Below are 236,115 nucleotides of genomic sequence, written 5' to 3'. Positions count from 1 at the left end.
ATTTCATTCATCTTCTGTCAGAGGCCAGGATGGAAGGACCAGAAACTCAATCTCGAGCCTAATCCTGACACTGATCCTAACCCTAAACTCTGATCCCAGCCCTTACCCTAAACCCATACCTTACTTAACTCATACTCATACCCTAACCTTAATTCTAACCCAAAGACCAAAGCATAAACCTTAACCAATAAACCATAATCCTAAGCAAAATCACAACTGTGAAGCATAAAATGTATGAAATAATCATACGCATAAATAAACCATCACCATAAACCACTACCATAAAACTTAAGACGTAATGGTAAACATAAACCAGTCCCAACCCCCACACAAGTCCCAGCCCTAATGCTAACCCTTCAAACCAGTAACACCAAGCCAAATTTAATAAAATTGCAAAAATGTGTCATAAAGAAGACAGCTACCTCAATATGCCTTACAAATAAGAATGTAAAAATCCTCTGCAAAATAAATGCAACATGAAACCAACATAACATTAAATGGACAATGTAATAAGCAAGTACATCTGCAACAGAAATTTCTGGTCATTCAACTAAGGAATGTATTAAGCCACACTAAAGATGTGAAGTAAAAATACATGATTACATCAATTACTGCAGATAAAGCTACAATCGAAATCCAGTACTATTTCATGCCACAAACACTCAAGAAAATAAGAATAAAAGAAAATTTGTCAAGATGGAAAAAAGTAGTGCACAAAGCCACAGCAAACTTCATGCTCAAAGTTAATGACGGAAAGATTTACTCATGAAATCAGAAACAAGGCCAGGAAGCTGACTTTCACCACCATGACTCAATAGTGTACTAGAAGTTCCACCTAGAGTCTTGAGGAAGGAAACAAAAGGCATCCATGTATGAATGGAAACATTAAAACTTTGTCTATTCACAGAACACATATTATATCACCTTATATTTGACCTAGTAAAGTAATTCAGCAAAGTCACAGGACAAAATATCAATTCATAAAAATTTATCAGATATGTATACACTAGCAATAAATAATCTGAAAAAGAATATATGAAAACAATTGCATTTTACATAATGTCAAAATTAGTATTTAGGAATATATTTAATCAAGAGAAAAGACTTGTTTTTACGTTTGTCAAGTTGTCTGTATATTCAAAATTACTGGAAGGCACATTACTTTTGAAAACAGCATGTCAATACCATGCCAGAAAAGCCAGGAAAACTTATCAAACTTCAATATGGAAGCCAAGCCCTACCAGATTCAGCCAACCCAAATTCCATGTACACTTTGGAGACATTGCAGGAAAACTATACTAGGACATGTTTTATTCCATATTGTGAATGACCTGGATGTGGCAGAAGCAGTGGATTTTTAAATTCCAATTTTCCACATCATTCCACCAAAAAAACTACTAGAACTAATACACGAATTCAGTAAATTTACAAAATCAATACATAGATATCAGTTGCATTTCTAAACACTAATAATGGACCATCAGAATGAGAAAGAAAACAATCCAACTTAGAACTGCATCAAAAAGAACAAAAGAGGAGTTTCTGTTGTGGCTCAGCAGAAATGAAACTGACTAGTATCCATGAAGATGCAGGTTCAATCCCTGGCCCCGCTCAGTGGATTGAGGTTCTGGCACTGCTGTGAGCCATGGTGTAGTTTGCAGACATGGCTCGGATCTGGTGTTGCTATTGCTGTGGTGTAGGTCAGCAGTTGTAGTTCCAATTTGACCCCTAGCCTGGGAACTTCCATGTGCCAGAGGTACAGCTGAAAGAAAGAAGAAAGAAAAGAAAAGAAAAGAAAAGAGAAAGAAAGAGAAAGAGAGAGAGAAAGAGAGAAAGAAAGAAAGAAAGAAACAAACAAACAAACAAACAAACCAAGGAATAAATTTAACCAAGGACTTGAAAGACCTGTACATGGAAAACTTTCAGACAATGATGAAGAAATTGAAGACAACACAAAGAAATGGAAAGATACCTCATTCTCATGGAGGAGAAGAATTAACACTGTTTAAATGTCCATTCTATCCCAATCAATGTACATGGTGAATGCCATCCCTCCAAAAATTCAAATAATACTTTCCGCAAAAATAGAGCAAATCCTCCTAATGTTTCCGTGGAAACACAAAGGACCCCAAATAGCAAAAGTGACCCTGAGAAAAGAGAACAGGCCAGGAAACATCTCCCTCCCTGACTTCACGCAATATTGCAAAGCTACAGTCACCAAAACAGTGTGAAACTGACACAAAAACAAGTGCCTGGACCAGGGGAACAGGACAGAAAGCCCAGAATTAAACCCACAAGGATGGGGTCAGTTAATCTATGACAAAGAGGCCAAGGACACACCAAGGTGAAGGACAGTCTGCAGAATAAACGGAGCTGGGAAAACTGGACACCACACACCACATGCCGTCTACATCACACATAAAACTGACTAAAACCCGTTTTCCAAATCGAGCCCTTACTTCCTCCTCGGAAGACAGATCCCCTCAGCAGTCAGTTGCACACAGGAAGCTTCTCACTTCTCCTCACCCTTTCCTCCTGGTGTTGCCGTGGTTATCAGGAAACCCAGCTCCCAGCTCCCATCAACATGGATGCAGACCTGTGTTGTCCTGAAGCTGAAACCCTGGCGAGTCCCAAGGAGCCTGAGCTCTGTCAGCAGAGATGCTGGCCCATGACATCCCAGCTGAAGCCATAGCAGGGCCCGAGGACACACAACTCCCTCGCTGCACACAGAACCGAGTCTGTGGTCGAACATGCATGCACCGTAGGTGGCATCCCCCTCCCCCCACCCCCACACACACCATCAGCAATGCAGGAAGTCCGGGCCATGCCTACCTCCTGGTTGATTTAACACATTGCTCTCTGCTGGCAGAACTGTATGCATTAAACTCTGGACACACAACCTGAAAGGGAGAAAATATCCCATAACTTCTCCGAATTAGTTAAGGAACAATTCATCAGAAATCATGTGGAATGAAATGAATATACACACAAACTTTACAAACTTACACCAAATTCACTCAAAATTATTCACAGGTAAGTTTTAAATGCAAACGTATTCAAATTTATAGAAGATAACAGCAGAAAATTGACTTGAGTTGGGGTTTAGTCATGTAAATCATGAGCTCTGAGTTTTAACACACAACCCAAAAAGCAAATCCACAAAGGAAAGCAAGAAGTACCATACACTTTGTAAAATGAATGATTCCGACTCTGTGAAAAGCCTTATTCAGAAAATCAAAAGACAAGTCACCAACTGAGGGAAAAATATTTGTAAACACATACCTAACAAAGGATTTCCCTCAAAATATAAAGAACTCTAACACAAACAACCCCATTAAAAATAAAGTTCCAATAAACACCTGGTCAAAGAGTAGATACTACCTGTACACAGATAGTACACAACACTATGCCCAGAACTAGGGGGGTGGTTAGAGAAGCAATTATCCAGCTCAAGTCCTGGAGTCATGGGTGACCCTGGACTAGTCCTGTCCTTCCTGGAGGCCTCAGAGAGAGAGAGGGAGGAAGGGGAAGAGGGCCACTTATGCTCAAACCTAACTCTAACCCTGACTACTCTTCCCACTTTCATTCAACATGGTCTAGGAAGTCCTGGCCACAGTAATTAGATGGGAAAAAGAAGTAAAAGGACAGAGGATAAATTAAAGCCTACCCTGTTTGTGGATGACATGATACAGTATATAGAAAATCCTGAAGATGCTGCCCCAGAACAAATAGAACTCATTGAAAAATTCAGCTAAGCTACAGGATAGAAAATTTATCTATAGGAATTTGTGGCATTTCTATATACTCACAACAAACTATCAAAATGAGAAATAAGAAAACAACCCCATTGACAATGGCATTACCAAATATATATATATACACACACACACATATATATAGGAGTACATCTAACTCAGGAGGTCAAAACCTGTACTCAGAAAACTAGAAGACCTCAATGAAAGAAACTGAAGATGACACAAACAAATGGAAAGATTTGCCACGCTCACGGATTTGAAAATGTGTGTGGTTATGGATTCCACACCCCAGGGCAACCTAGTGATTCAATGCCATTCCTATCAAAATAACAATGGGATTATTTGGAGAACTAGAACAAAGAATTCTAAAATGTATATGGAAACTCCAAAAACTTGAAGAGTCAATACAATCTTAAGAAATAAGCACATATCACATTCATAATTTCAAACTATCCTACAAATCTAGGATCATCAAAACAATATGGTATTGACACACAAAAAAATACAGACCCATGGAACAGAACTGGGGGCCTAGAAGTAAACCCATTCCATTCTTATATGGCCAATTAATCTATGACAAAGGAGGTGAGAATACACAATGGGAAGAAAAATAGCCTCTTTGACAAATGGTGTTAGGGAAACTGGGCAGTTACATGCACAAGAATCAAGCTGAAATCCTTTTTCATACAACCTACAAACATAACCTCGAAATGAATCAAATACTTCCATATAAGGCCTGAAGCCATAAAATCCCTAGAGGAAAACATAGGCAGTATGCTCTTGTCATCAGTCTTAGCAATATATTTTTTGGTTCTGTCTCCTCAAGCAAGGGAAACAAAAGCAAAATAGGCCAATAGGACGCCATCCAACTGAAAATCTTTTCAACAGGAATGGAAAACATCCATAAAGTGAAAAGAAAGCCCACTGATGTGAGAAAATACTTGAAAACCATATATCTGGTAAGAGGTTCCTATCCAAAATAGACCAAGAACTCATACAACTCAACCTCCAGAAAGCTACAACAACAAAGAAACCCAATTGAAATATTGGCCGAAGACCAAACTGTTTTCCAAAGAATATATACAGATGGCCAACAGGTATGTGAAAGAATGAAAAATATCACTTATCATCAGGGAAGTGTATATCCAAGCCACAATGAGACTATCACCTCATACCTAAAAGAATGTCTGTGCTCCAAAAGACAGGAAATAACAAACACTGGCGAGGTTGAGGAAGGAGTGCCCTCATGCATCCCACTGGGGATGTTCATTGGTACAGCCTCTCTGGAAAACAGCATGGAGGTTCCGCAAAGAATTAAAAATAGAACCACCGTATGATGCAGGAATTAAACTTGGGGGTATCTTTCTGAAGGAAACAAAACCAGGAATCCAGAAAGATATATAGACCCCTGTGTTCATGGCAGATTCACTGACAATAGCCAAGACATGAAAGCCACCATAGTGTCCACAGAGGAACAGACAAAGAAGATCACACGTGCTCCCTCACTCTGCAATGCGCCTCAGCCACAACAGAGAATGAGAACTTATGAGAAGTGAGTGGACATAAAGGCTATTGTGCTAAGTGAGACGGGTCAGACACCCACGGGGACAAATAACTGCTGACGTTACTTTTATGTAGCATCTACAAAACAAAACAAATTAACAAATACAACCAAGTAGAAATGGACTTATAGATCCCAAGAATAAGATCATGGTTACCAGAGGGAAGAGGAGTGGGGGGATGAGTGCAATGGGTGAGAAATGTTGAGTGGTGCAAAATTCCAATGGCGACCTAAATGTCATGGAGGTGTGACATACCACACAGCTAAGAGTCCACCATGGTGACAAACGGTAACTGGACTTAACTGGGTAGTCATTTTGTAAAAGTATAAAATTATCACATTAATAAGTTGTATGCCAGAGAACTAGTACAGCACTGCCCATCAATTATACACCATCTTTAAAAAGAAGAAAAAAGTATTATCTTAAAAAAAGAAGAGTGCAGTGAAACCAAAAGTGGATGTCAGGAGTGTCTGTTGTGGTGCAGTGGAAACAAATCCAACTAGTACCCATGAAGATTCAGCTTCAATCCCTGGCCTCACTCAGTGGGTTAAGAACTCGGTACTGCCATGAGCTGTGGTTAAAGTCACAAATGAGCATTGGATCCCACATTGCTGTGGCTGTGGCGTAGGCTGGCAGTAATAGCTCTGATTCAACCCCTAGCCTGGGAACTGCCATGTGCCACGGGTGTGGCCCCAAAAAAGCAAAAGAAAAAAGAAAAAGTGTATGTCAGATGAAACTTTGAGTGGGTGAGGGTTGAAAAGACAAGTGTCTGCTGAAGTTTCACTTGCAAGGGGCCCAACAAATTGAGGATTCAAAGAGAAGAAGCCATGGGAAGCATGGACACATCATGATGGCCAGAGTCCAGAGTTTACATTAAGTTTCGCTCTTGGTGGTGCACATTCTATGGGTTTTGACAAATACAGCTCACCATGAATGTATCATATGGAATAGATCCAGTGCTTTCAAATGCTCTGTGCTAGACCTGTTTATCACTCCTACCCTCAAACCCACCACAAACCCCTGACAACCCACTGACCGTTTCATCCTTCCTGTGGTTTGCCTTTCCCAAATGTCATATGGAGCTGGTACCCTAAGGTATGTCACCTTTCCATATTGGCTTCTTTCACTGAGTATATGCATTACAGTTGTGCCACCTGTCTCCTTATGGCTCCATATCCCTTTCATGTCTTTTCGGTGCTGAAGAACATTCTGTTGCATGGATGGAGCCCAGTCTATATATCCGTTCACCTCCTGAAGGACATCTTGGTTGCTTCCAAGTTCTGGCAGATATAAATAAAGCTGTCCTAAACATCCAAGTGCAGATTTCTGGGTAGTTGTAAGCATTGGAGTCACTGGGGTCAACTGATACCCAGGGATTTGAGGGCTTTAATCCTATGGTGAAAATGTATTTCATCTTGAAAGACAAAGACCATGTTCACAGAATTTCTGAAGATGAAAGCTGAGAGTATGTTGGCATACTGAGGAATCAAGCCAAGGAAGGAGGTAGAATTCAAAGATGCCAGCAAGGTGTTCCCATAGTGGCTCAGTGGTTAACAAACCCGACTAGTAACCATGAGGTTGCGGGCTTGATCACTGGCCTCGCTCAGTGGGTTAAGGATCCAGCATTGCCATGAGCTGTGGTGTAGGTCGCAGACATGGCTCGGATCCTGCATTACTGTGGCTGTGGTGTAGGCCAGCAGCTGTAGCTCCGATTCAATCCCTAGCTTGGGAAACTCCATATGCCACAGGTATGGCCCTAAAAAGACAAAACACATGCACACACACAAAAAGAGATGCCAGCAAGAAAGATGTCACCAAGACAAAACCATACCTCCCCCTTTTAGAGTTGGTAACTGGTCCTGAGAATTAAATGGACACAAGATAGATTCACAGAAGAAAATCCTATGTATTTATTTCTCATGAGTTTTACATGACTCAGGGCATCCTCCTAAGGAAATGAAGAAAGACCCAGAAAAGTGGCAAAAACCTAAATGCTTTTATGTTAGGTTGAACAAAGAGAGGCAATTATGGAAAAGGAACTACACTGTGTGGGAAGGTTTAGGAGGATGAGAATTATGTTGAACAAATTCTATTTGTATAGAATTCTCTCATTTTCAGCTTTCTGCCCCTGACAATAACAATGTCATTCTCTTTGCAGCACAGCTGAGACATCTTCCATGGGATGGGGGGAGGCGGGGAATGGGTATGTTCTCTCCTGCTTCCGGGAAGAAAAGGAAGGCTCAGCATGACCCTCTTGGACCTGCTTCACTGGCAGCGGCGGAGGGGGGTGTTACGTGCTACTCCAGCCCTTTATGTGAGCCCTTTATGTCATCCTCCCCCTGCTGCAAGCTCCCGTGATAACAGCCCATGGGTTTTACAGGGTTCATGACTTGAGCAACTGCCCTAGATCCCAGAGCAGGCCCAGGCCTGTTTCAGATGTATCTGTGCTACACCATCCCTTTATGTGATCCTTCCTTTGTTATGAGTGCCAGTGATACCAGCCCATGGGTTTTACAGCCACCGTAGATAGGTGTTTATAGGGCTATAGGGTTTACAGGCTACCTGATGGCCTCCCTAGGAAGTAGATGCCAGAATGACCCCCACTGTGCAGATGGGGCAGTGGGGAGACCCTGTGAAGCACATGACTTGTCTAAGGTCACATCACCGATGAGGAGGAGAAGCCAGGTCTGGACCCAGCTGTGTCCTCGGAGGTGGGGCCCTGGCTGCACTTAGGCCTCCCAGGGCTTTGGGGTGGGCTACATGGGCATCACTGTGCATGGACATGGCCTGGGATGGGGGGACAAGCAGTCAGCAGCCCAGAGATGCTCTTGGGGAGCTTTATCTAAGGAGGAAGTCTAGATGAGGAGACCCAGGAAATGACCTCAATTTCCTGGCAGTAGAACCCAAAAGAACTTGGAACCTGGGTGACCAGGCACCCACTTCTAGAGAAGCTCCCCACCACTCACTTGGTTGGAGATGCTGGAATGGACATGTTATATTGTGTCCAATATCCAAAGGCTGTGGCCTCAGGAAAGGTCACAGTGACAATGTTTTCTGACACTGCAGACATCGGGTCTGATCTCACCCCAGACACATAGAGCCATGTGCCCAGAGGGACTCAAAGGCAGCACAGGGAGGCCCAGGGCAGGCCAACACTCTGATCCCACTCTGGTAGTCCTATGTCCCCTCCCTATATGTGTGGAGGTGGTGGGGGAGTTGCGGGGCAGGGGTGGCCTCCACCTCAAGCAAGAGCAGGCTGATGAGGGGTCAGAAGCCTGGCGGGCCAATCATGTCCACACCACAGGTCAAAGCTGGCTGGGTGGGATGTAGAGAGCCAGGGCAGTGCCCTTCTGCCTGAGGTTTATTCCAAGCCCTCTAGATGTGTCTCTTTCCTCCCCGTTGGATATATGAGCAGAGACAGGTGTGTGCTTGATATGGAAACAAAGGCCAAGAGGGCAGAAGAAGCCATGATAAGATAATGGCCAGGAAGGGCCCTGATACCTCCAGACCAGGCTGGTTGCTGGTCACTGTCATTGCAGAGCCCCACACCAGAGATCAGCCAGGACCTGTTCAATGGGGACACCCATTTATCTCACCGAGGACCAAGTGCACCTCACTGACAATGAGTGTGGCCACGGAAGACTCTTCAGAACCAGGGCCCAGAGATGAAAGGGAAAGGCTTCCTGCCCAGATACCAACCAGGCCACTCCCCAGGGTCTTGTTCCAGGCTCAGGGGCAGCTCAGTACATCTGGCTCCGACATGGAGCACCACGTCAACCTTCCCTTGAGTCAGCTGGAGGCTCTGGAGCCCACTGAGACAGAGCATGAAGATGAGGAGGGAGGAGTGGGTGCCTCTGTTTGTGTGGAAGGGGTGAGAGCTGGGTCACACAGGGAGGAGTCCCTAGAGGCTAGAGTTGGGCCAGGAGCAAAGACTGGCTCCAGACCACCCATTTGCTGGACTGCAGTCTGAAAGTTCTTAAGGTGGGACTTCTCTGGAAGACTCTGGGAAGAATTCTCTCTTTGGAAAAGCACGGGGAAATGCAGTCATGTGGGTAATCTTTTCTCTCACAGCTCCAGCAGGAAACTGAAAGCCAGGTCAAATTTCACCACCCCTGCTAGAAGAACCTGCATAAGCTCTTGCAGGAGACCTAGTGTAATTTCAGAAATCACCAACCCCATCAGTAGAGTTGGCTCTGCAACCACCACTGCTATCAGCTCCTAATTTACACCATCAACCTGCTCCTCCACCCAAAATTTACTTTCCTTCCCCTGTCTTTGTCTGTGTTTGGGTGTTTTGTGTGTGTGTGTGTGTGTGTGTGTGTGTGTGTGTGTGTGTGTGTGTGTGTTTTGTTTTGTTTTTGTCTTTTTAGGGCCTCACCCACAGCATATGGAGGTTCCTAGGCTACGTATCTAATCAGAGCTACAGCTGCTGGCCTACACCACAGCCTCAACACCACCAGATATGAGCCATGTCTGCAACCTACACCACAGCTCACGGCAACACTGGATCCTTAACCCACTGAGCGAGGCCAGGGATCGAACCTGCAACCTCACGGTTCCTAGTTGGATTTGTTTCTGCTGCGCCACAACAGGAACTCAGTGCTTGGGTGTATTTAACTTCTTTCCTCCATGTTATTTACAGCATCCTGTACTTTGTTTTAAGTATAAAATAATAAAATGTAAACTTCTTTCTGTTTTAAATTGTGAAATTCAGGAACATTAAGTACATTCGCAATGCTGTGAAACAATCATTACTGTCTAGTTTCCGATGATTTCATTCCCCCAAAGTACAAGCCAATATTCAAAGTATTTGCTCCCCATTCTTCCCTATCCCAGCCTCTCACAACCCCAATCCTCTTTATTTTTCTATTTCTTCACCTATTCTTGATGTCCCCTATAAAGTACAAAAATTGGCTTTTCTTGTCTGCTCACTTATTTTAAGAGGGAATTTGTGAATTTTTATTTGTGTTTCTATTTAAAAGACCCTTTTTTATTCTTTGAAAGGGAAACCCAGAGGGATTAAAGGTGAGATGTACAAAATTAAGCTATTTTATCAAATATGTGCATGCTGTTGGGGTAGACACTGCTGTTCTAAGAGTGACATCAGAGCCAGAAGACAGAAGGGAAATGCATAGCTCTTCCTGTGGCAAAAAATAAACAAACCAACCAAGAAAGACCGCTGGAAAGACAAACCACAAACTGGAAAGGCATTCCTCATAAGGCCAGAGAACATTTAACATGCCTGTGGTTCAAAAATGTTCTAAAAGAAAGCAGAGAAAAGACATTCAATTCCAACAGGAGTCGGTGCACGTGGCCAGGGTATACGAGAGATGCTCAGCCTCTCAGATGAGGACACATGCAGATGTAAACTCCATGGGGACAGCACTGGCCACCACCACACTGACAGGTTTCTAGTCTGGTGACTACTAGCCCAGGTGACAACATGAGGAAACAGAGGCCCCAGAAGAGCCCCTAGAAGAAAAAGTGAACAGACGCTCCTCTCTGGGAGAAAAGTGTGCAGGACCCATCAAAGTCCCACAGGTACATCCCTTTACCAGCAGTGCTGATCCTCAGAGTTGATTCCACTAAAATTCTTACACAATTTTTCAAAGATGCCTTTTCAAGGTTCTTTGGCACAGTTCTGGTGAAAAGAGTAGGGAACTGGCAACAACGCTAATGCTCACGGAGAGGAGATGGTCTCCATCAGTTCCGGTCCACCTGGTGAATGAGTGCTGTGCGGCTGGGAAAGTGGGTACAGAGTGACCTGATGGCGGGGAAGGCATCAGGGTTCCCTATGTGGGACACATGCGGGCCACCTGTCTGCACCCAGGACCCCATCTGTAAGCCCACAAAGATGTGAAACCAACATAGATGTAAATGAATCTGCTTGTACGAGAGATAGACAGAGGTAGAAAATGATGAAAGCGACAGAGCCTGAGACATATGCACCAAACATCCATTCATGACAGTCACCTCTGTGGGTGGGATTTGTAAAGCTCTCTTCTTCTGGTGATATTTCCATTTTTTATATTGTGTATGTGTTACTTTAAGAATTCTAAACAGATTTAAATCATATGTCAAGTGTGATCCAGGCATCACATATCTGTGGAATAATTATTTTGTTTTTACTTTTAGAAGATTGTTTACATGGATAGTAAATAGTTATGACAGTAAAGTAATGAAATATAAAGGAATTAAGAATCAAGTAAAGAACAAAAATTTTTGGTGACTTAGTTCCAGGCCAGCTAGTTGGCAGGACATGGCAGAGTTGGGGCAAGTTTCTCCAGGAGGTTGTGTAAGTTCTGAATCTGCATCCAGTAAAGGTGAGGAAGAAGGTATATAAGGCTTGTGGACTGAGAACTGCAAAGGCTTGTGAAAGAAATTAAGAAAGACCCAAATTCATGGAAACTAAGCCCATATTCATGGATCAGAAGGCTTCATGATGGCAATACTCCATGAATAGATCTAAAGGTGAAAAGAATCCCTACCAAAATCCCAGGTGGTGTTTTGCAGAAACTGACAACCGAGCTGAAATTCATGTGGAAAACACAGGGGCTCAGAATAGATCGAGAAATCCTAAAAAAAAGAACAATGTTGGAGGTATGGAGAGCCAGGCAGAGGCCCATGGACAGTAGAAAGATAAGCGAAGGTGAAGATACTTGAGATTCAACAGATGCAGAACATCTTCTTGGGGTGTCCCTTAGCTGAATACGAGCTGAAACTTCTGAGAAATGACCACGGCTGTAAATTCCCTTGTCAGGATGCCTTCTATTTCCAGGAGAGAGACAAGACTAAACTTACTGTAAGTCCCTTCTGTGTTTTGTGACCCTGGAGAAGATGCCAGCATCACTCACCCCTGTCGGGTGAACGTGATCACATACGCTCTCATGCCCTTTTGTTTTCCAAAGAAACTGTTTATCCTTCCTGAGGAAACCTATCATCTGTCCCTCCCACATAAGCCAGCCCTCCCCTCTCCCTTTCCCTGTCAAGTTAGTTTAGGAGACTTGGGCTGTCACCATTTAACATGTTAGTTACTTTTTTGTTTGGCATCTGTGTGCAGAGAAATAAACATTTTCTCTTTTTTTTTCTTTTAGCTGTCTTTGAGAGTGGCTCCATCACAGGGTCAGTTTTTACCCTCTTTATTGACATATTTTTGTCCATGGTTAAGCTACAAAAGGCTTATTGGGTTGAGTCACATTTGGAATAGGTATACCTTTAGAGACCCCCTGAGAGGAAAAAAAGAGCTCAGTACTGCCAGGAGAATTTACCGGCTGTCCTGGCCAAACACCTGATAAGGTGATATTTGCAAGGGTTTGGTTTTTTTTTTAAGATCCCCACCCTAAAACAAAGATCCCTTTGAAACCTCTCAGATGATCAAATTAAAAGAAAAACAAAGGAGTATCACGGCTGAGAAAGTAACTTAGTCCACTAAAAATCACTATCTGAGACTGGAAAGGAAAATGCTAATTGCAGACAAAGTGGATATTTTATCCACTCAGATTGGCTTCATTTTGAAACAAAACTTATGATTACTAAAGGGGAAACATGGGATGGGAGGGATAAATTAGGGGTTTGGACTGACTTATGCACTCTGCTATGTATAAGATAGATCGGTAGCAAGAACCTACTTACTGCACAGGGTAATCATTCAATACTGTGTAATAAACTATATGAGAAAAGAATCTGAAAAAGCACATATACATGTATGTGTACAACTGTTTTACCTTGCTGTGCACATGAAACTAACACAAATTTCTAAGTCAACTATACCCTAATAATAAAATTTATTTTTTAAAAAAAGATGAAATTTCCCTGATAGCCTAGCATGTAAAGCATCCAGTGTTGCCACTGCTATAGCACGGGTTTGATCCCTGGCCTGGGAACTTCCATGTGCCACATAAGCAGCCAAAAACAAAGCACCAAGATGGCCACATGGTATTTCAAAAAATTCCTCTGTCCAGAATTTAGTCCATAGCTGCCACAAGATGACATATCAGGACAAATCCAAATCTTAAAAATCTTCTCTACAAATATTAGTTAAAAACACAACAACAACAAAAAAAACTTTAGCTCTCACTAAGCAAGCAATCCTTCTTGTTCCATCTGCCAGAAAGACAATTCAAAGCCTACCATTCTACAAAAATAGGTAATTTTTCATTACTCAGTTTTACTGACTCATGGCTAAAATTTTGGAAAGATATTATATCTATTTCTCTGTATGATTACGTATGCCTTTTATTATGGGGGTGGTCCCCAATCAAGAACCTAGGATGGTAAAGGGAAAGTTATTTTTCTCCCATATATACTATGGGAGAAAAGTACTATTACTTTAATAAAGTACTATTCAGAAATCGAAAGGAAGAAACCATCAACTCATGCAAAAAACATGGGTGAATCTTACATGCATATTGCTGAGTGAAAGAATTCAGTCTGAGAAGGCTACATTCTGTATGATTCCATTTATATGACATTCTGGAACAGGTAAATCAGAGACAGGTTATGGAGCTGGGGCTTGAGATAGTCTGTATGATATTTTAATGATGGATGATACTATGCATTAGTCTAAACCCACTGATTTTTTTCAACTCAATAAGTAAATCATAATATATTCAAATTTAGTTATTTAGGTTATGGGGCTGTCATAGGGTGGAATAGACAATGTGACAAAGAATCTAACTGATTTAGAAATATATGAAAAATACATGAGGGCAGAATATACTTAAGTGTAACCCTAACCCTAACCCCCTAACCTATAACCCCAAACCTAACAATTCTAACCTCAGGCCCTAAACCATTGATCCTGACACCTCAATTCTAATCCCAGACCCTGATCCTTTAACCATCACCCTCTGCCATGCTCTCCAACCCTGACCATAACCTGAAACCCTGGCTCCTAAACCCTGACACTGATTCTGACTACAAACCTAAACCCTAGTAAAGTGGATGCTGAGGGAAGACTCTGTAATCTACTGAATAAACCAAGGGAATAAATCTTCATGACCTTGCATGTAGCAATGGTTTCTTAGATCTGACACCACAGAACAAGATTGAAAGAAAAAACAGATGCATTGGATTTCCTCAAAGTTAAAAGGCAGCCCACAGAACGAAAGAAAATATTTGCACATTATCTAGTAAGAGTATGCTATCCAAAATATATGAAGAAATTAATCAACATCAACAATGACAACACCAAAAAGCCTCAATTTTTAAGATGTACAAAAGACTTGACCAGACTCTTCTCCAGATAAGATACACAAGTGGTCAACAAGTACATGGAAACAGACATCAGCTGTCATGATGAAAATGCAAATTAGTACCATAATGCAATACCACCTCAAACACACTAGAATTGCTAAAGTCAAGAAAAATAAAAAATATAGGCAAAAATATAGAGCAAATGGAAATTTTTTCCATTTTTTTATTACTCAAATGAATTTATCACATCTGTAGTTGTATAAGGATCATAACAATCTGATCATTATACAGGATTTCCATCCCACAGCCCAGGCACATCCCCCCACCCCCCAAACTGTCTCCTCCGGAGACCATAAGTTTTTCAATGTCTGTGAGTCAGCGTCTGTTCTGCAAAGTTCCATCCGTCCTTTTTTCAGATTCCACATGTCAGTGAAAGCATTTGATGTTGGTGTCTCATTGTATGGCTGACTTCACTTAGCATGATAGTTTCTAGGTCCATCCATGTTGCTAAAAATGCTGGTATTTCGTTCCTTTTAATGGCTGAGTCATATTCCATGGTGTATATGTACCACATCTTCTGGATCCACTCCTCTGTCGATGGACATTTAGGTTGTTTCCCTGTCTTGGCTATTGGAAATAGCGCTGCAGTGAACATCGGAGTACATGTGTCCTTGCGAGTCGTGGTTTTCTCTGGGTAGATGCCCAGGAGTGGGATTGCTGGATCCAATGGTAGTTCTATGTTTGGTTTTCTGAGGAATCTCCATGCTGTTTTCCACAGTGGTTGCACCAATTTACAATCCCACCCACAGTGTAATGGGGTTCCTTTTTCTCCACACCCTCTCTGGCACTGATTGTTTGTAGACTTTTGGACGCTGGCCATTCTGGCTGGTGTAAGGTGGTACCTCATCGTGGTTTTGATCTGCATCTCTCTAATAATGAGTGACGCTGAACATCTTTTCATGTGTTTTTTGGCCATCTGTGTGTCTTCTTTGGAGAATTGTCTGTTTAGATCTTCTGCCCATTTTCTGATAGGCTTGTGGTTTTTTTGGTATGGAGCTGCAGAAGTTGTTTATAAATTTTGGAGATTAATCCCTTGTCAGTTGATTCATTTGCAAAGATTTTCTCCCATTCTGTGGGTTGTCTTTTTGTGTTGTTTAGGGTTTCCTTTGCTGTGCAGAAACTTTGAAGTTTGATTAGATCCCATTTGTTTATTTTTTTTATTGTCAATACTCTGATAGGTGGATCTGAGAAGATGTTGCTGTCGTTTATGTCAGAGAGTGTTTGGCCTATGTTTTCCTCTAGGAGTTTGATAGTGTCTGGTCTTATATCTAGGTCTTTAATCCATTTGGAGTTTATTTTTGTGTATGGTGTTAGGGAGTGTTCTAATTTCATTCTTTTCCATGTGGCTGTCCAGTTTTCCCAGCACCACTTATTGAACAAGCTGTCCTTTCTCCATTGTACATTCTTGCCTCCTTTGTCATAGATGAGTTGGCTGTAGGTGCGTGGGTTTAATTCTGGGCTTCCTATCCTGTTCCACTGATCTATATTTCTGTCTTTGTGCCAGTACTGTGCAGTTTTGACGACTGTTGCTTTGTAGTATAGTCTGAAGTCCGGGAGCCTGATTCCCTGGAGCAAATGGAAATTTTAAAAAGTGCTTGTGGAGAAGTTCCCATTGTTGCTCTGTGGTTATGAACCTAAAAAGTACCCATGAGGATGCAGGTTCAATCCCTGGCTTCACTCAGTGGGATAAGGATCTGACATTGCCATGAGCTGCAGTGTAGGCTGCAGATGCATCTCAGATCCCACGTTGTGGTGGCTGCAGCATAGGCCTGCAGTAGCAGCTCTGATGAGACTCCTAGCCTGGGAACTTTCATGTGCCACAGGTGAGGCCCTACATCCAGACAAAATTTTCATTGAAAAAGGTACATGTACCCCTACTACTCACAACAGCCAAGACATGGAAATAACCTAAATGTCCATCAACAGAAGAATGGATTAAGAAAATGTGGTACATATATATAATGGAATACTACTCAGTCATAAAAAAAGAACAAAATAATGCCATTTGCAGCAACATGAATGGAACTAGAGATTCTCATACTAACTGAAGTCAGAAAGGGAAAGACAAATGTCACATGATACCACATCTATCTGGAATCTAATATATGGCACAAATGAACCTATCTACAGAAAAGAAACAGTCATGGACATGGAGAACAGACTTGTGGTTGTCAAGGGGGAGGGAGTGAGATGGACTGGGAATTTGGGATTAGTGGGTAGAAACTATAGCATTTAGAGTGGTGGAGTTCTTGTCATGGCTCAGCAGAAATGAATCTGACTAGTATCCATGATGATGGAGGTTCAATCCCTGGCCTCACTCAGTGGGATAAGGATCTGGCATTGCTGTGAGCCCTGGTGTAGCTCACATAAATGGCTCAGATCCTGCCTTGCTGTGGCTGTGGCATAGGCTAGCGGCTACAGCTCTGATTTGACCCCTAGCCTGGGAACTTCCATATGCTATGGGTGTGGCCCTAGAAAGGCAAAAAAAAAAGAATGAATGATAAAAGACTACATCCAGATACATGTGATGAAATATTAACATTTACTGATAAAAAGAAAACCGTAAATGATTCTAGACAAGAAAAAAAAAGCATTTGGAGTGGGTAAGCAATGAGATCCTGCTGTATAGCACAGGGAACTATATTCAATCACTTGTTATGAAACACGATGGAAGATAATGTGAGAAAAAGAATACACATATGTATAACTGGGTACTTTAGTGTACAGCAGAAATTGACAGAACACTGTAAATCAACTATAATTTTAAAAGTTTAAAAAAATTGCTTGTGGAAATGTAAAATGGTGCAGCCTATGTGTAAAATAATTTGACATCTCCTAAACAAGATAAATGTACAGTACAATAGAGTTCAACAACTCCACTCCTGACTATAAACATCAAAGAATTAAAAACGGTATTCAAAAAATCTTGTACATGAATATTCACAGAAGCGTTGTTCACAACAGCCAAAATGAGGAGACAATTAAAGTGCCAACCAACAGATGAATAGCTAAACAAAATGCAGTACATCCATGAACAGCCATAGTATTCTGCCATATAAATGAATAAAGTAAAATGGTGTTGTCACTGTAGAAAACAAGATAGCAACTCCTCAAAAAACTGAACATTGAGTTAACGAATGATCCATCAGTTCAATTTCAGGGTATTTACTTGAAACATTTGAAAGCAGTGACTGGAACAAATATTTGTACCAGCGTCATTCATAACAAAATGTGTAAGCAAGCCAAGTATCCAATGAGGATTAAATGAATATAATAGAATGTGGTATACACACGAGGGAAGATTATTTAGCCTTGAAAACTAAGGAAATTCTGACACATGCTGCAAGGTGGATGAACCTTGAAGTTACTGTGCTAAGTGAAATAAGTCAGTCATAGAAGGACAAATTCTGATTCCACTCACATAAGTTACCCAGATGAGTCAATTCAGAGACAGAAAGAGCCTGGTTGTCAGAAGCTAAGAGGAGTCACTGCTAATAGATACAGTTTCACTTGGGGAAAATGTAAAAGTTCTGGAGATGAGTGGGGAGGAGATTTTTCTAACAATGTAGATAGAGTTAATGCCACGGAACTGTAGATATAAAACATTAAAGTGCTAAATGTTATGCTTTTATTTTTATTATTTTATTTTTAACTCAATGAATTTTATCACATTTATAGTTGTACAACGATGACACAACCCAATTTTATAGCATTTCCATCCCAAACCCCCAATGCATCCCCCCCCCACCCCCTGACCTGTCTCATTTGGAAAGCATAAGTTTTTCAAAGTCTGTGAGCCAGTGTCTGTTCTGCAAAGGAGTTCATTGTGTCCTTTTTGCAGATTCCACATGTAAGTGATAGCATTTGATGTTGGTGTCTCCCTGACTGACTTCACTTAGCATGATAATTTCTAGGTCCATCCATGTTGCTGCAGATGCCATCATTTCTTTCCTTTTAACGGCTGAGTAATATGCCATTGTGTGTATGTACCACATCATCTTTATCTTCTCCTCTGTCGATGGACATTTAGGTTGTTTCCATGTCTTGGCTATTGCATACAGTGCTGCAGTGAACATTGGAGTACATGCATCTTTTCCAGTCATGGTTTACTCTGGTAGATGCCCAGGAGTGGGACTGCTGGATCAAATGGTCATTCTAGTTTTAGTTTTCTGCAGAATCTCCATACTGTTTTCCACAGTGGTTGCACCAATTTACATTCCCACCAACAGTGTAATAGGGTTCCCTCTTCTCCACACCCTCTCCAGCATTTATTGTTTGTAGACTTTTTCATGATGGCCATTCTGGCTGGTGTAAGGTGGGAGCACATAGAGGGTTTGATTTGCATTTCTCTAATAATGAGTGATGTTGAACATCTTTTCATGTGCTTTTTTGGCCATCTGTGTGTCTTCTTTGGAGAATTGTCTGTTAGATCTTCTGCCCATTTTTTGATGGGGTTGTTTGTTTTTGTGGTATTGAGTTGCAAGAGGTGTTTATAAATTTTGGAGATTAATCTCTTGCCAGTCACTTCATTTGCAAAGATTTTCTCCCATTCTGTGGGCTGTCTTTTTGTTTTGTTTAGGGTTTCCTTTGCTGTGCAGAAACTTTTAAGTTTAATTAAGTCCCATTTGCTTTTGGTTTTTTGGGTTTTTGTTGTTGTTTGCTTTTATTTTCATTACTCTAGGAGGTGGATCTGAGAAGATGTTGCTGTGGCTTATGTCGGAGAGTGTTTGGCCTATATTTTCCTCTAAGAGTTTTATAGTATCTGGTCTTATATTTAGGTCTTTAATCCATTTTGAGTTTATTTTTGTGTATGGTGCTAGGAAGTATTCTGATTTCTTTATTTATTTATTTATTTATTTATTTATTTTGTCTTTTTGCCATTTCTTGGGCTGCTCCAGCGGCATATGGAGGTTCCCAGGCTAGGGGTCGAATCAGAGCCATAGCCACCAGCCTACGCCAGAGCCACAGCAGCGAGGGATCCGAGCCGTGTCTGCGACCTACACCACAGCTCACGGCAACGCCGGATGGTTAACCCACTAAGCAAGGGCAGGGATGGAACCCGCAACCTCATGGTTCCTAGTCAGATTCATTAACCACTGCGCCACGACGGGAACTCCAGTATTCTAATTTCATTCTTTTACCTGTGGCCGTTCAGTTTTCCCAGCACCACTTATTGGAGAGACTGTCTTTTCTGCATTGCATACTCTTGCCTCCTTTGTCATAGATTAGTTGACTGTAGGTGCATGGGTTTAATTCTGGGCTTTCTATCCTGTTCCATTGATCTATATTTCTGTCTTTGTGCCAGTACTAAACAGTTTTGATGACCGTAGCTTTGTAGTATAGTCTGAAGTCAGGGAGCCTGATTCCTCCAGCTCCATTTTTCTTTCTCAGGATGTCTGACCATTCTGGGTCTTTTGTGCTTCCAAACAAACTTTAAAATATTGTGTTCTAGTTCTTTGGAAAACGTTCTTGGTGATTTGACAGGGATTGCATTGAATCTGTACATTGCCTTGGGTAGTATGGTCATTTTGATAATATTGACTCTTCCAATCCAAGAGCATGTATGGTATGTCTTTCCATCTGTTTGTGTCATCTTTGATTTCTCTCATCAGCGTCTTATAGTTTTCAGAGTACCGGTCTTTTGTCTCTTTAGGTTGGTTTATCCCTAAGCATTTTATTCTTTTTGAAGCAATGGTAAATGGGATGTTTTCCTAATTTCTACTTCTGATTTTTGCTGTTAGTATATAGAAATGCAGTTGATATCTGTGTGTTAATTTTGTATCCTGCAACTTTGCCAAGTTGTTGATGAGCTTTACCAGTTTTCTGGTAGCATCTTTAGGATTTTCTAGGTATAGTATCATGTCATCTGCAGATATAGTTTTACTTCTTCCTTTCTGATTTGGATTCCTTTTATTTCTTTTTCTTCTCTGATTGCCATGGCTAGGGCTTCCAAAACTATGTTGAATAGTAGTGGTGAGAGTGGACATCCTTGTCTTGCTCCTGATCACAGTGTAGTTCTTTCAGCTTTCACCACTGAGAATGATGTCAGCTGTGGGTTTGTCATATATGGCATTTATTATGTTGAGATAGGTTCCCTCTATGCCCACTTTCTGAAGGGTTTTTATCATAAATCAATGTTGGATTTTGTCAAAAGCTTTTTCTGCATCTATTGAGAGGATCATGTGGTTTTTATTCTTCAGTTTGTTAATGTGGTATATCACACTAATTGATGTGCAGATATTGAAGAATCCTTCCATCCCTAGGATAAATCCCACTTAATCATGATGTACAATCTTTTTACTGTATTGTTGGATTTGGTTTGCTAGTATTTTGTTGAGTATTTTTGCCTCTATGTTCATCAGTGATAGTGGCCTGGAATTTGTGCGTGTGTGTGGTATCTTTGTCTGGTTTAGTATCAGAGTGATGGTGGCCTCATAGAATGAGTTTGGGAGTGTTCCTTCCTCTGCAATTTTTTGGAATAGTTTCAGAGGATAGGCATTAGCTCATCTCTAAATGTTTGATAGAATTCATCTGTGAAGACATCTGGTGCTGAACTTTTGTTTGTTGGAAGTTTTTTAATCACAGTTTCAATTTCAGTACTTGTGATTGGTCCTTTCATGTTTTCTGTTTCATCTTTGTTTAGCCTTGGAAGATTGTACTTTTCTAAGAATTTGTTCGTTTCTTCTAGGTTTTCCATTTTACTGGCATATAGTTACTTGTACTAGTCTCTTATGATCCTGTGTATTTCTGTGATGTCCATTGTACCTTCTTCTTTTTCATTTCTGATTTTATTGATTTGAGTCCTCTCTTTTTCTTGATGAGTCTGGCTAAGGGTTTATCAATTTTGTTGATCTTTTCAAAGAACCAGCTTTCAGTTTCATTGATATTTTCTGTGGTTTTCTTTGTTTCTATTTCATTTATTTCTTCTCTGAGCTTTATGATTTCTTTCCTTCTGCTAACTTTAGGTCTTGTCTGTTTATCTCTCTCTAGTTGCTTTAGATGTAAAGTTAGTTTTTTTATTTGAGCTTTTTCTTGTTTCTTGAGGTAGCCTTGTATTGCTATAAACTTCCCTCTTAGAACTGCTTTTGCTGCATCCCAAGGTTTTGAATTGTTGTGGCTTTGTTGTCATTTGCTTCTAGGTATTTTTTAATTTCCTCTTTGATTTCTTCAGTGATCCTCTGGTTGTTTAGTGGCATGTTGTTTAGTCTCCATGTATTTACGTTCCCTAAAATTTTTTTTCTTTTTGTTGATTTCCAGTCATATAGCGTTGTATTCTGAAAAGATCCTTGATATGATTTCAATTTTCTTAACTTACCAAGGCTTGATTTGTGGCCCAGAAGGTCATCAGTCCTAGAGAATGCTCTGTGTGTACTTGAGAAGAGCGTGTATTCTGCTACTTTGGGGTGGAATTTTCTATAAATGTCTATTAAGTCCATCTGATCTAATGTGTCACTTAGGGCCTGTGTTTTCTTGTTGATTTTTTATCTGGATGATCTGTCCACTGCATAAGTGGGGTGTTAAAGTTCCCCACCATTTTTACTGTTTTTGTGTTATTATCAATTTCTCCTTTTAAAGTTGTTAGCAGTTGCTTTATATATTGAGGTGATCCCTATGTTGGGTACATATATATTTACAGTTGTTATATCTTCTTCTTGGGTTGATCCTTTGATCATTATGTAATATCCTTCTTTGTCTTTTATAGTATTCTTTGTTTTAAGGTCTATTTTGTCTGATAGGAGTATTGCTACTCCAGCTTTCTTTTGACTCCCATTTGCATGGCATATTTTCTTCCATCCTCTCACTTTCAATTTGTATGTGTCCCTAGAAGTGAAGTGGGTCTCTAGGAGACAGCATATATATGGGTCTTGTGTTTGTATCCATTCAGCCAGCCTGTGCGTTTGGTTGGGGCATTTAGTCCATTTATATTTAAGGTAATTATTGATATGTATGATCTCATTGCCATTTTTATAACTGTTTTGTATTTGGTTTTGTTGGTCTTTTTTCTTCCTTTCTTCTCTTGTGGTTTGATGACTATCTTTAGTGTTGTATTTGAGTTGCTTGTTCTTATTTGTTATCTATTGTAGATTTTTGGCTTACAGTTACCAAGAAGTTTTGACACAGGAGTCTATATATATACAAGATTATTTTAAGTTGTTGGTCTCTTAATTCCAAGTGCAACTCCAGTGTTCTGCATTTGTACTCTCCTCTTCTCATGATTTCTGATTTTGGTAGCATGTTTATGTGTGGATGATTTCCTACCTTTACGATATGTATGCCTTTACTGGTGAGCTTTGTCATTTGTAATATTTCCATTTCTTGTTGTGGCCTTTTCTTTTCCACCTAGAGAAGTTCCTTTAGTATTTGTTGTAAAGCTGTTTAGTGATGCTGAATTCTCTTAGCTTTTGCTTATCTGTAAAGCTTTTGATTTCTCCTTCAAATCTGAATAAGAGCCTTGCTGGGTAAATTAATCTTGGTAGGAGGTTTTTTTCCTTTCATCACTTTAAGTATATCATGCCACTCCCTTCTAGCCTGCAGTTTCTGCTGAAAAAAATCTGCCAATAAATTTATCAGGGTTCCCTTGTATGTTATTTATTTCTTTTCCTTAGCTGTTTTCAATATTTTCTCCTTGTCTTTAAATTTGGTCCGTTTGATTAGTATGTGTCTCGGGGTATTTCTCCTTGGGTTTATTTTATATGGTACTTGTTGTGCTTCCTCAATTTGAGAGAATGACTCCTTTCCCATGTTAGGGAAGTTTGAGGCTATTATCTCTTTAAATACGTTGTCTGTCCCTTTCTCTCTCCCTTCTCCTTCTGGATCCCCTATAATATGGATGCTGGTGCATTTAACATTGCCCCAGAGTTCTCTTAGACTGTCTTCATTTCTTTTCAATCTTTTTTTCTCTTTTCTGTTTCACATCAGTGATTCCCGCTAGCCTGTCCTCCACCTAACTTATTCATTATTCTGTCTCCTATATTCTGCTGTTGGTTGCTTCTAATGAATTTTTTATTTCCGTCATTGTATTTTGCATCTCTGCTTAATCCTTAACTCTTGAATTTCTTTGCTCAATGTTTGCTGTAAAATATCAATCTTTGCCTCCAGCTTATTTCCAATGTCTTGAATCCTCCTCACTATCATCAGTCTAAAGTCTTTTTCATAGAGTCTGATAATCTCCAGATCACTCAGCTGATTTTTCTGGGTTTTCTTCTTCCTCCCTTATCTAAGTCATATTTCTCTGCCTTTTCATTTTGGATAGATTTTTGGTGTGGTTCCCTTTTTGCAGAAAAGAGTTGTAACCTCTCTTGCTTCTGATGTCCACCTCCCCGCCTTGTGGCTGAAACTGATACAGGGGCTTGCTGTAGGCTTCCTGATGAGAGGGACTGGTGCCTGCCCACTGGTAGCTGGAGCTGATTCTTATTCCTCTGGTGGGTGGGGCTCCATGTGGGTGAGATTCTAGGCAGCTGTGTGCCTGGGGGGTCTTTAGGCAGCCTGTTTGCTCATGGGTGGGGCTGTGATCCCACCTGGATTATTATTTGGCCTGGGGCTTCTAAGCACTTATGGGTGGGGCCAGATTTTTCCAAAATGGCCACCTCTAGAGAAACACACACTGATGACTATTCCTGAGACGTTCACCTCCAGTGTCCTTCCCCCATAATGAGCCATAGTCAGCCCTGTTTTCCCAGGAGATCCTCCAAGAAGTGCAGTCAGGTTTGACCCAGGTTCCTATGAAGTCTCTGCTTTGCCCTGGGACCCACTGCACATGAGAGCCAGTGTGCGCATTTCAAGAATGGGGTCTCCATTTCCCTCCATCCCATGGAGTTCCTGCACACAAGCCCCACTGGCCGTTAATGCCAAATGCCCCAGGGTCTCCTTCTTCCAATGCCAGATCCCCAGGTGTGGGGACCTGATGTGGGGCTCAGAATTCTCACTCCTGTAGGTGAGTCTCTGTGGTACAGTTATTTTCCAGTCTCTGGGCTGTCCACCCAGTGTGTATGGGGTTGCTTATATCACGTAATTGCCCCTCCTACCATCTTGATGTGGCCTCCTTTTTGTCTTCTGAAGTAGGATTTGATGGTTTTCAGTCTATTTGCTTGAAGGTTGTTCAGCAGTTGGTTGTAATTTTGCTGCTTTTATGAGAGAAGGTGAACTCCAGTGCTTCTACTCCCTCAATTCTTTTACATATATACCATAAAAGAAAAAAATGATAGCTTACCTTGATCAATCAAATTAGAAACTTTGGTTCTTCAAAAGACATTATTAAGAAAATGAAAGGTAGAGTTCCCTTATGACTTAGTGGGTTAAGGATCCAGCATTGTCACTGCTGTGGCTCTGATTACAGTTGTGGCATGGATTTGATCCCTTTAGGTGTTTTTAATCACGATTAAATAAAAAGAAGTTCTAATACATGCTACATCATGGATGAATAGTGATGAAAGTGAAAGAAACCATGCAGGTAAAGCTACCAGATCACACACTCATCCTGTGCTTTTAATTAATCAAGATTTCAAATATGAGGGAAAGTCTCAGTAATGGTTCCAGAAAAAGAAAACTGGATCAGAATGAAAGCAGCTAGTGAAAGCCGAAGTGGGCCTCTGGATAGATTATAAAGGAGGAAACTGTAATGATTCCTCATTTGGGGTTTATGTGCTTGTTCCCTGAGAAAGTGCCTTGCTTTGGGTGAACCACACTGGAGTACTTTGTGTCACTGTAGAAAACTTTTTACTGCTATTTAGACGTTTTTTACACATTTAGAATTTACTAGAAAATGAACTTCTTATCAAAACAACCATGCTATACCACACAGGAAAAAGAGAAGACATCAGAGTTTGTCATTGATAGAGGTCAAGCCCCACCTAGATCCAGTTCACTCAAAGTGGTGACCACTCATATGAGCCCACATGTTGTTAGTGGCGCCCCAGCTGCGGCATAGTGGGTTAACAATTTGGCTTTTCTCTGTGCAGGTGCTGGTTTGATCCCCTGGCCCAGTGCAGTGGGTTAAGTATCCAGCATTGCCTCAGCTGTGGTTAACATCAGTTCCACCCCCAGATACCATCCCTGGCCCAGGAACTTCCATGTGCCATGGGTGTGGCTGAAAAAGAAAAAAAGAAAGTAAGAGAGAGACACCATGGGAAGACTGTATTAGTAGTCACTATGTTTTGGGCGCTGTGGACGACTTGGATATAGTCAAAACAGTGGGATTCCCAAATTCTAGTTTTTCACATCAAACCACCAAAAAAGTGTTAGAACTAAAAAGCGAATTCAGTAAAATCTCAGGTACAAAGTCAATACACAAAAATCGTTTGTAACTCTGTACACTGATAATGAACGATCAGAAAGAAAAATTAAGAAAACAATCTCATTTACAATTGCATCCAAAAAATAACTAGGAATAAATTTAACCAAGGATGTGAAAGTGCCCTGACAACTGTAAGACATTGATGAAAGAAACTGAACAAAAACAACAAAAAAGAAATAATTCCATGTTCATGGGTAAAACGAATATTGTTAAAATACCCAGGCTAACCAAAGCAAAGCAGTGTACACATTCATGCAATCTCCATGAAAACCCCAATGACATTTCTGACAGAAACGGAACAATCTTAACATTTGTGTGGAGCCACAAAGGATCCAAATGAGCCAAAGTAACCCCAAGGAAAGAGAACAGGCTGGAGGCAACTCCCTCCCTGACTTCAATCTCCACTGCAAAGCTACAGTCACCAACAAAGTGTGAATTAGCACAAAAATTGGCACACAGAGAGGAGGGACAAAATAGAGCACTCAGAAGTAAACCTATGGGTAAGTAGGCAATTAATTCACAAGAAAGGGGCCAAGAGCATGTAACCGCGCAAAGGCCCTACAGGGCTTCTGGGCACAAGAGCCTTTCTGTTTCCATTTCCTGTAGTTAGGAAATGTGCCTCATTCAGCCTCCATGGCCTTTCCTAAGTTCCAAGAGGGCAGGTTCAGGCAGTTGCTGGTCAGGGAAGGAAGGGGATGCAAAAACAAGGGAGGAACAGTCAAGAAACAATAGTACAGGGGTTCCCATTGTGATTCAGTGGAAATGAACCCAACCAGTATCTGGTACTATGCAGATTCTATCCCTAGCCTTGCTCAGCGGGTTAAGGATCTGGCGTTGCTGTGCCTGTGGTATTGGCCAGGAGCTGTAGTTCTATTTCAACTCCTAGCCTGGGAACTTCCACATGCTGCAGATGCAGCCCTAAAAACAAAAACAAAACAAAACAAAACAAAAGCAAGAGTACAGCCTTGGGCAGGATCTTGGTTCCCTCTCAGTGGATACACATAACGACTTAGGCACCTCAAACACCCAGGTTATATTCCTTATGCGTCTTTTAGAAATGAATACTTTACAATTGAACTGCTTGAAGCCCTTCCTTGTGCTTCTCCCTCATTGGATTGCAATCACCTGTAAGCTAAATACAATCACCTGTAAGCTAAAGATTAGGCACCCTGAGCAAAACTGCCTGTGGGTTAAAGACGAGCACATGCTGTTTTTCAGGAACTTTCCTAGTTTGTTCTAATCTTTGATCATTATGCCCTTTTCACAAGTACTGTTACTCTAAGGAAGAACCCAGAAGACCACCACCAGGATCGTGCCAAGACGTCCTGATGCCAGCTTCAATGACTAAGACTCCCCCAAAGAAGGAAGAATGCATGTTTTCCCAACGCTGACTCTCATCTGAAACCCAGTTTTTCTCCTTTAGACTGTAAAACTGTTGTAGGATTCTCGTACAGGCAGACAGGACACTGAGACCTTTTTGCCAGGACGCAGCGTTTATTCGTGCCGGCACTGGCTCAGCAGATTCATATCCAAAGGCTGAGCCCCCAAGGCAGCCTTATATACCCCGTTAGTTTTCCCACCACATCTAAGTTCCTTTGTCCCCCTTATAAGGTGTTCTCTAAATTGTGAGCAGACAGTTATAGATACACCTGCGCGCACAGATGCTGGCGTTGCACGTTGCCTTCCCTCTGTTCTGGGAGGGCCCTTCCTCCTCCCCACTACAAAACTCCCTGGAATTCTTCCACAAAGGAGGATACAGTCTTTAAGGCTTTAGCCTGCTGTGGCCTCTTTGCCTGGCAAAGCAATAAAAGCTATTTTTTTCTCCTTCACCCAAAACCCTGTCTCCGTGTTTCTATTTGCCATCAGTGGACAGAGGCTGAGTTTTGGCAACAAGCACCAGGGAAAGCACAGTCCCTGCAGTAGTTGCTGCTGGGACAACTGGACGACACACACCAAAGAGGACACTGCGCGCTGTCTACACCACACACAAAACCTGACTAAAACACCAAAATTTCCACACCAAGGCTGTCCGCGCCTCAGAAGACAAGACACCAACCAGGCATGGGAAGCTTCTGCCCACATCTCCTCACTTTTCCTCCCTCTCCTTACCTCTCCCTTCAGCAGCCCCACCTCAAGCAGATCTTAGAGACACCGTGCTCCTGTCGGTGCGGACTCGGCCGTGCTGTCCTGAAACCCAGGTTGTCAGCGAGGACTCACCGGGGGCCCCAGCAAGTCCTGGGGAGACCAAGTTGGCAGCAAACACACCGGTGCGCAACCCCGCCCGCGGTCGGGAGGCAGCGCGCCTTCCCTGGCAGCCAATGGGAAAGCGCAGACCAAGGCGCCCTCGCGGCCCAGCGGAGTCCCCGCCCCTGAGGGCAGCTCAGCTGAGTCCGCTCAGCCGCGGGCATTCAAACTGAAGTGGAGCCAAGTGGCCCGTGACATCCCCAAAATAGTTAAGGGGCAATGGATTGAAAACCGTGAGGAATAAAATGAATGTAGACACTCACTGTAAAACTCACACCATGCGATTTAAAAAAAAAGAGGAGGCTGCGACGACGTCTGCGGAGCCGCCCAGGGGGTGGAAGCCGTCCTCCCTCTTCCGCCGCCCACTGCAAACAAGGCCTGTGCATACAATTAAAAAAACTTACACCGAATTACCTTGTTTATTCATAGGCATTTAAAAGGCAAAAGTGGAGTTCCCGACGTGGTGGCCCCACGGAGCTGTGGTGTAGGTCGCAGACGCGGCTCCGATCTGGCGTTGCTATGGCCTTGGCGGGGGCCGGCGGCAGCAGCTCCAATTGGACCCCTTCCTCCGACTGGACCTCCATATGCCGCGGGAGCGGCCCTAAAATAAATAAATAAATAAATAAGTGCAAAACTATCAAAAGTGTAGAGATTAAGACGAAAAAAAACTACACGGTCTCGGCTTTAGTGTATAGACCATAAGATTCGGGTTTTAACACACAACACAAAAAGAAAATCCACAAAAGAAAAAATTAGTATTCTGCACTTTATAAAATTAAAGATTTCTACTTTGAAAGACCTTATTCAGAAAGCCAAAATACAAGCGGCAAACCGAGAGAAAAAAAAATACTTGCCAAACACGTATCTGATAAGGGGTTTGGACTCAAAATATATGAAGTACACTAAAACGACCTCGTCAAAAAGTAGGTGAAGACAGACCTGTCCAAAGAAGACATGCGGACAACACTCGGACTGCCAATCTCAGAAAATATGACAATACCATTTGGGGAGGGTGAGGAACCCTTCTGATGGGTGCAGGTACAGCCGCTTTGGAAGGCAGTCTGGCAGTTGTTTCCAAAGCAAAGCAGATCTCACGCTAGGATCTAACAATCATGCCTCCAGTATTTAGGCAACTGCTTTGAAAAACTGTGTCCAAATGCAAACAAGCATGCAAATATGCACAGCAGCTCTACACATAATGCCTAAAAACTTGAAGACATTAGTATGTTTTTCAACAGACGAATGCATACACAAATTGGGGCATATCCATGTCAAGGAGAGCAGAATATGCCACCCCAAAATATATCTCTTTGGCATAAGGATTATTTTGGTCTGATTTATTTAAAAAAAACAAAATCTCAGAAAACCAAGAGGAGTTTGCCCTTTTGTGAGGGACATTTACATTTATTAGGGAAAGTTCCATTGTAGGACTTGTCCCTCTTTGTACCATAAATTGAAGGATGGTTAAATCTCAAGTAACTCTCCTCAATGGATACGTCCTGACTTAAATCTGCATAGTAACCCTGCCCTCTTACTGTGCTTTGCATGATAACACGTCCCCTTCCCCGAAGTCCTCCTTTGTTTTTAGCCGAAGATGGTGTTTAAGGCAATGGCTTTGGCCTTTTCAGCCAGTTACTCGATTTTCCCATGTATCCATGTATTCAGGGTGTATGCATGCTGTTAAAATTCTGTTTGTTTTTCTCCTAGTAATCTGTCTTTTATTTCAGGGGAGTCTCAATCAGGAGCCTAGAAAGGAAGAGGGGAAACTGGTTTTCCTCTCAAACACAAGCAGTGGAATACTGCTCAGCAATAGAAAGGAAGGAACCATCAACCCACAGAAAGACAGGAGTGAAACTTATGTGCATATTGCTCTGTGGAGATCCAGTCTGAAGAGGCTGCACCCAGTATGACCCCATCTGTGACATTCTGGGAAAGGCAAAGCTACACAGATAAGCAGATCATGGGGGGCGGGGGTGGGGGTGGGGGTGAGGTAGTCCATGTGACACTTTAGGATGGACGCCAGTCACTACGCATTCATCTAAGCCCATATATTTGCATAGCCCAAGAGGTCAATTGTAACCTATTCAAATTTAGTTATTTAGGATGTAGGAGTGCTGCAGGATGGAATTCACATATGACATAAAATCTAACTCTATTAGAAATGTATGGACACCTGTTAGGGGTGGGGCAAACATGCTGCCCTAAGTTAACTCTGGAAATGAATGGACTCTGCAGACTAAAGGCACAAGGGACTGTAAATACTGGGCCTCGTGTTCTTCCCAGAGGTGGCAGCTGAGCCCTCTGTGCCTGTGACCTGCGAGAAGTGCGCTGACCCTGGCAGGTGGCGGGAGCCAGGATCCTCACTGTAAATCACGGACAAGCGAGGGAGAGCCTCTGCCATCCTAATCCTGGACCTGACCTTCCTGGGAGGACGGTGTCGGGGGGCGATAGGGTTGGCATGGGGGGGCAGCCCAGATCTTCATGCTGGGAAGGCCCTCCAGACATAGGAGCCTCACACCTCATCTTTCCACCAAGACCTGCCGGAAACATTCAGCCCTCTGTGCTCAGTCAGTTGCAGCTTTTAAGACAGGCTCATCCTCAAGCAGATAAAGGAGTATGAGGGTCTTTCATGACCCCTGAGCTGTCCCAGAAGCCAGGCCCTGGGAGGTGAAGAGAGGATGGGAGTGCCTGGGGCCTCTGTCTGCCGGTGCCGAATTGAACCTCAGAGACAGAGCTTTGCGTAAAAGAGAAAAAAAAATAGCTTTATTGCTTTGCCAGGCGAAGAAGGATCACAGCAGGCTAATGCCCTAAAGAGTGTGCCCTCTATTAGAAAGAATTGAGAGGAGTTTTATAGTAAAAGGGGGGAAAACAGGTTTTCAAATGGGAATAGGGATTGGGACAAACATGCATTCTTCTTCCTTTTGGGGAATTCCTGGTCATCAAAGCTGGAGTCAGGAGATCTCGGCCTGATCATGACGGTGGGCTTCTGGGGTATTGCCTAGAATAACAGCACTTGCAATAAAGGCATATTGATCAGAGATTAGAACAAACTAGGAAAGTTCCTGAAAAACATCCTGTGCTAATCATCTTTAACCCACAGGCAATCTTGCTCAGGGCGCCTAATCTTTAGCTTATGGGTAATGGTGTTTAGGATGCAATTAAGCCAGAGAGAAGGACAAGGAAGGACTCTAAGCTGCCCTTGACGCCTCCTCCCTTGTCTTTCTTCCCCTCCCTTCTCTGATCAGCAACCATCTGAACCTGCCCCTAGGAACTGAGGGAAGGTCATGGTGGCTGAAGGAGGCCTATTTCCTAAGAACAAGAAATGTGAGACACAGAAAGGCTTTTGTGCCCAGGAGCCCCTAGGGGCCATGATCAGGTTCATGACCAGCTAGTGAGAGGAAGGAGGACGGCCAATCCTGGGGGCAGGATCTCCCTGAAGTCTGTGAGCCCAGATGGGACACATTTTTGGTTGGCAGGGCCTGCAGTGGTTCTGTTCTCCACCTGAGCCCCTTTAATCGAGATGGCAGAACCGAGCTCAGAGGTCTCCTGCTGGTGTCTCAAACGCTGACACAGCAGCCTTACAAGGAAACAAGAGAATATGCTTCATTCAGAACCTTCCATGAGGGAGAAGAGTGAAAGTGAAAGAGCTGAACTCAAGGAGCTTTTCCTCCAAGAGCCCCTGTAGGGAGAGAAGCAGGAATGGAAGAGCCAGGACTGATGGACAACAGCACCCACCAGGCACCACAACGGGATCTGCTGTGGAACAAAAGGGCCTCATTCCTGACTGAGGGTGACTGGAAGAGGTGGTTCTGGGACCCACATGCACTTCATGGTTTGCAATTGGGGTTGTGATGGGGGAGTCCTCACCTAGTAGGTCTCCAAGGAACACTCTGGTCAGCTGACCCGTCAAAGGCCACCCACAAGGAGAACCTCCAGTGCAGAACTCTGAGAGGTGGACTGGATTGAGGGGACATTCACTGTAATGAGGTGGACAACCATGAGGGACAGATGCCATCTGGACCTGCCCAGACCTGGTGTCTGAGTCAGAGAGAGAATGCAGGTCTGTTTGCTGGAGCTGGACGCCTCCCTAACTGCACGCTCCCTGAAATACAAGCAGGGATTCTTGCTTCCACCTCTGGAATGCGAGTGTGTGCTTTCAGAATGAGAGCAGCCCACACAACAGACCCTTTATTTGGAGAGGAGACACACAATCAATTTTACATCTACTAAGATGTTATCAATTCAAAGTACTACTCAAGTGTGAGGGGTTTCTTTTGTTTGTTGAGGGTTAATGTTATTTACTAGGGCTTTTTAATGACTGAATATCCAGCAGCATGGCACTAGGTAAATGGAACATGTTGGTGTAAAGGCATTTACTGAAATGAGAAGAATGCAAAGATTGTGGAAGAGATGTGAATAGGTGCGTGGTTCTTCACACACAAGGCAAGTGACTTAACAATGGTGGAGCAGGTCTGGGGACAGGGCCAGGGATTCTGCTGTCAGGGATCAGTGACATCAAAGGGGGGCCAGGTTTCCAGGGGTGATGCCCGACTCCCCCAAACCTAGATGTTACTCTTGAGGGCAGGTGAACACAGGAAGGTTATGTAGGAGACAAAAGAACTCACTCCTGGGCTTAAAGTCCCCAAGACCATTTGACCTTTGTCCTCCACACAAAGATCTAAGCATCTTATAAAACAAGAGCAATCCAGGGCCAGGGCCAAATACAGAACCTGCCACACAGTAGATATTTAGTAGAGAACCACTGAATAATGCTCCTATGTGGAACCAAGAATCTGAAACAGCCCACTGCCTTTTATAAAACAGTCACTGAAAATGCTAGCCCTCTAATAAGGTCTAGGTTGATTAATTACAGAATTTAACAAATTTATTTTAAAAGCAATTGCAAAAGAGTGTCTCGGTGACAACCATACAAAACCAGTCACATTCTTCATTATAAAGATTGATTTGTATGCATCGTAGTCATTTAACAAAAAGCTAGCATTTACCAGATATCAATTATTAGCAGGTGACAGCTGGAAATAATGTCCTAGACATGCATATGTATTTCCATCCTAAATCATGGCTACAACCACTTCTCTAGATGTGGCAAAAGATACACAATGTGAGTTGCCAATTTACTAGAAGTTCATGATAAGGTGATGGGGGCAGGGGAAGAAGAAAAAAAACTTCAAACTATGGCTCTTTATACTCAGAGACCTTGGTCCTCCATCCACAAGGGGTAGGCTTGGTGGAAATAAAGGCATAATATGGGAAGGAATGAAAGGGAAACTTGAACCTAACCAGGAATGTCCAATTCAGACATTTTTCAGTTGAAAAGCATGTGGTTTGGGGCAGGTGTGCACCTGGGAGCAGACTGGGCACCCACCAGCACAGAGGAGTCAGGCCCAGGATTGGGGTGACATGCGGTTGCTCTCCCAGAGGCCTGAGACGTCACTGAGACCCCAACCACTCATGGGGAGTAGAGCTCTCAAGGCAGACTCTCCAGAGATATGGTGCTCAGGACAGCACCAGGCCATGTCTGCATCCAGGGCTCTCTGAGGAGCTGCAGCTGAAGGAGGTGGGACGCCTCCAGGCCCCCTCCCCACACAGGTCTGGCCTCTGGATCCCAGAGCCTCAGACTGTCTCTGCAGAGCAGAACCCCTCTTGCCCACAGATCTCTTCAAGGTGGCGAGGCTGGGGAGCCTTGCTGCTCAGACCCAGGAGGGAGCTCATCAAGTTGAAAATGCTCACATCAGCAAAATAAATGTACATGTTTTCAGTGGTAGAAATCAATAAATTAATACTTTCAAGAGGTAGTTTTAAGAGCAGCTTTGGACCTGGCAGGTCCAGGGGGTGTCACACTCCTGTCATGTGACCTGGTGCCACCCCAGTCACCAGTCCTGCTAAGTGCCCCACTCACGCAGTCTCTCTCATCACCTGTGAGTCCTCCAACTCCAGCACTCACCATCTACTTTACCTGAAAGGCTTTCTCTTTCCCTTGGCTTCCATGAAAAGTCACAGTTTTAACCTGACTTGGGTCACATGCTCATCCTCAAACCCATCACAGCAATGAAAGGATGGAAGGTGGTATTGCCTAAACATGGATCGTACACCCTTCTTCCAGGTGTGGGATCACCCTCTGAAACCGTGTCGGCTGAAAGCAGATGAGATTTAGTTCCCAAAGGAAAGCCAAGGCACTGGATTTGGACAGGACAGATTCTGGGTTAATAAAAGCAGCAGACCCCACCTCACCGATAGCCCACTGCATGGCACAGACTCTGAATCACAAGGTAGAAAAGTATTCACTTAGGGTCAGGGGCTGTAGTCACCCATCCAGTGCTCTTGCTGTCCTCCCATGATGGCAAGAAGCTTTTCCACTGGCAAAAAGACACAGATCTCGGAGTTCCCGTCGTGGCCCAGTGGTTAACGAATCCCACTAGGAACCATGAGGTTGTGGCTTCAATCCCTGGCCCCGCTCAGCGGGTTGAGGATCCAGTGTTGCCTTGAACTGTGGTGTAGGTCGCAGACACAGCTCAGATCCCGTGTTGCTATGGCTCTGGCATAGGCCAGTGGCTCTGGCTCCAATTAAACCCCTAGCCTGGGAATCTCCATATGCTGTGGGAGCAGCCCTAGAAAAGGCAAAAAGACAAAAAAGAAAGAAAGAAAGAAAGAAAGAAAGAAAGAAAGAAGAAAGAAAAGAAGAAAGAAAATGAAGAAAGAAGGAAAGAAGGAAGAAGAAAAGAAGAAAAGAAAAAGAAGAAGAAGAAGGAAAGAGAAGAAAGAAAGAAATAAAAATAAGAAGAAGAAATACCTAAGAAGAAAGAACGCAAATAAACGAAAGAAATAACTCACATCACGCCAGAAAGGACATAAATCAGAAAGCGCTCCCTCCCCCTCACTCCCTGCACTACTCCCTCCCTCCCTCCTCCCTCCCAATCCACCAAGAAAGAAAGAAAGAAAAGAAGGAAGGAAGGAAGGAAGGAAGAAGGAAAAAGACACAGATCTCATTCATGTCCCTGGTGGTGGAGGCCCAGGAGTCATGCCTGCCCCCTGGCCACATTCATCCCTCCATCCCCCAAGAACAATATTGCTCATTTATCCATTCTCCTTTCTCCTTCACAGAGCAGAGCCAAAATGTATGATCCTAGGAAATCTTTGCTCAGTGAAGTCCTGGGAAGGCTCAAGGATTATTCCATATCATGGAATTCATAATCGGCTCCAAGGCCACACAGCCTCACTCACTGGGAGGCCCTGTTCCTCCCATATCTATGATTCTTAACAAGGATGAATGTCAAGTGTCTGTTACAACTGAAGAGCCAAAGGATTGAAGGACCATGGTCTGCTGTGTGGCTCCTGTGGCCAGGACTACACTCAATTTTAGAGGGTTGTTACTGAAATTGTGGACGAGTCCCTGAGCCCTAGTGTTTTGACATCCGAGTTAGCCTCCCAGGCCTCCCCTCAGTCTCAAAAGGCTGCCTCAAGAGTTAATGATTAGGAAATATTGTTACAGCTAAAAGCTAGTTAAAGCAGACTCCATTATGTTGTGCCTGGCCTTGGCCCAGTAACTTACTCTAAGTGGCCTTTCACAAGTGACTTCTTCCTTGCTTAACTGCTTTTTTTTTTTTTACCTATGGTTCCTTTCCAGTTAGAGTCCTGTTGCATCTGGTGTTCTTTACCTTTGAGACACCCCCACAACACCCCTTCCCTTTGTGAGCCATCTTCACTGCCGAGAGAAAGTCAAGGTGCCATCACCCCAAAGGCCACCAGAAACCATCACTGGACATCCTGACTCCAGCCTTGATGACTCTGAAATGGTCTAGGGAGGGAGGACGCAGGCACCCTGACCCTTATCAACAGCCCTGGTTTGTTTGTTTTAAGCTAAACTAATAACCCCTTCAGTTCCCTCTCAAGGGAGGACACAGTTTTGAGGGCATTAGCTTGCTGTGGCCTCCATTGCCTGGCAAGGCGATAACGCTGTTCTTTCTGCTTCACCCAAGAGTCTGACTCCGAGACTTAACTGGCGCCAGTGTGCAGAGGTGGGATTTTGGCTACACGACCTCTCTTGGCAATCTAACAGGCTGTGAGGAGGAGGCCCTTTTCACAATCACATGGATGTTGAAAACTGAAACACCCCAAGGGCTGTTTACGCTGCCCGAGCAGCTGTTCGATTGCCTAGAAGCAGGGTCAGCACAGCAGCCATGGAGGCTTGACAGGGCCCAGGCTGACCTGAGCTATAAGACCATGGATGGCTGCATGAATGGTCAGAGGACAAGGGCTGTCCCGTCTGAGACTTGATTGTCTATTAATGCCAGCTTGGATGGGACAAAAGACTCATCAAGTCCCGGGAGAGGCCCAGTAGCCCTCAGGAGGTACTGACAGGTCCCTCCACATAGTCCCATACCTGACCTATACCTGACCTTTTCCTATACCTGAACACACAGTCCCATACCTGACACAGAGCTGACCACTGAGCAGCCTGGCGTCAGGGCTGTGCTGGACCTGACGCTGCCCAGGCAGACTAGGGCTAGCACCACCTTTCCCAGTTTGGATGGCGAGAGGAAACCCTGTGGGCTTCTGAGGCCGTAACAACCTTTGACTGAGGCTGAACTGGATTTGAAACCATCAGTGAGCCGAGCGGACCCTTCATTCCTCTACCACAGGATTACAGGACTGAGGGGAGACAACCAATGGCCCAGGTCAACCCCACACTCATGAGTGACCCTGGGTAAGTCCTGTCCATCTAGAGGCCTCAGAGAGAAGGGTGGAGAGTGTGGACCAGTCACGCTTAACCCTAATCTTAACTCACTACCCCTGACTCTCTAATCTCTACCCCCAACTCCCTGACCCTCTAACCCCTTAACCTCTAAGCCTAAACCCTAATACTCATAATCTCTAGATCCTCAACCTTGACGCCTAAACTCCTAGCCCTCACCTTGACTCTGAATCTAACCGTAACACTACCCTGACCCTCTAACCTGGATGCTTTAATGCTGATCCCTCGAAACCTCATCCTCTTGATGGACCCTCTACTTCTGCCCCAGAGCTTCTAACCTTGACCTTCAACTTACCTTCTAACCTTGAACATCTACCCTTAATCCTGACCTGTAACTCTGAACTTTATCCTACTCCTTAGCCCTAATCTTTGAACCTAACCAGGATCCCACACTGCCCTTAACCCTAGTCCGACTATAGGCCTACATCAGAACAGCCTACAGAATTTGATCCCTTTTTCCAGTGTAATCAGAACCATAATTTTCATTTTTATCTATACCCTAAGACTGTTCAGTTACGCCACTCTAATGAAAACTGAACCAAACCCTAATTCTTATACCCACACAACCCTACAGTTAGTGGTTATATAGACAAACCGTTTGCCTATACCTAATCTTAGACTCTAATTCCTAACCCTAACTCTAGCTCACACTCCAACCTCAGTCCCAACCCTAACTCTAACTGAACTCTGTCACTCTTACCTCTCACCCCTAACCCACTCGGAGTTCCCTGGTGGCTCGGCAGGTTAAGGATCTGCTGTGGTGTGAGTTCAATCTCTGGTCCAGGAACTTCCACATGCCCACCCAACACAGCTTACCCCAGGCCTCAGCTCATGCCTGCTCAGCCCCAACCTTAACCCACACACCACTCGAATCCTAACCCTGAAACACAACCGCATCCCCTGTGAGCCTAACCCTGGCTCCTCTGGCCACATGTCTACCCTGACCCTTCACCCCGAAACTGAGTGGAGTCACCTTGCATTACAACCTGGCCCACAGCAAGCTGCAGAGGTTCCATCTTCCCCTGAGCCTGGCTCACTGCACGCCCCGGCCACCTGCCGGCAGAGACAGCTTGCCGGCCTGACTCCGTACCCTTGGCATACATCACCCAGCAGCATGGTGGGGTTTTGTTTTTGATTTTTTGCTAAGTTTTATTTTAATCCAAGGACTTTGCTTCATACAAAATGTCATTGTAGAAACAACAGCAGAATCCAAAGTTTGGCTGATAAATATTACTCAGGCAGCAAACTAGTCAATCACAGAATTTTTTTTTTTAAGCAAGTCCCAGTTGTGTTGCATGGTTGGGACTTCTCTTTTTTTTTTAACACTGTTCTTAAATATAAAGTTTTGCAACAAACCTTTGATTGATATCAAATATAATTAAAAATTAACAAATGAATACATTGTATAAAAAAGTACGAAGATATACATTTCATGCACATACTGGAATATATGTATATATGTATATATTTTACATGCACACATAACTTGTTCAAACTACAGCCACTGCTTGACTGATTCCAGATGCAGACAACTGGTTGATGCATTTCAAGTTTGGCAACTCACTATGAGATTTCCAGGGAAACATGATAGCTGAGAAGAGACAGTACAGAAACAAAACCAGAGTCAGGAAAACAAGACACAGTATCTCCTCCCCCCTCTGTGATTTTCACCGATTCAAGTGTCTAGAGGAATCCAGATGTGCCAACAAGTCTGTGTGGGTCTAGAAAAGTGGATTCTCTGCCCAACATGGCCTGGGAAGCAGCTAGCGTTCTCTGCACAGAATGAACACATTCAAAATAATATGGGCAGGGGTACCAGGGACAAAACATCGGTACCAAAATACACATCCTTCTGCTTTACAGTAGGAGCCAGTGATCACATGCACAGTCTGAGATTCCAATTGTAATTCTATCCTATTGGAGTAAAATACTCTGTTATCCTAAAGTTTCAGAGTGTTGTGCCTTCGAGTAAGGAAATTCTATAAAATAGTTTGGTCACAATCATGCTGAAACCCTACAACAGGTGGCGGTCTTGTGTGTTTCGCTTCTATTAGACATGTGTCTTTTGTTGCATAGCCCTATGGGTTAATGGCATCCACTCACTGGGACACACAGACACGCACACACACAGCACACACCAAGTTTCTCTAAAGAGAGTCATGGGGTAAAAGCCAACGGGAACACTCAGACGATCCATCAGAGGCCGTCTCACGTTTCAAAACACGGAGGACACGCTCCTTTTGTCCACAAAACAAAGGGTCTCCCAGTGTTTCATGTACACCATCCTGCCTGTGGCCTTTTCCTTCTGCAAGTGGCCATGAGGCTGGACTTCACCTTGCTGCCTGCTTTCCCGCTTCTTGTGCCACAAACAGTGTGAGCTCAAGACGCCCCAGCTCAGCAGCCAGAGCTGAGCTGCCCTGAACCGCTCCTGCCAGTTCCGGCCTCGTCTCAGTTTGGTTCCACCTGCCCTCACCTGCTCAGACTCGGGCCCTCCTGCCCCAGCCCTTCCGGTCTCCCACCTTCCCACCAGCCTCTCCCCATCGAGCCTTCTGTGAAAAGAAACTTGCACAGATACAGAGCCTGCGCCCTGCCTGGCAGGACCCCTCCCTGAGACTCAGATGCTGAGCAGACCTGCCCCTGCGGGCCGAGTTCCATGTGCCCTGCAGCCTCTACTAAGCCAGGAAAATGGGCAAGGGGCACGTGGCTTTCACCTATGGGATGTCTTCTGAGTGTTCTCCATTACATCAGCCTTCTACTCAGGTGCTGTTTGCAACAGTTCCCACAGTCCCACTCTGCACACAGGCCTCCCATTGCACCTCGGGAGCCTGCGTGAGGGGGCTCGGAAGTCAGGCACTTGGTTGAGAGCAGCAGGAGCTGGGTGGGCCGCCCAGACTGGACAGAGCATCTCCTCGAGCAAGCCACGCCCACATCCTGAAAAGCTGAGGTCCTCCTACCGGCTTGATTGTTTACAGCTATGGTCACATTCCCTTCCCCATTCCTCTGTTTTTGCTTGTTTGGATCAAGAATGTAGAATTGACAAAAGAGTGAAGGGTGTTGTGATTAAAATCCAAAACCAACAGCAGGAACATTGTCCAGATTTGGTCCCTGTCAGGGCTGATGGCGTCTGGGAGAGGACAGCGCGTCTTGCCATTGCAGGTACAAAGTGCGCCGCTGACACGGGGGTGTGAGGTGCTGGCGAGACCTGCTCGGTTTACCATCCACTCTGTCCTGAGGTCTCGCCCACTCCTCTGTACCACTCGGTTGGATAAGGGATGATCCCTACAAGACTCGGGCCTCCTAAGAAAGGCTCCCAGCGCACACCCCAGACGCTGGGTCCTTCGCACAGGATTCAGGCTCCTGGGACCCGCTCAGCACACACAGCTGCGTCCTGCGTGGGGTCTGTGCTGTGAGACCCAGGGAGGCAGCACTTGAGCAGACAGAGAGGGAACCGGTCCATCCAGGTGAAGGAGGATGGACGAGGCCCTCCTCCCAGGGCTGCTACCCTGCCCAGCGCAGATGATAAAACTCATCACCTGGGAGGGGCCCCCCGTGGGTGCGTGGCGGTGGCGGTGGCGGTGCGGCTAGCACCAGTGGTCTTGGTCGGGGTGGTGGTAGCTGTGCCGCACCCGGCTGCCCGAGCTGAGCCCCAGAGTGCAGTGGTAGCCGTTGGGCACACGGCGGAGGGGGTGGGACTGGGAGGTCAAGGAAGACACGTAGGAAGTCCGGGAGGAGCGGCCCGAGTTGGTGGCCACAGCCTCCTCGAAGGTGAGCATGTCCTCAGGCTGGGCACGGGCAGCCTCGTTGTCCAGACGCTGCCCCAGGTAAGGGTCAGAGCCGATTCGAGAGCTGGGGGCCAGGGGCTGGCTGAGGGGGTCTCTCTGGAGCAGGGCATTGTGTTCTGAAAGGCCACGGCTAAGCCGGCCAGGGGAGAAGGCAGGGAGGCTGGTCTGAGCCCCGGCAAAGTGGACGGGTGAGGAGTTGGCCGTCTTATAGGTGATGCTGGGACGGGGGGTCAGGGGGGTCTGGGGGAGCTGCCTCCGCCCACTGCGGCCAGGGGTGCTAGCACCAGATGTTGACAGCAGGGGGCTCCCATTCACCGAACCACTACCCTACAAGAGAACAGGGCAGAGTGAACAAATCAGCAGTCCCGCACAGGTGAGCGCTGCAGCGGCGGGGCATGTGGGAAGGGCCCAAGGTGGCCCGGGAGTGTGGGAGGGCAGTCTGGGATGACAGTGACAGCAAGGGACAGGCACAGGGCCAGGAACGAGGAGACCACAGTCTAGCCCACCTCAGTCAGGAAGGAAAGTGAAGAAGGAAGGGACTGGACAGTGGGAGGGCCAGGGTCCCGCTGGGCGGGATGAACCGAGGCTGGGCCGGGAGAAGTGCAGGCTCTGGCCTGGGAACCAGGACAGGAAGGGGCTCCCGCCCAGGGCCCACGGAGCAGCAGGCAGGGAGGATCGTGAGGCCGGCGCACCTGTCTCAGGGGTCCTGGCTCCTGCCCAGCCGTTGGCGATGTTGGGTGGCTGCTGAGGGAGGGTTTGGGCTGGGGGGGCTCACGGCCCCCGAAGCGGTCGCAGGAATAGAAGCGCTGCTTCTCCGAGGAGGAGGAGGAGGGCTGCCTCCGCTCCTGGGACCGGCCTCGCTCCTGCCTGCGCTCCCGCCGGCAGCCTGCTGGCCCGTCCACCGGGGGCGGCCCTGGCCCCGCGGTGCTGTTGGGTGCTGGCCGAGGGAGAGGAGAAGTCAATACAGCCACACCAGGCGGGGAGGGGGAGACAGATCCCACCCCAGACCTGGCCCCTGGAGCCAGCAGGGGGTCCAGGGGAAGAGCTGAGGCGGGGTCCTGCCTGGTCTCCAGACCCAGGGCAGGCGGCAGGGGCATGAGGCACCGAAAGGAAGAGGGTCCCCATGGGCTCTTGGCCTCCCAACTCGAGCCACCGTCCCTTGAGGGTCCCCTTGCACACACCTCCGTCCGTGTCTGCAGACAGGCCGGGCCCCTTCTCCAGGGACCTCTGCTTCCTGTCCCTGCGGCGATGGCAGCGGTGGTGGTGGTGGGGGGCGGCCTGGCTGGCGGGAGCGCGGTCCAGGGTGGCGTTGCAGAGATGAGCCACATGGGGGCGCTGGGGCGCCAGCGTGGAGATGGAGCGCTTCATGGGGCTGGCGTCTGGGGCGGGCTGCAGGTGGGGGCACGGTGGGTGCACAGCCTGAGAGTGGGTTCTGGGGGAGGCCCAGGGTGCCTGGGGAGCAGCCATGACATGGGGACCGGGCAGAGAGAAACAGGCCTGGGACTCTATCCCGAAGTTGGGGCACCTCCCGGGACAGGGCAGGCTGTGCCCCTGGGGGCAGGAGGCTGGAAGGACGGCCCCAAGGAGGGCCTGGCCCACAGGTCCCTGGGGAGACCCACCGAGGAGCTAGCGTTCAAGATCCACCAGGCCCTTCCCTCTCCCTGGAACGCTCCTCCCCAACCAAGACCCACCCTTTCTTCAAAACCACTCTGCACGGGACCCTGTCTATGTGCCTGTCTGCCTCTCCCAGGCCGGACAGGGCCCAGGCCTGTTGACCTCAGTGTTCCTACAGGAAGGGAGGACGCCAGGAAGGGAGGCCACTGGCCTGGCCGAAAGGATCCTGAGGGGAGGCTGCAGTGTGACCACTCTGCCAGCCTGTCTGTCCATACAGGACTGGGAGGCTACTATCATCCCAGGGCTGAAATCAGGACTCACGGAAATAGGGACACCCGCAGCCACCACTTAGGGTCAAGCACTGAGGAGGGAGATAGGCCCCTAAAGGAGGTGCCAGGCCAGGAAGGCACAGTGCTACAGCCCCCTGCCCAGGGTCCCCCTGCCAGGTCTTTAAGGGAGTCCCGGGAGCAACAGGGGCCAGGAAGGGACACCGCCTCCAGTGTCCGGAGAAAGAACAGGGTCATCCCAGAGCCTCTGGGAGGACATGAAGGAGGGAGGGTGGCTGGAGGAGGCCCTGGGGGTGGGGAGGCATCTTCTGGGGAGGTGGGGGGGGGGGCATCCCAGTGAACAGGGCTGATGGTGTCCAGGCTCCAGCACAGCCGAGGGGGCTCCACCCCAGCAAAGCCCACAAGTGGGACACGAGCTCCTCATGCCAACCTCCTCACCCGCAACCCTTCTCCCATGACCCCAACCCTCCCAGACCACCTACCTGAGTCTCTGCCGCCAGGCGAGGCATGGAGGCTGCTCGGCCCTGGCTCTCCAGCCCGGGTTGCGGCTCCCCATCAGGGCCTCTCAGGGCCATGCTCTGTATCTGGACATCCACAGCCTGGGGGGACAGCAGCCCCCCAGTCACACCCACCCCATCCCACTCTCGCCTTCTTCCCCAGCCCCATCTCCCCCCATCCTGTTCCCACCCTCACCTGCCCACTCTTGCCCAACCACCGACTCGGCCCCCCAGCCCTGGGAGCCCTCACCGGCTTTCCTGTCTGTACCACTGGGATCTCTGTGGAATGGCCACGTTCCAGGGGCGGCCTCACCTCGCGGGGCCCCTCCTGGGTCCTCTGAGTGCCCCAGGAAACAGATTCCTTGATGCCACTCTCTTGGGTTTGACTGTGAAGGAGAGAGGACTGTCCTGTTGGCTCCAGGTCCCTGAGCCCCCCAGCTCCATCCCCCACCTTACACAGGAAGCCCGGAGGAATGAGGCCCCTTGAGTGTGGTCACTCCCAGGCAGAGGTTCAGCAGTGGATGTGGACTCCGTGCCACTTCTCAGAGTGGACAGGCAGAGAGAGGACAGAGAGGGCCCTGGCCACCCAGCTGGGGGAGCCCCTCCCTGGGGCTATCTGGCCTGGACAGGCACACAGGCATGCAGTGGGAACAGGATTGTCCACGGCAGGGAAAAGGCCACACGTGCACACGTGCATACAGCCTACGGCCCGAGCTGTGCACAGCCAACCCTGACAACCCATGGCTCCTCCTGACGTCTGGCCAGAGAGGCCTTTCTGCCTTCAGTCTGGCACCAGCGTCCCCTCTTGGGGAAGCCACTGTGGGCTTCTGCTCACTCTCGCGTTTAGTGAGGCATCACGTGCAGTCACTGGGGCTGAGGGCAGCAATCGCGCTCTGAGCTTGGAGGCAAGGAACACAATCATGGCCAGGCCCACTGTCGCTGGGGCTTCTGAGAAGAACATGCTTCATCTTCCCAAGCACGTCCCGGGCAGTGTGCTGTCTGGAGCTGCGGCAGCCTTGGGAAAGGCATGGCCAGAAGGACAGATGCTGGCCTCAAGGCCGGTCACCCCTGAGGTCACACCACCCCATCAGACAGCTCATCGCATGTCCCAGTGCCTGGCCGCAGTCGATCGGGCCCTATCTCACATGCAATAAAAAGGGGTGGTAACCAGTTTGTGTAGAAATTTTAGCCACGGAAATAAATGATATTGATTTCCCTGAACTGAAAGCCTAGTTCGGATCAATCCAAAGACACCTGACCACCCCACCTCCTCCAACACACACATGAGCGCTCAGAGTCCAAGGTTTAACCTTAAATGCACAAACGGGACCCTAACCACCATGCGGAAAGGAGCGTGCGGGAACCAGGGGGCTCCCAGGGGCCAGGAGGCCAGTCCCCAGGCTCCACATGCACCGCTTGGGGGGCACGGTTTTCCTGACGGGACATTCACAGTCGGGCTCAGGACTGCACTGCATTCTATGGTGTCTCCATCTCTGGGCTTGTGCCCCTGCAGTGTCACCCCTGCCCCCCCCCCCCACACACACACACAAGCTTGGGCCTGGGAGGTGACCTGCTTTGGCCAATGAGGGACAAGCAGGGGGCAGAACGCCTGCATCCTGCCTTCCTCTCAGGCTGTTCCCCAGCCTCACCACACAGACGAACCTGGACACGAGAGGTGAGAATAAGCTGTCCTGGGCACCCTGACCCCAGAGGAGCTGGCTGCGGCCCAGGCCCAAGGCACTGTCAGGCTGGCTCCACAAGGGTGGTGGTTTGTTTCTCAGCAAAAGCTTCCTGATTAGCAGCCCACGACCCCAAACCAGGTTTCAAAAAAAGTGTCCACACACACACAGGAGAGGAAACCAGGAGTCCCGGCCAGGCTTGCGGCTGGCCTTGTCATCCTCCAGGCCGGCACATGGGAGTGAGGCCTGTCCTCAGCCCTTGCCAGTTTTCTCTGGCCAGTGGGGGTCAACGGTCCGGGCGCCCCGGCCTGGGGATGGCTAGGAGGGTCCTGCCTCCAGTGCAGCTCAGCCCGGCCAGCAGCTACCACCCCTCAGAGTCCCACACCACCAAAAACGGTCACTGCTATTTACACCTCTTGGGTCTGGCTCACTACCAAAGGTCACGGTGACGAGAGCTACGTGACACGGAGGGACCTTATCAATTTGTCTACAAAATACAGTTGCTTCGGATCAATACAGGACGGAGACCTGAGGGGAAGTGTCTTACAGGAGGATCAGAAAACTAACGAGCACCTGCCAGAGAAGGGTGAGGACCTGAGGTGGAACAGATGCTCTTCATGGTCTGCAGGTGCCAAAGGCCAGGGAGGAAGCAGGGTCCTCACCCGGGAGAAATGGGCACCCACAGTGGGAGGCCAGGCTGGAACAACAACCTAGTCAGGTGACTCAGAGCGCCCATGTGACACTCCGGGAAGTGGGTTTAAAGCCATCACAGGAACCACTCGACACGGGCTGGCCCAGCTGGACCCACAGTGAAACATCTGGGTGGAGGTGGGCACAGAGAGGGTGGTGATGAGACCCAAGGGGTACAGGTCCCAAGCGCTGCTGGCAGGGAGCCCTGGGGGCCCTGGGTCGACACAGCAGGAGCGAGAGCTGGGGGTGGAGACCCCGAGGCCGTGCCTTCCTGCCCCCGCCGCCCCCCAGTACTCACACTGCACCCCCGTTGCTGAGGGAGGCCGAGCTCTTCTGCCGAAGGAAGACGCGGGCTCCGCGGAGCACGGCCGGCTGCGGCTGGGTCTGCTCTAGCGTGGCCTTCAGAGGATGGAACAGGGACACGGGGCCCATCTGCAGAAGGGACGCGGGGAGGAGGGCAGTCTCTGAGGCTGGGCAGGCCCCACAACCACTGGCACCGGTGCTCGGCCACCCACCTGACCCCTGCTGGATGGGATCCCTGGGCCTGCCCTGAGCAAGAAGAGCCTATTCCTGCCTGGCCTGTAAGTGACTTCGGAAGAGTCCTTTCACTTCCTGAAGCCTCGTTTCCCCACCAATACAATGTGGGGACTGGATCTGACTATAAATGGCAGAAAGATTTCACCTCACAATCAACCTGGATCGACTGGCAGAGGCTCCCAAGGTCCCAGATTGACCAAAATTGGAGGAGATTTCAGGGCTAATGTGCACACCAGACACTGCACTCGGGGTGCGACTGTCCAGTAAGCACTGGACTCCAGACGACTTTACAGAAAGACCCGGGGCCCTGACGGTTTCGGCTGTGGTGAAGCTGTCCCCTCTGAAGGATGACATCAGGAATGAGTGGGACACATCGCAACCCTGCGCGTGTCAGCTTGAACCCCTGCGGCCCCCGCCGTGTGCACCGCCCGGACGACCCCACGTTTTCCCCGTAGCTTTTCTCCTCCCACTTCCAGAAGGGCCCTGCCCACGGCCTCCATTCTCAGCCCCTATTTCCGCCCCTGGACACTACTAGCTCTCCACGTCAGGGGCTCCCCAGGACCTCCAGGCACCAGCTGCAGGAGCACAGGCCCGGCAGTGTGGGGCTTCTGACTTTGGAGGCCAGAGTATCCCTCACTTCCTTCTCGTGGTGTACTTTCTCCTAGAGGGGCGGGTTCCCCCGTTGCCAAACATCTGAAGAGTCCAGAGGCTAGGGATTACTTCTTGGAACCCTGGAACCGGTACCTGGGACAGGCCCCCGGGAGCCTGGTGAATCTGGTCTCTGGTGGTTTTGTTCTGCTTGTAGAAGTCGAAGATCATCAGAGCTGCATACACTTTCCCCACGGTCATCTCGTCGGCTGGAAAGCACAGCGGGCAAGGGAGGGAACACAGGAGGAAGGGGGAGGGGGAGGGAGGGGGAGGGGGAGGGTTAAGGAGGGCAGGCAGGGGTGAGGAAACAGCACCCACTCCTGGACCCATGGTGTGAGCAGGGGCCTTGGCCCACCTGGAGCTGCACTGGCGCCTCCCGAGGCCCCACTGTGCTCCACGCAGGGCCCTCTACTCCATCCAACAGGGCTCAGCTCAGATTAATCCCAGACACCATCCTTTTGGCAGTTCCAACTGCAGGCAGCTCCCCTCCCTTCCCCCCACCTTGTTCCTTAGATCTTCTGAAGGGAATCCCCCACCCTAGGAGTACGGGTGGCCCTGCTCAACAGACTGCAGTCCTGACACCTCCTCCCACAGCCCCTGGGCACCTACCTTGGAGGCCCATGTTCTGGGCTATGAGGGAGGGGAGCCCGCCTCTCCAAAGAGACTCGACGACTGCCCTCACCCAGGACTCCCTGCTCTGCCTCTGGGTGGGACACAAAAGAGGGGTGTGCAGGGGGCAGTTCTCCCCCACTCACGTTTATGGGGTGGCACCAGTAAGTCCAGAGTCTTCTGGGGAAGATTGGCCCACACGCAGGAAATCTCCTTCCTCAACTCCGCGTCGCACTGATGCTGCTTCGTGCCAGCTGTGGCAGGACAGGGTGGGGAAGGGAGGAGACAGGTCAGGAGCCAACCCACAGCCCTGGGAATGCAGAGCCAGGGTGGGCAGGGGAGACACAAAGCTGGGAAGAAACTCAGCACAGAGCTGGTCAGAGCGGCCCCGCTGGAACCTGCATAAGCGGAGCAGGCGTGTGGCCATGGGGCTTGGAGGGTCACGGCAGTGTTCCAGCCACTCAGCCGTCACTCCCTAAAACGTCCTGAGCACCCAGCAAACCTAGGTGCTGATCTAGGTGATGGCGCATAATCCAAAGAAATTGCCCTCGTGGAGTTACGCGATTTTTTTTCCTTTCTTTTTCATTTTTCTTGTCTCTTCTAGGGCCTCTCCAGCAGCATATGGAGGTTCCCAGGCTAGGGGTCTAATTGGAGCTGTAGCCACCGGCCTACACCACAGCCACAGCAATGCGGGATCCGAGCCGAGTCTGCAACCTACACCACAGCTCACAGCAACGCCACATCCTTAACCCACCGAGCGAGGTCACAGATTGAACCCACAACCTCATGCTTCCTAGTCGGATTCATTAACCACTGAGCCACAATGGGAACTCCGAGTTACGTGATTTTAATCTACAATAATGTAGCAGTAAATTAAAAGTCTAGGAGTTCCTGTAGTGGTGCAGCCAAAACAAATTTGACTAGGATCCATGAGGATGTGGGTACCATCCCTGGCCTCACTCAGTGGGTCAGGGATCCGGCGCTGCCGTGAGCTGTGTGGTAGGTCGTAGACACAGCTCAGATCCCACTGACAGCTGTAGTTCTGATTTGACCCCTAGCCTGGGAACTTCCATGTGCTGCAGGTATGGCCCTGAAGAGCAAAATAAATTAATTAATTAAAAATAAAAATAAGTTTAAAAAAATCCAGTATGTTGGATACAGAAGAAGCCAAGAGGGGAGGGCATGGGAAGAACCACAGGCTTCTATTCCGGACAAGACGGTCAGGAAAGAGCTCACAGACCCTGAAGGCAGACAGCAAACAAGCAGGCAGGAAGGCAAGGCTGGAGCAGAGGGAGCTCAAGTGCAGGTGGGGACACTGAGATGGGAAGTAGTGGAGGTGCCAAGCAGAGAAATAAAGTACTCTGATCTTTGGGTAAACACTGTGTGGTTTTTTTGTTTGTTTGTTTGTTTGTTTTGTCTTTTTGCTATTTCGTGGGCCGCTCCTGCGGCATATAGAGGTTCCCAGGCTAGGGGTATAATCAGAGCTGTGGCCACCGGCCTACGCCAGAGCCACAGCAACGCAGGATCCGAGCCGCGTCTGCAACCTACACCACAGCTCACGGCAACACCGGATCATTAACCCACTGAGCAAGGGCAGGGACCGAACCCGCAACCTCATGGTTCCTAGTCGGATTCGTTAACCACTGCGCCACGACGGGAACTCCAACACTGTGTTTTTTAAGATGCAGTTTATACACAATAACACTCACCTTTTTGGTTACCCCACCCTGTGAACTGGGTAAGTGCTCTGGATTCAGAACCTCGACTGAGGCAGGAGCACTGCACCTGCCAAAGGCCTCCAGACCCTTGTGGTCCACAGCTTCACACCCTCCCAGGCCCTGGCCACGACCTGTCTGTTTTCTGTCTCAGTCGTTTCGGCTTCTTAAACACCATACGAATGGCACCCACAACGTGCTGGCTGGGACGTCTGATGCCCCAAGCAGCAGGATGTGCCTGAGACCCATCCATGCTGAGTGATCGGCAGCTCCCTTCTCTTCACTGCTGAGTGACTGCTGTCCCGTGGCACAGCTACACCACAAGTGGCTTATCCCTCTCCACTTGACTGATGGCCGAGTCGTTACAGTTTGGGGTGATTACAAGGCCATAAACTTTACTGTACAGGTTTTTGTGCACATATATATTTTCATGTCATTCCCCTTGGGAGTGGGATGGCTGGGCTACTTGTAAAGAGCTATCAAACTTTTTTTCCAAAGCAGCTCTACCACTTTGGAGTCACAGTAGGAACACAAGAATTCCAGTTTTTTGCATTCTCATCAGTACTTAATATTGTCATTTTTTAAAATATCTTAGCCATTCATATGGAGTTCCCATCGTGGCGCAGTGGTTAACAAATCCGACTAGGAACCATGAGGGTGCAGGTTCAATCCCTGGCCTTGCTCAGTGGGTTAAGGATGCGGCATTGCCGTAAACTGTGGTATAGGTCGAAGACGTGTCTCGGATCTGGCGTTGCTGTAGCTCTGGCGTAGGCTGGTGGCTACAGCTCCAATCAGACCCCTAGCCTGGGAACCTCCCTATGCCACAGGAGCCTAGAAAAGGCAAAAAAAAAAAAACACACCAAAAAAACCACAAAAACAAAAAACACCTTAGCCATTATAATAGGTATACAGTGTAATCTCACTGTGGCTTTATTTTGGATTTCTCTAATAATTGATGATATTAAACATCTTTACATTGTGTTTATTTGCTTTTTTCTATAGATCTTCTCCAGTGACATGTCTGTTCCTATCTTTGGCCCTTTTTTTTTTTTTGGTCTTTTTAGGGCCACAACCATGGTATATGGAAGTTCCCAGGTTAGGGGTGGAATACGAGCTACAGCTGCTGGCCTACACCACAGCCACACAATGCCAGATCCAAGCCACGTCTGTGACCTACAACACAGCTCACAGCAACGCCAGATCCTTAACCCACTGCACAAGTCCTCATGGATGCTAGTCAAGTTTGTTTCCACTGAGCCACAACAGGAATTCCTCCTTGGCCCATTTTTACTGGGTTGCTTATTTTCTTAGCAATGAGTGGTACATATTATATATATATATATATATTCTGAAAACCAAATGTGTTTTGCAAATATTTTCCAAATTATTTGGTTTGTATTTTCATTTTCTTCTATGTCTTTCGAAGAGTGAAAGTTTTTAATTTTGAGAAAGTTCAATTTATCAGGTTTTTCTTTCCTGACTCATGCTTCTTGTGCCTTGAAAAACCTTTGCCTGACCCAAAATTGCCAAGAGTTTTCACCTGCTTTCCTCAGGAGGTTTTATAATTTTACAACTTACATTTATGTGTGTGATCCATTTGAACTTTATTTTTGCAGAAGGTGGAAGGTATGTGCTATGGACTGAACTGTGAGCCCCCAATTCCTACATTGAAGACTTAACCCCTGATGTGACTGTATTTGGCGACTGGGCCTAGAAGGAGGTAATCACAAGTACTGATGTCCTAGGGTGGCACCCTCACCCTCAGGATTAGTGTCCTTGTGAGAAGAGACACCAGAGAATGTCTGCCCACATCCGGGCCCCAGAATGAAACCTCCCTTCCTGATACCTTGATCTTGACTTCCAACCTTTGGACTGTGAGAAATAAATTTCCATGTTAAGTTGCACACTTACGGTATTTTGTTATGGGAACCTAAGCAGATTAGGACAGTAAACGCCGACATTTTGGGAGGGCACATGGTTGTCTAAATTTTTCCAGCAACATTTGTTGAAAAGATTATCTTTTCTCCATTAATTATCTTTGCAATTTTGTGGAAAAACAATGGACTCCGTAAGTGCGTGTCTACACATTGTCCATTGATCTATGTCTCTATCTTGTCACTAATCCACACCTTGAACAATGTAGCTTCAGAGAAAGTCTAAAAAGTCCAAAAAGGTAGGGGAATTTACCAACTTTATTCTTTCAAAATTGTTTTTGTTACTCAAGTTTGTTTGCTTTTCTACAGACATTTCAGAATCAGTTTATAAATTTCAACACAAAAAGCCCACAGGGATTGTGATTGGGATAACATCGATTCTACTGAGCAATATGGAGAGCGCTGACAATATTAAGTCTTCAGATGTATGAACATAATACAGGGCTTGATTTCTTTACTTATAAACTGATACACCTCTTATTTCTTTTTCTTTACTCGTTACAATGGCTAGAACCTCAAGTATGATATTGAACAAAAATGGTGACAACAGACATCTTTGCCTTGTTACTCATCTTAGGAGGAAAGGAGCCAGGCTTTCTTTGTTAAATATATCATTAATGTAGGTTTGTCATGGGTATCCTGATCAGATAGAGGCAATTTGTTTTAATTTTGCTTATACAGAACATATTTTTATCATAAATGTATGTTGAATATGGCCAAGGCTTTTTCTGCCTCCATTGAGATGGTCATACAGGATTTTTTTCTTTGATGTATTAAATTATATTGACTGATTTTTTTAAACTTGAAGCCATCCTGCATTTTGCATTCCTGGGATAACCTCTACTTTAATCACCATGTTTAGTTTGTTAAAATTGTGTTTTATTTTCTGTATTCATGAGGAATGTTGATCTATAATGTTTTTTGCTTATAATGTCTTTGTCTAGTTTGGACATCAGAATAATGCTGGACTCATAAATAATTTGGGTAATATCCTCTCTTTTTCCATTGTCTGGAGGCATGTGTAGAGAATTATTTCCTACTTAAATGTTTGGTAGACTTCATCAGTGGGGCCAACTGAGCCCATGATTGTCTTTGTTGGAAGAGTTTTAACTAAGAATTTAATTTATCTAATATATAGAGTACTACTTCAGTTATCTATTTCTTTTTTTTTTTTTTTCAGGTTATCTGTTTTTGAGTGAGCATCATAGTTTGTAAGCCAAGGAACTTTTTGCATTTCATTTAAGTTGTTGAAGTTATTGATGTAAAGTTATTCAGAAAATTTCCTTGTTTCTATTTAATGTTAGCAGACTCTGTGGTGACATTCCCTCTTTCATTCCTTATATTGGGGTTTTTCTTTTTTAATCTTCTCTCTTTTTTTTTTCACGAGAAGTCTAGCTAGAGGATAAATTATAAATAAATAATTCTACTGGTTTGATTTTTACCATGATCATTTTGGTTGCTGGGTTGAAGGTAGACTAAAAGAGGCAAGGGCAGAAGAAGACCAGCTTGAAGGTTACTGTGACAATCCAGTCAAGAACGAAAGAGCATGACCTGGACCCAGAGGTGACACTGGGAAAGGGTAGACAAGTGATCACATTCTGGGTGAAGGTGGAGTCAGAAAACATGATCAGAGTTCAGCTATGGATCAGCTCTACGGTGAGAAAAAGCAGGAGGAGATAAAAATGACTCAAAGTTTTGGCTTTTGAGCAAGTCTAAGAGCAGAGTTTCCACTGATGGATTTTGGAGACGAATATGGGGAGTATCTAGGGATCGGGTTTGGGCAAGTGAACTCTGGATGCTTACTGGGTAAGTCTGGGGTTTAGGAGGCCAGGACAAAAACTACAGAATTGGAATTCACAACATTTAAAGCCATGGGGAAAGGTGATAATGTGCATCTGAGGCAGAAAGAAGGGTGTGACAACTGAGAAAGGCTACAAATAGGTTCAGGAGGTTAGGGCTGAGAGCATGGAGGCCACTGAGGGGCCTAAGAGCAGGTGCGGTGAAGCTTGGTGGTGTGAGAGCTGGACTGCAGACTAGGAAGGGAGAAGTCAGGCAAGGCAGACCAGTCTCTCCCGCTGCCATGAGGGAAATAACAAGACAGAGAACTCAAGGGAGGGGAAGAGAAGAATTCTCTAAAAACAGGAAGAACATTGCAGGATACAAAATTAACACACAGATATCAACTGCATTTCTATATACTAACAGCAAAAATCAGAAGTAGAAATTAGGAAAACATCCCATTTACCATTGCTTCAAAAAGAATAAAATGCTTAGGGATAAACCAACCTAAAGAGACAAAAGACCGGTACTCTGAAAACTATAAGACGCTGATGAGAGAAATCAAAGATGACACAAACAGATGGAAAGACATACCATACATGCTCTTGGATTGGAAGAGTCAATATTATCAAAATGACCATACTACCCAAGGCAATGTACAGATTCAATGCAATCCCTGTCAAATCACCAAGAACATTTTCCAAAGAACTAGAACACAATATTTTAAAGTTTGTTTGGAAGCACAAAAGACCCAGAATGGTCAGACATCCTGAGAAAGAAAAATGGAGCTGGAGGAATCAGGCTCCCTGACTTCAGACTATACTACAAAGCTACGGTCATCAAAACTGTTTAGTACTGGCACAAAGACAGAAATATAGATCAATGGAACAGGATAGAAAGCCCAGAATTAAACCCATGCACCTACAGTCAACTAATCTATGACAAAGGAGGCAAGAGTATGCAATGCAGAAAAGACAGTCTCTCCAATAAGTGGTGCTGGGAAAACTGAACGGCCACAGGTAAAAGAATGAAATTAGAATACTGGAGTTCCCGTCGTGGCGCAGTGGTTAATGAATCTGACTAGGAACCATGAGGTTGCGGGTTCCATCCCTGCCCTTGCTTAGTGGGTTAACCATCCGGCGTTGCCGTGAGCTGTGGTGTAGGTCGCAGACACGGCTCGGATCCCTCGCTGCTGTGGCTCTGGCGTAGGCTGGTGGCTATGGCTCTGATTCGACCCCTAGCCTGGGAACCTCCATATGCCGCTGGAGCAGCCCAAGAAATGGCAAAAAGACAAAATAAATAAATAAATAAATAAAATAAAAAAAAAAAGAAATCAGAATACTTCCTAGCACCATACACAAAAATAAACTCAAAATGGATTAAAGACCTAAATATAAGACCAGATACTATAAAACTCTTAGAGGAAAATATAGGCCAAACACTCTCCGACATAAGCCACAGCAACATCTTCTCAGATCCACCTCCTAGAGTAATGAAAATAAAAGCAAACAACAACAAAAACCCAAAAAACCAAAAGCAAATGGGACTTAATTAAACTTAAAAGTTTCTGCACAGCAAAGGAAACCCTAAACAAAACAAAAAGACAGCCCACAGAATGGGAGAAAATCTTTGCAAATGAAGTGACTGGCAAGAGATTAATCTCCAAAATTTATAAACACCTCTTGCAACTCAATACCACAAAAACAAACAACCCCATCAAAAAATGGGCAGAAGATCTAAACAGACAATTCTCCAAAGAAGACACACAGATGGCCAAAAAAGCACATGAAAAGATGTTCAACATCACTCATTATTAGAGAAATGCAAATCAAACCCTCTATGTGCTCCCACCTTACACCAGCCAGAATGGCCATCATGAAAAAGTCTACAAACAATAAATGCTGGAGAGGGTGTGGAGAAGAGGGAACCCTATTACACTGTTGGTGGGAATGTAAATTGGTGCAACCACTGTGGAAAACAGTATGGAGATTCTGCAGAAAACTAAAACTAGAATGACCATTTGATCCAGCAGTCCCACTCCTGGGCATCTACCAGAGTAAACCATGACTGGAAAAGATGCATGTACTCCAATGTTCACTGCAGCACTGTATGCAATAGCCAAGACATGGAAACAACCTAAATGTCCATCGACAGAGGAGAAGATAAAGATGATGTGGTACATACACACAATGGCATATTACTCAGCCGTTAAAAGGAAAGAAATGATGGCATCTGCAGCAACATGGATGGACCCAGAAATTATCATGCTAAGTGAAGTCAGTCAGGGAGACACCAACATCAAATGCTATCACTTACATGTGGAATCTGCAAAAAGGACACAATGAACTCCTTTGCAGAACAGACACTGGCTCACAGACTTTGAAAAACTTATGCTTTCCAAATGAGACAGGTCAGGGGGTGGGGGGGGGGATGCATTGGGGGTTTGGGATGGAAATGCTATAAAATTGGGTTGTGTCATCGTTGTACAACTATAAATGTGATAAAATTCACTGATTAATAAAAAAATAAAAATAAAATAAATAAAAACAGGAAAAACAACCTTGCATTTCTATATTGACAGGCGTAACCCAGCAGGGAGAGAATTTCCGGTATGACATCCTTGGGCAGATGATGAAAGGAGGACAGAACTATAACGGGGGACTGGCCTGGACGCATCCAGTGCACGAGGGAGGGCCAAGCTCAGGGCACAGATGTGAGAGGAAGGTGGGGCAGGGGAGGGCCCCTCTGGTGACACATTTTCTCTGTGATGGGAGGCAGCCATGAACAGGGGTTGGGAACAAGCTGGAGGCCCATTTTCTCCTTGATGTGGCACAGGTGGAGCAGGGCGATGGGTAAGCTCCTTCCCCACGGTGAGCCTCTAAGGGAGGCTGGCCCGTGTGACACTGGGCCAGGCCGTGCTCTGGCTCCAACAGCCCATAACTCAGGCCAATCTGGAGTCATTCAATCTCCCTCTATCTCAGCTTCCTTAGAGGGACGTGGAGTCACTGCGGTGCTAACATGCCAATAGTTTCAGGCAGTGAGGTCGGGGTCTGACAGAGACGTCACGGGCAGTCGTCCTCTGTCCTGCCCAGACAGGTCTCTCCCTGTCGCTGCACACCTGCCTGAGGTGGCGCTCAGGGGGGATCACAGGGCCCTGGCTTTGTGCCCTCCCCTCGAGGCTTCCTTGCTCACCTGGAGCCAGCTTGATCTCCAGTGCAGTCCGGATGAGGGCCATCAGCGTGGACGTGAAGTGGACGGTCATGTCCTCGTTGGAGATGGGCATGTTCATACGAACCAGGCGCTGGGGATCAGAAAGGAGGTCAGGGCCAGGCCTCCCAGGGTACCCCCCCGCCCAGGACTGCAGGACTACAGTGCTTGAGGCTCCTGGAAGCTGCCTGGCCTCCCAGAGGTGGTGCCTGCAGGTGCCCAGGACCAAGAGAGGTGGGTGGATGGGAGTTTTGCCAGCATTCACACTGTCCCTGGACCGCCCCCCCCCATCTGAGCAGAGGACCCACTTGGCTGCAGAAAAGTGGAAGTCCAGGCAAACACTGTAGGTTGGGGCCAGGCCAGAAGCCCAGATCCCTCTGAAGGAACACACATGTCTCGGCCAGAGGGACCCCTCCCACTGCCCATAGACAGAACAAGAGTGTGTGGCCTAGACCGAAGAGGGAGGGGTCTGGCCTGCAGGACCCCTGGAGCATTGGACAAGAGGTGGGACAGCAAGACCAAAAGCTCAGAGGTCAGGGCCCACTGAGGAGATGGCAGTCCCAAGAGGCCCTCTGCCTCTCACCAGGCAGCTGGGGACAGGGTTAGCTGGGGACACCACTAGCCCAGGACAGCTAGGGGGTGGCTGGGAGGGCAGCTCCTTCCACCGGAAGGGACCCAAAGCTCAGCCAGCAGCGTGGGGGCTCAGGGTCACCCCACAGAAACACAGGTGCTCCAGACCAGACTGTGGGCCCCACAGCTCGCTCCCTGCTTCCAGCAGGTGAAACAGGCCCTTTCCTCTCCCCAGTTCTCAAGGACAGGGGTGTGTCCTATAAGCAAATCCTCTGGTCACAGCCAACAGCTGCCCAGAGCCTCAGGCTCTGAGAACTTAAGCAATGTCCAAGAGGAAAAGGGTCTCGGGTGTGTCTGAAATGTCCTGGGGGGGGCGAGGGTCACTCATTGGCCAAGTGGAGGCCTCGGCACCATGACCCAGCTGCCCTCTCCCAGCAGCCTCTTGCTCCTTCACACAGGACAGGAGCTAGAGATGGGGGTGTGAGGCCCCTTCTGGGGTCTGCCTGTCCTCCGCCAAGCCTGCACCCTGTGACAGGACGGCCTCTCTGAACCTTCTCTGTGGACAGCCACTCTGGGCCCAGGCTTGCCCCAGCATCCTGGCCCCAAATCTAGCCTTCAACCTGGTGGAGGGCAGGTGGCCAGAGACTTGAGCCCAGACTCTCCTCCAAATGCTGGCAAAGCCCCACTTGGCACATCTCATCATGGTCCTAGGACCTCATGGTCACCTGTGTGACACACACCAGGAAAAACAGCTTCCCAGAGCACAGCGTCGCCGCAGACCAGGACCAGCGGCAGTGGGAGAGGCAGAGGGGCTCCTCTTTAGGGGACTTGGGGCATCGGGGGCCGTGTGAAGGAGGAGCAAGCGGGTGACCTCTGAGAGGAGAGCTCTGTCCAGGTCACCTTCACCAGAGCCCCTTGTCTGTCGGCCAGGCCCTGGCAGTCAGGAATCTTGGGGAGCAGCAGGGGGCAAGGCTAAGACAAACAGGTCTCTCTGATCTGGGACTAGACCCTCTTGGCCACGGCTCTCTGTGAATCTCCAAAGCCTTCCCTAGCTCCCCAAGGCCATGTACCTCCTCACCCTGAGGCCTCACCTGGTTTCCTCACACCTAGAACCTTGGAGTTGGCCAGTACAGCTGGGGACAGACCCCAAAGGCCATCCTGTCATGGCCCTGGCTGCCCATGCTGGCCCCAGGTGGCAGCGTGGACAGAGCTCCCCTTCTCAGGGGCAAGGCTACAGACGCCCATGCAGGGCCTCCCAGCAGGCCTGACACACACGGCATGCAGGGGAGGGCTGAGGGAGACACTGGAGGCGTCCACAGGCGGCCTGGAGGAGCCGCTTAGCTCCCAGAGGCTGTGCTGAGCCAGAGACAGATGCAGGCCCAGATCAGGGCCCAGAGACAGACAGCATGGACACAAACAGCTCTGCGAAGCCTGCTCAGAAAGAGGGAGAAGGCGCTCGGGCTCCAGACACACATGGGCTGAGGCCCAGGAGCCCTGGGGGCTGCAAGAGGGCTCTGGGAGAGGGGGGGATGCTGGAGGGGTGCTTACTCACCAAGGGGGACAACTGAGGATGCAGGGACAGGTGGGAGCAGGCTTGGGCTGGGGCCATGAGGCCTGCTCGCCCACCCGGGAAGGAGGCTGGGAGGTGTCCCCCTTCTTGCGGCTCAGCCTGCTGGGCCCCTCAGCAGTGGGGAGGGGTGTAGGACCACCCCAGCCCCAGAGGCTGTCCTCACTCTGCAGGGCCTTCTGAAGCCCAGGAAGGAGGCAGGACCCCCTCCCTGGCACCCTTCCTTCTTAAGGCTGCAGCGCTCCTTCTCTCCACAGACCCACAGAGCCCTGGAGACAAGGCTCCCTCCCCAGCCCGGAAGTTCTGCCCATGCAGAGCTGGGGACAGGGGCCTCGGGTGCACCTGCAGAGGCCTTGCTCCGCCCCCCCAGGCCTGACCCGGAGGCCTGGACAACTCCACCTTCATCAGGGATTAGGGGACCAAGGAGCAAAGGGTGGTCCTGACACCAAACAAAAACAGCCTCCACCAAAAAAGCTGGTGTGTCCCCTCCTTTCTTCAGAAGAGAAGAGAAGGAGAAACGGCAGGTCATGGGCTCTGGCCGCACCTTCCTGAGCCTTCTGGGGGCTCTCGGGGGGCAGCCCTGGGGTACAGGGGCCAGTGCAGAGACACCTCACAGAGTCTGTTTCCCTCTGTCTGGGAAGGAAGTAGAGATGGTCAGGGCAAAGAAAAGAAAGAAATAGTGAGACAGCAGAGCAGCAGACAGACACACGGACAAGCCCCCGAAGAGACGGGCATCCAGCCTCAGCAGACAGCCTGCAGGGTGTGGGGTTGGGGTCTACCTTGTATGCAACTCGAGCAGGGCATTTCTTCCCCAGCCCCAGGGGTGGGGACATGTGTTTCAGCATCTCAAACATGTCATTGTAACTGATGCGCCCACTGGAGGCCCGGCCCGGAGGACAGAGGCAGAGTGGGTCCACAGGCGGGGTGCGGCAGGAGGGTGCGGGGAGGAAGCAGACAAGAAAACAGACCTGGTTAACCAGCGTCGGGTGAGATGTCCAAAGTCAAAACAAGTAAATGGGAACACCTCTGCTCAGCTCCATCCGCTCCTTGCCCCCAGCCTCACCTCTGTGCTCTGGCCCCCACAGGGAGTGAGCAGGGTGGCATTTGAGCTAATGAGCATGCAGGGAGTGACAGAGGCTGCATCAGGGCAGCTATGGGTCGTCAACTCTGATTTCACACTTTCAGAAACCACGGACAATGCCAGATCAGAAAAGAGCTGCTTCACCGTGCCAGGACGGCTGGGACACAGAGTGACCTACAAGGCCAGCCTGAGAACCACAGCAGAAATGTCAGCTTTCCCTAATGCTCAACTCGCTTCCAAGTTAGCCTAGAGGCGAAAAAAGTGGAGACAAAGCTAAAGCAGGCCAGAAAGCTGGAGTGGGAGCCACGCTGTTCTGCAGGGAGCCTCGAGGCTCTGGAGACAAAGGTCCCAGGGCAAGACCTGTCCAGAGGTCAGCCAGCACAGCGCTGGTGCTGGGTCAGGGCCGGGTGTGTCTTCCCGAGGCAGATGGGCCACCAGGCCTGAAGTCTCACCTCCACCCCGGGGCCCCTGCCTATGGAACCTGCTTGCTTTCCAGAGACACCATAGGGTTCAGGCCACCCAGCCTTTCCCTGGCAGGTGGATCCACCCCAGGGCCTGGTCCTCCTACCAGGGCTCCTGGACTCAACTGAGTGGATAAATCCAGAGGTGAAGCAAGAGGGCCTGTCTTTGGGTGCCCCCCGCCCCACCTCTGCCCTCTCCTCCCCTGGAAACTAGAAACCCCTGGGCTGTTGGGCAATTCTGACCCAGAGGCCCTGCCCCCTCAGCCCCCTCCTCCGAGGCCCTTGGCCTCTGTCTGACCCCAAGTCCATCCTCAAGAGCTGGAGGCAAACCCGAGTGAGCCGGCTGCTTCCTTGGCAGGAGTGGGACCTGCCCCCACCCCCCACACCCCCAGGCTCCACCTAGCGGCTGGTCCCTGTCCTCACAGCCCAGCCAGAAAGCTCTGTGTGCACCATCTCAGGAGGCTGCCTGGCCCCGGCCAGCTAGAGGGCAAGGGAGTCGATGGGGAACAAAGCGTCCAGGAGGTGGGACTGCGGGCAGGGCAGGGCAAGGGGAGAGGCAAATGAGGCGCTGTCGTTCCCCAACCAGGCAGGGAGCATGTGCTGTGTCTGCATTTCGGGCAGGAAAGACTGTACATCGGATGGAGGCGCTGAAGTAGCAAACCTCGTAGGCCAACCTACGAGGGCAGGACTTCCCTAGGCCCACAGGTGGCGCAATACAAGGCAACAAACTGTACATATCCTTACAATGAATCCGGCAACTGGAAAGGAAACGTCACAGGTTATGGCAACCGAGGCACGAGGAGCCTGCCTGCCGCCCAGCCAGGGGGGTCGTGGAGGTAGAGGCAGGGGGAGGCTGGACGGGCAGCTCCCTGCTGGGGGCCCAGGGAGGCATGCCCTGGGAGGCATGGCAACTCAAACGCAAGGAGCCTGCAGGCAGGATTCACTCCACACAGAACACTTGTCGGGTCCTGTGTTCCACTCTGCACACAGCACAGCTGCTGGTCCTGCTACCCCAGGCCTTGTGCAGCAGCTCTCTCTGGCAGCCCTGCCCTCATCCCGAGTGCCTGAGCCCCCAGGGCCTCCGTGGCCTAACCCAACGAGCCTCGCCTCCCTGAACACATCCCTGGAATCTGCAGGTCCAGCTAAGGACCACTCTTGTCCCAAGGTAGGCACTATAGTCCCCCACCCCAACCCCTGATCCGGTGAGCTCCAAATCGTGTTACATTTACTTCTAGAAAAGAGGAATAAACAGGAAGCCCCACTTTGTCTCACCCAAGGAGCATGCTAACCTCATGGACCCAAGGGACCATCACAAAGAGGCTGGAAGCCTGGTGGAGCCCCAGCTGACAGTTGCCCTGGCCCTCGGCCCATCTTCTGTCTTCTGCCATGAAAAGAAAACTGGGCCTGATACTGCCACGCTGATTCCAAAATCATTCCCGCTGTCCCCCAAACAAAGCCAAAGCTAGCTGCTTAACCCAAATGTCAAGGCCTTTTTCAACTCATTCCAGCCATGCTTCCGCCCTTTTGCAATGAGCTTTTCCCTCCAGCCAGACTGCCAGCCCCTTTCCCTCAGCCCCCACCTCTTCTCTAGAGCTGCATCCATCCGCCCCCTTCAGTTCAGCTCAAATGCTCCTCCCTCTGACTCAGCAGCCAGCGGTAACCTCTCTCTCCTCAGACAGGTCCTGGCTTCACACCGTGGCTGCTCTGCCACGTGCCAGGCCTGAGCAGAGCTGAGAGCACATGCCTGGCTCACTGTGGACCCCAGGCCCCAGCACACGGCACCAGCTCAGGGATGTTTACTGGACAGATGGACGAGCACGAGGATGAGCAGACAGATGGGTCACAGGAGCCGTGATTGTGATTCTCCTTTCAAGTCTCTATGCTTGACCACAAAGTGCTGAGGCAACAACAAAAGGAAGGTGCAGGAAGGCAGCACCGGGAAGCCCCCACTCCACGCCTTCCTCGTTTCCCCACAGCACTTGCATGCGCACACATGTACACACCTGTGCACACCTGCATTCACACACAGTACACACGTGCACACATGCAAAGATGCAGTGCACTCACATGCACACAGTTACACATGTGCATGCACACACAAAAACATGGGCACACAACTTATATGCCTGTCTGCATACAAACACACCCATATGCACTTGCGTGCACACAGACTTGTGCATACACAGTACACACACTTGTGCACTCATTCGCATAGCGACACAGATGCAAACACACACATGTACACACAAAAGCTCAAGAAATTTCATAGAGTTTGTTGTTGTTTCAGCCTCCCGAAGAATGAGGAGATAGCAGAGTATCCCTGGAAATAAAGACGGTCACAGACAGCCCTGCATCTGTCACAGAGACCGGCGGAAGGCTCCAAGCATGCTGGGTCCTGCCTGGATGTGGGTCCAGACCCGGTCTGCTCAGCCACCTCTGTCAAGCCTTCCACCCAGGCCGCTCATGGGAGCATCAAGTCTGAGTGTTACTTGCAGACCACACCTGTTCTACTTCTGGACCGGGGGTTGTGTGTTACCTTGCACATGCCAGCTCTGGGGTGAGCCCCGTGGCCTGCCATCTATTCTTCCATAAGCACCTTACCATCGCCCTGAATGCCCATGCCTTCCAGCGGCCCCAGGGCTTAGATCTCTGGATCTGGGGAAGAGCCTGAGCCCTCTGTGCACAAGCACAAAGCTTTGGTCTGGCCCAAGTCCACCTCTTGCCTGTCTTCCTTCTGCTCCAGGGACGCGCAGGGCCCACAGTGCACACAGGTCTCTCGCCGGCCTGTGCTGACCCGCCTTTGCCTGCTATTCAAAATCCCCTTCTACACAGTGTCTCTCTTCTGCTGCAGCACAAACCTCCAGGAGAAAATGTGCCCAGAAACAGCACCGTCTCTTTAGACCACAGTCAGGATGCCCTCCTGGAATGAGCCTCGATCCCGCCCCTTGCCTGACAAGGACCAGTCCTCGGGTGTGTCAGTCCCCCTCCAGTCTCACCGGCCTTCCTGACCAGAGAACCCAGGAATGCCCCTGACCCTGCAGACTCCAGCATGTGCTGTAGGCAAATGTGCTGATGCATTCGAAACAACAGGCACCGCCGAGACCCTGAAAAGTCACACACAGCATGAAACAGGAATAACAGTCATGCCTGCTCTGCCCTCTGCGAGGACTGTCAGCTCACCACTACAATGGAAACGCTCAGAAATGCTAAGAGCCTGGAAGAGCCCCAGGTCCCCGGTGCTGCCCCGACTGGAAAGGGCCTCACTTAGCACTCTCTGGATCCTCACTGTGATGGGGCGGGTCTCCAGGGAGACTGGTGAGAAACGGGGGGAGTCCAGCCAAGCTCCCTGGCCTTGGGAACGCGGGGCTCAGAACGCCCCAGAGCGTTCCTCTTGCCGAGCTTCAATTCAGAGTCCCGAGTTTTCCACAGGCAGTAGGATCCTCCTGGGACACCTCTGCCACATAAGGGCGCCCAAACACAGAGCCTTGTGAGCGGGACGCGGGCAGGCCAGGGAGCCTTGGAGAGAGGAGGCAGGCAACGGCTGCTCCCCAGGTCCACGTCTTCTCGCCCCCTGGAGCACGGGGAGTGCCAGGTGCGCCCTCACGGGTGCGCGGAGCATGCCTGGCTCACAGGGAGTGAGGCCTGACCAGGCCTGGGTCTTGCCCAAAGCCAGGGCCCTCAGCCCCTCCACGTCCAGGGTTTTGGGATGAGAGCACGGCCTCAGCAACTACTCCAGGAACGGCTCGAGAGTGAAGGAATGAATGAACAAGGCAAGGAGTGGGTGATGGAAGAGCAGGCAGTGGGCAGATGTAGAGGCCTCCTGTCTGACCTCAAGGACAAAGCACCGAGGGTTTGCAGGACGCCCCACGGAACACGGTGTCCACAGCCTCCTGACCCCAGGCCACTCCCTTAGGAGACCCTTCACTTCCATGACAGCAACGCGGTGACCCTTCCACCATGACCAAAGGCCTCAAACACTGGACCTGTGCTGGCAGCTCACTCGATTTCAATCCAAGTTGACCAGGAACAGTATTTGCAGCCTGGGCTGGTGACAGGGAGGTGCACCTGGCTCTCGTCCCAGGGAGGCGGCCGTGAGGGAGAGCCGTGAGCCCACTGGGGAGGTCTTGGGGCCGCACATGCATGGCGAGGCCCCGAGAGAAGGTCCTTCTCTGGTCCAGGTCCTCTCCATGACCCCACAGGTAAGGGGCGTTGTGAGGAGACGGCGAGCCCCATTCAGCAGGCACGCCCTGAAGATCCCTGACCCCCAGGCAGCCTCCTAAGGGCTGGACGGAGGGTCTGAGAAGAGGACCTCTCAGCCCCGGGAGGTGTGGAGAAGCACACCGAGTGAGAGCGCTTCTGGAGGGGGCTCAGCAGCAGGAGAGGCTCCCTTGAAACACGTCTGCAGCCACCTGGCCCTGTGCCGAGGCTCACAGGCGGTCTGGACCACCCCTCAGGATGACCGCGAAGACGGGGTCACTCACCACGCAGCCGGGTCATACTCAGCCCAGACCCGGATGAACTCATCCAGGTGGTGAGGCCCCAGGATGGAAGAGTCCCGTGTAAGGTACTCAAAATTGTCCATGATCACAGCCACAAAGAGGTTCAGCATCTGCAGGACAGGAAGCAGAAGCAGTGACGTCAAGATCACAGCCTGCCCTCCCCACCCTTCACCCTACAGCCAAAGGCAATGCGATGCTCACCTGCCCAGACTTGCCCCCCCAGCCTCGCAGAGGACGCCCCAGGCCTCCTGCACACCACGGCCAGCGTGGCTCCTGGGTCCCAGGTCCCACGGCCTAACCCTGAGCCAGGAGTTGGTCCCCTGAAGACGACTAGCCTCATTCGGGCCTGGCATTTCACATCCAGGGCCTGCCCTGCCATCCGGGCTCATCTTCCCCACGGTGTGGGCCCCCCTGCCCCTCCCAGCTGGCCTTTCAGCAAAGTAGGGACTTTGCAGTTAATAGTTTGGAATCTAGAGACCAAGTGCTCAGTTATTGTTGTTTGTTTTGCTTTTTAGGTGAGCCGAAATTCACTTACGCAAGTAACCATTTCGAAGTCTACAGTTCAGTGGTATTTAGCATACTCACGCTCTCATACAACTGCCGCTTTCCTAGTTTGCACTGTTTTCATCACTCCTGAAGACTACCTTGCACGTTAAGTAACTACGCCCCACTCCTCTACCCTCCCATTCCCTGGAAACTACCAGTCTCCTGTCTGTGCCTACAGATTTGTCTATTTTGGATATTTCATATAAAAGGATTCCTATGATATATGACCTTTTGTGTCTGGCTTCTTTCACTTAGTGTGATGTTTTCAAAGCTTATCCTTGTTGTCGCATTTGTCAGAACTTGATTCCTTTTCAGGGCTGAATAATGCTCCTTTTTAGGTACATCACAATTTATTTGTCCATTCATCCACTGATGGACATTCGGTTTGTTTCCACCTTTGGCTATTATGGTAAATGCTGCTATAAATATTCATGTACAAATTTATGTGTGGACATATCATTTCACCTCTCTTGGGTACATACCTAGGAGTGGGATTTCTAGGTCATACGGTAATTCTACACTTAATTTTTTGAGAAGCTTCCCAACTGTTTTCCGTAAAAACGGATGCTTCTTACATTACCATTAGCAGTGTACAGAAGCTCTACCTCTCTACATCCTTATAAACACCTAGCATCTTCCATTTAAAAACAACATTATTCTAGCAATGTTATCTCATTGTGGTTTTTATTCGCATTTTCTTATGACCAAAGATATTGAATGTCTTCGTGTGCTTATTCAATGGCCAGTATAACTTCACTGGAAAAATGACTATTCTAATTCTTGGCCATTTTTACGTGATTGTTCCTCTTTTGGTTTTTGAGTTATAGGACTTGTTTACATATTTTGCATATTAACCCCTTGTAAAATATTTCCCATTTCTTATATCATATTTTCATATTTTTATAATTTTTAATGTACAAAATTTTATGTTTTGAGTAGTTTATTTTTTCTTTTCTCACTCATGATTATGGCATCAAATCTAAGAAGCCTTTGCCAGATCTGAGGTCATGAAGATTGGCCCCTATATTTTCTTCTGAAAGTTTTATAGTTTTAGTTCTTACACTTAGGTCTTTGGTCCATTTGAGTTCATTTTTGTTATGTGGAGTAAGACAAGGGTCTGATTTCATTTTTTTATTTTTATTTTTTGCATGTATCCAGTTAGCTCCTCACCATTTGTTAGAGAAGCTGCTCCTTCCATATTGAATGGTCTTGGTCCCCTTGCCACAAATCAACTGGTCATAGATGTTCGGGTTTTCAGCTGGACTCTCAATCCTATTCCATTGGTCTCTTTATCTATTCTTATGCCAGCACCACACCGTTCCCTCCGCTCAGCTTTATCACGGTATAATTGACGAAACATGTACATTATGGTGATGTGACACACATACACGTCGTGAAAGCGACCCAGCATCTCGTTAATTAACACAGCCACTACCTCACACGGACCTTTCTGTGAGAGAACATTTGAGTTCTATTCTCTCACCAAACTTCGCCTCCACAGTCAATGCAGAAAACTATGTGCGCTGCTTCACATCAGAAACTCAGGCTTTATGTAGCTAAAAGTTCGTACCCTTTTATCAACCTCTCCCTACATCCCCAACACCCAGCCCCTGGCAACAACTTTTCTACTCTGTTCCTATGATTTTGACTTTTTTTTTTTTCCGGCCATGTCTACAGCATGAAGTTCCCAGGCCTGGAATCAAACATGGAGATACTGCTTCAATGTTCTGCTTTCATTTCTCTGGATATATACTCAGAAGTGGGGTTGCTGGATGATACGGTAGTTTTATTCTTAATTTTTTAAGGAAGTTCCATACTGTTTTCCTCAGTGGCTGTACCAACTTACAATCCCACTAACAGTGAATAAGAGTTCCCTTCTCTCCTCATCTCTGCAAATACTTGTTATCTCTTGTCTTTTTGATGATGGCCAATCTAAAAGTTAGCTCAATGAAATAGCTCATTGTGGTTTTAATTTGCATTTCACTGATGATTAGTGATTTTGAGACTCTTCATGTACCCAAAGGTCATTTGTATGTCTTTGGAAAAATGTCCATCGGTCCCATTGTTTGGATGACCATGGGTTTATAGCAAGTTTTGAAATAGGGAAATGGGAGACCTCTTAACTTCGTCTTTCTTTTAAAGATTGCACTGGTTGCTTGGGGCTCCATACGAATATCAGGATTGGCATTTCCACTTCTGCCATAAGGGCCACTGGAGTTTTGATATGGATTGCATTTAATATGTAGATCTCTTTAGGGGAGTACTGTCATCTTAATAATATCAAGTCTTCTGATTCATTAGTTCAGCAGTATTTTCTAGTTTTCAGTGTATAAGTCTTTTGCCTCCATGAGTATTTACTTATTCCTGGATATTTTATTCTTTTGGATGTGATTGTAAATGGAATTATTTTCTTAATTTCCTTTTCAGATTGTTCATTGCTAGTATATACAAACAAAACTGATTTTTGTGCATTGATTTTGTGTCCTGAAACTTTGCTTAAGTCGTTTATTAGCTCTAGTAGTTTTGGGATATGTGTGTGTATTCTTTGGGATTTTTCTATATGTAGAATAATATCATCTGCAAATAGAGACAGTTTTAACTAGCCTTTTCCAATGTGGATACTTTTGTTTCTTTTTCTTGTCTAGTTGCTCTGGCTAGAACTTCCATCACAATGTTGAAAAGAAGTGATGAAAGTGGGCATCTTTATCTTAGCCCTGATATTGGGGGGAAAGCTTTTAGTCTTTCACCATTAAGTGTGAGAGCTTCAAAAGTCTTTAATTTTGAATAGTCCAATTTTTCTATTTTTTCTTTTCTTGCCCAAGATTATGGTGTCAAATCTTTTCATGAAAGCCCTGTATCATGTTAGGGAAGTTCCCTTCTATTCCAAGTTTACTGTTTTTTGTGGGTTTTTTTGGGGGGGGGTTATCATGAAAAGGCTGGATCTTGCCAAATGCTGTTTCTGAATTGACTGGGATAATCACGTGGGTTTTTTCCTTATCACATTGATTGATTTTCATATGTTGAACCATCCTTGCATTCCTGTGATAAATCCCATTAAGTCTTAGTATATAATAATCCTTTTAATGCATTGTTGGAATTAGTTTCTTATTCAAGATTTTAACATATATATATAATCATAAAGGATATTGATCTGTACTTTTCTCTTCTTATGGCATCTTTGCCTAGCTTTGGTACCAGAATAATGCTGGCATCCTAGAATGCGCTAGCAGAGGTTCCCTCCTCTTCCATTTTTGGGAAGAGTGTGAGTAGAATTGAAGTTAATTCATTTCTTTCAATACCATTTTTTATTGTGGTAAAGTATACATGACAAAAAACTTTCCAATTTAATCATCTTTAAGTATATAAGTCAATGGTATTAAGTACATTCACACTGTCACAATTGATCTACAGAACTTTTTTTGTCTTTCCAAACTGAAACTCCTTACCCCTTAAACACTAACTTCCCATTCCCCCCACCCCCTGCAACCACTATTCTAATTTCTGTCTCTATAAATCTGACTACTCTAGTTACCACATATAAATGAGATTACACAATATTTTTTCCTTTTCTGACTGGTTAGTTTCACTTAGCATAATGTCTTCAAGTTTCATTCATATTTTAGCAGCATGGGTCAAAATTGCCTTCCTTTTTAAGACAAAATAATACCACCTTGTATGTTCACATTTGGTTTATCCAGTCATCTATTGATAAACATTTTGATTGCCTTTACCTTTTGGTTATTATGAATAACGTTATGAACATATGTGTACAAATATTTATGTGTGTCTCTGCTTTCAATTCTTTTTGGGTATATGCCCAGAAGTGAAACTGCTTAATTATGTTGTAATTCTATATTCAGTTTTTTAAGGAACCACCATACTGTTTTCCATAGTGGCTATAGCATTTTACATTTCCACCTGCAGTGCACAAGGGTACCAATTTCTCTGCATCCTTACCACCACCTGTTATTTTGTTTTGTTTTTATTTTCTTTTCAAATAGTAATATTAAAGGGTATGAAGTGATATCGTATGGGTTTTGATTCACATTTCCCTAATGATTACTGATGCTAAGAATCTTTCTTGCCATTTGTACATTTTATTTAGAGAAATGTCTCTTTAAGTACTTGGCCCATTTTTATGTGATTGCCTTTTTGTTGCTGAGTTGTAAGAGCTCTTTATATATTTTGGATATTAACCCTTTATCATATATATGATTTGCAAGAATTTTCTCTGTTGCCTTTTCACTTTGTGCAACAGTGTCCTTTGATGCACAAAAGTCTTTAATTTTGAGTAGTCTAATTTCTCTATTTTTTCTTTTCTTGCCTGAGATTATGGTGTCAAATCTGAGTCCTCTGCCAAATCTGAGGTCATGAATATGGGTCTACTATGTTTTCTTCTAAGACATTTATAGTTTATGCTCTTATATTTAGGTCTGATCAATTTTGAGCTGATTTTTATATATGGTATAAAGTAAGGGTCCAACTTCATTCCTTTGCATGTGGATATCCAGTTTTCCCAACATTAGTCACTGAAAAGTCTCTTTCCCTCATTAAATGTTTCTGGCAGCCTTGTCAGAAATCTTTTGACCATGTATGTGAGGATTTATTTCTGAGCTCTATTCTACTCCATCACTCTATATGTTTGTCTTTATGTCAGTATTATACTGTTTTGGTTACTTAGCTTTGATGTAAATTTTTAAATCATGAAGTGTAAAACCTCCTACCTTGTTCTTGGTTTTGTTTGGGGTTTTTTTGCATTTAAGAAAAGTTTTTGGGGGTCTGTACCTGTGGATGTGAAAGTTTCTGGGTTAGGGAGTGAACCCGTGCCATAGCAACAACCCAAGCTGCAGCAGTGACAACACTGTATCCTTTACCTGCTGAGCCACCAGGGGACTCCAAGGAAGATTTTCTTCTTCTTTTTTTTCTTTTCTCTTTTTGCATTTTCTAGGACTGCTTCCCAGGGCATATGGAGGTTCCCAGGCTAGGGGTTGAATCGGAGCTGAGTCTCCAGCCTACACCAGAGCCACAGCAACACAGGATCTGAGCCACATCTGCAACCTACACCACAGCTCACAGCAACACCAGCTCCTTAACCCGCTAAGCAAGGCCAGGGATCAAACCCGCAACCTCATGGTTCCTAGTCGGATTCGTTAACCACTGTGCCGCAACAGGAACTCCAAGGAAGATTTTCTTAATTGAAGTACAGTTGATTTATAATGTTTCAAGTGTACAGGAAAGTATATATATATATATATATATATATATATATATATATATACACACTCATATACATATAAATACACATATATTTCTTATCCTTTTTCATTGTAAGTTGTTATAAGATATTGAATATAATTCCCCGAGCCATAAGTAGGTCTTTATTGTTTATCTACTTTCTACATAGTAGTGTGTATCTGTTAATCCCAAATTCCTAATTTATCCCTCCCAGCCCCATCCACTTTGGTAATCATAAGTTAGTTTTCTATGTCTATAAGGCTGTTTCTGCTGGCAAATAAGTTAATTTGTATCATTTCTCTAGAGTTCACATATAAGTGACATCATATGGCATTTGCCTTTCTCTGTCTGACTTACCTTAGTATGAAAACTTCTAGGTCCATTCATGTTTCTGCAAATGGCATTATTTCATTCTTCCTTATAGCTAAGTAATATTCCAATGTGTATATATATATATATATATATATATATATATATATATAACATCTTGTTTATATATATATAACATCTTGTTTATTATATATATATATATATATATATATATAACATCTTGTTTAATGATTCATCTGTTGATGGACACTTAGGTTGCTGCATTGCCTTGGCTACTGTAAATAGCGTTGCAATGAACATTGGAATGCAAGTATCTTTTTGAAGTAAAGGTTCATCTTTTCAGAATATATGCCCAGTAGTAGGATTGCTAAATCATATGGTACCTCTAATTTTAGTTTTTAAAGGAAGTTCAATACTGTATGATTTGGTCTCATACTTTATTTTGTTGCTAAGTTTTCTTTTTTTATTTTTATTTTTTACCTTTTAATTTTTTCTACTGTACAGCATGGTGACCCAGTTATACATACATGTATACATTCTTTTTTCTCACATTATCATCTTACATTGCTAAGTGACTAGACATACTTCCCAGTGCTACACAGCAGGATCTCACTGCTAATCCATTCCAAAAGCAATAGTCTGCTTCTATTAACCCCAAGCTCCCAGTCCATCCCACTCCCTCCCCTTTCCCCTTGATAACCACAAGTCTCTTCTCCAAGTCCATGATTTTCTTTTCTGTGGAAAGGTTCATTTGTGCTGTATATTAGATTCCAGATATGTGATACCATATGGTATTTGTCTCTCTCTTTCTGACTTACTTCACTTAGTATGAGAGTCTCTAGTTCCATCCATGTTACTGCAAATGGCATTATTTTGTTCTTTTTAATGACTGAGTAGTATTCCATTGTGTATATATACCACATCTTCCTAAACCAATCACCTATCAGTGGACATTTGGGTTGTTTCCATGTCTTGGCTATTGTGAATAGTGATGCAATGAACATGTGGGGGCATATGTCTTTTTTAAGGAAAGTTTTGTCCCAAAGTTTTGCCCAAGAGTAGGATTGCTGGGTCATATAGTAGTTCTATGCATACATTTCTAAGGTTTCTCCATACTGTTCTCCATAGTGGTTGTACCAGCTTACATTCCCACCAACAGTGCAGGAGGGTTCCCTTTTCTCCACACCCTCTCCAGCATTTGTTATTTGTGGACTTATTAATGATGGCCATTCTGACAGGTGTGAGGTGGTATCTCGTGGTAGCTTTGATGTGCATTTCTCTAATAATCAGGGATGTTGAGCACTGTTTCATGTGCTTGTTGGTTATCTGTATATCTTCCTTGGAGAAATGTCTATTGAAGTCTTTTGCCTATTTTTTCCATTGGGTTGTTGGCTTCTTTGCTGTTGAGTTGTATCAGTTGTTTGTATATTTTAGAGATGAAGCACTTGTCAGTTGCATCATTTGAAACTATTTTTACCCATTCTGTAAGTTGTCTTTTTGTTTTCTTTTTGGTTTCCTTCACTGTGCAGAAGCTTGTCAGTTTGATTAGATCCCACTGGTTTATTTTTGCTTTTATTTCTGTTGTTTTGGGATAAGCTTTATTTTTTTTAATAGGAGAAATCAAACATTTTTTGGTTGTTATTTATTTTTATTTTTATTATAGTTGATTTACAATGTTTTTTCAATTTCTGCTGTACAGCAAAGTGAACCAGCTATACATATGCATGTGTGTGTGTGTTTATATATATATACACACTTTCTCGTATTATCGTCCATCATGTTCCATCCCAAGTGATTGATAGGAGTTCCCATTGTGGCTCAGTGGTTAACAAGCCCAACTAGGATACATGAGGATGCGGGTTCAATCCCATTCTTACTCAGTGGGTTAAGGATCCAGCATTGTGAGCTGTGGTGTAGGTCACAGATGCAGCTCTGATTGGACCCCTAGCCCGGGAACCTCCATATGCTGCAGGTGCGGCCAAAAAAAAAAGACCAAAAAAACCCACAAGTGATTGATTGGATATAGTTCCCTGGACTATACAGCAGGATCTCATTGCTCATCCACTCCAAATGCAATAGTTCACATCTACTAACCCCAGACTCCCAGTCCATCAAACTTCCTCCTCCTCCTCCTCCTTGGCAACCACAAGTCTGCTCTCCATGTCCATGAGTTTGTTTCTTTTCTGTAGATAAGTTCATTTGTGCCATATATTAGATTTCAGATATGAGATATCATACGATATTTGTCTTTCTCCTTCTGAATTACTTCCCTTAGTATGAGAGTCTCTAGTTCCATCCATGTTGCAGCAAATGGCATTATTTTGTCCTTTTTATGGCTGAGTAGTATTCCACTGTATATATGTACCACATATTCTTAATCCATTCATCTGTCAATGGACATTTGGGTTGTTTCCAAGTCTTGTCTATTGTGAATAGTGCTGCAATGAACATAGGGGTGGCAGGTATCATTTTCCAGGAAAGTTTTGTCCATATATGTGCTAAGGAGTGGATTGCTGGGTCATATGGTAATTTTATATTTAGTTTTCTGAGGTACCTCCATACTGTTTTCCATATTGGTTGTACCAATTACATTCCCACCAACAGTGTAGGAGGGTTCTCGTTTCTCCACACCCTCTCCAGCATTTGTTATTTGTAGACTTATTAATGATGGCCATTCTGACTGGAGTGACATGGTACCTCTTTGTAGTTTTGATTTGCATTTCTCTAAGAATTAGTGATGTTGAGCATTTTTTTCATGTGCCTGTTGGCCATCTGTATGTCTTCTTCGGAGGAATGTCTATTCAGGTCTTCTGCCCATTTTTCAATTGGGTTCTTGGGGGTTTTTTGCTGTCAAATTGTATAAGTGGTTTGTGTATTTTAGTGATTAAGCCATTCGGTAGGTTTTCTGTTTCTTTCTTTTTTTTTAAGGGTTTCCTTTTCTGTGAAAAACCTTGTAAGTTTGACTAGGTCCGCTTGGTTTATTTTTGTTTTTATTTATATTGCCTTGGGAAAACATCTGTACAGTTGATATCAAAGAGTGTTTTGCTTAAGTTCTCTTCTAGGAGTTTTATGGTGTCAGGTCTTACGTTTACATCTTTAAGACATTTTGAGTGTGTTTCTGCATGGTATGAGGGTGTGTCCTAGTTTCATTGATTTACACCCAGCTGTCCAGTTTTCTCAGCACCACTTGCTGAAGAGACTTTTTTCCCACTTTATATTCTTGTCTCCTTTGTCAAAAATTATTGACTGTAAGTGTCTGGATTTATTTCTGGGTTCTCTATTCTGTTACATTTTCTGTAGCACAATGTCTTGATTATTGTAGCTTTGTAATATTGCCTGAAGTCTGGGAGAGTTATGTCTCTTGCTTGGCTTTTTCCCTCAGGATTGCTTTGGCAATTCTGGGTCTTTTGTGGTTCCATATAAATTTTTGGATGGTTTGTTCTAGTTCTGTGAAACATGTCATGGGTAATTTGATAGGGATTGCACTGAATCTGTAGGTTGCTTTGGGTAGTATGGCCATTATAATGATATTAATTCTTCCAACCCAGGAGCATGGAATATCTTTCCATACCTTTGAATCCTCTTTAATTTCCTTGATTAATATTTTATAGTTCTCAGCATATGTCTTTCACCTCCTTGGTCAGGTTTATTCCCAGGTGTTTGATTTTGGGGGATGTGACTTTAGAAAGTATTATATTCTTACATTTCTTTTCTAATATTTCATTGTTAGTATACAGAAATGTGACTGATTTCAGGACATTAATCTTGTATTCTGCTACTTTGCTGAATTCGCTGATCAGTTCAAGTAGTTTTTGTGTGGAGTCCTTAAGGTTTTCTATAGACGTATCATGTCATCTGCACACAGTGACAATTTTACCTCTTCTCTTCCAATTTGGATACCTTTTATTTCTTGTGTTTGTCTGAATGCTGTGGCTAGGACTTCGAATACTGTGTTGAGTAACAGTGGTGAGAGTGGGCATGCTGCTTTGTTCCAGATTTTAGTGGAAGGGCTTTCAGCTTTTCTCTCTCTCTCTCTCCTTTTTTTTTTTTTTTTTTGGTCTTTTTGCCTTTTCTAGGGCCGCTCCACGGCATATGGAGGTTCCCAGGCTAGGGGTCCCATCAGAGCTGTAGCCACTGGCCTACACCAGAGCCACAGCAACGTGGGATCCAAGCCGCATCTGTGACTTACACCACAGCTCACGGCAATGCCGGATCCTTTAACCCACTGAGCAAGGCCAGGGAGCAAACCCGCCACCTCATGGTTCCTAGTCAGATTCGTTAACCACTGCGCCATGATGGGAACTCCTCAGCTTTTCTCTATTGAGTATTATATTGACTGTGGGTTGGTCGTAAATGGCTTTTATTGTGTTAAAGTATGTTCCCTCTATACCCACTTTGGTAAGAGTTTTTTTCATGAATGGATGTTGGATTTTGTCAAATGCTTTTTCTGCATCTGTTGAGATCATATGATTTTTGACTTTGCTTTTGTTAGTGTGGTGTATGACGTTGATTGATTGGCATATGTTGAACCATCCTTATGAAGCTGGGATGATCCCACTTGCTCGTGGTGCAGGATCCTTTTTATATGTTGTTGGATTCGGTTGGCTAAAATTTTGTCGAGAATATTTGCATCTACAGTCATCAGAGATATTGGCCTATAATTTTCTTTTTTGGTAGTATCTTTGTCTGGTTTTCGTATTAGGGTGATGGTGGCTTCATAGAATGTCTTTGGGATTATTCCTTCTTCTTCAACATTTTGGAAAAGTTTAAGAAGGATGAGTCTAAGTTCTTGTATATTTGGTAGAATTTGCCTGTGAAACCATCTAGTCTTAAACTTACGTTTATAAGGAGTGTTTTTATTTCCTATTCAATTTCATTTCTAGTTATCAGTCTATTTGACTGATCTATTTCTCCTTGATTCAGTTTTGGCATGCTGTATGATTCTAGAAAGTTGTCCATTTCTTCTAGTTTGTCAAATTTGCTAGCATATTATTGTTTATAGTATTCTCTTACAGTTTTTTGTATTTCTGCAGTATCTGTTGAGATTTCTACTTTTTCATTTCTTGTTTGAGTTATTTCTCTCTTCTTCTTGGTCGATCTGGCCAGAGGTTTGTCAATTTCATTTACAGTTTCAAAGAACCATTTCTTGGTTTTATTGATTTTTTCTATTGTTTTTTGAATCTCTATTTTATTGATTTCCTCTCTGATCTTCATGATTTCCTTCCTTCTGCTGACTTTAGTTTTGTTTGTTCTTTTTTTTCTAATTCTTTTAGGTTGTAGGTTAGGTTATTGATTTGAGATTTTTCTTGCTTTTTTGAAGAAGGCCTGTATCACTATGAATTTCCCTCTAAGAACTTCTTTTGCAGCATCCCATAGATTTTGAGTGGTTGTGTTTTCATTATCATTTGTCTCGAGGTATTTTTTAACTTCCCTTTTGATTTCCTTATTGAGTCTAAGGCCATATCACCCTGAATGTGCCCAATCTCGTCTGATATCCTTATTGACCCATTAGTTTTTTAGGGGCATGTTGTTTGGTCTCCATGCAGTCAGTTTTTTCTCATTTTGTTTCCTGTGGTTGATTTCTAGTTTCATGTCACTGTGGTCAGAGAAGATGCCTGAAATAATTTCCATACTCTTAAATTTGCTGGGGTTAGCTGTGTGCCCCAGTATGTGCTCAATCCTTGAGAATGTTCCATGTGCACTTGAAAAGAATGTATATTCTGATTTTTTTTTGGATGTAATGTCCTGAAAATATCAATTAAGTCTAACTTTTCTATTGTGTCATTTAGGATCTCTGTTGCCCTGCTGATTTTCCATTTAGAGGATCTGTCCATTGATGTGAGTGGGGTGTTAAAGTCTCCTACTATGATTGTATTCCCATCAATCTCTCCTTTTACATCTGTTAGTATTTGCTGTAGGTATCTGGGTGCTCCTAAATTAGGAGCATATATATTGACGAGTGTAATATCCTCTTCTTGAACTGATCCTTTTATCATTAAATAGTATCCTGCTTTGTCTTTCTTTATGGCCTTTGTGTTAAAGTCCATTTGTCTGAGATCAGTATGGCAATTCCTGCTTTCCTGTCTCTTCCATTGACATGAAATATCTTTTTCCATCTTCTCACTCAATTTATATGTGACCTTTACCCTAAGGTGAGTCTCTTGTACGCAGCATATTGTAGGGTCTTATTTTTTTATCCAGTCTTATTTTTCTTGAGAAGTTTTTGATTAGCAATTCAAATTCCTTCCTATTATAGGTTTATTTGAATTTCCTATTCCTTCTTGAGTCAGTTATGTTATTTTTATCTTTCTAGTAATTTGTCTATTTCAGTAGCTTGAGTTCTAAAGACAGGCTGACCAGGATATTTAACATCTCTACCTGTCCATTTCTTCATTGTGGTAATAATAATACCAATCTCAGGATTGCAACAAAGCCTTAAAAATTTAAAGTATTCAGGGGACACTTCCCAAAACCTGGCTCAATAATTGCAAGCAGGCTGTCATCAACCTCATTTCCTGTTAACCCTCAATGACCCTCTACTCCAATCAAGGTGACTGAATCCCAACCTAACCTAACCCTGACACCCATCCCTAAATAACAATTCCATTTTTCTCACTGTAACTTCTCTGTCAGACCAAACCAGAGCCAAGTACTTTAAAGCATGAGTTACCCAGCAGATCCACACCTGACAGGTAGGGGCCAGGAAGGCTATGCTTCCAGCTCACATCCCTTCTCTGCTTCAGTCAAGAAAAAAGCACCAGTGCCATCCAAGAGCTTGGATGGGGTTGCATGGGAATGAGACACAAGGAACAATGGCCATCAAATACATACTTCTCTGGCAAAAAGTGACACCTAAATGCAGGGGACAGCTCAACTCTTCCTAGACAAGTCCAGGGAGTGCTGGCCCTGTGGATGGTGTGGCATCATGAATGCGACTTTGGTGGAACCTTATTTCTACAGCCAGAGAATGGGGAAGCCAAGCTGTTTGGGCTCAACTCTGCACCCATGGGTTGGTTGGCTCTTGCAGCACCAGATGTCTTTGACCTTCATAAAGACCAATGCCACTGCTACATACAGTACAATGACTCTCCAGAAAGCCTTCCCTCCCTACTCCCCACAGTGAGTCTTCTAAGGTATCAGGGAATGCAAATCCCAACATGAAAATCCTCTCCTTGGTTTCTGACAACTAGTAAAACACAATTCCATAGATTTTTCTATCAACATGCAAGCTCATCTGTCTCAAACTCACACCTTTCCCAGCCACTGCTAACTCACAGTCCACGTATACAAGATAAATTCTGTTATCTTCATCATACCTTAATATTCTCCATTTCTCATTGCTCTAGGTGAAACATGCATATCCCCTCCCCATCCTCTTAAGGAAAAAAAAAACCTTGCTGTTTAATATTCATGATCTACCAGTCTTCTCCCCGCTCCGGGGAGATCCAGCACCTGAGCTGCTGTCTTGCCTTTACATCTACTCTTACCATCACTCTTGTTGCTACTAATATCCTCAGAGATGGGTCACTGCCTGGCCGCTCTGTTCCTCGACCTCCCCGCAACACGCGCCCCTATGTGCCAAACAACTCATTACCAATGACCATCAGTGAACATTATCCTTACCACCTAAGTCCTAACTTGAGATGTCTCACTCTCTGCCCACACTTCCTATCCTTCGAATACCTGTGTCCCATGAGGACTCTAATCCAGTGGCTCTTTTCCTCACCTCCCTCCTGCCCTGTCTCCGGAGTGGTTTCAGTGTTTAAGCCATGGGTCTCTGGAACATACAGGGACCTAGAGGATATCATCCAGCCCTATAAATACACCAAACGCTAACAACAACCAATTATACCTCAGCCTAGAGGCCCACTACATGTCTCCACTCTCTCCCTCCCTGTCCCCACGCCGACCTTTTCATATCAGGGGAAGAATCACTCACTCCATCACCCCAGAAAACCCCTGGGTGCAGCTTTCTCTCCTCTTTTTCTCTCATGCCCATGCGCAATCATCAATCATGTAAGTTCTACCTTTAAAATGCAGCCTAAGTCTACACAACTTCCTGCACACCCACCCTTCTCCAGGCCACTGTCACTCCAGTTGTCTCCCTGACCACTCCATAGCCTCTCCTAACCAGAAGCCAGAGTGAAATTCTAAGATGTCAATCAGATGACATCATGCCCCGGTCAAAACCTCCCAGAGGCATCTGCTGACTTGAAATAAAAGCCATGCCCAAGAGCTGGCCTGCTGACACCTCTGACCTGACCCCACGAGTTCCCATAGCTCATCAGCCTGAGGCACGCTCGCTGGCTGGAGTGCTGCTTCTCTGTATCTTATCACCAAGTGGAAAGCCCTTCCATAAGCTGAGAACTGAGGGACAACTTAAAACCCTTTCCTAAAGGCAGGCACCAAGGAGGTCACTACCGAGTGTGTCCTTTCAGGATTAACACGGTCATCCTCCCTGCGGACACGAGAGCCATCAACAAGGAATCAGCTTAAACGTGACATGAATCAAAATCAGGGACCAGCAAGAGAAGAGGGGGAGTGAGATGGTCTGAGACAGGGAGACACGGGTGACAGGATGGACACAGGGCCCAGGACTCACCAGAAAGGAGCACAGGAAGATGAAGGAGACAAAGTAGAAGTAGGCGAAGTCGCTCCCACACTCAGTGGCATTGGCGAGCTCATCGCAGGCCCGGCTGCTGAGGCAGGACAGCATGATCTCATGCCAGGCCTCCCCAGTGGCGCTCCTGCAAAGGGGGCAGAGCCTTGAGGCCCAGGAAGGAAGGCCCAGGACAGGCCTGGCGGGGAGTCCAGGGGCCCTGGGCATTCAGGGGAGCTGGGTTCCTTCCCACAGGGAACTTGCACACGGAAGGTCTGAATAACGGATGCTGCTTCTTAAAAAGGACCCTCTGGCATTAGAATTCTCAAGCTGATCATTAATTGGGACAGGCCTAGGTCCTGGGAAGTCAGCTCCAGGGAGAGCTCCCCACTGTAGACTCTGATCCCCAGCTTCCTCCCTTCAGGACATGGTGACTCCGTCCTTCCCACTGCTCAGGCCAAAGACTCGGAAGTCACCCTTGCCTCCTCTCTCACTGCGTCCTGTTCATCAGCCCACCTGCCTTAAAAATGGCTGGATTCTTACCACTCCCACCTCCCTGGGCTAAGCAACCATCACTCCTGCTGAAACAGCTTTCCTAACAGAATGCCCGCTTCCCCTACCACAGCCCAGTGGCTCAGATCAATGACCCCCTCACTCCCTGCAAAAGCCAAAATCCACATGACTGCCCACAGCTCTCTGGATATGCCCTTTCCCTGACCTCACCCCTGTCCTGGTCCCCAGTCACTCCACTCCAGCCACCCCAGACTCCACTGTTTCTAGAAGACATCAGGAACTCCTGCCCTGAGCAGCCACTGCAGAGGCTGCTCCTGCAAAGACATTTTTTTCTTGGGCCCAAGGCAAGCACCAGGGGCCAGATGTGCACTAGGCTTGCAGGTGGGCCAGAAGCCTGGGTGCTCCCCTCATGCCCCTGTGTGGTCAGTCCTGTGTCTGTGTCAGCAGCAGCTCAGCCCATTCACCACCGACAATGGCCAGGGGTAGGGACTTTTCAAGGGTGGCCAGTTCAGCCTGAGCCCACATGTGACACAAAGATCAAAAAGAAGAGAGATCTTTGAGACCAAAGGTTTAAGACTAAGGTTGACGTCATAGGCCCCAAATCTTCTGTCACACGGGCAGAATATTAATAAATGAAAAAATAAAATTGATGTAATAGCCAAAGTCCAGAGAAACGACAGTATTTGGGGAAAGTGTAAGCCTAAGGATGCTTGTTCATCTGACACAAAGAACAAGTAGTAAAACTCTCTCCGGACAGCTCAGCAAAGCAGGCCTGGTCTGAGCTCACCCTCCACGTAGAGAAGAACCTCCACGACCCCCAAAATGCCTCTGCACAGGGCGAGCTGTGCCAAGTTTCCCCAAGGGCAGGCCTGGTGGCAGCCCAATGCAGTTACATATGAGAACACAAGTGCTGAAACCTCAGCAAGGAGCCCAAGGCAGGGTCTGATGTCAGGACCCCTCCCCCATAAATCACTACAAAGAGCTCTCTTCTCCCTCCTAGGGTCATCTTGAGTGAGAGGGACTCTAGCAGCAGGGAGCCACATTCAACCCCCCTCCCTTCTATAAGTTCATTCTCAAACCAGAATCATCAACGGCCCCTGCCCACAGGGTGTGCCGCACCTAAGAGCAATGGGGACAGCCACCTCGCACACACCTTCCCAGGTTCTGAACATGAAACAAGCCTGTGCTCCTTGAGGCCCCGCCCTGGTGCTAGCCTGGAGCCTCGGGAGCTGCCACTCCTTGAATGAGGCCTTTTGGCTGCTGCTGGGAGCTGAGACAGGTGGAGGAAGCCAGCATGGCCAGGGTTCTCAGGCTGACTCCCTCAGGGACTTCCTTTTAGTGGGTCCTGAGGCCCAGGAGCCATTAGGGAAGGACAAGCCAAAGGAGAAGAAGCTGGGAAGGTCCACTGAGGAGAAGACAGCAGGCACCCGCCGTCCACCCTGGATGAAGATGGACCTGGACCTGGGCTGACCTCCTCCCCACAACACACCTGAACAGCAGCATCAGGGCTTGTAAAAACGTCCGAAAGTTGTTGTGCCGGTTGATGCTGGTGTCGTCATCCAGGGCAATATTTCCAAACACCTGAAATGGAGAAGCCAGCTGCAGGTTGATGCCGTTGTGTCTTCAGGAGCTGTGGCCAGGCAGCAGATGGTGTGTGTGCCTGTGAGGGCCCACGAGGGACAGGACACTCCCTTTGGCCAGAGCACCCTTGACTGCAGCCACCACCACAGCTGCTGGAGCTGGAGGGGCCAGTGCTTCTGGCTGCAGCAGCGTCTGTGTATTTCCAGGGTAGAGAAAACCTCTTAAAAAGCAAACGTATCAATGCCATATTCCTGGCTCCAGCTCTGAGCCAGTCAGGGATCTACGAACGTAACTAGTAAAAGTGGGACCCAGAACTAAGTTTACGTGGGCTCTGCTACACAGAAGGGGAGCATTTTAAAATTCACTCTCATCGATGATTCCGAAGCAGGAATTATACTGATGTTATGATAGATCATTTGAAAGTTTCTTTTTACATTTCTGTACAAAGTCCACAATGAGCTTTTAGGCCATTTTAATTTCTTTCTTTCAGGGTAGGAAATGCAAATGCATCCCTAAGTAGTTTAACCTCTGGAACCCAGCTGAAAGTTATGAATCCCCATACATCCCCCGAAACAAAGGTCTGTTTCTGTTTGTCCACACACCAAAGCAGGGGGGGGAAAAATATATATATATATATATATATATATATATATATATACATATATATGTGTGTGTGTTGTGTGTGTGTGTGTGTGTGTTTTAAACAACATCAGATCTTAGCAAATTTTAATCGGGAAAACTTTTCAGTCACTGAAGATAGAGTTTAAAAGTCAGTTTTCAATTGGATAGCTGCATGTAAATCAGTGAAACTAGAACACACCCTCACATTATGCATAGAAATAAACTCAAAATGGCTTAAAGACTTGAACATAAGAAAAGACACCATCAAACTCATAGAAGAGAATACAGGCAAAACATTCTCTGACATCAACTGTACAAATGCTTTCTTAGGTTAGTCTCCCAAGGCAATACAAATAAAAACAAAAATAAACAAATAAGACATAATCAAACTGTTAAGCTTTTGCAAACGAAACCGTAAAAAAAAAAGACAACCAGCCAGTATCTTTGATGAATAAAGACACAAAAGTTCTCGACAAAATTTTAGCCAACCGAATCCAACAACATATAAAAAGGATCCTGCACCACGAGCAAGTGGGATCATCCCAGCTTCATAAGGATGGTTCAACATATGCCAATCAATCAACGTCATACACCACACTAACAAAAGCAAAGTCAAAAATCATATGATCTCAACAGATGCAGAAAAAGCATTTGACAAAATCCAACATCCATTCATGAAAAAAACTCTTACCAAAGTGGGTATAGAGGGAACATACTTTAACACAATAAAAGCCATTTACGACCAACCCACAGCAAATATAATACCCAAAGGAGAAAAGTTGAAAGCCTTCCCACCAAAATCTGGAACAAGACAAGGATGCCCACTCTCACCACTGTTATTCAACACAGTATTGGAAGTCCTGGCCATAGCAATCAGAAAAACACAAGAAATAAAAGGTATCCAAATTGGAAGAGAAGAGGTAAAATTGTCACTGTTTGCAGATGACATGATACTATATATAGAAAACCCTAAGGACTCAACCCAAAAACTACTGGAACTGACAAAGAAATTCAGAAAAGTAGCATGGTACAAGATTAACATTCAGCAATCAGTCGCATTTCTGTATAGTAACAATGAAATATTAGAAAAGGAATATAGAAATACAATACTTTTTAAAACTGCAGCCTGAAAAAATCAAATACCTGGGAATAAACCTGACCAAGGAGGTGAAACACTTATATGCTGGGAACTATAAAACATTAATCAAGGAAATTAAAGAGGATTCAAAGGAATGGAAAGATATTCCATGCTCCTGGGTTGGAAGAACTAATATCATTAAAATGGCCATACTACCCAAAGCCATCTACAGATTCAGTGCAATCCCTATCAAATTACCCATGACATGTTTCACAGAACTAGAACAAACCATCCAAAAATTTATATGGAACCACAAAAGACCCAGAATTGCCAAAGCAATCCCGAGGAGCAAAAGCCAAGCAGGAGGCATCTCTCTCCCAGACTTCAGGCACTATTACAAAGCCACAGTCATCCAGACAGTGTGGTACTGGTTCCAAAACAGACAGACAGACAATGGAACAGAACAGAGAACCTGGAAATAAACCCAGACACCTACAGTCAATTAATCTTCGACAAAGTAAAGCGGGAAAAGGACAGTCTTTTCAGCAAGTGTTGCTGGGAAACCTGGACAGCTGCATGTAAATCAATGAAACTAGAACACACCCTCACACCATGCACAAAAATAAACTCACAGTGGCTGAAAGACAAGACACCATCAAACTCCTAGAAGAGAACATAGGCAAAACATTCTCTCTGACATCAACCTTACAAATGTTTTCTCAGGTCAGTCTCCCAAAGCATCAGAAAAAAAAGCAAAAATAAACCAGTGGGACCTAATCAAACTGACAAGCTTTTGCACAGCGAAGGTAACCAAAAAGGAAACAAAAAGACAACCTATGGAATGGAAAAACATAGTTTCAAACAATGCAACTGACAAGGGCTTCATCTCTAAAATATACAAACTGATACAACTCAACAGCAAAACCACCAACAACCCAATGGAAAAATGGGCAAAAGACCTGAATACACATTTCTCCAAGGAAGATATACAGATGGCCAACGAGCACATGAAACAATGCTCAACATCCCTGATTATTAGAGAAATGCAAATCAAAACTACCACAAGATACCACCTCACGCCAGTCAGAATGGCCATCATTATTAAGTCCCCAAATAACAAATGCTGCAGTGGGTGTGGAGAAAGCGGAGCCCTCCTGCACTGCTGGTGGGAATGGAAGCTGGTACAACCACTATGGAAAACTGTACGGAGGTACCTTAGAAAACTATACATAGAACTACCATATGACCCAGAAATCCAACTCTTGGGCATATATCCAGACAAAACTTTCCGTAAAAAAGATACATGCACCCGCATGTTCATTGCATCACTATTCACAATAGCCAAGACATGGAAACAACCCAAATGTCCACTGATAGATGACTGGATTAAGAAGATGTGGTATATATACACAATGGAAGACTGAGTAGCCATTAAAAAAAATGGCATTTGCATCAACATGGATGGAACTAGAGACCCTCACACTAAGTGAAGTCAGTCAGAAGGAGAAAGACAAATACCATATGATATCACTTATATCTGGAATCTAACATACAGCACAACCAGATCTTTCCACAGAAAAGAAACGCGTGGACGTGGAGAAGAGACTTGTGGTTGCCAAGGGGGAGGGGGAGGGAGTGGGATGAACTGGGAGTCTGGGGTTAACAGATGCAAACTCTTGCATTTGGAGTGGATGAGCAATGAGATCCCGCTGTAGAGCACAGAGAACTAGATCTAGTCACTTGCGGTGGAACATGATGATGTGAGAAAAAAGAATGTCTACATGTACATGTAACTGGGTCACTTTGCTGTACAGTAGCAAATGGACAGAACACTGTAAACCAGCTATGATGGAAAATATAAAAATCATTATTTAAAAAATGACAACCTATGGAATGAGAGAAAATAGCTGCAATTGATGCAACTGACAAGGGCTTAATGTCCAAAATATACAAACAACTCATACAACTCAACAACAACAAAACAAACAACTCAACTGAAAAATGGGCAGAAGACATAAATAGACATTTACCCAAGGAAGACATATGGATGGCCAGTGGGCACATGAAAAGATGTTCAATATCGCTAATTATTAGAGAAATGCAAGTCAAAACTACGAGGTACATTCTCATGGGGCCATCAGAAGGGCCATTGCTATTAAATATACAAATAGCAAATGCTGGAGAGGAGAAAAGGAAATGCTCTCACACTTTGGTGGGAATGCCAACTGGTACAACCACTATGGAGAACAGTATGGAGGTACCTTAAAAAATAAACATAGAACTACCACATGATCCAGCAATCTCACTCCTGGGCATATATCTGGACGAAACTACAATTCAAGAAGATACATGCACCCCTATGTTCACAGCAGCACTATTCACAATAACCAAGCCATGGAAACAACCTAAATGTCCACCGATGGGTGAATGGATTAAGAAGATGTGGTACATATACACAACGGAATACTACTCGGCCATAAAAATAACAAAATAATGCCATTTGCGCCAGTATGGATCCAACTAGAGACTATCATACTAACTGAAGTCAGAAAGAGAAAGACAAATACAATATGATATCAATTACATGTGGCATCTAAAATATGGCACCACAGGAGTTTCCATCGTGGCTCAGTGGTTAACAAATCCGACTAGGAACCATGAGGTTGTGGGTTCGATCCCTGGCCTTGCTCAGTGGGTTAAGGATCCGGCATTGCTGTGAGCTGTGGTGTAGGTCGCAGAGGCGGCTCAGCTCCCGCATTGCTGTGGCTGTGGCGTAAGCCAGCGGCTGCAGCTCTGATTAGACCCCTAGCCTGGGAACCTCCGTATGCCGCGGGAGCGGCCCTAGAAAAGGCAAAAGACTAAATAATAATAATAATAAAATATGGCACCAAAGGACCCATCTACAAAACAGAAACAGACTCACAGACATAGAGAACAGACTCGTGGATGCCAAGGGGGTTGGGGGAGGGAGTGGGATTCATGGGGTTGGTAGATGCAAACTATTACATTTAGAATGGGGAGCGGACAGCCAAACTCCAAGACAGCCTCAATAGTACCTCTGAAGGACAAGCAGCTCCGGGATGTCAAATTAGGGGAGCTGCCAGGCTGGATGCTGATGTGGGGTTTCGCCCCTAAAGGCATTGCTGGAACGTTTCAACTACAGGTATCACAAGCATGTCGATGTGAAGAGAGGGGGTGTCACCAGGCTTTCTACCTGCTTTTGAGTTGCTGCCATTCTTACGAGGAGCTCAAACACGAGTGGCTACACAAGTCCCAGAGAAGAAGGCGACTCTACATTCCTGACCATGACCTTGCCCAGCACCCGAACCCTTTCACACCCTAACGGAGAACACGCAATAAAAGATGATGACTGGTTTAAAAAAAATGGATGAACAATGAGGTCCTTCCTTCTGTACAGCATAGGAAGCTATATCCAGTATCCTGGGAAAGACCACAATGGAAGATAATGTTAAAAAAAGAACACATGCATGACTGCGTCATTTTACTGTACAGCAGAAATTGGCACAACATTGTAAATAAACTATAATTTTAAAAAAGAAAGATGGGCATTGAAATAATTAGAAAACAGAATCCGTTTTCAGCTAACCTTTAAGACACTGTCTCCCTCCTATAATTTTTTCTTTTTTTGATCTTTTTATAGGGCTGCAACCAAGGCACATGGAAGTTCCAGACTAGGGGTTGAACTGGAGCTGCACTGCCAACCTACACCACAGCCACAGCAACACAGGATCCTTAACCCACTGAGCGAGGCCAGGGAGGGAAACTGCGTCCTAGTTGGGTTCGTTACCTCTGAGCCGCAACGGGAACTCCTCCTACTACACATCAACGTTTGCGTCCATCTCCCATCCCTACTATTGGAAAGTGGCCAGACGCTTGGTGTCATTTAAAATTTTCAAAATAGCTGGCAAAGCATTCCTTGGCAAAAAAGATAACCTCAACTATGCCAGCTAGCTTTGACTGGTACAGTGACCTGGTATGGCCCCACTGAGGGTTTTCTTCAATAGAGTAAAATCCCCTCTAAAGATCAGGAAGGCTGCTCTTCGGAACTGCTGCTGCGCCAAGAGAATGACCGGCTGCTGCCCCACAGCCACTGGACGCCTTGTGCATGTGCTCAAACGTTCCACCACCATGGGGCCAGCACCCAGTCAAACATGCCCCTGGCACCCTAGCTCAGCCTGGCAGAATTCCAGCACCACACTCACAGGCCCAGGGCGGGGGTGTCTCCATCCGCAGAACAGTCTTTCTGAGCATTAAGTTCATAAAGAGCTTAAAACAGCGTGTGGCTCGGGGAAGTGCTGCTGAGAGCCAACCCGACACTGTCGTCACGGGACAGCACACGGGGAAGGGAGCCTTTGCACCCACCTGCATGCCAATGATGGCATAGATGAAGAACAGCATGGCGATGAGCAGGCACACGTAGGGCAGGGCCTGCAGAGACACGGGAGGCCAGGTCAGCTCCAGGAGTGCCACCCGCCACCCTGCTCAGGCCTTGTCATGAGACGGATGATGGGGGATCCCTGAGGCCAGAGCCCTCGGCTGACCAAAAATCTGCCCCCAGTGATCACCCGGCACCTTCACCAAGTGACCACCCTTGCTTCATTCACAAACTGAGTCAGAAAACCCACCTCAGCCTTTTGTGAGCATGAACAAGATACTCTGTAAAACAGCATCTTGACAAACTTCTGTAAAGGACACAGGGGACGTGTGCACCTGAGCGCCCCACCCCCTGCCCCCCACCGTCTGGAGGAGGGCGGCTCTGGTGGCGGCGGCACAGTCACTCTGCCTGCACGACAAGGGCAGGTCAGGCCCCGCCAGGGCCCAGCCCGCCTTCACCTTGAAGGACTGGACGAAGGTCCACAGCAGGATGCGGATGGTATAGCCTTGGCGGAGCAGCTTGATGAGCCGGGCAGCGCGGAAGAGGCGGAGGAAGCTGAGGTTGATGAAGTTGTTCTGCAGGGAAGAAAAATTGTGCTCTGGCCTTTGGAAATCAGCTGCCCGCCGTCCAGGACCGCTGCTCCCCACCCAGCTCTCCCCGAGTCACCGTGGTCCCGAAGAAAAGTGGGTGAAGAGAGAGACTGAAACAAAACGTCACCGCTTCACGGTCTAAGCAGCAATCAGCCACTGGAAAACCTTCCAAAAGTAAAGCTGGTCATTGCAAACCACTTCTCATGCAGCAAATCAGGGAAATGCCCTCCACAGGGAGGGACAGGAAAACCCCATGAAGCAGCTCCCTGCTGCTGGGTGGAGCCAGGAGCTCGCCTGTGGCCGGGCCTCCAACACCGTCCGCCTCTTGCAGGACACAGCCAAGCAGCCCAGGTGCCAGGCCAGGCTGCCTCTCCCCAGGCTGGGTGGCCACACCCTTCTCTCCCACTTGGCCAGCAAGGCCCCTGCCTGCCTGGGGGCCAGCAAAGGGCAGACCTTTCTCGGGGGCCGCTGCATGTGCCTGCAGACAAGTGGCCACAGGAGGTCCTGCCGCACACATCGGGAGAGAGACCTCTGCAACCGCAAACTGGTCTCTGCTCCAGAGAGCCCAAGACATCCAGCACTGCTTCCTCACCCAAAGGGTTCAAATTCGGGCACAAAACAACCAACAATCTCTGGACTCCATGGCTGACCTGGGAGTGAGGCTTCCACGCTGGCCCGGGGCAGCTGAGTTACTGGCACACCCCTTCCAGAGGGCAGGGCTCTGAGTGGTGTCTGTGAGCAGATGGGGCTGCCTGAGGGCCAGGAGGCTTCCTGCCCTGTCTGCTTAGAGGCCAGGTGCCCACACGCAGCCTAAGAGCGTCCTGATCCTTTGCTCTTTTAAAATATGCAGGCAGCTCAGGCTAGACACCCTGTGTTGCCAGATTCGGTGATCAAATACAGAGATAAGAGAGCACAGGCATTGGATGAGGCAGCAGTGGTGGGAGAGCAGTGCAGGAGGCGGTCGAGCCTGGGCAGAGTGGTGCAGCTTTGCTCCAGGGTTGCCCATCTGGTCTCAGCCAGAATGCAGCATCCGTGGAGAGATGGCTCTCACTCCACTCCTTGTCTGCCTGTCTCAGGGGCTGGCTTTTCTGGTTCCCACCACGGCCTCTGGACTGTTTCTGCTGGTAAGGGACCTACAGCTACACTGGGGGATGGCTCACGGGTTTTAGACAATGCCATGGTGAGAGGGGCCAACTGGCAGGCACCAGGAGGCACCACTGAAGTCCAGATCAGCAAGAAGGGAGAAGTGGACCTCAGGGTGCAACCCTGGAGGGTGTACTTGTAATCTCAGGGGTAGAGAGGATGCACGAGACACGTCCACACTCACCATCTGAGCCCCCACAGGCCCTGCAGACTTTCAGATGAGCCAGCCACCTCAGGAGGATGGGCAGAGGGGTGAAGGGGACTGTCTAAGGTGCCAGGAGGTCCTCTGTACAAGCAATAAGGCAGGGCAAGGGAGGGAGGCGGCTGCCTCCTCAGGGGTCTCCGCTTGGAAACCACCTGCTCGGGTGGGTCTGGCGGGGCCAGGACCCAAAGCAATTTGCTCAGCTGGCACAGACAGAAGATTTCCTGGCGATACTGGGGGGAAAGGCTTCCAGGTAAGAAAAAAGGGACAGATGCCAAAACGAGCAGGAAGGCACAGCTCATCCAAACTGCTGGTGACCCAAATGTGGGACCCGGACAGCCATACTCCTCCTTATTAACTCGGGAGCCCACCCCTCCTCCCAGGCTTCTTTCTCTCGGGGGTTCCAGTGGGCACCCAGGAGAGGGTGGGGGCGCCAACAGACAGACAAGCCCTACAGAGCCATGAGGACAGATGGTGATGGCGTCACAGATGCTGCAAGCACAGTGATGGGCTGAGCACACCACGGCCACACCCAAGGCAGGAGCTGCCAGGCACCACCACGCAACTGCATGCGGGACAGCAGGGCAAGCACAGGGCAGCCTCCCCTCGGCTGTGCATGGTCACTCTGGCCTCAGCCAACCCCTCTGGACGCAGCCAGCCCCGTCCCCCTAGAGTCCATGGTTTCTGTCACACTCATGAGCAGTTCCATCTACTTCCGAGACAGGCCCATCCTTGTTGCCCCACCTCTGAGCCAGGAGAGGTCATGATTGTGCCCTCAATATGGCAGCTGGCACCCAGCTCCACTGAGCGCCAGCCTCCTCCTCCCCAAGACGGAAATGCTAGGACCGCAAGCCCAGGGGAAGGACTCACTGAGAAAAAGAACTTAAGCACACCAGGCATCGACCCGCCAGCCACAGAGCTCCACAGGCTCAGGGCCTGCATCACCGCCCGGCTGGCGCCCATCACTCTGCCTCTGGTCAGAGCCACAGCACAGCGGGGGCCTCCCCCCGGACTGAGCACGCGTGCCAGGCCACAGGGGCCACACTCGGGCAGGGGTGAGGCCCACAGGGCAGGACAGCTGCTCCCTTCCTCAGCTTAGTTCTCACGGGCGAATGGCAGAGAGGAGAGAGCTCCATGGGTCCTGCATGCGCACAGGACGCGCACAGGATGCTGGGCGGTGGCAGGTGACACAAGAAGGCACAGGGGGCGGACGAGAGGGGCAGGGCAGGGGCCTGGGGGACAAAAGCTGGAGTTTGGGCAGAAAGTGCTGCAGGTACAAATGGCTTTTTCTCAAAACTCAAGGTTTTCTGCTCAGACTGTGAAACACTGTATCACAAACATTTACTTTCTGAGGCAGGAATCTCAAACATTTGCTACTTTACATGGGTTTCCAGGTGCCCCTTTGGTTAGGCCGGCTCCCAGGATCTCTGCTCCCCTCAGGTGTCCCAAGGGGACACCTGGAAGGAGCCCCGGCCACACCACCTGCCTCACTCCACATGCACTCGCTGACCAGGACACGGGTGACTCCTGGCACTCTGCTGTCTTTACTCAGGCCAATCCCCCTGCCCAGTGCCCCTAGCCAGGCCCCCACGGAAGGGTCTGTCCAGGAAGGACCCTAGGAGAGGCCTTGTGAGAGGCCACTGTGCAGAGCCAAGCCCTCTGCTGCTGACAGAGACAGAGCAGAAGGACAACTGTGCAGCAGAAACCATGGACTCGGGGGTTCAGATCCAAACTCACATCCTACAAATCCTCCCGACTCCGAGCCAGTCTGGACACTTACCTGCCTCTCACTCAGAAGCCCCTCCCTGCTCTCTTGGCTGAAGGCCAGCTTCTGTGCTCAAGTCCCTGGGGGGGCCAGGGAGCATGCACCAGAGGCCAGAGGGGGTGGGTGCAACCAGGGTCTGACCCCAGGGGGGCACTGGCGGGGCTGACAGAGAACAGAGGAAGGGGGAGCAGAGCAAGCAAAGCGAGGAGCTTTAAGAACTGTTTAAAGTCATGAAACCAACCGTTTCCTATATGTGATGTTTTCATGGATGGACATTTGCGTATTATTTACAAATTGGGATGTTTGAGCAGCAGGCGTGCAACATACAGACATGGTTTTCGCGTTGTATGTTGGTTGGGTGGCGTGAGTCAGCAGGTAGGTTAAGGTAAATTGAACAAAAACAGAAAACAAAAGAGAAAATGAGTCATCAACACAAGTAAAAACTCAAACTCTGAATACTTCACTGGAAATTTTTAGGATTTTGGTAAACGTTGCGTATTTTGCTTAGAATGTATCAAATCAAAACACATTTTCGAAATCTGCAGGTTACAAAGAGTGGCACCATTTGCATTCCTGTTTGTAATGCAAATCCAAAGATGACTCACAGACACTTATTTTTTTATTTCCAGGCAAAGAATCAATGTCAGTTTTCTGCTTGCGTGGACAGCTTTCTCGGCATGACCCTGGGCGAGACTGCTGCGCTATGCTGATTTTTAAGTTAGGGGTGGGAACTGACACTCATATTTTTGCCTAAGGAAAAAAAAGTGCATCCACAAGGTAACATATGAAGTGACTACAAATGGAAAAAGAAAAACAAAACACCAAAATCCACAGGATGGCTTTCGTTTCTCCTCCAAGCAGAGCAGGGTGAAGACTGACCTCTGGAACCACTAGCAGCCACGGGCAGCTGAGCTTTCAGAGCAAGTGGCTCCTTGGCCCTCCCGCCAGCCCCGCTGGGCATCCAGGGATGTCGGTGGCTGCCCTGGAGAGCTTGTTGGCATCAAGGCCCCAAACACCCACCAGCTGCCCTGCCTCGAATGTCCAGCTCCTGAGGGACAGACACTAGGTGACAGTCACCAGTCTTTCTGGGAGAGGCGCCCTGGAAGACAGCATCTCTGTGACATCAGCCAGGCGCCCCACCTGCTCCCTGTGGGTGCCCCCTGCTGTCACCCCTCTGTCGAGGAGGCACCCACGTGACCAAACCCCAGAGCTGTCCTTGCAGCCCAGAGCCCAGAGTTTGGACCCTTATCAGGGGAATAGATTCCTGGGTCCAAGGAGATGGCGCGCCTGTCAGAAGTCACAGTGGGGGAGCTATTTCTGGGAGACTCCAGGAAGGACGCCAGGACCCAACTCCAGCGCATACAAAGTACAGCCCGACCGTCAGCAAATCTGTTTCTCACAATTCTTTCCCTTTTCAATGAGTGACAGTACATTCATCCAGGCGCTGAGATGAGAAAGTTCAACGTTATTCTTGCCTTGTCTTTCACACCCACTTCTGACCCTGGAGCCTGAAGCTCCAGCTTAAAATTTCACCCAGAACTGGACAACGTCTTGCTCCATCCCAGCTCCCAGCTCCTCTGCCTGGCTCCTGCAGTGACACCTGGCCACGCACACACCCTCCGAGGCCCAGGGCCCAGCTGTGAGCATTTACATTTTTGTTGCTGAGAATTTTCTCAGGCCAGGACACAGGACCTGGGGCCCAACACTAATAAAGGGTAAAAAACAACCCTCTGGACCCCTCTCCCCAGCTGCCAGGCTGGGCTACGATGATCACTGCTGGGACAGCACCCTTCACTGGCTGCCTGCCGTCCTGCTCACCTCCTCACTCCCTGGCTTCCTGGGGTCACCTCCCAGATGGAGCACCTGCATGGAGTTCTTGTCTCAGGATCTGCTTCCAGGGGAGCCCAGCAAAGACGGCCCTAAGGGTCGAGCTGCCTCCGCCACGCCTTGCATGGCAGCCTCAAGCCAGATGGCGCCACTCTTCACAAAACCCTCCAAATCCTCTCGGATATTATGGCTGGTGCTTTATATATTTTTTTCTTAACAAATCAGTCCCTATCTCAAGATAATCTCTTACATTTTCTTCTAAGAGGTTTACAGTTTCATCTGCGAACTTTAAGTCTTTTCATCCATCTGCAATATCTTTTGAGCGGTGTGAACCAAGGTCCGATTTCTTCTTCCCTGTCTTTGGTCACCAGCTACACGTCACAGTCACACATCAGGTTTCCATAAACAGGTGCGTTTGAGTCCAGGCTCTTGCCTCTCCCCCTGACTTCTTCAGCTGTCCCCGTGCCCACAGCACACGGTCTTAACTGTTACAGCTTTACTCCCAAGTCTCCTCGCTGGCAGGAGCAGCCTCCACCCCCAGCACCACTAGGGCACCTCCTTATTTTAAGCATCTCAGCTATTTGGGAGCCTTTGCTCTTTTTCATAAAGTTTAGAAGCAGCTTGTCAAATTCCAAAACAAAGAGACAAACAGAAACAAAAACAAAATCATTGGTACTTTTATTGAAATTGCATTTAATCTACATGTCAATTGGGGAAAATTGTCATCTCTATGATATTGACACTCCTTATTAATTAACATATATAACTTCATCTATTCAAGCCTTCTTTAATATCTCTCAATAAACTTTAGGAACTTTCCACACAAAGATCTTGCACACATATCTTGTTAGGGTTTATTGTCAGGACTGCTGATGTTGTAATGAAATGCAGTAAACTTACTTGAGTAATCTCACATTTAATAAGTTTTTGACCATTCTAGATTTCATCCATAGATGATGTCATTTGTGAATAATGAATAGTTTAACCCTTTTCTAAATCTTATAGACTTTATTTATTTTTCTTGTCTTATTCACTCAGCAAGTATTTATGAATACCTGCAGGGTGTCAGGTACTATTCTAAGCACTGGGAAAAGGCAGAACAAAACAAAAAAATCTCTGTCCTCATGGAGCTGACATAAAAGTTATTGAATTGCTGAAATATTGTTCCATGTTGAAAAGAAGTGCTGGTTACAGACATCGCTGTCTTTTTCTGATTTTAAAGGGATTTCTTTTTAAGTTTCGCCATTGTGAACGATGTTGGCATATGACTTTTTGGTAAATGCTCCTCATCATTAATACTTCCCAGATTGCTTATAATTTTTACCATGAATAAGCTCCGACTTTTATTGAATTTCTTTGCTTTGCTTGTGATAGGATCACATTAATAGTGTCCTTTGACCTCTTAATGTAAATTGTAGTGAAAGACTTTCTGCTGTGAAATCTTGTGTTCCTGGGACAGGCCTGACTGCACTCCTTCCCACGTGCTGTCGGATTTGGTTTGCTCACCTGCTTGTTTGATTTCTGCGTCCTTGCTAATGGAAGACTATGGGTTATACTCTTCCTTTCTTATACTCCCTCGTTTTTAAAAATCTGGGTATCAAGACAAACAGTCTCATACAAACAGGACATGCTCACTCTTTTCTATCCTCTAGAACAACGTCTACAGGACTGGAATGACCTTTCCCCACGTTTCAGATGGAAACCTAATGTACAAGACTGCCGTGACCCCATGAAGTCAGCCTCGCGGAACGTGGACCCCGAGGTCAAGAACAAGCTAGCGACTGCACCTCACACCTCCTACTCTTGGGAGGCCTCTGTGGGTTCTGAAGACAGCACACACCACTTAGGAAAGACAGCTCTATTTATCAGACAACACAAAGCTGCCAGGTTTCAGAGCAAGAGAGGGCTCTCGAGCAGATCCCCAGGGCAGTGTCATCAGCCCTGCCACTTGGCCCACCATGCCAGGGCCATCTGTGGGAGATAAATACACACATGGAGCCCTGGAAAGCCCCCCACCCCAAGAAGTCAATGCAGCCACCTAGGCTTCTGGAACAAAGATTCATGTCATCTGCAGCAGACATCACCAGTGAGCAGGGCCACTCCCGGCTATAGGGTCCTGCAGAAACTGTCTGACTCAGAAGCATCCATGTCTATGGAGCCAAAGATAGCCCTCACAAGTGGTGTGCTGCAGGCTCACCACCAACCCAGCACAGGGGAACGGCTACATCAGGGCCACACCTAAGCAAGTCAAGGGGCACAGTCACACAGCAGGTGGCCCGGCCCCCAATCCTTTCACCTGCGTTGTCTCTTCCTCAGCTTGTGCCCTCCCCACCACATCACAGGATGGTCACCAAAGCTAGGAGGAAAAACTCAAACCTGGCTTTGGAGGGTTAGCTTGATACTGGTGCAGGCCTCACCAGAGCCCCACCAGGATGAGCCTGAAAGACAGCGGGGAAGCAGAGCTCTGGGTGGTGCACCTGATCCTGTGCAGTAGGAAGTCGCCTGTGGTAAAGATCATGGGATCCTAGCCAAGGGCTGAAGCCTGGCCAGGCCTCTGGAGGGAACGAGGTTTGGGGAAGAGGCACCCAGATGGACCCTGAATGGGCACAGTGTGCAGGTCTCTGCATCACATATTAACACGACCAAGGGCACCCACGGCTGGAGGGACACTAAAAGCCCATGGGCCTTAGGAGGTGCTAACTGACAGACGCTGGCAAGCCTGTGTCCTCGACAGCCCACAAGCACACAGAGACCCACAAATGCAGAGACTGGCAGCTGGGATGAAAGCTGTGCCTGGGCCATACAGCTGGGCTCTTCCTTTTAGCAAGGCTGATCCAGCCGTGGCCAGTGCTGAACACTGCCCACTACGAGCAGAGGCCAATTCTAGGCCTCTCCGGGGGATCGTGATTGAAGCTGTCGTCCAGCCGCTTGGAGCTAAGTTTTCTACAGGGGAATAGCAGTGATCCGTCTCAACGGGATCACTCACAACTGGGCGGGTCTGCCTTCGCTGACGCACTAGGGTCAGAGATGTACCAGTGTGGCCTCCACGTGACACCAGTTCAGAGCAAGCAGAGGAGGGCCAAGCAGTAGGTGACCCAGGACCCACTGCGTGTCATGCTCATTTCATTCAGGCGGTGGCAGCCTGACAAGATGTTGGAACAGTCCCTGGCAGGCACAGATAAGAGGATGGCTTGGTGGTGTACCTCATGGGTTGGGCTGCTGCCCTTCAAGATGCACCAAGGGCCAAAAGGTATACTGGGAACCCCACCCATAAAATGCACGGACCCAGGAAAAGAGGGGGTCACTCCAGGAATCCAGTGGGACTTTGTGCTCGTCATCTCCACAAATTCAGATCAAGCACATCAAGGGGTCCTGGCTCGAGGAGGCAGAGGAAGCTTCCCCTGTGGGCCCCTGGGTTCCTAGAGTTCCCGTCTGGTCAGGGAGTAAAGGGCAGAGCTGCCACTGCAGGGGGAGGCAGGAAGAAGTCTGCCTGGAAACCAGGGCGCTGCCGGGGGACCTTCCAGACAACCCAGGACTAGTCTCGACTGTAACTGGACCAACACGGCAGCCAGAACCACACAGGGTATGGCAAGTAGAGCTTGGGCTGCACAGCAGGAAGGGCTAGACCCTTCCAGACCAGTGGCCAGGGCAGCAGACCCCAGAGGGGCAGAGGGAGAAGATGATGCAGGCACTGACACAGTGGCAGATGACCCACCTGTCCTACCACCCTCTCCTCTCAGAGACAGTGCCCAGCGCCACCTGAAGACAGGCCCATAAACCCCACGTGAGGGGGGCACAGGGCTGAGGGGAGCCAGGCCCGCACACAGACGCCCCCTGTGTGGCTGTGCAGCCCCTCAGCCCCACCAGCTCAGGCTGCCAGAGCCTCTGCGCCTGGCTTGAGACACACACAGGGGAGCCAGGGCCCTGGGAACACACAGCCCAGGCGCAGCCTTTGGCCAAGGACTGGTGGGCACTGAGGGTTCTGCAGCTCTGACATGTGCCCACCTGTCTCCACAGCCCCTGGGGACCAACAACTCACACCCACACCCAGCTGGAGCCACAGCACCCCTGGTCCTTCTCCCCTCATGCACCTGCCAAACCTCTCTGCATGGCTTCTGCCTGGGAACACGTCCTAAGAAGCAACTTTTACAAGAACCCTCACCTCAGTGTCTGTTCCTAGAAAATGAACCTAAGACAGATACTGGTTTTTGACGTTGAATTCTAACTTAATGCACGGTCCTTAAAGAATATTGCTTTGTTTGTTTTGTTTTGTTTTTTGTCTTTTTAGGAACACACCCGCAGCATATGGAAGTTCCCAGGCTAGGGGTCAAACTGGAGCTGTAGCTGCCGGCCTGCACCACAGCCACAGCAACACTAAATCCAAGCTGTGTCTGTAACCCAGATCCTTAACCCACTGAGCGAAACCAGGTATTGAACCTGTATCCTCATGGACACTAGTCAGATTCATTTCCACTGACCCACAATGGGAACTCCAAGAATATTGCTTTATGACTCAGATTCTTTCAAATTTGTTGAGACTAGTTCATGCTCCAGCAACCAGTTTTTAGATATAATACATGTATTTTAATAAGAATGAGCAACTCCAGCATACACAAATGCACACATACACATATATATGTATTTGTACAGGTTAAAAAAAAAAAAACCCTGACACTTTGAAATAGTCTAAATTCTTACTGGTTTGAGTCTGCCTGTTTTTGGTGCCAGTTGTTAGCTACATGGGTATCGGACACACCCAGATGTAAAAGAGCCTATCTTCCTAGTCACTTGTCACCATGGCCCTCCCAGGTGATTCTTAGGCCACCAGCCCGGAAGGACTTTTGGGAACCCATTTCTTATTCAGAGAAAAGTGTCTGTCGAGAGGACACCCCATGCCTGAGCCCCACCCCTGGAGAGGCGCTCCCAGGGAACTCGCTCCAGAGGCGGAGCAAAGAGGCGCACCCTCTGGAAAGCACTCTGGGGCCTGGGGGAGGGCGGGAAGTGCCACTTACCGCAATCTCTGTTACTAAAATATCAGTAATACTTCCCAACACAGTGACAAAGTCGAAGACGTTCCAGGCATCTCGGAAATAGTTCTGGAGAGAAAGAAGGGCAGTCAGTGCCAGTGGACAGACACGGAGTCGCAGGCGGTGACCCCTGAGCAGGAAGGGGCCGAGGGGACCGCTGGGCCCCCTCAGGTGGGAGAGCACGGGCCGGGCAGGCAAGCAGGGCCCACGGCACCTCAGGGCCTGGGCCCGTGCGGAGCAGAGAGCCGCGCGTGCAGAGAGAACCCCAGCCCCTCGCCCCTGCAGGGTCACCAGGGCCCTGAGGGCTCGGGGAAGCCCCAGCTCCACACTGGGAGCCCCCGGAGGGCCCCACAGAGGGCGGCCAGGACGCAGACACGTACCAGCACCCCGAAGGCGATGATCTTGAGCATGCACTCCATGGAGAACATGGACGTGAACACAACGTTCAGGCACTTCAGCATCAGCTCATACTCGTAGGGCGCGTCGTAGAACTGTGCGCGGGAGGGAGCGCCGTCGGCCACAGCTCGGGGGCCCCGATGGCCTCCCGCCAGGGCTCAGGCGCCCCTGCTGGGCCCGCGCCGCCCCCTCCCGCCCCGCCCCCTCCCGCCCCGCGCCGCTGCCCCTTCTCCCGGACAGACCCTTCTCGCCGCCCAGCCCACTGCAGACGGGGACGGGCCCGGGCACCTTCATCATCAGCACCACGGTGTTGAGGGCGATCATGGCCATGATGAAGTACTCGAAGGGGGGCGAGACCACGAACGTCCAGGTCTTGTACTGGAACGACTGCTTGTTCTGGGGCATGTACCGCGTCAGGGGCTTGGCGCTGATGGCGAAGTCGATGCAAGCCCTCTGCGCGGGAGAAGGAGCACCCGGAGCTGGGACCCTGCACAGCCTCGGCCGCTCATCCGCGCGCAGAGCCTCCTCCGGGGCGTGCGCCGACCACACGCGCCGCCCGCTGCCCCGCGCTGGCCACAGCAGCCGCCAAAGCCGCCTGAGGGCGAAGACGCCCACGCGGGAGGGAGCCCGCGGGGAGACGGGGCAGAGAGGGCGCCTACCTCGTTCTTCTCCAGGCTGCACTCCGACATGACCTTGTCCCCCTGCTCCTGGAAGGTGATGATGATCAAGGCCACGAAGATGTTGACAAAGAAGAAGGGGAAGACGACGAAGTAGACCACGTAGAAGATGGAGAGCTCCATGCGGTACCCGGGGCTGGGGCCCTGCTCCTCGTAGGTGGCGTCCACCGAGTGCTTCAGGACCCTGGGCCAAGAGCAATGTCAAGCCGAGCTGAGCCCAGGGACGGGCCTACTGGTGGTGGGCTGCCTTCCCGGTAGGGCTTGCCCTCGGGTCTGCTGGGGGGGGGGCCTGGGGTGGGTGCCCTCCAGGTGCCTGAAGTCCTCCCCGCAGAAGGTGAGATGGACGAGGCCCAGTGGTCCTGTGCTGCTCTGCTCCCTCCTACCTCACAGCAGGCCACCTGCTCACACCCAGCCTCACCTGTCTTCAGCATCGACCCTATCTTCTGAGGGGTGGTCCTCTCAGCACCCAAGGAAGCCCCCTGCCACCCAGGGTGGCACTGAACACAGACATCCCTCCGGCTGCCCTTCGGAGGCCAGTGGCCACACGGGGAGACACTGAAGAGGCCATCTTCCCTCCAGCCTCCAGCCGCAGACGGATTTTCAGGAGCTCCGGGGGCGGCGCTCTGGGCCCACTCTCCTCCTCTTCCCAGGCTGCCCACTCTCATAAGGCGCGGCCACTGCCCACTGGTGCGTATAAAAGCCTGCGGGCTACGAGCTTCGACTCCAAGCCTCCCTGCCCAGCTGCCCCTGCCCTGGCCTGGCCGGCCACGAGGAGCGCGGGCACTCACGTGGGCCAGCCTTCTCCCGTGGACACCGTGAACAGGGTCAGCAGGGCCCAGAGCACGTTGTCGTAGTGGAAGTCGTATTTCTTCCACTGCCTGGGCTGGGCTTCCACCTCCTCCTTCTCGTAATCCAGGTACTGGCCCCTGGGAATGGGACACAGGACGTCAGAGGCTAGAGACACAGGATCCGCACAGACCCACGCAGCTGCGGCCAGCCGACTTCTGGGAAGGGCGGGCAGGGCACGGGCAGAGCCGGGCACAGAGGGGCCACCTGCAGTCCCGCTCCAGCTCCTTGGACTCGTCCGTGCAGTAGAAGAACTTCCCCTTGAAGAGCTGCACGGCGATGACGGCGAAGATGAACATGAAGAGCATGTAGACGATCAGGATGTTGAGGACGTTCTTGAGCGAGTTCACCACGCAGTCGAACACCGCCTGGCGGGGGCAGCCGTCAGGGCCCAGGCCCCGCCCCGCGGGGGGCCGCCTGCGCCGCCCTCCCTCCAGGGGGCCCCCGGGCCGGTGGGGGGGGCCGGGGTGCTGGGAAAGGTGCTGGGGCCCGCGGGCCAGACGCTGCGCCTGGCCAGAGCTCGGGAGCGGACACGGAGGGAAGGGAGCAGGGCCGGGGCCGCAGCCGCCCGGCCGCGGGCACCCGGTGGGGCGGGAGGGCAGCGAGGCTGTGGCCAGCCCAGGAGGGGAGGCCAGAGGAGACTCTGGCCCTTTGCCTAGGCCTCCTCTCAGGTTCTGCCCATCCGGAGGCTCCGCTTTCATGGCTCTCAGGGGCCCTTCCCTGCTGCCCTGGCCCTGGTTCCTGGTTCCTGGTTCCCAGAGTGGAGGAGAGGCCCTGACCCTGCACTGCCGTGTACAGGGGCAGATCCACAAGCGTCTCCTGAGACACTGCCCGGCACGCTCCACACACCAGGGCCAAGTCCCCACCCGAAGCAGAGGGACCCTGGCTGACCGGTCACCCCCGTCGTGGCCCCTCGCACACAGGTTATCAGCAAACCGCCTCTATCAGCTTCCACTTCACTTAACGTCTCCATGGCTGCACGGCCAAGCTGTTCACAACACTTCAGTGCATCCAGGGTGCGGTTTTGTTTTTTTGTCTTTTTAGGGCCGCACCTGCAGCATGTGGAAGTTCCCAGGCTAGGGGCTGAATCAGAGCTACAGCTGCCGGCCTCCACCAGAGCCACGGCAGTGCCCGATCTGAGCCACATCTGCAATAGTTGCTACCATAGTTTGTAGCAACGCTGGATCCTTAACCCACTGACAAAGGCCCAGGATCGAACCCTCATCCTTATGGATACTAGTTGGGTTCTTAACCTGCCGGCCCCAACGGGAACTCCCAAACCACATCCAGTTTTGGAAGATCAAATGAATTTAAACACACAATCAGCAACCATGAGATTTTAGCACACCTCGAAAGCAACGCCCATGCTTCTCGGGCAGCCTTGCCTTCTCCGCGTCCCCTGTGACCCCACCTCTCTCAGCAGCCCCTCCCCCTGCACCACAGCTGCTGATGGAAATGCTCTGGCCCACCTGGTGCCGCCAGGTGAGGCAGAGGAGCCTCGCAGGACGTGTGCAGAACAAGCTCCCCTTGGGAGAGGGTCACAGAGCCTGTCCCAGGGAAACAACGCTGGGCCTCCTTAGCGTGGGGCCCCCTTCACTCCACTCATCCCCACCCCATGTGGGAAGCTGCAGGGGGCCGGGCCAGGTACAGGCACACATGTGCACATGCACACACACCCCCAAACCCCACTCCAGGCTCTCACCTTGAGCTTGGGCAGCCGCTTGATGGTCTTGAGTGGCCGCAGCACACGCAGGACCCTCAGCGACTTGATGGTGTTGATGTCTTTCCCTTTGGAGCCTCTAGAAGGGAGAAGCCACCCATGTAGACAGGGAGGGTCACACCTGTGCCCAGAGGACCTGGGGACAGGGAGCCTCGGCCCTGCAGGCACCACAGGCCAATACATCGCCTCCCACAGGCTGCCTGGCCAAGGCCTCACCCGAGTGGACAGGGGCTGGAGACAGGTCAACAACACCTGGTGCACAGGGAGAGCTGAGCGTCTGGGTGGGACCACATCATCCCTGCACCCCCAGCACCTACCCCCAAACCAGCCTCCTCCAGCAACTGTGCCGAGACCTGCAGTGGGGATAAAGGGGAGGGCGGGGCCTGCCCGAGGAAGCCCATGAGCAGTGGGACACCGTGTCCATCAGTGCTGGAGCCTTCTGCAAGGGCTGGCTCCTCCTGCCTCTCACCCCCTGTGGAGGGAGGGCCTCCCTTCCTGTGCTCCCTCGGCTGCCCTGAGGCGCCTGCTGATGCTGTAAAAGTGCCAGAAAGGGCGAGGGCGAGTGACGAGGCCCGCGGGGCGGCAGCGAGGGGGAAGCGGGGAGGACAGGGGCTAAGAAAGAGACAGAGGTGGATAAAGACGGAGGCAAAGCAAGAGATGGGGCAGATACAGGAAGCGAGAGAAACCAAGGGAGAGAGAAACAGAGAAGGAAGCGGGAGAGTGGGAAAGGGCCACAGAGACAGACAGGGACTCGGCGACAAGATCAAGAGAGACGCAGACAGGGAGGGTGTCAGCAGAGAAGCCCAGACCCAGAAGCGAGCTCTGAAGTCTAGGACCACAGGTCCAGGCCAGTCCCTTCCCCCAGGTTCCAAGGAGCCTGCAAATGGGGAGGGGGCAGGGCCCCCAGTAGTCTTCCTTGAGCACCAGCCACGCTCTGGGGAGAGGGAGCTGCAAGGCCCAGGCAGGCCGTGTGTGGAAAGGAGAGCTGGGGCCCCCCAACCCCTTTCTGGCCCCAAGACCCGCCGAAGCCTACAGTCCAGAATTCAACGAAACCCCCGCCGAAACCCCCACCTGCCAGGTGGGAGAAACCCAGTCTCCAGAACACCAGTGACTCCCAACACCACAGGGTTCCTGACACCCCGCCCGGCTTCCTCCCGCTGACCTGCTGAGACCAGCACCGCACACAGAAGGGGACAGAGGAGGCTGCATAAGGCTCCGGGGTGGGCGGGCAGACACCTGAGGGGTGTGGGGGGAGAGACGTGGCCATGACGTCCCATGCAATGCAGATTTCTGGGGCAGGCCTCTGCAGGAAGGCAGCCCTCTGGGCTCTGAGCTCGGAATGTCCCACGGCTGCGGCTCCTGCCTTTGTCTGGCTGGAGACCGCCTGGCTGGTTCTCCCCCGAAAGCCCCTCGCTGATGCTGACAGAGTAGCCACCTCCTTCCTGCCGTGTGAAGAGGAGGAGGAGGAGGAGGAGGAGGAACAGGGTTGAGGGAGGAACAGAAGGAGGGAGAAAAAAGAACAGCAGCCCAAGGCGGAGCCACGTGCTCCCAGGACGCAAACCAGGCCTTCCCGGACCAGGAACAAAACCTCCTGGTCAGCGCTGGTGAGGTCGCCTCATCTCAAACAACCCTTTCTCTTCTTTTGTCAATAACCTTCTCTGGCCCACTTTCTAGAAAGGCCTTCCATTGTGCACAGCTTGCATGGTAAACAGCTTTTTAGCCACAGGTGGGGTGCTGCCGGGCTCATCAATCACTGGATAAACCCTTTAGACCTGCAGGTTTACCCAGCTGAACTTGGCTTTTACAGACCTGCTGGCCGTGGCAGGATACAGGGATGCCCCGCAGCTCCGGGGATAAACAGAAACACCCTCTGCACCTGCCTCGCCGTCCCAACGTCCACAGGGAGTCCCTCTCCACCCGAGCTCCTGCTGGGTGTGTGGAACTGGTCCTCCTTCGCAAGGCAGGTCAGCTTGAACCAGCAGAGGGTCCTGCCCAGAGCCAAGCCCCAGACCTTCGCACCACAATTTCCAGGTCCATGAACATGTTTGGCATTTGTTGGCCAGAGTTGGCCTGGATCCGATTTAAAGATCAGACTTCTAGGACGGGACTGGGTTCGGGGTAGGTCTCAGGTGGATAAAATTTGTTCCAACGTGATCCTTTATATCCAGAGTTGAGCATACCATCTTCCTACATTTTTTTTTTAATAAGAACTAAAGTCTAGGAATTTGCAGAGAGAGGGAGAGGGAGGGGGAGAGGAGATATGTGAAAACTGGGCTAAGGAGAAATCTTACAAACCTTCCCCATAAATATTAGTAACTAGAAGGTCTCTGTTAGTATCTATCTGTATATTTGTCTGTGTCTATATATGCTATGTTGTGATGTTTTTCTGTCTCTGGATGGTACTGCCAAAATTACCTTGAGAGCTCTGTTTAGTTGAAGGCAAGTACTTCTAAGGATTGGGTGTTCTAAAATCATAAATATAAAAGAAACTAACACAAATGCGTCTCAAATTCATACAATCTGGGATAACCTTTGGTAAATGAAACCTAGTTTAAGTTCATTGGTTTAATTGAAACATGCGTGTCTTTAAAGTTATCAACACTGAATATAATGCAGATTAGCAAGTTTTATTATACATGGGTTTACTAAGTCAAATCCACGTTATCTCCGTCGCAAAATTTGTCAGCAAAAAAGAAATAACTTAGGCATTCCCGCAGGTTCGATCCCCAGCTGGGCACAATGGGTTAAGAATCCAGTGGTGCTGCAGCCATGGGATAGGTCACAGCTGTGGCTCGGATTCAGTCCTCGGCCTGGGAACTTCCATATGCCACAGGTGTAACAAGAAAAAAAAAGTAAGAAATAATCTCGAATGATGGCTGATTTTATGTAATGTCTCACGAATTTTTCACGGGTAATCTAAACATAATCGTTGGGAGCAAACGATTTAGATATACCTGCGGGATGAGAGTTCAGAGACAAACGCCTTAGCAACAGTTACATCTTATGTATACTAAAAACAGTCTCCAAAACCTTCTTAGTAACTTGCTAAGTTAAGTGATACAGAATTATTGCCTTCTGAAATGGCGTCGCCAAAACTGAGGCCCAGACCGAAAGGACTCAACCTGCCTGTGAATGACACTCCCAGGCTCCACGCAAAGCGGCCACAAGAGTATCTATAAGGACTGTGGCACATGTGGATTCCACTTCTGCAAAAAATGACCCCCCATGGCCAGACTTCTGCCATTCTCATGTCCTTGAAATACGGCAACAGTCTGCTCCTGCATCAGAGAAATTAAAGTAGATTTTAAAATGGCTGTAAATTAAACAGTCAGGGCTGCAGGTGGGGGCGGCAGCAAGATGGCTACTTGGATTTTCCTGGCTCCTCAGCAAACCCCACTGGCTGGTTTTCACATTCCTGAGCCCATCACAGTACATTTAATATGACTTAAACAATGCATAGATGTTGGTGAGGAGATTTCTACAAAATTTCAAAAACAGTATGTAAAATTATTATATTTTTTATGACTTTGCATTTAAAATATTGCTGGTTATTTTTTGGAATCTTTTGTTTTTTGGCATTTGGTGCTTTTTTTTTTATTGTATTTATAGTCATACAACCATCATCACAACCTGATTTTAGAACATTTCCATCCCAAACCCCCAGTCCATCCCTCTCCCCAACAACCTGTTTCCTTTGGTAACCATAAGTTTTTCAAGGTCAGTGAGTCTGTTTCTGTTCTGCAAATAAGTTCACTGTATCCTTTTTTGTAGATTCACATTATAAGTGATAGCATGTGATGTTTGTGTCTCATTGTCTGACTGACTTCACTTTAGATAATTTCTAGATCCATCCATGTTGCTGCAAATGCCATTACTTCATTCTTTTTTATGGCTGAGTAATATTCCATTGCATACATGTACCACATCTTCTTTATCCACTCCTCTGTTGAAGTACATTTAGGCTGCTTGCATGTCTTGGCTATTGTATATAATGCTGCAATGAACATTTGCGTATGTGTATCTTTTCAAGTCATGGTTTTCTTTAGATAGATGCCCAGGAGTGGGATTGCTGGATCAAATGATAATTCCATTTTTAGTTTTCTGAGGAATCTCCATACTGTTTTCCACAGTGGTTGCACCAATTTACATTCCTACCAACAGTGTAATGGGGTTCCCTTTTCTCCACACCCTCTCCGGCATTTATTGTTTGTAGACTTTTTGATGATGGCCATTCTGGTTGGTGTAAGGTGACACCTCATAGTAGTTTTGATTTGCATTTCTCTAATAATGAGTGATGTTGAAAGATTTTCATGTGTTTTTTGGCCATCTGTATGTCTTCTTTGGAGAATTGTCTGTTTAGATCTTCTGCCTATTTTTTGATGGGGTTGTCTGGTTTGTTTGGTTTTTTTTTTTTTTTTTTTTTGGTATCAAGCTGCAGGAGGTGTTTATATATTTTGGAGATTAATCCCTGGTCAGTCATTTCCTTTGCAAATATTTGCTCCCATTCTGTGGGTTGTATTTTAGTTTGGGTTTCCTTTGCTGTGCAAAAACTTTTAAGTTTAATTAGGTCCCATTTGTTTACTTTTGTTTTTATTGTCATTACTCTAGGAAGTGACTCTGAGAAGATATTGCTATGGTTTATGTCAGACAGTATTCAGCCTATGTGTTCCTCCAAGAGTTTTACAGTATCCAGTCTTATATTTAGGTCTTTAATCCATTTTGAGTTTACTGCTGGGTATGGTGTTAGTGTTCTAATTTCATTCTTTTACACACCACTGTCCAGTTTTCCTAGAACCACTTATTGAAGGGACTGTCTTTTCTCCATTGTATATTCTTGCCTCCTTTGTCACAGATAAGTTGACCATAGGTGCATGGGTTTAATTCTGGGCCTTCTATCCTGTTCCACTGATCTATATTTCTGTTTTTGTGCCAATACCATATGGTTTTGATGACTGTAGCTTTGTAATATAGTCTGAAGTCAGGGAGACTGATTCCTCCAGTTCCATTTTTTTTTTCCTCAGGATTGCTCTGGCTATTTGGGGTCTTTTGTGTTTTCCAAATAAACTTTAAAATATTTTTTTCTAGTTCTGTGAAAAATGCCATTGGTAGTTTGACAGGGATTGCACTGAATCTTTAGATTGCCTTGGGTAGTATAGTCATTTGACAATATTGATTCTTCCAATTCAAAAGCCTGGTATATTTTTCCATCTGTTGGTGTCATCTTTGATATCTTTCATCAGTGTCTTATAGTTTTGCCTCTTTAGGCAGGTTTATTTCTAGGTTTTGTTTTGTTTTGTTTGATGCTATGGTAAATGGGATTATTTCCAGAATTCTTTCTGATCTTTCACTGTTAGTATATAGAAATGTAGTTGATTTCTGTGTATTAATTTTGTATCCTGCAACCTTACCGAATTCATGGATGAGCTCTAACAGTTTTCTGGTAGCATCTTTAGGATTTTCTAGGTATAGTATCATGTCATCTGCAAACAGTGATAGTTTTACTTCTTCCTTTTCCTATGAGGATTCCTTTTATTTCTCCTTCATCTCTGATTGCCATGGCTAGGACTTCAAAACTATGTTGAATAGAAGTGGCAAGAGCAGACATCCTTGTCTTGTTCCTGATCTCAGCGGGAATTCTTTCAGCTTTTCATCACTGAGAATGATGTTATCTGTGGGTTTGTCATATATGGCCTTTATTATGTTGAGGTAGGTTCCCTCTATGCCCACTTTCTGGAGGGTTTTCAATCAGAAATGGGTGTTGGATTTTGTCAAAAGCTTTTTCTGCATCTATTGAGAAGATCATGCAGTTTTTATTCTTCAGTTTGTTAATATGGTGTGTCACACTGACTGATTTGCAGATATTTAAAAATCCTTGCATCCCTGGGATAAATCCTACTTGATCATAATGTATGATCCTTTTAATGTATCACTAGATTCGGTTTGCTAGTGTTTTGTTGAGGATTTTTGCTGCTATGTTCATCAGTGATACTGGCCTGGAATTTTCTTTTTTTTGTGGTATCTTCGTCTGGTTTGGTATCAAGAGTAATGGTGGCCTCATAGAATGAGTTTGGGAGCGTTCCTTCCTCTGCCATTTTTTGGAATAGTCTCAGAAGGATAGATGTTAACGTCTCTAAATGTTTCATAGAATTCACTTGTGAAGCCATCTGGCCCTGGACTTTTGTTTGTTGCACGTTTTTAAATCACAGTTTCAATTTCAGCACTTGTGACTGGTCCATTCTTCTTTTCTATTTCTTCTTGGTTGTCCACTTTATTGGCATATAGTTGCTTGTAGTAGTCTCTTTTGAGCCTCTGTATTTCTGTGATGTCCATTGTACCTTCTCCTTTTTCATTTCTAATTTTATTGATTTGAGTCCTCTCTTTTATTCTTGATGAGTCATCTTGTTATGGGTTTATCAGTTTTATTGATCTTTTCAAAGAACCAGCTTTCAGTTTCATTGGTATTTCCTATGGTTTTCTTTGTTGCTGTTTCATTTATTTCTGCTTTGATCTGTACGATTTCTTTTCTTCTGCTAACACTGGGTTTTGTCTGTTCTTTCCCTAGTTGCTTTAGGTGTAAAGTTGTTTATTTGAGATTTTTCTTATTTCCTGAAATAGGCTTGTATTGCTATAAACTTTCCTCTGAGAACTGCTTTTGCTGCACCCCACAGGTTTTGGATTGTTGTGTCTTCATTGTGATTTGCTTCTGGGTATTCTTTTAATTTCCTCTTTGATTTCTTCAGTGATCCATTGGGGGGGGTTGTTTGTTTGTTTTGTCTTTTTAGGGCCATACCTGTGGCATTTGGAGGTTCCCAGGCTAGGGGTCAAATGGGAGCAGTAGCCACTGGCCTACACCACAGCTGCAGCAATGCCAGATCCGAGTGGTGTCTGTGACCTACACCACAGCTCACAGCAATGCTGGATCCTTAACCCAGTGAGAGGCCAGGGATCGAACCTGTGTCCTATAGATACTAGTCAGATTTGTTTCCACCGAGCCACAAAGGGAACTCCTTCCATTGGTTGTTTAGTAGCATGTTGTTTAGTCTCCAAGTGTCTGTGTTTTTTGCAGTTATTTCTTGCTGTTGATTTCCAGTCTTACAGCATTGCGGTTGGAAAAGATGCTCGATACAATTTCAATATTTTAAAATTTACCAAGGTTTGATTTGTGGCCCAGAATGTAATCTTAGAGAATGTTCTATGAGCAGTTGAAAAGAATGTGTATTCTGCTGCTTTTGGATGGAATATTCTATAAATATCTATTAAGTCCATCTGGTCTAATGCATCATGTTAAGGGCTGTGTTTCCCTGTTGATTTTCTGTCTGGATGATCTGTCCATTGCTGTAAATGGGATGTTACCAAAGTCCCCCACTATTATCGTGTTACTGTAGATTTCACCTTTTAAGGCTGTTAGCAGTTGCCTTATATATTGAGATGATCCTATGTTAAGTGCATATATCCTTCAATGGTTGTATCTTCTTGGATCTATCCTTTGATCATTATGTACTGTCCATCTTTGTCTCTTATAATATTCTTTATTTTAAGGTCTATTTTATCATTAGAAGTGAGTATTGCTACTCCAACTTTTTTTTGATTCCGTGTGCATGGAATAATTTCTTCTATCCTCTCACTTTCAATGTATATGTGTCCCTAGAACCGAGTGGGTCTCTTGAAGGCAGCATATATAAAGGTCTTATTTTTATATCCATTCAGCTACTCTGTGCCTTTTGGTTGGGGCATTTAGTGCATTTACATGTAAGGTAATTATTGATATGTATGCTTTATTGATATTGTTTAATTATTTTGGATTTGGTTTGGTTGGACTTTTTTCTTCCCTTTTCTTGTTCTCTTACAGTTTGATGTCTGTCTTTAGTATTGCGTTTAGATTGCTTATTTGTGTGTGTATCTATTATAGATTTTTGGTTTGTGGTTGCTATGAAGTTTTGATATAGGAGTATATATATACAAGATTGTTTTAAGTTGTTGGTCTCTTAATTGCAAGCGCATCTCCAGTGTCCTGCATTTGTACCCTCCTCTCCTCACGTTTCTGGTTTTGGTAGCACATTTGTGTGTGGATGATTTCCTACCTTTACGATATGTATGCCTTTACCAGTGAGTCTTTTCATTTGCAAATTTTTTGTTTCTAGCTTTGGCCTTTTCTTTTCCACCTACAGAAGTTCCTTTAGTATTTGTTGTAAAGCTTGTTTAGTGGTGCTGAATTCTCTCAGCTTTTGCTTGTCTGTAAAGCTTTTGATTTCTCCTTCAAATCTGATTGAGAGCCTTGCTGGGTTATCTTGGTTGGAGGTTTTTCCTTTCATCACTTTATCATGCCACTCCCTTCTGGCCTGCAGTTTCTGCTGAAAAATCAGCCAGTAACCTTATTGGGGTTCCCTTGTATGTTATTTGCTTCTTTTCCCTGTTTTCAATATTTTCTCTTTGTCTTTCATTTTGGTCAGTTTGATAAATATTATGCCGTGGGGTGTTCCTCCTTGGGTTTATTTTATATGGTAGTCTTGTGCTTCCTCAGTTTGAGTGAGTGATTCCTTTTCCATATTAGAGAAGTTTTCAGCTATTATCTCTTCAAATATTTCCTCTAGCCTTTTCTCTCTCCCTTCTTCTTCTGGTACCCCTATAATACAGATGTTGGTGTGTTTAAAGTTGTCCCAGAGTTCTCTTAGGTTGTCATCATTTATTTTCAATGTTTTTTCTCTTTTCTATTCCACATCAGTGATTTCCACCAGCCAGCCTTCCACCTTGCTTATTCATTCTGCCTCTTGTGTTCTGCTATTGGGTCTGTCTAGTGATTTTTTTATGTCAGTTGTTGTGTTGTGCATCTCTGCTTGCTTAATCTATAAATCTTCTATTTCTTTGTTCAGTGTTTCTTGTAATTTGTCAATATTTGCTTCTAGTTTATTTCCAAGATCTTGAATCATCTTTACTATCATTAGCCTAAAGTCTTTTTCATTGAGGTTGCTAATCTCCAAATCTTAGCTGTTTTTCTGAGCTTTTTTCTCATTCCTTTATCTGGGTCATAATTCTCTGCCTTTTCATTTTGTATAGATTTTTTGCATGGTCTCCTTTTTGTAGGCAATAGAATTGTAGCCTCTCTTGCTTCTGACATCTGCCCCCCTTGTGGCTAAAGTTGATAAGGGGGGTTGCTGCAGGTTTACTGATGGGAGGAACTGGTACCTGCGCCTCTCTTGCTTCTGACATCTGCCCCCCTTGTGGCTAAAGTTGATAAGGGGGGTTGCTGCAGGTTTACTGATGGGAGGAACTGGTACCTGCCCACTGGTAGGTGGAGCTGATTCCTATCCCTTTGGTGTGTGGGGCATTGTCTCTGGGTGAGATTAGAGGCAGCTGTGTGCCTGGTGGTCTTTAGGCAGCCTGTTTGCTGATGGGTGGGTCTATGTTCACCTGGTTATTGTTTGCCCTGGGGCTTATAAGCCCTGATAGATAGGGCCACGTGTTTCCAAAATCCCCACCTCCAGGGGAATTCACGCTGATGATTATTCCCAAGACCTCTGCCTCCAAATGTGCCTCCTCTTTTCCCAGGAGATCCTCCAAGATCTGCAGGTAGGTCTGACCCAGATTCCTATGGAGTCTCTGCTTTGTCCTGAGACCCAGTGCACATGAAAGCCTGTGTGCACCCTCCAAAAGTAGAGTCTGTTTACCCCAGTCCTGTGGCACTCCTGCGCACAAGCCCTGCTGGCCTTCGACACCAAATACTCCAGGAGCTCCTCCCGATGCCAGATCCCCAGGCATGGGAATCTCCTGGGGGTGAGTCTTTCCAGTCTGTGGGTTGCCCACATGGGGTGTATGGGATTGCTTACTTGCACAGGTGCCCCCTCCTACCATCCTGATGTGGCTTCTTCTTTATCTTTTAGTATAGGATATCTGTTTGGCAGTTGCCAGTCTATTTTGTTGATGGCTGTTTCACAGTTGGTTGTAATTTTGTTGTTTTCATGAGAGAAGTTGAGCTCCAGTCCTTCTACTCCACCATCATAATCCCATCTCGCATGCGATGCTTTTGTACCCTTGGAGCTCTCTTTTACCGTCTCTGGATTTCAGGTAAGTGGGCTCTCACCCAGGGAGATGCACAGCACTCTAGGGAGGCTCTTCATGGTCTGAAGAAGTGACCAAGTTGTTGCTAATTCTGGAGCGTTTACCTAGATTTAAAGAAATACTTTCTCTAAAGCTATCAACGATTTGGTAGAATATACCTTTGTGAACAAAGATGAAACATTCTTTTTTTTTCCCAACCTGATCTGCCGAGAATTCAGAAAATTTCAGTGAGTATTTTTATTTTCATGACACTATATTTATTTGCATAAGTTCAATAAGATTCTATTCTCCTGGTAACGAGATATACCTGGAAACACTGGCTATATTACTAAGGCTTTTACTGAAAAGGTATTGCAGGTAAAATCTGATAGCCATGTCCTTGGCTTGGTTTTCTGGCTTTGAAAGATTTTGAGAGTTCAATCTGAGACTCCTTATGGAAAGTTTCAACAAAGCAGTCTTAAAAAGAACTTACATGATCAGTCCTTCTTCTTGCTGCACTTATATAAATAATCAGGCCAAGTTTAATACAAGCAAATCAGTTTTACCGTGATTATCTTAAGTTAAAGAAGTGTGGAGGCAATATAGAGAGAGAAACTATGTTTGCTCCTTTATTGATATTAGATTCTAGTCCTAATCATTGTTTTGAGGTTTTATCATACACCTATAAACTGGACTGGGTCCTGAATTCTTCCAGTTTCCTCAAATATCTGGCTCCAACTCACCAAACTAATGTTTCCAATTTTCTCCCACCCTCTGATTTGAAATCAGTCAGAACAAAGACTGCCCTTCAATCTCTTTGGAAGGGACGATGCAGAGTCCTCCTCACTACCCAGATGGTAGTCAGACTTCAGGGATCTGAACTTGGGAAATATATTTCAAAACTAAAGAAGCCCCACCTGACATCTTATCCTGTATAAATGCTGGAGACCTCTGAATCCAACTGGGAGGAAGAAAAGTAGCTGACATCAAGGTGGATTGCTTCGGCCCAAGACAACAGATCAAGACTTTAATCATGAAACTCTTCCTCCTTTTTCTGTCCTTTACTCCTGCATTGGCACAAAGAGACAACAACCTCATCTTTAGCTCCCAGACCCTTACTAACGGGGCTCTCCACTCAGACTGCTGAATCTGTCTCCAAAGATTCCAGTCTACCCATGACTGCCTAGATCAGATTTGTCTCCACTTGCTAGGGGACAGCATCAGCAGCTCCCACCTTGGCAAGGCATTTAGGGAGACCATTTCAGGTGAGGGTAGGAAGGTTTTCGCAGGAAAGAGCTCTCTGTTAACCTTAAACCAGACATACCCCATGCTCTACTCAACTCCCTAGTACACCTTTCAAGTCTTTTGATCATACAATACTATGCCTAACTTGTTGGTTCCTTGCATTTAGATCAAAGAAGAAGAAATGAAGAATAAGTAATTAACAGATGACCAGATCACTTCCTAGCTTCCCCTTCCACGAGCGCATGAACACACTGTGTGAATGAGACAGTGTCTAAAGAAAGATCTCAAGGAGTCCACAAGCCTGCACATAATGGGGGGTGGCAACGACTCTGACCTCAAAGATTAACTGAGATTACCTCCCTGTTTCCTTTTAAAAGCTTTCATGGCCAAGCAGAATCTTGGGAGGTGGTTTTGGGGAGCCGCTGAGTCCCCCATCTCCCCAGACCACCAGCATTCTGATTAAAGGGAATTTTCTAGCAAACATTTGTGAATATTGAATTTTCAAGTGGCGTGCAGTGGGACCTGACTCAATACCATGAGAGACTTTCTTCCCATACACTAAAAACCTGAGGGACCCTGATTTAAATGGGTGATCAGAGCAAACCCTGGGAATAAATCGATCACCTGGCTAGGCGTGAATATGCCTAAGAATATGACCACTAACGTCTCCTTAACTCTCGGAGACACTGCAGAGCCCCTGCTACGACGTCGGCTGCCCAGCAAAGATCCTTAGACTCTCTGGCCAAGGTTCGTCCTGATAACAGGATAGCCTTTGGTTATCTTTAGGGGAGCAAGAAGTTGTCTGTGCTGTGGCCAACACCACCTGCGGCACCTGGGCTGACACTTCAGGGGAAGTCGAGACGCAGCTTCCTAAGATCACGGAGCAAGCTACTTGGCTTAAAAGGGTGGCTTCTTCACGGTGTCTTTCTTTGACTGGTTTGGGTCTCAGGGACCATGGCTCCAAAGCACACTCCAAACATGAGGAATTACCCTGCTTATACTCCCCATGGTGTACAGTGTATTCACTCAAAAACTTTAAATGCCTGTTTGTAGCTGGTAACCACTAGGGAAAGGGACTTCCTAAGACTGGAATGTCAGAAAAGGAGCAAAGAAAAGACCAGCATAGGGACTGTGAACCTGGAACTGTGACCTGTGAAAAGCAGCGGGATTAAGCGAAAACATCAGGACCCACGGTTATCACATCGAACATCAAAGCGGCAAAAACTGCACAGTGGTGGCTGAGCGGAACGCTAACACCTAAGATTTTGATCAAATCTCTCAGCTGGGCTGACGGTTTGATCAAAAGGGGAGAAGTGTTTTGTTTGTTTGTTTGTTTGTTTTGAAAGAGAGAGAGCAAGAGAAGGGGGAGGGAGAGAAGAAGAAGAAAAGAAGGAGGAAAAAAAAAAAAGAAGAAACAAGAGGCCCAAGGTAGAGCCACTGGCCCCAGGACAGCAAACCTGGACTTCACTGCAGTTTCAGTCCTTCCCAGGATGACATTTCCTGGTCAGCACTAGTGAGGTCACCCGCCTGAAACAACCCTTCCTCGTCTTTTGTTAGTAACCTTCTCTGGCCCACTTTCTAGCAAGGCCTTCCATTGTGTAAGGCTTCCATCATCATCAGTCGTATCATTGAAAAAACCCGTTAGACCCCCAGAATTACGCCGCTGAATTTGGTTTTTAACCACAGAGGTCAGTGCAGACCCCCGAGGAGAGGCTGGCATTTCAGGGAGGCGTTGTAGACAGGAAAGAGCAAAGAAAGCCCATTTCCAGAGAGAAGAGACAAACGGGAAAGTGCCTCAGGATGTCAAACAGCCCCCAGCCAGCGCGCCCCCTGCGCTCCAGGCCCAGGTTCCCAGCCTCCAGCAGGCAGGTGGGACGCCCTGATCACCAGGGGCCGGCCACGCCCAGCCCCAGCCCCTGACCGGCCCAGAGGTGAGGCGGGGACATGTGGCCTGGGGACCCGGCTCCTGGCAGCATGCAGCCCAGGTGGTGAAGGAAAATGAGGAGGGGGAGGAATGGCGATGAAACGGCCCCCCGGGAGTCGCCAGCGTGCTGCGATGTGGGGCGGTGTGAGGAGGCAGAGGGAAAGCATTACCCCATGAAGCTCCTACCGAGAGTCCAGCAACAGGAGACAAAGAGAAGAGAGTCAGTGAGGGGGCCTCCTGGGGCTCGGCTGTGCCCACGCCCTCCCGTGAGCTTCCAGGAGAGGACCCCGTCCCTCGGGAGCTGTGTCCACCAGGGTCTTACTTATCTCTGAATCTCGCCCACCACATCCCCTGAATCCCCCCAGCTTCCTCCGAGCCCCCAACACCTACCTCACACCCAACCATGCAGGGCTGAGGGAGCCAGTCCAGGCGAAGCCACGAGAGGGCTGAGGGCCACTCCCCAGGGAGCCACAGAAAAGCACCCCGCACCCCGGTGGGGAAACAGCCACTGCACCCACCGCACTGGCTGACCAAGCAGGGCCGCCCACGCGTTCCTAAGGCTCTGAGGCCAGTGACGTAAGCCAGAGGCTTGCGGTCTAATTTCAGAACCGTGGGGTGTGTCAGGCACAGAAGGGCCTCGTGGCCCTTCCAGCCCCACAAGCCCAGCCCCAAGCAGAGACGACGGGCTAGAGACAGGCTTGGAGGCCGGTGGGGCCCCTTCTTCCCTCCCCCTGCATGGGACGCAGCTCTGAGGACTGCAGTCCACCAAGAGCCAGAGCAGATGTGGGTACTTACGAGAAGGCAAACGCCACCAGGGCCCCACTGACCACAATGAAGTCCAGAATGTTCCACAGGTCCCGGAAGTAGGCACCCGGGTGCAGCAGCAGTCCCAAATCGATCATCTTTAGGAAAAGGACAACTTTAGAGCACAGAATATCACAGAAAAGAGAGACACTGCTAGAGCCCACGGGCAAGGGTGCGAAAGAATGGAGGGGCCATGGCTCAGGTCACTGTCAGGGAGGGGACACAGCTCAGGTCAGTTCATGCCAGAGAAGAGGAAATGGCTCAGGTCAGGTCCTGTCAGGAGGGGACACGGCTCAGGTCAGGTCCTGTCAGGGGAAGGGACACGGCTCAGGTCAGGTCCTGTCAGGAGGGGACACGGCTCAGGTCAGGTCCTGTCAGGAGGGGACATGGCTCAGGTCAGGTCCATCAGGGGAAGGGACACGGCTCAGGTCAGGTCCGTCAGGGGAAGGGACACGGCTCAGGTCAGGTCCATCAGGGGAAGGGACACGGCTCAGGTCAGGTCCGTCAGGGGAAGGGACACGGCTCAGGTCAGGTCCTGTCGGGAGGGGACATGGCTCAGGTCAGGTCCATCAGGGGAAGGGACACGGCTCAGGTCAGGTCCTGTCAGGAGGGGACATGGCTCAGGTCAGGTCCATCAGGGGAAGGGACACGGCTCAGGTCAGGTCCTGTCAGGAGGGGACATGGCTCAGGTCAGGTCCATCAGGGGAAGGGACACGGCTCAGGTCAGGTCCTGTCAGGAGGGGACATGGCTCAGGTCAGGTCCTGTCAGGGGAAGGGACACGGCTCAGGTCAGGTCCTGTCAGGAGGGGACACGGCTCAGGTCAGGTCCATCAGGGGAAGGGACACGGCTCAGGTCAGGTCCTGTCAGGAGGGGACAAGGCTCAGGTCAGGTCCTGTCAGGAGGGGACACGGCTCAGGTCAGGTCCTGTCAGGAGGGGACAAGGCTCAGGTCAGGTCCTGTCAGGAGGGGACACGGCTCAGGTCAGGTCCTGTCAGGAGGGGACATGGCTCAGGTCAGGTCCATCAGGGGAAGGGACACGGCTCAGGTCAGGTCCGTCAGGGGAAGGGACACGGCTCAGGTCAGGTCCATCAGGGGAAGGGACACGGCTCAGGTCAGGTCCTGTCAGGAGGGGACATGGCTCAGGTCAGGTCCATCAGGGGAAGGGACACGGCTCAGGTCAGGTCCTGTCAGGAGGGGACACGACTCAGGTCAGGTCCTGTCAGGGGAAGGGACACGTCTCAGGTCAGGTCCTGTCAGGAGGGGACAAGGCTCAGGTCAGGTCCTGTCAGGAGGGGACACGGCTCAGGTCAGGTCCTGTCAGGAGGGGACAAGGCTCAGGTCAGGTCCTGTCAGGGGAAGGGACACGGCTCAGGTCAGGTCCTGTCAGGAGGGGACAAGGCTCAGGTCAGGTCCTGTCAGGGGAAGGGACACGGCTCAGGTCAGGTCCGTCAGGGGAAGGGACACGGCTCAGGTCAGGTCCTGTCGGGAGGGGACATGGCTCAGGTCAGGTCCATCAGGGGAAGGGACACGGCTCAGGTCAGGTCCTGTCGGGAGGGGACATGGCTCAGGTCAGGTCCATCAGGGGAAGGGACACGGCTCAGGTCAGGTCCTGTCAGGAAGGGACACGGCTCAGGTCAGGTCCTGTCAGGAAGGGACACGGTTCAGGTCAGTTCTCGTCAGAGAAGGGGCGTGGCTCCGGTCGCGTCCAGGGCCCCTGGTGCCTGAGGTCCTGTGCGGGGGGCACTGCCCACATGATGCCCTTTGCAACCCTCACCGTGGGTCTGGATCTCAGTCCCTTGACTGAATGACCCTGACGGGTAAGGTCCTGCCTGGCCCCCCACCTCCCACGTCTGGACGGGACCCCGCTCCACGGACAGGCTGCAGGCCCCCACTTCCCAGGGAGCTCACAGCCTGCAGACCCTCCAAGGGTCAGCCTGCTCTGGGGGTCCTGCCTGCCCGTCCCCGAACAGTGATTCTGGAAGCCACCTGATTGTCCCCAGGCCTCAGAGTCCCCGTTTGTAAAGTGGGAGCATTATCCCTCCCCCCGAGCAGTTTGCAAGAGAAGGGAAGCGAGCGCAGAAACGCGCAGAAGCCACGTGCGCCACCAGGCGGGCACACCCTAACCGGCACTGCGGTCAGACGCCCCTGTGCGCACACCACACAGCACACCCGTGAGACACGCGCAAGCCACACGTCAGACTCAGATGAGGAACAGCCCTGCCAACGCCTAGAGGCAGAAAGGAAGGTCACAGCAACATCGGGTCAAACGCTCGTCCTCCACACCCGCGCTCCCTGGGCCCTGCGGCCACCGCCCTCCCCCCAGCTCTCCTCTCCAGCCTGAGGCCACAGCCCTGCCCTCTGCTGAGACAGCACATCCGGGGAAGCCTGTGCCCCTCGGCTAGTGGAGACCAGGGGCAGTGCTGGCCAGTCTCCCAAGTCCAACGTGACGCTTAACAAGGGTGGCCTCGTGTGTCCACGAGACGCCCTCTGCGTGCAGGCTCGTGTGCCCTCGTGTCCCACACGTGTGCACGTGTTCCCTCACTGGGCACATGCCCGGGGCACACACGCCTGCCCCAGAGGTCATGGGCCCCGGCCCCTCCCAGTCAGAGGGGATGAATGAAGCCCTGGGGTCACCAGGGCAACCCCGCCTCTCACCTTTATGACCATCTCGAAGGTAAAGACGCCTGTGAAAATGTAGTCCATGTACTTCAGAACCTGGAACCAAAGGAGGGACTTTTCTCAAAGGCTAGGCCGGAACTGCAAGCCAGGCCATTGCAGCAGCTCCGGGCCTTTTCCTCCAGGGCCAGGAACAGACAACCTGCTGGCGGGGGGCCTGCGGGCAGTGGTTATGGGGAGGGGAGGGGAGGGGAGGCGAGGCGAGGCGAGCGTCCCCGTGAGAGCCCACCCTGCAGCAAGGCGCCCTGTGCAGCGCCCTGGAGGCATCCCCAGACCTTCGTCCCCAGAGCACGGGGGAAGTGCGCAGGCCAGCAGACAGGACCCCAGCACCGCCCGGCCCCCCGCAGCCCGACGGCCACACTCACGTTGTTCCTGGGCGAGTCTGTCTGCACAGGGTCCTCAGCAGCCAGGGCGATGCTGCTCAGGGCGATGACCACGAGAATGACCACCTCAAAGTACCGCATGGTCACAATGTAATGGCAGAAGCGGCGGAGCCTGGAGGGCAAAGCACGGGTCACCGAAGGCCCACCCGTGGGCTGGGCTGGCCCCTTCCCGCAGGAAGGTGTCGCGCCAGAGCTGAGTTCTGCTAGGCGTCCCTGTGGTTGGGAGACAGCGGCCAGGTGATGGACGAGGACTGAGATTCCTCAGAGGGTGTCCCAGCAAGGGGTAGGAAGGCTGCAGAAAGCCAGGGAAGGGGTCGGCCAGCCGCAGCTCTCAGGCCAAGGTGGTCTGGCCTGCTCTGTGACGTAAAGTTCCACTGGGGCACAGCCACGCCCGCGCGTCACCTGCCGCGGGGCCCGCGTGCCCTCGACAGGCTTGCAGACTCACGGCAGGTGGGGTGCAGGGCAGTTCAGGGAGGGGAGGCTGAGCACCAGCAGCCCATGGGGAGCAGGGCTCTCCTGAGCTCAGCAGACCTCTGACCTATGCTGGGCCCAGGGCCCTTGTCTGGGCCCCAGGGCATGACACACCAGCGCTTCAGTCACCTGTCCGCCTCCACTCACCAGTTGGCACTGCTGACCACTACTCTGTTCGGGCACGTTCTGGATGGGACACAGCAGTGAGCAAGACACCAGTAAACAATGAGACACAAGCCAACAGGAGACTCTCCGATGCTGACAAATGCTACAACACGGCGGTGGACAGTGACCAGGAGGTCAGCAAGGGCTGCCAGGTGGACAGTGAAGCCGGCCCCGGGAGATGAGCACATGAGGCAGACGTCACTCCTGCCACTGGGAGGGATGGGCTCCCAGGCGTCCCTCCTACCTCCGAGGCCTCAGCCGCAGCCCTCCAGCGCCTCCAATGTGCTCCTCTCCCCAGCGCTTAGTTCCCAAGGACACTGCAGCCACAGACGCCCACGCCTTCCTGTGCCTAGAAAGCTTGTCTCCTCCTCATCCCGACCACTGCTGTCCAGCTCCACCCTCCACACTCCTCAGCACCGCCCTTCTGAGGCCCACAGGCGACCTGCTGGCACTTCTCCCTCCTCACTGAGACACTTGGCCTTCCGCGTCCGTGACCTCCATCTCAGGCTCTCTTCCGTCCCAGCCCTCTTGCCTTCTAATCAACAGTTGCAGGAGGACCCACTGTGGTGCAGCAGAAGCAAACCCGACTAGTACCCATGAGGATGTGGGCGTGAGCCCTGGCCTCGCTCAGTGGCTCGGGGACCTGGCACGGCCGTGAGCTGCAGCATGGGTCACAGACGCTGCTCGGATCCAGCGTTGGTGTGGCTGTGGTGGAGGCCGGCAGCTGCAGCTCTGACTGGACCCCTGGGCTGGGAACTCCCGTGTGCCGCAGGTGCGGCCCTGAAAAGAAAAGAAAAGAAAACAAAAAACAGTTGCAGGTCTCTCTGGCGGCTGAGTTTCCACCTGCGGACCCCAGACGACGCAGTCACGAGCCACCTGCCAGCTGCCCCAGGCTCTGCAGGGTCTGCACTCACCGCCCTCAGCTCGGCTGGGCCCCCAGGCATCAAGCGGCAACCCTGTCATCCTTGACAGCTCCGTCCCCTTCAACATCTAATTTACCGTAAAATCCTGAAAACTCTACTTCCAAGATTTCGCCCCAAGCAATTTGGCTCCAACCCTCTCCACCATGACCTCCCTCATCCAATCGCCACCATCACTTCTGAAAACCACGTCTGCCTACTGCGGGGTCTCCCTGGCCCCGTCTTCCCACAGAAGGGCTGTGCTAAGTGCAGTCTGGGTCACCACCCACTCCCCAGCTGCCCACAGGCTCCCAGCTTCCCGAGGCGCCCTGGGGACTCCCGCTTTCTCCACAGGACACACAACAGCCCCGGTGACCTCCGTGCTTTTCCACCCAACCGTCTTCAGCCGTCCTGCGCCTCGGCCTTTCCCTTCTGGCGCGCTGCGTTCTCCCTGCCTCCAAGAGGCCCTGTCCTCCTCTTCGTCTCAACGCCCCTCACCCTTCAGGCTCACCCGAGATCTCTCGCGCCCTCCAGGAAGGCTCCTCTGACTCTCCCACCGGCTCCCAGACACCAGAACCTCCCTCCCTACCTCTGCCACACGGTACTTATCCACTGGACACCACAGTCGAGGCTGGAGGCAGGGCCCCTGCCTCTTTCCACGGCCCTTTTACCCCAACCCCCGGCCGAACAAGCTCCCAACGGATGTGTGTGGAGTGAGGGAACGAGGGAGGATGGACGAGCGGGTTGGGTGGAGAGACTGCCGATGGCCAAGGGCAGAGGGACCGGCCGGACAGACGGGAAGTGGACGGAGCATGCGTCCCTCCGACCTTGCTGCTCCGACCCCCTCCGTCGCATGGCCCCGCCTTTGCTCTGCCTCCCCCTCCGGCTCGGCTCCAGTCCCACTTGGTCTCAGCACCCCTCCCAGTCTGCATCGCCATTACCAGCTTTGTGTCTCCTCTTAGCTCTGCCCACCACGGAGCATCTAGTATCCCCTCCTGTCTGTCCTTTCTGCTGTCTGTCTCTCCCTCTAGCACGCAAGCTTAATAAGGACGGGGCCCTTGTCTGTTCTGCCCACTGCCGAGCATCCCCAGCACCCAGAATGCTGCCTGGCACGTGAATATCGACCGAGCCCATACAGGCAGTTGGAGTGATGAGTGGATGAGCGATACCTGTGACCGCACGACACAAACAGAGGAGAGAACACCTGGACAGACCTGTCGGTGAACGCGGCCACACACACGGGCAGACGATGGTGGGCGTGGCGGGAAGGGGGGCGGACGGCAGCTCGTAGGCAGAAAGGGTGTAACCCGGGTGCGTGTGTGCGGAGATGAACAAATGCCACAGTGGGGCTTAAAGCCAAGGCTCTGGGACCAGCTGTCTGGGCTCAAACCCTGGCTCCGCCACTGAGCCGGACAGGCTGCGTGTCTGTGGACACAGGCCTTCCTGTGGCTTCACGTCCTCATCTGCCAAGTGAGGTGACAACAGCTCGTGCTTCCTGAGCCGCTGTGACCATCAGGACATTAACACAGGGAAGGGCCAGCTCTCGTCTAGCACATGCTGCCACCGTGTGCACATGGACCACGGGCCAGGACGCAGGGGACGGGCACAGGACGGGAGTGGGGGACGAGACTCACAGGTTGGTGGGGCTCAGACAGAACATGGAGCTGTACGGGACAATGGGTCGGGGGCCACTCCTCATCACGTCATCAGCTTCCACCTCCTTCTTCCCTTCTGCTTGGCTTTCCAGGTCCACGTTCCCACCTACAAGGACACAAGGCCCCCGAGTTAGGGGTGTGGCTCAAACCCACATCACACAGGTCTCCCCAGGCAACATTCTCCCGCTCCCACCCCTCAGGTCTTCATGGACCCGCCCAGGGAAGGGCGTGCAGGGAAGCACACGGCCTCACAGGAGGCTCGCTCCCATCCCAGCCAGTCACCACTGAGGGGGTACTGGCCAGGGCCGAGCCCGCACAGACCCCGCGAGACCCGTCCTGCTCCTCCTGGCCAGGGGAGCTGGGGGGCAGCACTGAGCTCAGCTGTGGATGCCTCTGCCTCCCTAAGGGCATTGGTCTGGATGTCCTAAGAACCTCAGAGCCCCTCTCAGCCCTGGAGGCTGGAGCCAGGAGGCTCCCATCCCAGCTCAGGGCTCACCTGAGAAAAGGCACCAAGGGGCTGCCCGGTGAGAAGTTCAGCTGCTTCTGCAGGGACCTCAGGCAGGGCCGGCAGGACAGGGTGGAGCCCGGCCAGCCCGCCCGCGGACGCCCTCCAGAGCCTGGTCAGAGCAGAGACGTCAAGGGCCCTGCCCAGGGAGGGCCCCAGCTGCTCACTGCTCGTCCCCCTCCCAAGCCCATGTGCTGCGCTCTCAGCACCCCCTCCTCACTTGGCACCCACAAATCAAACTCCCCAGGCTGAAAGTGGCTACGACCGTTGCTCTTTCTCAAGTGGATTTTGCTGTTCGAGCAGAGTATGTCTCTCGCAACAATTTTTCGTCTTTAAGTACCCTAGTGTATGTCTCCGTTCTTGGGGTTACAGCTCCTGAGGCCCCAGGGACGCCTAGCATCTGGCCTTGGAACCAGAGCCCACTGTGCACCTCATTTTTACTTTATGGAAGAAAATAAAGACAAAGAGGACGTTAAAGGGCCGCGGGAATGAGGGTGGGTCTCTCCCGCCCGCGTGAAGACAAGGCTCCAAGCTTCTTCCCCGACGGCTGGCCACTCTGAGGTCCTGCAGGGACTGGTGAGGCCAGAGGAAAAAGCCTTGAGCTGCGTGGGAGAACGGCTCGTGCTGCAGCAGTAGCTACGACACTTCCTAGTCTGTCAGCCACCACCACCTGGCACCATGGAATCTCCCTGCTGAAAGCATAAACCATCACCTTCCAAGAAAGCAACCGGGCAGCACATATTTAAAGCCCTAAAAACCCCATCCATTGATCTAATCTGTACAACGTTATCCCCTAAGGAAATCAAGCATGCACACAAAAATCTGCATCCAAACGTGTTTGTTACAGATTCTTCTACAACAGCAAAACAGCAGCGACATACGCACAACCACAGGGGACGGACTGAGTGTGCAGCATCCACAGGAACCATCACTGTGGGAGTAGGATGCCGAAAAGGGGAGCTCCTAACACGGCATAACGGGATCAGCGGGGTCTGTGCAGCACGGGGACACGGGTTCGATCCCTGACCCAGAACAGGGGGTTAAGGATCCGGCATTGCCACAGTTGTGGTGTACATCGCAACTGCGGCTGGGATCTGATCCCTGGCCCAGGAACTCTATATGCCCCAGGGAGAAAGACAGAAAGAAGTGGAGGGGGGTGGGGAAGAAATGCCTAAAACAGTCTAAATGACACATGATGAAGCTTAAGTTTAAAAAAAAGGCTACACACTTGTACATCCCAGACCGGCTCAACTACAAAAAATAACACGAGGAGAGAAATAACAGCAAATTAATAGTAACTGTGGTCATCTCCAAATGACTTTCTGAGAGTAATTTTAATTCTCTTCAGTACACTTTTAACATTAAAATTCTTTCTGTAATGAACATGCATAACCTTTAAATTAAGAAGCATTTATTAGTTTAAAACCACTGCTTTTCAGACTCCTTCACAATAACAATTAAGCTAATCCAAAGACAAGTACACTTGGAAAAAAGAATCAGTATAGACCTAATAAAGAATTTTTTCTGCTCAAAAAATTGGAACAAAGATGCTGAAGCCTAGATGGAAACACTCCCGAAATAGGTTTACTGCAACTACAACAGCAGCAGTAGAAAACAAGTCAAAGCAGACCGAGATGAAAGGGAGAGGACCAAAAAGAGAAATGCAGCAGACTGAGTAAACTCATTGCTGGAAGCAGCTTATTTCAAAGAAAAAGACAGTAACAGAAATTAATTCACTGAAACAGAAGACAATGCAGCCAGACACCCAGGTAGAGAGAAGGGGGCGCAAAGGAAGACTGTTCCCAGACAGCAACCAAGGGCCGGGCTGGTCCAGGAGCCTTATTCCTCGTGACAGCACGCACGGCCTCGTACTACTACCTCCACTTCTCAGGTTGGGAAACTGAGGCTGAGCTGAGGAATTTCCTTGTGGAAACGTGGTCTACCCAAGCAGGACAAGAGCCCTGAGCCTGGGGCTCCCTGCAGGGCAGGGCAGCTAGCAAGGCATCGTCTTAAGCAGCAGCCACCATCCTTGGAAGGAGAGCAGCAAGGAGGCGACCTGTGCACCGGGGGCCATTTTCCCGTTAGAAGGGCAAGAAAGCAGAAGCCGAGCAGAAGCAGCACTCTTACAGGGCGGAGGCGAGAACAACTGGAGTTCGAGGGTGACCATGTGTCTGAGAACGAGGGGCAAAATCCCAGAGAGCAGAGAAGGGAAGAGAAGGGAGTCCCTGAGCCAATCCCAATCAACTCCCCTCCAGTTACTGCTGGACACACACGGGACAAGGCGGGTCTGGCCTTGAGGAGGCTCAGCTCAAAGAAGGAGACAGAGCTGAAGCCTTGATACTGGGTCAGATGCAAACGGGGCTTTCGCCTTGCTATTGTTGTGCGTTTAGACGGCTATCGTCTTTGTTAGTGTTCTGGCCACAGAGGTGCTTATCTTGAATAATTTGTCCTTAATCTGATCTTTTTCTACAAAGCCTATTGTTTTCAAAGCAGGGCATTTTCAGAAATGCATATATCATGTTATATACAGCATGAAGGTCTGTAATTCAGGAAGACGGAAAATGACATTAAAGGAAAACCACAGATGCAAGAAAGTGGTAACTCTAAGTAGATGCAGCCTCTGTAAAACGGCTGGGGAGGAGGGACCTTCCTCCGCATTCCTGGTCCTTCTGGCCGGTCTAAGAGCTACACTGACATGACACAGACCGACGGGAGAAAATCCAATTTAACTGTACACAGCAGAACCACACACTAAGTGAGGGTATATACCATCCAGAGCTAGGGACAGGGGCCTGGGCTTCCGAGGACAGGAGGGTCGGTCACAGGATGACAGGAAAAAAGAGCAGGCTGCGGGGAATTAGACGCTTGCCCTGCCACACAGAAGGGGCCACTTAGATAACCCTTATCTCTGGTAATAACTCTTTCCTGGGCAAAGTCCCCGTTTAAATTCTAAGCAGTTAAGGGAGCGGAAGCTCCTTCTCTTGAATTCACAGGGTCTTGACTGCCTTTGGCTCAAATAATCCTCATGCAAAAGTGATACATCTTTGAATTCTGACAAAATTAAAACAATATCTATTTCATGGGAGAAAAGGACTAAAATGCTGGGCAAGGAAGTTGGGAGAAATGTGATTGCACCTGCCTTTAAGGCCTTAGAACTTAATTTTAAAATAACTACAGACTTTGCTACGCATGCATAGTAGAATTATAAGGATAACCACTAAAAAAAAAGAATTCATAGTTTTTAAAATAGTAGAGGGAAAAATGTGATATAAAAGCAAATAAACCACCAACTCTTCAATACTGAAAAGGAAAGAAAGAAAAACGTAGGAAGAACGAAACAAGCATCACGATCTAAAAAGAAGCCAGTCCAGGTGCGCTAACAATCACCACCAACACAAGCAGACAGAAGCTGGCCACTGACGACACACATCGCCCTGACGGAGTTTTTTTAAATGGAGTTATGTGAGTTTCCAAGAGACAAGCCTCAAATCCAAGGCGGAACAAAGGCTGGAAGTCAAAAGATGGAAAAAGATACACCGAAAAACAACAAAAAACCCCAGCTCTGTATTCACATCAGAAAAATATACTTTAAGAAAAAAGTTATTATTAGAGTTAAAGAAGGAGTTCCCGTCGTACGGAGTTCCCGTCGTGGCGCAGTGGTTAGCGAATCCGACTGGGAACCATGAGGTTGCGGGTTCGGTCCCTGCCCTTGCTCAGGGGGTTAACGATCCGGCGTTGCCGTGAGCTGTGGTGTAGGTCGCAGACGCGGCTCGGATCCCGCGTTGCTGTGGCTCTGGCGTAGGCCAGTGGCTACAGCTCCGATTCAACCCCTGGCCTGGGAACCTCTATATGCCGCGGGAGCGGCCCAAAGAAATAGCAACAACAGCAACAATAACAACAACAACAACAAAAAGACAAAAAAAAAAAGGTCACCACAAGATGACACAAACTTCAGTTCCAGTGAGACACAGCAAATTTAAATACGTATAAAGTGGCTTAAAATATAGCAAGCAAACACATTTATTGTAATAAGCTGTTCTTGAAAAAAGAAATAAAAGAAAAAGTCCAACAAAAGAGATTTGGAAACCCCCAGTTACTATCTTAGAGACATATGCAGTAGTGCTTGGTCATCTGTTAGACTGTTTTCTACACTGAGATGCATGTTTCCGACTATTCAAAGTCCCTGCATTAACTGTATAAATTAAATGTGTGTGTGTGTGTTTATATACAGCAAGAATGGACAGATCGACAGAAAGAGATCTCAATGTACCCCTCTCAATTACTGAGGGTCAGCCGAGCAACACGTTAGTGAATACACAGAATATTTAGCAGTACACCTGTTGGCACAGAGTAGGACAGTCACACAGGGGGTTGAAGAAGTCCCGGGAGGGACCACAGATAGAGGGGAAACCCAGAGAACTTTGGGAGCCCCTGTAGGTTCATGGTCACTCGGAAAAGCTAACAGAACATCATGGAAGAAGCAGGCTTGCTTAACCATAAGAGATAGAAAGCCCGAGAAGCACGAGATAGGCCTCAGGTCACTAAGCGAAAGATAAAAGGAGGCCTGCATTCGAGTTCAGCAAGACAATGGTCCTTAGGACCAAGGAAGGAGTTCGAGGGAAAGGCGACTTTCCAAAGTAGGAGATCCTCATTACATGGACACCTGAGATGACTCAACACGGTTCAGCATCTGTCCACCCTTCTTCGGATTTGAATGGGCACTATGGCAGGCCTAGCTTGATCTCACAGGTCAAACAGTCCATTACCCAACACAAAGGAGAAGCTAATGACGCAAGCGTCACGTCTACTTGAAGAATGAGGAGGCATTCTTTGTCCCTCCCCACGTTCCTTGGATTATAAAAATGTAGCCACCTCACCCTCGGGGCAGAGCCACCTCACCCTGCCTGCATCTCTCACAAGCATCCTACCTGAATAAATCTAGTTCTTGCCCATCTCTTTGTCTCTCTCTGACTTCACTCTGTGCTGAGACACAAAGAACCTGAACCTTGGTAAGTCCAGACACCAGGTGAGAGATTCTGATTTAAAAAACGTGGGTTCAAAATCCCAATCTGGGTTTAGGCTGGATTCGAGTCAGAGGTTTTTTAGGTTTCCCAACCAAAAAACTTGATTTAGCAGACAAATATAAAAAGCCAGTGTCCCCTAAATTAGGAAAACATGTTCCCCTTAAGTGTACATAAAACATTTACAAAAGTTGACCACATTCCAAGCCATACAGCAATTGTAAATCCATATCAAAGGAGACCACCAGGCGGGTTGTGACGTGTCCTCTAGTCACAGCACAATTAAGCTGCAATAATCGGAACCAAAAGGATAAGATTCAAATGTTAGAGGTGGAGATGGAAAAGCAGACTTTAAACAGCTCATGGGTCAAAAATTTTATATCGAAGACGGCAGAACTAAGTCTACATAGAAAACAGCAGAAAAATTACTTAGAATAACCAGAGTCTTTTGGGCAACTCTGCTTGGACGCAAAAGCAAAAGATAAACTGAATGTCTATGTGGTAGGAGCAAATAATTTAAAAATATAATTTAAGGAGTTCCCATCGTGGCTCAGTGGAAATGAATCTGACTAGGAACCATGAGGTTTCGGGTTTGATCCCTGGCCTCCACGTTGCCGTGAGATACACAGTCACAGGCGCAGCTTGGATCTGGCGTTGGCCGGCAGCTGCAGTTCCAATTTGACCCCTAGCCTGGGAACCTCCATATGCCACGGGTGCGACCCTAAAAAGCAAAAAAAAAAAAAAAAATACACACACACACACACACACAATGTAAAAAACACCATTTAAAAAACAATAAAAGAAAAAAGAAGGAGTTTGCGGGGCAGTGAAATTAGTCTGTATGACACTACAATGACACACATCATACAACCGTCCAAATCTTTAGCAGGTACAGCATTAAGAGGGAGCCCTACTGTAAACTATGGACTTGGGGTGACAGTGTGGATGGAGGCTCATAGACCGTAACAAATGTACCATCCACGGGGATGCTGATAAAACTGAGGGGACCCTGCGGGGCCTCCCAGGTACGAATCATTCATGTGTGTCCCCACCTTCCTGTCTGCAGGAAACAGACTTGACTTAGCTTCCCTGACCTTCCCTTAATTCCAAAGAGCAGGTTCAAACAGCTGCTGATCAGGGAAGGGAGGGGATGCAGAGACCAGCGGGGAGCCGTCCAGAAACCCTGGGGCAGGGTCCCAGTTCCTCTTCAAGGAAGACACAGAACACGGCCTTTGGGCACTTCGGCAGAACCAAGGCCCCACCACGGCGGAGGACGGCACCTTCAGGCTGAGCACAAGATTGCTGGAGCCCTGCCCTGCAGCCCTCACTCCAAATTTTGCCTAAAACAACTTCTCCCCCCAACCACTAGGGAATTTAAGGTTTCTGAGCACAAGCCACCCTTTCTTCTTGCTTGGCCCTGCAATAAGCCCTTCTCGGCTCCCAACTCCGACATTTCGGCTTGTCTGGCCTCAGTGCACTGGGGGTCAGGTACTTGTATCTGGTAATACTGATGGTGGGAGAGGCCGTGTGTGCGCAGGGCAGGGAGTATATGGCAAACCTCTGTGCGTCCGGCCTAATTTCACTGTGAGCCTAAAACTGCTCTAAAAAAAAGGAAAGAAAAAAATAAAAACTTTTCAGGATAAAAAGAGATACAAATACAAAATCTAAGTTAGGTAAAAATCCTATAAATCTTACATTTGAATTACAAATGCCAAAAGAATACCTGATACATACTTCTCTTTTAAGAAGAAAAAAAAAAAATGTCCTGAAAAGTCTGAAAGCAGTAAAAACCCAGCAGCAACGACCATGTTGCTGAATAATATCATTTCTCATCAAAGGAACCCTGGCATCGCCAATCAGGTCCCACAGAAGGAGGCCACGAAATGCGGATCCACATGCATGTGAATGATTAAGAATGTTCTCTCAGGAGTTCCCGTCATGGCTCAGCCGTAACGAGCTGCCTAGTATCCATGAGGACACAGGTTCAATCCCTGGGCTTGCTCAGCGGGTTAAGGACCCTTAAGGATCCCACGCCACTGCCATAAGCTATGGTGTAGGTCACAGATGCGGCTCAGATCTGGTATTGCTTGGTGTGGTGTAGGCCGGCAACTGTAGCTCTGATTTGATCCCTAGCCTGGGAACTCCCATATGCCACAGGTGTAGCCCTAAAAAGATTAAAAAAAAAAAAAAAGAATGTTTTCCCAGAAGAAACTAAAGGGGAACAAGAGGGCAGACCAGGGCAGAGAAGGAAGCAAGAAAGAGTACAGCTTCAGAGAAACTCCTGCTCCCTCAGGGGACCCCGGGGTCTTGGAATTAAACCTCAAATTTGGCCCACCGGAAGCAAGAGGGCTGGGCTTTCCCATCCCACTCCGCTCCACTGGCAACGGCCACATGGGGAGCGTAAACTCTCAGGCAGCTCCTCCTCCAGTCCTCTGCACACTTGGGGAAGCACCTCCAGTGCTCAAGGGCAGACCTCCAGAGAGGAGCTGAGGGCCACCGGAGGCAAGAGCATCTTAAAGGAAGGGACAGGCAATGTGTAGGGAGAGCAGGTGTCCAGAACACAGGTCTTCTTGGGAAAAGGCTACAGAAGGTGCATCTCCCAGGGCCTCTTGCCTCCCGAGGTGGCCCACACTAGGGAATGCCTCTCTCTCTCAAAAAAATTCTTCTTCTTACCTATCTCTTTGCCGCTCCCTGAATTCCTTCTGCAATGAGACATAAAGAACCTGAACTTTAGTGAGTCCTGAGGCCAGGTGGGCGATTTCAAAGAAAAGTCAGTGGGTTCAAGTCCCAGTCTGAGTTCTGGCTGAGCTTGAATCCCATCTGAGGCGTGCAGTTTCAGAGGAAACCAGAAAGCTGCCAAAGACTACAACAGGTGCGTGAGGAGGTAAAAAGCCAACGTTAAGGGGCTCCTACTGTCCAAGGACGGAAAATGTGAGCGTCAAAAGTAATGGTGAGTTCAAGGGACTGAAAGGAATCGAACATGTTAAACTCCAAAAATTCATAACGATAATTTTGTTAAAGCTCTTGATGATTACACCTGGGGTTCCTAGGGTGCAGACTCGCTGTTTTGACAGCCCACACATAAAGAGACAGAATGGAGCACATATCTTGCTGGTACACACATAAACTGCATTTCAGGGTAACCAAAGAGTTGATGAGGTAAGTTCTTCCTTATAGAAAAAGTCAGAATAATAAACACAGAGAGAATGATAGAACTATAAATTCACAAGTGCGCAATGCCAAAAAAACCAAAACAGAATATAAAACCACAGATCTGGGTACAATCACTGGCGCCTACTGGGTCATGAGGGGCAAGGCCGGTGGAGAATTTGACAGTGGATGGATCAGGCAATACCCACCCACCAACCTTAACACCGCCCGAAGGAAAGCATTAGACATGAGGTACATCCTAATGCAAGAGGGAAGCCCACAGAGTTTAATCTGATGACACTCAAGATACACAGTTCACAAACAAGGCCAATTATCTGGCAATGTCCAGAGATTTCTTTGACTGTCACAACTACAGAGTGCTACTGGCACCTCGGGGGGAAAGGCCGGGGTGCTGCCAAACATCCCACAGGCCCAGGACGCCACCACCACCAAAACGCCAATAGTGCCAAGGTTCAGAAGGCCCGTTTTAGGTCCAACTACCAGTCAGCCGGAGATACCGAGGGCAGAGAAACGAGGTAAGTGACGCCATGACCCACAACCAAATGCAGAGAGTTTACAGGGCAAAGTCTACAGCTTCATCAACAAACAAAAGGCATTCATAAAACATTCACAGAATAAAATGACATCGACAAAAAATAAATAAATAAAATAAAATGATGTCAACAGATTAAGCGAAAAGTCAAATGAGCAAACCTTGTTTGGGTCTAGATTCAAACAAATCAATTATACAAAGTTATTTTTGAGATAACCAGGAAAACGTGAACTCAGGATAGGTATTGTTGTCAACTTTGCTAGGTGTAATAATGCTATTGCGGTTGCTAAATCCTAAAGTGATTAAAACAGAAAAAAAGGAGACCCACAGTGAAACGTGATTGACAAAACGTGGATAACTGCTTTGAGGGTGAGTGGCAGCAAATGGCATTCATTATACTGTCTCCACTTTCAGTGTTTCAATTCTCTATAATAAAAAGGTTCTTATGTAAGCAGCCACAGAGAGAAGACGGAGCCACACAAAGGAACAATTTGGACGAATGAATAGCTTCTCAGTAGAAACAGCAGGAGGAGGAAGACAGTGGCATAGTCTCAAAATGCTGAGAGGAAAAAAGCGAAACAACAAAAATTCCACATAAATTCAAATCACTTTCATAAACAATGGCAAAAAGATCTTTTGGGCAAATTGAGAGAATTTACCACCATCAAACCTCACTAAAAGAAACTGGAAAAGATGTTCTTCATACAGAAGGAAAAAAGGCCAAATGGATGATCTGAAATACAAGGGATGATGAAATACAAGAAAGAATAATGAAATCAACAGAAAATTTTTAAACAATTAAAGAAGCCTCTGCCATTTGGAAACTCAAAAACTGTACTTAAAAATAACTCACAGATCAAATACGAAATCATAATGAAACTTGGAAACTAGAGATACGGAACTAAAAAAATATGATGTTTCATAATGTGGAAGACGAAAGTAATTCTTAGAGTGAAACTTAAAGCCTTGAATACCCAAGCAAAGTAGAATGGCTTAAGTGGCCAGAGCTGAATATCCAACTAATAAATGGAGAAAGACATTACAATATAGACAAAGAAAGCAGAAGAAAGGAAATGATAAATAAGAACATAAATGAATGAAGCAGAAAACAAAGACACAATAGAGAAGCTCGAGAAAACCAAAGCTGAGACTTTAGTAGTCTATTAAAATTGACAAATATTTAGGGGGAAAAAAGGTTTATCAAGGGGAGGAGACAAGGAGTGAAGAACAGAGGGAGGGAGGAAAGAAGAAATAAAGGAAGGAAGGAAATTAGATATGTAATGTTGGGAGTTCTCTTGTGACACAGCAGGTTAAGGATCCAGTGTTGTCACTGAGGCGGCTTGGGTCAGTGTTGTGGCACAGGTTTGATCCCCGGCATGGGAATTTCCACATGCCACAGGTGCAGCCCAAAAAAGAGAGAGAGAGAGAAATGTGATGTTGCCGTAACTACACATCCAGCAGAAACTAAACAGGTAAGAGGCTGGCTCCCACAGATAACTCTAGTCACCTCAACTCAAATTCCTCCCTAGATCCTCCATAAACCACATGGTCAATAAGGGGAGGTAACCATGCTTAGAGCATATGGGAAATAAGAAGACTGCAAACTTGAATTTCCATGTAAGTGGGAAAGAATCAGGCAGGGCTTGCAGTGGAAGGAAGAATGGGAGGGTCCTGGTGATGCTGAAACATGGACAACATCAACTAGTCCCTCCATCAAGAGAGGCCCACCCGAGGCAGGAAACACTGAGAAGAGGCCTCGGACCTGGCAGGCAGGGCACTGCTTCTGGGGACTTGAAAGGAAAGGCTTGGAAAGTATGTGGGATTAGAGGTGGCAACCTTGAAAAAACAATGGGAGAGATGACTTTGGTGGCTTGGTGATGGAGGGAAGGAAGAAACAAACGTCTGAGGTCCGGGGTCCTCCAGTGATAGGATTGTACCCTGCAGTTAGAACTAGATAAACACTCCCCACATGGTATCACTGAGAAAAGAAACCGGGTTTCATTGCACTAATATAAAAAAGCAATCCTGAACTAGAATCAAGTAAGCTGCCTCTCCCCACTCTTCACAAAATCACATGTAATCTTCAGTTCATCAGAAAAATGAACCCAACATCCTTACAAAGCATATACATAAGGATACAGAAAAGAAAATGAAACCTTTTCAGGTAATGAAAATATTCCACAAATAAAAACTGCAAAGCAGAAGAAAACCATAACACAACATGGATTAAATACAATTAAACAAGCAGTTGTTGATGAAAGACACCATAAATCAGATTCAAAGCTCAAAATAAAAATGTATAGGAGTTCCTGTCATGGCGCAGCAGAAACAAATCCAACTAGGAACCTCGAGATTGTGGGTTCAATCCCTGACCTTGCTCAGTGGGTTAAGGATCCAGCGTTGCCATGAGCTGTGGTGTAGGTCACAGACTTGGCTTGGATCTGGCATTGTTGTGGCTGTGGCGTAAGCCAGCAGCTATAGTTCCAATTAGACCCCTAACCTGGGAACCTCCATGCCGCAGATGCGGCCCTAAAAAAGACAAAAAGACAAAAAAAAAAAAGTATGGACAACTAGGCAGTATAAGAGGAGAGCTGACCAAACTCAAGGGAGAAATTGGAAAAAAAAAAAAAAGAAAAAAATCATCTGAGAAATGACATTAAAGAGAAAAACGAAATTGTCTCAGAAATCACAGGCGATAAGTCCAAGGGAAAATAGATATGACTGAAATTATAGCAAGGGAAAAAGAATTTAGGAGTGAAATGAGCCAAGAGAAGAAGTATGAAATAAGTAATAAGTTTTCAAAAGGGTAAGAGAGAAATTCACATAGAAAATAAGCAGGAGATCCAACATTTGTATAACTGGAATGTCTGAAAAACAAAAATAAAATAATGTAATAGAACTAACATTTAAAACTGTAATCCCAGAAATTTTTCCTGAAATGAAATAATACCTAGCAAATATTTTTTTACAAAAGTGCCAAAGTAATTCAATGGAAAAGGATAACTTTTCAACAAACTGTAATGGAACAAATGGATACCAATGGGGGGTAGTGGATAATAAGAACCTCAGCCTTACCTCATGCCATATATAAAAATTAACTCAAGACTTCAACTTCTGAAAAGACAGAATAGAAGTACTTTCTTCCATTCTTCCATCTAAGCACAACTAAAAACCCTGGACATCATGTAAAGTAAAACCTAAGAAGATTCTGAAAGGGAGAAAGAAGAAGGCAGATTTGCTAGGCATTTGGACACCTGAGGAATGACACAACAGCAGGTTTTCTTTTCTGGGTTTTCTTTTATGCCTCATACATCATTGGTGCTGGAAAAGTCAGCAACCCAGAAATACCAACGGGCACAGATTTTTTAAAATCCAGCTCTCCCCAGGGACAGGGACAGAAAGGTGCAGCCTAACTAGGTGGGAAACTTACAGACAATAACCACTAACTAACACCACAGGAAAAACTGCAGTCCAACCTCCACTCATATAAGCAGAAACCAAGTGGGAAGCCTAGACCTCCACCACACCAGTCTGCAGTAAGGTCCCCAAAGGCCCTGCTGAGGTGTATCAGAGACAGCCAAGTGGGTGCAGGGGCTTTCAAACCCAGCCTGAGGTAATAAAGCACTCCTTCCTCTTTATTTGCTGTTGTGAATCCTAGGTGAAAGTCAGGACTTTTACCATCACCCAGAGGTAATGGGGTCAATGCCTACCATGTCAATGTACCCCATACAGGGAGAGTACAAGGCCTCCCCCCTCTTCCAGACAAGACAGTATGAGTGGAGGCCCAGTGGAGAAGTAGAACTCCCAGCCCAGCTAGAATAAGGAGCCCACTCCCACTGGGTATCAGTGAAGGTCAACTGAGAAACCTGTACTTCACCCCCATTTGTCAATAATGAGGCATCTCCTTAACCCTCCCACTGCTGGAATGGTGTTGCAGCAGACCAGCAAAGACGGAAGATTTAAATTAGACTCAGGGGCTGATAACATAACATCAAAATGTCTAGGCTTCAATCAAAAATCATTTGTCATATCAAGAACCAGGAAAATCTCACTATGAATGAGAAAATACAATAGACACCAAGATAATACAGATGTTATAATTATCTGGCAATAATTTTAAAGTACCCGTCATAAAAAAAAAAGTTTCAACAAATGATTAAAAACACATTTGAAACAAATGAAAAAATTAAAAATCTCAGCAAAGAAATAGAAGATAAAAAAAACCAAAAATAAATTTTAGAACTGAAAATACAACAGCTGAAATTAAAAACTCAATAGATGGGCTCAACAGCAGAATGGAGGGCACAGAGGAAAGAATCAGTGAACTGCAAGACAGAACAACAGAAATTACTCAGTCTGAACAACAGAGAGAAAATGGACTGAAAAAAGTGACAGAGCCTCAGGGACCTTTGGGACTACAACAAAAGATCTACCATTCATGTCAACAGAATCCTGGAAAGAAAAGAGAAAGAGGGCAGAGTTGAAGACATATTCAAAGACATAATGGATGAAAAATTTCCAATCTGGCAAAAGGACATAAACCTAAAAATTCAAGAAGCTCAGTGAACCCCAAACAGGATAAACCTAAAGAAACCCATGCCAAAATACATCATAATCAAACTTCTGAAATATAAAGACAAAGAAAAAAATCTTGAAAGCAGCGAGAGAGAAACAACATCTTACCTATAGGAAGAAAACAATTCGAATGACAGTAGATTTCTCATCAGAAACCATGGAGGTCAGAAGGATGAGGCACACGTTTTTTCAAGTGCTGAAAAAAAAAGAACTGTCAACCCAGAATTCTATACCCAGTGAAAATATCCTTCAGGAATGAAAGGAAAATCAAGACATTCTCAGATGAAGGAAAACTAAGAGAATTTGTCACCAGCAGACCTACCCTAAAAGAATGGCCAAGGAAGGTCCTCCATACAGAAAGTAAGTTATGAAAGAAGAAATACTGGAATATCAGGAAGGAAGAAAGAACAATAGAAAGAGTAAAAATATGGGTAAATACAACATGCTTTCCTTCTCCTCTTGAGTTTTCTGAATTTCTAAATATATGCAGAGGAAATGCTTAAGACAATTTTATTACCCATGGGGAGGAAAAGAGAGGTAAAGTTTCTATACTTTACTCCAACTAGTAAAAGGACAACCCTAGTAAACTGGGGCAAGTTAATTATAATGTAATACCTAGAGGAACCATTAAAAAAACAAAAGAGACACGTTCAAGGATACTGTAGATAAATCAAAATAAAATTCTAAAATATGTACAAGTAACCATAGGAAAGAAGGAAAAAAAGAAACCAGAAAAATTTTTTTAAAAAGAAGAGTAGGAGTTCCCTGTGTGATTCAGCAGAAATGAACCCGACTAGTATTCTTGAGGATTCAGGATCAATCCCTGGCCTCACTCGAAACTGTGGTGTAGGCTGCAGATGCAGCTTGGATCTGGTGTTGCTGTGGCTGTACTTTAGGCCGGCAGCTGTAGCTCTGATTCAACCCCTGGCCTGGGAACTTCCACATGTCGCAGGTGCCACCATGAAAAAAAAGAAAAAAGTAAACAAAACAGAAAACAAAACAGCAGATGTAAGGCATAATATATATAATTACATTAAATGTAAACTGTCTAAATACGCCACACCAAAAAAAAAAAGAACGGACGCAGCGGATAACAAATGACCCACCTCTACACACTATCTACAAGGAATTAACTTAAAATAGTGTATTGGGCAGCTAGTTTAAGGCAAAAGATGAAATATATATAGCAGGCAAATTAAAATAGTGTATTGGGCAGCTAGTTTAAGGCAAAAGATGAAATATATATAGCAGGCAAATTAAAATAGTATTGTGCAGCTAGTTTAAAGCAAAAGATGAAATATATATAGCAGGCAAATACTAATTTAAAAAACAAGAATGACTGTGTTTATCAGATAAATTAGACATCATAGCAAAGAACTTTATCAGACACAGAGGGACACATTACACATGATAAACGAGTCCATCTCTCAAGAAGACAGCAATTCTTAATATGCATGTACTCAACAACAACGCTGAATAATACATGAAGCAAAAAACGGATAAAACTGAAAGGAGAAACAGATAAATTCGCATTTACAGCTGTATACTTGAACACCTCTTTCCCAACAACCAACAGATCTAGACAGAAAAGCGGCATGCACGCAAAACTCAACAGGACCCAGCAGGATCTAATACAGAACATTCCACCCAGCAACAGCAGTACACATATTTTTTTCAAGCACACACAGAACATATACCAAAATACGCCATATCCTGGGTCATAAAACAAACCTTAACAAATTTAAAAGAACTGAAATCATACAGGGTGTGATCACTGACCAAAGAATAATAACACTAGACACCAAACAGGAAGCTAACAGGAAAATCTCCATATACTTGGAAACCAAACAACACATTTCTAAATAATCCATGAGTTAAAGAGAAAGTCTCAAGGGAAATTTTTTAAATGGAACCGAATGAAAATGAAAATACAACATATCAAAATCTGTGGGACACAGCGAAAGCAAACTAACAAAAAAATTTATAGCACTAAATATTTACATGAAAAAAGAGGAAAAGACTCAAACCAATCTCAGTTCCCATCTCGGGAAACTAAAAAAGAGCAAAATAAACCCAAAGCAAACAGAAAGAATACAATAATAAAAAGCAGAAATTAAACACAACTAAAAACAAACAAACAAACAAAAATAGAGAAAATCAATGAACCAAGAATCTAGTTCTTTGAAAAGATCAATGAGATCAGCCAGACTTCTAGTGAGGCTGACAAACAAAAGAGAAGATACAAATTACCAATATCAAGAAAGAGACAGGGGCTGTCACTACAGATCATGAAGACATCAAAAGATAATAAGGGAATTATTATCTACAAACAACTGTACACACACAAATTTGACAAATGAAATGAGCCAATTCCTTCAAAAGTACAAACAAACTGATGCAACTCACTCAATATGATTAGATAACATAGCCCTATTAAGGATAATTTTTAAATTCTAAAAAAGAAACGTGGTACAGTGGATTAAGGATCTGGCATTGTCACTGCAGAGGCTTGGATCACTGCTCTGGTGTGAGTTCAATCTCTGGCCCAGGAATTTCCACATGCCATGCACACAGCCAGAAAAAAGAAAAAAAAGAAAAAAAGAAAAAGAAAGAAAGAATAAAGAAAAGAAAAGAAAAAAGAAAGAAATGTTTCATTGAAAAATTCTACCCAACACTTAAAGAATTACCACCAATTCCACACAATCTCCTCCTAAAAACATAGTAAGAAGAACTGTCCAATTCACTGTATGAGGTATTATTTTGATACCAAAACCAGCCAAAGAATACAAAAAAGAACACTATAGACCACTATCCCTCATCGATACAGAGACAAAACCCCTAACAAACTATTACCAAACAGAATTCAGCAATATATGAAAATAATTATATGCAAGGATCCGTAAGTTTTATCCCAGGGATGCAAGGCAGATCAACATTTGAAAATCACTTAAACTACCATACTATAGAAGAAAAACCACATGATCATATCAATGAGGCAGAAAATAATCTGATAAAATTCAACACTCATTCAATATAAAAATTCAGAAAAAAAGAGGGAAATGACCTCAACTTAAGAACATTAAAAAAAAAAAAAAAAAAAAACTAAAAAACTGACAGCCAACATCACACTTAACAGTGAAAGACTGAATGTCTGCTGTCGCCACTGCTCTCCAACACTGTACTGGAAGTTACAGCCAGTGCAATGAGAGGAGATGGGAAATAAAAGGCATACATACCAGAGAATGAGAAAACCGTTCATGTGCAGAGTACTTGATTCTTTACATAGAAAATCCCAAGGGATCTATAAATACTGAGGGGAAATAAAACCAAAATTGCATAAATCCTTTCAGATTTGGCAAAAATGTCACCAAATGTCAGAATCTATAGGATACAATTAAATTATTAATCAGAGAAAAATTCATAGCCTTAAATAATCATATAATAAAAGCTAAAGATGAAAATAAACTAAGTCTCCAACTAACAAGGCTAGAAAAGGTATGACAAAGTAAAACAAAAAAGGCAGAAGGAAGGAAACAATGAAAATAAAATTGGAAAGCAATGATTTAAAAAACAAAACAGAACCAGAGTAGGACTAATACATAAAGTAAAATGCAGGTTCCTCTTTTTTTTTTTTTTTTTTGCCACACCCACAGCACTTGGAAATTCCTGAGCCAGGGGCTGAACCTGTGCCACAGCAGTGATCCAAGCTACTGCATTGACAATGCTGGATCCCTACTGCTGCTCCATAAGAGAACTGCCAAAATGCTGGTTCTTTTTATAACAAAGGAAATATACCAATCACTCAGTAATCGAGTCAAGAAAAGAACAGTGAAAACACAAAATACACAGGATAAAAACTAAGAAAGGGGGAAAACACTGAAATGAAGGACATTTTTAAAAAACTTGAATCACTTCTTTGCATAACTCTATGTATATAAATTGGACAACCTAGATCAAATGGATCATTTCTGAGGAAATTATAATTTACCAAACTGATCTTAGAAATAAGAAAGTTTAAACAGACCAATATCCATACAGAAACAGAGAAATTATCAAAGAATTACCCTAACGACAACAAACCCAAACCCAGGTGATTTCACAAAGGAACTGCACCAAATCTTTAAAGACCAAGTAATCCTAATACTACTAAAACTACCCCAGAAAAAGAAAAGAAGCAAACTTTCTGATCCTTTCTACGAATCAACAATAGCCTACGGAACCTCCCCTCCAGTGAAATTTCTCAATAGAGCACCTCTTAGTTTTACAATGCACTTCAGGAGAATATAAGTCTCTCTCATTACACTGGGTTGTTGGGTTTTGTTTATGGAGGGGGAAAAATGTATATACATCCCCAGAAGGCAACACATTTTTTTTACTGTGGGAAAAAATTCTCAGGCAAATTCCAAATTCAGCTGGTTGGCTATCAGAATCTGCATGGATGTTTTTGAAAAGTGCAAGTTTCACTGAAGGAGAGGGACAAAGCAATTGTCTGCTAAAAGCTATTTTGACTGTGGTGATCAGGAACCAGTGGGTCAAGGTTTTACGTACTAATATGAGGGTTTTTACTTTTCAGTGGTTAACTATGCTTTAGTTATATTTTAAGAAATTGCTTAGAGATTTTGAGTCACTACTCAAAACAAGTATATTTGAGTATTCAAATATAATACATTATAATTTTTATAGTACGTAATTTTTCCCATTTAAAATAATGGGAAATAGGAATCCCATTACAACATTTTCAGAAATGGATTAGTGAAGTTAAGCAAGAGATAACTGAATGGCATTAATACCTACCCTGTGATCCTTCACATAATATGAGAAAGCTACAGAACACATCTCACTTGAAGCATCAACCTAAAAATCCTCCACAGGGAGCTCCGTCCTGCCTCAGTGGTAACAAGTCCAACTAGGATCCATGAGGATGCAGGTTCAATCCCTGGCCTCGCTCAGTGGGTTAAGGATCCGGCATTGCTGTGAGCTGTGGTATAGGTTGATCTGGTGTTGCTGTGGCTGCAGTGTAGGCCAGCAGCTGTAGATCTGATTTGACCCCTAGCCTGGGAAACTTCATATGTCACAGGTGCAGCCCTAAAAAACAAAAAATGAAAAAACAAACAACAACAACAACAAAAAATTCTCCATGAAATATTACCAAACGAAATCCAACATCATGTTAAAAAATTAATATGATAACCTAGTGGGGTTTATCCTAAACTTACAAAGACGGTTCAAGATCTGAAAATTTGTTACTATAAATCCCCAGATTTAAGGGAAAATATATGATCACTATGGATGCCGAAAAGGCCTCCAACAAAATTCAACATCTATTCTAGAATAAAAATACTCACTGAGGAGTTCCCATCGTGGCTCAGCGGAAATGCATCTGACTAATAACCATAAGGTTGTGGGTTCGATCCCTGGCCTCGCTCAGTGGGCTAAGGATCCAGCGTTGCCACGAGCTGTGGTGTAGGTGGCAGACGCAGCTCGGATCTGGTGTTGCTGTGGCTGTGGTGTAGGCCATTGGCTACAGCTCCAATTCGACCCCTAGCCTGGGAACCTCCTCTGCTGCAGGTGTGGCCCTAAAAAGCAAAGCAAAACAAAACAAAACAAAACAAAAAAACCCTTTCTGAAATAGAAGTTATAGAATACTATAGCATGATTTTGTATACACAGACACACACACACCTCTCACGCCCAAAACCAGGATCTTCCTTAGAGTAGAGGCAGAAACAGTGTAAGGGCACTCGCCAATTCTACTGTTCTCTGATAGTGTATTAACTGGTGCAATTAGGCCAAAAATAATGATAATAATAATAACAAAGAAAGATCTAAGATTTGGGAAGGAATAGCTACAACTATATTTACAAAATTTTGTATAATATATTTGGGAAAATACAAAGAGAATGCAAATCCAATGAACAATGTGAGGATTCAGAAAAGTAGCAGGATACAAAATTAACATATAAAAGTCAACAGCCTAGATATCTGCTCAGAGCAGAAATAACACCAGGACCCAATTAACCCTCCCCCAGTAACGATCAAAACCACTAGACATCAAGAGAATGAAGACAAGCCACAAACTGGGAGGAAATACTTCCAAATCACACATCTGATAAAAGTCTGTGTCAAAAATATACAAAGAACTGTAAAACACTCAACAATTAGAAAACAAACAACCCAATTAAAAAGCAGGCGAGGAATTTCCTCTGTGGAGCAATGGGGTTGGCAGTGTTGGCAGCACCAGGATTCAGGTGTGATCCCTGGCCCAGTACAGTGGGTTAAAAGGATCTGGTATTGCCACAGCTCGGCGTGGGTTGCATCTGTGGCACTGATCTGATCCCTGGCCCGGGAACCTCATGTGCTGTCAGGTGGCCAAAAAAGAAAAAAAAAGTGGACAAAACGTCTGTTTTCAGACCACAAAAGAATAAATTAGAAATCAATAACAGAAAGATAAATTCCAAAATACATAAAGATTAAGCAACACCCTTACAGATAACACATGGATTGAAGAAGATATTTCAAGAGAAATTTTAAACTAAATGAAAATGGAAACACAACTTATCAGAGTTTGTTGGGTGCAGCAAAAGCAATGCTTCTGTAGGAAATTTATGGCACTGAGTGCACAAATTAGAAGAGAAGACCCCACGACAATAATCTAAGCTTACAATTTAGGGGAAAAGAGCAACTTAAATCCAAAGTAAGCAGGAGAAAAGAAATAATAAGAATTAGAGCAGAAACCAGTGAAATTGAAAACAGCAAATCAACAAAGAATATCAATGAAACCAAAAGCTGCTTCCTTGAAAAGACTGGTAAAATTGATAAGCCTCTCACTAGGCTAAGATAAAAGAGGGAGAACACACATTACTAACATCAGAAATAAAAAAGGAGACATCACTACTGACCCCGTGGACATTAAAAGTATATTAAATTAATACTGTGAACAACTCTAGGCCCACAAATTTGATAAACTACATGAAATGGATGATTCCTTGGAAGGATACAACCTGTCAAAACCAGCATAAGAAGAAAGAGATAACCTAAACAGCTTTATATCTATGAAAGAGACTGAATCAATAATTAACTACCTTCTAAAGCAGAAAGCACCAAGCCCAGACGGGTTCCCTGGTGAATTCTACCAAATATTTAAGAAAGAAATTATACCAATTCTCTACAATCTCCTTTAGAAGACAGAAGCAAAGGGACGATTTCAAACTCATTCTAAGAGGCCAGCATTACCCTAACGCTAAAACCAGATAAGCCGTCACAGGAAAACTATAGACCAGTATGTCTCATAAAGACAGATGTAAAAAATTTCTCAACATGGAGTTCCCGTCGTGGCGCAGTGGTTAACGAATCCAACTAGGAACCATGAGGTTGCGGGTTCGGTCCCTGCCCTTGCTCAGTGGGTTAACGATCCGGCGTTGCCGTGAGCTGTGGTGTAGGTTGCAGACGCAGCTCGGATCCTGCGTTGCTGTGGCTCTGGCGTAGGCCGGTGGCTACAGCTCCGATTCGACCCCTAGCCTGGGAACCTCCATACGCCGCGGGAGCGGCCCAAGAAATAGCAACAACAACAACAACAACAACAAAGACAAAAGACAAAAAAAAAAATTCTCAACAAAATATTAGCAAATTGAACTCCCAAAGGTATAAAGAGAAATATATACCACAACCAAGTGGGAATAATCCCGCATATGCAAAGCTGGTCCAACATTCAAATAACAATTAATATAATCCATCACATTAACAAACTAAAAAAGAAAACTCTTATGACCAAATCAGTAGGTGCAGGGAAAGTATTTGATAAATCCAATACCCATTTGTCATAAAGACCATCAATAAATTGGTAGAGCAGGAATGCTGTCAACTTTATAAAGAACATGCATATGCACAAAAAACCCTACAGCTAATATCATACTTAATGGTGAGAAGCTTGAAGTGCTCCAACTAAGATCAGATACAAGGAAAAGATGTCTCATCTCACTACTCCTTTTTAGCACCATCCTAGAACTCCTTGCTAATACAGTAAGCCAAGAAAAGGAAATAAAAAGTATAGAGATTGGGAAGTAAGACATAAAAAACTGTCTTTGTTTGCAGATGACTTGATCATCTATGCAGAAAATTTGAAGCAACAAAAAAATTCCTGGAACTAATGACTGATTTTAGCAAGGCTGCAGGACACAGGTTAACATACAAAAGTCAACCGTTCTCCTATAGACCAGTAATGAACAAGTGAAATTTGAAATTAAAAATATATTATTGGAGTTCCCTGGTGGCTCAGCAGGTTAAGAATCCAGCATTGTCACCGCTGTAGCTCAGGTGGCTGCTGTGGTGCAGGTTCAAGCCCTGGCCTGGGAACTTCCACATACCGTGGGTACAGCCAAGAGAATAATAAAACACTATTTACATTAGCACCCCCCATAATAAAACACTTAAGTATGAACCTAACAAAATATGTTCAAGATCTCTAGGAGGAAAACTATAAAACTCTGATGAATGAAATAAATGAGTTAATAAATGGAGAGAGGCTCCATGTTCATGGATGGAAGACTCAATATTGTCAAGTTGTCAGTTCTTCCCAACTTGATCTGTACATTCAATGCAATCTCAATCAAAATCCCATCAAGTTATTTTATGGATATCAAAAAATGATCCTGAACTTTATATGGAGAAGCAAAAGACTCAGAATAGCTAATACTTCCATACTGAAGAACACCAAAGTTAGAGGACTGGCACTACCCAACTTCAAGACTTACTACATAGTTGCAGTAAACAAGACAGTGTGGTATTGCTGAAAGAATGAACAAAGAGATTAACAGAACAGAACAGAGAGCCCAGAAACAGACCCCCACAAGCACCAGTCATCTGACCTTTGACACAATGCACTGGGACAAAGACAGACAGTCTCTTCGGCAAATGGTATTAGAACAACTATACATCCATGTTAAAAAAAATCCAGGAAGAGTTTACACTCTTCACAAAAATTAACCCCAAACATAGGCCTAAATGTGAACTGCAAAACTCTATCACCGCTGGAAGATAACACAGGAGAAAAGCTAGGCGACCCTTGGTATGGTGATTCTTTTTCTAGACACAACACCAAAAATATGATCCATGAAAGAAATAATGGATAAGCTGTGCTTCATTAAAATTATCAACTTTTGCTCTGTCAAAGACATCAAGAGAATGAGAAGACAAGCAAGAAACTGGGAGACAATGTTTGCAAAAGACACATCGGATAAAACACACTGTTACCCAAAATATACAAAGAACTCTTAAAACTCAACAATAAAAACAACAAACTGATTTTAAAATGGGCCAAAGACCTTAACAGAAGCCTCACCAAAGATATACACAGGGTAAATAAGCACACAGGGATGCCCTACATCAAATGTCATCAGGGAAGTGCAAATTAATGATGTTAAATGCATCACTACACGCCTATTAGAACAGCCAAAAGCTGAAGCCCTCACAACACCAAATGCCAGCCAGGAGGTAGAGCAACAGGAATTCTCGTCACTGCTGGTGGAAATGCCAGCCATTGTGGCGGCTTCTTATAAAAGTAAACATATTCCTGCCACATGATCCGACCATCGCTCTCTCGGGTATTTACCCAAAGGAGCTGAAAACTTGTGTCCACACAAAACCTGCACACAAATGTTCATAGCAGCGTTATTCATAATCGCCAAAATATGGAGGCAACCAAGATGCTCTCCAGTAGTTGAGTGGATAACCAAGCCATGGCACATCCAGACAGTGGAATCTTACCCAGTGCAAAAAAGAAGTAAGCTCTCAAGCCATGAAAAGCCATGGAGGATCTTTAAATGCATACTGGTCAGTGAGAGAAGCCAGTGTGAGGATGCTACCCACTGTATGAGTCCAACTACATGACACTCTGGAAAAGGCAAAATAACAAAGACAATGAAAAGATCAGTGGTTCCAGGGTTTGTGGGAAGTGGGGACGGATGAAGAGGCAGAGTACAGAGAATTCTTAAGGCAGTTAAATATGGTGTGTCTTGTTACAGTGACGGAACTCTGTCATTACACATTAGTTCAAACCCACAGAAGGTACAACACCAAGAGTGAACTCCAATGCAACCTCCGGACTTTGGGTGATTAGGATGTGTCCGTGCAGGTTCATCCTTGGGTCCTTGGTTTAGAAAAAAAAGAAAGAAAGAAAGGCAGCATTTGGGGGAGCAACGCAGTTACTGGGGAAGGGTGCGCATGTGTGGCAGCAAGGAACACATGGAAATCTCTGTACCTTCCTCTCAATTTTGTTTTGAACCTTACACTCTTTAAGCCTTCAATTTGTTTTCAAATAAAAAGATTAAAAAGTGGGCAAAAGATATGAATAGGCACTTCACCATAGAAGATACACAGATGGCAAATCAGCATATTAGAAGAAGCTCAGGAGTTCCTGCAGTGGCACAGCGGATTAAGGATCCAATGTTGTCTTTGCAGCAGCACGGGTTTGACCCCCGGCCTGGCACAGTGGGTTAAGGACCCAGAATTGCTGCAGCCGTGGCGTAAGTTGCAGCCACAGCCTGGACTCAGTCTCCGGCCCAGGAACTTCCATATGCTGTGGGTGCAGTTAAATAAACAAATAAACAAACAAAATAAGATCAACATCATATGTCGTTAAAACAATGAGATGAAACAATGAGTTACCATTACACACTTACTAGAATGGTGAAAATCCAAAACACTGACAATGAGACATGTTGGAGAGCGTATGAAGCAACATGAATTCTCACTCACTGCTGGTGGGAATATAAAATGATACAAACAATTTGACTCACCAATTTCTTACAAAGCTAAATACAGTTTTACCACACAATCCAAAAATCATGCCCCCGGGTATTTACCCAAATGAGATGAACACATATGTCCACACAAAAACCTGAATATGAAAGCATTTAATAGCTTTATTCACAATCGCCAAAACTTGGACACAACCGAGTATCCTTCAACAGGTGGATGGATAAATAAACTGTGGTCCATTCTGACAGTGGAATATTATCCAGCACTAACAAGAAATTAGCCAGCAAGGACGAACCTTAAATGCACATGGATAAGCGAGAGAAGCCAGTCTGAAGAGGCCACACACTGTATGATTCCAAACCTATGACATTCTGGAAAAGGCCAACTAGAGACAATAAAAGATCAGTGGTTTCCAGGCTTAGGGAAGAGAGGTCACACCTAGATTCCCATGGACAGAAACCAGGTGGTGACCCTCCAGCTACTCCAGAAAGAACCAGACCCAAGGGGCTGATTTACGGGAGTCTAGGAAGACAGACTCGCTGGCACCACATGAGGTAAAACAACAAAATGGACTCGGGAAAGCTTCTTTCTCCAAGGAAGCAAAGACGAAGGGGAGGCTAAGCAGCCAGAGCTGGCCATCTCCCACTGCTACACCTGGCACTGTGCCCTGGTCCACAGGCCCCAGGTGAGAGCACCTGGGCAAGAAAGAACGGGCAGGTGCACTTGTCGGGGGTTGGGGGAACACGTCTGCAAACACAGGCAGGTGTGCGGCAGCACCTGGTCTGCCTGAGCCCTAAGTCTTCACAGCAGACCTCTGCAGGCTCTGCCTTCTCCCGGGGCTCAAGGAAACAGCCCATACACCCGCACACAGGGAGGGGCCAGTCTTTGTCACCTGCAGGTTTCTCCCTACCGGACGAGTGACCCGAACCCAGGAAGGGCATTTTGTTTACCCTGTGCCCTCAGTGCCCGTGCATGGTCAGTCACAGAGCCACTGCTCACCTGGATCACACGGACGGTGTGAGAAGGGGAGGAAGAAAAAGGGAGGCGCAGACAAAGGCCCGGCAGGAGTCTGAGAGCAGGGACCACTCTCACCCACTAGCTCCTGACCTCAGTGGCCACGGCCTTTGGCAGCATTTGTGCAACTATGAAGCTTCATCCCTGTTGTGTGGACTCTCTTCCTGACGAGACCATAAGTCCCATGAGGACTGCCAGGTCCCGCTACCTCCTGCTGTGTCCCCAGCCCTCTAACCCCATGCCTGGCACATACTGATAACTTGCAAATATTTTTGGAAGGGAGGAGAATAGAGCTTAAGTGACATGTGACAGTGATAGTGTTCCCCAGGGGCACCGGAAAGCAAAGGAATATCAAGGCGCAGATGCTGACGGCAAAGACTTTCCAGCTGGGGAACAATTCAGAGGCACGCTCTGTCCCCAGGTGGCTGTCGTGGAGCAGGAGGGAAGGGAGGAGAGCAAGCTGGGCCTGCGGTAATGAGGAGATACTCACTGGGGACAACAGTGGTCTCCCCGGGAGGGCCGGTCAGCGTCACCGGGATATGCACAGTGGTGCTCAGATCCAAGGGTTGACTGCCCATCCGACTGACGTTCCGCTGATTATCTGCATCCTCTGGCTGTTCTTCCACCTTCTCTAGACAGGTGCTGGGCAGTGCATGCACAGGGCCCACACCCATTACCCCACTGGCCTCCAGGTCACAGTGTGGCTCCCTGAAATCAAGAATGCCCATCAGAATCTGATGCGGCCCTAAACTCCTATTCAGTCTGCAAAACCCAGGTTCTTCAACTCCTAACCAGATCAAATAAATCCCTGACCATCTCTGTTTGGGTTCTTATCACCATATACAGGTCTATGCTTTTAGGTCTGAAAGGTGGGGAGAGGGCTGACTCACTCCCCTGTTTGTCCCTGGCACAAGGCCAGGCACGACTAACACCACAGCATGCATATCTAACAGAACTGAGAATGAAGGCTCACCACCTGGGGCCCCCCCCACACCAAAGGCCCAGCACAGAGCTCTGCACACAAGACAGGGCCGAGGTTGGGTCTATCCTGAGCCGTGGCCTCTGGCTCCACGAGTGGCCTGTCCACAAGCACGGGGACTGCTGGCTTCTGCTGCCATCTCCTGCTCCCCAGGGCTCTCAGAGCCAGAGTCTGTCACAACCACGCGGTCTAGTCGCCTCCCCTGCCCCCGTTTAGCCCAGAGGCCTCCTCAGGCTTCCGTCGGGCTCCCCTGACTCTGCTTCCTGCACAGTGCTCCCCGCTTCTCCCTTCTCCCCCCAAGTCAAAGTGTCCCAAACCAGTCTTAGCAACGTCCCCCCGCGCCGCTCTTCCTCCCGGGGCCACGCTCCCGCCCCGCAGCTCTGAGCCCTTCCCGCGGCGCCGCCGCAACGAGGCAGGACGGTCGCTGCCCAGAAAGGGGCTGCCTGAGACAGAGGCCAGCGGCCGGCGACAACGGGGCCGCCCGGCCCGGCCCGCACCGCGACCCGTGGGCCCCGCCGCCCCGCGCCCACTCACTGGGGCTGGTGGTTCCGGAGCTCCTTCTCCTGGTCCCTGTCCTCCGCCTCGCCCTCCTTCTCGGCCTCCTCGTGTGCCGGCGGCGCCTTGTGGCGCCCGCGGTGCCGCCGCGCCGGCTCCTCTCCGCTCTCCGCCTCGCGCGGGCCGGCCCGGGCGCCGCCGCGGTGCCGCGCCCGCCGCTCGCCCTTGGGCCCGGGCGCCGCGCCCTCCTTGCCGGGCTCCGGCGCGTGCCGGTGCGCGCGGTGGCGCCGGGGCTCCCGCTCGGCCGCCTCCTCCGGGGAGCCGCGCCGGTGGTGGCGCCGGCCGCCGTCGGGCCCCGGGCCGCGGGCGCGCTCGCTCCGGGCCTCCCGGGGGCCCGCGGCCTCCTTGCTGCGGCTGCGGTGCGGCCGCGGCCGCTCCTCCCGGGCCCCGGGCTCCCCGCCTTCCGCCCGGTCCTGCTCCCCGGCCGGGGCCGGGGCCTTGTCCTTGTCGCGGTGCCGGTGGTGCCTGCGCGGCGGGTCCGCGCCCTCGGCGGCCTCCGTGCCCTCGGGCCGGGCCTTGCCCCCCGCGGGCCCCCGCGCGCCGTCCCGGCCCGGCTCCACCACGAGCGGCCGGTCCAGGTGCGTCTTCATGTCGGGCCGCAGGTGGCGGGAGGTGGCGAAGCGCAGCCGCTCCTCGGGGTCCATCTCGCTGTAGAGCGCCTCGCAGCTGGCGCGCAGGTTCTGCAGCCGCAGCTGGCTGGCCCGCTGCTCCCACACCGAGCGCGCCTTGGCCGAGTTCTGCTGCCTGCTGTGGGGAGACTGGCGTAAGCGGCGCCCCCCGAGCCGCCCCGCGACCTCTGCCTCGCGGGGGAAGCCACAGATGGACACACAGCGATGGAGGGATGGCAGAGGGCGCGGCAGGCGGGGCGGCGGGAGCCCTGGCGCCCCTGGCAGAGTGGATGCAGAAAAACAGGCGGCAGACCCCCAGGTAACAGACTTCAGGGCCGCTCCCCCTCGGGGCTGGGGCGCCGCAGACCCTGAGCGCCCCAGCCGGGTTGGGGCGGGGGCGGGGGGCGCTCAAGGCTGCAGGAGGCCAAGGGGTGCAGGGCAGTGGGAATGATAGGCGCCAGCATGAGGTGGCAGACAGGCTTCCAGGGCAGGTGGGCCACCCACCAGGAAGGCCAAAATGGGGCGGGGGGGGGGGGGCAGCGTCCAAATGGAGCAGGACTGGGAGAGAGAGGAGGCAGGGAGGCCTCCACTGCAGCACAGGGAGCAGGGCTGTCCAAGGACGGGCTTCTCTGTCTCCACCTCCAGGAGGGAAGCCACTGGCCCCGAGGCAGGGCGTCTGAGAGGGAACCCAGGAAGAGGTGGATCATCAGGGGTGGATCAGACTATAGTCCAGGGAGTGAAGGGCCCTGAGGGCGGGTGGTCCTCTAAGGAGCCGTGCAGGTCATGCCTGGACTCTCCCCGAGGTGGCCAGGCCCATTTGGGCAGCTGCCACTCAGCTCCGTGATCCAGGAGCCCAGCAGTGAGGTCTGGGGCTGCGGTCACCAATGCCCTCCGCTCTCCTGGCTCCATGGAGAAACCTTCCCTCCACAGGGGCTGAGAGCCCTCCGGCACCGGAAGGGGCCTGTGTCCGGGCTCAGCCCTCACTGCACAGGCTTCCAAAGGCCTTGGCCACCCTCCAGCGTCACTCCCACAGTGACATGTGCATGCCTGCTCCCCACCTGGGGTCCACAGCACAGGGTGCATAGGCAGCTCTTTGCATTCGAGGATATTTGCTGAATAAGACCGCCAACATGGGCGACCCCAGCACCACGTTGGCCAAGTGGAAACCTCCTCTAAAGCCAGTCTCATCCTTCAACCTCTGGAGGTTTCTGGAACCACCATGGGGGCAGCAGTGGCAGCCTAAGAACAGTGGTGGCTGTGGCGTCTGCATAAGCAGCCACCTCTTCCAACCCTCAAAACCACCTCAGGAATCAGGTGCCGTTCTGGTCCCCACTTCACACTGAGCATAGAGGACGTGACTCACAGAAGATCCACACTGAGTCACTGACGGAGCCAGGATCAGACGCATGTGAGGGCAAAGGGGCAAAGTGTCTAAGAAGATGTGGGGCTTCGGCCAGACTCCGGCTACACTGACGGCACAGCCTAGGGCCACCTCCTGAGGGCCTGTGGGGCCCAGGCGGGACAGGACCCCGGGCTCCGTGCCCTGGCCCCTGAGCACCACCCTGAGTCCTGCCCCTTCATGGGTCTAGTCCAGGCTCCAGGGTGAGGAGCTATTTCTGGGGAAACACCTGGAAAGCATGAGAGCAGAAGAGCCTGCAGCCTGTCCCTCACTGGGGGCCCAGGCAGGGAGCAGGCAGAGTGATGTATGGGGGACAGGTGTTGGCCTCTCGGGCCACCTGCTGACCCACACCTGCGGCTGCCTCCCCAGGCCCTGACCTCCCTCCCCAGCATCGAAGCCATGCTGCCCTGCCCTGTTCCTGAGGTCACCTTACAACAGACCCATCTTCTCCTTCTTTGGCTTCAACCCAGAGCCACAGGGGACCTTCCCATCCCCAGCTGGCACCAAAACAGCAGGGCCAACTCTGAACAGTGCTGAACTCTGCGACGTGGAGGGCAGCAGCCCCATAGGGGAGACAGCCAGCCACTGGTCAGGCCTCCCCGACAGCCCAGCAGCCTGAGATGGACCTGGACTTGAGCCATTTGGTAGGCAGGTGGTGGCCTGCTCAGACACAGCCATGAGTCTGGGGACCCGTTCTGTCAGAACAGACAGGCAGCAAAGATGATGGGGGGTGTGTAGTGGCTAGCAGCTCAGGCAGGGAAGGGCACGGCCCTCGCCCGTCCCTCAGATGCAGCTCCATCTGTCTGGGAGCCCAGTACTCCATGGAGAAGCAGCCGTCTGCTGGACTAGAGGGTGCCACAGGGCTGGCAGGCTCTCTGGGTTGCGGCCCTACTTGGCCCTGCTCCTGCAGAGTCCCTGCCTCTGGGCCTCATGCCTCCAAAGACTGTCACCCCACCCACCACCCCGCAGCGCCGCTGGCTTCCTCTCAGGAGGCCTCCGGGCATCTGTGCCTTTGCTGGTGGGAATCGGCCCACCCTGCCTGGTTGCTGCCCTGTCTGGCACGTGTAGCAGTGTGGCCAGCACTTGCCTCGCTCTGTGTGGCCCTATCAAGCTCATGAGCAGCTCGGGAAGGTGACAGGGAGGGCCGGGCCACCCTGCCCTACAGTGCAGTGTGGCAGGGCCCTGATCCAGGCAAAAGCCTTGTCGAAAAGGGCTTCTTGAAGGCATCACAGGGACAAGCCGCTCCCACTTGTTCAGCCTGGCCTGACCCAGACATGCTTCCAGGGCTCAGAAGGAGCCTCTGCAGTGGGCCCTTGCTTTGAGGTCTCCATACTGAGAAGGCCGGTCACCCACGGCTGTGACAATGTGAAGCACCCCACCCCCCCCCCCCGGGCGGGTGCAACACCACTGGTACCTACGTCCGTATCTCACCCTGAGCCAGACATTTGGGATCCAGCCTCCTCACCCCAGGGCCAGCAGGGGCCCAGCAGCCAGCAGCTCCAAGTGCCTGTGGAAGGCTGAGCCCAGCGCTGTGCTGGCAGCTAGGGAACAGGGGCTCGGGGACATAGGCGTTCCCACCACCAACAGGACTCAGGGAGGGCACCGGCCATGTCCAGGGACTTCTCACCTGCAGGACCTGGCCACACCCTCAGGAAGAAACCCCTGGGGACAGTCAGACTGGTGTCACCCCCAGCAGGGCCACCATGGGGCTTCTATAGCTCTACCTCGGGCTTTGGCTGGTCCCGCGTAAGCCTCACAAGCAGACAGCAGCTCTGCTCTTGCTAAAACCTGGACCTACTAACGATCACGGAGACATCCCCTCTCAAGGAAGGAAGGGGCGGATCAGGAGGAATGTACGGAGGTCCTACGTGACCCCTAAGGAACCCTCTACCTCATGCGAGCCACAAGGAAAGAGCCCCCAGTGGCCCCAGCAGTGGTTGCCTCAGGAGAAGCAGATCTGCTCAAGACACCATAGTGACAGCACAAGGACAGACAGCAGACAAGAAGACAGGGACCAGGAAGGAGAGTAGGAGAAGCTGAGCTCGGAGAGCCTGACCCCTGAGCAGGACACGTGCCCAGCTGCAGAAGGCTTGCCTGGAGCTGCCCCCCAAGCAAATGACTGGACGTGGGAAAGGAGAGAAGGGCTGGACGGAAGGTGTTTGCAAGTCGTTGTCATGAAGCCGCAGATGGGATCATAGCAGAGAGACTCACGGTGAGTTTACGCTGGAGACAGATGAGCTGCGAGATACAGTACCTCGAGTTTGCTTTACAAAACTGCACATGCAAAAAACAAAACAAATAAAAGTGAGAACACCAGAGGGAGAGAGGGAGAGAGAGAGAGAGTTCTAAGCGACACTAGAGCATGTGTGAGCCGCATCAGGTCAGGGCCCGGCTGCAGCGTGCATCCGGGCAGGAGGCCAGGGACCCTTCTGTCAGAACGGGCACCAGCTGAGACCTTGGAGTAGAAGAGGAGTTGAGAGGGAAAGGGGGCTGGCAGAGAAGCAACCCCCAGGGTTGGAGACGGGAGCGCCACCTCGGGGCCCATCCACCACAGCTTCTCCCTGGAAGGGCTGTGGGGCTGGAAGGTACTGGCACACCTGTCCCGCAACTCCAAACAGCCCCCCGCACCAGACTTGGCACCCCACTCCCCTGCACCGGGCGGGTGCTAAACCCTGCAGTCACCTGGCCTTCAAGGCGCAGCAGAGCCGGTAACACAGGGCGCCTTACCTGCCTCTTGACTCACCTGGGCCCTGCTTCCTGACCAGCATGCTGGCCCCCAGCCCACCCTGGCTCCCAGGCTCTAACCCAGGTGCCTCCGGCTCACCGTGACCCTTCCCAGGGGCAAAGAGGTTCTACCACCAACCCATCTTCCCTTGACTGTAACTCCAGCCATTGCCAAGTGTCTTTCTGGAAGCTTTTCCAAAACCAATAGAGAAAAACCATGGGTCTCTTTGCAGGCAGTTTCCTTCATGGCAGTTTCCCCAGAAAGGACCAGGCAGGTCCCCAGCCCTGCCGTCTCAAGGCTGAGTCACAAACATTTGTGAGGAGCTCAGAGCAGCTCACCTGCCTACTGGCCCTGAGTACCAACAGACACGTGTGTGCCAGAGAGCGAGCAAATCAGCATGCTTGACTGAGCAGGGAGCTTGTGACGGTGCATGGAAGTGTGACAGACTGTGAACGTGTGAGTGAGTGAGGTGGACACGTGTGAGTGTGGCCGTGTATGAGGCAGGGAGCACAGGCCCCAGGATGTACAAGGCCCCGTGAAGATGAGGCCCACACGGCCAGAGGACAGAGGACTGGAGGTCCCCTCTCTCCCACTGGGAGGGAGCCCCAGTGACTCCAGGGGACTCGGGTGCCCCACTGAGGCACAGAGCCTCCGTCCCCGGGGCACGGTCCTGGGGGCCTCACGAACACCATGGCACCAAAAGCGCCCTGAGCCTCTAAGGCTCACAGAGAACATTTCGGCCAGCAGGCCCCCCCCACAGCGGACCATAGAGGTCAGCATGGGGCCCCTTGGGAGAATCGCTCTCCCCCCACCTCAGCGGCTCAGGCACAGAAATGAACACAGGGAGAGGTGGTGCTGTCTGTCCAGCCCACGGGAATCCCCAGGAGAGCGGGGACCGTCGGGGCGGACGGGACCGGAGGATGCCAAGAGCAGCAGCTCCAGCCCTCGGAGGTCTCAGCGCAAGAGAGGAAGGCAAACAAGCCTCACACGATGGTCCTCACGCCCCCGACCCTTCACACTGGGGCCAGACCTTCCCCAGGGACTGAGACCCCTGGCGGTCACATCCGACCAACTGCCTGTCCCACAGAGATGGGCCGAGGACATGCTGTGTCCCAGGAGAGCAGGCAGGACCCACAGCTGGCCCAAGAGGGGGACACAGTGGCCAACGCCTGGACACACCCAAGGTTGGCCGCGACGGGGGTGGACCAGCAGGAGCTCAGGCGTGCTGTGAGGGGAGCACCCGTGCGACCACCCAGGACCCTCTCCCAGTCAGTGATCGTATGTCCCCTCGGCCGGGGAAGCAGAGCTGCAGCCTCGTTCCTGCACAGCTGTGTCCCTGCTGGGCACGGGGCAGAGGAAGCGTGTCCAGACCTCTCTTTCTAGTGTCCTGAGATGCTCCCCACAGCTGGGCTGAGGGCCCCGCCCCTCTGAGGTCTCAGCCCAGGTGGGAGTGGACGCCCTGCAGCACATCCCGAGGACTGGGCAGCCCTGGCCAGCAGCAGGAACACAGGACAACGCACTCCCCTCCAGGAACAGCAAAGAAGGTAGATGTTACACAGAAGCCCTCAAAGCCCATGGGTGATGGAATGAGTCATCCGCCACACCCCCGCACAGCAGATTGCCAGCAGCTTGCACGGCACAGTGGAAGGGACCGAGACAGGAAGCCAGCCAGGTGACAGCAAGCCCAGAACCAAGCAGACTGAGCAGCTGCACTGGCCAGACCACAAAACTCCAGAACAGGGAGTTCCCATTGTGGTTCAGCAGGTTAAGAACACAATATTGTGTCTGTGAGGATGTGGGTTCGATCCCTGACCTTGCTCAGTGGGTTAAGGATCCGGCACTGCTACAGCTAGTGAGCTATGGCATAGGCCTCAGCTGCAGCTCCAATTTGAGCCCTTGCCGAGAAACTTCCATATGCCACAGGCATGGCCATAGAAAGAAAAGAAAAATACAAAACTCCAGAACAACTGGGCACTGGGCACTGAGCAGTCGGAATGATGGCTACTGTGTCCTGCTGGCCCCCTGCAGGCTCCCGGCACCCCGGCCTGGGCTCCTGGGCCTGGGCCCTCCCTTTGCTTCTTCTACCCCAAAGGCCTGCACTCCCTGCTCACCTAGAGATGGGTCATCTGCAAACACCTTCCTAGGAAACAGGCCATGGCCCTGGTGACTGCCAGGTGAGAACGGGGCTGCTAAGGGGCCCCTCACAGGTGTGCATGCACTCCCACTCCCACAATCCCATCCACGTGCCAGCACACGCTCACAGCACAGTGCCTGGGTCACCGTCAGTGCCTGGGTCACCGTCAGTGCCTGAATCTGTTCCTGGTGCTCTGATTACAGCGGGCACTGGAGACGGAGGCAGCTACAGAGCAGGGGCCCGTGATGAGCACGGGAAATGGGAGGGGTGTGGTGGGGTGAGCGCGGGGCTGAAGACAGGGCCAGCAGCTCCAGGGTGGCCTCAGCCTGGCCCTGGGCCCCTCTGTGCCCTCTCACGGTCACCCAGTGACCAGGCATTGAGCTGCCCTCCCTGGGGCTGACCTCCCCCAGCCCAATGCAGTTTTTGGCCCTAGGCTGGACCCTCTGTCCCAAATCTGAAGCCCATAACACCCCCAAAAAATGCTTCTGCAATGTACCTTGCAGCTCAGCTGAACCTCGTGGCAACCAGAGCCGCCCAGGTAAGCCTCAGCCCCATCCGCACTTCCTCCCATCAGAGAAGCCTCCTCCTGACCTCTGTTCCAACACCAAAAACTCAAAGATATTTTGGAAACTGCATTAAATCTCCGGGGCTCCTGAATCTTTGGTTCACAAAGCACATTTCTGAAAAGCTGTATCTAAGTCAGATGTATTGACTCCCTGGAACCACCCAGGACTGTCACGGGGGAAAGCCTTCTGCAGACCCCTCCTGCACACGGTGTGGCCACACCTCACTCCCACCCCAGCTGGAAGAGGCGTGGAGGCCGTACCTGGGGGTCTCTTGGCTCAAGGGCCCCTGCAGGGAGGAGGGCCATTCCCCACCTCAGCTCCTGGGAGTGGCTGAGCCCTAACAAGCGCCAGCTGAACCAAGGGCCCTTGAGGAAGCCCCAGGAGAAAGTGGGACCCCAGTAGCCCAGCTTCCACCCGCAACCCACTCTGAGAGCCTTACGCAGCAATGGAGATGTTCGCGGCAGACATGGGGCTGACTTCAGCCACTTCTTTGGCCTTTTGCAGAGCAAGCTTCTGATTGGCTGCTTCTTCCATCTCCTCTTCGTCCTGGAAGTACAGACAGAAACGTGTGTACAGCATGAGAATGCTGGGTCCATTCTGATGCCACCAGCTCTGCACATGGACCTGAGTCCTTCCTGCCCCCTGAAGCAGCAGAGGCAGGCAGCTGGCTCCTGCATTAGCAAGGCCCACGCAGGCTCTGGACCGCCCTTCTCTGCCTCCCTCTCAAGGTGACAACCCCCACGGTCTCTGTGGCAGCACCCTCTCACCATGCGGCATCTCCAGGGACCCATCCGCACCAGGACGTTCCTGTGTGTTTATCTCACAGGACTTCAGACTCATTCTGTTAAAGGTGCAAACCCAGCCCCTCTGCATTTCCACCTGCCCCGCTCTCCATGGAGCACTTGTCAGCTTCTCCCCCAGGGCTGTGAACGAGGGCACAGGGCAGGGCTGCGTGCCCTGGGCGTGGGTCCCAGCCCAGCACCACCTGCAGAACCACCACCAGGAGTATCTAGCAGGGCCACCCCACAACCTTTGAGCTTTTCCATCTGGACCCAGTGGATCCCATTCTGTCTACCTGTCCCTGGCTGTAACCATGAGAGGGCCCTCCTGCTCCCTCGACACCTGCGTGGCCACTTGCTGCCTGGCCCTGCCTGGTTCCCTTACCCACTCAGGGCTGGGGCGTGCTCCCATGTGCACATGCACAGTCACCTGCCCTGCCTCTGTTCCCTCCATGGAAAGGAGAGTGGACACCTGGGCAAATGCTCCAACCCTGACCCCAGGTCACTAGGCAACACCAACAGGGTCTGCTCCTCAGACCTAGGTAAACAGCTCCAGGCTAAGTCCACAGGTCCTGGGAGGGGAACGAAGGTTCTGAGCTGGGCTGCTGGAACTGCCCTTCTTTCCCCCATAACCCCAACCCCAGGCCCACCTGGCTCCCCTGGGAGCTGGCATTCCCAACATGTCCCCAAACGCCCTTGAATCTGCTTTTAGAGGCACAGTAATGGCAACCAAGTCCCCTGTCAGCTGCCTGCAGGTTTCCTGCCACAGAGAAGAGGTGCCCAAGCTTCAGCCCCCAGAGTGGAGGCAGAGCCAGATCCACCGCAAAGCACCCGCAATGTCCCTCCCGCTGTGGACTCCATCCCGCTTTCCAGCCCTCTGGGGCAGTGGACGTTGCAAAGCACTCCCACAGATGTTCTCCGAGTGAACTCGATGTGAGCTTACTTCCACTCCGAAAGCTAAACGGTGCTCCAATACGCTTGTGGGAATATCCAGGAAGGAGTGGCCACACCTCACTCCCACCCCGGCCAGAAGAGATCCTTTGGGGCTCTTGGCCAGTCCAGGAATGCCCTAGAGCCTGAAACAAACAGGCCTCCACCTGCCCGACTCCCAAAGAAAGAGAGAATTCCTGAACTAGGGCACCCAAAAGGGCCACCACCCAGGGTGCCTGTGCATGGAGATGGGGCCCCAAGGCCCTGAGGTCCTTGGTATGCCCACCACTGACAACCTGAAGGACAGTGGGAGCTTGGAAGTCAAGCTTGCCCACCCTACGATGGCTAGGGCCAGACCGCCAATGCTGCTGGGCACCCTGGGTTCCTGTGGTCCCAGAATCCCTGATCCAAGACCTGCTCTGGATGCACAGGTCCCCCTGCCCTGGCAGCCCAGCCAGGGGCGTGGGCCATTCTCCAGCCACTCCTGAACAGTGAGGCTGAGTCTCAGTCCTGGACGACAACAGAAATGGAGGCCCAGTGGGATTCCTGAGTCCTCAGAAACCAGCAGCCAGAGCAAAAGGAGGAGTCTAGACCCACAGGCACTGCCGCAGCCCAGCTGGGCCAGGAGGAGGAGGAAGGCCAAGCAGAAGCCAAAGGAGGCACACCACATGGGCCGCCTCCAAGCGGCACTCCTCCGAGACACCGGATTGAGGGCAGGGCAGCTGCAGAGCATGCCCTTGGCACACCTGCATCTCTGCTGCTGTCCTCAGGGAAGGCCCAGGTCAAGCCCAGAAGGGGGACAGTGTTGAGGATCCTGGGACAGGCTAGACTGGAGTGACCAGACTGTGTCAGACACACACAGGTGCAACACAGCAGGAGGCTGTCAGGGACGTGAGGTGCGGGTGCACAGACACGCACGCAGAAAGGCACACACACACAGAGGCACGCACACAGAAAGTGCACGCTCAGGCACATGCCTGGCATACAGAGCAAGCACACAGGTGCCCACAAGGGGCAGCGCCTTCTTCCAGACCCACTGACCAGCAGCAGCACCCTCTGCACCTGGAGCCAGGCTTGTCACGGCAGCAGGCTGAGGCTGAAACAGTGGGTGGCCAGCTGCACTGTCCAGGGCCGAGAGGGTGCAGGTAACCAGGCAGGGGGCTGTGTCATCTGGAGAGAAGCCATGGGGGGGACATGTGTAATCACAGTCCCCACCCGGCTCAGGGATGAGAGGGGACTATTAGATGGCTCCCGCTGGGTAAGCCTGGAGAGAAAGCTGTCCTGCTGGGGCACTGCCATGCTGAGAAGGGCACCAGCTGCTCCTCCAGGAACCAGCCTGGCGAGAATCTGAGGCCAGCACTGCCCAGTGACCGCCTGCTCAACCATCCACGCCTAAGACTGACCACAGGGCCTTCTTCATCCCCCTCCCGCCCAGCAAGAACACAGGGGCCCTCACCGCCCCCCCCCCGGATGAACACAGGGGCCCTCACCGCCCCCCCACCGGATGAACACAGGGGCCCTCACTGGCTTTTAGGGTCTTCAGAACTGGATGTCCCCCAGGCCCACCTCACGATCCCGTTCACTGCGGACGGGACAGGTCCCCACTTCACAAAGCCCCAGTGCCTGTTACGCCTGAGGCCAGGGCAGCCTGCCCCCCACCCCCGACTTCTTAGGCCTCCCTCTCAGCCCTCTCCTGCTCCCACATTTCCTCTGGCCTTTCCAGCCGCTCTTCTCAGGTCTTGGCTTCCCCGGAGCTGCCCTCCTGGTCCTCTGCTGTCCTGGTCTCCCCCTGCCTCCTCAGCGCCATCCTCCCCTACGCCTGGTGGCAGCCTAACTCCTGCCTGTCCAGGACCTCAAGGAGACGCCTCTGGACAGGGGTCACATGGTCCTTAAAAGCCAGGACCTGGCCCTCCTCGTGGCTCTCTGGCCTCGTCCAGAGGGACATGGACTGACACCCCACCACCACCACCACCACCACCACCGCATGCCTGGGCTGCAGGTGGCGTCCCTACCCCACATACCTTGGTCAGCTCCTGTGCGTTGGCGAGGTTGTCCACGGCAATGGCCAGGAAGACGTTCAGCAGTGTGTCTGGTTGGCTCCAGCTAAGGAAGGGGACCTTCTGCCCCACCGCCTCTCTCACCGTCCCACTACAGCTTCCTCCAAGCAAAATAGGGGCCTGTCTTCCCAGGTCCTGACCAGTCCCAGCCTCCCTTCTCGGTGTCCACATCCCCTTAAGCCCCTGGCCCCCCAGCCCATCATCCCCAGACACAGCCCACCCCAGCTGCCAGGGCCCACCCAGCATCGCCGCCCACAATCGCCCACTGCCCAACCTCCCCCAAAGCCCAGACGACCGCCTCCACAGCCCAGCTCCTCAGCGTCGACTGCCCAGGCCAGAAGCTCACAGTCTGTTGGAATAATTGCCTTTGCCTCCGAGAGGGCTCGTGGACGCCCCCTCTGCCCACCTCTCCTTCATTTCAGGCCACAGACAGCCCGTAAGCACAGAAACCTGCTGGCCAATAGCCTGGGCGCACACCTGCCTGGCCCCTCGCCCTTCCTTTTCCGGGACCTGGCCCTCAGGTGCTCTCCCTCCAGAGCGGCAGGAGCGGCAGACACCCAGAGCCCACAACCCGAGGCCCCCCGCCTCCAAGGCCTCGTGCACCCTGGCCCCGCCCCCAGCAGCGTGCCAAGGCACTCCTGCAACCCGGTCAGAAACGAGGACACAGCGGCCACAGGCTGCATCTGGAGGGGCCCAAGCTGCTCCTGGGGGCGGGGGAGGGAAGCGGAGGCGCACCATGGTCCACACCTCGGGAGGAGGCGCCCCAAGCACCCCCCTCCATCCCCCCGGGGGGAAGAAGAGGGGAGCAGGCCCAGGCCGGCACCGACCCACCGACCGCCAAGGGCCTGCACCCTGCGCACAGAAGGATACAGTTTCCAAACAGCGTCAGGACGATGAAGTAAAAGGACGAGAACATGCCTTTGCTGACTCCACCCTGCGACTCGATGCCGTGGTACATCACCGCGTTCCAGTCCTCCCCGGTCAGGATCTGCAGAGGGAGGGGAGCACCGGGCACGCCCGCTCGGCCGCCTGCGCCCACACGCACCCAAGAGCCCACGGGTCTTTAGAGGACAGTGCTCCTGGAGGCCGAGGCAGCCCAGGGGCCTCCAGAAAAACTCCTGGAAGGACATGGCTGCTGGGCTGGGTCAGGCCTTATGAGATGAGCACGCTCTGGGTGGCGGCCAAGAATGGAAAGGGAGCTTCCGCAGGACAGGAGGTGGAGACCTGAGCACTGCGCTGGGTGGGGCCAGGCACACAGCTTCCCACCTCCCAGAGCCACCTGCTCACTGGTCACTGCCACACGGTTGAGGAAACAGGCTGAAAGACGGGTGAGGGCTGCTCGAGGCTGGACAGGAGCTGCGGGGCCTCCGACCCTTCAGGCTCCTACCACCCTTGGCCCAGTGGGTCCAGGCCACGAGGGTGGCTAAATGCCATCCCTGCCCCCGAGGAAACCCATGTCTCTTCTTCACTTGTGTTTCTGGGAAAGTACAAGAGGGTAAGGTAACAGACATTTGGGTGTCCAGCCCTCAGGAGGGAAAGTGCTAACACTCTGGCGCATTTATCAGACCCACTGCCCGCAGCCGCTCTCCACCGGCAGCCCCCGTCAGGAATCCGGTGGGCACCCCTGCCGTCGTGGTCCTCCACCGCACCGCACACACGTGCCTGCAAACAGAATCCGCCAGGCGCATTTGAAACATGCAGGGAAGGTGTCAGAGGACACGCGGCCTCTTCGGCCTTTGCCTCACGGTCACGCTCAGGAGGCTCGCCGTCTGGACACTATTCCTGGAGACTCTGGCGGACCCTCCACGCATTCACCCACCTCCCGGTAGGCACTGCCCAGGTCTTCGCCCGCGTGTCTCACTGCCCGCAGGAAGCCTGTCTAGAACAGGTCCTGCTGGGCTGTGGGCTCTGCGCACCTCTGGCTCCACCAAGCGCGTCCAAGGTGCGAATCCTGAGTTACAGTCCCAGCAGCCAGCTGCGTTCTCCTCGCGCCCTCATCCCAAGCTCAGCACTGTCCCACTCCGATCAGTCTGGAGGGGTGAGCGCGCCGGCTAGTCTGGCTGGACATCACGTGCCCAGTGGCTTTCAAGTCTCTTTCTCTGTGGCCTTTTCAACTCTTTGCTTTGATTTCTGATGCCCTGCCTTTTCTCACTGACGCCTCATGTATTCTTGTATATACTAGCCCTCCATCTGCAATGTCGCCTAGAAAAATCTCCTAGTCTCATCTTTGCCCTTAACAGTTTTTGGTACTATAAAAAAGTCCAGGGGTTCCCGCTGGGGCACGGTGCTCATCGGTGGCATCTTGGGGGCGGAGGTTCAGTCCCTGGTCGGGTACAGCTGCAGCTCAGGTTGCAACTGGGGCTCGGATCTGATCCCTGGGCCAGGAAGTCCATATGCTGTAGGGCAGCCAAAGGGAAGAAATAAAATAAAAATCTAATGAAGGCAAATGGATCAGTCTTTCCCTTTATGGTTTCTACTTCTTCCGCCTGAAGAGATCCCTCTCCATCCCAAGGTCATAATTTTCCTATGTTTTCTCTGAATTACTTTACAGTTTGGTTTTTCAGTTAGGTTTCTAGTCCCACCGGAGTTTGTGGTCACTGTTCTGTGTACACACAGGGACGAAGATCTACTTTTTTCCCACACGGCTCATTTTTTTGTCCCCTCCGTCCTTCCCCCGCTGGTGCCAGCTCTCACCCCCAGGCGTGGGTATGTTTCTGGACGGTCTAGTCTGTTCTTCGATATCTTGCCTTTACACCCGTCTTCATGACTGCAGCCTTCTAAGAAGTCCTGCGGTGCGGTGGGAAAACCACACCTTCTTGAACTGGCTGTTCCTGGACGTTCACTCACCCACAAAACTGATGTGCTACACGGAATTCGCAGGTTAAACTAGGGTTAATGCTTTTCCCATGGTAAGGCTTCCCACTTCTAAGTACATGCATTCAGTTCTTCAGGTCCTTTGGTAACAATTTACAATTTCACCTGTAAAAGTCTTGCATACTTTTTGTATATTTATTTCTGGGTAACTTATAGCTTTGTCACTACTGTCAATGAAATCTTTCATTTTAATTGACTATTCTAATTGAATGATATTGTTATTAAAAAAAAAAAGCTTTATGCTCTGTATGTTGAGCTTGTATTCAGCAACATTAGCGAATTCTTATTATTCCTAATTGATTCTCTTGGGTTTTCTATGTAAAGACATCATTTGCAAATAAAAACAATTTTGTCTATTCTTTTTGAGTCCTACTTCTGTTTAAAAAAAAAAAAAAACTCACTACATACATTGACTTCGACTACCTGAAGGCCAGATACCCTCAGTTTTTCTTTAATCACAGTGCTTTCAATGTGTACAAGTCTGGATTCTCCAGAGAAACAGACGCAATAGGAGACATCCGGCTGTATCGCAGGGTTATGGAGAATCAGCCCCCAAGACCACAGCCGCCAAGGGGATAGGAAGGGGTAAGTTCCAGCCCAACTCTGAGTCCACAGGCAAGAGAAGACGCCTGGCACAGCACAAAGACAGCCGTGCGGAGAGAGTGGACTCTGCCTTCTGGGGACTAGGAGAGGGGCCTCCCACATCTGCTCTGCTCAGTCTCCCAATTTAAATGTTAACCTCACCCAGAAACATCTTCACAGACACACCCGGAAATAACGTCTCCTCTAGGCACCCCACGGTCCACTCAAGGCTTCACATAAAATTAACCATCAACAGCCTTTTATCTGTGATGTCTGCTACAGTCTTTTAAACAAAACTGCTTTATTGAGACTTGATTCACATACCATATAACTCAGTCACCTTAAAGTGTATAATTCAATGGTTTTTAGTATATTCACAGAGATGTGCAACTGGAGAACATTCCCACCCTCAAAAAGGAACTCCCTATTAGCTATCACACACTTGGATGTGGGTTTTTGTTTTTTTTTTTAAGTCCTTAGTATTTTAGGTTCTTTGTATAATGCGTTTTTCATCATAATTTCAATGTTTTCTCTTTCTACATCTATTTATACGCTTATTTTTCTTTTAACCTATAGAGATTGGGAAGTGACACTGACACATTCGTGTATTACTGAGATAAACACAGGTAGCTATGAGGTTCTATTTTACACCCAGTTGGATACGACTTCCACCTACTTTTCTTTAGGACTATTTGTATCTCCCTTCACTGGGCAAATATTCTGATGCCTGCTGTGTGTCAGGCAATGTTCGGGCGCTTAGGTGGTCAGTGGACAGAACAGAGCCCTGCCTCGTGGGGTGTGAAAGGAGAGTCACAACGGAGATGTTGCTGCTGAGAGAGTTCTCCCAAAAGGAGCCAGAGACTTCCGCACGTCTCACCCGGGTGGAATCTGACCCTTGACCACTTGTCCTGACGCAGGCATCCAGAACAACCATCGCAAGCTCCAGACGCTCACCAGACACCTGCCCTAGCACACCTGGTGACAGGCACCCCGAAACGACACACATTCCCTTCTTCATTTCTCTTAGGACTGCACCCTGCGGCACATGGAGGTTCCCAGGCTAGGGGTGGAATTGGAGCTGCAGCTGCCAGCCTACACCACAGCCACAGCCATGCCAGATCCTTAACCCACTGAGCGAGGCCGGGGATCGAACCCTCAACCTCATGGATACTAGTCAGGTTCGTTAACTGCTGAGCCACAATGGGAGCTCCCACATTCCCCTTCTTCTGCCAGAGCGCAGCCATGCAGCTTTTGTCTTTCTCTTCCCTGGAACACTATTTTAATTTTACTCAGATCTGTGTCTTTCCAATTGCTATCAAGACTCCCAAAAACTTATGCGCAGCCTCCTGTGGTTTTTTTGGCTGACAGAGCTCATACTCTGGTCTGCATTTTGCTTTTCTCATACCGTCTTTGCCTGCCTGTGGTGTCACAGTTTACTAGCCTCATGAACTGATTTCTTCCCCTCTCTAAAAGGGTTGAGTAAGTTATCACCTGTGCCTTACAGGCTCTGCAAAACTCTTAACGCACTGAGCCCTGGGCCAGAGGGAGGAAGGCAGAGGGTTTCGACTATGGACTTCTTTTCTTTAAATGGTTATAAAGTTACCCAGGTTTTTCACTTCTAATTTAAGTCATTGATGCCTTCCTATAGAAGTAAATATTTCATCTAAGTTTTCAACTCCATTGGCATAAAGTTGCCATAATATTCTCTTGGGGTTTTAAAAAACATCTCCCTTTTCTGTAGTTATACCTCCCTCTCAGGCTATACATTTTAAAAAAACTGTTTTTAATTGAAGTACAGTTTATGTACAATATTATACAAGATACAGGTGTGCAATATTTCATGAGTCCTGATTTTTAAAGGTTATACTCCACTTACAGTTATTACAAAATACTGGCCCTATTCCCTGTGCTATACAATATACCCTTGCAGCTTCATTTACACGTCACGGTTTGTGCCTCCTAATCCCCTGCCCCCATCTGCCCCTCCCCGCCTCTCCCCACTGGTCACCAGTTTGTCCTCTGCATCTGCGAGTCTGCTTCGTTTTTATTATATTCGCTAGCTTGTTGTACTGGGCTCCCCTTTTATTTGTGCTTTTTTTCCCCTTGATCAGCCCTGCTATAAAGTTATCTATTTTATTAGTCTTCTTGAGAATGAGCTTTTGATGATTCTGCTTCCTTGGTATTTTAGTATTTTCGTTTTCTGTTTCGCTAATGCCTGCTCTTAACAATATTTTTTCCTGCTTTCAATTTTTCCTTGGCTTACCCTATTATTCTCGTTAGTCATTTTCTTAGTTTGATAATTTCTTTGAAGATTGTAAGTTTTCCTCCAGGTATTGCCTCCGAGTCATCCCATAAGTTTTTCTAATTATTGTTCGAACTGTTTGTGGTGTGCTCTGTGATGTCTTCTTTAACTCAATCTTTCACTTTCAAAGACGGGAAGGTTTTAAGGGACCGTGTACTAGTGCTTTCTATTTATTTAAGTAATACTAAGAAGGTGCGCAGAAGGAGAGCAATTCTCCGCTGGGAGGAATTCCCTGACTGCCTTAGCAAGTGGTCGATTTCTGTAAACGTCTATGTGCCTCAAATCATGACTACTTTATTCACCATCGGTTGGGTGCCAAGTTCTACACACGTCGGCCGATCCGAGACTTCGCCTCAGGAGTTCTTGTATACCCTTTTGAATCGCTTATCAGCTTCATCCATAGAAACTTACTATTAAATCTCTTAAAGGAGGGTGGACTTTTGACTTCCCCGTGTAACTCGTCAGTTCTTGCTTTTTAGGCCGTGGTGTTAGCCTGCACTCTCCCTTTGCTGTCATGTGATGTGTTTCCTTATTTTCACTAAAGAGTTTTTTCACCTTAATTTTGATTTCAGCTGATGCTAACAGGACATCAACTTTCTCTTGGCTAATGTTAACCTAGTTTATCTTTTTGTATCCCTTTAATTTTAAATTATGTACTATTTCAAACATTCAGAAAAGGTACCATGAATAATATTTAACAAAGCGTTTACCCAGCTTAAGAAATAAAACACTGAAGCGCAGCTGTGCTTTCTTGAATTGAGCTCTCGCCTTGCCCCCTCTCCTCGAGCCCCGCTCACCCTGAATTTGGCCTTAGTCATTCCTGAGCAAGCTCTGATACTGTTACTGCATAGATGCCCTAAGCAACATGCAACATGTTTTGAAACAAGATGTCTTCGTCCTTGTTTAAATCGTATCATATGAAATGGTATCCTAACATAACATAATATGTATCATTCCAAATTTTGCTTTTCTTTTTGAGCTTAGTGTTGTTTGTGACCCATGTTGATACAGTTTATTCCATGTCATTCACTCTCCTGATGTGTAGATACCACGCTCTTCGGACCCACTCTCCTCCTGATGAATGGGGAGAAAGGTCCCGGGTTTTGCCATCAGACGTGCTGCTGCTGCGAAGCCTAACGGGTGTCTTGTGCGACCCACCAGGGACCCTCCACGTACACACCACACAGGCACTGCTTCTGCGCGAGTCCCGGCAGGTTAGCTGATGCGACATCACTTTCCAAGGTGCGTCCACCACCCACCAAGAGCACCAAGGCAGGCTCACTCCTCCGCATCTTCCCTGAAACTTGAGATTGTCAGATTTGTTCATTTCGGCTACACTGACAGGTGGAAATGCTGCCGCACTGTGGGTTTAATCTGCATTTCCCTGACTACGAGTCAAACAGGTGATGGTCTTCGCAGGCTACTCATCAGCCCAACCTACCGTGCTGCGTTACTTGCTGCACGCCTGGCCCTCTCTTGCCGTGTTGCTTGTCTTCCCTCCAAGATTTGCGGAAGCATTTAACATTCTAGACACCAACCCTCTGCTGGTTATTAGCTGATGCTGTGGAACCGCCTGCTCCCAGCCTATAACTTGTTTGGCCTTTTTATAGTGTCTTTTGATGCACAGAAGTTTGTATTAGTAATAATCGAATTAGCCAAAGCTTTCCTTTATGATCTGTGCTTTTTAATATTTTCCTCAAGAAGGTCTTCGCTGACTGAAGCTAGTAACATTACACTCCCGGGAGCAAGGACTTCAGGTTTGCTGTTCACGTTTACATCCTAATTCATCCAAATTTCTTTTCAAACCTGCTATAAGGTAGAAATCCAGCCCTGTATTTTTCCCTATAGATAACCAAACTGTCCCCACTGTTTGCAGTGACAACACAAGTGTTCCGTGTATACAAATATTTCACCTGTGCATAATGGCATTTTTCTTTCTGCCTTAGAGAAATTTTGTTTCACTTTTTCCTTATTCCACTTCATTAGTAGCACAATCTGCTAAGAGCTTACATTTGGAAGGCGTGCTGGGCTTTTATCATGAGATCTCCTTCTAGAAAAAAGGTATCATCGGCATCTTCAAACGTATGCACAAGGTGCAGCACGTCACAAATCCCTGTGGACTCTTCACACAGCTTCAACCACGACGTCGGCCGAGCACTCTGGTACTCGACTGGGCTTCTGCGAGAATTCAAACGCTTTCTCTTTCCTTCTGCTCATTCCTGGTTTCCCTTCTGTCACCTGTTGACGTGATGAATCGCACTCATAGGCCTTCTAGTAACCAACCGTCCCGCATCTCTAGGACAAACGCAAGCGGGTCGCAAAGACGACCTTCACGGGCACCCGGACTGAGTTGGCCACGTCCGCGAGGACCCTCCGCCTTCCTCTCTTATGCTGTCCTTTCGAGTATTTCACATCCAAGCCGCTCCAGCCTCATAAAAAGGAAGGCGTGTGTCTCCTCTTTATCTTCTCCGGAGTTCTCTGTGTGAAACTGGAGTGACCCTTCCTAAATACTTAGCAGAATTCACTTGTAAAGCTGTCAGTATGTGGCCAAGCCAAGTAGATTTTTCATATTTAACTTCTGAAATGTCCAGGTTTTCTGCTTCTCTGTGCGTTAATGCCCTTTCTCCCTCTATTTCATCCACTTCCCTAAATGCATCCACGTCTGCAGTGCTTTCAGCATCCGGGTGCTAAGTCTCGGGGTTTGTGTCTGCATGTGTCTTATTCCACCTTGGACCACGGCTCTCTGGGTTGGAATTCCAGGCCAGCAGGGGCTGTCCGCCAATATTTTAAAGTTACTCTTTTCCCAGACCTTCTGGCCTCATAGCCACGAGAGGCCAGCCATCAGACGCATTCTGCCATTCTAGAGCAGATTTTAAGATTTTCTCTTTATCCGGCTGTGTCAGACCCTCCCTGGAGTACCGTGGGCCTCCGGCGTGGCTGCAGGTCTTCCATACCCACTGGCTCATTCCCATGCATGGATTGCATCGTGTACAGCTCAACCTCTATGTTTTAAATTAAATAGCTGTACCTTTTACTTCAAGAATTTTTACTTAGTTATTTTTCATATTAACCAGATCTTCTTAGTTCTGAGGTGCTTTCTGTCCTAATTTGCGTTGAGTTCTTGCTTTAACCCTCCGAGGACACTAGAGGACCCGTATTTGCGTGCTACCTTAGGAGCGGCTCACCCTCAACCAAAAGTGGGCTGTCGGCCCACTTTTGCCGGAGCAGCTTCACCAGGAGTAAAGTTCAGGTTGTTCTGCCCTGGCCACTTGCCTCCCTGTGCCCTCTCCAACCCCACTCTGGAGGGCTCCATCCTCGGTCCAGGGGCATCCTGTGGGAGCACAGGCCTGGCCTCCACCAGCCTCAGTCAGTCTCTCTGCCGCCTTCAACGGCCAAGTGGCTTCCCAGCTGAGTCAGCCGAGCCATTCCCAGTGCTTCTGTGTGCGGACACCCCCCACGCTCTTAGAAGATCAGGGGAGGGCAGAGCCACTCAAAGGTGGGGTCAGATGAGAAACCAGACAACAGTCTGGGGTCCTGCTAGGCCGGAGAAGAGCTGCTCTGTCAGCTGGCCCTGAGGGGGCGGGGCTGCAGGGCCCCACCCAGGACAGGAGGAGGAGGGCTTGGGGGTGAGACCACCGGGTCTGAGTCAAGTCAGCAATTATCTGGTTTGCTCCCGCCTACTCACTGTGGCTCCAGCATTGGCCAGGAGCAGCGTCAGCAGCCCCAGAGGCCTGGAGGAGTGGCAGGGCCATACAGCCCCTGGGGCTCCCTAAGTGTCACCCTGGGCAAAACACCCCTCCCTGCCCACCCTGCTTAGCATCACGGGGCCAAGGAGGCTTTGTGGGACGCAGGCGCTTGGCTCTGTCCTATTGGCGAGGCTGGGCATGGGGGCACGTGGGGGCTACAGCTCCATGGGGGTAGGGAGCTCAACTGAGAAAGGCCCCCGCAGGGAGCCAAGGACCACACCACACAGAAGGCGAGGTTCCCAGGCCGAGGGGCATGTTCTCCAGGTGGAAGGAGAGACGAGGTGCCCCAGGGCCTGGGCCTCGGCAGGAGGGGCTGGGGGAGTGGCCTCCACTTTAATCTCCGAAGACGAAAGGCAGCTGGGCTGAGGCCGGGGGCTGAGAAGTAAGTGGTGGCCCTGAAGGCCAGCACCTCCCGGGGTCTCCACCTGCCTGCTGGGGAGCTGCCTCCTGACGCAGGTCCCAGACCTACCCGTGCCATCTCCCCGCCTGTTCTTTCTGCTTTATGCCAAGCTCTGTCTGAAGGTTGGTGTCTGGTTGTGCTGAGGCGCTAGGCAGGGGCTGATGGGGAAGGAAGGCCAAGCCCGGCAGGCCAGGAGCCAGGAGCCAGGAGTCTTACCTGGAAGACAGTGAGGATGGCAGCAGGGAAGGTGTCAAAGTTGGTCGTTGGAGTCTCGTCTTGGAAGTTGAACCTGAAAAGAGCAAGAGTCTTGGGCAGAGGCAGCGCCATCAGGAGGGGACCTGGCACCGGGCAGGCGGCCGGTGGCTGCGTCTTGGACCTGTAGGGAGGGGCCGTGGAGGTGGCCGGGGACAGCCCCGGCGCGCCCAGCCTGACTCACTGTCCCCCGAAGAGCTGCATGCCCAGCAGAGCGAAGACCACGATGAAGAGGAAGAGCAGGAACAGCAGGCTGATGATGGACTTCATGGAGTTCAGCAGGGACACCACCAGGTTGCGCAGGGAGCTCCAGTACCTGCGGGGGGGCCGGCCGGTCGGAGCCCGCCCAGGTGCCCGGACCGCGCTCGCCCGCGGCCTTGGCAGCTTCTCGACCTGAGGGCCCCCGCTGGATGTGAGGCGAGAGCCTTCCCCAGATCTACCACCTAGACCGCCCCACCGGGGGCCCCACAGGGACAGCAGGGACGACAAGGCCAGCGCTGGGCTCGTGCTCACCCCCAAACCTGCCCCCTGCCCCGAGCCTCCCTCCTTGGAGACCACGCCCTCCTTCACCCCCGGAACCCTGCAGGCTCACGCCCCGGCTGTGTGCAGCAGGAGGGCCGCACGGGAGCGTAAGCCCGCCCTCCTTCTGCAGGAGCCTCCTCGAGGGCTGGGCCACGCAGCAGGGAGGGAGGGGCAGCTCGGCCAGCCTGGCCAGCCTCTGTCCCCCTCCACCCCACCCCTCAAACACCCCTGCAGGTCAGAGGCCTTGTCCCCTCCTTTAGCTGGACACCACCCCCCCCGAAGTTTGCCAACAGCCTGACAAGCCGCTGGGTGACTTGTGCCCTCCAGCACTTCCCCCAGGAGGGCCCAGAGAACAGAGTGGAGTCAGCCACGTGCTGCCTTTGCCTTTGGGTCCCCTGCCCTGCCAGGGAGGGTCCTGGGGCAGACAGCAGTCTCAGCGTTCTCCCTGCCACGGGGCATCCCTGGGTCCCACACCACGTCCTACTCCCTAGTGCCAGCACCATGGAGGCTTGTCCTTCCCCCTCAGACGCTCTGACAAGGTGCGTAAGCATTAATGGGAGATGGGCTGGAAGACTCTGGAAGAGCCTGATCCTGGGGCGGGCAGGGGTGTAGGTCAGCCCATCTCAGGATGTGGCCGCCAGCTCCACCAGAGGAAATGAAGCTCCTACAATGCCAGGCCCACACCAAGGTGAACGCAGCGCTGGCAGTCACCCGCCCCTCCCCACAGCCCCCGGCCAGTGCAAGACGTCCAGTGACGTCTGAGGGCCAAGCTGGACTGAACCCCTGCCTAGGCCTCCTCAACAGGGATGCCACCATGATCTCCAGAGGCCTCAGACTCAGATTTAAGACAGACTCGAAAAGACCTGAGAGCCTCGAGGTCCTGGCGTAAAGAGCCAGGAGGGACGGTACTGGACACACGGCCTGGGGGCTCGGGGCAGAAGGTCAGAGTCACGCCAGGGCCAGGTCCGGCTGGTGAGCAGCCTTAGGGGCGGGACCCAGAAAGAGCTCCCATCTGATACCTTCCGTGGTCTCTGTAACCTACAGAGCAGAGCCATCTCCGAAGGCTGAAAGAGGGGACCACTGCTTTCAAGGGAGGAGCTCGTGTGAGACTGGGAAAAGACCGGAGTGCAGACGCCAGCCCTGAGGCTGGAAACGACCCTGGGGGAGACGGTCGTGCTGGGCTGCTGCCCTGCCTGGGGCTGCTTCCTAAGCCTCTTCTGTGCTGAAAACAATTGCCAGCCACACAAAGAGACTCTAGACAGCTGAGGTCACGCCCAGCGCCGCAGACCCCCAGGAAGAGTCCGCTGCCGGCCAGCCTCGCTGCTGCCGCCGCCTGCCCCCCGCCCGCCACACGCGGCCGCCCTACTTGGTGACTTTGAAGATCCTCAGCAGCCGGAGGGCCCGCAGCACGCTGATCCCGAAGGAGGTCCCCGGCTTGATGGCCGCCCAGACCACCTCGAAGATGCTCCCCACGACGACCTGCAGAGGAGACGGGCTCAGCCCGGGGCTGCACGGCCGCGCCGCTCGACAGGCGTCCGCCCTGCCTTTCCAGCCCACGCTTCCTGGTGCCCGCCGCCCTCAGCCCAGACACTGCAGGGGGACACAGGATGCGGGCGAGTCCGGCCTGCAGATTTCTTGGCAGATCTGAAACCTCCTTGTCTGTTGCCTCCCCTGTGCTTGCTCCGGCCAGGGGACCCCAGCAGCTTCTTAAACACCGCTGAGGCCGGCACGTCTCACTCAGAGCCTCTACGCAGCCACGGGGCAGGTGTCAACAGCGCCCCCTCCCGGGGCCCTGGGCTCAGCGCAGGGAGGTGTCCTGCCTGTCGGCTGGGTCCTGGGCAGCGGCCCCTTGCTGCCCGTGCTCTTCCAGAGCCTCAGAGATGCCTGCCTTCTGACCTCCCTCCCCTACAGAGGCTGGGGAAGGGCCCGGCCCACTGCTCCCACAGGCCCACCAGGACGGCTGGGCCACCATGGCCTGTCCGTCCTCCCAGGTAGTACCAGTGCGTGTGCCCAAGCTGCCCGGGCCCAGACCCACAGGGTGCTGGAGGACCAGGACCACAGCCCCTCCAGCCCTCAGGGGAGAGCAGCACATTTAAAAGATCAATCTCAGGTGCAGAGGACGGCATGGAGCCTTGAGCAGAGACAGGGTCAGGGGAGAGCAGGAGGCTGTCCCATGGCCGGCACCTCCATCGGTCAGGGCCTGACCAGGACGGGCCGCCCCGTCTGCAGGCAGCCTTCCTGACCCACATGGGGTCAGTCCCCTGCGTTCTGCCCCACAGACCCCAGCTCTCACTGCGGGAAGGGGCTGCGTGCATGGTCCTCTCCCAAGTGAGGATCCAGACCCGCCTGGGCCCCCAGCAGGCGTCCCTGAAGAGGCAGCTCACTGACCCCAAAATCGAAGCAGTTGAAGGAGGACCGGAAGTAGCTCCTGGGCCCCAGGCCGTACATCTTGAGGGACATCTCTGTGAGGAAGAGACCCAGGAAAACAAACTCTGCAAAGTCTAGGGGAAGCCGGAGAAGAGGCGGATTAGCGCGCGGCCTCCTCCCGCCTGGCTCCAGCTCAGACTGGGGGACACCAGACCTCTGGGCCGAGCCTGGGTTGAGCCTCGCAGGCCTGGTCTGCGGCCCCTGAGCTCCAGCCTGGGCCCAGGACGGAACAGGGAAGAGGGTGGGAGAGCGGTGCTCCTTCCGGTTTGAAAGGGGAGTGCCCAGTGCCTGCGGGACATGCAGGGCCCGAGTCCCCTGAGGAGGCCCCAGACGGTCAGACAGAGGGCGCCCAGCCCCCACAGAGAGGCTGGAGGCCGCCTCGGCCCGTCCTTCTGCGGCCGGTCTCACTCCCCGCTCCATGCACTGATGGCCCCACGGCCAGCCCCCATCTCTCTGTGAGGACTCCCTGACCCCAGCTCGGGCTTTCACTTTGTTTGCAGGCTCACCCGGCCCACGCAAGGCGAGCGTCCTACCTCCCGCCACCCAGGCCACACAGCCAGGGGCTCCCGGGAGGCGTGCTTGCCAGGGGCCTTGGGGAAGCCACACCCTTGCTTTGCAAGTCACATAGAGACCCCTGCGGGCGCCCTCATCTTCCCAAGCCCGGTGAGCAGGGCCTGCCTCGGCCCAGGTGTCCTGCCACGGGTGCTGCTGACCCTCCAGGGGCCACAGGACTCATCCTGGAGCTGAGGGTCATGCTGGGAATTCAAGGCACCCTCACTACTGCTGACCCAGCCTGAGCCGAAGGCAGGGTCAGAGCAAGAAGCAACAATCCAGAAGCCGTAAAAGGTCACCGTCTTTGCTTCTCCTCCCAAAGCTGGAATCCACCCATCACTTTGTATGATGAGCCAAAGGCACCATGGCTGTGACCCCCAGTGCAGCCGGGGCCAGGAGACAGCTCAGCACCAAGGGCAGGGCCCTCCACAGAGGGCCAAGAACTGGGGAGTCCAGGCACCGAGCAGCTGCCCACCCTACCCCCCAGGGCTTCTGGAATCCAGACGGTTGGGAGACCTGACCTCAAGCAGCTCCTGATAAAACAGCTCCGTGTGCACCCCAAGATCTGCTCTCCACTGAGCTCTGCACAGACACAGCGGCCTCCTTGGGCAGATCTGCAGCAGCCGAGACCCCGGACAAGCAGACACCTCCACTGCCTACTGAGCACATGCCTCACAGACACACATGTGCCAGGCTGGACAGCCAGGAAGGCCTCACATGGGGGACCTGAGCACACGGACAACCAGCTCCTGGGAGCAGCTCACCCACTGCAAGCCTGGCCTCTGAGGCCATCAAAAAAACACCAGGGCACCCGAGCCACGCGTGGGAGGAGTAACAAGAAGGCAAAGCAGCCTTCCTGGAGAAGCTGAGAGGCCCAGGCCAGAGATGCGGAAGCCTGCTGACGCCCAGGCAGGAACCGCCCCGCCCCCGCCCTGCCCACCCCCTGTGCCCAGTCAGGCCTGGCACTGCGTGAACGACTGACATTTGGACCTGGCAGTGCTGACCAGCAGCCATGCTGACCAGCAGCCAGGAGAAGCAGAGAAAAGCTGTGTCCAGCTCAGAGCACAGAGCCCCACAGCCCCTCCATGCGAGGTCACAGGGGCACCTGCCCTTGCATCTCATGAAAGGAGCTCAGGTCCTGGAAGGCAGGGCTGCAGAGAAAGGCCCTCCCACCACCCACACACCAGACCTTGGAGCTGACGCAGGTGCCCGTCTTGCCAGGAGACCAAAGTAAGAGTGCTCTGTGGTGATGGGCACAGGCGTGGCCGAAGGGGAAGCTTTCAGAGAAAGGGGCACCCAGAGGAGGCCCCCCAGCACCCTGCCTGCCCATCCGCTCTCCCAGGGAAGAGACCCACTTCAGCTTCATCTCTTCAGCCCCCCGTAGAGGCCCAGAGATGGGTGCATTCGTTCACTGCGGGGTCACTCCTTCACCCAGCAGGTGCGAGTGCTATGAGCTGGCACGGGACCCAGGCTGACCCTCTCTCCAGATCACTGCCGAAGGGCAGCAGTAAGCAGTGCGGGCACTGCACCAGGAAGACAGCGTGCTGTGAGACTGAGGGACAGCGGAGGTGACGGGTCCATCCTGTGAGACAGCACCTGCTCCCTCCCTTCCCTCGCCAGCCAGCCTCAGGATCCACAGGGCAGCAGGAGCGCACACTTGGGAGGCAGCCAGCCACGTGCGGGCAGCCAGCCTCAGGCCAGGGCCCGTGGCGAGCTCTGAAGAAGCTGGTGCTGAAGGGAGCGCCCACGCTGCCTCTGCCTCCTCAAGGCCTGCTCTACCTCAGTGGGTCAGCCTGCCTCAGCTCCAGCCCAGCTGTCAAGGACAGAGCCTGGGCTCCGAGCAGAGCCGTCCAGACCCGGCAGAGACCCAGCTCTGCCTCCAGCCACTTTCCCTGGGTGATGCCAAGTGAAGTCAGCAGTTTCCAGGAACCAAAGAGAAGACAAAGCCATGAGGGGGAGGCATCCGGCCAAGAATGCCTGGGGCCCAGCCCCACGCCTGCACCCTCCGCCATGGATGCAGCCAGGCCATACAGGTCACCCCCAGCCCATGCGGATCACACGTCTCCAGGAAACAAGGAGTAACCACAAGGCCGAGTGGCTCCCACTGGCTTCCTTCGTGGGAAGAGAAGGCCTGGCTAGGAGGCCCTGGGAGCAGCCGCATCGCTGGCTGAATGAGGAGGAAGCCCCATCTCCCGGGTCCCCACCCAGTCCTAAGGGTGGGGAAACATGACCCCAAGGACTCAGTCCCAAGCCGTGGACCCAGCACACATGACTCAGGGCCAGAGCACCTAGTTCACTGCACGCAGTTTCTGAACCTCACCCTCCCAGGAGCCGGGGGTGGCCTGTCTGCTAGAGGGCCTTTGGTTTCTGTGTTCTCTCTGCCCTTTCCCAAATCCAAGGTGGATTTCAACAGAAGTCTGAGAAACAGGAGCCTGGAGTCCCGCCCCCAACACAGCCACCACCACCACCACCCCCATTTCCAAGCGTCCCGTGGGGCCGTCGGTCTCCAGCTGGCTGCCCGGCGCCTGGTCAGAGGCACCCGGCTCAGAGGTCCCACAGGGGTAGTGTGGCCTGTCCGGGCCGGAACTGGGAGCCAGCAGTTTTTCTCCAGAGAAGGGCTCTCTTGGGCTCCTCAATGTCACTCCATGGAGCCAGGGAGGCCCTCACGGGAGCCCAGAACAGACCATTTCCAGATCAGCCACAGACACCAACAGGCTGAAGGTGGCTGACCCTGGGGCAGGGAAGGAGCACTGACCGCGGGACAGGCAGCGTCCACGGAGGGTCTTCCTCCGTGACCTTCAGTTGCACAGCCCGCAGGGTATGAGGGTCAGGCCGGTCCCTGGGGGGGACCCCACCCCCGCCGGCTCCCCCTCTGCTTCCCCGGAGTGGTAGCCAGGGCCAGACAGGTCGTGACCCAGAGCCGCGGGCCTGGCCTGATGGACCCAGGCTGGCAAGTCGGCCCTGGTCGCGAACACGCCCAGGTTCGACCAGCTGCGAAGAGACAGGAAACACCAGCAGAGCCCAGCTACTCACACAGCGCGGTGGTGAGGCGCTGGGGCTGGTGGTAGTGCACCATGGCCACGCACAGCGTGTTCAGGGCCACCACGCACAGCACCGCCCAGTAGAAGCTCTGCGCCTTCACCAGGCGCCGGATGAAGAAGCGGAACATCTTCTCCTTCCTGCGGAAGTAGGACGAGCTCTCCGTCTTCCCGCTCTTGAGGCTGGCTCGGGCGAAGGGGGACCCTGCGGGAACAGCGGCGCGCTGAGGCGGCGGCCCGGGGCTCGGCACGGGCTCCCTCCGCCCACGCACGCCCGCGACACGCTTCCCGCAAACACCGCGCCCACCCCCCAGAACACCTGCCCGCGGACACTGTCCCAGCCCGCGCCAGGCTCAAGGCCCGTTTCCCCCACAGGCGCCGCAGGGGTCTGGGCCACACGTTACGACGACGCGGCGCTGATTCGCCCTGCGCCGCCCGCAGGAGGCCCTGCCCCAGCCCCGCCTCACCAATAAGGGAACCCGAGAGCCTTGGCGGCCTCCACGGCTACCGGGCTCCAGCTGGGAGACCCAGCTTGCAACTGGCCTCTGGTCCCCAGCACCCCTGGCTGCCTCCCAGGGGGGCAGCCGTGAGGCTCCCAGGCCCTCCCGACTCCGCCTTGTGCCCCAGAGAGTCCGGCTGCCCCTGGTCCCCCTTCCTCTTGAGCTCAGGGGTCAACAATACTAGCCACCTGCCTTTTAAGGAGTCTGACTGGACACAGCCAAGCTCCGTCTTTTGCATCTGCCCCAGCAGCAGAGCAAAGGGGCCCACAGAGAACCAAAGACTGAGGGGCCAGAAAGTCTGCCAAGGATGCGCCTTCTCCCTCCTCACCAGCCAGACGCGACTGCCCTCTGCTTGGTGCACACAGCACCTGTGCTCCGCCTCGACCAGACGGAAAAGGTTTCCCTGCGCCAGCTCCTTCCAGCTTCGTGTCTCGGCTCCCATGTGGCCCTCTCTGGGCTGCTCCAATAAATAGGGCTGCAGCACCCAAACAATCATAACCTCCTACCAGCTGCACTGTAGTGCCCTGTTGGCCAGCTCCGTGCCCAACCCCCGAGCCGGACTGAGCTCTGGGGGGCACAGGGCCACCCTCTTTTTACCACCAAGCCCCTCAAGCCACTTGACCGAGTGGCCAGCCTCTGTCGGTGCCTCTGGGTGCTCAAGCCCGGTCATTGGCCCCTGGGGTGGGGGTGTTACGTGATGACGGGCATTGCTTTGCTCAGGCACACGCTCACGTGCACACCCAGACTTTCGATGGCACGACAAGACCACCACTGGCTGGGCTTTTCTTGGCTTCGCTAGATGAAGGCAGAGCCTGAGGCCTCTGAAGAGACTGGTCTACACGCTGGTCAACTGCCTCCCCCATCGGACAGGGAGAGGCTGTGCCCAGACGCAGGAGGAGGGGTCGCAGGGCCGCCAGGAAAGCACCTGTCAATCAGCCCTCTGGAGACCTTACAGGGCCCTAATGACAAATTCCTGGCGCTCTAGATGCTACAGCCCATCCATACCCACAGAAGACTCTGCTCCATCACAGGCTCCTTCTGACTACGCCAGGACAGAGCCTCCTAATCCCTGACCAGATACCAGCCAATGACAATTATTCAGGGCTTGCTCGTTCAACAAAACCCCTTGGCCAGCCTTCTAAGGACTGCAAAATGCCAAGGCCACAGCCAGACACACCCACTCCCTCCTCAAAGGCAAGTGTGTATATACATAGATACATGCAGGTGTGTATGCAGAGGGAGAGAGACAAAAGAATTGAAATCAGAATCTTGAAAAGACGGTAGCTTTCCCATGTTCACTGCAGCACTATTCACAACAGATAAGATGTGGAAACAACCCAAGTTTCCACTGACAGATGAATGGATAAAGAAAACGTGGTCTATACATGCAACAAAACACTAGACAGCCTTCCAATTCTGCAACACGCAACAACCTGGATGGACCTTGAGGAGATTAGACCAAGTGAAACCAGTTACACTCAGAAAAACAAATGCTTCATGCCTGATTACACCTCCATGAGGTTTCTAAAATACTGAAATTCAGCGTTCCCATCGTGGCTCAGCAGAAACAAATCCGACTAGGAACCATGAGGTTGTGGGTTCGATCCCTGGCCTCGCTCAGTGGGTTAAGGATCTGGTGTTGCCGTGAGCTGTGGTGTAGGCCGGCGGCTACGGCTCCGACTTGACCCCTAGCCTGGGAACCTCCATATGCCACTCCATATGAGTGTGGCCCTAAGAAGCACCCCCACCCCAAAAATAGTGAAATTCACAAAACCAAATCTTGGGATGGTGGTTACTAGGGGCTGCTGGGCGGAAGATGGGGCATTGCTGGTGAACAGAACAGAGACTCAAGTAAGATGCATGAGCTCTGAAGAACTGCTGCAGGGTGTTGCACCTGCAATCACAAAAATCTACTGTGGGCTTGAGATTTAGGAGAATGGATCCCATGGTGTGTCCTTATCACATACGCAAAAAATTTAAGGAGTTCCCGTCGTGGCACAGTGGAAACAAACCCAACTAGGAACCATGAGGTTTCGGGTTCAATCCCTGGCCTTGCTCAGTGGGTTAAGGATCCGGCGTTGCCATGAGCTGTCGTGTAGGTCACTGACTCGGCTTGGATCTGGTGCTGCAGTGGCTGTGGTGCAGGCCAGCAGCAACAGCTCTGATTAGACCCCTAGCCTGGGAACCTCCATATGCCATGGGTGCAGCCCTAAAAGACAAAAAAATAAAAATAAAAAAAAATAAAGAAAAAAAGAAAATATAAGAGAAATAATAAAAAAAATAAGTGAAGTGGGAATGTTCAAAACAGCTCTTTCAGAATTGAACAGATCTGATAGATAAAACCCAAAGACATAAAGAATTGGAAAATACAATCAATAAAGCTGCTTCTGAGAGATACACACAGAAACTGATACCTCTCAAAAACAGAACATAAACTTTTAGGTTTAGGTCAATGAAACTTTTTAAGAAAACTTCTAAGTGTGGAGATACCTGGCACATTTTGTAGTCATCATGCAATTAAGTTAAATACAAACCTAACAAAGATAAGAAATAATAATAAAATTGAAAACAAAAAAAGGAAGATAAGGGAGTTTCCGTCGTGGCGCAGTGGTTAACGAATCCGACTAGGAACCATGAGGTTGCGGGTTCGGTCCCTGCCCTTGCTCAGGGGGTTAACGATCCGGCGTTGCCGTGAGCTGTGGTGTAGGTTGCAGATGCAGCTCGGATCCCGCATTGCTGTGGCTCTGGCGTAGGCCGGTGGCTACAGCTCCGATTCAACCCCTAGCCTGGGAACCTCCATATGCCGAGGGTGCGGCCCAAGAAATAGCAACAACAACAACAACAATAACAACAACAAAAGACAAAAAAAAAGGAAGATAGGAAATCTAAAATCTGTTTATTTTAAATGCTCATTAACTCATACCTCATGATTCTAATTAAGGAAACAGAGAGAAAGCAGGTAAACACACCGACGACTGGAAAGAAGCAAAACCAGTCCCAGCCTCCGAGCTTTCAACACCTTCCGCAGCTTAAACGCCAAAACCAAGGGCCCGCCCGCCCCTCCACTGCATCTCCAACACCAAGCGCCACCTCGGCATGTCTGCACTGAATTCTGGACACTGTCACCAGAGCACCCCGCTTGGCGTCCTGTTCTCCAGGCAGGGCTACTCTGCAGACACTTCCTGCAGAGCCGTCCTTGACGACTCCTTGCCACACTCATGCCCGACTGGTCAGCAAATCCTGGGGCTTGTCCTCAAGAGGCATCTAGAATCCAACCACCTAACACTGTGGCTGCCACCTCTGGATCCAAGCCGCCATCCGCGGGGTCTCCACAGTGGCCTCCACCTGGTCCTGCTTCTGCCTCTCCTCAGCCTCCTTCCTTCTGCAAACCTCCCCTCTGCAAACCGGCCTGGCTACAGAGTCCTCACCAGGCCCTACTCCCCACCCCACCCCACCCCCAACAAGGACCTCTCATCTGTCCCGGGGGTGCTCTGTCTCCAGGTATCCCTTGGGCTGACTTGGTTTTTACTCAAAGCCTTCTGTGGCCGTTCCATGCACGACTCCAACACCCCCGGGCCCTCAAGCACCGCCCCCTCCTCTACTTTTCTCCTGTTTCACACACGGGGCTGGAACGGAAACTCCAAAAGATGAAAGGCTTTGTGTCCAGTTCGGTGCTGTACCCCATGCCTTGGGCAGCTCCTGGCACATCTGGCCACTTAACAAATACGTGTGGAGGGAATGGACCAGCAAACGACCGAACACGGGAGAGATTAAAAGAATATAAGAGAACGCCACATACAGTTCTATAGAAACAAGTTTGAATGACAACAAAATGCAAGATTTCCTAACAAAGCATCATTTCTGAAACCAGTCCAAGTTCTTTTTATTAACTAGATGTGGTTGTGTTTTATCTCACCTTTAAAGAACAGATAGATAATTTAGGTGTGATTTCAATTATTCCAGGAGTTCCTGCAGCAGCACAGATTAAGAATCTGACTGAAGTGGCTCAGGTCGCGGCAGAGGTGCAGGTTTGACCCTCCAGCCTGGGGCAGCGGTTGAAGGAGCCGGCATTGCCCCAGCTATAGGTTGTAGCTGCAGCTCAGATGCAATTCCTGGCCCAGGAACTTTCATGTGCCATGGGTAGAGCCATCAAAATGTATTATGACCTACAGAAATATTTTTTTAAACTCTCCGATTCATTTCACAAAATCAAAATAAAAGCCCTAAGTAAAACAGGAATAGAGGGAACTATTTAAATACAACACTCACATGATACATTTGAGAAAAAAATTTAGTAGAATTCAGATCCACAACATACACTGGTCTCTCATTAATAAACACAATCCAATAGAAAAATGTAAGAATACATGAAGAGTCACCAAAATCCAAATGCAAATGGGAAACAGTCATTGTAAAAAAGGTCTAAAGGAGTTCCCGCTGTGGCTCAGCAGGTTAAGAACCCAACATAGTGCCAGTGGGGATGCGGGTGCAATCCCTGGCCGCACTCGGGGAGGTAAGGATCCAGGCTGCCGCGAGGTACGCTGCAGGCCGCAGACGCGGCTTTGGGCTGGCTTACCTGGGAGGGTGGGCAGTGGGGAGGGAGGGTGGGGAAGCCTGGCGGCAGGGAGGGCGCCGCCACGGGCCCAGGAGCCAGGAGGCCCCAGGACTCACCCACGGCACAGAGGTCTGCAAAGCGGTCCTCTCCCTCCTCTGCGTGGATCAGGTCGCTTCGGCTCCTCTTGGCGGCCGCCCTCTTCAACACTGCTTTAAACAAAAGGTCCAAGAGGGCGGCTTGAGCCTGGGCCCAGCTGAGCTGTCTCGGGGCTGGGCTGTCCGTCCTCCTCGGAACCCGCACGGCAGCCCTCCCTGACCTCCCTTCCTGAGGCCGAAGCCGAGGGCCGGAGGGACAGCTCCTGGCCCCGCGGGCCCCTCTCGGTCCTCAGAGCAAAAGAACAAGGGATCCAAGGCTGGGTTCTGCTTGGCCGTCTCTCCACGACGATGCCGGTGGGGAAGGCCTGGCTACCATGGAGCCCAGGAGAGGTCCACGTGGGCAGGGCCGGGCTGCAGCGGCTGCCCCAGGAGCCCCACTCCAAGGCCAGGTGAGCCCAGAGCGATCAGGCCAAGGCCACAGAGGGCCCAGCTGAGGCCACGGCAGGCCCAGCCGTGCTGGCTCTCATCCCTGCGCCCGTGGCCCCCGGCTGTTCCAGGAGTCTCTCCCCTGCAATCTGGGGGCAGCATCGCCCCGAGCCCTGGGGACAGATATGGCTTGGTTTGATCGGGCAGTTTAAAAGCTTCTAGAAGCAGCACTGTCCCACAGAACTTGTTGTGATGACCTGAGATGGGCTGAGTGAGACTGAGAAGCTGAACTTTCACTTCTGTTTCACTTTCACGCACATGCGTAAACGCGCCCAGCCACGTGGCAGCGGCCGCGCTGGACGACAGCTCTCGGGTCGTGCTGGCACAGCTCCTTTGACCCCAGGCTGAGCCCGTTGCCAGCTACGCCCGCCCGGGTCCAGGGCGCACAGCTCCCAAAAGCGTGCAGCCAACCGTCGCGGGGCCTCCTCCAGCGCGGCCTCTGCCCAGGACTGTGTCCGTGTGGCTGAGGTGCGGGCCCCGGCACGGAAGAGTCCAGCACGCAGCACACGCAAGCGAGCACACGCGTCCCCACCTCTCGGGCCCGCGAAGCCCTCTGTGAGGCAAAGGGTGCCGACAGCGGTCACCTACCATCCAGAGGGGACTTCTCCTCGGCATTCTTGTCCTCCTCGGCCAGCATGACTTCCTCTGCAAGGGAGACACAGCCTCAGGCCGAAGCCTTCCTGTCCCCACTCCTGACCAGGGCTCACGGCAGCTCGGAGGCGCCCCCTGCCAGTAAGACCCTGCCTCTCAGCCCTCACCTTCCAGAAGCCGCTGGGGCCCACGGCTGGGCTTTTCCTACCAGGACAGGGTCCTGGAGGCGCCCACAGCAGTGCCCTGGGCGAGGGCCTGGCTTGCTCCCACTCCCAGACCACCCTGCCTGAGAGCAGCCTACCCACAGGACAAGCTCACCACCGGGAAGGACCCTGTGCAAGGCCACCAGGCCCGAGTGGGTGCCCCCAGAGCACTGGCCTGGGCTGGGGAAGGAGGCAGAAACTCCAGGCTTGACGGAGCCCAGAGCCAGGCTGTGGAAGGGGCTCAGGCAGAAACCGCCCTTGGCTGGGCAGTCTGGTGCCAGGATCCTGGCTGAGTTGAGGGAGACCCCCCCCACACACACACTCCTAAGCTGGCTCAGAACAGCTCCACTCTCCTGCTGTGGTCTCACCCACGCCAGGGCCAGAGGGGACTGGGGAGAGGGAGCCGGCAAAGGACAGCCAGGAGCTCTGCGCAGGCCCTGTCCTCACCGGCCTTGAAGATCCATTCCAGGTACCCGTTGAGCTCCCGCTCAATCTGCTGCTGCCGGCGGAGCTTCAGGAAGGCCCGGCGGTTCTCCACCCGCTCACGCTCCTTGGCAAACTCTCTGAAACGGGCAAGGCCAGACCAAGAAGCAGGACAGGTGCACATGAGCACCTCACAGGCCTCCCCGGTGTGCAGCCAGAGGCACAGGGAACCACGAAAAGGCTGGGACAGGAGGTGCAGGCCAAGGGCCACCCCTCCCAGTGGTTCCCTCCACCCTGGCCTCTTCTCACCTGAGCCCTTCAAAGGCCCAGGAGAACCCTCCCTCCTCAGGCTCCGGCAGCTCGGAGGGGGCGCTCCGGAGGGGGGAGCAATGGCACATCACCCCTGCCTAGAGCAGGCCCCCTCTAAGTGCCAGGCCCTGTCATGCAGACAGAGATGCTACAGGGAGTCCTGGACAAGAACCTCCAGAGCGACTCCCTCTTTCTTTCTTCTGCTGCTGTACACCCAGAGCCATTGCTAGAAGGAGGAGGAACACAGGCAGAGCAGGGGAGGAGGGATCGGCTCCGGGCCAGCCGGAGGCAACAGGAAGGCATTCAGGAGTCAGGGAGCCCTCTGCCCAAAGCTCCGAGGCTCGGGATACACACAGGAGGCCTGCCCCTCTTGGCCCCGGTGCCACAGCCACAGCCTCCCAGCCAAGCTCTTAGGTGCAAAGGGCCAGAAGGAAGCCACTCCCACACACGGGCACAAGAGCACACATGCACACGCCTTAACTCAGGCTTGACCCAGGTCCCCAAAGGCGGGCAGGTGCAACCCCCACAGCAAAACAGCAAAGCCTATTCTCAGCCAAGTGGCTGCTGCTCCCTCAGGAGAAGCAGCTTCTGGGCTTGGCAGAATGGGTGAGCCTGGCAGGCCGGACTCCCGTCACACAACAGGGTGAGAGGGAGAGCTTGGCCTTGACCAGGACGGACTCCAAGCCTGTGACCAATAGCCATCAGGGCCTGAGCTGCTGCAACCCCGACAATGAGAATAGACGGCTCCTGCCTGGATCTCACGCGCCTCCCAAGCCCTAAATCTACAGGAACACAGGGCCCCCGAGGCTAGCCCCCTCAGCCACACTTGAGGGCAGGGGGAGGGTGTGACAACCCTCCAGAGTCGATCAGAGAGCCGCCAGCAGAAACTCGCTGCAGGAACCAAGGCTCAGCTGCCAGGCAGCCGCGGCTCACCAGGCTCCAGCTCTCACCAGGAAGAAGGGCCCCAGGAGGAACCACTGATTCTGCTTCTTGGGGATGCGGGGAGGATGAAAGCCCAGGACATAAAAAGCAAGGCCAAACCAGCTCCAGGCCGGCGCCACCAGCAGCTCTCCTCCAGACACGGCAGAGCCGAGACAGGGCCAGGTCCCACAGGGGGAACTCTCCCCAGTCCAGGCTGAGCAGCGGCATCTAATCGCCGCTGCCTTGGAGTGTGCTCAGCACACAACTCACAGGCTGGGTGCTGACCACTGGCCTGAGGGTCCATGCCAGTGCCACCTGCCCAGAGCTGGAAGAGGACCCTGGGCCCTCTGCTGGACCTGGCTGCGGAGGGAGGGCTCTGCTGAGACTGCTTAAGAGACTCATCCTGTATCACCCTGTCCCAAGGCCAGGACGCACACCGGTGGGAGGAGGGCTAGGAGCCCTCCCCCTGAGCCTCTACTGCTACCCCAGAGTCAGGTGCTCCGGCCTCCTGAGCAGAACCCCCTATTCCGCCAGCACAGAGCCCCTCTCCTCACAGGCCACTGCATGTGGCTCCAGCTCCGAGCATCCCTGCAGCACAGGCACCACACCCTCTGTACCTCCACCCCAGTGGTTCCACCTGGGAGACCCTCCTCCCTCCCGGCCCCCTTGGGGCCTCAGCTGAACGCCCCTTCCCCCCAGGAGCCTTCTCTGAGCCCAGGCCTCCCTTGGCTTCCCCACCTCAGCTCATACCAGGCAACCCCCCCACCAACGAGGAGTTCTCAGCTGTCCCCTGTGCTATGGGCTTGCCTGGTCCCTGTGGAGGTGCTTAGAAAGACAGTATTGGGGTTCCCGTCGTGGCGCAGTGGTTAACGAATCCGACTAGGAACCATGAGGTTGCGGGTTCAATCCCTGCCCTTGCTCAGTGGGTTAACAATCCGGCGTTGCCGTGAGCTGTGGTGTAGGTCGCAGACGCGGCTCGGATCCCGTGTTGCTGTGGCTCTGGCATAGGCTGGCGGCTACAGCTCCAATTAGACCTCTAGCCTGGGATCCTCCATATGCCGCGGGAGCAGCCCAAGAAATGGCAAAAAGACAAAAAAAAAAAAAAGAAAAGAAAGAAAAAGAAAGACACAGTAGTGACAGTCACACCCTCACAGCAAAGGGTCAAGGCTGAGCACCGACGCCAGAGTACAGAGTGCCCCTGGGCCCAGCCACTGTTCTCACTGGGGCTGTCCCTTTCCAGACCAATGGCTGCCCCTTGGGTCCCCCAGTGTGGTCCCCAGCCCACCTTAGGAGCCCTGGGCCAGAGCAGGAATCTGTAGGGGGGGCAGGATGGAAACACCTCCTCCTGCCTGAACAGAAATCTGACACCCAGGGAGTTACGGGGACGGGGAGGGGACAGGCCAGGCAGATGCCCTCTACGTCCATCCCAGCACAGCGTCCTCAGCCCTGCAGAATGGCAGGAAGCCCAAATACCAGCCCAGTTGCTCCCCTAAGCAAACGGCACTTCCTCAGGCCCCAGGCAGGACAGGCCCATGTGCCACATCTTGTTCCCAGTGAGGGTCAGAAGCGCCTTTCCCTGGGGGGACCCCAGCCCTGCACCCACCTTGTCCCCTCCCAGAGGTCAGCAAAGAGAGGCGACAGGAGAGGAGGGGCAAGCCAGGGGTCCGGGCTGGGGTGGGAGGGCTGGTCGCTGCAGCTGGCTCAGGGCCGCTCCACCCCGCCCACCCGTGCAGCAGCAGCCCCGCGCCCACACGCAGAGGCCAAGGCAGAGGTCGGAACGGCAGCACAAAGGAAAGGCTGGCTGGAGCTCAGGAGTCCGGGTGTGACCGCCATGCGGGGCCAGCCGCGGGGCCAGGCGGGCCCGCCTCGCCCCCAGACCTGCCGTGTCCAGCTCCGCCGCCCGCCCCCCTGGCCCCAGATCGCAGGGGGCAGCCCGCAGCCCATGCAGCCTCTTACCCGGAGAGCACGCCCAGCACCAGGTTGAGCATGAAGAAGGAGCCGATGATGATGAGTGGGATGAAGTACAGCCAGTTCCAGGCGTTGCCGGCCGCGTCGTTGGTCTGGAAGCAAGAGGAGAGGAGGAGGACGGGTGGGCAAGACAGAGCCCCGGCCGTGGCCCTTCACAAACAGCCGGAGAGCCCCCGTGGGGGTGTGGACAAGGAAGCCAGGCCAAGGGGCGGGGGGCCTGCGGTTGCCCCACGGACCCCTCTGGGGCTGGGGCTCCCCAAGGCCACGGCCCAGCGATGCTGACAAGCCGAGGAGCGGTCCTAGGGAGCCCGAGGGCTGCATGTGGGCCCCGCCAGGACGCCCCTCCTCTCCCAGGATGCTCCTCACCCGGCAGCCCCAAAGCCCCTCCTCCTGTGAGAAGCACAGGCCCCAAGGCCGAGGCCTGGCCTCCTGTCTCCTGCAGCTTCCCCAGCTCGGAGGCAGCGGGCCCCATGCCACACACTCCCCAGACCAACAGCAAGCCCACACGTTCCCAGGAACAGCCGGGCCTGAGACAGAACTGGGTGCGGTTGTGCGGTTTCACAGGACGCAGGGAGGGCCAGCTCCCCGCACCTTCTGATGTTTCCGGCTCTGCCCACCAAAGGGTGAGTCCCTCTGAACCCAGTTCATTTCCATTGTTGTTTTGTTTTCAGGGCCCCCGGAGACGTGGCTAAGAAGGGCTCCTTCTCCACACAGGGGTGGGTGTTGGGGCAGGGGGAGGGGGGCGACCCACTGGCCCCTCTGCTCCTCTCTGCAGGGGGAGCTCACAAGCCAAGGGCCAGGGCCCTGAGCAGGACAGAGGCAGGAGGCCAGCCTGGAGCTGCCCCGAGGCTGGGCCGACCTCCAGTGCTGCTGTTGGCTTCCTGCCCTCCAGACTCGACCCCTGAAGTCCTGGGTGCCCTGGACACTGATTCCGGGCTGGCTGCCAAGCCCTGACTGAAACGACCCTCAGACTCCAGACCCGAGGTGTTGCCCCCATTCTCCGAACACACCTCTGCCAGACCCAGGTGCAGCTCTGACCTGCGGGCTACAATGCCCACCAAAGCCACCAACCGCCCTGTAGCACCTCGTCCAAACCTGCTTCCTCTGCGAGGAAGGGGCGACCTGCTGCTGCAGCCCCCGGGCCCGCGCACCTGCTGCTGCAGCCCAGCCCCGTGCACCTGCTGGAGGGTGTGGCTCCTGCAATTTCCCCCAAAAGGATCATTGCCATCCGCAGCCAAAGCACGCTACTCTCGTCTTAACAAGCAAGACAACAAACAAGGACTTGCACTCAGGGGGAGACGGACGGGCAGACTCTTCCCTGTTTCTCTCACTGAGCACAGTTAATACCCGGGACCTTTCATCGAGAGTAAATGCATATTTCACAGAAGAGTCTGAAGAGCAGAGATAAGAAAGCAGACCAGCTGGGAACAGGGGACCCACGGTGAGTTCCCTGTGCTTTTTGTTTTTGCCTCGCATATCCCAGACATGGAGATTTTAAAGCCTAAAACCTGGAAATGCCAACAGACATGGACAAAAAGCAGCACTCTCTCTCCCTCTCTAACCAAGGGTGAGGAAGGCAGCTGCCCACCATAACAGACAGTAACTGCACTACTCCAGCCAAACCCAGCAGAAAAAACGGGGGGGGGGCCACCTCCATCCCACTGGCAAAGACACAGGAGAGAGCCTACCTTCCCCAGAATGTAACACGATAACCAAGCTACCCACAACCTAGCCACATGGGTGTCAGAGAAGGACAGGCAAGGAGGTGGGACAGATGGTTAGCGATGCCCCCAGCCCAGCTCACCCCTGGGTGTGAGTGGAGACACGGTGGCTTCCACACCAACACGGCAGCAATGAGGCACACCACCCCCTCCCATGGAAGTGCTGCCAGGGCTGCCTAGGGGAAGTCAGACCTTCCCCACCACCCAGGGACAAGACACCCCCACCCCAGAGTGCAGGGGCCACATGGAGAGCAGAAGCAGGCACACCTAACCCTCCCAGCCGGGGAAGTACCCTAGAAGCACAGAGGGGAGCCAGAACTACCACCCCACCCAGTAAGGAAAAGGCCCCCACAATGTGTCAACAGAGGCCAGGGGGGGAAACCAGGCTTCTATTCCCACCAAGCAGTAGCAAGGCAGCAACCCCAGCTTCCCCTGAGAGAATGGGCAGAAGAAACCAGCTAAAACAGAGGGTTTAAATGAGCTCCACAGTCCCATGACATAATACCAAAAATGTCTAGTTTTCAGCTAACACTCATTTGCCATACCAAGAACCAGGACGAGTACAAACTGAATGAAAAAAAAAACCACAGTCAACAGATGCTATGCGTGACAGTTAATTTCATGTATCAACTTGACTGTGCCATGAGGTGCCCAGATATCTAGCCAAACATCATTCTGGGTGTTTCTGCAAGTGTGTTTTTGGATGAAACTAACATTTCAATTGATAAAGTAAAGCAGATTGCTCTCTATAATGTAATGGGCATCATCCGAGCAGTTGAAGGCCTAAACAGAATGAAAACGTGTCCTCTTTCAAGTAACAGAAAATTCTCTAGTCGCGAGTTCAGACTTTATCTGCACTACTGACTCTATTGGTCTCCACCTTCTGGCCTCCAGGCTGGAGCTGCACCACGGCTTCTCCTGGGTCTTGAGCCTGCCAGGCTAAGGTTACTGCAGATTTGTACCCACCAGCTCTCACAATCACATAAGCCAATTCCTAATAATACATCTCTCTCCCTCTCTCTCTCTCTCCCTCTCTCTCTCTCTCTCTCTCTCACACACACACACACACACATCCTTGGTTCTGTGTCTCTGGAGAACCCTGACTGAAACACACATTGCCAACACTAAGATGACAGAGATGACGGAAGTTTCTGACAAAGGTTTTAAAGCAGCCATCATAAAAATGCTTCAGAGTGTAATTGTACACACATGTGAAACACATGAAAAAACAGAAAGTCTCAACAAAGGAAGAGTATCATCAAATAAAAGATACAAAGAAGAACCAAATGGAAAATTCTGAACTGAAAAATACAACAATCAAAATAAAAATCTCAGAGTTCCTGTCATGGCGCAGTGGTTAACGAATCCGACTAGGAACCATGAGGTTGCGGGTTCAATCCCTGCCCTTGCTCAGTGGGTTAAGGATCTGGCGTTGCCGTGAGCTGTGGTATAGGTCGCAGACACAGCTCGGATCCCGCATTGCTGTGGCTCTGGCGTAGGCTGGTGGCTATGGCTCTGATTCGACCCCTAGCCTGGGAACCTCCATATGCCATGGGAGTGGCCAAAGAAATAGCAAAAAAAAAAAAAAAAAAAAGACAAAAAAATAAATAAATAAAAATCTCAATAGAAATGCACAAAAATAGAATAAGAGGGACAGAGGAAAGAATTGGTAAGTGGTAACAGAGAACAATGGAAATTACTCAATCTAATAAGCAGAGAAAAAAATAGACTTAAAAAACAAAAATCAAACAAGAAAAAATAGAGCAGAGCCTCAAGAATCTGTAGGACTATGACAAAATATTTAACATACATGTATTGGAGTAGCAGAGGACAGAAGAAAACACAGAACACTGAACAGTATTTGAAGAAATATGGGTGACAAATTCCCAAATTTGGTAAGAGACACAAACCTACAGATTCAAGAAGCTGAGTGAATTCCAAACAGAATAAACCCAAAGAGATCTATAAGATATTTCATTGTCAAACTAAGGAAAACTAAAGACAAATTAAAATTATTAGAGGTAGCAAGAGAAAAATGACACCTTACTAATGGGGGGGGGACAATTCAAAAGATTTCTCATCATAAACTATGGGGGCCAGATGAAGTGGCGTAATATTTTTCAGGGGCTAAGAGAAAAAAAACTGTCAACCCAGGTACCTACACCTATAAAAAAAATACCCTTCAGGAATGAAGGGAATATCGAGATATCCTCATAATAAAAAATAGGGAAAATGGAGTTACTTTTGTGGCTCAGCGGTAAAAATCCCAACTAGTATCCATGAGGACACAGGTTCAACCCCTGGCCCCACTCAGTGGGTCAAGGATCCAGGGTTGCCGTAAGCTGCAGAGCAGATGACAGACGAGGCTTGGATCTGGCATTGCTGTGGCTGTGGCTGTGTCCAGCAGCTGAGGCTCCAATTTGACCCCTAGCCTGGGAACCTCCATATGCCATGGGTACAGCCCTAAAAAGACAAAAAAAAAAGCCTAGGGAAACTAAGAGAATTTGTCACAGAAAATCCACCCTAAGAGAATGACTAGTGAAAAGTTTTTAAGCAGAAAAGGAAAAATGACTTTAAAAAGAACTGTTAAGCATTAGGAAGGAATTGAGAACAACCAAAAGAATAAAAGAGGGGGTAGATTTTCTTTATACTTTTGAATTTCCTAAATTATGTTGAACCCACGGAAGCAAAAACTATAATACACTATGATGTGGTTCTAAACACATGTAGAGGAAATGTTTAATTGTATTATAAATAGGGGAGGATAAAGAGATATAAAGAAGGTAAGGTGTACACACTTCACTTGAACTGGTAAAATTATGATACTGTAGACTGGAATAAGGTAGAGCAACCACTAAAAGCAGAGATATACTAGAAAAGTCAAAATAGAATTCTTTAAAAAGTTCAAGTAATACACAAGAAGGCAGGAAAAAGAAAACAAACACAAAACCAGAACAAACAGTAAATCAAAAAAAATTAAATGACAGGTGTGAGTTCTAACATATCAATAATTACATTACCTGTAAATGGTCTGGATATACCAATTAAAAGACAAAGATTGACAAAGCAGATTTAACGACATGACCCACCAATGTTTTGTCTATAAGAAACTCACTTCAAAGGTCATAATTGCAGCAGGAATAAAAGCAAAAATACACCAATGGGACCCAATCAAGTTGGCACAGCAAAGGAAACCACCAAAAAGACAATCTAAGGAGGGGGAGAAAACAGTTTCAAAGGATGCAACGGACAAGGGCTTCATCTCTAAAATACATAAACCACTCACGCGACTCAACAGCAAAAAACCAACAACCCAATTTAAAAATGAGTAAAAGACCTGAATAGACATTCTCCAAAGAAGATATACAGACGGCCAACAACCACATGAAAAAATGCTCAACATCCCTGATTATTAGAGAAATGCAAATCAGAACTACTAGGAGTTACCACCTCACACCAGTCAGAATGGCCATCATTCATAAGTCCACAAATAACAAATGCTGGAGAGGGTGTGGAGAAAAGGGAGCCCTCCTGCACTGTTGGAAAACAGTGTAGGACATACCTTAGAAAACTATACTTAGAACTACCATATGATCCAGCAATCCCACTCCTGGGCATATATCCAGACAAAACTTTCCTTGAAAAAGACACATGCACCCACATGTTCACCGCAGCACTATTCACCATAGCCAAGACATGGAAACAACCCACATGTCCATTGACAGATGATGGATGCAGAAGATGTGGTATATATACACAATGGAATACTACTCAGCCATAAAAAAAGAACAAAATAATGCCATTTGCAGCAACATGGATGGAACTAGAGACTCTCGTAATAAGGGAAGTCAGTCAGAAAGAGAAAGACAAATATCATATGATATCACTTATATCTAGAATCTAACAAATGGCACAAATGAACCTTTCCACAGAAAAGAAACTCATCAACTTGGAGAACAGACTTGTGGTTACCAAGAGGGGAGGGGAGTGGGATGGACTGGGAGACTGGAAGTCTGGGGTTAATAGATGCAAACTACTGCCTTTGGAGTGGATAAGCAATGAGATCCTGCTGTGTAGCACAGGGAACTATATCCAGACACTTATGATGGAACATGATGGAGGAGAATGTGAGAAAAAGAATACATATATATATATGGCTGGGTCATTTTGCTATACAGTAGAAAGTGACAAACTACTGTAAATCAACTAAAATGGAAAAAATAAAAATCATAAAAAAATGTGAAAATTTAGGGAAGTTGAAAGAGAAATGGGGGGAAAACTCCATGAAGCACTAATTTAATGAAAACTATAGTGGCTATATTAACATCAGATAAAGTAGACTTCAGAACAAAAAAATTTTTACCAGAGACACAAAGGAACATATCCAGGTTCCCCACTACCTGAAAGCAGGTAGGAAACCCTTTCCAAAGCCACAACGGCATAAAGCAAAGAAACAATCACCAGAGGACACATCAGCTAACAAACGAAGAAGAGGAAACAGATAAGACACAGATGCGGAATTACCACGGTGGCACAACGGGATTGGCGGCGTCTCTGCAGCGCCAGGACACAGGTTTGACCCTGGCCCGGCACGGTGGGCTAAAGGATCCGGCATTGCAGCAGCTGCAGCATAGGTCACAACTGCAACTTAGATCTGATCCCTGACCCAGGAACTCCCAAAACAAAAAACCACAGATGCTCACAGACACAATTCAAAGCTACGCTGACTTGATGCTCAGATGCTGAGTGTAGTTCCCAGGGAAGAAGCTTGGCGGTAACCACGCGTGCTGCTTGGGGTGTGCATTACCTCCAAAACGGCTTTCTGCAAACACACATTAAACACTGTTTTCTATTTTCACCTTTTTCCGTAAAAGCATAATCCTCCAGAGATTCTGTTTGCTTAGTGGAAATAGATACTAATGTAGATCTTTCATAAAGTGAAGTGGCACTAAGAGAATGAGTTCTCTTGCGGCTCAGTGGGCTAAGGATTCAGCATTGTCACTGCTGTGGCTCAGGTTCGATCACTGGCCCAAGAATTTCTGCATGCCATGGGTGCGGCCAAAAAAAGAGAACTTTTGGAACATGGGAGACACATGTATAACGATAAACGGGTCAATCCACCAAGAAGACAGAGCAATTCTAAATGCGTATATACATAGCACATGAGCTACAACACATGTGAAGCAAACACTGACAGAACTGAACAGAGAAATAGGCAAATACACAATTATAGTTGGAAACTTCAACCATCTCTCTCTCAAAAATTGATAAGACAACTAGACAGAAAATCAGCAAGGCTGCAAAAGAACTCACCATCAACCAACAGGATTTAATTGACATTTATACACATGCTACAAAATCACTACAGACATTCTTTTCAAGTGCCCATAAGACGTATGAAGATAGAGCACACCCTGAGCCATAAAGCACACCCCACAAATTTAAAAGGATTGAAATTTTTGCAAATTTTGGGTATTCTCTAACCATAATGGAATCAAACCCAGTGACAGGTAACTGAAAGATAACAGGAAACTTTTCAAACAAAATAAACAATTATAAAAAATCCATGGGTCAAAGAGAAAGTCTCAAGGGAAATTTAAAACTACATGGTACTGAAAGAAAATGAAAATACAACATATCGAATTTGGAGGACACAGCTAAAGCAGTTCCAAGAGCGAAATTTATAGCACTAAAACACATCCATTACAAAAGAGGGAAAGCCTCGCATCAATAATCTAAGCTCCACATCAAGCAGCTAGAAAAGGAAGAACAACAACAAACTCAAATCAAGTAGAAGAAAGTAAACAATAAAGATAAAAGTCAACAAAACTGAAAATGAAAACAGCAGAGAAAACCAATTTTTTTTCAGTTCGTTCTTTGAAAAAAGTCAGTTAAACTGACATACCTCTGGCGATACTGACCGAGAAACAAAGCAAGAAGACACAAATGATCAGTATCAGGAATGCACTGGGGGCTCTCGCGACGGGCCCGGCAGACGTCAGAAGGGTAACGAGGGAGCACACAGACGACTCGACATACATTTGACAGCGTGGGTGAAAGGGATCAGTTTATCCAAAACACAAATTACCACTGCTCACGCAATATAACGTAAACAGTCAACAACTATGAAGGCAGGTGAAATTTTGATTTTAAAACTTGCCCCTAAAAAGGAGACCATTGATCAGTGAAATAGAATTGATGATCTAGAATTAAACCCTTACACTTAGGATCAGTTGATTTTTTAACAAGGTTGCCGAGATAATTCACTGGGGAAAGGATGGTCTTTCCTGACAAACAGTGCCTGGACAGGCAGACATCCACAAGCAAAAAAACGAATTTGGATCCGTACCCCACACACCACATACAAAAATTAAGTCAAAATGGATTACAGGCCCAAATATAAAAGTCAAAAGTAGAAAACACTGGAGTAAATTTTCATGACTTTGGATTAGGTAATGGAGTCTTAGATTCACACCAAGAGGAGAAAGTAAAAAGAAAAATAGAAAATTTGACTTCATCAAAATAAAAACGTTTTTACTTTAAATGACACCATCAAGAAGTGAAAAGATAGAACACAGAAGGTGAGAAAATATTTGCAAATCACTTGAACTATCTGATAAGGGGCTAGTGACCATAAAATATAAAGAAATCTTACAGAAATCTCCAAAGACATATACATGTTGTTTGTTTTTAAATTTCTTTCTTTATTTTTGCTTTTTAGGGCCACACTCGCAGCCCATGGAAGTTCCCAGGCTAGGGGTTGAATTGGAGCTGCAGCTGCCAGCCTACACCACCGCCACAACAACGCTGTGGCCAGGGATTGAACCCACATCCTCAAGGCTGCTAATCGGGTTCATTACCACTAAGCCACAACAGAACTCCTGTTACATAAATGTTGTAATAAGCACCAATATCACAAGGCATCAGGGAACTGAAAATCAAAGCTAGAATGAAATATCACTTCATTCATCACTGGTTGATTAAAATTAAATTTTAATTTTACTAGGATGATTAACATTAAAAAGATAGGGCGTTTCCACTGCGGCCCAGTAGGTTAAGAACCCAACAGTCTCTGTGAGGATGTGGGTTCAATCGCTGGCCTTGCTCAGTGGGTCAAGGATCCCACATTACCACAAGCTGTGGCACAGGTCGCAGTTGTGGGTTGGATCTGGCATGGCTGTGGCATAGGCTGGCAGCTGCCATTTCAATCCGCCCCCTAACCCAGGAACTTCCACATGCTGCAGGTATGGCTCTGAGGAGAAAAAAAAATGAAAAAGACAAGTGTTGGTGAGGATGTGGAGAATTTGGAACACTTGCATATTCCCGGTGGGGATGAAAAATATTGCAACCACTTTGGAAACCAATTTGGCAGCTCCTTCAAAGTTTCAGTATGGAATTACCGCATGCTCCAGAAATTCCACTGCTAAGTGTATACCTCAGAGAAACGAAAGCATATTCCACAGAAAAATCCGTGCGCAAGTGTTTACAGCAGCTTATTCATAACATACAAACTGGAAACCACCTGCATGTTCACACCTGATGAAACATAAACAAAAGATAGGAGGAGACCCACGCGATGGACTCGCACTCGATGATAAAGTCAACAAGGTGGGGAAGACGCAGCACAGTGAAGATGTCAATTCCCCCGAACTGAACAGAACGGGAGGGCGGGCCACCCACTTGGAAGATTTACTCCACAGCTGCAGCAAAGAGGACTGTGTGGTCTTGGCCGAGGGAGAGACACATCCATCGCTGGCTCAGAAACAGACCTGCGCAAACCTGCCCAGCGGACTTCCGGCCAAGGTGCAGAGCAATTCAGCGGAGGAAACGCAGCCTTTCAACAAGTGTTGCCAGGCCACCTGGACGTCCAAAGGCCAAAGAAAGATCAAAGGGAGGGGAGGGAGGGAGGGAAAGAGACGCTAACCGAAACCCTCACTCTTTATACAAAAATTAGCTCAAGACAGACCACAGATTGACATGTAAAATAACAAAACTTTGGGGAAAAAAATAAAGGAGGAAAATCTCCAGGACTGAGGACTGGCACACAGTTCCCAGATCTGACACCAAAAGCCTAATCCACAAAAGGTAAAATTGATAAACTGGACTTTCTCAAAATTAAAGATGCTTATTCTTTCACAGACCAGGTGATGAGCATGAAAAGACAAGCTGCTGACTAGGAGAAAATATTTGCAAACCACACATCTGAACCAGTATCCAGAATATATAAACACTCTACAGTCCAATTCAGACCACGAGCAAAAGATACAGGAAGATACTTCCCTGAAGAAGATACACAAGTGGCAAATAAGCATGAAGAGATGTTTAGTGTCGTCAGGCATTAGGAAGTGCAGGTGAAAACCCAATGAGACACCTCTGCCCACGCTCAGGATGGCTAAAGTTAAAAACACCAAATACGAGGAGTTCCCGTCGTGGCGCAGTGGTGAACGAATCCGACTAGGAACCATAAGGTTGCGGGTTCAGTCCCTGCCCTTGCTCAGTGGGTTAAGGATCCAGCGTTGCCGTGAGCTGTGGTGTAGGCTGCAGACGCGGCTCGGATCCCGCGTTGCTGTGGCTCTGGTGTAGGCCGGCGGCTACAGCTCCGATTCGACCCCTAGCCTGGGAACCTCCATATGCTGCGGGAGTGGCCCAAGAAATGGCAAAGACAAAAAAAATAAAATGAAAATAAAACACCAAATACGAGCGAACAGGCAGAAAGACTAGATTCCTCTCACTCTTGGTGAGAATGCAGAAGACAGCAGGCCTCCGGAAGAGCTTCATTTCTTGAAGAACTAAACATGCCAGGACTATGCAACCCAGACACGGCCCTCGTGAGCGCGTACCTCAGAGAACTGAAAACTCACACGTGCACAGACACGCGTGCACAGATGTGTACAGCAACTTTGGTCGTAACAACCCCAAACCGGAGACAAAGCAGCTGCCGTTCAACTTCACGCGTGAGTATTAAACACTAGTCTGTCCCCGCCTGAACGCGTCTCAACACCCGTCTCGGATCTTCATGAACCTGTAACAGCGAACACATGCAAACCCAATGATTTGCTTCCGACTGTCCCTTTGAACACAGTCGTCCTCCTGGAAGAAAATCTGGACGAGGCCTGTGACCTCGCAGGTAACTCTGGCTAATAGAAAGTTGTGCAGGCACTTCAAGCAGAGAACACAGTCCCATTCAGGAATTAGGTGTCCAGGCCCGGGCAGCAAGACAAGCGACTGACGTGCTGCCCCGAGACTGCGGTCCCTGGGCCGGCCGCCGCCAAAGCTGGCCGCTCTCAGGGGAGGGGACGCGCCTGGTCCCCCCCTGCCCCCCCAGCACTGCTCCTCCCCCCACCTCGAGCTCAAGGGCGGGGCGGGGGGCAGGCAAGTTCTTCCCGGCACCCTGCTCGCTGTCCCGAGATGCTCCCGGCTCTCCAGGCCTGGCAGGAGTCCACTGCTGACTCAGCCCTCACAGGGCGCTGCTGTGGGTGCTTCCAGGACCCATCTGGCTCCCCTCTTCCAAACCCAGACAAGCCATCTCTCCTCTCGTCAGAGGACCCGCCCGCCACCAGCGCCAGAGTTTCCGTGGTCGTGGTCGGTCCCTGTTGAGACCCCGTCATTCCCTCCAGTCAGAAGTTCAAAGGGCCTGGCTGTTCAGTCCCCTGGCTCACGCCCACTGCCCTCTGCCCCCCTGCGGAGCCAACAGCTCTGCCCTCGCGGTCCCTGGCCCCATGGCTTAAGCTGCCACTCAAGCAGCATGTGTCTGAGGGGCTATGCACGCCCCCCGCATCACTGGGTTGGAGGTGAGAGGTTAGGCTGCTTTTCCAAGGAATCCTCTTCAAAAATCCTGTCTGGTTGATGTCAGAGAGTGTTTTGCCTCTGTTCTCTTCTAGGAGTTTGATGGTGTCTTGTCTTAAAGTCTTTCAGCCATTTTGAGTTTATTTTTGTGCATGGTGTGAGGGTGTGTTCTAGTTTCACTGATTTGCATGCAGCTGTCCAGGTTTCCCAGCAATACTTGCTGAAAAGACTGTCTTTTTTCCCGTTTTATATTCTTGCCTCCTTTGTTGAAGATTAATTGACTGTAGGTGTCTGGGTTTATTTCCGGGTTCTCTGTTCTGTTCCATTGTCTGTCTGTATGTTTTGGAACCAGTACCACACTGTCTGGATGACTGTGGCTTTGTAATAGTGCCTGAAGTCTGGGAGAGAGATGCCTCCTGCTTGGCTTTTGCTCCTCGGGATTGCTTTGGCAATTCTGGGTCTTTTGTGGTTCCATATAAATTTTTGGATGGTTTGTTCTAGTTCTGTGAAAAATGTCATGGGTAATTTGATAGGGATTGCATTGAATCTGTAGATGGCTTTGGGTAGTATGGCCATTTTGACAATATTAATTTATCCAACCCAGGAGCATGGAATATCTTTCCATTTCTTTACATCTTCTTTAATTTCCTTGATTAATGTTTTAGAGTTCTCAGCATATAAGTCCTTTACCTCCTTGGTCAGGTATATTCCCAGGTATTGATTTTTTGAGGTGTAATTTTAAAAGGTACTGTATTTCTATATTCCTTTTCTTTTTTTTAATTTTTTAATTTTTTTTTTTGTCTTTTTGTTGTTGTTGTTGTTGTTGTTGTTGTTGCTATTTCTTGGGCAGCTCCCTCGGCATATGGAGGTTCCCAGGCTAGGGGTTGAATCGGAGCTGTAGCCATCGGCCTACGCCAGAGCCACAGCAACGCAGGATCCGAGCCGTGTCTGCAACCTACACCACAGCTCACGGGCAACGCCGGATCGTTAACCCACTGAGCAAGGTCAGGGACTGAACCCGCAACCTCATGGTTCCTAGTCAGATTCGTTAACCACTGCGCCACGACGGGAACTCCTATATTCCTTTTCTAATATTTCGTTGTTAGTATACAGAAATGCGACTGATTTCTGAATGTTAATCTTATATCCTGCTACTTTGCTGAATTTGTTGATCAGTTCAAGTAGTTTTTAAGTTGAGTCCTTAGGGTTTTCTATGTACAGTATCATGTCATCCATGAGGTACCACCTCACACCTGTCAGAATGGCCATCATTAATAAGTCCACAAATGACAAATGCTGGAGAGGGCGTGGAGAAAAGGGAACCCTCCTACACTGTTGGTGGAAATGGAAGCTGGTACAACTACTATGGAAAACTATACAAAGAACCACCATATGACCCAGCAATCCCACTCTTGGGCATATATCCAGACAAAACTTTCCTTAAAAAAGACACATGCACCCACATGTTCACTGCAGCACTATTCACAACAGCCAAGACATGGAAACAACCCACATGTCCATTGACAAATGATTGGATTAGGAAAATGTGGTATATATACACAATGGAATACTACTCAGCCATAAAAAAAAAAAACAAAATAATGCCATTTGCATCAACATGGATGGAACTGGAGACTCTCATACTAAGGGAAGTAAGTTAGAAAGAGAAAGACAAATATCATATGATATCACTTATATCTGGAATCTAATATATGGCACAAAGGAAACTTTCCACAGAAAAGAAAATCATGGACTTGGAGAATAGACTTCTGGTTGCCAAGCAGGAAGGGGAGGGACTGGGAGCTTGGGGTAAATAGATGCAGAATGTTGCCTTCGGGATGGATTAGCAAGGGGATCCTGCTGTGTGGCACTGGGAACTCTGTCTAGTCACTTATGATGGAACACGTAATGTGAGAAAAAAGAATGTATACATGTATGTGTAACTGGGTCACCATGCTGTGCAGTAGAAAAAAGATATATATATAAAGAAATAAAAATTTAAAAAATCCTGTCTAACCTCCAACAGCTGACCCTGTTATCCCTCGGTGTGGAGAGAAGATCCAACCAGCCCTTGGCCACCTGCTCTGGGCACCTGTCTCACGGCTCAGGCCGTCACTGATAACTCACCAGGCTCCGAGGCACCATTCCCCAGGGTCTGCGTGTCCAGCTCCAGCCCCCGCCGGGCAGGCTCTCCCCTGACTTGCCAGCCCCTGCCCCTCCTCCTCTTTTGTTCCCTCCATTGCCCTTGCCAATCCAGGCCCTTATTTGCTGAACACCTCCTGCCACCACTGTACCTGCCGCATCTCAGAGGGCCCAGCACCCAGTGGGTCTCATGGGAACATGTGTTGGGTGAAGCCTCTGTGGCCTTTCCTGACCAGTGCCTCCTTCCCCGGGGTGTGGCTCCCGCCTACCTCTCCCCCCGGGCGCACAGACCCACCCCTCTGAGCCACCTGGGCTGCTGGCGAAGGCCTGCTGGGCACTAAGGGCTGTGGAGGCCTGCGCGAGCAGTCCCCTGTTTGAGTGGAGCTGGCAGGGATGTGGCCAGCTCAGAGCTATTTTTAGGATTCATTTTGTGGAAATTGTTCCCGGATTGGCTGTGGGAGGGAACAGCCAAGCTCCGAATAGTGCCTTTGTCTCCGTCCCTCTTTCCCGCAACCAAGCCCAGCCTGCCATCAGCCGCGACTCCCACTCCGAGGAGGGAGCAGGTGCCACGGACCTTGGGCAGCTCTTCCTTAACTCCTCACCTGCCATCTGCCTGCTCAACAGGCATTTACCAAGCGCCTGCTGGATGCCAAGCCCCAGATCCAACAGGTCTGCCCAGCCCACGGGCAAGGCACAGAGCAGAGGGCCCAAGTCTGTGCCTCTCCCCCGTCCACCTTCGTGCCAGAAGCACATGGCTGCTAGAGGCGGAGGACCACAGGGCTCCAGGGACCCAAGCCCCACCATCCGTGCACAAGTGACAGGTTCACAGCAAAGCACCTGGTACTGCAGGTGCTCCTCAAGCCCCCCCCGCCGCCCCACGGCACCTGAGCTGGCCGCCCAAAGCAGAGCAGTGCACCAGCCTGACCCACAGCCAGACCTTCCAGTCCTCCTGCTACACGGGCACTTCTTTCTCCACTTCCTTCTCACTCAACTGTCCTCCCGCCCTGGCAGCGCACAGGACTCCAGTGGCAGAAGGGAGCTCTGCGGAGGGGGAGGGGAGGGGAGGGGGTCGTCACACAAAAAAGACACAGAGGTCCGCCCAGGAGTCGATGCCAGAGTCCCTAGAAGAGCCCCGGGTGGAGGGAGGCAGGAGTGAGAGAGTCACGAGGAAACCCCGAGGGCCTACCCCCCTGGCATGGGCCGGCGTCCTCATGACAGGGAAGATCGGAGCAAATAGCACCAGGCAGACTCCACAGGAAGCAAACAAATGCACGAGACGCCAGGGCCCACGGCAAGAGCCCCTGCGCCGTCCAGCAAGCGTCCCTGAGCCTCAGCCCTGCCCCTCACACATTCGCCAGGCAGCCGCCTGCCAGCCTCAGGGCCCAGGGGCAACTAGCCAGCCTCTCCACACCTCACTCCCACCCTCTGCGCCACAGGGTCCTTGACCGAGGCCAGGGGTCAATGGGAGCAGAGCTCATCACACAGGGACACACGCATCTTCATGGCAGGAACAGGAGCCCCTTCTCGCACACGTTTTCCTTTCCGACTCCGCCACCCGGCCCTCAGCTTCACTCTCCTAGAAGCTGCCCCAGAGATTCCAGGACCTGGGTCGAGGGTACGAGTCGAGGCTGATCAGAGAGGGCCCCTTGGTGAACCATCTGAAGGGTGCCTGCTTTCCACCCTGGGGGACAGGAAGCCACCAGGCTGGACGGAAGCGCCGCCCCCGACGGGACCCCAGGAGCCGCAGGGCCAAGACGCAGCTCACGTTGTAGAGGATGTCGGTCCAGCCCTCCATGGTGATGCACTGGAACACCGTCAGGATGGCAAACAGGATATTGTCAAAGTTGGTGATGCCGAAGTTGGGTCCCGGCCAGTACTCCCGGCACTCTGTGTCGCCCTCGCACAGCCGGGCGGGGGCCTCCTTGCCACAGGGGAAGTCGCCCACTGGCTCTGCATCTGTGAGGAGCAGAACGAGGCACAGGCTGAGCTCAGAAACGCCAAGTTCTGCACCTCCTGCCGGGATCACTGGGCCCTCGAGACCTCCTCATGGGGGGCAGGGATTAGGCACCACCAGAAGCCCCCTTAGCTTCCTCCCCCCGCACCGGCTCTGTCCTCTCGCCTGAAGTCAGCCTCCGCCTACCCCAAGACCTAGCGTCTCGGGAAGTACTGATCCCGCTGGAAGCTGCCCACCGCTACTCAGACACGCTCAGGACACATTCATCTTAAAATCAGAAGCAACAAACTTCTAACCTCTTCCCACCCCTGCCACCCCGACTCTCTCCCTCCCAGCCAAACCTCCGCAGAGACGCCCCTGTGTGCAGATGCTCGTCGCTTTGGAGCCAGAACCAAGTCTTTAAAGGGAAAGCTCTGAAAACGAACAACACGGTATGATGTTCGTGGAACATTTCAGGGCATTTAAGAAAATTCCTCTTTATTTCCAGTTTGAAGAGGCTTTTAAAATTATGAATAATTTAAACTTTAATAAAAGCTTTTCTGAATTTATTGAGCTCACAAAGGTTTTCTCCTTTAATGTGGCTGCAGCTTAAGACACAAACCTTTGTGGCACCCTTAACTCCTCCCTTTCTCTTATTCCTTGTGCAACCACCCAGAAACCCCTGCTGGCCCAGCAGGCCTCTCCGCAAAATGTACCTAGAACGTGACCTGTTCTACCTGCCAACAGCCTGGCCCAGCCGCCATCTCTCCTGAACTGAGACTTGAGTCTCCACCCCTCTGAGTTTGCCTCCCAGAGCAGCCAGGACAATCAGACAACACCACTCCTCATTCAAAGCCCCCACTTTTCTCAGAATAAGATTCAGAATCCCGCCCCGGCCCCGAGCCACCTGACATCCCCTCTGCCCTCATGGCTCCTCACGCCAGACTTTTGTACCTGCTATTCCTTGTAGGTGGATCTTTCTGCCAGGCGGCCACAGAGCGCTCCCTCTCACCCCCTTCTGATCACTAACCAATTGTCACCTTGGCAGAGAGGCCTCCCCAGGCTACTCTCTGTGAAGCAGGTCCCAAGTTATTCTATTTCAAACACCTTCTTGTTTCCTTCCTAGAAGTCACTGTTATCTGTGACTACTTTATGTCTTTGTGTGCATCCAATTATTGTCTATAGCCACCTCCTCTGCCTGGCACGTAGAAGGCCCTCCCGGTGCATATCTCCTGGATGAATGAGTCTGCAGTCCTCATCCGAGTCCGAGGCGTGCTGCCAGGTCTCACCTGTGCTGTTGGGGAAACAGGCCTTGTGGAATTTGCCCATGTAGAACTCGAGGCCAATGATGGCGAACATGAGGATGGCAAAGAAGAGCAGCAGCCCGATCTGCAGGAGCGGAACCATGGCCTTCATGATGGACTTGAGCACCACCTGCAAACCTGGGGGCAGAGCAGACAACGCAGGGCAGGTCAGAGAGCAGTGGGCAGAGCAGGGCGTGGGGTGAGGGTATCGACAGAACAGCAAGCACCTGGGAGGCAGGGCTGAGTCCTGGCAAGGTGTTGGGGACAGAACAGGAAGGGGTGGAGAAGCAAGAGGTCTTGGGGGAAGGAGCACAGAACAGTGAGTGCTTGCATGGGGCAGAGCGGAGTCCCTGGGGTCGGGGACAAAGCATAGGGTCTTGGGGGGAAGTAGACTGAGCAGTGTCCCGGTTAGGGAGAGGAGCAGTGTGTAGAGGTGTCAGAGTGAAGTTCAGGTGGAGAGTGTGGGCTGGTGAGACCTGCGAGTCTACGGAGAGCTCAGCAAAAGCACAGAGTCCTAGAGGAAATATGAGGGAATACTGGGCACTGAGAGCAGGGGATCCTGGGAGGGAAGAGCAGGGGATCCTGGGAGGGAAGAGCAGGGGATCCTGGGAGGGAAGAGCAGGGGATCCTGGGAGGGAAGAGCAGGGGATCCTGGGAGGGAAGAGCAGGGGATCCTGGGAGGGAAGAGCAGGGGATCCTGGGAGGGAAGAGCAGAGGATCTTGGGAGCTAAGAGCAGGAGATCCTGGGAGCTAAGAATCGGGGATTCTGACAGACCCACTCCTCAGGGAAAATAAAGGAGGGGGCCTGCTCCCTGGGGGTATTTTAACACTAACCGTAGGGCCAAAGGAACTGGGCCCCAAGAGTATGAGTATGTCCAGGCCAAAGAAGCTGGGCAGAGAGGGCAGCACCCCACTGCCCCGCCTTCCAGCCTCACCCTGGCTCCTGGGGACAGGCCTGAGCCTCTGCCTGGCAGGGTCTTGGGGCAGAACAGGGAGCCAACCAGCGGTCCTCCCTGGAGTGGCCTTGGGTGACACAGCCCCAGGCCCTGCAGCCTGAGCCCCAAGGGAAACCCAACTTCCACTGGCCTGGAGGAACAGGGGCCTGGGTGGTCGCCGTCTCTCAGGACGGCCCTGACCACCCCCCACTCTCGCGTGGCCTCCTGAGCACCCGGCCCTGGAGCACAGCTTAACTTGGTCATAGCTCCCAGCAGCCGGCCCAGCCTCGGCCAAGACAGGTAGTCCTCTGCCCACTCTGAAGATTTTCTCAGGCATCCTGTCCCACCACCTCCATCAACCTCTCTTCAGTCTTTTAAGCCCAGAAAAAGAAGCAAAGAGCTAGAAATGCAGCAGAGGGTTTGAGGAGCAGACCTGCCATGTAGGGAAGCCAAGTTACCCTCTGGGCTTCCATGGAGACGGGAGAGACTGGAGAAGGGCTGCTCCCCCTACCTCCCCCGCACCCCCACCCCACCTCGTCTTCATGCCTGGTTCCCCGGGGCCAAGGGCAGCAAACCCAGAGTCACCAAGGCCAAAGGGCCCACCACTTAGGGCCTAACTGTGGCCATGGCAGGGGTGCAGGCAAGGTCAGTGTCCAGGTAGGCTGGCCCTGATTGCTTTCGCCAGACTCACTTGGAATCCCAGACACCAGCTTCAGGGGCCTCAGCACCCGCACGGCCCGCAGGGTCCGCAGGTCAAAGTCAGTGCCAGCTGTGGCAAGGATCCTGGCAGGAACAAAGAGAAGTCAGGAATTAAGGGTTTCTGCAACCAGTTGAGGAGAGGGCACACCCCTCCCGCCACCCAAGTCCTATCTTCCAAGAGCAGCGACACCTTTGTGGCTGTGCTCCCCACTGTTCAAGCACAGGGATGGCAAAGCTTCGGAGGTAGGGGCCGTGCCAGGCAGGGGAGGGCAGGAAATTAGTTCAGATGCCCCACCAGTCGTGTTAGGGATGGGTGTTACCAGCATGACCACCCCTCCAGGCATGAAAGGAGACCTGGTCTCTGGCCCCGGTCCTGGCCTTGAATCTGTCCTCCAGTTGAGCCCAAGCCTGAGCCATGTCCCCAGCCAACCACAACTGCACTCCAGACTGTCTCATGAGAGGAGGTGACAGTGGGTGTGGGAGTAAAATGGAGCTTGAGGGACTTCAGAGCAGGTACCACGTGTACCCTGACTCACTTTACTACAGGAAAATGTGGGACTGAAGAGCAGGGAAGGCGAGCACAGGGCTCAGAAGACTCAGAAGAAACATCAGACTCAGTTCCATTAGCATAAGAACATACCCCAGTCTCTCCCGCTTAAAACAACACAGAAAATCCCCTATCTGCCTCTCATCCCATACACACCCTGTTCCCTTCACTCCCAGGCTCAGTGAGGGTCAGTCTTCTGCTCCCCACTGCCTACCTCCCACCTCTCTTAGGCTTTGTCCAACTGCATGCTCAGCCCCACCACTCCACTGAGATGATGTGTCAAGACTTCACGCCAATCCCAATAGTAAGTCTCCTTCTAGAAATGGTTTCTTCCCTTGCTCATTCATTGGTCAACCCTCTAATTCTCCTCTTAACACCCTGGGATTCTCTTCCAGGCCTTTGGCGGCTTTGCTTCCTCTATCAGACTCAAACACTGGATGCCTCGCAAATTATACCATATAGGGTCCACCAGATAGCTCTGATTGATTATTACTCTCTAATTTATATCTTTAACTCAAATTGGGAACCACAGGCTCATACATACATCCAACTGCTGTTTTTTCGGCTGCACCCACTGCAGGCGGGAGTTCCCAAGCCAGGGATCGAAACTGCACCACAGCAGTGACTACATCAGACCCTTAACCTCTACGGCACCAAGGAACCCCTCAACCGCCTTTTTAGCACTTCCACGTGGAGAGCAAAAAAAAGAAAAAAAAAGCATATCAAATATTAATAAAACTGAACAATTATTTGTTAAATTTTAAAATCGTGTAATATGTGATAAGCAAATATTGTAAAATATAAGTATTTAATACGTAAATATTAAGACATGTACTTTTTAAAGTTAAGAGTTGTTACATCGTGGTGTCTAAAGAACTTTTTTGTTTTTGTTTTGTTTTGGCCGTGGCGTGCAGGGGCTTGATGTGGGGTCAAAGTTCCCAGACCAGGGATTAAATCCAGGTTGCTACAGAGATGACACTGTAGACTCCTAACCACTAGACCAACAGAGAACTCCCAAGAACTTTTTATTCCTTTTTTTTTTTTTTTTTTGGCTGCCCCATGTCATATGGAGGTCCCAGGACAGTGATCGAATCCAAGCCTAAGTCCCAACCTAAGCCACAGCTGTGGCAACACCGGATCCTTAACCCACTGTGCCAGGCTGGAGATTGAACCCACATCCGAGCACTCCCAAATGCCGCCAATCCCATTGCACCACTGTAGGAGCTCCAGAACTTACTATTCTTTTTTCCAGTCTTACTCCTTCCCCAACATTCCCCCTTCTCAGTGAATAGCACCGGTCACCTGTTTATAAGACAGAACTAAGGCTTCATCTCTGACTCCTCTCGCTACCGTCCTCCACACCCAATTCACCAACAGTCCTCCTGGCTTTACCTTTACAAGAGTTAAAAAGGATTTAACCCTTTCTTTCCCTCCTCTGAGTACACGGCATTAAGGAATAAAATTTGAGATGTAGCTGGAGTTAAAAAAATAAGATAAAATGGGAGAAAAGAAAAGAAGGGCAACAATAAAATCTATTCAAACCAAAATTCCATAGCACACAAGAAAATCTAATTCTAAAAAAAAAAAAAAAGGAGTGTCCGTCGTGGCGCAGTGGTTAACAAATCCGACTAGGAACCATGAGGTTGCGGGTTCGATCCTTGGCCTTGCTCAGTGGGTTAAGGATCCAGCATTGCCGTGAGCTGTGCTGTAGGTTGCAGACATGGCTCGGATCCTGCGTTGCTGTGGCTCTGGTGTAGGCCGGTGGCTACAGCTCCAATTCAACCCCTAGCCTGGGAACCTCCATATGCCACGGGAGCCACCCAAGAAATAGCAAAAAGACAAAAAAAAAAATCTAATTCTAAGAGTAATATTTATCTATTAAAATCAACTATTGCACATAGGAATAAAGTGACCTAAAGAGACAAAAGACCTGTACTCTGAAAACTATAGGACACTGAAGAAAGAAATCAAAGATGACAAAAACAGATGGAAAGATATACCATGCTTTTTTTTTGCTTTTTTTTTTTTTTTTTTTTGCTTTTTAGGGCTGCACCCACCACATATGGAGATTCCCAGGCTAGGGGTCCAATTGGAGCCATAGCTTCCGCCCTATGTCACAGCCACAGCAATGCCAGATCTGAGCCGCATCTGCAACCCACATCACAGTTCACCCCAATGCCAGAGCCTTAACCCATTGAGAGAGATCAGGGATTGAACCCACGACCTCATGGTTCCTAGTCAGATTTATTTCTGCTGCACCACAATGGGAACTCCAGATATACTACACTCTTGGATTAGAAGAATTGATATTGTCAAAATGACTATACTACCTAAGGCAACTGACAGATTCAGTGCAATCCCTATTAAATTACCAGCAGCATTTTTCACAGTACTAAAGCAAAAAATTTTTAAATTTATATGGAAACACAAAAGACCACAAATAGCAAAAGCAATCTTGAGAAAGAAAAACGGAGCTGGAGGAATCAGGCTCCCTGACTTCAGATTGTACCACGAAGCTACAATCATCAAAACAGTATGGTACTGGCAAAAAACAGAAATACAAATCAACAGAACAGGATAGAAAGGCCAGAAATAAACCTATGTACATATGGTCAATTAATCTATGACAAAGAAGGCAAGAATATACAATGGTGGAAAGACAGTCTCTTTAATAAGTGGCACTGGGGAAAACTGGACAGATACATGTACAGAATAAAATTAGAACATTCTCTTACACCATACAGAAAGATTAAAGATCTAATTGTAAGGCTGGATACTATAAAACTCTCAGAGAAAAATACAGGCAGAACACTATTTGACATGAAGCAATATCTTTTTTGATTCATCTCCTGGAGTAATAAAAATAAAAACAAAAATAAACAAATGAGACCTAATTAAACTTAAAAGCTTTTGTACAGCAAAGGGAACCATTTAAAAGAAAAAGACAATATGCAGAATAGGAGAAAATCTTTGCAAATGAAGCAACCACAGGGGATTCGTCTCCAAAATTTACAAACCTCTCATACTGTTTTATATCAAAAAAACCAAACAACCCAATTAGAAATGGGCAGAAGATCTAGACATTTCTCCTAAGAAGACAGATAGCCAAAGAACACAAGAAGAGATGTTCAACATCACCGATTATTAGAGAAATTCAAGTCAAAACTACAATGAGGTTTCACCTCACACCAGTCAGAATGACCATCATCAAAAAACCTACAAATAGGAGTTTCCACTGTGGTGCAATGGGCTTGACAATGTCTCTGCAGTTCAATCCCCAGCCTGGTGAAGTGGGTTAAGGACCCAGCATTGCTGCAACTGTGGCATAAGTTGAGACTCTGGCTCTTATTCGATCTCTGCCCTAGGAACTCTAGATGCTGCAGGGCGGCCAAAAAAAGGAAAAATGTACAAATACTAAATGCCAGAGAGGGCAAGGAGAACTGGGGCCCTCCTACAGGGCGGGCGGGAATGTACACTGGTGAAACCATTAAGGAGGACAGCATAGGGTTTCCTTAAAAAACAGAGACCTACCATATGGTCCAGCAATCCCACTGCTGGGCATATATCCAGAGAAAACCACGCTTTGAAAAGATCCACGCACCCCAATATTCACTGCATTCACCTAGAAATGGCGTGAGGAAGTGCGGACCGTCAAGCATGGAAAGAAAGCAGTAAGGAGTTCTCACCGTGGCTCAGCGGTAACAACCCAGCCAGGATCCGTGAGGATGTGGGTTTGACCCTGGGCTCAATCCTCGGCCTCGCTCAGTGGGTTAAGAACCAATGTTGTCATGAGCTGCGGTGTAGGTCACAGACGTGGGTCAGGCCTAGCGTTGCTGTGGCCATGGTGTAGCCCAGGAGCTGTAGCTCTGATTTGACTCCTAGCCTGGGAACTTCCATATGCCATGGGTGTGGCCCTAAAAAAACAAAAAGAAAGAAAGAAGGAAGGAAGGAAAGAAGGAGGGAAGGAAGGGAGGAAGAAAGAAGTAAAGGCTACCAAAAAGTAGAGACAAAATATCTAAAAAGAAAGAATAATTAAAAGTAGAGAAAAGCCTCACCTCAGCAAAAAAAATATTCTAGGAGACAGTTAAGTAATACCTTCAAAAAGCAGCTGAAAAATAATTGAAATCTCGGAACTTTTTTTTTCTTTTTTTTTCTTTTTTTTTCTTTTTTGTCTTTTTAGGTCCACACCTGCAACATATGGAGGTTCCCAGGCGAGGGGTCCAATCAGAGCTGCAGCTGCTGGCCTACACCACAGCCACAGCAACGCCAGATCCGAGCCGGGTCTGCAACCTACACCACAGCTCACGGCCACGACGGATCCTTAATCCACTGAGCAAGGCCAGGGATCGAACCTGCAACCTCATGGTTCCTAGTCAGATTTGTTTCCACTGCCCCATGACGGGAATGCCAAATCTCAGAACTCTACATCCAGCTAATCTGTCATGAAGAGTAAGAGCAAAATAAACATATTTTCAGAGAGAAAATAAGCCATCACCCAGATCCTCAGTAAAACAAGATGGAAACCGAATCCAAAGGGACAGCACTGAGAGCAACGGTGGGCACAGGAAATAACTTTTTTTTTTTTTTTTGCCATTTCTTGGGCCGCTCCTGCGGCATATGGAGGTTCCCAGGCTAGCGGTCGAATCGGAGCTGTAGCCACCGGCCTACACCACAGCCACAGCAACGTGGGATCCGAGCTGCGTCTGCGACCCACACCACAGCCCAGGGCAACGCTGGATCCTTAACCCACTGAGCAAGGCCAGGGGTCGAACCTGCAACCTCATGGTTCCTAGTCGGATTCGTTAACCACTGCGCCACAAGGGGAGCTCCAGAAATAATTTAAAAGTATAATTTTTATTATAATTATTTGTGGAGTTTTTAAAATTATGATATCCAACTTTTCATTATTGTTTGTATTTACTAACAACCTAGGCAATAATAAAAATATTTACAGAAGGGTTATTCCATCCGAAGTTGCATCAAATCATTTTTCACTGCATTGGGCCAGAGGATGGCAAACATTTTCTGTAAAGGGCATTAGTAAATCTGTAAGCTTCGTGAGTCATAAGATCTCTGTCACAGCCACTCGGTTCGGCCTTAGTAGCATAAAAGCAGCCACAGATAGGGAGTTCCCTTCATGGCTCAGTGGTTAACGAACCCAAGTAGGATCCACGAGGATGCAGGTTCTATCTCTGGCCTCGCTCAAGGGGTTGGGGATCCGGCATTGCCATGAGCTGTGGTGTAGGTCCCCGATGCGGCTCAGATCCCTGAGTTGCTTTGGCTGTGGTGTAGGCTGCCAGCTGTAGCTTCGACTCCACGCCTACCTAGCCTGGGAACTTTCATATGCCATGGGTGTGACCCGAAAAAGCCAAAAAAAACCCAGCCACAGATAGTGTGTAAATGAATGGACAAGGCTGTGTTCCAATAAAACTTTATTTATAAACACAGGTTGCCAGATACATGGGCTGCAGTTTTCTCTCGTCTTAGAAAAATGTATAGTTATGAATATATGTTTAAAATGTTAAGGACATCCAGTAAACGCATAGAAATAGAGTCTATTTTAAAACCAGCAGAGAGGAAAAAGATGTGTATGGAACAGGTAATACAGAACATTTGGTAAAGCTACAGAGGTCAGAAGACTCCCCCAAAAAAGGCAAAGAAAGAATATAAAGAGAAAACACAAAATAAGATATTAGAATTAAGTCCTAATACATAAGTAATCATAAGAAATATAAATGAATTTTAACTTCCTATTGAATCATAGATTATTAGATTGGGGCTTTTGAAAGTACAACTATATGCTACTTACAAAAGATACATCTGAAAAAATACAGAAATGTTGAAAATAAATAGATTTTTTTAAATATACTAAGTAAATGCTACAGAAAAGGAAGTTGATATAGTAATATTAAAGACAAAATATAATTTAAAGCAAAAAAATGCTAAGTCTAAAGAGAGATATAATGTATAATATTGAAAGAAAAATTATACCAAGAAATACAATCATCATTTTCATGCACCCAATCTCATAAACACAAAACAGATTTTTGTAAAAAATGAAAATTCCTCCAACATAGTGAAAGATTCTAAAAAAGCTCTGATCAGAATTTGAAAGACGAAATACCAAAATTTAGTAAGGCTACACAAGACTAGAACAGAATTAGCATCCTTGGTCCATCACATCGTTCTAATCTTCTGCATCCTCCGTGTGAAAGATCGCTATCTAGCTATCATTTATCCATCCACCTGTCAAAATCTGCTCCTAACAAGTAGAGAATATATACATATTTGGAGTACGGGGAGTAGCCCTGAAAATAGCCTGCATCACAAAGGAAGCCTCAGCAAATTTCACAAAATTCGTAACTTGTATTATTGCACTTTTAACCCCAGTGAAATTAAATAAACACACTACTATAAAACACTTTAAAAGAAAATTTACATTATTGAAAGCTTCAAAATACACAACTAAATAACTCATTAATTAAAGAAGTAGAACTTACCAAATATTTAGAACTCATCAACAACGAACTATATAGTAAAATGTGCAAGATTCAGGCAAGGTGATGCTTTAGGGGAAATTCATAAACGTAATTGATTTTACTACTCTTATTTTTATTTTATCTTTTGTCTTTTTAGGGCCACACCCACAGTGTATGGAGGTTCCCAGGCTAAAGGTCTAATCACTGTTACAGCTGCTGGCCTGCACCACAGCCACAGCAACACCGGGTCCTTAACCCACTGAGCGAGGCCGGGGATCGAACATGTGTCCTCATGGATGCCAGTCAGATTCGTTTCCACTGAGCCACAGCAGGAACTCTGATTTTATTTTTTTAAAGATTAAAAATAAATAAACCAAGCATCGCTATGTCTCAAGAATCTTTTAAAAAAGGAATAGCATGGAGTTCCCATTGTGGCTCAGCAGTAACGAACCCGACTAGTATCCACGAGGATGCAGGTTCAATCCTGGCCTCACTCAGGGGGTTAAGGATCCAGCATTGCTGTGAGCTGTTGGTGTGGGTCACAGACGCAGCATGGATTCCGCACTGCTGTGGCTGTGGTGTAGGCTGGCAGCTGTAGCTCCGATTCAACCCCAGCCTGGGAACCTCCACATGCCCTGAACCCTCGACAGTCCTTCTCATGCTCCTAAACTCTCTGGCTCTTGGAAGAGCCCAGTCCCTTTAAAGGGATCACCTGATAAGGTCAGTCCCACCCAAAGACTCTCTCTTTTGGTTGGCTCGTAATCAAATGATTCGTAAACTACTCACAGGAGAGATGCCTGTACAGGTGTGCAGGTAGGGACCAGAATTTGGGGGCCATCTTAGAATTTCTGGCTTCCAAGACACTTTACAAGAACTAATACGGGGAGTTCCTGTCGTGGTGCAGTGGAAACAAATCTGACTAGTACCCATGAGGACACGGGTTTGCTCTCCGGCTTCACTCAGTGGGTCAGGGATCTGTCGCTGCCATGAGCTGTGGTGTAGGCTGCAGGTGCAGCTCAGATCTGGCATTGCTGTGGCTGTGGTGCAGGCCGGCCGCTGTAGCTCCGATCTGACCCCTAGCCTGGGAACTTCCAAATGCCTCAGGTTCGCCCCTAAAATAAAAAAATTTTTAAAAAAAGAATTAATTTGGATTCCAGCTCCTCTGCCACCATTATCAGACACAGACAATTTTACAAGTGTGTTCTATAAACATTCAGGGAACAGATAATTCTATGTTACGCAAACTGTTTCAGAGAATAAAATCAAGAAAAGCTCCCAACTCATTTTATGATGCTGGTATAATCTTGATATCAAGACTGGAAAAGGACAAGAAAATGCTATACACATCTCAGTTATGAACACGTATCTTAAATAAAATATTTGAGTAATATTTAAAAATCAAATTCAAAGCCACACATTTGAAGAGTGAGCTGTCACACGAAGATAAGAGTAATTCACTAGTGGAAGAACTGTTAATGCAGTCTCCCACACTGCAAATCAAAAGAAAAACCACATGATCGTGTCAAAATTTTCAGAAAAATTATTTGATAAAATTTTAATATCATCCTACTAAAAAGAGTTAGGAGTAGAAATGTCTTCACCCACTAGAAACCACAAGGAGCATTGCTCTTTCAATCCAAGGATAACACAAATATATCATTATATCATACAGAGGTCCCGGCCAGAGCAAAAAGATAAGAAAAGGAAATAAGATACGTATAAATGTAGAAAGGAGGAAACGAAGCATCTGATTCACAGAAAATGTGATTTCTCTATAGAAATCCAAAAGCAGTTGCAGCGCATAAAACTAAGAGGACTAACGAGACAGTTCAGCAAGTTTATGAAGTACCAAATACATATCCAAAACAAATTACTTTCATTTACAATTAGAAAAGACTAATTTTAAAACCTCTTGTTCTGCTGGGTATGGGACTGCTTTCGGGGATAATGAAAATGTTTTAAAATTAGTGGTGAGAGGTACACAACTCTATGACGATGCTGAAAATCTCTAAATTGTATACTTTAAAAGTGTGAATTTCATGGTGTGCGAACTATATCTCGATAAAGCTGTCATCAAAACATCGTTTGTAACAGCAACCAAGTCAGTAAAGTATCTAGGAATAAACTCAAAATAAGTGTAATACCTTGATGATAAAAGTCACAAGACTTCTTACAGAACAAAGGGTTAACAGAAACCAACCGTGTTAACAGATAAGACAATTCGACATCTTTAGATGTCTCTCCCCCAAATTAATCGACAAATTTCACGCAGTTCCAATACAAAACTCAACAGATCTGACATGCAGAACACTCTAAATTTGTAGAAAATCCACCAAAAATTACCAGAGCTAATGAATTCAGCAAGTTTCAGGATATAAAGTCAACACACACCAAAAAAGTTGTCTCCTATACGCTAGCAATGAATAACCAACAAAGGGAGTTTTTTTAAAAATCCATTTAAAATAGCACCAAGATGAATAAAATACTTAGGAATAAAATTAACTGAGGAACCGAAAGACTTGTGCACTACAAAACTATTTGTGCTGAAGACTACAAAGCACTGCTGAAGGACACCGAGGAGAGCTGAACAAACAGGAGGACGCCTCCCGTTCACGGGCTGGAGAACAGCGTCGCCACGAGCTACAGATTCGGCGCCATCTCCACCAAAGTTCCAATGACACCGCTTTCACAAATAGAAAAACTTGTCCTAGAATTCATTTGGAGTCTCAAGGGACACTGGATAGCCAAAACAAGAGAATAATAACCCAGAAACAAATCCTCACATACGCAGTCAACTGATTTTCAACAAGAGTGCCAAGACCATTCCATAGAGAAAAAACAGTTTTTCACCCAATTGTGCTGGAAAAACTAGACATCCACATGCAAAAAAATTAAGTTGGACCTTTATCTTATACAATATACAAAAAGCAACCCAAAATGGATCAACGGTCGAAATGTAAGGCCTCAAACTATAAAACTCTTAGACGATAACACGGGAGAAAATCTTCATGACACCGGGTCCAGCAATGATTTCTTGGAAATGACACCGAAAGCATGAGCAATAAAAGAAAAAAGTACTAAAACTGTACTTCATCAAAATTTACAACCTTTGTACATCAAAGGATGTGTCAAGAGAGAGAAAGGACAAGCTATAGAACAGAGGGAGCTGTTTGCACATCACGTATCTAATAACGAATTACTATGCAGAATACATTAAAAACTCCTACAACTCCACAACAAAAACCCAGTTTAAAAATAAGCAAAGGGAAGTGTCCACTGTGGCTCAGCAGGTTAAGAACCTGATGCTGCCTCTCTGAGGATGCAGGCTAGATCCCTGGCCTCGCTCAGTGGGTTAAGCATCTGGTATTGCCACTAGCTGGCATAGGCCTGCAGCTGCAGCTTCGTTTCAACCCCTGGCCCAGGAACTTCCATATGTTGTGGGTGTGGCCATAAAAAGAAAAAAAAAAAAGGCAAAGGAATGGAGTTCCCACTGTGGCACCGTGGGTTAGAGATCTGTGGTCCAGCCTGTCTCTGTGGAGGTACTGGTTCGATCCTTGGCCCAGCACAATGTAAGGATCAGCTTTGCTGCAGCCATGGCATAGGTTGTAGCTCCAACTCAGATTCAATCCCTGGCCCAGAAAAACCCATATGCCACGGGTGAGGCCAAAAAAGAGAGAGAAAAATAGGCAAAGGATCTGAATGGAGATTTCTCCAAAAAAAAAAAAAAAAAGATATACGCGTGGCTGTTAAGCACATGCGAAGTGCTTAACATAACTACTCGTGAGAGAAATGCAAAGCAAAACCACAGAAAGGGTCCAATCACACCCATTAAGATGACTACACCCAAAACAGGGGAGGACAACTGTGCGGGGCGCAGGTGAAGGAACTAGAAGCCCGTGCCTTGCTCATGGGGATGTGAAGGGGGGCCGCTGCCCCAGAAGCAGCATGAGGACCCCCAGAAAGTTGAGCAGAGAATTACTGTAGGATCTAGCAAGTCCAAGCTTGGGTGTATTTCCAAAATAACTGGAACAGGATCTCAAAAAGATATGTGTACACCCAGGTCCACAGCAGTACCATCTACAAGAGCTAAAACAGGGAAGGAAACCAGGTGTCCCTCGACGGGTGAATGGAGAAGCAAATTTCAGTATTCCAGCGTGTCTGCGTGTGCATGTGTGCGCGCGTGCACAATGGAATATCATTCAGCCTGAAAAAGGAAGGAAATTGATGCAACGGGGATATGAACCTTAAAGAGGTTATGCTAAGCGAAATTAGCCAGTCACAAAAAAGACAAATACTGTGGGATTCCACTTTTGTAAGATTCTTAAAGTATCCAAATCGGAGAGACAGAAAGTCCAACGGTGACCGTCAGGGTCTGAGCAGAGGGACAGATGGGCGTTGCCTTTTAACAGGAACACCGTTCCGTATGTGCAAGACGAAAAGTTTTGGAGATGGATAGAGGTGATGGCTGCTCAACACTATGAATATATTTTTTCGCTTTTTTAAAACTAGCTTTTGTTATAGTCGATTTACGCTTCTTCGATTCCTATTGTACAGCAAAGTGACCCAATCACACACAGATCCCTGTGCTGTACAGCAGGAGCCCACCGCCGGCCCTTCCAAATGTAAGGTACACCAGGGCCAGGGGTCAAACCCTCAGCACAGCAGTGACAATGCTGGATCCTTAACCCACGAAACCACCGGGGAATGCCAACATTTGTATGTGTTCTTTAGAAATCCTTCCTACCTCACAGTCATAGAACGGTTCTCATATGTTCTCGTTTTATTTTGTTTTTCCAAAGTTTTTAAAGTTTGCTGTGGCTCAGCAGAAATGAATCTGACTAGCATCCATGAGGACACAGGTTTTATCTCTGGCTTTGCTCAGTGGGCTAAGGATCCAGCGTTGCCGTGAGCTGTGGTGCAAGTTGCAGATGCGGCTCGGATCTGGTGCTGCTGTGGCTGTGGCGTCAGCCAGTGGCTGCAGCTCTGATTCGACCCCCAGCCTGGGAGCCTCCATATGCCGAAGGGCAGCCCTAAAAAGCAAGTGAAATAAAGTAAGAAGTACTACCACAAATCTCATTTAATCTTGTTTCAAGAGCTCTGGCCAGCACAGTGGAATGTGAGGAAGAGAAGGAAGCGACAAGATGATCACTTCTGGACGCCGCCCCCGGAGCCCGGCCAAAGCAGAGTTGCTCGACGACACCCCCCCGGAGCCCGGCCAAAGCGGAGTCGCTCGACGAAACCGCCCCCCGGAGCCTGGTCAAAGCAGAGTTGCTCGAAGCACTGTCCTGGGCCCGGAGCATCCGGTCACCGGGGAACCGCTGGTGGTGTGAATTCCGGGTCCTGCCCAGAACTCTAGGTGGGCCTAGCACCCAGGACTTGAGAAGCCCTGCAGGTGATTCTGATGGCAAGGCCTGCTGGTCAAGAGCGTCAACTTGAACACCTTCCTGCAGGGTTTGGAGTGACACCCCTCCTCCCCCCTCCCCGCAACTTCCACAGAGAACAGAAAGCAGCATAAAGTCTTAAAAGTACAGCACAATCGCTATTATAGAAACAAAAAAAATGGCATGGAAAAGCAACCATCAGATATTGTCATCACAGTGCTGAGAAATCTGGGCTGAAAAAAATCAAAACTTGGCTGCAAGCCCACCACCAATCAGCAAACAAAGAACAGCCCAGCCCCATGCAGTGACCCACAGGAGAGCAGCCCAGGGGAGCCACAAGAGCACAAATCGCCGAGGCCAAAATGCGGCCAACAGAGCCAGCTGGAAATCTAACGAAACAAAACGCCTCAACCGCATTGGCCTCGGACACAAACTTTAAGACATGACTGACCTATGCAAAGAAAACGGCAAAGCTTCAGTACAGAGAAGGAGCACTGACTCCAGGTTCAGACAAATGCTACGCCTGGACCGGCAGACAAAACAGGGTCTTTAAAACCTGATCCTCCTCAAATCAGCGGAGATTCACAATGTCTGAAACTACCCCCCCCCAAAGGAATTCTTCAGACGACGACGACGACGCGATGTCCGAATTTATCTCGAAAACTAAATAGGCCAAAAAATTAAAGAAATACTCAGGAAAGAAGAGCAAAGAGAGAAGGTCTTATTTAAGGAGACACTGAGAGGTTACTCCGAGCTCAACAACCAGACTACAAGCCGGATGGGCTCAAATGGAGGCATAAAAAGCAGAGCTTGTCACCCACGTAAAGCTCTTAAACATGCAACAAAGGAAGCAAAACCACCTGGCAGGGAAGTGAGGGCTTTTTAAATATGATTTACAGAGGAAATAAACTGTCATCCAGCTTCTAGGGATTTGGTGCAAGGAAATAATCAGTGTGGCACAGATTATGCATGTGTTTTGTCTTTTTCATAAAATCAAAACTGGAAATAACTTTTTTAAAATTTCTTTTTTCTTTCTAGGGCCACACCTGCAGCATATGCTCAAATCGGAGCTGCAGCTGCCAGCCGACACCACAGCCACGCCAGATCCGAGCGGCGTCGGAGATCTATGCCACAGCGTGCGGCAACACCAGATCCTTAACCAACTCGCCAAGGCCAGGGACCCAACTCGCATCTTCATGGACACTAGGTCAGCTTCTTAACCCACAGAGCCACAACGGGAACTCCCACATAAGCATTTTAAAGTGAGAAATCACTTTTTCTTATTTACACAGAAAAGTGTATATGCTCCACTGAAAATTTTAAAAATAATAAAATAACTCTGAGGTATGTTAATTTAAATATATTATGTATATATTGGCCACACTCACGGCATGTGGATACTCTTGGGCCAGGGATCAAACCTGGTGACAATGCCAGATCCTTAACCCACTAGGATACCAGGGAACTCCCTAAAGATGTTATATTAACAACGATAACAAGAGATTAATTACAACATACGTCCTTGTATTCAGCAAGTATTACTTGGGTGCCAACCACCCCCAAAGTCTTAGGCTCTAGGAAATCCTGGAAAACAAGGCAGGAGCTCAGCCCGGGAGGGGAGAGCAGGGCTGGCCGGGAGCAGGGAGCCTCCCTTCTCAGGGGACACCCAGCACAGCACCTGGAAGGAAGTACGTGCCCCCTAAATGCCGGTGAAGAAGCCCTGCCGTTTCCGAAACCAAGTGGCAAAGAACCCACACCCACGACTCACAGACGTAAACACAACTCCGTACCACGTGAGCATGTCCGAACCGTCAGTAACGGAAATGGGAGGTGAGACAGGCTTTGTACGCTCGGCAAATTATCCAGAGCTTCCGAAACATACCATCCGGTGGGAGAGTTGGCGTTAGGCTAGTGATTAAGGAGAACTGCTGGGAATGCCAAGCAATGTAAACAATTTGCCCAAATAAAATGCCCTAAAAGAGCTAAACACACGCAGTCAGTTCACTCCGGGAATCTGAGCCATGGAAACAGCAGAAAACGAAGAAACGAAGGTACAAAGGCAGGCCTTTCACGACTGAGACTGCAACCCCACACAGACCCATTACTGCGTTTAGCAGCAGAGAAACAGCCACTGGTGGATGGGCCCCTGGGGTCACCACGGACAGTAACACAGAGGACCATGAGGCGCTCATGAAATAACGAAAAAAAAGATGAACCGGCCCACGGGTGAACCTTAAAAACATCACGCCACATGAAAGAAGCCAGACCCGAGGGGGCCACGTTGCACGACGGCGTCTGAAGGAAGGGCCCAGCACAGACGGGGTCACAGGACGAAAGGGAGGCAGTGACTGCCAGGCTGGGGGAGCGACCGCTTAGGGGAGGGGTTCCTTTTTTCTTTCTCAGAGGGCCTGTTATTTTGACAGGAGGCAGAAGGCGGCACGGTCCAGTCCTCTTCGGGGCACCTGGTATACAGAGAAATCAGGAGCAGCGGTACAGGGCCACACGGGCAACTGACAAGAAAGCTTAAGGACAAGAAGGCCCTTTAGGATGCTGAGGCCTGGTGACTCCAGAAGCCACAGGCCCCCCTGCTCAACAGTTATGAGAACAAATCCCAGCACGTGGAAGCCCCGCCACTGCACTGAGGCAAAGCTGACACACGAAGAGTTGAATAAATTTAACACGGAGAATACGAGTCCGGCAATGGATATGTGCCCGTGAATATCACCCAGGGACACACGGATTCACCCACGTGGTGACATCGTCACCACAGTCAAGGTCATAAATGTATCCACTGCCTCGAAAAAGTTTCCATGGGAGTTCCCGTCGTGGCGCAGTGGTTAACGAATCCGACTGGGAACCATGAGGTTTCGGGTTCGGTCCCTGGCCTTGCTCAGTGGGTTAAGGATCCGGCGTTGCCGTGAGCTGTGGTGTAAGTCACAGACGCGGCTGGAATCCCACGTTGCTGTGGCTCTGGCGTAGGCTGGCGGCTGCAGCTTCGATTAGACCCCTAGCCTGGGAACCTCCATGTGCCGCAGGAGTGGCCCAAGACATGGCAAAAAGACAAAAAAAAAAGAAAAAAGAAAAAAAAACCCTCCTGAAACTAAAAAGTACATTTAGCAAGGCTGCAGGATTAAAGTAAACATACAAAAATGTACTGTTTTTCTGCGTCCTGGACATGTGGACACTGAAATTTAAAATATAATACCACTTATATTCACACGAAAGAAAGAAAAACTTAGATGTAAATCTAACAAAACACGCCAAGGCCCTGAATCCTAAAAACTACAAAATGCTTATGAAAGAAATCAAATCAGGTCTACACAAACAGGGAGACACACCGTGTTCGCAGATCAGAAGACGCGACACAGGAACTATTACAAATATCTTTTGCAAATTAACATACAGACTTTATACAACTCCTACCAAGAGTTTGTGTCTACACTGACACGATTATTCCAAAATTTTTATGGTTGCAAAGAAACTAGAATAGCTAAAACAGTTTTTAAAAAAAAAAAAAAGAAAGTGGAAGAAATGAGTTGCCCAATTTCAAGACTTAAATAGTTACAGTAATCAAGACAGTGTGAAGCCGGTGGAGGGATGGACACGCAGAGCCATGCGCAGCAGTGGGTCTCACACACGTGGATTTTTGATGAAGGTACAAAATTCGACAGAGGAAATAAGCCCTTTCAACAAGTGGAGCCAGAGCAACTGGAGAGCCGCATGCAGGGAGAACATCAAAGAAAAGAACCTCAAGCCAAACCTCACTCCAGAGACAAAACTAACTCAAAATAGAGCACAGACTTTCAGTAAAACATCAAACAATACAACTTTCAGGGGGAAAGAAACAGGAGAAAATCTTCACGACCGAGGTCTGCCAAACAGCTCCCAAAACCACACGCCCCGTCCGCGAGAAGAAAAACCGAAAAGTTAGACTTCTTCATTAAGATTTAAAACTTTTGCTCTGCAAAAGTCTCTGTTATAAGGATGAAAAAATTAGCTACAAATTGGGAGAGAATTGGCTAGTATCCAACAATCCAACTGCAACTTGAGCAGAACATATGCAGGGACGTTTCACCAAAATGGAGACCCAGACGGCAGGTGCGTCCATGAGACGATTCTAACCGCACAGGCCATTAGCGGAACGCAAGCCAAAACCACCACGAAATACTACTGCACGCCTCTCAGATGAGCTCAGATGAAAAAGTGACCACACCACAGGCTGGAGAGGATGGGGAGAAACGAGATCTTCTCGCGGTGCTGAAGGGAGGGTTCGAGGTGTGAAATGGCTCAGCCGTGCCGGATGGCAGTTTGGGCGTTTCTTCAAAGACGAAACATGCAACTGCAGAACGGCCGTGTAACTGCACTCCCGGGCACTTATCCCAGAGGAATGGAAATGGATGTTCACGCAAAAGCTGGGCACGGATGGGCAGAGCGGCCCGTGGTGCCAAAAACTGCAAACAACCCACGCGTCTTCAGCGGGTGATGGTGAGAGAGGCTACGGGCAGTGAGGAGAAACCAACCCAGGGCCCGTGAGCAGGAGTCAATCATTTCAGGGAACCAGCCCGAGGGAACAAAGCCAGTCCCAGAAGGCGTGATTCCATTTACACAACGTTCCCGATACGACCCAGTTACGGCCACGGCGACTGGGTGGCGGGTGGCCGGGCTCCAGGAACAGTGGGGCTGGAGGAGGCGGGGGCAGACACGGACGGGGGGGGGGCGCCAGCGGGGCTGGGGTTCTTCTGTCTTGAGGGTCTACATCCTGCTGGCGAAACGGCCGCAGCGTCACAGGACGCCGCCCCTCGGTGGCCTCTCTGCACGTCGAGGGTCGCAATTAGCTCAAAGAAAAACTTAATTTTCTACGAGGCGATGTCAGTAACGGCATCTCGCCAGGATGGTTGTAGGAGTCTCACACCAGACGAGCAGCCAGCACAGAGGAAACTGCCGAGAGAGGCGGCTTCTGCTCTTCACTTACCTTTTTCTGTCTCAGGAGCCCCACTGCCTACGTCTTCTTCCCACCAGCTCTGGTGAAAGACTCGACGACGGGCTCTGCCTTCAGACCAAACCCAGGCCACACGGGCAGGGGCAGGGCTGGAGGACAGCCAGGCCGCCCTGCCAGGCCACACGTGCCTGTGCTGTGTCCTTGCGTCACTCTGTGTGGCAGGCTTGTGGGCCTCAGACTGTACCCCAGGAAAACACGGGGCCCCAGGACTGCTGGGAAGGAAGGGCTCCCTTGCTGCCTGTCTCGTCCCTGACATGACACCCTCAGAACCAGGCCCGAGACAGCAGGTGCGGAAGGGGTCTGCAGGCAGAGGCTTCCTCGGAAACTCCCAGGGGCAGACGGGAGGCTGCACCACGCCCAGGGCAGCCCCTACCTCCCGGGGTCTCAGCAGCGCTCCCCCCACCCCACCCCCCGCCCCCGTCCCGGTCCAAGGCTGGAGAGGGTCCTAGGGCAGGGAGGGGCCTTCAGCCCACCCTTAGCGCTTGGTGGTTGCGCTTGGTGGGCTTGGTGGTAGCCCGCCCTTAGCACCCAGGCTCCTGCAGGCCCAGGGGACGGACGACGAGGAGGAGTGAGAAAGGACCTGAGTCGGAGGCGAGGGGAGGGAGGAGGTTGCTGGTTCTGCAGACATTTAAGCAGGGCCCGCAAGGCACCAGCCACGGCACGGGAGCCACACGCGTGTCCGGGACCCAGGGCCACGGCACCCTGTCTCCAGGGGGACAGAAACGGCTCTGAGCTCTCCTGGCTGGATTTCAAACCCACAACATGTGTGCCACTGGGAACTGGGGCACCACAGTGATGGCACCAGAGAGACGCGCTTCCAGAGGAGCCTGGGGTCTGGGCACAGCCTATCCTGGACTCAGCAGTGTCCCCCTCAATTCCTGTGTTGAAGCTGTGACCCCCAAAGGGACTGCATTTGGCGATGGGGCTCTCGGGGGGTGCGTGGTTAAGCCAGGTCCTAGACGTGGGCTTGAAGGTAGCAGGACTGGTGTCCCCAGAACAGAAAGGCACCAGACCTCCTGCACCCAGATGTGGAGAAGGCAGGCCTCACGGCAGGAAGAGGCCTCGCTCCCCCAGCCCCGGCTGGCCCTCTACCACAGCCTGGAGCGAAGGCCTAGGGGCGAGAGAGGGGCCCACGGGCCAGCCGGGTGGAGGGGTGTGCGGATGGACAGGGCCTCGGGCTCCTGTTCTCTGGGGAGAGGAGTGGGTGCCACTGGCTGGAGGGACGGGGGCTCCCGGAGGGGCCTCCCCAGGGAGAAGACTGAGGCCTGGAGGAAGGAGGTGCACAGTGGAGCCACAGTGAGAACAGGACACCTCAGGGGCCTGTCACCTGTGGCCTGCAGGGACTCCGCAAGTCCCAGGCCCTTCTGACTGCAGACGGGCTGAGAAACAGCCCACGGGCTGTGGGAACGCGCAGTGTGGACAGGAGCCCTGCCCGGTCCCACTGGCTCAGCCGGGGAGTCCCAGCTCTCCCGCCGCTTCTCCAGGGCAGGCGCTAGCTTCGGCTCCAGGCCTAGCTCCAGGCCTAGTAACACGAGAAGACATTAGCAACCATTCTCACCTCAGTGTGAATTTGCAGCTCTGGGCTCACTGTGTGAAACAGGGGTGGGGGAGCGCCTGGAGCTGCAGGTGTGTCCACCATCCAGGTGAATGTCCCGCTTCCCCAGGCAGGAACTTGACCTCCTGTGACCTCTGCAGCTGCAGCAGGCACAGGGCACAAGGACAGCTGAGCAGTTGCCCCCCACCCCACCCCGCCAACTCCTCGGAGGCACACCAGGCTTGGGATCCTGCGGGGGGGCAGGGAGCAGAGCACCCAGCACCGGAGCCGAGCGGCGGTCTGAGGGCAGGCAGCCTGGCCCTGCCCAGGACCACCAGGTGGCTCTCCCGCCACACTGGGGCAGGGTCCTCGGCCAGGGGCCAGAAGGGGCTTGGGTCTGGCATCCCACTCCCCTAAAACAGGAAGACGAGGAGCAGAGACAGCAAGAGAGCACGCAGGGAAGGAAGCCAGGCCTCTGCAGGCGCCCAGGGCGAGGGGAGCAGGGGAGCAGGGCGGCCGGACCCCACCCCATCCGCCACTCTCAGGTTCCCTCAGGCAGCAGGGCCTCAGCCTGTCCCCAGGAACTAACAGGCCCAGTGGGAGCCACTGTCATATGGGGGGGGCAGTTGGCGGGGGGCACCCTGGCCCACCCTGGGAATGGAGTTCTCAACGGCACAGTACAGGAGGCCTCGGAGCCCCAGGGCCAGGCCTCGGGATGCTGTCTGAGGGGACCCCGACTTCAGACCCCCAGTAATGGGGGTCCCAACAGCCTTCCTCTGCCAGTCCAACAGCCACTTGTCAGAACTCAGCCCCTTCCCTGTCCCAGCCTGCCCAGCCTCAGGTAGGGACAGAAAAGAAAATCCAGTAAACTCGCCCCCGACCAGGAATCAGAGACACCTCCCCAGGAAACCCCACCCTGACCAGGAGTCAGAGACACCTCCCCCAGCAACACCCCCCGACCAGGAGTCAGGGACACCCCCCAGCAACACCCCCCGACCAGGAGTCAGAAACACCCCCCCCCCCCAGCAAACCCGCATCCCGACCAGGAGTCAGAAACACCCCCCCCCCGCCCCCAGCAAACCCCCACCCTGACCAGGAGTCAGAGACCCTGCCGACAGGACCACAGCCATGAGATGGAGGAAGAGCCCATGTGGCCCCAGCCCTGAACACGACACTCCTCTAGTGCCCAGGCCTGGACAGGCGCCAGGACCAGCCTATGCCAAACCCAGTGCTGCTGGTCACACAGACGTGGTGTCTCTCGTCACCTCAAACTTGGACACAGGGTCACCCACAGCAAGGCACAGCGTCCCTGACTCCCACACTCGGACACAGGCCACTGCTCACTCTGGCCATACCTTCTGGATGCCCGCAGCCAGGGCGTGTCCTGTGCCAGCCTGGCCCCCCCAGAGCGCTGTCCTGCACCCTGCACCCACCCTCGGCCGGGCCCTGGCCGGCAGGAGCAGGCCTGTGTCCGCGCCTCAGGCACATTTCCCGCCCTAGGCAACGCCAGGCCCTTCTCTTCCCACAGGAGCCCCAGCCGGGGGAGGGGCCCTGAGCTCTAATTACACGTCCTGGAAAGAAATCCCAGTTTAATCTGAGTCAAAGGAGAGGCTGTGGTTGGAAGTGTCCCCTTGAGGAGCCACCTCCCTGAGCTGGGACACGTCTCACTGTCCCTGAGGAAAGCTCCAGGCTCGGGCCGTGACAGGCGAGAACGCCGGGGCCTGGGGACTCTGGGGCCCTGCCAGCAGGAAGACATCCCAGGTCTGGGGGACCCTGGCCCTGCCACAACTCTCGGCCACAGGCAACCCCTCAGGACAACGGATGAGCTGGGGCTTCTGAGGGGACCAGGGGCGTGGAGGTGGTGACATGGGGACAGCACCCCGAGGCAGACGCGTGTGGGTCCCTTATGGACAGGCTGGAGACATGGGTTCCACGCTCGGGATGGGGGGCCGGCAGGCTTCCGGTGGACAATCAACCAGACCGGGACTCCCTGCAGTCAGCCCCGCACCCTCTGCTCTCCTCCCAGGCTGACCGCCTCTGCCCCAGGGCTTCCTAGGGACCTTCCCTGACCCCGGTGAAATGGGACTTCGTCTCAAAGCCACCCTGGCTGCTGTCACTGCACTTAAGCACCGGCCTGCCTTCCTGCCTGGCGGGGGCGGCTCACGGCCTGTCTCCCCAGGAGACGGAGGCCTCCTTGTCCACGGCCTCGTCCCCAGCAACCAGAGCATGTGACACACACCGTCCACGGGAATGAGAGGACGGACGGCCAGCCAGATGGCCAGTGGGTGACTAGCGAGGGGAGCGGAGGAGGTGAGAGGCTGGGGTCCGGGCGGGGAGGTCCTCACTCGCTCGGTCACTCACCCCCGTCGCCCCATCTCATCGGCCTCTAGCCTCCTGCCGCACATCTCGGCGGGACGGACGGGCCTGCTTCGGCTCCAGCGGAAACAGTCAGGGGACAGCGCCTGCGCCAGCCCCCCCCTCACCTGCCAACGCCCGCGCCCACCCAGCCCATCCTCCCGTTTCCCGCCGGCCCAGAGAGACGCGCGTGGGCTCTGGAGACCCTGGGCTCCATCTTCCCTCGTCCACCCCGGACACCAGCAGCACACTGTCCACGGCGTCTGCGGGTCCCTGCCACCCGGACCATGCCCCTCAGCACACAGGCGCCAGCTCCTGCTCCATAAAATCCTGCTGTCCCTCCCTCGCCCTCCTGCCACTGCCCCGGTCTCTGCCTAGCTTTGCTGCAACCCCCTCAAAGGTGGACAGGCTGCCCCCAGGTGCTTCGCATAGACCCCCCATTGCTACGGGAAGCCCCCCGGCGAGCTCCCAAGAACCTCCGCTTACTTGCACGCTACCAAACGCTACGCCCACGCGTCCATCCTCCTCTTGCTCCTTCGTGAGAAGGGCACGCTCTCGACCCCCTGAAACGCCGTCACTGGCCTGGCTGCACAGCCACCTCACTGCCAGCCCCAGCACATCAGGTCTGGGCTCCGTCACGGGCGGCTTCTCCTCCGAAGTCCCCACTCCCTACAGGACCCCGACTGGGCTCGCGCGCTAAAGGCCCTGGACACACCTGTGTCCTGGCACTGAAGCCTCCAGCCATGACCTCTCCCCGAACGCCTGGATGGCCCCTCTGCTTCTTCCAAAGTCACTGTGGGACTGAGCCCCCTCCGACCACCCTACACCACGTCCCAGCCTCCCAGGCCACACAGGAAAACAAGGCACGGCACTTTCGTGCACGGAGTGGTCTCTGTGCACCTGCCCAGGCCCCGCGATGCACAGTGAATGGCCCAGGTAGAGACGCGCCCTGGCCAGGCACTGAGGGAGCAGCAGGCCTGGGGAGGTTTGGTCCCCAAGAACACGGCACACAGGGCAGGGGCCTGGGGGTCTGGTCCGCTGCTGTGTCCTCAGCATTTAGAAGGCTCACCAATTGTGAACAACTGAGGGACTGAGGAATGACGAATGGGTGGGGGAGTGACAGGAGGCAGGGATGGCAGGTAGGACAGCACCTCGGCTTGCTCCGTGGCCAGGCCTAGAGGCTGTGGCCCATCCCAATGCCAAGTGTGTGCCAGGCTTAGTTTACAGGTGAGCATAAGAGGCTATGAGGCTTCCCCGATGCAGGGTGGGGCCCTGGTCCCATCCGGCACCTCCCAGGACCAGCATGCCGGCCTCAGAAGCCAGAAGGGAGCCCAGCTGGCCTCTGGGAGTGGGTCGCGTTTCACCAGGCAACAGGGCCTCCCCAGCCCCTCCCCGCCACGGCCTCCAGCCCTCTGAGCACCAATTAAGTAAACCCTAATTAAAAACAACAAAGTAATGAGGAATCACACCCCTCCTGGCTACCCACGGGGGCCTCGGCTCAGGAGGGATTACAGTTAGGATTCCTCCTTGAACTCCCCACAGGCCAGCACTCACCCCAAAATGGTCCAGGGCCTCCCTCCATCATGCGCCCACATGCACACATGGGCGCGCGCGCACACACCCACACGCACACAGGTACATGTGTGCCCACACACACACAGGTTCACGAGGCCCTGGGTGCTGCCAGCAGGAGCAACAGAGCAGGTTTCCCATGTGACTGGGCAGCGTGTGAGCCCCCTGGGACACAGACGGCCCTCCCCAGATGGGGGCTCCCCTCCCAGCCCAGCACCACCTCTGGGGATGAAGTGCAGAGAGAAGGAGCCTGGAAACGGTCGGTGCCAACTCTCAGCCCTCCTCCTGCAGAGACTCCATAACCCAGACGAGAGACACAGAACAGGTGAAGAGGAAGAAACAGACGAAGAATGAGAGAGAAAAAGCGACACAGAGACGTCTTCTAGAGGGAGAGAAACCCAGAGACAGAGAAGGCGAAGAGGGATAAAAAGTCAGAGAGGCAGCAAGGGTTGAAATGGAGAGACAGAGCCCAAGAGAGTAAGACAGGGAGAGACAGGGACGGGAAGAGGAGGTGACAGAGAGACAGGGAGGGGACAGAGACAGTGAGGGTGCGGAGGGAGAGGCACACGGAGGGGACGACACGTGAGCAGAGGCGAGGGGCGTGGATGAACAGGGGAGGGAGCCGGACAGAGCGCAGGATCGCCGGGGCAGCTCAGGCCCTGGGTGCCTCCTGCTGGGCCTCCAGGAAGGTGGCCCGGCCTGTTCTCTCTCGAGCCCAGGGGCATGGTCACCAGGCAAAGGAGAGCAGCCACCCTCCTCACGGAGCAACTGGACTCCCTGGACCTGGAATCAGAACTTGCTTGTTGGAAGAGCCAGGGTCCCACCGAGGCGCTGGTGCCTCCCCCTCGCCTCCAGCAGCCCAAACGCTCAGCACCGCGGACAGTGCCCCAGAGGCCGGGCCCGGGGGTGGGGGTGGGGGTGGGGGTGGGGGTGGGGGTCCCCACCCCCCAGCCCCCATGTGGCCGAGCACAGAGCACCCGATGCTTCAACAACCATTCCTGCGGCAGACGCTCCCTGGCCCTCCCGGGGGCCCCAGGCTAGGCTCTGGAGATGCCCTGAAAACTAAGACGCCGCTCTCATCCTGAGGGACTCCCGTCCAGAGGGAAAGAGAAGTGTAAACAGCCGCTACCGCTCCTCGACAGCCCACACGGTGCCCACTGGACCGTGGGAGCGCCCTGCCATCGGGGGCCACGCTTACCCCAGACCCCACCAGCGACACCGTGGACCTCAGAGGGCTTCCTGTAGGAACCCCTGTGCCGCCCCCACCGCAAGCTCCTGACAGAGGTCTACCCAGCCCCTTCCCTTCTCAGTCATCACGGAAATGGAGCCAAACCAGAGAGCTGTCCAGAAAACCTCTCGTACCCAATTTCCAAGGCACCCATCCCATCAAAGCTGGTGACCGTGACTCGCTGGTGCCACAGGCCAGAGACCGAGCAGAAAGCTGAGGCAGGACCCACGGGCACCTCCGTCACCTCTCCGGGGAGGGCCCCTCTGAAGGCAAGGCCACTTCAATTCTGGCCCATGCCAGGCAGGCCCAGGCACTGCTGGGGCCAAGCCACCAGACGTGGCGCAGACAGGGGAGCAGCCCGCCAGGACAGGGCAGGTGCTGCAGGGGACCCACCCCAAGGGCCTCAGTCAGGAGCCAAGCCGTCACCCTCACATGCGGGGACCTGCAGAGGCTGCGGGCCCAGTCCTGGGGCCTCCCCTGTCCCCTGCTCACTCCTCTGCCTTCAGCCCAACCCACCTCCACACACATCCTCACCTGCGCAGAAGCAGCACGAGGGTGGTGGCCCCGGCCACAGCCCCCTCTCCCTTGGAAGGAGGGCTCTGGGCCGCAGCGGGGCTCCAAGCCTCCCCAGAGCCCCAGGCCCCAGGCGGAGGCCCACGGTCTCCCGGCACAGCGCCTCTGGGACGTGGGCTGTGCAAACGGAGTCGGTGGAGCAAACTCCCCAGATCCTCGCCCCCCCAGAGATGCTCAGCGCCAGCCTCAGCCCACTGGCCAGAGAAACAGGGCAGATGCCCTGAAGGACCCGTCACGCACACGGAAGGGCTGCGGCACCGAAGGCTGGGCCCCGTGACAAAGAGCAGCGTGTTCCGCCCACAGTCCACCCCAGCCCACCCCACGTGGACCTTCTGGAACTCTGGGTTGTTTGGGAGCCACAAGCTGGCAGTTAATAGGGCCTACGTGAGAAGGACAGGGTGGGGGAGGCAAAGCCTTCAGGCAGGAGACTCGGTGCACAGAGGCGCCCCCAGATCACGGGTCGACCGAGGCAAGGTTGGAGCCCAGGCCCCACCCCCGCCCCACGCCACCAGCCCTGGGGCCCTGAGCACCAGCGGCTCTGCACGCGAGCCGCGCCCTAGGACCGAGCAGCGCCAAGGGCCCTCAGCGAAGACCACAGCCCAGGCACTTCCTGGGGAGAAAGGCCGCCCATCCCACCAGCACCTACCCTGAAGGGCCACTGTGCAGTCAGGGCCGCCGGCAGGGACACCGCCGTCTGCCCCGCCCACGCACAGGGCACCCTGGGCCCGGCACCCACCCTGTGAGGACCACCACAAAGTCCATGACGTTCCAGCCGTTCCGCAGGTAGGAACCCTTGTGCAGGACGAAGCCCAGCGCGATGATCTTGATCCCGGCCTCGAAGCAGAAAATGCCGATGAAATAGGGCTCCGTGTCGTCCTGAGGAGGAGCACAGAGCAAGAGTCACCACAGCCCAGGGCGCGGCAGCCGGGGACCCCACACGCCCCCAGCTCCGAACCTGACCCGGCCATGACACCCACGGACTCTGGCGCTTCCCTCCCGGGCCTCTTTGCTCTCTGCCGAGTTCCCCTAAGGGGCCTGGGGCCCTGTCGCCATGGCCGGCAACATCCAATCGCAACAGGGCAGGGCTTCGGTTCCCAGAAGCCCTGCAGCAGGGGAAGCAGCCGTGATGACAACGGCATCCGCGCGCTTCCCTGCCGTAGCCAGCGTGGTGCTGCTTATGGCCCCGTGCCCATTAAGCACCACTGTCTCCCCATCCAAAGGCAACTGAGGCACAGGGAGGTCAAGGAACTGGGCTAGAGACTCACAGCTTGTTGAAATCGAGCCAGATTGCAACCCGCAGGTGACCTGGGTCTGACCCTGGGCTCTAACCCCTGCCTGGGTAGTGCCAACTCCCTAGAGCACAACCCAGGACCCCCTGGCTCACTCAACACACATCTTCTGCATAATCAAAACACGTCCTGGGAGTTTCCGTCGTGGGGCAGCGGTTAACGAATCCGGCTAGGAACCCTGAGGTTGCGGGTTCGATCCCTGGCCTTGCTCAGAGGGTTAAGGATCCGGCGTTGCCGTGAGCTGGGGCGTAGGTCACAGACACGGTTGGGATTCTGCGTTGCCGTGGCTGAGGTGTAGGCTGGCGGCTACAGCTCCAATTCGACCCCTAGCCTGGGAACCTCCATATGCTACAGGTGCAGCCCTAAAAAGACCAAAAGAAAAGAAAAGCACATCCATCTCGGTAGAAGCAAGTAGGGCTGGCCTCGGAGAGCCTCTGGGGAGTGAGGCATCCAGCTAGGCAGCCAGGAAAGGAATTCCAGGTGGAGGGAGCACTGTGAGCAAAAAGAACGGGCCAGACAGATGCTGCTCCTTTCCTGCACCTCGGGCTGCGTCTCCTTAACCAGCTGACAGAGAACCGACAGGGCCAAGTCCCTCTGGTGCTGAGCCAGGTGGGGATGGGCTGTGCGCACCTGGACCCAGGGGGGACACACGCATGGCACGCTGGGGGCGGGGGGCAGACAGAGCCTCTGGGCTGGTGAGTCCCAGGAGGTGGACCAAGGGGACACGGGGGTGGTCAGCAAGGGAAACAGCCTGGGGACAGACCACAGACACTGCACTCCCAGGCTGCTGCCCCCAGACTCCAAGAACCACAGGAGGACTCGCCCCCTCAGAGGCGGCTCTGCCAGAGAGGGATCAGGCTGCAGGGTCTGGGGACTGGCCACCGGGGCTGCAGGGCAGGGGTGGCTCCCTGTGGATGCTGCCAGTTCGCACCCAGGACCAGCAGCCTGTGCCTTCCTCCCCAAGAAGCCTGGCCCTCCAGGACTCTCCTATCCGACCTGGTGCAGCCTCAGCCTGGCCCCAGGCCCACAGCCCACAGGCAGCAGCGTGTGGCAGAAGCCGCCGCCCCCGGGGGCCCAGGCAGTTAGAGCGTCCATCAGGGCCCAGCCCCCCCCATCCTACCCCCCAATGCTGACTCAGGACAAGGATCAGCCCCGGAGGATCAGTCTGCTTTAGTTGGAGAAAAGAGGCTGCTGACCACCTGCCTGGGTTAACAGCTGGGCCCGGTAAGTACATGTTCACAGAAACCTCTAGAAAGACAGAAGAAGAACAGGCCCGGAGCAGGAGATGGGGCGGAGCCCTTCCCCAGAGCCCTCCCCTCAGAGCTCTTCCCCCCCCCAGCCCCACCCCTGACCACTCTGGCCTGAAGGCAGGGTTGGGGGAGGGGTGAGACTTCAAGCAAGGGCCCAGCTGAAAGCCACAAGGCAAGCTGATGGGCGGGTGGGAGGGGGAGTCCCCGGAGACAGGAAGCTGTGGAGGCCCCCCAGTCGTTCCTGCCCCACACAGCCCCCCTCAGCCGCCGGCAGCTGCACCAACCTCCAGGCCAGAGCCATCCTAGAGGCCTCCAGACCTAAGCCTCAGGACTGGGATCACGTGAGGGCTGCTCGGGCCTCCACGGGGGGTGGATTCTGCTCCTTCTCCCAGTAGCTCAGGCCCCAACCCCAAGAAGCGGACAGACCCCCTCATGCCACCACAAAGCGAACCCGTCCTCGCCTGAGAGGCAGGAGCTCAGAAGTGGTCAGACATGTGGCTGGCCTACGCCAGCCTGCTGCCCAGCAGGCACAGGGCCTGAGCCCGACTGCTTGTACCCTGCGCCCCTGCCCCCTGCGCCCTCTCTGCACCCACCCACGCCCCCGCTGGCCCTCCTTAGAGCTGTGACCACGCCCTGTGGCTTGGCATTCAAGGCTTCCTGCCTGAAACCCCGGCCCCCTCTCACTCCCGCCCCCTTCTCCAGCCTCCAGAGTGGCCACCCACACCAGCACCCAGCAGGCAAGAGCCCACAACACCAGAAGGAAGCTGGGGCCCAGCGAAGGCCAGAGACCGTGTCCGGCTCCACACCCAGGCAAGAGTCACACACAGCGACTACACCCCTGTGCCTGGTGGGGGCTGTGCTGCTGCCCTTCGCACTCCTCCTCCTCCGACCCCCACAACAGAAACCCCTCCTGGCCTTCCTCGCGCCTGGAGAAATGACTGCTCTGTGAGACCCCCCCATCTCCTGGCTATCACTTCCTTGCCTTCTAGTGGTGCCCACCCCGCTGAGGGCACTCGGGGAAGCCCAACCCTGTCTCCCTTCCCTGCCCCTTGGCCTGGAGTTCCCAGCCCACACCCACCACCGAACTGGCCCTGCCTCTCAGTGCTCATCTCCACTGAGTTAGGGAGAGAAGTTGGGCAGAGCCAGTACCTTGCCGGGCGTGGGGAAGGGTGGCCTCCGGATGCCCAGTATGTCCAGAAGTGGCTTCTCCTCTGGGACGTCAGGACCGCCGACAGCTCTCTGGCCAAGCCCCAGGCTCCCTCTCCAATCCCTGCACCTGCTTTTCCTTCCTTCTGCTCTGAAGCTCAGTCTTCCCAGCCCCTGGGAGCCCACATCAAGCCCAAGCAAAGGGGCCAGGGCACGAGGGTTGGCTGGGGGCTAGGGCGACACCCCTGAAATGGGGCTCACCTCCTCAAGCACCACCCTGCCCTCTGGCCTAGCCCCTCCAGAAGCCCTGACTTGGCACCCTGGCTCCCACAGGCCCTGTACTTCAACAGGGGACACTACGGGGGTCTACAGAGTTCCTGGCAGGAGTGGGTGAAAGCCATTAGTGAGGTTTGGGAAGAAAGCCTGGGAAGGAGTAGCCCCACAGGGCAGGAATTCCACGTAGGACCAGAGAAGACAACTCTGCAGGAGAGGCTGGCGGTTCCTAGACCCAGGCCCGCACCGCGGCGCCCCGAGGCGATCACAGCTCTGCGGACTCGTAAAGCCTGACCCCCAGAGCCCAGGCCGCCAGGAATACCCCTTCCACACCTCACTCTGGCTCTGAGTGTCTTCAGTCACTAGGCTCTGAGTGTCAGGTCAGCCACCACGTGGACTGGCTGGGTGTAGAGGTGGCTAGTGGCCCTGGCCAAAATGGCCTCTCTCAGGCCACCTTCCTCACCAAGGACTGAGCTGGCCACTCAACTCCTCCCAGCCCCTGAGAGATGAGTTAGCTGCTCAGGTCTCCCCTTTTCCTCCCCTGAAGGACCACCCTGCCCCGGGGTGCTGTGCCCAGTCACAGGGTCCTGAAATCAGACAAGCTGCCGCCACCCCACGCCCCGCCCTGGGGGCCCGCCGCCATGGCACTCACCAGCCGCTCGGACATGGGCGTCTTGTCTCCATCAGGGAGGTGCTGCTCCAGGGCCAGCACGATGCAGTTGGCGATGATGGTGGCCAGAATCATGTACTCAAACGGAGTGCGTGGGTTAAGGACTGCCCAGGAGGCGCCAAAGGGAAGGAGAGCCGAGGAGGCCAAGGCTGAAAGCGCGCAGTGCAGCAGCCTTGGCCAGGCCACCTCCAGAGGGGCTGAGAAGGACCGGGTCCGGAGCCCACCCCGCCCTTCCCGCCCTCATCCTCCCGGGCTGCCGCGAGGGACGCCTCCGCAGTCTCAGCCGCCAGCCGCTCAGCAAGTCCCGGTGGCCGTCAGCACCGCGGACAGCGCCTCCTCCGCGGCTCCGCCCGGCTCCCGCGCCCCGAGGGAGGGGGCTGAGCGCCCCCAGCTCGAGGCTGAAGGAAGGACCGCGCGCAGGCGCACACTCCTACCTACCGACACACGTAGCCACATGTACCTACACAGGCACGTGAACATACATGTACCGAGAGTCCCAAACGCACGCACGCGCAGCACCGGGTTCATGCAATGCCCGCTCACACGCAGGCACCTGCAGCCGGGCGCGCGCACGGGCTCGCGTCCCCCGGGTGCTCACACCTACACAGACACCGATTCGCCCTCGGGTGCCCTCCAGGCTGGCCGCGCGCTCTGCACCCAGACGGGCTGAGCGAAGGGACGAGCCCAGGGGCAGGGGGCTCCGCCCAGCGTCCACCCCGCTCCCGCAGCAGCCGCCGCCACGACCACACACACACACACACACACACACAAACACGCACACGCCGCGCGCGGAGAGAGCCCAGAGCGCCGCCCCGCCCCCTCCTCGCCGCGACGACCCGATGCGCCTCTCCCCAGGGCGCACCCTCCTCCAACCCCGGGAAAGATGGCCACTGGGCGCCGCTCGCGACCGGCCCCCGCCCCAGCCCCCCGCCCAGGCCGCCCCTCCCAGACCCGGCGGGGCGTGGACGCCGCGCGCCGAGCCGGTCCCTGTCCCCGCGACCTCGGGCGGCCCCAGCCCCCGCCCGGCCCAGCCCCCGGCAGGATATGGCCACTCGGTGATGCGCTTGGCGTATTTGCGGACGACGTTGTCCTCGCTGAAGACGAAGAGCGAGCGGTTGACGGTGAAGCAGTTCTGCTTGACCGGGATGGGGTTGTAGAGCGCCATGGTCCGCGCGCGCTGCGCGATCGACTGCTTGTAGAGGACCCTCTGGCCCGGCTGCAGACCCCCCGGGCCGGGGCCGCCCGCCCCGCTGGCCCCGCCGCCCCGGGCCCGCTCGCCGCCGCCGGCGCCCCCATAGCGGCCGCCCAGCTCGTCCCCGAAGCGGACCATGGTTCCCGGGCGCTGCGCGCATCCCTGGGCCCAGCGGCTCCGCGGGGATGGGAAGGCGCGGGACGCGCCTGGCGCTCAGAGAGGAGCAGCCGCTGAGCCGCGGGACCACACCGGACCTCGCCCGGCTGGCTGCCGCCGCACCCGACTCCGCCGCCCGCACCACGCCCTATAAGGGGCACGTCACGTGGCGATGCCCAGCCAATCCGCGTCCGCCCCGCCCGCCCGGATCCCGCCCGCCCCGCCCCCAGCCAGCCGCCCCCGCCCTGTCCCCTCTGCCGGGTCCAGCCTCGGGCCCTCAGGGCTGCGCCCTGGCCCCCGGGTCCTCCCGACCGTGCCAGGCTGGGCGGGAGTGGTGAGCGTGCGCCCTCCGGGCGTGCCGCCTCGGCCTGGGCCGGGCGCTGGCCAGATGCTGAACTAGGCGGCGGAGGCCAGGAGCTGGGCGGGGCCGGGAGTCCTCGACGGCCGTGAAGAGCTGCACAAACGAGCCCCGTCTTCCCCGCCCCAGGAGGTATCCCCAGAGGCGAGACGCT

At 50.3% G+C, this 236,115-nt stretch overlaps 1 protein-coding gene across 2 annotated transcripts; it reads right to left on the bottom strand.

The window, feature by feature from the left end:
- Positions 1-38,000: 38,000 nt before the first annotated feature.
- On the bottom strand, positions 38,001-235,585 carry CACNA1B (calcium voltage-gated channel subunit alpha1 B). Of its 2 annotated transcripts, none has more exons than XM_047769115.1 (47): positions 235,302-235,585; positions 234,238-234,343; positions 230,364-230,503; positions 204,952-205,043; positions 203,311-203,463; positions 201,854-202,044; positions 186,428-186,531; positions 183,266-183,381; positions 182,613-182,669; positions 181,560-181,649; positions 176,384-176,593; positions 172,760-172,872; positions 171,738-171,850; positions 170,034-170,165; positions 169,814-169,886; positions 160,564-160,681; positions 159,658-159,725; positions 156,367-156,473; positions 148,475-149,242; positions 147,452-147,669; positions 121,368-121,494; positions 118,181-118,310; positions 117,795-117,854; positions 115,130-115,236; positions 101,113-101,209; positions 99,618-99,778; positions 99,353-99,490; positions 98,547-98,748; positions 98,176-98,340; positions 97,872-97,982; positions 97,477-97,560; positions 90,879-90,884; positions 87,396-87,512; positions 86,925-86,990; positions 80,751-80,842; positions 78,752-78,896; positions 64,021-64,148; positions 58,777-58,873; positions 55,846-55,954; positions 47,372-47,479; positions 46,713-46,825; positions 45,730-45,863; positions 43,313-43,448; positions 43,048-43,164; positions 41,846-42,053; positions 41,357-41,601; positions 38,001-40,991 (listed from the first exon to the last, which is right to left on the bottom strand). In XM_047769115.1, exons 1-47 carry the CDS (start codon positions 235,583-235,585, stop codon positions 40,464-40,466), a joined length of 6,984 nt encoding a protein of 2,327 aa, XP_047625071.1. In that variant the 3' UTR covers positions 38,001-40,463. The 2 variants fall into 2 exon arrangements, with proteins under 2 accessions (XP_047625071.1, XP_047625073.1); XM_047769117.1 differs by having other exon boundaries at positions 40,484-40,817; positions 41,370-41,601.
- Between the last annotated feature and the right edge of the window lie 530 nt (positions 235,586-236,115).

The sequence above is a fragment of the Phacochoerus africanus genome, chromosome 2 (genome assembly GCF_016906955.1).
Source record: "Phacochoerus africanus isolate WHEZ1 chromosome 2, ROS_Pafr_v1, whole genome shotgun sequence".
NCBI lineage: Eukaryota > Metazoa > Chordata > Mammalia > Artiodactyla > Suidae > Phacochoerus > Phacochoerus africanus.
Note: the sequence above shows the minus strand (reverse complement) of the source record. Positions and strands in the feature narration are given on the sequence as shown.

Coding starts and splice junctions, on each gene's coding strand:
- CACNA1B (XM_047769115.1), bottom strand. CDS start 235,585: ATGGTCCGCTTCGGGGACGAGCTGGGCGGCCGCTATGGGGGCGCCGGC. Junction 99,779..101,112: donor AGCGGCTGCCCAAGCTCAAG/GTGAGAGCCTGG, acceptor TGCCCCCGCCAG/GCGGTGTTCGACTGCGTGGT. Junction 99,491..99,617: donor GAGCTGGAGCGGGACTGCAG/GTGGCCCCTCTG, acceptor TCCCATTCCCAG/GGGCCAGTACCTGGATTACG.